The sequence below is a fragment of the Platalea leucorodia genome (assembly GCF_965183815.1).
Source record: "Platalea leucorodia genome assembly, chromosome: 1".
In the NCBI taxonomy this organism is placed as follows: Eukaryota; Metazoa; Chordata; class Aves; order Pelecaniformes; family Threskiornithidae; genus Platalea; species Platalea leucorodia.
Genome location: NC_138823.1, coordinates 20250468 through 20538825, shown reverse-complemented (window position 1 = coordinate 20538825; position 288358 = coordinate 20250468). Strand labels below are relative to the sequence as shown.

Sequence of the window (288358 nt, the reverse complement as noted above, 5' to 3'; positions counted from 1 at the left end):
GTAGAAATATGTTTTTGAGCAAAGATTGAACTTCATTTGTCCACGCTCTTATGACCAAAATATAGAACTTCAGGAAACTCTGTTCTGTACACTACCATCATCTGTCCTATTCTAGGAAAAGTTCAACAGACTAAGAAATTAAAAATTTAAACACTGAACTGCGAAACAAGATAAAGTATTTTCAGAGATTGGATTCAGGGTCTTTTCTTGTGGTAACAAGATGAACATTGAAACAACTTGTTGCATGTAAACACTAAGTGATGCCTCTTAGGTTTCTTCAAAAGACTGTTCCATGGCCATAGCTGGCTTTTTTTCTTTTTTTTTTTTTTCATTCTGGAACAAACATCCCCCAAAACCACTGAAAACTCTAGAAGAGTCTTATTTTCTTGATCAAGAAGGATTTTTAACTTCTCAAGACTGCATTCCTGGGATAGCTATCCTAGGGTACCCACTTATTTAGCTGGCTCCTTTAAAGGAAGGGAATTTCACATTACTTGGAGGGAGGAGGACATTGTCAAGTCATTACTGTTGAATGTTTTCTTTGTCTGGTCTCTTGATCAAATTCCCTTAATTGCATTACACAATCCCATCGTGCCTTAAATGCTACGCATCTGGAATGCAGCATAAAGGGTTTATTGGATTGATATCCCTTATTTCTTTAAAATAAAGTACTATAGGAAATCTCATTTTTCATTTGAACTGGTCTAAAAAGAACTCAGAGTAGGCAGGGATGAGAGGATTTGTTGTTACAAAAATGCTATGCGTAGTAATTAAAATACCCCATTTGTTTCACTGAGAGTGACTGACAGGAGTATAGCATCACATTGATTATTTACAGATCCACCATTTCAGAACAATTTACTTAAGTAAAAAGATTTGGCATCCTTGTATCCCCTGGAAACCTATGTGAGTAGATTTGGCTCACAATTTTATTAAACAGTGAGAAATAGTTTAGAGGTATTTTTCTTCTTGCACTCTCAATGGGATCTGGAGATATGGCTAAGGGACCTGGGGAAATTCCTTATCTGATCATGGTATTAGTAATAGATAAAGTTCAGGTTTGCTTTTAACATACAATAACATGAGACAAAGTCAATATTGTTATTCAGATATGCTTCAGTTCTCCAAATAGAACTAAAGTAACTCACTATGCTTGTTTATATTTTGGCAATCAGGATCAATTATTGTGCTAGGTGATGTATGAAGACATCCCAGTGTGTCTGCAATCGCATTTAGAGCAAGATAAAATTGATGTGTAAAACACAAAAGAGGTGGTAAAATTACGAATATTGTACCAAATAATCAAATTAACCTACTGTGTCAATTTTGTCCACTTTCTTTTTGTTTGTCAACAGCATGTTCATCTTTAAGAAGCATCTAGCAGGTGGGTTTGTATTCAGCAACATTTGACCCAGCATCAATGTCAAAGCAAGCTCTTATTTTTATTTCTATTTGCCATCTGTAGCAATAATTATTTACTGATTTCTAATCAGAGCTATACATCACAGGCATTTCAACATTATTTCAGATATATTTCCAACAGTGACCGTGTCAGATGCTTCACATTAATATTCAAAAAAACATATGAGTAAACAAGAGTGTAGTAGTAGAAACAACCATAATCACTGAGGTGTGATGTTTATTACTTATTCTGAAACTGTTGTTTCAAATCCATTAAATCCTTCTAATACGAATGTCCTATTTCCTATCTCTGGTCTTTCCCTTTCCTTTTCTTTTGAGGGTTCTAGGAGCATCCTATGTTAAGAAGCTTTGGAATGCGCTATGTAAAAAAGTATTACCTTTCATGCATTTCAGATTTCTTACACTCAAGTTTCTTTAAATGTCTCATGTTTTTAAGAGCTAGCAGAACAGAAGCTACAAACACGTATCTTCTGTTTCATTCTTTAGATTCTTTTATATAGTGCCATGACAGGCTGTCTTCTATGGTAAGCAAAATAGCCTTTGAATTTCTCTTGATATAAGCATTTTTTATAGCCATAGGTTTGATAATTTCATCACACAATTCTGGTTCACTCTGTGTTCTGCATTATTCTTTCTGGCTTTTAAGACAGGGTGGCCAATTTCACATAAAGTATTCCAGACAAACATATCAATGAATTGTGTAATGGTAATAACATTTTAAAATAAAATTTCCCAGTTCTTGCAAACCCTAGTGACTTAGGTTATCCTTCATCTGAGTCCTGTCTAACTCTCTTCAACATAGGTCCTCACCAACATATCTGCACTGATAGCCAGATCCCTAAACTGAGCTGGTGCTGTTAATTTTAGACTCTTCTAAAGTACTTCACTTTTTCCCTATAGTATCGTTTTATATTTATCAGCATTGAAATCCAACTGCAATAGCACTGACTTAATTTACTCCACCTCGTTATGTATCTCTGAAATTTTTCACAGTCCTCTGGGTGACTTATCAAAATCCTTCTCATCTACAGTTTTATTTCTATCTGCCAAATATTTTCTACTTTCATTTATCCCAGTGTCTGTTCACCTTCCACATAAAATCAATGACAGTAATGCAAAAATTAGTGAAATTCTAAAAGACTTTAATACTTCCTCCTTTGGGAAGAAGATGCTTCTTGAAATAAGATTTGTTTTGGGTAATAGAAGGAAAAAGAAAATGATGGTAAGAAGCCTGGAAATGAAATTACTTTGTGAGGTTACGTGTATTGGAAAAGGTGTCTAGAAAAGGAAAGCTGTTAACCATTTCCTAAGGACAGACAGGCTTGACACTCACTTCATGTCTTCAGAGTCTCGTTTTAGCATTGGCTTCTTCGGTAAGTAACTCTTGTCCCCAGCTTTAACTTTAATCAGTATTTTCTGGGTTGTAGAATTTGCCAAGCCAAATCCTGTTCTGTCTGTTAATTGAAATCAAGATCTTCAAGATCAGAAAGAAGTCCTTAAACTGGAAGAGAAAGTCACTTATTATGATGGACTTACGCACAAACTTCTTTTTTTTTCAGTGGCCAGAACCAGAAGGAAAGTAGAAAGGTGCATTTTGTACCAGCTGGAACCTGCTCATGACAGTCACATTCAGTTTCTGAACACACATTTAAAGCAGTCTTTATGGGAGTCGGGAAAAACTGCAGACTACTGCAATAAAATTCTCATCAGAGAGAAGGGAATTAATTTTCCCAGCCAGCTGGAGAGGAAAAAAGACATTTCTGGAAACATGCTACCTGCTCATCCAGTGTAGGAAAAGAGTCAAACAGAGCCTGGAGGCTTTCCACCGTTTTGATGAATGACAGCTGTATTTCTTCAATGGAAGGTGGAAGCAACTTTTTTTAACAGATATTCAAAGAACTTCCCTTTTCTGGTCAGTATTACTTCACTCTTGCCTGGGTTCAGTTTGACCAGTGGGGAATGCTCTTTGACATTCTGACAGTCCAAAAGTAGGGAAGTCCAGAAGTCCTGCAGCTGACATTACCTCTTAATTTCCTTCCCTCTACTGACTGCTGGTAAAGGCAGTCAGCAATGTCAGTCAAAATGTACTTCTCAGTTATGTGCAATAATGCAAACTGGCCAGCTGGTGCCCAGTCTTCTTCACGGAGCTTTTGACACATGCCACTATCAGAAGCAAAGGCTTATATGTAGCAAATGGGGGACAGGGAGATTTGAGCCTTTGATACTAGGTGTTAAAATAGGAAGACGAGATAGGTAGAATTGAGATCTACTCTCTAATGTAGAGCTGTATGTGCAGGGCTGGCAGCTTTTCTTTATGGAAGAGGAAACATCTTTTATATGAAACACAGAAAGACAAAAAAAAGGAGAAATTCACAAAATCATTTTTACAATGCCAACCTTCAAAGAAAAAATTTACGATAAGAAATTAAATCAGTATAATGAAACTTCCACCTGATAGAACTTTTTTATTGGCAGCCTCTCTCTTTTAGGAAAATATGCCAAAATATCTCCAAATATATCAGATAATTCCATTCCAGTCTTCAGAAGTGGTCACCTGTGTTAGGCATCTCTTGAGCAGTTGATATTTTTATGTAACATTAATGGTAAATAGGTCTGCCATAATGCCAGATTAAGTCAGAATAAATTTAATGAAACATAACCTACCTGTCCATATGGTCTTCATCAGAGTATTACCCTGCACTGCCCAATATTAGCATAAAACTGTTTTATGACAAACTGAATAGAAGAGATGATCTTGTAAAATGTTCTGACAGTAGAAAAACCAAGGGGTTTACAGACCTGTTGAGGCAAAAAGGTGTGAAGACCAAATGGAGAATGACCTGTGAGGCAGTCTGTGTCTTGTTACAGAAGGAATTTCAATTCAGTCATGTCTGCTCACCAAAATATGTCACAAGGGGACGTGAGATCTCTTAGGCTACACTTACATAGTTAATACCTCCAGTGTACAAAATTTCTTTCCAGATTTCAGGCCAAGTAGCATAGACCACCCACATCCACATATCCTAGCACTCAGCCCTATGTCTCCTTTCAATCCTGTGCTGTTTCCGAGTAGTATATAATGTTATGTTTTATGTGTTGTTTTTTATTCAAAATGTCTGCAAGCAATGTTGAAGCATACAACAATGTGTTTGTGGTGTTTTTTTCATAGCATGATATTGCAAGTGTATGTTACATGCCAAGGGGTATGCTTGGAAGGTATATGAGTGCATTTGAGATGGCAAAGCTTGTTGGAATAAACAAGAAAATATGAGTAAAAGTTTAACATCTGCTGCAGTCTTGACCATGCTGCCTATTGGGGACGGTCCTGGGTGCATGTTATCCACAAAACCATGCCTAGGCTTTGTCTCAAAGAAAATTAGCCACCATTAGTGACTATGTGGTACCTAGAAGCATGATAACAGTTAAGGAATATAGATGGTTCTATAGATGGTTCAGGTTCAAGAACCTGAATGTACATAAGTCTATGGGTCCCAATGAGATGCATCCCAGAGTCCTGAGGGAATGGGCTGATGTCATTGCTAAGCCACTTTCCATGATATTTGAAAAGTCGTGGCAGTCAGGTGAATTCCCTGGTGACTAGAAAAGGGAAACATTGCACCCATTTTTAAAAAGGGTAGAAAGGAGGACCCTGGGAACTCCTGACCTGTCAGCCTCACCTCTGTGCCTGGGAAGATCATGGAACAGATCCTCCTAGAAGCTATGCTAAGGCCCATGGAGGACAGGGAGGTGATTCGAGACAGCCAGCACAGCTTCACCAAGGGCAAGTCCTGTCTGACCAACCTAGAGGCTTTATATGATGGAGTGACTACACCAGTGGATGTAGAGCTACAAATGTCATCTATCTGGACTTCTTTAAGGCCTTTGACATGGTTCCCCCTAACATCCTTCTCTCTAAATTGGAAGGATATGGATTTGATGGGTGGCCTGTTCGGTGGATGAGGAATTGGGTGGATGGTCACATCCAGAGGGCAATGGTCAATAGCTCAATGTCCAGATGGAGAGAGGTGACAAGTGGTGTCCCTCAGGGGTCCGTATTGGGACCAGTGCTGTTCAATATCTTCACCAATGACATAGACAGCGGGATCAACTGTACCTTCAGCAAGTTTGCAGATGACACCAAGCTGAGTGGTGCAGTTGACACACCTGAGGGACGGAATGCCATCCAGAGAGACCTGGACAAGCTGGAGAAATGGGCCTGTGAGAACCTCATGAGGTTCAACAAGGCCAAGTGCAAGGTCCTGCACCTGGGTTGGGGCAATCGCCAGTATCAATACAGGCTGGGGGATAAAGGTGTTGAGTGCAGCCCTGAGGAGAAGGACTTGGAGGTACTGATAGATGAAAAGCTGGACACGAGCCAGCAATGTGCTCTTGCAGCCCAGAAAGCCAACCATATCTTGGGCTGCATCAGAAGAAGCATGACCAGCAGGTTGAGGAAGGTGATTCTGCCTTCTGCCCCTCTCCTCTGCTCTGCTGAGACCCCACCTGGAGTATTGTGACCAGCTCTGGGGTCCTCAGTACAGGAAGGACATGGACCTTTTGGAGAGGGTCCAGAGGAGGGTCAGAAAAATGATCAGAGGGATGGAACACCTCTGCTATGAGGAAAGGCTGAGAGAGCTGGAGTTGTTCAGCCTGGAGAAGACAAGGCTGCAGGGAGATGCTATTGCGGCCTTTCAGTACTTAAAGGGGGCTTATAAGAAAGATGGGGACAAATGTTTTAGCAGGGCCTGTTGCAATAGGGCAAGGGTTAATGGTTTTAAACTAAAAGAAGGTAGATTCAGGCTAGATGTAAGGAATAAATCTTTCACAATGAAGGTAGTGAAACACTGGAACGGATTGCCCAGAGAGGTGTTAGATGCCCCATCCTTGGAAACATTCAAGGCCAGGCTGGTTGGGGCTCTGAGCAACCTGATCTAGTTGTAGATATCCCTGCCAATTGCCGGGGGGTTTGACTGGATGATCTTTAAAGGTCCCTTCCATCCCAAAGCATTCTATGATTCTGTGGTTGGCAGTTCATCTATCTGTCTCACTGTTATGTATTTAGTAACTTAAATACAGGTTTTATGAGGAATACAGGGCTTGAGAGGAATACAGAAGCACTCTCTGAGCATATAGGAATGAAATTAGGAAAGTCAAAGCCCAAATGGAATTGAATCTGGCAAGGCATGTCAAAAGCAGCTAAAAGGGCTTATATAAGTACGTAGGTGACAAAATGAAGACTACAGAAAATGTAGGTCCACTGCTGAAGAAGACGGGGGACCTCATGACACAGGACATGGAAAAGGCTGAGGTACTGAATGCCTTCTTCACCTCAGTCTTTACTAGTAACACCTGTCTTTAGGAATCCCAGGTCCAAGAAACATGGGGGAAAGCCTGGAACAAGAAGAGGTACCCACGGTGGAAGAGGATCAGGACAGGGAATACTTAAGCAAATTGGACATACATAAGTCCATGGGCTCTGATGGGATGCACCTGTAAGTAATGAGGGACCTGGCATATGTCCTTGCGAGGCCACTCCCAATCAATCCAATTCAAACAATCATTGATTTTAAGTGCCTGAGGCCTGGAGGAAAGCAAACATCACTCCTATCATCAAGAAGGGCAAGAAGGAGGATCTCGGGAACTACAGGCTCATAGAGAAGAATGAGCTGGAAGGGCAGAGAGTGAGATGAACTGAAAACTGACTGAATGGCCAGGTGCAGAAGATGGTGATCAGTAGCACAAAGTCTAGTTGGAGGCCAGTAACCCCAGGGTCAATACTGGTTCCAGTCCTGTTTAACACCTTCATTAATGGTCAGGATGATGGGACAGAGTGTACCTTCAGCAAGTCTGCTGATGACACAAAACTTGGAAGAGTGGCTGATATGCCAAACGGTCCTGCTGCCATCCACAGTGACCTCAACCGTCTAGACACAGGCTGACAAGAATCTCCTGAAGTTCAACAAGGGTCACAAAGGTGATTAAGGGACTGGATCATCTCTCCTGTGAGGAAAGGTAGACAGAGTTGGGACTGTTCAGCCTGGTGAAGGCTCAGGAGGGATCTCATCAATGTATCTGAAGGGAGAGTGCAAAGAGGCCAGGGCCAGGCTCTTTTCAGTGGTGCCCAGTGGTGTCCTTTCAGGACAAGACGCAATGGGCACAAACTGAAACACAGGAGGTTCTCTCTGAACATGAGGAAACACTTTTTTACTGTGCTGGTGACTGAGCACTGGCACAGGTTGCTCAGGGAGGTTGTGGAGTCTCCTGCTTGGAGATATCCAGAAGCCACCTGGACACAGTCCTGGGAAGCTGCATCTAGGTGTCCCTGCTTGAGCAGGGTGGGTTGGACCAGATGATCTCCAGAGGTCCCTTCCAACCTCAACCATTGTGTGATTCTGTAACTCTAGATTGGATCCCCTATTTATAGTCTAGGACTGCCACCTTATATCAGTCTTGAAAATAAGATAAACTAACGAAGATCACATAGTAATGGTTGAGTTCACTTATAGAAAAAAATCTAAACTTAATTAGTAAGTTCAAGTTTGCTTATTTTGTTTAGCCGATTGTTGAGTACCAAATGGAAGTAGAACATAGGGAAGTAGCTCAACATTGGCATGAAAAGGTGTGGATGATAGCTATAAGATTTGCATCAGAAGTAAACAAGCAGTGCCTGCTAGCCGTCTCTGGCTGAAAAGAGGCAGATCTTCAAACACAGAAGATTTAAAACGTTATTTAGATAGGTCACAGGATGTCTCAATATGTTGGTCCAGTGTCCAGTACAAGGGACTCCCCAGCCTAGCTGAGGTCAGCTTCACAGTGCTAGTGTAACACATGAAAAATAATACCTACAGTGTTTTTTCTAGTCCTCTCTATATATGACATTTTAAAGAGCATCTTTATTTACCGGGACCTAACCTGTCTCATTCACTAATTTTTAATGAAATCATATTACTTTCCTCTTGTCATAGCTGAGTTCTGCTGCTTTATATATGACTGCCTGGAGAATTGGCTGACTGTTGGGAAGAAAGTATGTTATACATTTCCCTGAAGTGTCACAACACTGAAGATTTTAATGCAGGTATTCTTTTGTGATTGCATTGCTCTCTCAACCTCTCATTAAAAGTAATTTAGGAGTAAAACTTCTTTTTATATGCAATCATTCTCTTCCATTAAGTTACACTATCCCCCTCCTCCAAATTTTCAGACACTGACATTTATTTTCCCCTAAAAACCTCTTGTTTCGGAAGACTGTCATCCTAGTCACATCTTAGAGAACTGTCTTGCTTTGAAGAATCAGTGCACCAAGAAATTAGGAATATAAGGCTTTTAGTCAAATTATTTATTATTTTTGTTGCCACATTGATAATTAGTAGTCTGTTATTTGCTGATGTAGTGATAGAACCAGTAGTGCATTTTGCCTACAATGGCTAACCTTTTGGCTATGTATTAATATTGTCGTTATTAAAACACCAAGTTTTCTAAGAGCTGGAAACCACAATAGCTATATTTAGGCATGGTTAATGCTAAGTCCTAGCAGTAAGTGAACTGACACTGAAGGTTTTGGTAATATTTATGTGAAATGGCAATGTCAGTTGACACCAAGAACCCAAAGTGATCTCCAGATTTATAATAGTGTACTGCTGACCTAAAGAGCTGGGCTCCAAAAGTCAGAGCTGTAACTGATCTACATCTGAAAGGAAACAGTACAGCAAAATTCCCTTGAACTCACTGGAGCTTGAGAGCGATGTATTGAAGCTTGTCATTAAATTTCAGTTGAAAAGTAGGTATTTTACATTGCATATCAGAAATCTTTGTTCAGTGAGCACCATGGAGCTATTACGGTTTGTGCAAACTAAAAATTTAGACTAAGCCTCACAGAGGATCTTATAATTTTTTACAGAGGATTGACAGTATAGTTTCACTCTAGGGAAAATAAATTGAAAACCAGGTTTAAACAGGAATGCTGTTTTTTTAAATCAGTCTTGCTGTGATATGGGCTAGCCAATGGTGTTGACTTCAGTCTTAACGATCGTCCACAGTAATGAGCTGTAAACAGAGAAGCACATTAAATCATAGCATGAGCATACAGAAGTTATGAGTGATCTTTACACTGAACTGAGTGGAGAAGCAAGTTTGCTGTGTGTTATGGGGAGACTAAGCAGCTACCTCCCTAGGAGAGCTGGTTAGGGAATGCAATGTTTTCCCATGAAAAAAACTGAATTGTTAGAAGAATGACATGTACTGTAGGAATGCATCTATTTCAATATCTTCCCTTTGGAAATGAGAGAAACCCTGTTTTCTGACACTTTATAGGCCTTCTCTGCAATTGCCTCAGCTCCTGAAGCAGCTGGCCTGCCTGACTTGCAGGAATCATGAGCCACCTCCTTGGGAAACTGGGTGCCACAGAAATCCCAGCTCCCCAACACAGCTGGACATTCACAGTTCATAGACCTTAATATGCTTCACATATTGCTCCAGGAATGAGTTCCGCTGGGTTTCAGCAGTTTCTAAATCACAGCTCCCACGCATTTTATTTTTTTCCATTTTTAAATGTATCTTAAACTTTCTAAATAGAAGCTCTGAACAAAATTTTAACTGCTTCATTTTAATTTCTTCTTCAAACTATCTCCGCCATTGTAATAAAACAATTTGACACCTTGAATCAATGTGTAAAACTGCTCCATTATAACATCAAATAAGGGAAGAAATGCTTGGAACAAGGAGGTAAGGTGCCTCACTCAATACAACTTAGAGTAGCAGCTGTTTTATTTCTGCAGCAAAATGCAACCAAGCTGCCATCCAGATATTAAAAACAGGCATCTATCTAAATTGTGCTGAGGGCTCATCTCATTTTCTAGTTCAAAGTTGCAGACTCTTCTATGAAAACTCTAAACAAAAGGCACTCTGAAGAGAAAAAATAGAAAAGCTCTATGTTAGCAGCAGTTGCTCTTTACAATAAGATTCAAAAAAGTTTAAAAAATGAATGTAAATAAGTAAATAAATTGAAAAGAAAAAGTAGTACAAAATCACAATAAGCATACATAATAATAACAAAAATCAAAATAAAATAATTTTAACATATTAAAAATATTTCAAAATTATAAAAATTTACATTCTTACAGTGATTCTAAATTTATTTTTTTTTTTTTTAAACTAAATATTGTAGTTAGTCTGAAACCGAAGTCATAATGGATTCTTTTTTCCATGGAGACCTTTGTAATTTTCAGTTTTCATTTCAAATTCAAATAGAAGCAAATGTCAAACCCTCTAGCAATGGATTTTCCTGTCTTTGTCCAATTCTGTTTGCAAGCACCAAGAGACTTTTTAGGCTGTACTGTGAGAATGCAGTATTTTCTTTGGCAGTCTGTGAACCATAACCAAGGAAATATTGTCTTTGTAGATATCAATTTAGATGCCTACTATTTCAGTCTACAGTGTATTATTTCAAACATATGTCTGCTACAGAGTTGCCAGTTCAATATATATCATTCTTTTGGGATTTATTGCTATTGCTTGCAAAGTACCTTTAGAAGAAGCACATGAGAAGCAGATTGAATGACAGTGAAATGAACCAACTTTGGAAAACTGGATATATTAATTGAAACATAGAGAACTAACTGTAAAATACAAGAACACTTTACAAATTAAAGGCCTTTGCAGGAACATTGTGCATATTAATTAAATCTTTTAGAAATTTCTCATGTAGTTAATTGTGAAGATTTTTTTTCTGCATGAGCATTAGGCATCTGTCATGAAATTTATGTAGAGCTGTACAGGTGAAGCTGTATCCAGAAAGTGCAAATTGCCAAGGTCTGACATCCCACCTGTCCTAAGGAATGTTTCCTACCCTGATTAGAAAAATACAAGCCCTGTTCTTCAGCATAAATAGAAATTTAATTTTGTTTCTTTAAAATTTAGATAGCTGGAGATACAGTTATGGGTTTGAAGTGCATAATGGGTGTTTTAATCCAATAGTTTTATGATCAGACTGATTTCTTGGATTACTGAACTTGCTTGTTAAAAAATGGAAATGAAATGGGGAAAAAATTCAGATTAGTGTTGTTTTTATTTTTAGAATAAAAATACCTATATTTCATTTTAAACTGTAAATTTTTAAAAGCAAATCCTTATATTACTTGGAAATTGAATTTATTGAAATTTGAGGTTTGGTAACATATAATTATTCCAATATTTTAATAAAAATATAATAACAGTGCAAAAACTTCAATGGAAACAAGTATGAAAGTGACGTTGTTTTTTTTTTAATTAATATAGTCTTTCATTTAAAACACTTAACCAGGTTTTATTTTCTACTCATATTTGGGAAAATAGCGTATCTGTCTAGTGTCCACTTTCAGAACTCATGAACTAAAGTTAAAATACAGTACAGGTGTTGCATCTGAAAGATAATTTTCACTTAAAAAGTAGCCTGCTCTATTATTTTTTTAACTGTAGCTGAAATGCTGGGATGCATAATTTGCCTTAGGGTGTGCAAATTTTGGGGAAATATATTCTCAGGCCCCCATATGAGAAGACTGCATGCTCAGCTGCAGCAGATGCACTGAACTCTGCTTGTTCTAAGACTATGGCCACTACAGTGAGGATGATGGTTTTAAAGGTAAGACTGATGAGCTGCACCACTTCCCAACACTTTTTTTTCCCTTTCTGCCAACAAAGTTGGAGTCCTGTAAGTTCACCCTTTCTTTCCTGTATTCATAAATATGCACATTTATCATTTATTTACCCAGTCACAGTCCTGAGAAGAATCATTTAAACCTGGTGTCCTGAGCTACTCTTTAAATGAAGCCTTCCATGCCACATCTACCTCTCTGGTACCATAAACCCTGCTGCAAATTGTGCCAATACTGAGTGCAGCAACCTAGAAACAATAGTTTTCCAGAGTCCCTTAGAAAGTCTGGGAAAGAGTGATGACTCCTTTACAGGGTAGTGACACTCTTTTTCCCCTGGAGTACTTATTTCCACCTCAGAAGACATTTTTCATGCTCTAAAGTATGTCTTGCCATAATTTCCTGGACACCAGCCACATCTAACAGGTTAAAACCTTTAAAGATTGTCCAGTCTGCAGGATTTTTTAAAGAGCAGGAATAGCTCAAGTATGATGTGGGTCCAAATGCAGAGTTTAAAACACTAGAGATATCTAAAAATAGTGCTTAACAGCAGTGGAGAAATGTTCCTGTGCCTCCTTAATCTCCAGATTCACCATGGGATAGAAGCTGCCTATATAGATACCAGACACTGGTGATTTGTGTGCATGCAACAATTGAATAGATATTACAACAGATCTTCGTGGGAAGAAAATACAGATTGTGGAATAGTTTGAACAAGCCAGTAAAAGTATAGCTATCTCACTGCAGCAAATCCTGATCCGCAGGGAGAAAGATCAGTGCAGACCTACACACAAAACAGGGAGTGCAGAATATCCTTGCTGCTTCTTTTTGTATGCTTGTAGAAGCTTTTCATACCAGCTCTAGGTTATTATTTACTGCAACACAAAGATTCCACTGCCATGACAGGAACAGGCCTTGTGGAGATGGCACCCTGTGCTATGTCATCTTCTATGACTACACCTTATTTTTCTTCTACATAGTACTAGGCAAAAAGCATCACTTGTTTTTGGCCATTTCTATCAGTGCTCCCCTTTTTCCTCCTGAACTTACTGCCCCACAGGTCTTGCCCATTCCTTTGAGTTTCTCTCCAGTAGCAGGGTTCAACACTGTTTCTATATTGCAGCATTCTTGGGAGGTTTTTAGTCTCCCATATTTCCCAAACCACAAAAATATAGTCATACAAATGTCTCTGTTTCCAGTGCAGGACAAAGAGGTTCCACTGCTCCAGTCAGGGAGCAAAAAGGCAAAGCAAGCTCCTAACTTCAGTGTAGCAGTTGTGTAGGCCCCCCTGTCGAAATACACGGCCACCTCAGTATTAAATTTATCTAAACACCAATCTAATTAGAAAAGCATACACTCCTTAGACCTCTGAAGACATAATTTTCATTAGCTGTTGCTTATAACTTGATTTGATGGAAAGCAATGAGCCAGATTTTCACTAAACCATCTGTTAGACAGTAACGATGAGATATCATGACATATGGCTATTTGGTGAATATATTTCCAATATTTAGAGCTATGTAATGAGAAAGAATCCCTTGACATAAAAAAATCTTCTTTAAAGGAGGTCCTGGGAAAGACTCCAGACACAGACAGATTCACAGATGGAGTGTCACAGTGTATCATATATTTATTTCAGTAAGACAGTTAAACTTTAAGAAATAAAACACAACAACCATTTAAAGTAACGTTTGCTAAATTCCAGCGATCCCATTGCTCTCTATGTGAAAACAGGTTAATCATGTCCATGCATTTCATCCAACCATTACCTATCGCTATTATAGGAGAGAAGCAGTAGACAGAAACAATAAACACTGCTAATTGCAGGTTTAGCTTGTGCTATATATCTTCCTCACTTCATGCCAGGTTCCAAGTCCCATTCATTCATACCTCTAAGAGTGTATGTACAAACACAAGCTGAAAATAAATAGCATGCATCTCACACAAAGAAGAAACCTATATTTTTATACTTTTTCAAATATCACTAACACAGTAGCACTAAAATACGTAGATCATTATGTTCTAATAGATAAGAAGCACCTCAGCGTTTAGCACTTAAGTCTTCATCTCCAGCTTTAAACATTTCAAAAGAAAAAAAATTCTTTATGCATCTCATATGTTTGTCAGATAAATCTAAATATCTGTAAGGAGTACCCTTAAATCCTTCAGAAGCTGTGCAGTAATGCATAATTCATCTCCGTTTGTAAAACAAAATAAAATTAATCAGCCTCCTATTTCAGAGGAGACTCCCCCATATATTTTCATATGGTATTTAATAGCAACTAAGACCTATTTCTTATCCTACTGAGTATTGCTGAGGCAGCTGCATAGAGACAGTGAAAGGCTGTTTGTAGAAACAGCAGATTATTTTTCTTTCTCTGGGTAAGTTAACATTTTAATTCTTTTAGCCTTCAAAGTTATTTTTGGCGGAACCGATAGAACCAGCCATTGTGACAAAGCCTGATCCCACAGCCCTCTATTGTTGTAAAGGATAGCCCCAGTTTTAATTTTCCATAAACAGATTTAAAAAAAAATTTCCCCTAAAAAAACTCATCCTCACTCAGCTATCCCCATTGCTATCCAGATGTAGAATTTTCTATACACTTCAAAGCCATTCTTTGCATGAATAACTAGGAAATTTTAATCACCATAACATAATGAAAATGGGACACTGATTTCTCATCATTCACTGATTAATCACATGCATAAGTCTCTCCAGCTCACAGCTGCACTTCTGGGGTCTAGGGAGAAGCATACCTGTAAGCTCCTTGAAAACAAGGAAAAAGCCATTGGAGGGGACATACCATAATCACACTAAAGCAAAATAGAACATGCACAGTTTGCTACCAGAACATCAGTCATCAGAAGTAAATTGCTATATTTTGGGTGACAGCCAGAGTCTGTAATTTTTTTGAGTAATAATTGTGAGGTTCATGGCAACATTCCTTGTATCTGGCAAAACCTGCTCAGGCCAGTCCTCCTGAGATGCTTGCGGAGAGGCATACAGCCATGTCCACCTCTGTCAGCCTGGAGTGCTAATCAGACTGCAAAGTGCATCTCTGGGAGTACCTTTGTGATTCCATGTATGGAGACTCGTGTGGTGATGAAGTGGAAATGTTTAAATCAAGGCTTCTAAAATAGGCAGATCAGTGTGTTGTTTCAAGACAAGCATAGTTAGTAGTGATGGATATCTTTCATGCTGTCAAGACCCAGCTGGGATAGATTCTCAGAAAGTACAGAATGAAGATAATGGTTTCTTCTACTGAAGTTGAGTCCACACCTACATTGCTACAAAACTCAGATCTCTGACATTTCAAAATGTAACAAGACTGTTGATTTTAAGGTGGAATATGTTTTGAAAGGGTTAAGACAACCGAAGAGCAACATACAGTCCCTCTTCTTAACTTTCCCTCCAGCGCTGAGGACCAGAGACAAATAAAATATTACTGAATTTACATAAAATCTTGAAGGTGTAATTTAGTTTTACTAAATCTTTGTGAAGAGCATTTTGCATCAGGAGGTGTTTATTGGAATAGAAATAACAGGTAGCTTAGAACATCAACAGAAGTAAAGTGATAAAAGAACAGTATCCTTCCTTCCAATGGAGTAATACAAACCTACTGTAATGAATGGAGGTTACCAAATGTGATGCCCATGTACAAGAAGGGCTGGAAGGAGGACCCAGGGAACTACAGGCCTGTCAGTCTGACCTCAGTGCCAGGGAAGGTTATGGAGCAGATCATCCTGAGTGCCATCACGTGGCACATATGGGACAACCAGGGGATCGGGCTCAGTCAGCATGGGTTTATGAAAGGGAGGTCCTGCTTCACTAACCTGATCTCCTTCTATAACAAGGTGACCCGCTTAGTCGGTGAGGGAAAGGCTGTGGATGTTGTCTACCTGAACTTTAGTAAAGCCTTTGACACCATTTCCCAGAGCATTCTCCTGGAGAAACTGGCTGCTCATGGCTTGGATGGACGTACTCTTCACTAGGTGAAAAACTGGCTGGAACGCCGGGCCCAAATACTTGTCATGAACGGAGTTAAATCCAGTTAACAAGTGGTGTTTCCCAGGGCTCAGTGCTGGGGCCGGTCCTGTTCAATATCTTTATCAATGATCTGGACAAGTGGATGGAGTGCACCCTCAGTAAGTTTGCAGATGACACCAAGTTGGGTGGGAGTATTGATCTGCCTGAAGGTAGGAAGGCTCTACAGAGGGATCTGGACAGGCTGGATCAATGGGCCGGGGCCAACTGTATGAGATTCAACAAGGCTAAGTGCCGGGTCCTGCACTTGGGTCACAACAACCCCGTGCAAGGCTACAGGCTTGGGGAAGAGCGGCTGGAAAGAAGCCCGGTGGAAAAGGACTTGGGAGTGTTGGCTGACAGATGCTGAATATGAGCCAGCAGTGTGTCCAGGTGACCAACAAGGCCAGTAGCATCCTGGCTTGTATCAGGAATAGTGTGGCCAGTAGGACTAGGGAGGTGATCGTCTCCTTGTACTCGGCACTGGTGAGGCTGCACCTCGAGTACTGTGTTCCGTTTTGGCTCCCTCACCACAAGAAGGACGTCGAGGTGCTGGAGCATGCCCAAAGAAGGGCAGCAAAGCTGGTGAAGGGTCTGGAGCACAAGTCTTATGAGGAGCGGCTGAGGGAGCTGGGGTTGTTTAGCTTGGAGAAGAGGAAGCTGAGGGGAGACCTTATCACTCTCTACAACTATCTGAAAGGAGGTTGTAGCGAGGTGGGCGTTGATCTTTTCTCCCAACTAACAAGTGATAGGAAAAGAGGAAACAGCCTCAAGTTGCACCAGGGGAGGTTTAGGTTGGATATTAGGAATAATTTCTTCACCAAAAGGGTAGTCAAGCACTGGAACAGGCTGCCGAAGGAAGTGGTTGAGTCCCCATCCCTGGAGGTATTTAAAAGACATGTAGATGTGATATTTACGGACACGGTTTCATGGTGGACTTGGCAGTGCTAGGTTAATGGTGGGACCTGATGATCTTAAAGGTCTTTTCCAACCTAAACAATTTTGTGATTCTATGATTCTATATTGCTGTATTTAATGTTGGCTGCATTTGTTATGAAAGATGAAAGAAGTTTGATCAGGGCAAGTGGAGTCTGTAGTTTACAGGAGTGCTACTGACATAAGGAACCACTAGATCACACATTTAAAAACAGCGACATAATCTCTGAGGTAAGTTTTGCCCTCTGCTATATACTAATATAAAGATGTTTCAATGTTTAAACTTAATAAATGATTGACTCTGTCTGTTTCTTTTTTTTTCCTGTCTTTTCCCCTTGATGAGTAAGGTAATTTTGTGCTGCATACAAACCATCACTGCTGTGTGACAAGCGTGTTTAACCAGGACATCCTAATGCAATAATTACAAGAGTAAAAGCAGGCATAGCAAACAGCAATACAGGAGAAGAATACAGTAAGAAAAGATGTATTTCAGTATGTCTGCAATATTACAAGAATTCAAACTCTCTTGGAATAGAGTGATGGATATTCAAGTATTTATCACATGTGAAATGTAGATAAAACATTAACTTGATTGTTTTCTTGAGCACTTAACCTGAAACCTTTGTTGAAGTGTTGTCTGTTACTTCAGCTTTAACGGTATAATTATTTAACTAAAAGACTAGTAGGAGTAAAAATGATAAAATTTTGCTTTAAACAGTAGAATACCTGTGTAAATGAGTGAATTACCTAATTTTAAAGAAGAGTGATTCAGAAAGGATTACACTGACATCAAAGAGGATCGCCAAGACTTGAAATCTTAGCACCAGAGAAAGTGCAGAGACCTAAGCGATGGAAACAAAGATGTTTTACTGCTAAACACTCTTACTGTAATGAATCACACAGAAATCTTACTCTGTCTAGGAAAAATATGTGTACTTCAATGACTATTTGAAGTAAATAAAATGGCGTCATAGTAGTGCCAATACATCCCAGTGCAAACGAAGTGTATATTTATTGGATGTACCTTCTGTGTTACACTTCTGCAAGTGATTAAGTGATTAAACTGAAATACTGTTAATACTGCAGTGGTGGCATAACAGCAGTCAAGAAAGCCATCTATTGCATTAGTCTTCCCCACCACTGTATGAAAAGCTTAGGTTTTGGAACACAGAAATCAACCATTTGGATCACACTGGCTATATCTTGTCCATAATCTGCTTTTGACAAAAAACAGCATCAGATTTTTTCAGTGAAATAGATATGAACCACAGCAACAAGCATATTCTGCCTGTCATATGGTATCTACTAGCTCAGCTAAAAATATATAACACTATGCTGTAAGGCTTTTCACTGATTGAAAGAAATGGGTAGAATAACATAAATACAGTAATAACCTTATAACTTTATACTAGTATTGCTCATTTTCCCTTGAGAGCTGCAAAACACTTTATAAACCCTATAAGAGAGAAAACCTCAGTGTAACTTGGTAACTAAAGGTGCAGGAAAAGTGTAGGGAGGTTTAGTGACTGGCCAAACATCCCATATCAACACTGTGTCAGTGCCAAGAACAGAACACCAAGCTCCTAGTTTTAAATCTTCAGTTTTAACATTTAACTACTTCCTGAGAAGTCTTCCTTACACATACCTTTAATTATATCACATCTCTGTTGGGTATAAAATCAATACAAATCATTCCAATTTAAGCAGTTTGTGGTCTTGCTAATGTGATTATATTCATGTCATTGAATGATACCTTAATGAAAAGTGAAACTACCACCACATGCTGAATCAATATCGTGTTGAATTCCTCTAAGGTATATGTTAGAGGGTAAATTTTCAACTCTTATTCATATGAGACCACATGTTTTACTGGGTCATACTGGTGGTTTGTCCTTGGTTGGATCAAATGGCAGTCTGTTACACACACACACACACACACACTTACACTCACTCTATTTCTTCCAATGCAAATAAGTTGATCAAGTATGCTTTACCCCACAGAAGCACAAAAATCCTGGATGGAGAACCGTGTCACTACCGGGATTCCCTTTGCAGAATCAGACATGGGTGAGTTACCACCCTGATAATGCACAACTTTTTATAAAGCCGTAGCAACAGATCATTACACATATTGTTTTCTGTTTGAGTTCAACATTTTTAGCAGTGATATTCATGAAGACATGTTTCTGTAAATACTGAAGTGCTTTACTGAACTTGGATCCAAAATACAAAAGAAGATATAATTTGTATCAATGTTGGAAAAGTAGCAATTTTCATTTAAGTTTTACACATTAAATGCATAAATAGTTAGAAGATCATATTTTTTTAATCAAAACATGATTTTCTTGTAAATTTCCCAAAAGACTGCAGTCAACTAGGGAGACATCCAAATTCTTTATTGAACCTTGTATCCTCTCAAAGGCAATCTCTCTTAAATGGTCAAAAATGATCTATTTACATATGTATCAGCAGGTGGTTTTCTTAAGGGTTTTTTGCATGCCTAAGAATCCAAAATAACAAAGCCCTGCAATATAGAGTGTAAAACATCAAATGACACTCTTATACATCAGTCTAGAATATTGAATATCATGATACTATCTCAGAATTGCTTATTTTGCTGCTGGTACAGGGAAAAAACAGGGAAAGAATTTAATTTTTTTTTCCCCACTATTGTTTTCATAGTCTCTGTAGGTTTTAATATCAGTCACCAGTCTGCCCAGCTATCATGAACTGCAGAAAGCAATTTTCTATTTGGTTGGTCCAAATAGTTTTTAGCAAACTAGTTTATTTCTGCAGCTATTCAGTTCCCTTTCAGCCAAAAAGCAAAGGACCAAAGGAAAGTCCTCATTTTTCTGCACACAGAGTTACCATAAAACAATCAATTAGTTTGTTTTCTCCAGAAACACAAGCCTTAAATTGTCTTAGAGCTATTTGACCACATTTTAATTAGTTTTTAACTTGTAACATGAGAATTTATGCTCTAGTTACACAGAACTATTGTGGGGTTGGGTTTTTTGCAAATTAATCATGAAATTTTTCCTTGTGCATCATGTTTCTTTAGTGTGCATCTGCATTAATGACTACATTTAATGCTCTGAAGTAAGTGACAGGTATTTTACATGTTAATACTCTGTCCTAATGTTTCCAGAGTAGTTTATATTTTGCTGCCAGTCAGGATGGAAGGGGAAACAACGTTTTCAATTCAGTCTGAGGTAGGCTTCTAAGAATAATTTATGTTATTTAAATAATTATTTTTAAAAAACAATAAAAAAACCAAAACAACAACAACAACAAAACAAAACAAAACAAAAAAAAAAAAAAAACAAAAACAAAAACCACAATACCAAAACTAGACAAAAACGTTAACCCTTTGTGCTGGTTTTGGCTGGGATAGAATTAATTTTCTTCATAGTAGCTAGTATGGGGTTATGTTTTGGATTTGTGCTGGAAACAGCGTTGATAACACAGGGATGTTTTTGTTATTGCTGAGCAGTGCTTACACACAGTCAAGGCCTTTTCTGCTTCTCACCCCACCCCACCAGCGATCTGGCTGGGGGTGCACAAGACGTTGGGAGGGGACACAGTTGGGACAGCTGACCCCAACTGACTAAAGGGGTATTCCATACCATATGACATCATGCTCAGCTTATAAAGCTGGGGGAAGAAGAAGGAAGGGGAGATGTTCAGAGTGATGGCGTTTGTCTTCTGAAGTAACCATCACGCGTGGTGGAGCCCTGCTTTGCTGGAGATAGCTGAACACCTGCCTGCCCATGGGAAGTAGTGAATGAATTCCTTGTTTTGCTTTGCTTGTGTGCGCGGCTTTTGCTTTACCTATTAAACTGTCTTTATCTCAACCCACCTGTCCCGATCCAATGTCGGGAGAGGTTTCGATACAATCCCAAGGACGAGATTAAGACGTAAACGAGGTCAAATGCCGTACAACCTTTTGACTTTATTTTGGCGAACGAAGCGGTGAGGACCGGGTAGGGAGATGGGGGGAAAAAAAAAAAGAAAAAAAAAGAGAGAGAGAAAAAGAGAAAAAAATAGAAAGAGCGTGCTCAGGCGGGTGAGAAAAGAGCCACGTAGGGGAACTAGCTACCGCCACTCCGAGTCCGGCGTTGTCCCGTCAATCAAAGGTCCAGTCGGTCCAGTCTCTGTGTCCGCAGGAGCAGCTTCCAAGGAGATGCACGGTGTAGGACGAGAAGAGAAAGAGGACCTCAAAAGGTGGACGCGGTCCTTTTATAGGGCCGTGCACATGCGCAGAACAGGTCCGCATACATGTAGTTTGCGCTTCTGCTTTTCACGCCCTGGTGTCTGCGCAGGCGTGCGTGCAGTTCATGGCCCCGCCTTTCACGTCCCGGCCTCTGCCTTTCGCACTCTCGTCTCTGCACAGGCGTGAGTGCAGTTCATGGTCCCGCCTTTCGTGTCCTGGTCACTGCATGGGCATCCATCCTGTGGTGGTTTCGTCGAGGGCTGGATGTCGAACCCAGAAGATGGCGGTAGAACGGCAATGTCGAGACAATTCTGGTTCCATAACAGTCCTCGACACCACCAGTTTTCTCACTTTTACTCTTCTGATTCTGTCCACCATCCCACCAGGGGGGAGTGAGCGAGCGCCTGTGTGGTGCTCAGTTGCTGGCTGGGCTTAAACCACGACACCCACTATTGTGAGTCAACATTTTTCATACATATGTAAGCCAGAGGTTTGCTCCTGGCATTAATTATTACAAGGGTAAACTGTCCCCAGTTACAACATTCAGAGGAACTGCACATCACAGTCAGTAACTGCATCCTAATAGCTCTCAGTGACAAGGCTTTCGTAATGTGGAGTCTGAGGGACTGTAATGGCTTCTGGCCTTGGAAAACAAGGTGTCAGGGAAGCTGTTCTGCAGCTATTTCAACCCATCACCGGTTGTTTAAACTGGAACAGGTTGTTAGAAATGTTTCAAGAAATTATCTGATTTGTCACCTTAATTCCCTTCCTTCCTCTTCCCATGAAATCTATTCAAACTCAGAAAAACAGCTCACATTTAAGCACACTATGAAGCCTTGCAAAATACAGTTAGAAACAAAACTATGTTTGGACTTGAAAGGACTCCAACTGAGAGCTCAGCAACAGTGCACAATTCATCCTAACACTGACTTTATTGAACCTGTCTTATATCTCTGTAAAGAAAAAAAATGTACATTTCAGGTGCAGCACCTTGTATAGCACAAAATTCATTTTAGAATACAAGTGACAAAAAACAGGGAAATACAGGAGAAGTTGAAACTGAATTAATTCTGTCTCTGGGAAAGAATTTCTACCCAGAAGCATTACTTTACATATAATTATTTGATAGGTAATGACAAACGACCTAATGATTAGAGAAATTGTCAACACTGTAGATTTGCCAGCAATAGAAAGCATCTGGGACCCTGCATGGAAATAAGCAGCACAAAAACAGATTTTAAAATGAAATGTGCCAACCATGCTTACCTCATTGCATAAATTCTTGTTGCACTTCTGAAATAATCTCACATTTATGTTTTAAAAGATAGGGAAGTGATACAACTCAAGAGCTACCATCCTAAAAAAATTACTGTACAACAGAGTGTGAGAACTTTAACAAGCAATGATAAGTCACTTATAGAAGCTTCTCTAAATAATATCACTCACAAGTGTATTGAAAAAAGCGGTAATAATACATGAAAGACAGGAACGCACTTTGTAATTTCAGAACAACTTTATATGTCAGACTGCCAGATAAATATTTACAACACACTCCAACTTAGCTGAACTTATATGACTTCAATCAGGGGAAACTGCTTCCAGACACGAAGGTCGTGAAATATGTTATCAACTTTCCAGAGCCTGCCTTCAAAATCACATTGAAAGTGGAGAGCCACACGGCTGTCTAGTGTTATGCAGACTTAGAAACACTGATAGGAAGTTTGTGAAATCCTCCCCAGGGGATGATAAGAAAAAATTGTGCTGCTATCATATTATTTAATAAAAACTAGGGAAGGTTGCTCTTATGTATGATTCTTATAACTATGCCTGGGAACACTGACCTGTGACATAGGAGGCCATGTAGATTGCTGAGACTTTGAACATGGATGGTAAGAATCACTCTGACAAGTGAGAACAAATGCATAGAAAGCCTGTGCAGCAGGCCTCTAGCCAGATCTGCAGTGTCAAGTTGTCGTCTTTTAAAAGAAATGTTTCTAGTGCTACACAAGGGAAAGCATACCAGTTAGAAAAGACTGTGAATGAAGCCAGAGACCAGCCAACGTTGTCACTTACAGCCATAGTCACAACTGGCAACAAATAATTATTTGAGATGAAAATCTTTCAGATGTTAAAGAAGAAAATGTGAAAAATGAAGTGTTTCTAAGAAACGTCACGTTCCATTTGGCATTATTATTATTTTCTTATTAATAGATTAAGTTAACTGATTATATGAAATTATCACGCAATGGACCTTTTACCCTGCTAAACTGAAGACAGATAGAAGCAAACTATTCCAGGTATGACAGAACCTTGCAATTTAGGCATTAGGTCTTGTACAATAAATTCTTCAAATTGCAGTTCAAGGGATTGTTTTGGTGTCAATTACTATTTTGAAGCATCACCAGCAATGTTGAGAATTCAAAAAATACCCAGTCAGGAATCCTTCCTCTAATGAAAATGTTTGGTTCTTTTATTTGTTTTCTGTTTTCTGAACCTTAGGCACATCAAAAATACTATTTTCTAGTTTTTCCACATGATGAGAAAAGCTAGAAATTACTTTTTCTTCATTTCTTTTGACTTTTTTTTTGTTAAAGAAAAGCTAAAATAGAACATGCAATACTAACTTTCTAACCTTTCTTCATCATGAGTTTATGCTCATCTGGAAAAAGCAGAAAGGAAAGGATTTGTCTCTTAACTGTTTTTCTTGCAATACTGGTGAATTTATTACTTCTTGCATACCGAGTATTAGCTATTGCTACTCCTGCTGTACACTGCGGGATACTGTTGGATACTTCTATCGCTACTAGATAGCAATGTTGCTACTAAAAGAAAGACTATAAAACATAGTAAAAAGGTAGCAATACCCTCTATTTTCTTGGATGATTCTCACAGGAAATAAGAAATACCATTAACACCACTGTATAAATGCATACACAAATCAACGACTTTAGGTATACTACTGCCCAAATAATCTGAAATTTGCTCATCATGTCCTACAACAATAATGTGGACTATTACTACTGACACAGTGAATATGCCAGTTCTCAGCACATGTGACAATGCATGCAGTATACATGATGGAAAAAAGCAGGAAAAGGCAGACCCATAGAGTATTCCCTCACTTTGGTGTAGATTCTCTCTCTAAATGCTTTTAAATAAAGCAGAAGGATAGTGTATGTTGTTCACAGCAGCCTTATGAAACTTTTGCCAATATCCAGCCCATTGATCCAAGAAACACAAGTTCAGATGATTGCAATTTAGACCCCCAGCTGAGACTCAGACTGAGTTTTGGAATATTCGTCATGATGTATAGCAAGAGAAGAAGCAGGTAGATGGCAGGGAGAAGGGCTAAACGGATCCCTTTTCAGAGGTGATGCAGGAAGGATTTTCCAGGTGTATTAGGGACTCATGAATTGCATCCTTAGCCTAATGAAAAGACGGGCAAGTTGTGCTAATTAGCCCACCCATTTAAGCTCTTTTCTTGACATTCTTGCTTGGCTTGCAAGTAAATTAAATTGATTGATTTAACTTACAACATTCCAAAGAAAAGGACTGGGGGAGGTACTTGTAATTCATGGGGAAAAAGTAGAGGTATTTTCCTTGTTCCAAAAGCAGTCCTGGGAACACAAAACAAATTCATGTGTAGCCTAAATCTCCACAACAGTTATTTCCCTACTACTGAAGTAGAAGCCCATCACCAAAGCTAAATGCATTTGCCATGTCATTAACAAGTCTTAGAATCAGTTCAGTTTGAGTTTGCTATAGTCACATCTACACTGGTTTTGTGCACAGCAGCCACACAGATTTGACTGTTTTTTAATATTTGAATTTCTTTGTCCTGTAGCCTGTTCTATTTTAACACGAACTGTCAGAAGAACAAGATACTGTGAAACCCCATTGCTGTCTCTTACTGGTGAGATAATCAATGTTACAGGCGTGTTGCTCTTATCTTTGGGGAGTGTTTAACAGCACGATGGGAGTTCCATTTTGATTTGTGACTGTTTCATCTGGGTGGCCCAAACAGCCCATGGCAGGTGTGAACAAACAGATGGCTGCTGCTTTTATAAAGCAAAGAGTTTGTTCTGGATCTTAGGTTTTATTTTTGAGGCAAGTAGAATCTTGGGATTACAGCAAGTAAGATCTTGGGATCAAGCTGGTGCCTGTACATCTGATACTATTTGTTTAAAGGGGGATTCACTCATCCAAAACCAAGTCTGTCTGGGACTAGTTCATCCAAGGAATAATACCAAAAGGGATGCACTAGAAGATGCACTTCCTCTTGTAGCCTAAACTGTGGAACATTTGCAGGATCATGCATTCTGATGGCACCTCACAATTTTTAAAAAAATTACATTTTCAGAAGTTTGGCCTCTCTCAAACCTCTTTTTAAAAAGGTTTGCTTTTCAAGCATGGTCACTGTTGCTTGTAATGGCTTGATGTGAACAATGCAATTAAAAGAATACCAGTTTAGACAAGAGGCCTTAGGTTTCTGAAATGTTTCAGGCACAATGTTACAGTTAAATCACTTCAGACATATGGAAGAAGGGAGGAAGAAAACTACTGTTAGAAAGCTTCTCTGGACCTAGAAAGGTATCATCTCTACTGCTTGTTTCAAAAATTATGTGCAACCCTGACACCATTTATTGGTTTCTAATAAAGAGAGAAATACATTAACAGATTGTGCCTGGCTTTGATTGTTAGGGCCATTGTTCAATTAAGTGTATTTCAGCTGAAGGTTTTAAGCTCCAAGACAGTTAGGAAAGTTGATGACCTAGAGGAATATGTAGAGTATGCATGGTGCTGAAAGGCAAGAGAGTGAAGTTTGACTCTATTAAGATGGATGTGGAGTGATTGATAACATGTGTGAGAATGTAGATAGGAGTCTTGAACACGGAAGCAGAGGAGACAGGGAGAGTATTTTTACTCATTTCTAAAACATTTTTTCTAGAGCCAGAAGGGAAAAAGTGCAGATTATTTGTACTCTCTTCCAGTTTGCTGGGTAAACATGATTTTTTTAAAATTTATGGATCCAAAACTAAACCTAGAACACTGGAAAGACTATGACTTGAAGAAATCATAGAATCATAGAATCGTTTAAGTTGGAAAAGACTTTTAAGATCATCAGGTCCCACCATTAACCTAGCACTGCCAAGTCCACCATGAAACCATGTCCCTAAGCACCACATCTACATGTCTTTTAAGTACCTCCAGGGATGGGGACTCAACCACTTCCTTCGGCAGCCTGTTCCAGTGCTTGACTACCCTTTTGGTGAAGAAATTATTCCTAATATCCAACCTAAACCTCCCCTGGTGCAACTTGAGGCTGTTTCCTCTTTTCCTATCACTTGTTAGTTGGGAGAAAAGATCGACGCCCACCTCGCTACAACCTCCTTTCAGATAGTTGTAGAGAGTGATAAGGTCTCCCCTCAGCCTCCTCTTCTCCAAGCTAAACAACCCCAGCTCCCTCAGCCGCTCCTCATAAGACTTGTGCTCCAGACCCTTCACCAGCTTTGCTGCCCTTCTTTGGGCATGCTCCAGCACCTCGACGTCCTTCTTGTGGTGAGGGAGCCAAAACGGAACACAGTACTCAAGGTGCAGCCTCACCAGTGCTGAGTACAAGGAGACGATTACTTCCCTAGTCCTACTGGCCATACTATTTCTGACACAAGCCAGGATGCCATTGGCCCTCTTGGCCACCTGGGCAAACTGCTGGCTCATATTCAGCGGCTGTCAACCAAGTCCTTTTCCACCGGGCTTCTTTTCAGCCGCTCTTCCCCAAGCCTGTAGCATTGCATGGGGTTGTTGTGACCTCATACAATGGGCCTCGGCCCATTGATCCAGCCTGTCCAGATCCCTCTGTAGAGCCTTCCTACCTTCAAGCAGATCAACACTCCTGCCCAACTTGGTGTTATCTGCAAGCTTATTGAGGGTGCACTTAATCCCCTATTCCAGATCATTGATAAAGGTGCTAAACAGTACTGGCCCCAATACCGAGCCCTTGGGAACACCACTTGTGACCGGCTGCCAACTCGATTTAACTCCAGAACACTACCAGAATTCATCATAAGGCCTTCTTATTTGGTAAATGAATCATGTTCCTATTGCACACAACCACGAAAAAGCTGTCAGCATCCATTAAGGATATTATTTTGAAACATAAAAGCTCATGAATGCTCTTCTGCCTTTCTACAGAACTATCCTTTAATTTTGTCTGCAGCCAAATCTACTTTGAGAACTGAGGAAGTAAGCTGAGAGGACCTTGACATAAGCACACATATAAAAAGAGATTATCTGCCTTTTAAACGTGAAAGTGCTGCTTAAAAATAATTCTGCAACTACTCCTTAAATGTGAGTTAAGCCATTTAAAAATATTGGGTCTTAGTCTTCTGCCCATAAATAAGATATGCTATACATGTTTATCCTAAAACCAGTGTTTTTAATTTATTGCAATCAGTAGACTCTCAATCACTAAACAATGGCAATTTATTTAACTCCTTTTTTAACTTAAAGTAAGCATTAAAAGTCATGTAGGCAAAATATAATCTACACAATCCAAGTCAGTGAAGCATTCTCAAACTTCTAGTTGTGATAACAACCCATTTTCTAGACCTAATCTTTCAAAGTACTTTTAAAAGCTTTCATGTGAGTTGCTGCCTCTTTTCTTCATTATCTTATTATTCATTTACTTTGTCAGTAAGATGTCTTCCCCTATAAGCATTTCCAAAATTCTCTATTATGTCTTGAAAAAGCAATCTTGTAGCTAGGATGGCCTAAAGCACTTGTGACTAACATATTGCAGCACACAGGTATAGTCCCCATGGCAGCTACTTTTCTTGTCCCTCTGCACAGTGAGAGCAGGCACATGAGCAGGCTGTACTTATTGCAAGAGGTAAATAAGATGCAGAAAGGTCTTTCTGTATCTTACTGAGACTTACAGAGTGGATATTGATATTCAAAAGGCAAGACAAGGCACTGATCTAAAGACAGCCATTCCTCCTCAAGCATTATGATCTTCCACTCACTGTTGTTTCTAAACAAACTCACTATTTTTTATTACTCTTAACATTTTCCTCCAAGTCATAAACTGTCAGCAAAATAAATAGATTAATAAATAGATTTCAGCAACTTTTTGCATTTCACACCATGAGAAAAGATCTCTGGAAAACGTCCTGCAACCATTTGCCCTTGCTTTGTTCAGACTCTTCCTCAAGAAGGTTTCAAGATCTCACCCAGTATTTTCCATTTTATATGTACTGCCCTCACTGAAAATGTACTTTAACCTGCTTTCCACATATTACAAACTTTCCTTTGAAAGTTGATAAATACTATCTCTATTAAAAGTTGAGTGGATGCAAAGAGAGAAGAATCAATAGTTTTGTGTGTTTGCTTTTTTTGCATGTCCAACTTCAGACATACTATGTAAGTAAAAAGAGCAGTGATCAGTTCATCTGAGAAATCAAACATTTTGGATTTGACATTTAATAACCTGAGGTTAGGGTCACTTTGAGCATAAGCTCAACATTTCCAGGTTTTTTCCATATTATTTTTGATGAGTTTAAATGTAAATCTAGCAGTAAGGAGCTCCAGATTCTACCACCTGATTTATTGGCAGACTAGAAGAAACCACTTCAGTTCTTTAAACTTCATTTTTTTTCATTGAACATTTAAAGTGCTTATCTATCATTGTCCCTGTTTCGAGGTGAATGGTTTTGGTATTGCAGGAAAGGGTGGCTTGTTTTGCTCACATTTGGCACCTCACTGCTACTGCTCTTCATCTCTCTCTGCTTACTGCAGAGCCTTCACTAACCCTTCTCTTTCCAGCTTCCTTCAGTAGACTGAAGCAAGCACTGTACATTTTATGATAGAGGCCAGCACACAAGCATTATCCCATCATTGTTTCTAGCTCACTGTGGTTACATTCATCATCTCTGGGATATGTTTATTTTTGGTACTGTTTACTTCTTTCCCTTAATATCATCAGTTAACAATGAAGCTATGACATGTTTACATGTGCAAAATATTGTGTTGTTACACATGAACAGACTTTTAATTTGTTGCCTTCATCTTAACACATGCAAGTAGATTTATGAAAGCTCTTCTTGTTTGGTCCTCATGAATTCTCCCCCAGCTGAACATTCTTTTTATGCTTTTTCATGTTTGGCTTATGTCACATCATATTATGTTAAAAAACTTTTGGCTCCATTTCATAACATTGAAGCAGAAAGGCTCATAATAAATTGATTTATGATCTGTAAAAAGGCCTTATAGAATGTATGAGTCCTGGGCTTCATTTCAGCGTGCATATATGTGAGAATATATGCACGAATGTGCATGTGTGTGTACATGTATTTTGTATATATGTGTATATGATGTTACTACAACATGGCAAGTGTCCAGGATCTGAAGGTTTCCAGCTGTGGTACAGTTTAGATCAATAGCCAGAATACACTGATAGCACATATATCAATAGCACAATCAGCAGAAACACACTTTACAGTAACTGCCTCTTACCTCTGCTAATATACAGATATTTCTTAGTAAAGCTTATGTGCAGGACTACCTTTCTAAAAGAGAGAGGGAGAGAGAAGGAAGGGGGAAAACTGCACCGTATTTCATCTCAGCAAATTGCTACAGATCTCTCTACTGATTCCAACTTACAGATTTCACTAATCTTCTTAGAGGAGAAAACAGTTGGCACATTTTTGTCAGGGTGAAATAAACAGAGTGTTATTTTAAGCAAAGAGTATATACATATTTTTAAAACATCTTGGCATGATGTAGAGTGGGATATTAGCGAAATAGAAGTGTCTGTTTTTTGTAAAATTCCTCTGGTTTCTACCGAGATCCTCTCTGACCACAAAGGTTTACAAGGGAAAAGAAAGTATAACGAATTCTCTCATAACTGCTCATCCCTCATAGACCTGAATTTTTGGTAAATATATCCTGATTCTTAGTATAAGGTACACTTTTTTACTTTTTTGTCTAGCAGCAGAAGGACTTAGTTCTTAAACAATAATGTTGGCTAAAAATAAGTAGAAATAGTTAGGACTCAGATTTTCTACTCTTCCTCCAGATGCAGTGTCCAAGTGTATTTGTAGGGTATCTGAATGTTGCTATGTTTATCTGAAATTTATGCTGCTCTGTGATTATAAAATTATTGAAAAACTGGATGATAACTTTGAGTTTTACTTATTTTGGGTGGAGATTTTAGAGCAGTGATATTGCTTTCCTAATGTAAATTTCTTTGTACCATCTACTTAAGCAAGTTCAGTCTTTATCCTTGCCTTTCTATACTGTTTCTTCTTCAGTTTTACCACTCTCCAAAACCCTTTAGCAGGTGACTGACTCTATGTTTAGTTTTACACATGAGAATACAAAAAGTTCAAAGTGTTACAGAAACTGCTCATTTCTTACAACAAGCAGAGAATGATCAAATGTCTGTCCCAAATTACATTTTTAATTATTTGAAGGAGACAAATCTGATACACTCCAACCATTACCACAAATATACTTTAGCGATGGCTTTGGTATCCAAATCTAAATATTTATTATATTGTAATGCTCAAAACAGAACATAGAAAGATAAATCATTCTTGGAATAGTCAAAACACCTTAAGGCTCTCAGAGTTTGAGTCCTAATTTCAGAATAAACTGCTTATTTAGAAGTACCATTGTAGTTTGGACTTAATGGTAAAATAGCATCTAATTGTTTATCAAATCTTTTCCCTTTCTGAATTAGACCTTTCCATCTGCTTATTTTTGACAGACATGAGTCTATAAGCCCTGGAGGTGTGGGTAATTATGGTGCCAGAGCCGTTAGCAGACCTTCTGTATTTGATGCATCTCCAAGGAAGTATTGGCAATCTGGAATGTAGAACCCATTAATGTGGACTAGGCAGAGCCTACTTTCATTACCAAAGCCTGGGCTTAATTTACAAGCCTGGCAGTCAGCTAATTAGGAGTTCACTGTTCTCCTAAGAAAGTTGCGAGTGGCCATTAAAGTGGGAAATAGTAAGTATGCAGGTTTAACGTACCATTTTTCATACAGACACATACACATGACCTACACATGTGCCTGTGAGGATATAACTACCTGTGACTAATGGACAAGTGTTTGTCCACTAGGTAACTTAAAAACATGTGGATCTACAAAAAAGATTTTGAAATATTGTTGTATTTAACATAACATTTGATTCATTGTTCTGTCTCTTCACATCCCCTTCATACATAACGAGTGATTTTTTTCCGAAAACCTTTGTGTACATTTGTCTCAATTAACTGTGAGCAGGCCTGATGATGAGGACAACTGTACAAACCATCCTAAAATACTAGTAAAATTGGGTCTGTCAGAGATAGGTCTGCCGGGTATTAAATTCAAACAAGATTATACGCTGGCAACACAGTATTGCAAATGTTCTAATAACAGCCTTGGCATAGTCACACACTCCCATCTTAATTTAACTTGTCAGGCTCATCATGAAGTGAACTGTGTGCATTTTATTTTAATTTACTGTATAGCATGTAGAAAACAAGGCCAATTCCATGTGAGAAGCTAACAAAAGGATGGGGTAAAGCAACAGCTCAGTCACATCCTCACTTGGATTGAGACTGCAGCCTGCACATTTCCGCACCCACTGCTTGCAAGGACAGTCAATAAAAAGGATCCAGTTTATGATGACAGAAAAAGCCAGGTAGGATTCTGCTCAAAAAACTGCATTTGCTCAGGGTTAATGTTCAAGCAACAAAAAAGGGGGATGAAAACCTATTAAAGCATGGATGTCCTATGGGCTTCTGTGTGACTTCTGTAAGCTATGTCCATGAGCTCCATAGAGATTATTTCAGTGGGTACATACCACTAGGTTTTATTCACTGCTCATTTTCTGACAGTAATGTCACAGAGACTTCATACTAACCTCTAAAACTTATGTAACCACATAAAAAAACATTTATCTGCCCTAACTTGGGCATGTGTCTTATAGACATTGAAGTGTGACATCTACAGTCTCCCATTATAGTCCATGGAGAAAAATAAGCACTTATAGCACATCATTTCATCTTGAGGTAGGTGTGCCAAAAACATGTTTCCCCATCAGGCTACTGTTTAAGGTCTTCATTTCTACAATACTTCTGAGAGGTATGGAAGTGCATTCAACAGTAGGGCACAAAGGCACTGGAGGCAATGTTCACAAAGGTATTTAGACAACTGCTCCTAATTAGGTATCTAATTTCTTCCAAAATTCATAGACACATTGTGTTTGCCTAAGGCTAAGCTGAAAATCATAATCACCATAATACCTGGCTTTGGCAGTTTGCATGTGGTGGCACAGGAAATTTTTGGCAGAGCAGAGAAGCGACATGACTTTTGCAAGTTTAGACCAGCACTAAAGCTATCAGGTCATCTGTCCTCTACATTATCTCTCAGCTTTGTCTAGCTCGTGCTCCTTCCTTAATGTTTATTTGGCTAGTTCCTATGTCTACATGTCTCACCAGACTCACTACTTTTGAGAAATTGCCTTATATGTCATCCTTAACAAAATCACTCCTACTGCAAACAAGTTATTTAAAAAGCAGTATAGATATCCCCGAAGAGGATTAGCACAGCCTCCTTCCAGTAGGCTGACAGGTTCTCCTTTGTTTCCTTGTCTTTTTTTGCCTGGCACCATAATCCTCCTTGCTGAATTCAAATACTCTAGAAGTACCAACATTCATCAACATGATGGCATGTCAACTCCGCAACTAAAACTCTGAGACAGGAGGCATTCAGGTAAATTTCAAAGTGGGCCAAAATAACAAATTTAAAAAAAAAGAAATAGCTGGTTCAGTTTTAAAAAAGATGCAACTGATAAATGAACTGACCGTTCCTAAACCTCACACTCATATCCTGTTATCAGCCTGTTACCTGCTCTGAGAAAAGAGCAGGGGATTGAGGACTAACTCATACCATAGCCCTCAGCTCTCTCCGTATTCCAAGATTGATATAAATGGTCCATCAGATGAGACAGATCTGCTTTAGAGCTGAATAGATGTGATAGTGTAACAAACAAATATGTCCATCTTCTGATTGGAGCTTATCAGCTCCAAAATGTGGTGCAATGCTAGCACAGCTACATGCCTCCTGAAATGACTGGCTTGTGTCTGACTTGGCATGTGGGTAAAACTTTCCTGCATTTACCTGCACCCACCAGCAAACACCTTTCCAATGGGCTAGTCACCCCTTTGTGCCAGTCCAACTTGCTGGTGCCCTGCAGAACTGCAGGCATGTGAGGGTTCAGGTCCAACAGACCTGTTGCACTTCCCAAAAACTGAGGACAAGAAGGCTCAGACATGCTTCCTGCTGCTTATACGGGGATTCATGAAGCTAGTAGCCTGTGTGAGAGACAAAGAATTTATCAAACTGTACCTCACTCCTTTATGTGGCCAAGTGAAGATTTAGTCGCTCAGAAATAAATAAATACCAAGATGCAAGGACTCTGTGTCAACAATAATGTGTACAGAGACTTCAGGCATGTCTACACAGCAAAGGTAAGAAACGTTCGAACTCGAAGCATTTGGAAGCTTAAGCAGTTATTTGGAGTGCAAGTGTTGGTTTAGTGAGTATTTGTTGATACATCTCCTGATCCCAGATATTCAGAGAAAGACACTTCCTGTTTTTCTAAAAGGATTATCCATTCTGTCACAAAATATGCCAAACAGCTGATTACCCTTTAAACCTGGATGGATGCTTTCCCTGTTTTACGAGAATAGCTCTTTGAAATTAGTTACAGTGACTTTATAAAAGCAGGCAGTGTTTTATAATTAGCTGCTAATAGGTAGTTACATGATTTGAAAAGGTTTAATAGATTTAATTAAACTAAAACATTTACATTGCTCTAATCAAGTGTTAGGAAATGAGCATGATACCTGGTTTTATGATGACTTTAAAAAAACCTTTTATGAATATAAATAGCCTTTTGGTTGAAAGCTATGTATTCATTAGTAAGTGTAAAAGGTGAATGTTTGCACTTCTTATTCCTTAGGAAATGAGTGTGGCTTCCTTAGCAGATGTTTATCATGAATGGAAGAGTTCCTGCCTGGCAAGAGTTTTACAGAAACTGTTACTGACAGAGTTAATCCCTTAGATTTCTATTTTTGTTTAACCTGCTGCGTCTGTGTTAAAGTTGAAGGGATGAGGCATAGCTGTTTATTTTCCTGCTTTCTGACAAGTCAGTGCTTTACTACAGGCAAGCAAATAATTTTTTAATGACAACAAGTGGCAAATAGGCTGTTCGCAATACTACAGGTTTGGGTTAAAACTCGTTGAATATCATGAATAAAAACACTGATTTTCATTTGCAAATCATCTGTCCATGGGAGAAGCAGCTGTGGTGCCATCTGGAGCTAGAGAGCTGAAAAAAATAGGTGACACCGCAACAAAAGAAAAGCTCATGGCACATAGCACAAGTAACATGAGGGTTGGGTGGGTTTGGAAGTATCATTGGATATTCTTTTGTGAAGATTTGTGTGTCTACAAAAGTAAGGCAAGAAGTCCCCAGTGAGGGTGGGAGAAAAAGGTGTCAGACACCGATGTACTGGTATCATGAATATCAGAACTCAAGATAGGTCTTTAAGTAGCCATTAACATGACCATTCCTATGCAACCTCTAGCTCAAGAAGTCTCCAGCTGCTGATTGCCTGAACATATTCACCCTATACCTTACTCTCTATTTCTTATCCTGTGTAAGCATCCACTACCAGGTAACTATTAAAAATAGGAAACTGGGGAAGAAGGACTTTAGGTTTATTCTGGAAGTTCCTCAGTTTTCTCTAATTACTCAGGTTAAAAAAAAAAAAGGAAATGGCATCACAAGAATCTCTACAATACATTGGAAGAGGCGCAGTTTAGAGTTGGGGTTAATGCCTTAATTTCACATCCCATGATGAAGTATTCCACATTTTTTGAACAACAAAAATTATTATAAGGGTAACAGTGACATACAGACTTTCTTTTATGAGCAGGAAGTCATACAGATCAACCACAGTATGGAGTCAAGATTGATTTTGGCTTATTAAACAATAAATAAGAGGATGTATGTGTTCATTATTCCTTCTTTACTTTCATTTTGTTAAATTCCTTTGAATCATGGCAAATATCAAAATGAACTGTGAAATATGCACACAGAAAACTCCTCCCTGTATTTAAGTCTCTGTATTGCCAAGTAAACTCTACAATGAGATTTAAAGGTATAGAATCAGAATCATAGAATCATAGAATCATTTAGGTTGGAAAAGACCCTTGAGATCATCGAGTCCAACTGTAAACCTAATGCTGCCAATTCTACCACTAAACCATGTCCCTAAGCACCATGTCTACACATTTCTATCATCTCATCCAAATCACTCATGCAACCTTCAGAAATGCTGCCCTGGACATTCAGTCTCTAAACTACCCAAGAGCTACACAAGACTTGCACTGACACAGAATTAGGCAGATAATGGCCTGGAAATCGTGCTCCAACTTTCCCACAGCATTGGCCAGTTATTGCATGGGAGACAGTCTCCTGTCACAGAGGTCAGCAGCACACTGTGACTTGCTGGTACCTTTAAAGCTGTAAGCCCCTTGCTGTCCCCAGCCAGCATTTCCACCTCTTGCCCGCTTTTCTGTTTAACAACTTCTCCATCTACACACTTGCAATGATATAATCACCCAACGCATCTGTACAGAGATTCGCTCCCATTCCCACCTAGCCAAATCCATCCACACAACTCCCTTCCAGCTCACCAGCCTGCGAGGATTTATCTTTATAAGCCCAGCATTTCCTATGTGATTAAGCCTCTTGTATGTATCTCTAGTTTTTAATTGTAGTGTATTGCACTTATATATTTCATTTGTTAATATTTTTTTTATATTATGTATCACAATAGCACCTAATAAGAGGGTAAAATTATACTAGGTGCTGTTATACAGATGCACAATAAATGCATCCTAAACCTGGGGAGTTGATGCTTGGCCATGTACCACATCTTCAGTGACCAATTGAAGAATAACTAGTTTCAGAAACGGGGCTAGCAACACTTGTGAAGAATTCGTTGAAAAAAAATGAGGTAAATGCAAAGCTAAAAAGTGACTGAACATTCAGAATCAATCATGATTCACTGCATTTGTCTTTAGGTAGAACTATGCAGTGTGTGTGGTCTTGGCAGGCTTTGATGGGTTTGCCAGAGGGTTACTGTCAGGTGGAGTACATGATGGAGAGATTTCAAATGTGTATTTAAAAACCTGTATGTCAAGTGAAGAGAAAAAAGCCTTTAAAATTAGGTAATACAATACAATATTTTGTATGGATGAACCAAGACGTATATCTGTCAGCTGCTTTGGTACTATATCGTTTTATATTAATAAGTGCATTTTGTACTGCAGCGCTAAATATAAACCAAGCATCACACAAGCTGTTATGCAAGCATCGCCATTCAGCTTTGCCAGCAAATGTCAGCACTGACCCCACAACACCCCGTGCCTAGGGCCTCTCTTACACAGAGAATGCCAATTGTACTGAACTGTGGGAGCACTTATACTGTGGAGAACAGAGGCTAAAACAAGACCCACCAAACTTATTTTCACTTGAGATCAAAGCCAGAATGTGCGTTCAACTCTCCACACATCAAAGACCAGCGCAGAAGCCCACTGTGCCACTTCAACCTGAATTTATGTCCTTATTGTGTACAGTGGGAAGTTTACAGCTTTTATCTCAAAACGCAACGCAAGAAATTCAGTTACCTAAAAATATCAAATCAATGTAAATAACAATGATAGTAGTAATCATCATCATCATCACCATCATCTGGACTTGATCAGTAATAACACTGTTAATTAAAAGAATTTTTTCTGTTCTGCCAAGATTTCATGTTAAGTAGGCTATGAAAATGATTGAGTAGAAAGACCTTATCCACAGACAATGAAATGAATATAATTTTCTTTCTAATAGAATTTGATGACACTCTAACTAACTTAAGCATCTCATGGTTTTACTGTGTTTCCTATAAAGAGACCTCAGAGCTGGCTTCTAGTTAAACCTATCTTACTAAACTGAAGATTATAAGCCACTGCAGTTCTGTTTCCATACCCTTTGAAATCATCAGAAAGGCCACCCGCTGCTTCAGGCAAGTGGAGAAGTGGAAGATGGTTCCACTGATGTGGCTAAGGTTAGCTCTTGTTCAACATTCACATTTTCTTGCAAGTGGGTACATTGATACAAATCAGTGTGAAGACTTCACTAGTGCCACCAAGGCAGGCGAGCGTTAGATCTGCAATGTTTTGTTCTCCAGTAATGAAACAGAGAAGAGATGATTTAGACAGCTAGTTTCTTAAGTTGGAGGAATGGTTATAACATATGTGGAAGCAGACGACGCACATGCACAAATCAGGCACTTGCCCAACTTTGTACATGATTTTGAAAATAAACAGCGAAGTGCTAATGCCACTCCACTATGTGGCAGTAAGAGAAAAGAGTGCAGAGCATACACTTTTAGCTAGTCTGATGGCATTTAACCTTTTATTTTTTCATTTCATTTGGGACACCACGTCAAAAATATTCAGTAGGCATGTGTACACTTAACTAGAGCATCATCCTACTGACGATAGACTAGTTATTTCTAGTTGTTTACAGCAAACCTCTCAGAAGTAATGAAGCCTATAGAACTCCAAGGACTTGAAAAAAGAAAGGTTAAGCAATACACTGATCTAATAAATTTTTCAGTTCCAAACACATCCCATGAAATATAACCGAAGACCTCAGGAGTGGATAGTGGATATGGTAGTCATACATACGTGCAGAATAGATATGCCACATTGGACTGTTTTCTATTAACATACTGCTATACCATGAATATGAGTTCTTGGTGAAAGACTGTCTGAAATTTTTTGTGAATACCATGGCCCACCTCACCACTGATCCTCCAGTAGATAGTAAAGGCAGGCTCCTACCTACATGCGGACCATGAGTAGTTAAAGTTGTAAAATGTATGTGTAGACTAGATGGCAGGCACACAAGGGTTGTGGACCCTTAGCATCCATACCAAGGACCTGGTCAGAGCAAATTGCATCTTCTTTCTAATGAGCCTCCTGAGCTTCCTGCTGTGGAAACAAGGGTGTACGGGGCAGACAAGGACCCATACACCTGGGTCCAACAAGAATGTGGTGTGTGGAAGTGCTCCAAGACCCTGAGGCTTAGGTCTAGAGATATATGACAGTCTCTCCCATCTGCAAGGGCTTTTCACTTGTTAATTGTACAAGAAAGTTTTGTGAAACACCAGGCAAAATAAAACTAGTGTACCTGTAGTACTTTAACAACCCATAGTCCAGAGCCCATACACAAACTGAAATCTTTAATTCCAGAAAAGCTACAAAACATAAGACATAATAAGCACAAACAAATACATTTACAGTCTTTCTTTTGATCACCATAAATCTGTGCTACAACTTGCCAGCTTCTTTTCTGACATTGTAATCTGATGGTACAAGGGGTTACTTTATGGTTCTCTTCCACTCTTGTTGCCTTGTGTTCAACTGGCTGGTTGGTATTGATTGCTGTACATTGACCACTCATCCCTCTCTGTGCAGCCAGGTTTGAACCAAGGCCATAAATCAATGCTGTTAGGTCAGCTTCTATTGAACAAGTAGATGCCCAATACACTGTGATAAACATTTGCAGGTAATAAAAGCTGTAGGACTAAATAAACATAAAAACTGAATTGCCCTTTGAGCCCACAGGAGTCTAGCCTCCCAAGCTGTGAGCAAGGCACATTTGCAAGTGGCAAGCAATAAGTCAATGATCACATTATGCCCACCCACATTGTATCTGGGCCCTGAACATATTTATATATTAAGAAAAAGTGATTTGAGCATTTTACTATATGAATGTATAAATATAGAAGGAAACAGTATCTTTAATATATTCTAAACTACTAGGATTTCAGACAGAAATTATGCAACCTCGGTTTTGGCATTAGTCTGTTTCTATTATCGTATTTTATTAAATTTTTATATTGTAATATTCTTATAAAACTAAATATTTATAAGAAGGTGCCAGTGAATTAAGACTCCACATGGAATTTCATTAAAAATCTTTGTGTCTTTCCTGTCCTAGAAAAATAAATAACCTTTTCTTCAACTGGCCAAAACACGGTCATTCTGAATAAGAGTACAATTCATCATCCATCCAAGTTGCTCTTTAACAATAACCTTTGTCTCTCTGACATAAGGCTACATTCATTGCTTTTTGAAAATTTCCACTCTTAAATGCCTTTAAAACTAAAAACATGTACTGAAAATACTTTGGCTGTTTCTTCCAAAACACGTCTTAAACAATAATGAGACTTGATTTTCAAAATAGCTGTTTAATAACCACGGGGTTACAAATACTAAGCCTGAAGACAGGAGTTTTAGAAAGTAAAGGCATAGCTTCAGTGTGAGCAGAGCTGGGCAGTTTGAGCAGCCCTAAGCTGCAGGTTGGATCACAGACTAGCTAGGCACTGCCACCATCAGTCATGGTTCCCAGGGCTACAGCTAGTGTAGCCCTCCTGAATATTCATGGCAAGACAGATGGAGTAACTGTGTTTCCTGTGGAATGGGGCAGCCTGTCAGATCCCCGTTGACACTGTTTTTTGGGGTAGTGGTAAGAAGCAGCAACTGATCTTGCATATATGGAGTGTTGTTTCTTCCCACTGCAGTGGAAGGCAGTTCAAGGCAGTCACCACCAAGATGTATGGCTCAGAAATAGAGTACAAAAAGGTTTACATGCATAAAACTGAGTCTTCTACGTGCAGCTGACAGCAGGTGAGGCAGACTGAAGTTAGATAAATTGTACCAAAGTCAACTGGACGTGCCAGCCAGTGATTTCATATTAGAAAATTTTTTGGTGACAGTAATACACAATATAGACAAGAGCACCAGAACCTCAGCTAGAATAAACATAGTGGCATAACAACAGATTAGCTATGGTCAGACCAGCTTTGCTGGCTTACAGAAATTCAAAATCCATGATGTTTTGTAGCTTTATGCCAAAAAGCCCTGGAATAGCTCATTTTTAACACAATTTTAAAGTGGGTGGAAAAATTCTTGGTGGTCATAATGACCACCTTGAACAAATGAAAGCAAAAAGTTATTTTAATCTCTCATGTTAATCCCTCACTCAGTTTTGCTTTCTGTCTAAGTAATATTGTTTTAACACTTGTGCCAATGGAAGCCTTGCCAATATTTTCACAGAATGTTGTTAGGTTTTGCCAATATTATATTAAGAAGGACATCTAAAAAATGCAAACACTTAGTAGACTTTTATGAGAAGTGATGTCTGTCCAGTATCTCATACCACTGGATTAAAAAAAAAAAACAAAAAAACCCTAAGAACTAGACCTCTGGAATACATTCATATTTCATATGACAAAGAGACTCACTCTGTCCTGTGAAATAATGGATATATATTATCATTATTTGCTTTCAGTTATCCAAATATGCTCACATAATCTCACACTGTCCTTATCATGAAGCCCTAGCAGTCTAGATCCTACAAGACAACAACAAAGATACATGAACATACAGAAAAGGAGAAGTAAAGGAAGAAAAAAATGGGTGATGATACTGAGCTCATGAGACTAGCCAAGTCAGTAAACTTATCTAGCGAGTTCATTACTTTTTCCATTCCCTTTACTGTCCTGTAGCCTGCATAACTGTGTACTAATTTAGAACTGGTTGAAAGTTAGTATGTATGTTAACTGCTTTTCCAAAGAAACAGAGTTACACATAAAGAGTTATAGTGTTCTCAGAAATACACAGAGAGAGGCAATCCAAATCAGCAAAGAATGAAAATGTGGCATAATTCTGACACAGAGCAAATCCCAGAATTTCAATTTCTCTATGAAAAAATTGGGGCTTAGGCTGTAAGCCAGGCTGAATAGAAATGCTTGGGAGATACAGATCCCTTGAAATCCTTTGAAGCAAGGCAGAGGAATGGAAAAGCTTCAACCAACTCTTGCCCATGTTCTACCAACACCTCACTCAGATTACCTGGGTATAGTGCCTTGATTTTTATGTCTAAGCCAATTCTGACCTAAATTAATTTTGTCATATTGTTCATACTTTGGAGAAAACTGGGAAGAGACAGGATTCAAATGTGAAGTTTAAGGCTTAGTACTTCCTCCCAAATTTTCATTAGCATTAACCACAAGAAATGATTCTAAATGGGTAGATTGCTTCTAATATTTATAGCAAATGGCATAAAAATATGTAGTTGAAAAAATGTAACAACGAGTTGATGAGGGGAGATACTGGCAGAACAGAAATTAGTTTAGAAGCTCAGAATCACAGAAGAGATAGTAAGGGTTGCGAGAAAGTGCCCTGCAATAGAAGACAGGCAGTTTGTGTTTTGTTACCAGGAGAAGGGGAGACTGTGCAATATGAAGGTGTAAAATGTATTAGGGACCAAGTTCTGCATAACAGCACCATCTTAAATGGATGTAAATTGAATGTTTCAAAGCTGTGCTAGTTAAAACTTGAGATTTTTTTCCACATGAAAGAAAAGGAAAGATTCTTCCCAGAGATGGGACCTGAAGCTCTTGAAAGAACATTGAGGTTAACACAATCCCCATCTTACAGGCATCAGGCTCAGGAAGGACAGTGCTGATATCATGCAAAGATAACAAAGAAAACCAAAGGGGGATGGTTAAGAATTGTGTTTCAGGAATTCTGAGCTTGCCCTGGTATTGAGTGGCACTGAGAAGACTGGAAAAGAATTTGAATTTAACTTGGAGTGGAGGACTAAACCTGTGAGTCATTGGCATACAGATGATAGCTGGAGTTGTGTTTGTAAAGAAAATTCACAGAGGGGAAAAACAGAAGTAGGATTAAGGGATGAGTCCCATGAAACCTCAGAGAAACTTGGGAGGAAGGCATGCAGACTCCCCAGGGAAACAGTAGCAGCAAATATTCTTTGCACATATTGTTGTAACTCATGTTTGAAAATCCAAACTTTTGTTTAAAGAAATGCAGTGACACACAGCTGAAAAGAAATAAGCTCTGTTATATAGTGACAGGAAGATGATTTATGAAGATCTAAAGGATGGCTCTTAACAAATAAATTTGTGGCAGTATTTGGATCAGACCATGAGCAACAAGGCAATTACTGCTGTCAAGCACTCATGATATTTAATATTATACAGGTTATTTTCTCTCGGGCTCTCGTTTCATGTCTCCTGGTGTCTCACTGTCTCTTAAGTAGATTCTTACTTCTTCCACTAAATTTAATGTAGCATAATAACACTTTCAGCTAAATTTAGGCTGCACAACTCCCTTAAATTGCATATGTTGTTTTAAGAACTTTACAATAAAAAGTAATACAAAATTTGTACTCAAGCTTGTAGAGGTAAATGGAGAATTATATGCCATCATCAAGAAATGTCTATAAAAATCTGTAATAGTTCCATAAATTATACTATTTTTTTCCTTGTTTAATTCTACGAAATTTCCATAAGAGTTTATTCTTTCCATGGTGCCATTTCCCCATCCGTCTTTACACATTTCTTCCACCTATTTGCAAAATTTATTTTGCAAATGACAGACTATGCTGAGCATGGGAATGCTGAGTATGGTGTGACTCTTTTATTGAGGTCTCATAGTCAATTGACCTAGAATTAAAAGTTCAGTTTGTGCTGAGAAATATAACAAGTGTAGCATATCCATATTCAATATTGAATACAGTAATTATTTAACGTGTATTTAAAGTACCAAAAACTGGTAATAACTTTTAAACCATCACATTTACAGCATCTCAGGCTGTAGGAACAGTTAGGATAGTAATTCTCAGGTTGCCCTCTACTGTTTAAGGTTAAAAAGACAAGGCATGTTTTACAGAGCTGTAAAAAGCAGAGTTTGGGGAAGTGGGGTAGTTCTGGGACTAGAACAGGGAAATAAAGGCTTGCACAGAGGATTCATATCTTTATAAAAAATCCATTCATTTCAAAGGCAACATCGGAGAAGTAGAAACTCTCTGAAGTGGAGTTAATGATGGAGCAAATGTAGAAAGTTCAGAAATGTAACTTGATTTCTAAGAGATTGCAAAACTTACTTTCCCTGGAGAACCACCAGCTACAGGAACAAATCCTGCAGTTGTAATACAATTTCCCATTCAAGTCAATGCCACAAATCAAATTCTTAGAAGTTTGAACACTCAGCTGAAATTCCTGGCTTGGAGGATTTGACCTGGGAATGTGGCAAGAAACACTGACTTCTCTTCTTTTACATCTACTTTATAGATGTACTATTATTTGGTATCATATATATCAATTTGGAAAATCCAGGGTCTGTACTACCCAAATAATTGAACTAAACTGAATCCAGGTGCTTCTTGAGCCTCAGCAAAGTTTAGTGCTAAAGCTCTTAAAGGGTGGCCCTGGAATGACAAGCATTTCCAGAAATCAAGGGAAAGATTTACTGCACAGGGAAGAGGCCCTCTATTCTCAACAAATAAAATCACCTCTTTCCTATCAAAATGATCATATTTATCCCTTATATAGGGTTTCCTTCACTAACGTGACTCAAAACAGTGAGTACAAAAGCCAGCTGTAGCATTACAATAAATACCCAGATTCTAGTGTGACTTTGAGAAAGCAGGTAGGTAATAACAGCCCAAAAAAGCTTCACACAGATTTTCTGCTTGCCCGATCAGTCAGCTGAACTTTAACTTTGCAAACAAGGGATAATTAAATTTATTTGGGCCAGAATGAAAGAGAGAGGCTGGATGTGCTTGATTTAACCGGAGCAGAAGGGTAAGTGCATTTGCTGGTTGGCAGTGGCTGTCAGGTATGGGGTAGGCACAGTTGTTGGCCCAGTATAGTGACTGTGGACCTTCAGGAAGCCCTACAGTGTCTTCCTTCTGGGCAGGTGATGAAGGTCCCAAATAAAGGAGGTTTCTTATTCAGTAACACTCATGGGAAAATGCAGTGCTGTTTGCTTCAAGTGTTTTATATGGACAGGCCAATTTGCTTATTATGTTGTTTGTTTCTTTCCTTCATGAAAATATAAAACTGTCAAAGATTTTTTTTTTAGAGAGGAGGTGACAAGAGAGGGCCTAGTGTCCATTGGCAATAGAGGATGAGTGGGAAAAACCTTTGGGTGATTTTGGGTGATTCAGATCTGCTGGATGGAACCACTAAAGGAAACACGTTTCTTTAAAAGAGTTTAATCGTATTTGGGCTGTTATGAAAAAAATCAAATTATTGCCACATGGCATCACCATGGAGTGGGGGGAGGGGGGAGGAGGCTTGAATGTCTCTCTTGTGCATTTTCTTCATCAGACTCATTTAGGTTTCTAACATGGCTCGGTGTTTCTTGTATTTGTTGTGCATGCCCTTTGGATATCTTTATTACTCCAAATTATAGCTACATCTTGTGACCTTAACTTGAGCTTAGCATAGTTTTTGTCTAGGATTGTGTATATTTAGGGTCACCACCAATTAACTTCAATATAACATTGAATTCACATAATAAATTCAAGAGAATGTAGTGTATAGAGAGTTCTCATTGCCTTTAGGGAGAAGACTTTCTGCCTTTAAAAAAACACTCTGAACCGACCCAGATGTGCAAGAACAATACTCACTGACTAGACAGAACAGGTTCTGGGGTTCTTTGATCTTAGCCTCCCCATTTCTTTTCTAAACATCTTCAAAGGGCTGCCTTTCTGAAAAGAGAAGTTCACCCATCCTTATTTGCCGACAGACTCAACAGGAAGGGCACGTGGAAGTTCTTTTTATTTATTGTTTGATTTATTTAAAAAGCAAATGTAAAAGGTCTGACATTTGTGACACTGGGATCCAGGATTCCTCAGCACACAGCTCAGTTCTGTATAATAGCGAACTCAGAGGAGTAAATAGCTACAGCCATGCACAATTATTATTTGAGTCACCGTGCAAAAGAGAATGTTTTTTTCCATTTACACACTAGTCTAACACAATAAAATCGTTAAATCCTGTCTAAGGTGTCCCTGTCACTTACAAAAAGATGAAATACAGACAGGTCTTGGAATATAGAGAAGTTTTTGTTCATTGGAAGTGGCAGTATCTCCGACTTTTATTCAGACTATTGGAAAATCTGAAGGAAAAGGTGTAAATAAGTGGCTTCTCTAGTATTATTAATAGACTGATTCAGACCTCTTGAACAACACTAAATACTCTTTAAGTCTATCAAGTAGGTAAGAAAATAATGAATTAAGACAATTTCCCCAAAACTGACAGAGTAGAAATCAGTAGCAAGACTAAAGTATGATGCAGGGACTAACGCTTCACAACCAGTCTATATACTTTTTTTTAACAGTTGAAAGTCTATGTGGTCATATTTTTTAAGTGTAAGGCAGTTCAGAGACTATTTCATGAATACTTAAAAGTACGTCTATTTCTGCCACGCCAGAATCCTTGAAATGTTAGAGTCATTATTCCAACTCATGCTCTGTATTTTCAATCATTTTACAAACAGGAAGCCAAGCATTTCTCCATCTTCCAAGATGAGGACAGAGGGAACCAGCTTCTAAATGTGCCTTAGAGATATTAAAAAACAGATTATAGCCATCTAACTATGTTACCCTTCTGATTCTCAGGAAATAAAAAAAACATCATGACAATGGCAATTCTCAGAGATAAGTTTGTGGAAGTTCAAGCTTCATAGGAGAGCAAATCCCACTGATTTGTGAAGTTTCTAAATATTGGGACTTCTGAAATGGGACTTGTATACCTAAATACAGACTAAAGTGCATCATCTGTCCAACAGTTGTGAGACCACATCTGGAGTATTGTGTCTGGTTTGGGGCTCCTCAGTACAAGAAGGATACTGACACAGTGGAGCAAGTCCAGTGAGGGCCACTAAGATAGCCAATAGGCCAGAGAACACGATGTGTGAGGAGAAGCTGAGAAAATTGGTCCTGTTCAGCCTTAAGAGAAGATGAAGGGAAGACCTTGCTGCTGTCTACAACTACCTGATTAGAGGACAGATACAATGAAGACAGATCCAGACTCTTGCAAATGCACAGTCATAGGAAGAGAGGCAAGAGACACAAGTTAGGAACATAGAAAATTCTGATTAGATATTAGAAAACTTACTTTTCCATTAAACATTGGAATAGGTCACCCAGAGACATTGTAGAATCTTCATCCTTGGAGATGTTCCAGACACAGCCCTGAGCAATCTGGTCTAAGTAGACCTGCTTTGAGCAAGGGGTCAGACTTTATGACTTCTAGATGTCCCTTCCAACATAAATTGTCGTATGATTCTGTGATTCAGTGGGTGACGTTATTCACCCACTCACGTTGTTTTTGTCCAAGAACCTGGGCATATTCCTGTGTGTTTGAATCCTAACAGACTGGAAAAGTATATAGATTGTAAAACTCCCACTTTCTGGCAAGCGCTCTAACTGCTTTGGTATTACATAAAAGTTGGGAAACACAACCCCTACTGTCTCTTCTACAGTAAATTAAGCACTACTATGTTCTGTCAAAGAATAGATATATAAACTCAGGAGAGAACTACACGTTCTGGCTCCTAAATGGACAAAAATGCCTTTAAAAATGTCTATGCAAGTTCTACAAATCAATGGTTCCTCAAAACTCAAGATGACCATCCTTTAGAAGTTCTAAACTCTCCAGTGCCTTGCATGAGGATGTATGTTGGTTCTGGATTTCACCTACCTCAATTTGCCCTCTTTGTCTAAGAGCTGGTATTATGGACAGTTCATATTAATTAATTACTAGCAAGCCTCCTGGCACATTTCTTTTTTCATGCCAAAGAGCACTCTCTCAGACATCTCAGAACAGTTTGGGGATTGCATAGGATATAGGAGAAAGAACATTTAGTTATATGGACTTAAATTGTGCCATGACACATTCCCTAATGGCCTGTTTTAATTACATGCACAGATGCAACCAAGGATTCTAACCCTTAGTCTCTTAGCTCCTTTCCTGGATATAGCTTGTAGTCATCCAAATTACTTACCCATACAAAAAGAAGTAAGACATGATTGAATACCTTTTGAACCCTACGTATGGGTTTATTCATCCCTCTCCTTTAATCTGGAAAGCAGGTCTTAGAAGAAAGTGGTCAAACTCTCTGAGAATACCAAACCAATGCAAAGTGCCATGGCAGGCTAGTTATACCATACAAACATTAGAAAGGTCCCAGTGCAATGCCCTCTACAGACAAGAGAAAGACTCCTACTGACATTGCTAGACACTGGATTAAGCTCAACAAAAGTGAGAGAAGATACAAACTAACTAAATATATACATGGAATTCAAGAAATATAATTCAGGAATAAAGAAAACAGTGATAATACTAGAAGCATGCAGATAGCTAGGAAGCTTGTCAAAGGCACAGGAGTAGAAATTCCTTAACGAAACTTTAGTTGAGAGCCAAAGAATGTGGATTTATTTCACTAATGATGACAAGTTCAAGGCATCTACACAAAAATAAGATGAGTGCTGAAAGATGAATTGACACAGGCTATGCACTTCATCCGAGGAGTGCAGATACTGTTCTTACAGGAGGATAGAATCATTCAGAGCACAAAGTTATTACAGACAGAACAATGACTGCTGTAATAAAATGATGTACAACAGGTCAGAGGCATAAAAAAGCTGTTTCTTTCAGGGGGATACTTAAAGTCATTTTCTGTTTCAGAGCTGATAATAAAATTGTCTATATCAAGAAACATCTGAGAATCTCCAAGCACAGTATTGCTATGTATTTTACCAGTTCCTTCATTGTGAAAGAGGGGAATGCTACAGAGACACACAAGAAGTTCCCCTTGCACAGGTCTATTTTCAACATGACTGAACAGTCAGCAACATCTCCCTCACCGTATATAGACGGTGATTACCTTTCTGAATTTACAAACTGTATTAAGTTCACAAGGGGACTGAAGCATAGGAAATTCCACAAATTCCAAGATAAAAATAAGCACTATTATGCACTAAATGTCCATTTATAAACTGCTGGTTGGCCTCAGCATTCCATCTGGCCCTCCACACCAGGGCCTGCTATTGGACGTTTGGACACAGAGACATGAAAAATTGGTGTTATGAAGGGAGTAGGAAAGAGTTCCAGGGTGGACTGTTCTGTGGATGGGGAATTGGGTGGATGGTCACATCCAAAGGGTAGCGGTCAATGGCTCAATGTCCAGATGGAGAGAGGTGACAAGTAGTGTCCCTCAGGGGTCCGTATTGGGACCAGTACTGTTTAATATCTTCATCAGTGACATAGACAGCGGGATTGAGTGCACCTTCAGCAAGTTTGCAGATGACACCAAGCTGAGTGGTGCAGTTGACACACCTGAGGGACAGGATGCCATCCAGAGGGACCTGGACAAGCTGGAGAAATGGGCCTGTGAGAACCTCATGAGGTTCAACAAGGCCAAGTGCAGCGTCCTGCACCTGGGTTGGGGCAATCGCCAGTAACAATACAGTCTGGGGCATGAAGGTGTTGAGTGCAGCCCTGAGGAGAAGGACTTGGAGGTACTGATAGATGAAAAGCTGGACGTGAGTCGACAATGTGCTCTCGCAGCCCAGAAGGCCAACCATGTGCTGGGTCCAGAGGAGGGCCATGAAGATGATCAGAGGGATGGAACACATCTCTGATGAGGAAAGGCTGAGAGAGTTGGGGTTGTTCAGCCTGGAGAAGACAAGACTGCGGGGAGGCCTTATTGCAGCCTTTCAATAATTAAAGGGGGCTTATAAGAAAGATGGGGACAAATGTTTTAGCAGGGCGTGTTGCAATAGGGCAAGGGGTAAAAGAGAGTAGACTCAGGCTAGATATAAGGAAGATATTTTTTACAAGGAGGGTGGTGAAACACTGGACCAGGTTGACCAGGTTTTCATTTCATATTTTTCATCTCATTCATGTACTATGGAGGAATATAAGAAAGACTTCACGTGTATACACAGAGAAAAGAGAAAAAAAAAAAAAAAGACAATATTGCACAGCCAGCCATGTCAATGATGTAGGTCTATCTACCTATCCTATGGACCATCTGGGAGCTTGTCTAAATTACATCTTTAACTGCTAAATTTAACCCCAGCGAGGGAGAGTCACAAACTCAACAGGACAAAGGAATATTATGCATGGGAGCATATACATTAAATTTGTTTTGTAGACAAGAATTAAATCCAAGCCTAAGTTCAGAATGATTTTTTTCACGTCCATAATAAAAGAAAGCTCATTTAGCTGAAAGCGATATAGCAGCAGCCCATTTCATGGAAGTGTACTCCTGTAACTAGCGGTGGGCAAATATGATACTTAGGGGCACTTGGCAAGATGAAGAGGTGCAGGTGATGGGAATCAACTGAGAAGGCATAAGTAGGATTAAATCCTCAGATGGAAGAGATAGTCCTACTGAGATAGACTGAAGTATCTGATTGATAGTCTGATTTTTTTTTTCTCTTTCATTGTTATTAGTTGAACAGTCCATTCTGTTGTGTTGAGTGACAATAAAGTTATTTTCGAATTTTAGACTAGTGTAATAGGAAGTACATGGAAAATAAGCACCTGAAATGTTCGCTTTCTCTATGAGAAGAACATACACATTAAATTGACCTGGAAAAATGTCATCTCATAAGTGCATACTTATTGAGACACAAACAATAATGAAATTAGTAAAAATTATAGCCTTAAATCTCATGTACTCATGTGCTTCTAAAAAAGAAAAAAAAACCCTTCTCTTTTTTTATAAATGAAAGCTGAGGCTTTTAAATCATCCCATGCTGAACAACGGGAAGCTGAATATTTTTAAAAAATCATGGAATTTTTGAAAAATTACAGGGACAGAAACAAAATCTAGGCATTTAATGAAACCATAGGAGACACAGACATGCATTATTTATGCTTACTCAGGAATAAACCAATAAAATATAACATTAATATTTTTGTTTGAAAGAAAGAACACTTAGTAGAATGAGACAGTTTGGAAGAATGCATAGATTTACTTACTGTGAAGCTTCATTAATATGCTTTGCAACCAGGTTTTCAAACATTATTTGCTCATGTGAAATCAAATCAGAAACAAATGTCAACTACCAATAGCAAAATTCGGTGCCCAGCCCTGTTCTCCATCTTGTAAAAGAGGGTTCTTTCATACTTTTGAAGTTCATGATAGACGGAGCAAAAGAAAGCAGGAAGCTATAATAGCAGGACAAAGAATCTTTTGAAGAATCAGGTAAAACTATGAAAATTTTTCCCAGGGAAAAATGTGCAACTCATAAGCAAATTTCTTCCAGAAATGCTGCTAAATTCACTGCTCATTTTTGCATTTGAACTTATCCATAATCATAGAATAACTCATCCCCTCTTCAATACCTCTATATCAGTAACAAAAAAAAAAGAAAAGAAAAAAGCTAAAGTGCCAAACTATCAAAAAAAAGAAAGAGAGCTAGTGTTGAATTTATTCACAAAATGATCCTCAGATATTACAGTGATAGCCACTCTTACAGTAAAGTATTCTCTCTCAGATTTTTTTTTATACTTTGTGCTTGTTTAATTGAATTCTTACCTGTGTTCCAATTCTGGAGCCATACACACCTCACCCTTAAAAATATTGTGTCCAGATAGTAAAATAATATGAATAAATAACTTTGCTGCAGTGATAGAAACATCAGCAATATACATTGATCACTCACTGGATTAACTTCTTAAGAAGCTATTTGTAAAGCATGTTTAAATCTTTGGAAGAACTACTGGAGAAATACAAAGTATTATTATTAGAAGATGCTATAACAGATGTCCCCCAAGAATTTGCTGCAAAAACAACAACTTAAATTATTTTATAAAGTTCCTTTGGTGTTTCAACAGTCTTCAAAGTACAGAATAACATTTTCTAAGAGCTGTGATTTATAGGCATACTGTTTTATTCGGGTTTTTTTGTAAATCATGTGGGTTTTTTTCTGCTCTTGTGTTGTGACAGCTTAACTCCTTTCTTATGTCAGAACAAACTGAAAAATATCCATAAACAAAGGAAACTCTCTTAGGACTTGTAATTCACAAAGCATACATTGGCATGATGCATATCAGAAAAAAGCTGTAGACAATTTCACACTTGCTTTCTGTTGCAAAGCCTGGTGACTGGAATTTTATGACTTCATTAGAAGTAAGGCTTTTACACCTACTTTACACTAAGTTTACAGTAAACAATGCAATGCAATTACTTTAGATACCTCTAACTGAACATGACACATCTACATTACATAAAGAATTGTCCTAGAAATCATCAGCCAGTCCTGCATTAGCCAGGGGTATTTCCTGGACAATTAACTGAAATTTTCAGTGGTTTAGTAAGTGTGGGGAGCCAGTTCTCCTGACACTTCTGCGTCCAGAAGCAGTAGGATAAGTTTTCTGAAACAAACACAGGTATCTCTGTAACATGCTACACCATTCACTCTGGACATGGTTATAACTCCTGAAACAAATTCATTCTTCTTGGTCATTTCCCCTGTTGGTGAACCCTAAGGTGCAATAGCAGATAGCACTAGAACTAGGTGGTTTTTTAGCAGCATAGAATTCCTGATGCCAACAAGAAAAATCATTTGTCTCATACAGTGAATAAAGGAAAAGTGCTTCAAAAAGGTGACCTATTCTTAATATTTTAAATAAATGCTTTGATTTTTTTTCGATTCAAAATGTCTTTAACTGTTGAAAATCCCCATAATTTTTTTCAAAAATGCTGACCAACTCTTAGAATTAAACTTCTGTGTCAACTTAGGGTTGGGCTTATTTTTTCTCAGAATGGTCATATTTTGTCCCCAGTATGACATTTATGCACAGAGCCCTAGTTAACAAGGTCTGAGCTGAACAGATGCAGTGAATTATATAATAAATACATCATTTACCAGAATTAGTAAAATCTGTGGTAAATCTAATGACTTTTCCATCCCCAGTTCCCTTAATTTGTAAATGAGCAAAATACAGATGACTGAGCAAAAATTTGTTTTCATCAGTAACGTAAAACAGCTTAGCCATATCTTTAAAGAATTACTTGAGCATTTTCTCAGCCTTTTTGTGGGCACTCTTTACACTATTTTTCCTAAAATGTCTGAAGATCATACTGTTTCTTGTATCGAACAGGTCCCTGTATTGCTCCTGGAAGAGTGGAACAGCAATTTGCACTGCAAAAATACCAGAATATTTTCATTAGCATACTGTTTGTCAAGCAGAAGTCCTGGTGCCTGAAGAGCCATGATAAATTAAAACCTTGGTTTGCTGCTCTGTAAACCCAGGAAAGTGCACAAAACTTTTAATGACTTACTGGTAAGCCAGTCGAGGTGACAATATTAATACCTGTCAGTAGCTAATTAAATGAACAGGAATACAGAAAAGTCTGCAGATCTATATTTGCAGAAACATTCACATAGCTGTACAAACCTAATCTTATTTAGGCAGGCACCTACAAAACTAGCTAATTATTCAAAAGTTGGGAGGTTGTGAGAGGAAAAAAGTCTCTAAAGGTGTTTTGTGCTAATGCAACTGTTCTGAATTCAGAATACGCTAATCTGGAAAAAAATGTCTAGAAACTTCAGGTGAATTCCTTGGTGACTAGAAAAGGGAAACATTGCACCCATTTTTAAAAAGGGTAGAAAGGAGGACCCTGGGAACTCCTGACCTGTCAGCCTCACCTCTGTGCCTGGGAAGATCATGGAACAGATCCTCCTAGAAGCTATGCTAAGGCCCATGGAGGACAGGGAGGTGATTCGAGACAGCCAGCACACCTTCACCAAGGGCAAGTCCTGTCTGACCAACCTAGAGGCTTTATATGATGGAGTGACTACACCAGTGGACAAGGGAAGAGCTACAAATGTCATCTATCTGGACTTCTTTAAGGCCTTTGACACGGTTCCCCCTAACATCCTTCTCTCTAAATTGGAAGGATATGGATTTGATGGGTGGCCTGTTCGGTGGATGAGGAATTGGGTGGATGGTCACATCCAGAGGGTAGCGGTCAACGGCTCAATGTCCAGATGGAGAGAGGTGACAAGTGGTGTCCCTCAGGGGTCCGTATTGGGACCAGTGCTGTTCAATATCTTCACCAATGACATAGACAGCGGGATCAACTGTACCTTCAGCAAGTTTGCAGATGACACCAAGCTGAGTGGTGCAGTTGACACACCTGAGGGACAGGATGCCATCCAGAGAGAAATGGGCCTGTGAGAACCTCATGAGGTTCAACAAGGCCAAGTGCAGCGTCCTGCACCTGGGTTGGGGCAATCGCCAGTTTCAATACAGTCTGGGGCATGAAGGTGTTGAGTGCAGCCCTGAGGAGAAGGACTTGGAGGTACTGACAGATGAAAAGCTGGACACGAGCCAGCAATGTGCTCTTGCAGCCCAGAAAGCCAACCATATCCTGGGCTGCATCAGAAGAAGCATGACCAGCAGGTTGAGGAAGGTGATTCTGCCCCTCTCCTCTGCTCTGCTGAGACCCCATCTGGAGTGCTGTATCCAGTGCTGGAGCGGGTCCAGAGGAGGGTCAGAAAAATGATCAGAGGGATGGAACACCTCTGCTATGAGGAAAGGCTGAGAGAGCTGGAGTTGTTCAGCCTGGAGAAGACAAGGCTGCAGGGAGACCTTATTGTAGCCTTTCAGTACTTAAAGGGGGCTTATAAGAAAGATGGGCTCAAATGTTTTAGCAGGGCCTGTTGCAATAGGGCAAGGGTTAATGGTTTTAAACTAAAAGAAGGTAGATTCAGACTAGATATAAGGAAGAAATTTTTTGTGATGAGGTTAGTGAAACACTGGACCAGGTTGCCCAGAGAGATGTTTAGATGCCCCATCCTTGGAAACATTCAAGGTCAGGTTGGTTGGGCCTCTGAGCAACCTGATCTAGTTGTAGATATCCCTGCCAATTGCAGGGGGGTTGGACTGGATGACCTTTAAAGGTCCCTTCCAACCCAAACCATTCTATGATTCTATGATTCTAAACTCAAATGGCTGGCTACATTCATGTGTGTCTGTCTCTCTGTGAAAGTTCATTGACACTACGGAGGAATACAAGAAGACCAGAATGTGCTTAGATGCTACATTGTTCAGCATCTAGTGTAAGTTTTAAGGGTGCACCAATACAGGTTTAAGAAGAGTTGACTTAACTCTTTCAAGACCTATAAAGTACATTAGACAAAACTGTACACTGAGGAATCCCAAGCCAACTGCTGAAAGCCTTAACCCTGGAAATTGAAACACTGAAACATTTTTGTTGATTTTTATGGGTCATCATAAAACTGTTATTGTGTTTTACTTCTTTACTTCTACTTTTTTTGATGGCTATTTAAAGAATATACACGGATAGAAAGCACCACTAATAGTAATCTTCCTCCGTGTCAGTCTAAAATGTATTCTAAATTGTGTTCTTTCCCTTTTGTGGGTTAGCTGTCCTCTAAAATGCACTTTTCTAACAATTCTGAATGTGTTTTAAATGAGTTAAGTATATTTGCGTGTTCCAGTTCGATCTGTACATCTGGGATCTTTTTAATCAGTCATTTTCTTATTAGACCATGTGGAGAAATTATAGTCTTGTTCATAGAACTTTGCATTAAAAAGAATGCATATGTTTGTTTCATGAAGGGACTAAAAAGAGTCTAGGGATGCTGAAGTTAACTGCATGGGCTGGTTACTTGAGGTTTAACAATTCTTGCTATTAACAGCTGTCAGTGTTGCATGTAAGTGTTATATTCCCTGTTGTCTCCCAACTCTTTGTACTTTTTGAAAGATTAATACTGTTCAAAGACTTATGTAAGACATGCAGCTGGTAATCAACAATCTACGATTAAAGCAGTTTTAAAATGTGCTGGATATTCTAATCCCTTTAATTCTTCATTTGCATAACATTTGTCTTCATATTTTCCTTATGGAGTTTAAAACTGCAATTGAAGAAAAGAAGAGAGAGACAGTTTCATTTCTTCATTAAAATTTTCCATTCACTTTAATAGTAAATCTGAGCCTGGAACAATTTGTCCTAGTATTAGCTGATGCATAGGGAGTAAGGAAACTGCCCGAACAACTCTCAAACAACTGCTGCTTCAAAATATGGTTTGGAGTGGAAGAATTTTTGCTATTTCCTATCCCTGAACATCAGCATCATACGCTACCAGTCTATTTCCAAAGACCCAACAGGAAAAGGAAAGACTAACGGACCTGCATGTGAAGGAGGGACCAGGGCATAACAGAGACTCGGGCATTTTTTCTCAGAATGTCACTATGAGGACAAAAGGGAAACAACAGAAATTTCAGCCAGCTTTCATCAACAGGCTTCCTCTTCCAAATTGTTAGCCTTCATCCTGGGATGAATGCATGCATGGATGGATGGGTGGGTGGACGGAGGGATGGATGGATAACAGAAATTGATAATAGAAATATCAAAAAGCTAGCTAAGCTTTAACTCCATGGTAAGTCAAGATGAGAATTGACAGCAGCTTGATTTAACTTACTCTGTTGTCTGATCTGAAATTCTGATAATGAGTTTGAATTGTAGGATTTTGGAACAATATACTCTTTTCCAGTGTCCCATATATCGCTCCAGAATAAATTTTTTTTTTGCTTTAAAAAAATAAATTTTTACCCATGTAATGGGAAAGGTAATTGCATGTTTTATATCAGATTCATGTTTTGAATGCTATATCTGCTAATGTTTGCAGAGCTTGAAAAGACCGACCAATAAATGTGACTTTTCCCGTTTGGGTATTAAGTCATTCACAGAACCCAGGAAAGAAACCCCTTGTAGCAAAATAATTGCATATTTTTATATTTTTTGTCCTAAAACTAACATGAAGAAATAGGAGGAAAAATTGTGTAACTGTTCCTTTAACCACTGTGCAAAAATGTCAAATGCTTTTCATTTAGCCTGTGACATTTCCAGCTTTTTCCACTGTTAAACAAATTACCTAAAAAAAAAGAAATATTTCCTATGAGTAACATCTCATTAAAGTGAGATGTCCTTGAGAAGTTCTGCTGACTTTTGTAAATGAGCAAAAAAAGAAGGAAAAAAGAATAAGCAAATTACCAGAGCTGAACACAATCCCAAGCCAGAAGAGCCAGACCCCAGCAGACCAGCAAGAGATTTGAGCTCTGACAGTCAACACGTCAACAAGGACTCACAAAAACCCTCATGCAGAACAGTCAGATCGCACCATTGGAAATGGGTCTTACATCACTTGTGCGAGAGCCGTATTAAGTCAACAGCATTTGCACTGGGGCTGGAACATTAGAAATGTCACTTTATTCCTTTGTTCATTTGGTCTCTGCTCTAACATCTCGGATCCCCCAATTGTATTATAAGTACAATATTGTTTATGTAAGACACAGTTTTTCAAATAAGTGTTCCGATTTAAGTAGAGTAGCACTTTATACCATGAAGGGCTGTTGAAGAGCACATTTTGTGTTCTTTTCATTTACTCCTATAAGCACAAAAACTGGAGTCAGCTGCCAATTTATTTGAAATTAAAAGGATGAACATCACTTTAATGTTACAATTGAAAGCAGATTACTTTTTAAAGAAAGAAAGAAGCAGCAAGTTATGCCTTGAAGAGTTTGTAGAAGATTTATTGCAAATGCACAAACCAAAAACATTTAATGCAACCACAGCTAAGATGCAGTATATATTGTTTTATTTTTCATACAGCTAATTCTGGCAGATACTAATTATCCCACCCCAAACCAGCACATGTATTTAATTATCGTTTTGTCTCTAAAGCTGATATAAAATCCCGTAATATAACACAATTGAAAACAATTTAAATATACTTCAGTATTATTGGGAGTTATGCATTTTTCTTCATCTTGTGTTTAAAATATAATTCTATTATTCTTACTGATTATTCTGAGATTTTCTTGCTTGTCTTGATTTTTCCCTCAAGAAAATCCCAGCTTAGTAATATTTTGTGACACCAGATGCCTTTTTAAAATGAAAACACAGTAGAATGCAAAGCTTGTTGAAGTCAATGAAAACAAAATTAGACAAAACAAATGCAGTTTGTTTCAGTTGCCTTTGGCTAGGATGCTGCCTCCTCTGCATGTAGCTACATCATCGAGAAAATATTTGCAAATAAAATCTAGTAATAATAGCAGAGTACACACCAATACTAGCTGCATACTAACAATGAGGTTAGCTTTTCGAAACACTTGTCTTCAAGCTGTCAACGAGGCCATGCCTGCAGCAGTGTCTTCCTTACTTGGCTTTGTAAAGGCTCTCTAGCCAGCTAAACTCAGATTTTTCATGCATACCTACTGACCTCAAATAATCCTGCTCTCACCATATAACTTGTCTTTCTCCTGGTAACTTCCAGCAGTGCACCATTTTGTACTTAGCAGGTATGGCTGTTTCTCTAAGTGGCAGTATGACAGCATGCAGCTGCCGTAGAAGAGCTCTGGCGAAGTAAGGCAGCAGGGCTGCTGCCTGCTGCAGGAAAAGAGCTTCCCTTGCCCTGTGGTACCTGACTCCCTGCTACTGACTAAGGGGTGCTCCTGAGCCACCGGTCTACAGTGCTCCCTGGAGGTGATCTCTTCAGGGTTTCTGGGATATTCTAGAGAACCACCTGTGCAAGAGAGTTGGAACAGACACAATACTCAATGGTCTACAAAACTTTCAATGATTTTATGACCAGTTTGCAGGAGAGAGTCAGCCCACTTCGTGAATTGTAGGAGCATGCTATATTTCTGGTGAGTATCAGGAGCTGGGGATCTCTTGTTTCCTTTCTCTGATGACCTAGCACAAGCTTTTAGCCTTTAGTACAAAGAGTCTGCAGGAAACCTGCCTCCTCTCCTACTCCATCTTCGCCAGTTACAGTCGGGTTGCATTTCGCATTGCTGTCTTATGAAGTTTGTCCCCTGTATTCCCAACAACATCCTGGGGACAAAGACCCTGTCTGACACTTCTAATGCATGTCTTCCTGAAGGTTCAGTGCTCTGAGACTCTCACCTGCCAGCAACTAATGGAAAGCCATTACTTCACAGTCCGACCTGTCTGTCATTTGTCCCAGCCACCCTTCCAGCAGAGCTAAGAAGCATTTCGCTTGTCAATCTATAACAATAATAAAAAAGGGGAAGGAATGGTCATGGCTATACTTTCTAATGGGAAGATGTGTTAAGGGCCCTGTTGTGGCTTAGTCCAGTTCCTTGAGATGATGAAGCTAGCCAGTATATCTACAGATGTCTATTATTTGGTTGGCTTGAGACATGGAACAAAATGTGCAGGAATTACACCTTCCAACTTTCAAAATGTTTCCTCCTGTGTTGAAAGGGGGCATTAGCAATGCCCTTTGATTTTATATCTTGGTGCTATTCGTGAGCCAATTCTTTATCTCTGGAAACATCACATCCCATGAACTGTATGGCTGCAAGGATTTCCAAATTTGACCAATATCCTCTCACCTAGGTCATATCAAAGCTGTCTCTGAAGTAGACAGTGTATTTGGAACATCTGTTTTACCCTGACTTTAAGAAATCGTGATTTTGATCCTGAATCTTAACAATAAAGTGTGCCATCCTTCTCTTGATGGCTACCAGGGCCTCTCGCTTGCTTAGAACCAGGTTGTCTGCCTCTTCTGTCACAGTTACTGGCCTCCTGCTCCCCATCTCTTTGGCTCTGCCACACCACTGTAGCAGATTTCCATAGCTCTGAAAAACCTCTTGGTTTTCAGTGACTTCGTTAACAATGTCCTTGGCCAGCTGCTCTGAGACTCCTGATCTCCCTGCATTCTGGCTTTTGATTATTTCTGTCTCTGGCATGGGATGGGAGGAATGACATTCTCTCCTTAGCTTTACATAAGATTTTGAAAGGGAAAATATGAAAGAAGTGTCCTTAATTTCATTGTCTGAAGCCAGACTTTTTTTTTCCCCATTGACTTTCTTATGTCCTTGACATTGGAAAAGAGAGAAGAAAGAAAGAGATTTTTAACTTTCCTCTGTCTCTTTTCTATTTCCTTAAGTACATTTATAGATGACTGTCCAAGCAAGAGGGAAACAAACCTGATCACTGTGAAAGAAAATGTCACCTTTCCTGTTTTCTGCTGGTGCATCATTGCATATCATAGTTATGGTCAGCTACTGAGAGCAGCCAAATCGCCCTGCTCTGGCCTAAGTTGAGAGGACAAGTTGATCTAGTATATATAATATATGTCGACTCTGGATTTGCCCTGAGTTACTAGTATGAACAAACTGCAGGTTTTGGCAAAAGTCAAGAGGGCAGAAAGTGAGGGAAAAGCATTAACTTCAGCCTTCTGTAGACAGCTCTCAGTGTCAGGGTGGCAAGAATAAACTCAGCACTCACAGAAAGGCAATTTTTTTTTCTTTTACCTCTGTGTTGGGGTTTTGACTTTTGAAATGCAATTGAGATTTAAGTAAATGAGGATGTAAAATTATATAAAAGGAGTTTCCTTCATCCATCATTTACCATGGATGTAATCTTTTTAATTAAAAAAAAAAAAAAAAAATAGTAGTCTCATTAGCTAGAACTAAGGTAGTTGGACTGTAGATGAATCAAAGATCTTAAGACAGACAGATCTGACCAAAAAAAGGAAATACTATTAGTTTGGTACCATATACTTATCCAGCAACCAGCATGAGATCCATCTACCCTCCGTTCCAAGTTTGTTTTGTTTCCATAGATGAAGGACACAACAGGATCACACCATGTAATATAGTAGGATCACTACCCTGGATTTCAGGAGAGCAGACTTTGGCCTCTTCAGGCATCTGCTTGGAGAAATCCCATGTAGTATTGTTCTGGAGAGAAGAGGAGTCCAGGAGATCTGGTTGATTTTCAAGGATCTCCTTTTCCAATCTCAAGAATTCGTCATCCTCATGTGCAGGAAATCAGGCAAAGGTAGTTTGGAGGAGGTCTGCATGGATGAACAAGAAGGTCCTGACAAAACTCCACCATAAAAGGAAATCATACAGGAGGTGGAAGCAAGAACAGGTGACCCAGAAGGAATATAAAAACAGTCTGAGCATGCAGGGAGGGGAAAGACAAATCCATCTGGAGTTAAATCTGGTAAGGTATGTGAAGAGCAACAAGAAAGTCTTCTACAGATTTACCATTAGCAAAATGAAGATATGACTAGGAGAAACATGGGCCCACTTCTGAATGGAATAGGAGTCCCGGTAACAAAGGACATAGGGAAAGTCAAGGCGCTCAATGCCACCTTTGCCTTGGTCTTCACTGGTAAACCCAACCTTCAAGAATCCCAGGCCCCTGAGGCCTATAAAAAAGTCTGGAGCAAGGAAGACTTACTCATGGAAGAGGATTAGGTTAGGCAACATTTAAACAAATGGAGAGTGTGCAAGTCCATGGGACATGATGGGATGCATCAATGGGTGAAATTGGGGGCTGTTCCTGAGGACTGGAAGAAAGTACATGTCACTCCTGGAAAAAGTAAGTGTCACTCCTACTTTTAAGAACAGCAAGAAAGAGCATCTGGGGAATTATAGGCTGGTTAGCCTCACCTCTGTTACTGGGAAGATGATGGAGCAAATAATCCCAAAAACTGTTGCCAAACATATTAAGGACATAAAGATAACAGGGAGAAGTCAACATAGAATTGTGCAAAGCATTTGACACTGTCCTGCGTGACATCCTTCTCTCTAAATTGGAAACACATGGATTTGATGGATCGACCACTCGGTCAAGAAGGAATTGGCTGTATGGTCACACTCAAAGAGTTGTGGTCAACAGCTTGATGTCCAAGTGGAGACCGGTGACAAGTGGTGTTCCTCAGGGGTCAGTATTAGGACCATGACTGGTTAACATCTTTGTCGGAGACATGGACTGAGTGCACCCTCAGCAAGTTTGCTGACAACACCAAGCTATGTGGTGTGGTCGACTCGCTGGAGGGAAGAGATGCCACTTAAGAGGTGGGCCTGTGTGAACCTCATGAAGTTCAACAAAGCCAAGTACAAGGTCCTGCACATGCGTCGGGGCAATCCCAAGCACAAATACAGGCTGGGTGGAGAATGGATAGACAGCAGCCCTGAGGAGAAGGATTTGGTGGTGTTGGTTGATGAGAAACTCAACATAACCTAGCAATGTACACTTGCAGCCCAGAAAGCCAACCATATTCTGGGCTGCATCAAAAGAAGCGTGACCAGCAGGTCGAGGGAGGTGATTCTGCCCCTCTACTCGACTCTCATTAGGCCTCACCTAGTGTACTGCATTCAGCTCTGGGGCCCCCAACATAAGAATGACATAGACCTGGTGGAGTAAGTCCAGAGGAGGGCCACAAAAATGATCAGAGGGATGGAGCACCTCTCCTATGAGGAAAGGCTGGGAGAGTTGGGGTTGTTCAGCCTGGAGAAGAGAGGGCTCCGGGGACACCTTATAGCAGCCTTCCAGTACCTGAAGGGGGCCTACAAGAAAGCTGGAGAGGCAATTTTTACAAGGGCATGTAGCGATAGGACAAGGGGTAATGGCTTTAAACTGAAAGAGGGTGGATTTAGATTAGATACAAAGAAGAAATTCTTTTCTATGAGAGTGGCGAGGTACTGGAACGGGTTGCCCAGAGAAGCTGTGGATACCCCATGATGGGAAGTGTTCAAGGCCAGGCTGGGTGCGGCTTTGAGCAACCTGGTCTAGTGGAAAGTGTCCCTGGCCATGGCAGGGGAGTTGGAACCAGATGATCTTTAAGGTCCCTCCCAATCCAAACCATCCGATGATTCGATGATTCTGTGGATTTATGAGGTGGAAATCATGCTTGACCAACCTGATAGCTTTCTACAATGAGTGCTTCTATGAATGAGGGGACAGCAGTGGATGTTGTTTATCTTGACTTTAGTAAGGGTGGCCAACTTGTTGAACATGAGCCAGTAACGTGCCTTTGCAGCAAAGGCGGCCAACAGCATCTTGATCTACCTCAGGAAAAGTATTAACAGCTGGTGGAGGGAGGTGATCCTGCTCCTCTACCCAGCACTTGTGAGATACATCCAGAGCACTGGTCTCCCCAGCAAACGAACAAATGTACAGGCTGGTGTGAGTCCAGTGAAAGGCCATGAATATGCCTAAGGGACTGGAGCATCTGTTGTACAAGGAGAGGCTGAGAGGGCTTGGGCTGTGTAGCCTGGAGAAGAGAAGGCTCAGGAGGATCTTACAAATATAAATAAATACCTGATAAGAGGGAATAAAGGTGATGGAGCCAGGCTCTTGGGTGGTGTGCAGTGAAAAGGCAAGAGGCAATGGGAACAAACTGAAATAAAGGAAATTCCATTTAAACTTAAGAAAAAGGTTTTTTACTGTAGAGGTGATTGAATACTTTGAACAACCTGTTCCAACAGAGAGGTTGTGGATTCCTGATGCTTGGAGATATTCGAAACCTGGCTGGACACAGCCTTGACCACTCTGCTCTAGCTGACCCTGCTCTCAAAGCAGGTGGTTGTACTAGAGGATCTCCAGAGATCCCTTCCAACCTCAACTACTCTGTGGTTCTGTGATTCTGTTTCCAAATCTACCTCCCTTGTTTTGCAAATTAAAATCTTAAATCTTTCAATCCATTTTAATCTTGGGAATTCACTGGAAATTGAAAAAAATTCTAATACTCACAAAATACCAAAAATTCACAGCCAACTGAGAGTAATAAGTGAGAAACAAGGAGCAACTTCAAAGTAAACGCTCTTACCAGCACTTCTAATTGGGATACTACTTTTATCTTTTAAATAAAACATACATATCTTGCAAGTTCCAAGTCCTGGATACCCTGGAAGAAGTATAAGCAATATTCCTTCAGGAACACAGGATGGTATCTTTGTTAAAGCCACACAGCTGAACTGAAAGCAGTTAAAGAAAGGAGGCTATGCTATACTTAATTTATATTTTATTTTTGCAACCATACTGGTTTTAGCTGTAGGGGTTTTTTTCCCACAGTGTAGAGCAGACAAAAAAAATTAATTGCAGTACTTTGAGGCACGACAAAACACTCCCTTTGTCTTTTGATAATGAAATATCTCATCATGGCATACAGGAAATTATGGATTAAACAATGGACAAGATTTGGAGAGAAGGTTTATATTTTTCATTAGACTAAGTTGGTCCACAAAAAATGTTTTCCCTTCTAAATCTTGATACTCACATTTCTTTTAACCATTGCACCCACAATATCCATGCATATAAAGACCACAGGCAATATCAGCAGGGCAGAAAAGGATCACAGTTTTTATTAAGCTTTGAGTGTACAGGACAAAGCCATATCAGTACATCCAGATAAGATGTGAGCATAATATGTAAGATGAATCTTATCATGCAACAGATGGGGTACACCTGTATCAAAGGGGGGAAAGGATCTTTGCACAGGAGTAAGCAGGGCTCATTGAAAGAGCTTTAAAGTAGATTTGAAGGGGGGAAGGGATAAAGCCAGGCTCACTAGGGATAAGCCTGGGGACGGCACACCAATGTTTGAGGTACAGTGTGCTAGCGAGGTCCTTCAGTCTGCCATCTCAGTGGAGGTAGGGGATGGAGACCCAGGCAGCAGCAAAGACACAAGAGCTATGGATCTATTAGAAAGCACGGGAGCACCTGAGAGTGGTCACATAGGAATTAGGGCTTCTCCCCTGCAAAAAGGTGGCGGGATCAATAGCCCAGCTGAAATGCATCTACACCAACGCACACAGCATGGACAACAAACAGGGGGAACTGGAAGCCATTGTGCAGCAGGAAAACTATGATATAGCTGCCATCACAGAAACATGGTGGGATGACATGCACAACTGGAGTGCTGCAATGGATGGCTAGGCATAGGGGAAGGGATAGGCAAGGAAGGAGAGGTGGTGGGGTAGCCCTGTATGTTAGGGAGTGTTTTCATTGTCTAGAGCTTAATGATGGTGACAGTACGGTTGAGTGTTTATGGGTAAGAATCAGGGGGAAGGCCAACAAGGCAGATATCATGGTTGGAGTCTGTTATAGACCACCCAATCAGGATGAAGAGGTGGATGAAGTATTCTATAAGCAGCTGGGAGAAGTCTCACGGTCGCTAGCCCTTGTTCTCGTGGGGGACTTCAACTTACCAGATGTCTGCTGGAAATACAACACAGTAGAGCGGAAGCAGTCTCGGAGGTTCCTGGAGTGTGTGGGAGATAGATAACTTCCTGATGCAGCTGGTGAGGGAGCCAACTAGGGAAGGCGTCCCACTGGACTTCTTGTTTGTGAACAGGGAAGGACTTGTGGGTGATGTGATGGTTGGATGCTGTCTTGGGAATAGTGATCATGAAATGATAGAGTTGTTTATTCTTGGAGAAGTAAGGAGGGGGGTCAGCAGAACTGCTACCTTGGACTTCCAGAGGGCAGACTTTGGCCTGTTTAGGAGCCTGGTTGACAGAGTCCCTTGGGAGGCAGTTCTGAAGGGCAAAGGAGCCCAGGAAGGCTGGATATTCTTCAAGAATGAAATCCTAAAGGTGCAGCAGCAGGCCATCCCCATGTGCTGAAAGAAGAACCAGCAGGGAAGAAGACTGGCCTGGCTGAACAGAGAGCTTTGGCTGGAACTCAGGAAAAAAAGGAGAGTTTATGACCTTTGGAAGAAGGGGCAGTCAACTCAGGGGGACTACAAGGATGACGTGAGGTTATGTACGGAGAAAATTAGAAGGCTCAAAGCCCAACCAGAACTTAATCTGGCTACTGCCATAAAAAACAATAAAAAATGTTTCTGTAAATACATTAGCAATGAAAGGAGGGCTAAGGAGAATCTCCATCCTTTATTGGATGCGGGGGGGAAACATAGTGTCAAAGGATGAGGAAACGACTGAGGTACTTAATGCCTTCTTTGCCTCAGTCTTTAATAGTCAGACCAGTTGTCCTCTGGGTACCCAGTCTCCTGGTTTCAGATGGGATAGAGTTAATTTTCTTCTTAGTAGCTGGTATATTGCTGTGTTTTGGATTTAGTATGAGAATAATGTTGATAACGCACTGATGTTTTAGTTGTTGCTAAGTAGTGTTTACACTAGTCAAGGACTTTTCAGCTTCCCATGCTCTGCCCGGTGCACAAGAAGCTGAGAGGGGGCACAGCCAGGACAGCTGACCCAGACTGGCCAAAGGGCTATTCCATACCATATGATGTCATGCTCAGTATATAAACTGGGGGAGTTGGCTGGGGGGCAGTGGTCATTGCCTGGGGACGGGCTGGATGTTGGTCAGCAGGTAGTGAGTGGCTGTATCACTTGTTTTTTCTCAATTTTGTTTCTCTCTCTCGTTGTTTTCCTTTTCATTACTACTATTATTATTATTGTTATTGTTATTATTATTATTATCATTTAAATTATTGAACTACTCTTATCTCAACCCACAAGTTTTCTTACTTTTGCTCTTCCGATTCTTTCCCCATCCCACCAGGGAGGAGGGGAGGGTGAACGAGCGGCTATGTGGTGCTTGGTTGCTGGCTGGGGTTAAACTGCAACACCCAGCCCCTTGAGCTGGAAGACAAGGACAGGGAGCAGAATGAAGCCCCCATAATCCAAGGGGAAATGGTTAGTGACCTGCTACACTGCTTAGACACACATAAATCTATGGGGCCAGATGGGATCCACCCAAGGGTACTGAGGGAGATGGTGGAAGTGCTCGCCAAGCCACTTTCAATCATCTGTCAGCAGTCCTGGCTAACCGGGGAGGCCCCAGTTGACTGAAAGTTAGCAACTGTGATGCCCATCTACAAGAAGGGCCGGAAGGAGGATCCAGGGAACTACAGGCCTGTCAGCCTGACCTTGATGCCAGAGAAGGTTATGGAGCAGATATTGTCTTGAGTGAGTGCCACCACACAGCATATACAGGACAACCAAGTGATCAGGCCCAGTCAGCATGGGTTTATAAAAGGCAGGTCCTGCTTGACTAACCTGATCTCCTTCTATGACAAGGCGACCCGCTTAGTGAATGAGGGAAAGGCTGTGGGTGTTGTCTACCTGGACTTTAGTAAAGCCTTTGACACCATTTCCCAGAGCATTCTCCTGGAGAAACTGGCTGCTCATGGCTTGTACACTTGAGGTACACTTGTAAATGTGGACTGTGAGAAACCTGTAGTGGATGTTTTGTTTGTTAGTTTGGTGTTTCTGCAGTGCTGCTAAGTTTGGAAAGCAACAGTTTAGAAATCGGGAAGCCACAGTGTATGAAAGACATTTTTTTAATTCTTCTGATGTGAAGTATTTCGCAGTTCATAAAGAATGATGTAGATTCACATGTTGTCTTAATTTTCTGTAAAGGGTCCTTCCCTGCATTCTGCAGAAACATTGCTGTATGAACTGCAGCACTGTTTTCTTCCATTGCCTGATAAGATGGGGATATGTGAAAAGTTTGAGAGCCACGACCTTTTCACATCACCCATATAAGGCAAACACCAGGATCATAAGAGATGAAAAGGTCTCCACAAAGCTGGGATACCCTCAGGAGTCGCGGACAGTGGGATAGCCCTGTGTACCGCGGCGAGGCTCCCGTGGAGGCGCAGCAGCAGCGGCAGCAGCAGTAGGAGTAGCAGCAGGAGCAGGGGCAGCAGCAGGTACAGGAGCAGGAGAAGGAGCAGCAGGAGCAGTAGCAACGGGAGCAGGAGAAGCAGGAGCAGCAGCCCTCCTCCGCGGCCTCGTGGCGGCACTCGCGCTCCGCCGCCGGGAGCAAGAGCGCTCCCGAGATTTGCAGCTCGTTTATTCCTGCCCTGCAGTTGCATTTACCATCAGACACTAACCCTGTTTTCAAATCTGCATGTTTCTTAGAAGTATCCCTAGAAAACTAAAGGAAAACAAAAGAGCTGTGCAGTACCTGTGCAATAACTCTTATGCTTGGCTCTAGCCAAGCTGGAGGTGCCAAGAGAATGGCTTCCCATGGTAACTCAGCATTTCTAACTCTGCATGAGAATATTAAAATAAACATACACACACACACACATTACTGTTCTGATTTTGTTCAGAGATAAACGTGAAGGGTCAGGTTCCTTTTCATTAAAAATGCTCTTACTCCCATCCGCAGCAAAAAAAATGCATAACACATGAATATGCATGTTGGTTTCTTGGTCAGTTTCTTGGATAAAGTTCCTTAGACAAGGTTTCTTGGAAATTTTTGTCTTTTTTTTTTTTTAATAAAAATGCTGTTCAGGCAATAAAGCAAAATCTGTTAGGATTTCTTTGAGAACTTTTCTATGTTTAGTGGATCTGACATTTCTTTCGTAGTTTTGCATCAGAGTGGTTTTGGAAATGAGACACTGTTTTGTTACTAAGAGTTATGACAGCAAAGATCTCTCATCTCTATTCAAGATGAACACCATTTTTCTTCAGTCAAATAGTACCTGATTAGCCAGGTGATGTTTAATACAAGGAAGTAGAAACCGTCCTTTATTTTGTGCATAAACTGAATCTGAATTAGCAAAAAATATAAAGTCTAAAACACCTTTGGCATATGTAGCTACTTCTTTACAGAATCTTTTATAATGTGAAGAACAAGGAAAAAAGCGTTCTGTACTCATTATTAATTACATATGAAGGGCCTTTTCTGATCTGAATTTAGGCAGAATGAAGTACTTTAGATTCTTTACTAATAGACAGATTTTCATCAAAAAAAAAAAAATCAAACAATCTTGCTGCCTCTAGAGGATGTCTTTTACCCACAAATCTTCATTTGATTACTTTCAAAGGAAGCAGTGGTCAATTTTGATCAACTGCCTTATTTTCCAAAAGTGTTTATTTTGGTTCTTGTTCCTTTGAGAAGATCTTTTGAAGATTTGTGTGATGTGGGTTCTTTGTGAAATCTAATCTGTTAATCTTCTTCAGCTGCAAAACTGTTAAGCTGTTAGCAAGAAGTCATACATGAACATAATAGTTGTTAGATAATAATGCTATATTATTCCCTGCTAAACAGTGACAGACTGTTTAGAGATTACAGATGGGATGATAGAGTAATTGACTCCTCTTGACTAAGCCTGAAAGACTAGTAGTAGTCTTTCTCCACAGTGCTGATAGTCCTGATTTATTCTTGTAGAAGAAAACAGCAAATCAATGCAGTGGGGCTGGAGGATAGTTGATCCAGAAAAGTGTATGATGAAAGAGTATTTAGAAAAGTAGGGCAGCTAACTGGAAATGAACAGGACAGGACTACATTTAATAACATGGTATTTTGAGAGCAACTCAGAGTTGGCACTAAAGCCCAAAGTCTACATGGTGTGGACACAAGCCACAGACCAGAAGCTTTAGGCAACCTTGATGATATTCCAGGAAAAGAAAGGTTGGTAAGCTTTGTCCATCGGAAAGAACCCATGAGTGCATGAATCACAGTGTGTCGAAGACAGTTTATTGCTGTATCTTCCATCTATGCTTTAATAAAATCATATGGCAGGTAGATAAGAGCAGGGGCCCTGTCCAAAAGGTCCCTCACTAGCATGTAACAGCAACCAAGCTGACTATTCATATGCTAACATATGCAGTTTCCTGGATCCTGATGATGTCAAAGTCAGATGTGGGCCAGAAAATGTGCCTGGCATTATTTTGCCCCCTCACCCAATGTACAGTGTTGGCAAAATCTAAGTTTACTGTTATGATGACCATAAATATTAGCACAGCACAATTCCTGCTCTGGAATACCCAGTTTATTAAGCTTTCCACTGGAAATTTAGGCAAGGCAGAGGAACACTTTCTCATTTTCTGCAATGGCCAGAAAAACAATGGAGCGATTAATGGATAGATGGAAATATCTTATTAAAAGATAATATGTTTCTAATTATGAGCCTTGTGTGACAGATGGATACAGCAGTATTTTTCATAGGGCTTGAGACTAAAAAAGAAGAAATCCCAGGCAACCAGAAAACCCAAGTGTTTTTTATTCCTACCTAAGCAGAGATGGCTATGGGTAAGGAATACACTGTATGGAAATCTGCTTGCTCAAACTGGAAAATAATAGTAAAATATAAAACTTTTCCAATTCTTTCAGCAATGCAGTACCATTGCATTAATACAAAACCAGCAGGCAACATATTACTCTTGAAAAAAAAATGTGGTAATTACACAAAACTATGGTAAAAATTAAGATTGGAGGAACTAAGACACAGTCAGACGAAGGGGTGTGCATAAAGTCCTAGGAGGCAATGTGCTCAAAGTAGTCCTCTTCTGCATCTCTCTGTAGGCAATAGAGAAGAACGTTGCAGCAAGGACCATTATTAAAAATGAATTTTTTTCCACATTTCTGGGGGGAAATACTTGACATTTGTAATAGAAGGGGTTCCAGCACAGCTCTTTGCTGCTGCACCATCTGCATCATGCCCCTCTCCAGTGACATGCTCCACTGAAGTCCCTGAACAGTCGCCTTCTGCAGGGATGGAGCTGAACCTTCTGTTCCCTTTTCAGTTTTCTTTGAAGACTTGTCAGCCTGTCTCTGGGTGACAGTTCCCATCTTCATATAGGCTGTAGTTCTGCAGTTGCTAAGGGAAATGATAAAAAGCCCAAGAATATGTTGGGCTGCTCTTAGTTTTCATGCTCACAAGGATGAAAATGTTTCTGCTTAGATCTTTGGAATGCTGTTGCCCTCTTCCTCTGGGGTGGCTTTCCTTTCAGGGGTCCTGTCCAGAAAGCCCCAGACAAACTAGAAAGAAATGAAGTGATGCTATTCACTTGGCAACATTTATTATAGGCATGGAGGGCCCTCTGAGTGCTTCCAATTTACACAACAAAGCAAAACATCCTCTTTGGCTTCTATTCAGTTTTATGATACACAGAAATCTGCATAAAGTTTAATGCAAATTTTAGCATTCGCATTGCAGAACTGTGTTCAACAAAACACTCCATACTTCCTCAAAGCTTTATACAATTTGAGCCATCTCTGTAGCTTCATTTAAATATTTACTTCTTGAACGTTCAGCTTTATTTAACATCAAATTTATTAATGCATCTTTGAGCTAATACATCTTTCCTATTGTTTTAGTTACACTCTTGGTATCTTCCACTGTTATAAACATTTTTGTTGTGCAATGCCTGAATATTTCCACTTGTTTTGTTCGGAGAGCTGAATTAAAGGACAGGATGGGATAGGAGGGTTTTATGAGGAGACAGCAAGACAGGGAAAATGCATGAAGGCAACAAACATGAGCCGTGATTGAGGATTTCATGCTGAAATTGAAGGTTTTGAAAATTTTAAATTCTTCAGACTTGGGAGCTGTTTGAATATGTCGCATTAATCCTAAGGAAGGATCCCAGCTTTACTAAGCATTGCAGATGGCAGCTGATATCCAGAAGAGGGTAATTTTGGTGTCTCCTGTGCAGAAGTGAACAGAACAGAGGATTCCCTCTGCAGCATTTCCAGAGTAGCTGAACTCCTCCTTTACAGGGTGAAGAGCATTGGTGCCCAAGTGGCAGTCTGCTCGAATGTACCTGGTTGCTTTGGTAAGTCTCATCCTGTCCGGATCTCCAGCACGGAGGAGAGAGGTAGGGATTCCGTTATGAAAAGTACTGTCTGGGACATTCTGATGACCATCCACTTCCTCTTTGCAGGCACGCAAGGATGCACTCCAGTTTATCGTTTTGTGGGCAGACAGCGGCACAACAAGAGGTCTTGCTTTGGCTTTTTCTCCTGAAGGTATTTCTGCCAGTAATCCTTTCATTTGTTTCAGCATTGGGGACAGTTTTGTTTCTGCCCTTGCTCTTTGTGAGTGCATGACAAGAAAGTTTCATGTAGATATGGACATGCTCCGACATTTCTACAGCTAGAGTTGAACACGTGTCTGTCCCTCAAAGGCATTAGGCTCAGGATCTGTGAAGGGTTCCCAATAGAAGTAGCAGAAGACAAGAGAATGGCTGCACTACTAGTTGTGTGATGTTACTATTTCTTAACATCAAGAAGAGAAACTCCTGTCTTTTCACTAGTTTTTAATCAGAATGGTGACATCTAGTCGAAATGATCCACACACAGAGGTCAATCGAGCAACTGGAAGAGTGCTAGAGAACAATGCTCAGGATACAGTCACATGAATCTTTAGGCCTCAGTTTTTTGCAAAATCTCACCCACAGAGCTGAGGAAGAAAGCCAATCATGAAAATCGTCTTGATGGGAAAACCACTTTCCCTCATATGTTTCCCTCTAACGACACACCTCTCTCCAACTGCTTTCTAATGCAGGCTGTTAAATAAAATGCCAGCTCTGTGAAAACGGGTTTCCTTGCAGAACACTGTAGCCTCAGTGCTCACCCAAGTGACTTTTTCTTGGGAACAAGATTAACACTGCAATACCCCACAGCTGCAATAAGTTACAGTAATTCCTACTTGTTGAGCCAGCAAAACCTGCAGTATCAGCTCGTCTGTTCAAGTGACTGCTCGCTGATTGCAGAAGCACTGATTTGGACTGGCTCTGCTGTTGCATATGCCTCAAGTACAGTGTGTTCGGCCAAGGCCCCCTCAAAAACCCAGGCTTATAGGTTAAATGGATTTGAATTGACTCTTACCTAAGAGACAGAAGGGTAACATCAGAGATCCTGTAACACAGGGGCATTTGAGAACACCCATTTTTGTGAAGTGAAGCATCTGTTTCTATTCTAGGTCTCCATTACTGTCTGCAAAAAACATTACTAGCTGCCACTTGACACAAAGTATGAGACAATGAAATAGAACTACTAAATGAGTTCCTTGTTAAAAGCACTTTAATTCTTTTTTTTTTTTTTTTAAGTACTGCTGTTACATTTCCAATCAGAGATTGAAAGTCATTTGTTTCTGCAACACTTTTATCAAATGCATCATTTTAGACAGTAAATTACCTGGAAATATTTCACACCACCTCTGATACAATTTCAAGCAAAGAACCAAAAAAAAAGTTAAGCTGCCAACAAACCCAACAGAGTTCATTTCCTTTACTGCCTCCTTATAAAGGTAGCTTTATGGTTTTTTTTCAGATTGAAAAAAAATGTTGTCTGTCTGATGTTCTAATTTGTTCAGGACCTTTTTATTACTTCTCTAACCTGAATGTTGTAAGCAGTTCCCTCAGCTTGGCACTGTTTCTCGTGCCAAACATCTCAGGGTATGGAGACTTTTTAAATTAAAACTGCAGTTGTGCTCAATTCATTTGAAGTATAACTGACTAAAACATTCTGCCATGATTCTCTCTATAGCATCACACTGTTAGCTCAACCTGCTTTTTTTCTCCTGCTACAGCCTTTTTGATATATATTTCTGTTTTTGTGATCCTAAGCAAGAGACCATGCACCGCAGGACCAATCCTGAAAGCTCTCCCAGGCTGGTACACCACCACAAGCCAGAGGTTTATGAATCACTTTTCATTTGATGGGCACCAATTTTTCTAAATAGACTGCCCTCATCATTTCCCACAAGGACTCAACAAATTTGAAAAATAGTTTTCAAGAATATTGCAAAACAAATACCTACATAAAGAAGAATTTTGCTTATGAAATTGGGACCTCAGCGCTATCGGCTCTACGAGTCTACTTCAACCTGCACTGTTGTGGGCAAAGCAGTTTAGATTTGGGGAATTTTGCTGGAGTACCAACAAACACAAACCTCTGTTTACCAAGTTTCTACTGAGAAATAGAACATGCACACACACAAAAAAAACCTTTACATAAGCCCCTATCCTCCGTCCTCAGTTTCTATTTTCCTTCTTTCTGCAGTGGATTACACTAAATCCATCAAAACCCATCCACAGTGAGATGGTGAGCCACAGTCTCTGCCCTGGCATTGGTCACACACAGCTGCAGTCCCTCAAGGGTGTCCCTGCACTGGCATGGATCGCTCACAGGCCCATCAGGGTGTCCATACCCCCTTCAACATGGAAAGTCTCCTGCTCCAAGTGTGCATCTCCAGACCCCAGCAGTTGCTGTTGGCCTTCTAAAATATTTTTGAGTAGCAGCACTAGAGGCTTCTGGGTTCGGCTAAAGTTTTGATCAGGGATGGGTTTTCTCACTGTTGACAACACTTGTTTCAGAGCCAGCTGGAAGCAGCTGTAGCCATGGCAAGGTAGTTCCTGGCCTCCCCACACTAGTCACCACTGCCTCTCCCTGCTTCTTAAAACCTGTAACTTATGCCCACTTATGCCCGTATGCCAAATACAAATTCAGAAAAAAATAAAGTGTGCTGAAAAATAAAATGGTCACATGTGACAAAATATTGTGAAAATAGCACTGAATTTCTAATACCTCAGATACTTATGTCATACTCTTATGCTTCACAGTACCAAATATTTCTCATCAAAAGAACCCTTGAACTTGTAATTTTTATATAAAGTAGACATTTAAGGTTGTTTTTTTTTTAATTTAAAAAGTAGTTTTGCCAGTTGGCAGATACCAATCATACCCAATTCTGGTTAGCAATTTGCAATCATCTCCCTTTGAATCATTTACTGAAATAAACAATTCATAGAAGAAATAATATTTTCTTCTTTTTTTTCAAACAAAAGAGCAAAAATTAAAGGCCTGGTATTTTCTCTAAAAAGCTAAGTAACAATTATGAAGCTCACAGTCTTCTAAATAGCAATTTGCATAACTGGCATTGAACTGGCACTGAATATGCAAGACATTGGGTCCAAGCCAATGGCTTCCCATTCTGTTGAGAAGTTCATATTTGTACACATACTTTCTGTCTCTCCCATGATCCAGAGATACCAGGATTGGTTAAAATAATATTCTTGGAAGAAATTAGGGCATTTTCAGAATTTTGAGGGCTTATTAACCTTATATTAGTTTTTCAGTTGTTGCTGTCCACCACTGACGAAAAACTGCCTTTGCAATTATACTTTTTCATGAAGATGCGAAAAAGGATTTATTCCCTCAGAAGGCAACAGGTTTACCTACACACACTGAATGGGAAGAGGTAAGGAAGATCTCATCTACAAGGCTAGCTTCTGAAAATTAAATAGTATTTTTGTGTTCCCATTTACAAATAAAATACTTATCTAAATGTGCCATATGCTACCCCATATAGCACATAGTTTTGAGCAAGTCTACAGCTGGTCGTAGCCTGTGAGATACTGGATGGCCTCCTTTCCTCTTAAGATCTCAGTGTCCTGTGCAACTGGCATTTTTTAGTTCACAAGATCATGTGTGTCTTTATTGCGGCTACTATTAAACAGTTATTAAAGATCTAAGTAGAAAATACATTTTAGACTTACTTTGCTTTGAAGGTCGGAAACTGAATAGTATCTACCCATGGAGAGACTTCACTGGCAAATAGCATTTGTGAGCCTGTGCTTCTGATTACATCTGATGTTAACTTCCAAAAAGTTTAAGGGTAGGATTCCTGCCAGTTTAAGATTATACTGTTCTTCATCTTAGGCAGAAAATTTTTGGAACGTGTTTGTTTTTATCTGTATCTGACTGAATACCAATATGAATTTTCTCAAAAAAATGGGATGACATTTTAGACACCAGCCAAGAGTGTGTTTTTACAGATTTTTGCCTCCTTAAACTCATGGTGATTCACTGAAATCTCTATGGGCCTTCTGGGAGCTCACAAACAAGATGAACACACTGGTATCTGATAGCATCATCTCAGAAAGACCTACAAATTCAGCTGCAATATCTAACAAAGCTTCTGCACCTAGATGTCTGTCTCAGCTGCACTCTGAAGATTAATGAGACATAGCAGTATGTTACATGGTAGAATGCTTGTTTCTGGGCTGCTGTATTTTATAGCCTCCTAAACACAGATACATTTCCATGTATTTGATTTTAGATGAATACGCATGGCTCTCAACAAGCATAGCTGAGGAGAAAGGCTGGTGATGATGACCTCTGGCAGTCTGTGGTGAAGACAGGTGCCATTTTGTTGTGGTTTAACCTGGCAGGCAGCTGAACACCACACAGCAATTCGCTCACTCCCCCCCAGTGGAATGGGGGAGAGAATAAAAAAAAAATTAAAACTCATGGGCTGAGATAAAGACAATTTAATAGGACAGAAAAGAAAGTGAAAATAATAATACTGACAGAAGAATATGTAAAACAAGTGATGCACAAGGCAATTTCTCACCGCCCACTGACCGATGCCCAACCAGTTCCCGAGCAGTGAACCCCTGCATAGTGGACCCCTGGCAAACATTTGCCCTAGTTTATATACTGAGCATGACATCATATGGTATGGAATAGCTGATGGGCCAACGCCAACTGTATGACGTTCAACAAGGTTGAACCTGTATGAGGTTCAACAAGGCTAAGTGCCGGATCCTACACTTCAGTCACAACAACCCCAGGCAATCTTAGGGAAGAGTGGCTGGAGAGCTGCCCAGTGGAAAAGGACCTGGGGGTGTTGGTCGACAGCTGGCTGACTATGACCCAGCAGTGTGCCCAGGTGGCCAAGAAGGCCAATAGCAGTCTGGCTTGTGTTAGGAATAGTGTGGCCAGCAGGACTAGGGAAGTGATTGTCCCCTTGTATTTGGCACTGGTGAGGCCACACCTCAAATACTGTGTTCAGTTTTGGGCCCCTCACCACAAGAAGGACATTGAGGTGTTGGAGCGTGTCCAGAGAAGGTCAACGAAGCTGGTGAAGGGTCTAGAGAACAAGTCTTATGAGGAGTGGCTGAAGGAACCAGGGCTGTTTAGTCTGGAGAAGAAGAGGTTGAGGGGAGACCTTATTGCTCTCTACAACTATCTGAAAGGAGGCTGTAGTGAGGTGGGGGTCGGCCTCTTCTCCCAAGTAACGAGTGATAGGACGAGAGGAAACGGCCTCAAGCTGCGTCAGGGGAGGTTTAGATTGGATATTAGGAAAAAGTTCTTCACTGAAAGGGTAGTCAAGCACTGGAACAGGCTGTCCAGAAAAGTGGTTGATTCTCCACCCTTAGAGATATTTAAGATGTGTAGATGTGGTGCTTACGGACATGGTTTAGTAGTGGACTTGGCAGTGCTAGGTTAACGGTTGGACTTGATGATCTTAAAGGTCTTTTCCAACCTAAACGATTCTATGATCCTTTTGGTCATCTGGGGTCAGCTGTCCCAGCTGTGTCCCCTCCCCTCCTTCTTGTGCATGCTGGTAGGATGGTGTCAGAAGCAGGAAAAAGCCTTGACTCTGCGTAAGCATGCTCAGCAGTAACTAAAACATCAGTGTGTTATCAACATAGTTTTCATCCTAAATCCAAAACAGCACTATACCAGCTGCTAGAAAGAAAATTAACTTTATTCCAGCCGAAAACAGGACATATTTAAAACAGTTTGGTCCTGTGTGAGATCTTTCATCAACAAAACTTTAAATGCAACTCTCTTTTTCAGTGAACGCTTTGTGAAAGCATTTTTGCAAACAATAGGTAGCAAAAATTAGCATAAGAGGACTTTTGTATTAGTGTGAGAAGAGAGAACTGGAATAGCACATAACCAACAGATCAGAGGATACATGTGCTCCGTGTTGAATATAACTTATAAGTGAGAAAGAAATTCATTAAAGTTAACACCACCACATCCAAATTTAGAATCTCACTCACTCCAGGTTTCTCCAGACAATTTCAGTCTGCCTGATCAACCCCCCCTTGCCAAGTTCCCAAGAAGGCAGAAAGTACACACAGTACTGTGTACACAAAAGACCTCGATGCTGTCCATCAGCCTCAGGATTAGTGCACTCTGGATCACGATCTGCTCTCAAAACCTTTAAATTACTTATAGAGGACAGAGGTGGCATAAAATTTTCTGCAAGAAAGGAAAGTGACTTCTGCTTGGCACATGTAGCATAGAAAATGGGCTACAGCCAGTGAACAATTTTGCTGCTGGAATAATTAGGCAGGTGAAAGCAGGTTGAAGGAAGGTGCTCCCACAGTAAGCTTGATGTGGAGAGAATGAATTGCTTGCTCTTTTTAAAACTAACTCAGATGGAGGAAAACACACATTTCAGGAATTTTGTTCTATAACTTGCTATATTCCACAGAAGAAATGCTGCTTAGGAATCAAAATTGTCCTCTTCTAGGCTTCAAGTCTTACTCCAGATCTTAATATATGCTGGGCTTCAAGACTGGTCTTGAATATAGCCTTGGTGATACAATAGTCCAGGCTGAAATGCATGCCACATCTTCATTGTTAGCAAAGGGTCCTTCAGCCTTAAATGACCCGTATTTGCTCAAGAAGCCCTCATCTATATTTATATCTGTTAATTATCCATTTCAATAGGGAAAAGGTAATTTGGGTTTATGATAAGGTTATCTGTGGCAGTAAGTTCCGTTGTACAGCCGAGTTCTCCATCTCCTCTGTGTATTCAGCACAGTAATGCAAGCTTTCTGCTTAAAAACACACCAATATTCTTCATTGTCAGTATGGTCAAAGATTTCACTTTTCTAAGAAGTGGATTTGGAGGCTTCCCAGATAACACATCTGTGCTTTCTTTTTACATCACACCTCAAAAAATGAAGCTAGCCAGAGAAATCATAAGAATTAATGTATTTCTCCAGAATGCATGCGCTACCTACTTTCTCTCTCTGAATAATATCTGGATTTTCTTCAGAGTGACTGGCTGTGTAACTCCAAAATACATGCCAAAACATCTGCAAGTCAGCTACATATTGCAAAGCATCTGCGTCTTAGATCTCATGGGAATTCCTTGAATTATGGTATAGTGAGCACAGGGGAGCAGGAGGGAAGGGGAAGAAAGAGTAGGCAAAACCCCCAAATCCTTGTGCTGTGCTGTTTGCATGAAGGAAAAATAATAATAAAATGAGAATAAGAATGAAAAATGATTGCCTCATTCAACTAATCAGCACTACAGAGCTGCGGCTCGTTTATAACCAGAAGAAATACAATTTTGGTCATCTCAGTAAAGATTTTTAAAATGCTTTCATTCAACATTCATGCATTTTTTATCATAAATGCATACAAAATTCAGACCGAAAATGTTTCTTCCACATTAGTTCTTACTGTTGCCAGTCTTCTATGAACTATCACCTTGTCATAAACTGGAAAATTCTTCATGGTTTTAGTTCAAAGTAAAATATACCTTTAGGTGACAAGAATCCTCCACCTTCCCTGCCAAAGTCACTGACTGCCTTTATCAATTGCCCCAACAGAACTGATCAAAGACTTTGATTTTGAACAATCTCATTGAACTGAGATTGAACAGATTTGAATTTACAAATTTATGATGAATGTGTGATGAAGCAAAAAAAAAAAAAAGCAGAAAAACTGTTATCTAAACTATCTTAGTAGAGCAACAAACACTATATACTTTTATATAATAACCTAAAAAGAGGCTCTAAAGGGTGAAACCAATAGTTCAATATTCTGCATCTGATAGTGACAATGAGCAATACTGCGTAAGGTGAGCACATGAGCCATTATCTGCAGTCCAGTAATCTTGTACTCCCTCAGCATCTGCATTCATTGGATCAGGGATGGTCATTATACTTGCCTATATACTTACATATTCCTGTTTTAGATTATGGATGTGAGAGGATACATACTTGCCTATTCCTCTCATCATCTGTTTATAGACCTTTAGTCCATGAATTTCTCTAGAGAGAAAATATTTGATCACAAAAGAAATTACTAGGATCAGCCTAAGAGTTTGAATCCACATGCCCTAGTCAGGAGAATAAGCAGACTATAAGATATTTGAGGCAGAAGGGCTGTTCATTGCTCCTGCCGAAGCCAGGCCACAGGGTGACAAGGAACATGAGGCCAAAGGGAGAGCATCAAACTGTGACAGAGAAATCCTGTGGCTGCACTCCATGTCCCCGAGATTTTTTGTGTACATATCACTAGACAGCAACTAGATAAAAGACTGAAACAATTCTGGAGCAAAGATCAGGAGCCCCCCTGCAGCTGGGGGTCTTAACTTCTGTACATGGCAACCAATTCCTCCAAGTCCACTCAGAAAGAGAAATAAAACATAATCTCTCACCAAAGTTTCTGATAAAAAGAGGACTTCAGGGAAAAAAAAAAAAACCAACAACTATTATCTTTCCCGTAAAGCCCCCTTAAAGTCTAACAGGGACGCTAAGACTTAGTTGCAAGCCAAGACATGACATACTCTCTAACTGCCACTGTTTGCTCTCTTGGGCTGAATTTCTATTTTGAGAAGTGACTGGGGAAAAACAAATCAGCTTCATTTTCAGTGTTTATTCATTTGTGGTCTATGAACTATTAGTTAGTTTCATTGGTATTGCCCAGTTAAAATCAACAAGATTACATGAGTGTCACTGAAAACACAATTTGAAAACACGGAGGCTGAGCAGCTCTTTCACAGCTGGCATGACCACAGATACACTACCAGACAGTTTAAGTAATAATCCTACTTCACTGAGGTTGAGGACGTATGTTCATTAGACATAAACAGAGCTAGTTTGTGTTAAAAAAATATCAGTTGAAGTCTAGAAGAGTTAGACAATGGGCTGAAGGCTGGGCTCACTTAGGATGCTCTTTCTAGTCATACTTTCCTTATAGCATTTTTCACTCCTGAGAGGAACGGCACTTTATACACTGGTCTGCCTTCCCTCAGGTGTCCTCTAAGTCAGGCTGCTCTAATACTTCCTAAAGTTAATGTCCTTTCCTCACTCCTGGACAGTCTTCTCATGAAAGAAATGATGCCAGATTCAGTGCAGAGCTTTCGGTAAAGAACTAAACAAAAAGCTGACAGTGGTTTCTGGGTTACTCTTTCAGAAGGGTACATTTTGTTCTTGTTGGTGTCAGTCCAAAATAACATCGGTCTAAAGTTTACTGGAATTTATGCTGGCTTACACCGTCAGAAGTGAAAGTGAACTAGTGTCAAGAGACAAGTACAGTTCATTGGTGAAGGGAAAGAGATGTGCAGTTTGAATTCAAAAATCTCTCATACCCCCTGGTAAGTGGTAGCATCAGTCATCAGTAGCATCATCCATTCAAAAAAGTGTGGCACTTGTGCTGGTAGTATCCAGTTAATTTTATTCTATATTCTATTTCATCAGCATAACAAAGTTGATTCACTAACTCTGATCTTAATCTGTCTGGAAAAGCCTTCTCAATTTAGAAGCTTTCAGTCAAGATTTGATCACTATTTTTTATTTTAATTAAGAAAATAATAGTTAACATGGCATTTGATTTGTTTTATTTTTAGCTAACTCAAGTGAAAATCTACTTCATATTTTTTTTCTGCTGTGCAGTTTTCTGTACTATAAACTCATACTGATAAAGGAAGACACATCATATAAGTTCTACAAGTATTCACTTTTCTTTCATAGACATCTTTATGTTAAGCATATAGGTGCAAGAGAAAAATAGTTTCCTAATACCGATGTGTAATATGGAAGGTGTGCATTGTCATAATGTGGAACACAACTTCTTTTTTTTCCCCCAGGAATAAGAAGAGACGTGTAACAGTAATTTCTCACTAGCAAGAACAGCTGAGATGCATTAAAGACCAGTCAGCCACAAAATAGTTGCTTTAAACTTGCACCTGCTTTTTTTTTGTTGTTGTTTTTTTGGGATTTTTTTAATTTAAAGAGACAGATGCTAGGAGGTCAGGATAAGGTAAGGCATACTGAGGATAGAGAGATCGTAAATGCAGAGTGGGGCTATGCAATTGTCTCTTCTGGGGTAAGTGAATAAGATATAAAAGAATGTACACTTTCAAAAAATAACTTTTTGCACATCATTGCAATGTAACATTTTTTTAACCGATGATTACAGCATGGTAAGTTCTTTATCCCACTAACTTGAATCTCTCCTAGTTTTGAACAAATTTCCAATAGCTAATCATTAAACTAGGGGCATAAAAACCTTGTGAACACAGAAGCTCCACTGTTCTGAATCCTTCCACTGTTTGAGAGAAACAGATTCAAAAAGTAATTACAGCTCTGAAATGGGAAAAAGGTGGCATCTGTACTTGGTCAGCTGCTTATCAGAAAAGAAGTAAAAGACCTTTAGAAGCCTGATTCTGATCAAATTTAAAGGAAATAAGAGGCAGAGTGGGCACAGGCTGTTTTCATGATATCCAGCTTTGAAAATTCACTTTACCGAGAAACAGTATCTGTTTGAAGATCCTGAAGCAGTAGCGCAAACCCATCCTCTCCCAGAGCTGTCCCCAGTTCTCCAAGTATCTCAGCAGAAGTATGAAAGCCACTGTTGTGAGGAACTTCTCTGGAATCCCGACAGGGATTAATCTGGGAGAAGATGGACCTCCTCTACTCAGCACTCAGAAGGCCACCACTGGGGTACTGTGCCTGGTTTGGGGTACTCAGTATGAGAAAGGAATGGAGTAAGTCCACTGAAGGGTCACTAAGATAGTTAAGGGGCTGGAGCACAAAACATCTGAAGAGAGGCCAAAGACACTGTGTTTCACCTGGAGAACAGGAGGCTAAAGGGAAATCTCTCAGCAGTCTTCAGCTACCTGATCAGGGCGTATAGAGAAGACTGAGCTCACCTCTTCTCAGAAGCACACAGCAAAAGGACCAGGGGCAGTGTACACAAATCACAACAACAAAAAAAAATCCCTGTGAAGGTTGTCAAACATGACAACACAGACTAGAGAGGTTGTGAAATCCTCCACCTCAGGCAGATTTGATATAACTTCGATGTTATCCCTGTTTCAAGCAGAGATTGGGACTAGAATATCTCTCAAGTTCATAAAATCATAGTATCACAGAATATCTCAATTTGGAAGGGACCCATAAGGATCATCGAGTCCAACTCCCTGCTCCTTATATGGAGCTCCCTCCATATGACTAAGAGCATCATCCAGATGCTCCTTGAACTGACAGGCTTGGTGCCATGACCACTTCCCTGGGGAGCCTGTTCCAGTGACGGACCACCCTTTCAGTGAAGAACCTTTTCCTAATGCCCAAGGAATGGTCCTTTCTAACCTCAAAAGTATGATCCTACAAAAACCCCAGTGATATGAATACATTTATAGGATCCACCATGCAAAGGCAGGATAAAATCAGATATCTAGGACAAAGAAAAAACTACACGTGAGGGCACTTGCTACTTAGGGATGAGTTTCTTGTATCTACAGTCTCAAGGAACCTCTTAATATGAAGGTGACTGGGACAAGAGAGATCAATGTATATCTCATGTACAGTGCCTTTTCAAACATGTTGTAAGTATCAACAAAATAGCTGTTTGGAAAACCCTCAAATTTTCCACTCCAGTGGGAGAAAAATCTCTATCCACACACCTTCCCCAGTTCTTCTATGTGTATGCTATTCGGAAGGAATACACTCTTTGAATTAGAAAGGACCAAAAATATTTTACTCAGAAGCTTGTGACATAATTTTATTGTATTTTGTAGCATTCTTTCCATGACATGCCTAATACAATATTTGTAACCACTACTAAAAGGATTGTATGAGGGCATTCACTGCACTTACAGCCAAATTTGATAACCAGTAAGCAAACAGGCAGCTACAGTTCTTATTGTCCTTTTTTTTTTATTTAAGTGAGCATTTAATGTACAAAATAGCAGCCCAGGATCAGAACAATCTTACTGTCCTTAACATTATTATGTTCTAGGTAAATATGAAAATATTTTAAATGAAAGATGATGAAATCCTCATGGTTAAGTGGAAGTCCACAAGCGGTTTCATGGAACATTCATATGTGCCTAACTACTGCACATTTTTGTAGCAACACTGTTGTCCTAGCTAAATACGGATATATTTGTGCTTATAGATGCATTATTTCCCTAGTTTATTTGTAAAGCATATAACCCATAAAACTAAAACTGAGATTTGTGGGATTTTTCTAAAGTATATGTCAAAAAGAGTTTTCTAGGGATCCAGGGTCTGTTTTACCTTTTCCTTGCTTTGTGTAAGTCATTTGCAAGTTTTAGTCCTAGAACTGGAATAACTTCTCTAAGTGACAGCATAAATGACAGCTGTTTTCGTGTGGGCTTTTCCCAGCTGATATTCAAAAATTTCCTTGAATGCAAGCCAAATAACGCTAGATTATCAAATTACACATCCTGAGCCATTTTAACTTCCTACACAGAAAATTCTCTCCACCTCTTCCAAAAAACCGCTCAAAACAAACACCAGGTGCAGGTTAAATTTGCTAAACTTCTACAAATACCGGGCAATACTGAGATATTGACTGGAGTTTGCTATACTTTTGAATGACTGAACTTACATAGCTTTTTCTTTTATTTCTCCCCTATTCAGGTATTTGTTTGCTGTATCTGCCTGGATCAGGACTAATAGAAATAAAACATTGTGCATTATATTTGAAAAAAACTATACATACAATCTTAGATACCAAGAAATTTCCATATAATTTCTCTCCTGACACTCAAAACATCTATCATCATCGTGCCTCATCTTAAAAAAAGTTACACTTCTTTTTCTGAGACAAAATACACTGGGGCTGAGATAGGAGTACAGAATAGCAGAAAAGACTGGCGGTTTACTAGTCTGGCAAGTATACTTCAGAGCTGACACTCCATTGCGAGGGTCAGTACAAGGTAGTTTAGCCATCTGAATGTGCTTTATAAATGAGAAAAAAAATCCAGTTTGTAACTATTGAGAAATATGAGAAGATACTTAAAACATAGCAAAAAGTAAACATTTACTGGATTATTTTAAAGTATATTACTAGAACCAACAGGACATAGCTTTAAACATGTATAAAGTATTATACATAAAAATGCATAGATGTACAGTAAATATGTTCATTTATATGTAGACAGAGTAATATGTACACATAGGGTCTGTTGTGCTTCTAAGCAGTAATTCCTGTGGTATATTGTCTTAAAGCAGTTTTATTATACAACTGTTTCAATGTAGCAGGTGCTGAGAACAACGTACATTAACACTAAGTAGGTAAGTCATATCCATTTACTCTTGAAATGTACAAATATAGGAAACAAAGGCCATAAATGCAATAGTACCTACACCTCCAAGACTTCCTTTTTTTTTTTTTTTATTTAAATATGCACAAGTCCGCCTAATGGTGATACATAGGTTTCCTTCCTGCATCCCTTCCGTGTCAACATGTTGACCAGGCACTCAGGACAAAATCTTTGACGCACTTCAGCACCACTTCCACTGATTCAACTCAGTGCGCTCCTGACCTTGAAGTCTTCAGGTCAAAAATGAGAGGAAAAAAATAAAATAAAAAAATATAAATAAAACAAACAAGCTTGTGGGCTTTTTTCACAAGTTATTTGCCACCAATACTGTCAAAGCAGCTGAATCGTAGTGCATCCATGGGCAGGAGCATATAGCAGCTTTTGTGCACTTCGCAAAAAAATATATTAAAGAAAATCAAGTCTTCACTGGCTTGTTTTATCTGTTGCTAAAAAGATGCTGTGCTGCTTCTGAGCCCTTTCCATCAAATTCTTTTTCTTCTTTTTCTTGTCCTTTGTTTTTGTTGGTCTTCTTCCTAAAAATAGGAAAACCATTATCAATAAGTCAATTAAATAAAGAATACAGAAGTGATGTTAGACTGTAGTTGAAAAACTCAGTGGCACAGAAATTATTGATGGGGATAATGGGGATGGGGACTGCAAAGGTAATGCTGGCTAATGAGCTTCGATCATCAGTGAAAACAGAAGTTTTCAATGTGATACAAGAGGAAGCAGGATCCTCAACGGTCATCACTTGCCCACAGGCACAATTTTGCTGCTATGAGTAACCATGTTGATGTAGGGCTCACTTTCAGCAGGGTAACTCACACAAGCAACATTATGAAAGTGCCTGGGGCCCAGAGCCAAACAAGTACGTAGACTCCTAACTCACTGAAAGCTGGATATGTGCCTTAGACCCTTGCGTAAACTTGCTTGAGTGAGTAATCCTATTTAAGTCAAGTCCAATATATCCGTGATTTCAATGAGAAATCAGGCATTACAGCCCAAGTATTTGGTTGGATGGCGTCCTACATGCTTTGGCAGAAACAGTGCCGCCTCTGTGAAGAACTGCTATTATTGCTTATTAGTACACTGTGCCTAATTCTCATAGCATATTACTGTGCAGAAACAAAAATTTCATTACACGCTTCTTACTATTGGCAGTTCACTGAAAAATAACCAAAACTGGGAAATCAGGATCAATGCATGAAAAAAAACTCTCAGTCTCCTGGGATGGGAAAGTTTTTTCTTGTTCAGCTCTAATAATAAATCAGTGCCCTTTGATTATATCAGCAAAGACACCATGGACTGAAAAAATGCTAGATTCAGCAATGCATTACTTTTTAAGTATATGCTTAAATCCTATCAATCAAGTCTAGTAGGATTTAAGGAGATGACCAAATGCTGTCTGGAGTGAGAACGGTCTGGGTTTTCTTGGCAGTATCATATACTGAAATATGTGATCAATGGTAAAAAAATAAGGTTATTAATCTCTAGAGGTGCCAACTTTGTAGACTTTCAGGAGAACTAAATGAACTTAAGAAGACAGTAAAAGGAAATTCAAGTAGCAGACGACATAAAAATGTGAAAATGCATTTTTCATCTACATTCTCAGCACATTATTATTATTTGGGAGAAATGTTTGCTAGTCTGGCTTTGTCTTACTTCCATATTGTTTCTTAATTAAAAAGGCCCAAACTGGTATGAAGCATTTTTCTCTATTTGATAATAACACTGAATAAATCTGATTCTAAAATTATAAAAAATTATGATTCATTAAAAATATAGGGTTATATACTTCAGATTACATATTTGTAATATGCTGTCTAGGCTACTATTCTCTAAGAATTATTTAAATACTTGTATATAAAATAGGACAGGACATTAACGTAATGAGCACATGAGTTTAGTCCATATTAAAATCATAAGGGTCCTTGGAGTTTACTTCTGCTTCTCATTAAAGTTTGGTATTAATGCTACTATGGCATTTTGCCATTTTTAAATCTAGTTAATCCTACACAGTAAAACCTCAGTCCAACCGATCATTAATCAAAGCGGCTTTTAAGTTTAAACTCTTTAGTAACAGTGTATCCAATGGCGAGGCACACCTAGTGAGGTCAGAGGGAAGGAATACTTGACACAAAGTGGCATAACAACAAGATGGTTTGAATTATAGAAATTTCCATATCAACATTTTATTACGTGATTCTACTAGTTAGTATATTGGAAGGCATCAGAACTGGGATGAATATATAGTTCAACACTGTATTCTAACTTGCACTTTAAATATTCTAATTTTTTTTAACCCAAATCTTCAAAATACTTATTAAGGAAGGAGTAGATGAGGGGAAACAATTTGAAATGAGTGACCAGTACTGCTGGTCAATTGATTCTCAGAAGACCAGCAGAGTCAATTAGAGCTTTATTGGAGTTTTGCTACCCTGTTTGCTCAGTGATCTTACTTTCTGAGTTTTTTCACTGTACAGACAAATTAGTAAAAGAAATATAAACTCCAGTCAGTGCCTCATCTAGTTTTCTCTACAACCTCCTCCAGAGAACTAGAGTAAATGCTTACTGTAAGCTTAAGGTAGTGAAAGATCCTATTATTTTTCCTCTGAAAACTTTGAGATGCAGAGATAAAATGACACGCAACCCACTTGGTATCTTTGTCTAAGCCTTACAAAGTAGCTCCTGTAACACAAGCATCAAACCAAATTGTGAGCATGCTCCCCATACAATATCCTTAAAATAGAAATTAACTGGACTAGGTTGCAGTGATTTGACATGTCATTGAGCAACAAACACATTACGGTGCTTCTGCTGCTCTGCAGCAATCGTCCCCATACCTGCTTTTGCCCCAAGGCACACCAAAGGCAAATTACCTTCTTTTACATGTGCCATGGAGTAACAACCTGTGTGGAGGCAGTACCACTGAGCTGTTGATAACTGATCACTTGTTCTCCTGTTAGTAAGCTCTTTGGCCGCTCACTATATTTCCAAGTGCCCTGTTGTGCAGAATAAGTTTCATTATTTTCAGGACAATGTTAAACCACACAGAGAAAATCCAGATGGCTGGTGATGCTAAGAGTCCCAAATTCCAACCGTCATTTTAACCAGAAAACTGAATATAAAAGGTATTTCTTGGCTAACCTTTGGTTCCCATATTTTTACTAGAATGCAATAGAGATTAGAGATTAGCAAGAAAAAAGTGACTATAAAGACTAGAGAGTTCAAACAAAGTATGCTGCTGAAGTGCCCACGCATGAGAACTTCTATTAAATTCAGATTTCAATTTACAGTGCTTATTTTGTCAGCAGAAGCACAGTGAACAGAAGTAACTTCTGAATACCTTGCTACAGATGTCTTTCGAAGAACATGATGTTTATGATACAGAAAGCAGATCCTTAAAGAGGATCTGGGAGCCAAACTCTCCCAGTTACCCAACTGGAGGGCAGTGGGGCGAGGACGGCCGATGGAGAAGGTGCTCCCCTGGGCCTGGGATGGCAGCGGCTCCCTCCGCTCTGTGCCATGGGTTGGGTGTGGAGAACCTCATCTGCAGGGACCCTTGCACAGTGTCTCCCACACCTTGCCAAGAGCCCTGACCCCAGGCCTCTCTCCATTGGAAGCAGCAGGGCTCTGCTGAGCTTGGCTTTGCTGGGGCAGTTGAAAAGGAGTGGATTTTCACAGCTGTGTATTATAGTCCAGAACTTGCTGTTGAACACAGAAGGCAATTCCTGGCTGAAGCAAATGAGGAGGGAGAGCAAAAGGACTCTGTCTCTCTAGAGGGTTTTTACTGCTATCAATAACAGGCTATAGTATTACCGCACAGGACAGAAAGTGACAATATCTGAGATATTAAGTCTGAACCACCTAGCATATAAACCCCTCCTCATCAGAAACAGCATCCAAGTGACCAGCTGGTCCAGTGCAGCCACCTGGGATCCGCAGCCAGCACCACTCTTTAAGCAACATTACATCCTTCCTAGGGATAACTCGCCTGCTTGTCATCTAGCAGATAGCCACACGCCTTGCTTCTCCTTTCCAAGTTACAGGCTTCCACATCAGGTCTGATCTTCCATCTTTATTCTACGAGGGCAGACAATCTATTTTTGAAAGTCCTTGGTGTTAACAGCAATGGGAGCAAATACAAATAATTCATGCAAAGAGCAGGATATCTGAGCACTCTTCAGGTTGCTGTATTCCTATATTTATTTTGATTGCCTTTTCCCTTGCATACTAACTAACTTTTCCTTGAAAAACATTTTTTCTCTCTATCTAAAAAAGGTTTCCTCAATTTTTATTACCAGAGTCAGCCCTGAACATAAGTTACAAAATTTCTGTAATACTCTATAAAGTCCTGTGGGTACACTGAAATGCATAGGGCCTAAGAAAGATCTGAAAATTAGCTGGATTCAGTGTTCAGTTATAGAATCATAGAATCATAGAATCATTAAGGTTGGAAAAGACCCTTAAGATCACCAAGTCCAACCGTTAACCTAGCACTGCCAAGTCCACCACTAAACCATGTCCTCAAGCACCACGTCTACCCTTCTTTTAAATACCTCCAGGGATGGAGACTCAACCACTTCCCTGGGCAGCCTGCTCCAGTGTCTGACCACCCTTTCAGTGAAGACGTTTTTCCTAAGATCCAACCTAAACTTCCCCTGGCGCAGCTTGAGGCTGTTTCCTCTCATCCTATTGCATGTTACTACGGAGAAGAGACCGACACCCACCTCACTACAGCCTCCTTTCAGGTAGTTGTAGAGAGCGATAAGGTCTCCCCTCAGCCTCCTCTTCTCCAGGCTAAAAAACCCCAGCTCCCTCAGCTGCTCCTCATAAGACTTGTGCTCCAGACCCTTCACCAACTTTGTTGCCCTCCTCTGGACACACTCCAGCACCTCGATGTCCTTCTGGTAGTGAGGGGACCAAAACTGAACACAGTACTCGAGGTGCGGCCTCGCCAGTGCCGAATGCAGGGGCACTGTCACCTCCCTGGTCCTGCTGGCCACACTATTTTTGATACAAGCCGGGATGCCATTGGCCCTCTTGGCCACCTGAGCACACTGCTGGCTCATGTTCAGGCGGCTGTCAACCAACACCCCCAGGTCCTTTTCCGCCAGGCAGCTCTCCAGCCACTCCTCCCCAAGCCTGTAGCCTTGCATGGGATTGTTGTGACCCAAGTGCAGGACCTGGCACTTGGCCTTGTTGAATCTCATGCAGTTGGCCTCGGCCCATCGATCCAGCCTGTCCAGGTCCCTCTGCAGGGCCTTCCTGCCCTCCAGCAGACCAACACTTCCACCCAGCTTGGTGTCATCTGCAAACTTACTGAGGGTGCACTCAATCCCCTCATCCAGATCATCAATGAAGATATTGAACAGGACCAGCTCCAACACTGAGCCCTGGGGAACACCACTCATGACCGGTCGCCAACTGGATTTGACTCCATTTACCACCACTCTCTGGGCTCGGCCGTCCAGCCAGTTTTTAACACAGCGCAGAGTGCACCCATCCAAGCCATGAGCAGCCAGTTTCTCCAGGAGAATGCTGTGGGAGAGAGTGTCAAAGGCCTTAGTAAAGTCCAGGTAGACAACATCCACAGCCTTCCCCTCATCCACTAAGCAGGTCACCTTGTCATAGAAGGAGACCAGGTTAGTGAAGCAGGATCTCCCTTTCATAAACCCATGCTGGCTGAGCCTGATCCCCCGGTTGTCCCACATGTGCCCCATAATGGCACTCAAGATGATCTGCTCCATGACCTTCCCTGGCACCGAGGTCAGGCTGACCTGTAGTTCCCCGGATCCTCCTTCCGACCCTTCCTGTAGATGGGTGTCACATTTGCTAGCTTCCAGTCATCTGGGACCTCCCTGGTTGACCAGGACTGCTGATAAATGATGGAGAGTGGCTTGGCAAGCTCCTCTGCCAGCTCTAGCTGGTAAATTTTATCTAGCAAATAAAAGCCTTAAAAGCTTATCTATCATTCTGTATCTCATATTTCTGCACAGGTTATTTTACAGAAGCAAGACTGGCAAAGCCATTCATTCAAACCCTTTATTGCCATGTTATAAAATTCAGTTTTGCTGTTTGCTTTATAAATTACCAACGAGTAAGTCCTCATTTTCTACTAAGTAACTTATCCCAATGGTTGGTATCTTTACAGTGTTATTCACTAAACTTTTGTTTGGACCACTTGCTTACGGTAGGTAGATGGGCAACTCATACGCTATGCAATGAAAGATTATTGTTAGCTAACAATGTACCACAGCTTCTAATGGTATGATAACATATAGGTAATGGTGCAATAACATATAGGTAACAACGCAAGTCCAACATGAATTCCTGAAAAATCGTTATTTATGCTAATATACACAGCAATTGTTTGTACACCAGGGAGTAACAGCTATGAAAATAATTATTTAACTTGGCTCTTGCTGGATTATTTTTCTTCCTTTTCTGTTGTTTTTGTACCATTTTACCAGTGTTGCTCCTACAGCTGCTGCATGCTGGTATATTAGAGACTCGTGCTCAGTTCTCTGGTTTTCTCATACCCTGAGCTGAAAGGTGTTTGGAAATACCACGTGTTCCTTCTGGATGGACCCAGCTGGTCAATATGAGATACATGTTACTTGGTTCAGAAGGAGCCTTCATCACCTTCTGTCAGCTTCAAAGGCAGCTTTCTCCAGACAGAGTTTGGGCAGCAGATTTCTAACACTCAGGGCAGTCCTGATTCTCCAGAATTAAAGTGCAGCAGATGTATTCACAGGGACTCCCAGTCATGTTGCTCAAGATCCTTGGCTCAAATAGACAGCATCAGTTTAGTATCCAAACTGTCCTTCATCTGCTGTATAAATACTGTTGTATGTACTGCTTTTCTAACGAAACCCATCCATTGCTAGTTTCAGCAGAGAAAACACAGTATACATCCACATGAGGGCAGCAAGGATTTAAATTTAAAAGATTTAATAAAAGCAAAAAAAGCCACTACCTGCAGCTTTATTTCATGGTGTAATTCCCTCACAAAGTTTCAGTGTTCTCACATACAAATTATTATTTTAGAGATATGAGAATGTGTAATACTCCCTTCTTTATTTAAAACATTTTTCTATTGATGACTACTGAATAATGGGACTTAGAAGTGTATGCCTGCTTCCCTTCCCTGTATTTTCATATGCAGAAATTTCACTGCTAGCAGCAAAGGGACAATGGTGTCCTGGGATAACAGCAGACCTTGATAAATACACCTTTTAATCTTTTCTTCCCTTTCATTTGTCCTTTTAGGAGCTAAATGTTGCACACTTGTACCTTATTCTCCTATGGCTGCAGTTCTATCATAGACCTCACATGCGGCAGCATCTCCTCCGCATAGTAAGCTAGAAAATTTATTACACTCAAGTCATATCACTGAAGGATGGCAGACACCTGGGAACTAATGACAGCAGTGGAAAGACGATAGAGATATACTCCGTGATTAACAAGTCAGATCAATGTAAGAGAAAAATGGCAGATGTAAGCTTCTGGAGGAGCCCTCTCTGGCAGGACAACTTCTGTCCTGCACAGACCTGCAGATGCCTCATCATTTACTCCCCATTTGCAGTGCACATTAAACTACACATAAACAGTGACTGCAAAAATCCAACAACCAAGCAAACAAAGGATTCAATCCAGAAATTATTTCCCAGAGGTAATTTATTTCCTGGGGCTTTAAGTCGGGTTAAAAATTTTGGATACTGAAACTGCCAGAGAAATGCACAAATTGTTAAGAAATCTTATAAACACACACTCAATGAAAGCAAAAATTCACCCAAGGCTACAAAGTCAACCTCTTCTTACAGCATGATTTACAAACCAACGCTGACAAGTGGCCCAGAGGAAGAGGATGCAAAGAGCTTTAATAACTTATCAAACTGCATGCCACAGGCAACTCTACTAATGTCACCTACTACCGAATTCATGACAGCTTTCCTAAGCTAGTTTGCAGTTGTTTTTTTTAACACCACCAAATTTAGGCTGAAATTGGCTAAGCTCAGTGTGCTACAGGAGGAATATGACTTGGGGCGAAATCGTCCAAAGTAAAATAGCCTTTTTGGACAGGGAGTGAAAGACATTGGCACTTGGATGGTGACACTGGAAAAGAAGTAAGAAGGTTGAGGAGATGGGACAGAAAGGGTCAAGTGTCAGAAAGCAGTTCCTCCTTTTCCTGGGTGAATTTCTGATGTCATTTGAAGAAGTCCTGTGAATGCATATTTGCCTCTGAAGTCAACAGAAGGGATGGTATGATCACACAGAACATCAGCTACCCACAACACCGTTTCAAATCCCAAAACACTGGAATTTGTAAAGGTGGGTTGATTCATGTTTGCAAAGCACTGAAACATGGTAACAATGGACACCATAGAAAAGGCATGATTTTATCATTCTTTCTTTATTTGCAAGGGTTGAATAATGTTAAGCAAATGAGGTCTTAAAACAACTACTGAATAAAAATAGAAAAAAACATACCATAATTATTGACTTTATCACAGCTGATACAAAGAAGGAGCAAATGAAGGCACTTCTTTAGTTTCGAAGTGCTTGAGCTTGCATGCTTACTGGTCTTCTTTTGTACTTTTTGGTGCAATACTAATAGGTAATGGTATCAACTATATGTATTCCCAGCCTACTGAAATTAATAATAGACTAAGTAAATGAATTCCCTTATGGATAGTAAGGGTTAGTAAGCATAGGCTGATGTTTTTCAAGCATTCTTATCTATTTGATGTCAGCTTTCCTGATGAAAATCAGGGAAATTTCTGTCTTGAGTGAACCTTGTAATTTCTACACAAATCATTACAAAAGCACTGGTAGTGCAGAGCTAACCTGTGTGATATCTTATTCAGTTCCTGACAGCCACAATCCTGATATTTTATTTTCAACTTAATAATTTCACAATTTTGGGTAAATTATTTTTTTGTCAGCCAACACTTAACATTGCATATACTTTGTGTTCGTATACACCAGACATCAGCTACTGAGATGAAAGCTAATTTAAAAGAATCAAAGAATAATTCCTCAACTAAAAGAAATATCAAATTATCCCAAGTTTCTGTATCTTAATCCCACTAGCTTTTTTTTGTTTTGGCACATCCACTAAGGAATTAACGGTTTTACTATTTAAGGCAAGAATAAGTAAACTGAGGTACTCTTTTTCTCCCAAAGTACACATCTACTTTTCATCTGGCCTAAATACAAACTTAACTAAGCAATACCAAAATCTGATGTTCTTTCCTTCTGGACAATATTCAGTATCATCAAACATTGTCATCTGTTTAAGAAATACTGATTCCTCCACAAAGAATGGAATTTACATGTCACAGCCTATTGAGAGTTCAGTGGATTTTTTTCCCTCAACTTTAGGGCAAATTCACTGAGAAAAGAGTCGTCTTACATTGCTGAAATGCAATGCATTTCCCACAGTGCAGTTTTCCAACGTATACAGTAGATGGCAGTGAGATATTAACTGAAAAGTGTTTTCCACTACCATCATTTCAAAGAATATTAATTTCTCTTTGTAGAAGTGCCCATTACTCTGCCTAGAATATAAGCCATTCTGTTCATTAATTAACATAAAAAAGTTCAAAAAATAATAATTCACACATACGGACTCAGAGAAGAAAGCAAAAGAAAACACACTAGGGGAAGAGGAAAACTAGCAAACTCAAGGTGATGTGGAAACTCTCAGAAAACTCTGATAGAAGACCTATGTTTAACTGAATTGTATAGATGTTTAAATGTTGGGTCCCATTGTCTTTTCAGTCACAGTTGTGTAAAAACAGGTGGGTCTCCATTGCAGCTAAAATGTTTATTTAATGTAGATTTAGCTCAGAATTCAAATGATATGAATATCAGTTGCATGCAAGGTACTCACTATTCTTATCTTAGTCAACACCATGTCAGATCAGATGCTTTGCAAGCAGAGCCAAGCAAAATATTTCCAATGAAAGGTTTGGGTTTGTTTATTTTCCTTCCTTTCATAGTGCAATATAAAGCAAATTTCAAAATAATAAAAAAATATTTATACACAGTCAAGAGTACACATACACATGTAAATATATTTTAACTCTATAGGCAACAGTTATAGCTAAGAACTAATTGGCTTTGAACTTCTCTAGCTTTGATTGGACACTAATCTGACTTAACACTCCCTATGTCCAGTATTTAAAAACAGATTCTTTATTTTTCTTCTATTTCTCCTTTTTCTAGCCAATTTAATTAATTTTATTTTTATCTCATCATATAGGGAATAGAACATAAATTCTATTGAGACAACATTTATTTGTGGCACCTGCAAGGTTTAATTTCATACTGAAAATTGCATTTTGTTCAATTAAGGGTTTCTTACAGAGAGAGAGATTATACTGGAAAGTTGATAATTTTTTAGGTATTTTTTTCTTCTGTGAAATACCATTCAGTTGTTAAGCGTTCATCTTTTTAAATTCCCTTTAGGGACTCTGATCAAGACCTGAGGAATGATTTTGTTCCAGGACCTTTTCCTTTTTCCTTTTTTTTTTTTTTCAACTCAAACAGCTCAAAAAATAGTTTTAATTATCGCTGCTGCCTGTCTTCAAGTAATGCACAGGAAATCCTACTGTAGTTCAGTAAGAGAAGTGGATAAATCGAACACCTGATGACGGAATAAAGTACAATCCAGCAGGAAGACTCCTACTGAATAACAACTGAAAGTGAAGATGAATGTATTATTTCCAGTAATATGATGTAAAATTATTACCTCAGGCTGCTCATCAGGAATGGTGTACCAGATTAACTGCTGCACTTGCATTGCTTGCTGACATTCATTTGGTTTATATTCGAGAAGGTGCTGAAACAGAAGGTATTCATCCTACCTACCTAAATTTGGCCAGGTTAGTCTCTGTTTATCCGTAACTACATTGGTGTATACTGTGTACACTTTTCCCTTCTCCTCAGACATTTTTCTGGTGCAGTGAGATGAAGCACACACACCTGTTTTCTTCACCAAACCCACAATCAGAACTTCACTCCATCCATTACAGCTTTTACTATCTATCTGTACTATGGTCACAATGGCATCGACATCTTTGTCTTCCAGTTAGGATATTATCTTTTCTGATATTTCCCCTCTGCTGATGCAGTGTAACACACTCTTTATACCTAATGATCTAAATTTAGCTTTCAGGACTTCCCCTTACCTGTACATCCCACACATTATGGACACAGACTTCTCGACAGTAATGCTACACCTGCATTACTAAATTAAACAGTGTTAGAGAATATCCCCAAATACAGTACCTCAATCATCTGTCATGTTTTGACCTGGGGCAGCCCCTGCCATTCCCAGGGAGACAGCATAGGCCAGGGCTGCTTCTGCAGGCATGTCCCTGGTCTGGGAGCAGAGCCACACAGATGTGGACCGACCTGTGCCACTCAATACAGTGCCAGATAACACCCCAGCACATTTAGTTAACTATCGTAGAGATAGTCACTACATTTGAGCTGTGGCCAGTCACGACAAAAGATGTCCTGAGTTACATGGCTTTATCCCTAAGTGTATTATAGTAGCTTTCTTGTTGGCTTAAGGAGAAGCACTTTCCCAAGACTGCCTACAAGGACCTAATACTCATATGCATGCCAGGCTGATTTATGCTGTAACCTGTTAATTCCACATCATATAGCTACAGGAAGTTTATTCACTATCAGAAGCTGGAGAAAGGGCACTTTTCACCCCAGATCTTACTTGTTTCCCAACAATCACACACCAGCTTTTCATGGATATTAAAATTAACACTGCATAGCCATTTATAAAAAATGGATACATACAGTATCCAGTACTGCACTTTGGATTGCTAAAGCTTTTGTTTTGTATTACTAGTGTGGTGGGTTGACTCTGGCTGGATGCCAGGTGCCCACCAAAGCTGCTCTATCACTCCCCTCCTCAGGTGAACAGGGGAGAGAAAATATAATGAAAGGCTCGTGGGTCGAGATAAGGACAGGGAGAGATCACTCACCCATTACTGTCACGGGCAAAACAGACTCAACTTGGGGAAACTAGTTTAATTTATTACCGATCAAATCAGAGTAGGATAATGAGAAAATAAAAACTAAATCTTAAAACACCTTCCCCCCACCCCTCCCTTCTTCCCAGGCTTAACTTCACTCCCAAATTCTCTACCTCCTCCCGAGCAGCACAGGGGGACAGGGAATGGGGGTTGCGGTCAGTTCATCACACGTTGTCTCTGCCGCTCCTTCCTCCTCACGGGGAGGACTCCTCACACTCTTCCCCTGCTCCAGCGTGGGGTCCCTCCCACGAGAGACAGTCCTCCATGAACTTCTCCAATGTGGGTCCTTCCCATGGTCTGCAGTTCTTCACAAACTGCTCCAGCGTGGGTCCCTTCCACAGGTGCAGTCCTTCAGGAACAGACTGCTCCAGCGTGGGTCCCCCGTGGGGTCACAAGTCCTGCCAGCAAACCTGCTCTAGCGTGGGGTTCTCTCTCCATGGGGCCGCAGGTCCTGCCAGGAGCCTGCTCCAGCACAGGCTTCCCATGGGGTCACAGCCTCCTTCGGGCACATCTACCTGCTCCAGCGTGGGGTCCTGCACGGGCTGCAGGTGGATATCTGCTCCACCATGGACCTCCTTGGGCTGCAGGGGGACAGCCTGCCTCACCATGGTCTTCACCATGGGCTGCAGGAGAATCTCTGCTTTGGCGCCTGGAGCACCTCCTCCCCCTCTTTCTTCCCTGACCTTGGTGTCTGCAGGGCTGTTTGTCTCACAGATTCTCACTCTTCTCTTCTGACTGCTGCTGGTGTTGTGCACTTTTTTTTTCCCCTCTTCTTAACTATGTTATCCCAGAGGCGCTACCACCGTTGCTGATGGGCTCGTCCTCGACCAGTGGCAGGTCCATCTTGGAGCTGGCTGGCATTGGCTCTATGGGACATAGGGGAAGCTTCTAGCAGCTTCTCACAGATGACGGTCCCTCCGTAACGTGGTCATGCTGCCCCTGAGCCCGTCCGCTGCCTCTGTGGGAAGTGGCAGCACTGCTCTCCCAGGATGTTGATGCTATTTTTTTTTCCACTGCAAACGTGCCAAGGGGAGAGCCACGGAGAGGAACAGCTGGACTGAAGGGTGAGTTTCAGCACTCCAAGGACAAACACAGTTCCCTCCGTAACCCAAAACTGGTATTGAAACAGGTACACAACTACCATACGTTCATCAGCACATACACAGTGTGTAACTTCTTTGGTTTTAAAGGACATTATTAAGATTAAAATATCAAACACTGACTGTTTCGTGCTGCCTGACAGACTTGGCCTGGAATGTGAAAGAAAGAGAAGTTGTATGACCATCAACTATCTGTGTTATTTTCTGTTTTATTTCATAAAGAAGTACCATTAAGCCTATTTTCATTTTCACGCACCACGCACCTACAGCTTTGCTGTACCCCTGGCTCCTAGCCTGGCCGTGTTTGTGGCACACAGGCAGTGTCTGTTGGCTCCATCTTGAACTCTGGACCATGAAACTGTAAAAACATTCATCATTAATTTAAAACTACCAAACGAATTTTCTTCAGACTTCCTCCTGGACTTTCTTCTGAGGGTTTGAGCAATGTTTGGTTCAACTCTCTGCATAATTCTTGCCACAGGAAAAAACTTTGCACCCCTATCCCCACAAAAACCCCACACAAGCAGCATTTTAAATGTCCCCACATTGCTCTGAAGTGTTAACTAAACTTTTTTGACCAACTGGCATTTGAGGCTTGAACATGAGCTGGCTGAGGACAGGAAGAAATACGATCAAGGACCTAAGATAAACTGAGCTTAGAAGTGTTTCTTGTAGGTTTTCTCCAAAGTAATGAATAAACAGACCATGGGACCACCTAATTTTTTTTCTCCCTAAGGTACTGAACTGGTGAATACCACTCATGAAATTCTTGTGCCCTGGAAAAATAATTTTACTCAAGATATTGTGAGCCTTTAAAAATATGATGGTTAATGGGTTTCAGTAAATGGATTGTAAAATATTTAGTATCTTTTTTTTTTTTTTTTTGTATTGCAGATGTTAAGTCATTGAAAGTCATTTTTTCCCCTTTTCTTTTTTTTTGTTAATCAGAATATAATGTAAAACAGCCAAAAGCAGAAAATTCAGTCTGATATCCTTGGAGATTTTCACAGTTGTATTGGGTTTGTGTGGCAAGGTTTTGGTAGCAGAAGGACTACAGGGGTGGCTTATGTAAGAAGCTGCTAGAAGCTAGAGGGCTAGAGCCAATGCCAGCCAGCTCCAAGACGGATCTGCCGCTGGCCAAGATCAAGCCCATCAGCAATGGTGGTAACACCTCTGGGATAACACAGTTAAGAAGAGGGGAAAAAAACCTGTGTAAGTGCAGCCAGAGAGAGGAGTGAGAATATGTGAGACAAACAGCCCTGCAGACACCCACGTCAGGGAAGAAGAAGGGAAAGGAGGTGCTCCAGGTGCCAAAGCAGAGATTCCCCTGCAGCCCATGGTGAAGACCATGGTGAGACAGGCTGTCCCCCTGCAGCCCATGGAGGTCCACGGTGGAGCAGATATCCACCTGCAGCCCGTGCAGGACCCCACGCTGGAGCAGGTAGATGTGCCCGAAGGAGGCTGTGACGCCATGGGAAGCCCATGCAGGAGCAGGCTCCTGGCAGGACCTGCGGCCCCATGGAGAGAGAACCCCACGCTAGAGCAGGTTTGCTGGCAGGACTTGTGACCCCACGGGGGACCCACGCTGGAGCAGTCTGTTCCTGAAGGACTGCACCTGTGGAAGGGACCCACGCTAGAGCAGTTTGTGAAGAACTGCAGACCATGGGAAGGACCCACATTGGAGAAGTTCATGGAGGACTGTCTCTCGTGGGAGGGACCCCACACTGGAGCAGGGGAAGAGTGTGAGGAGTCCTCCCCGTGAGGAGGAAGGAGCGGCAGAGACAACGTGTGATGAACTGACCGCAACCCCCATTCCCTGTCCCCCTCTGCCACCAGGGGGAAGGAGGTAGAGAATTTGGGAGTGAAGTTGAGCCTGGGAAGAAGGGAGGGGTGGGGGGAAGGTGTTTTAAGATTTAGTTTTTATTTTCTCATTATCCTACTCTGATTTGATCGGTAATAAATTAAACTAGTTTCCCCAAGTTGAGTCTGTTTTGCCCGTGACAGTAATGGGTGAGTGATCTCTCCCTGTCCTTATCTCGACTCACGAGCCTTTCATTATATTTTCTCTCCCCTGTTCACCTGAGGAGGGGAGTGACAGAGCAGCTTTGGTGGGCACCTGGCATCCAGCCAGGGTCAAACCACCACAATAGTGAAAGTCAAATTTGAAGGAAATAAATGAGGCAGTTTCAAAGTTATGGTTATTTAAAATGGAAATTCATTCAGAAACAAACAATTTATGCTGTACTTTAAATTATGCTCTACAACATTTCCAAATAAATTCAAGTCCACATGCAATAGCAGCATTAGATATAATGTATCCTACATTAAATTTTACTGCAGATGCACGTGGGAGCATAGTAATGAAAAACCATAAGCCAAATAAACTGTGATTTCTCAAAGTTTATTATTATACTTAATAACTTAAAGTGTCTTGTTTGCCTTGAAGCTAGCTGAACCAGTTCTTATCTGAAGTTCACTGCATGAAGATTGTCTCAAACCTGCATAACTTTTCAAAGTTTGTATAATAAAAAATAAATACCTAGATAGGAAAATTAGATAATGCATGTATCTTTAAGAATGCTTTCACTTTATATTAATAGAATTGAAAACATGTTTTATTCCTTAGAACTTAAGATGATGCACTGATTGCAGGTGAGAAGTGGGGTCAACAGAACACCTAGTGAGATCTCTTCCATAAACAAGAGCCATCAAACATTATTCTCATATGCTGTTGTGTTCTAATAACTTGTTGGAGAAATGCATCCAGTCTAGATCTGAAGACAAGAGGAGACAGAGGATCCACCACTTCCTCTGGTAATTGTCCCAGCAGTTAATCATTCCACTGCCAGAAATATCTGCCAAATTCCTAACTTAAATTTTAATATTCAGCTATTATTTCTCATTATGTCTTTCTCTCCTTGATCAGACTTTTCTTTTTATGCATTGTAGATAAATCTCTGCTCATCATCTTTCTGAGAAGTTAAATATATGGCAGTCTTTGTACACCTTTCTTTAAAGCTTATTTTGTAGTCCTCAAAAAAGGTTTGTGACTCTTATCTGCACTCTGTTCAGTTTTCCAATATCTTCTACAGACTAGATGTTAGAGTCCTGCTTATATATAGGATAAAATTGATTTATTGTGCTTTTTCCTTATTACCAAAGTTATACAGCCAAGAATTACATTTGAAACTTTTCTCTCTACATTGTAGTGGACTCACGTGGTTTCTTCTGAGAAACACTGGTTTTAGGCACCATTCTTCTCCCTGCAGGTATGCATTCCTCGTTTTATAACTCTTCGATCCTTCAATATAACTTTACATTTAACTAAACGAAAATTAATTGTGTTTGAATGGGTCCACTTTACAAAGCAGCCTGGACTTTTCTTTAGGTCTACTCTAGAGTATTGTTTAAAATTATCCTCAGTTTATTATTTTTTTAACTTTTCTATAGTTGACTGAAACAAATAACAATGCTTACCGAACCATATTAAGGCCATCATCACTTTTTCCTAGCCATCCAGCCAGCACATGCTTTAATTTTATTTTGATAAGATAATAAAATTATCTTAAGATAAGAAAACTTTATAGATTTATAAAAGTCCCAAGATTGAGCATATTCATTTCAAGTATAGTAGTTAGTCCTGCCCGTAACTTTTGCAACGCTGCTGCTAGCTTCATTTCTACAGCTGCAAATATTAATCCAAAAGGAACTCAAATGACTGCAGAAGCTTACATATGAATGTACAGGTTTAGTCCTCACACAAGGAAATTTTACTTTGAAAGGATTGTTGTATGGATAAACTTATCTGCTGATGGTATGACAAAAACACACACACACAAAAAAACCCAACCTGGACTGGACTTAACCGTATGCCTCTAACAAATTTTACATCAGAAGCTGCACTAAGCAGCTATTGGGGAGTGCCACAGAGCCTAGAGTTGTTATTCACCTTCATCATAAAAACTTATGTCTAGGAAGAGCCACGAGAAGCCTGAATATAGCATATTTCCAGAATGAAACCAGTATTAGTGCAGTTATGGGGAATGCCCCTTTTCTGGATCCAGCTGGAACAGCTGAGGACATTTTTGCCCCACCTGTTGCTCAGTGCCCATCACCTGGCAATTACCACTGTCACAGATTTGCAGGCAGAAGAGGCTGTATTAACAATTGCTAATCCACCGAAGTACAAAACGGTGCCTGCAGGAAGGCTCAGACTGCCTCTTTTGGTGCTGAAGGCCACCCAGCAGCGTGTGCGGGGCTGGCTGAGGAGCACGTGCATGTTCCTTCCCCCAGCACAGCTGCATGGCCAGGAACACCTACGGTGGGGCAGCGCTGGCTTCACATATAGCAAACATGCAGAATTGAACAAAGGTTTACTTTGCAAATTACTTTACTAAACTGAGCCCTTGACAATAAATTTATCCATGAGCTGTTTCATATGCTTAAACAGACTGAATAATGAGTATGTATTTCAACCCTAAGTGCATCAGTGTTTAAACATGTTGTATTTAAAACCATGTATTTCTTATATTTAGCACTGATCTGAAAAACAACAACGTTTTCCCCTCCCAGCGGTAAAAGACATGGATTTGCTAGGGGAATGAATGGTCAGCAGCATCTCTCTTTTGCCAGCCTATTGCTGCAGATGCTCTCAGCACCACAGGGGGTTGTTTTCCCCCCTCATATACAGAGCAGCTGGATACAGCCTTGACATCACATGATATAAGATGCAGTATAACGTGGTGTCTAATAATACATATGGAGTGGACAAATTAGGTTCTCTTCTTATTCCGATATACATCTGCAAGAAAGACAGCACTATAATCTCCGCCATCAGTTTAAACAGCCAGCCTAAACTAAATTGAAAACTAAAGTTTTTTCCTGCATAAAACATTTTAAAGTATATCATCACTGATAAAGTTGAAGAAAAATGTGTGGATGCTTTCTTAAGAGGAAAAAGAATATATGAAATAAACACAGCATGTAGCTTAAAGGCTACTTGCCATAAAAGGCTTTTCCCGACTAGAAGTTACAGATGTACTTAAAAAACAGATGTACATCAAAGACTGTTGATTAGAAGCACAGAGAGAAGTAATTATCAGTTTTAAAAAAAAAAAAAAAAAATCCTTTATTCGAATACCAATAAAACCTTAGTATGTACAGAATGATTGCATAGGTTTCATTAACCATATGAAAAATATAAATGCATATGCTATTCCTGCTCCACATCATCACATTCTCATGGCTACTTTGGGTGAACTCCTGATGGATAGAAGATCTTGGCTTCATTATTTTGTGACAGTATTAGCTTAAAAACACCTCATGATTGAAATTGCTCAAGATCTATTTATTTTTTGCTTAGAAGTGTCCAATGCTAATAATTCTTTGTGGGCCAGAGGTATTTCCACCAGTAGATATTGAGGCTAGCAGTCATAGAGAGCCCATCCTGCAGTACGGTACAGTGGGTACAGTAGCACAAACCACAATCCTTGCTAAACTGGTGGCCAGGTGCAAGGGCTACAACTTATGAATAAAATAAAAAGAGCCAGAGCACAGGTTTGAATGCTGTCCTGAAACACTACCAGGTTTGCTGGCATGTTTCTGACTTGTGCCAACTAGTACTTCTCCCAACAACGGTACATTCCTATCCATACATTATTTGCAGAAGATCAAGAGATGATGAAAGAAATATTTACCTGAACCTTTCAAACTTCACTAACTTCCAATTAGCAGCTGTTTTTCAAGCTGAACAATTTTTACAGTTCTGATTTTAGATGCATACATGATAAGCCCCTGGACTGGACTACATGGACCTGAAAACCAGACATGCAAGTGTATAACTTTGGCTACATACTCAGGCTGGGCTGGTACTGTTTTGAACACTGGAACGAAGTATTTATTTGAATCAAGCTCAGCTAAGTTATTATCGGCTTCTCACGTTGAATTATAGTTGATCTCTACTGAAAGCTAATTATTTCATCATGTTAGCAAATACTCATTCCTTGGCCAGTGCCTTCATCACAATCTCTTCCATGTGTTGATTTAAGCTGTCCTATCAGATTAATAATGGGTGACAACTGGATCATTTAGGGTGTGACATACTTATTAAATTAGTTACAAGTATCCACTCAACTGTTTATTTTCTCTACTGAGACAATTAATCCACTATTATAGCCACTTTCCTTCTCTCTAACTCAGACTGGAAGGTAACATTTTCTTTTTGTCATTTGCTGACTTCAGGAGATTCCTCTCAAAATCCTGTTTGAAGTTATTCTCCTTCCAGTTACGCTTAACATCTTTCAGTTTCCTTTTGTGTAGCCAAATAATTACTTACTCCTTAACGCTATCCAGTTATTCTTCTTTAAACTCTTTCCACCCATACATGCTTTGAACATGTGATTTCTGTTGTTGTTAATTTCTGTGTAAATAAACTTTAGATAATAGCCCTTTCCCCAGATCTGATTTCAACACGAAACATAAAGTACTAATGTGCAGTCAAAAAGAAATGTTTCTAATAAGGAATAAGCATTTCTCCCTGGTTTGCCTGTCTATGCAGACAATTAAAATCTGCACAATTATATGGATTATTAGTTAGAAATTGCCAGTGTTGTAGTTCATCTCTATCAGAACTACGGAAACATCCTAGCTAAGAGTCACAAAGCAGACTGACTCTCCTATCTCCACGATGAACATTCACAACATGCACTAATAGTTATTTATGTGTAATTAAGTAAATGGAAAAATTCTGCCACCTGTAAAACAAGCACGCCATATAGAAAAAATAAGTTTTAGAAAGCACATTAGGATGTAATATCAATATCATACCATAAGTTAAAGTTATACAGTTAAATTTTCATTGATACACCATTAGCTTTTCAAAGGAAACAACCTTAGCGATTTGAATATTTCTAGAATACTGAAAATAATTTGACCATTTTAAACTACTAATCAGTTTCTGCATGGATCTACCCAACAGACAAAACACACAGAAACATTTAAGAGTGATTTGTGAGGTAAGAGCAATAAAGCAATTATTCATTGTCAGGAAATCATAGAATCATAGAATCATTAAGGTTGGAAAAAAAAAATGACTTTCCATGCCAAGTCTCAACTATGAGGGATTTTTTATGATTAAGTATGAATTCCTGGAAAACATGGTTTATCATAGAAAAACTGGCAAAACTTTCACAGTATTTGCTCTAACAGGCGCCACAGTAATGGGCTGCAGATCTATGAATAGGCCAAGGAGAGAAGCTAAAACTAACACTGAACAATGCAATATGTTACAAAGTCAAAAGATAGGGTTTTTTTTCTTTTCTAAATTATAATAGATGCGATTGATTTCAATCCATAATTTACATAACGAAGAACTTAACTGGCCTGATCTCATAATTTCTCAAAAAACTTGTTTTGATAAGTGATTCTGTTCTGAAATTTCATCTGGCAATGAAAATATGGTCATCTTTGAAGAACTGATTTATTCTCTTCTTACGTGCAAGAATTACTGCTTGGGAACGTAACTGAGCTTTCAAACAACAGATCAGATATAAGTTACTATCGCTAGCAGAATTTTGTTCATTCCATGCTGGCCATAACTCTTGAACAATGCGCTGACCCTCAAATTTCACAAATACTTAAAAGCCTGTGTGCATAATGTTACGGGCTGAGATAGTCAGCTGGTAGCATTGGAATACAAAACCATGAAAGCAGTTGCTGTGGGTCAACCAAGGATCCATCAAAACCACTATTGTAACGTAGCCCAAAACTAACATGTCGGTAACAGTATAAGAGTAGGACAAAAATATACACTCCCTTCCACAAGAAACTTCACTACCATGCATGAGGCCTGGCATGTACATGGCCATATGGAGTCACTTACTGCAGAAGGGCTTGCAAACAGGTTTTTGCTGGGGAATGCATTTTCTGGTAGAAGTCTTGTAAGTGAAAGCCCCACTGTCTGCCCTTCTGCCACTCAATAACTTCTTTGCCACTTCATGATCCTAATCCTGCAAAGCTAGTTAGGATCATGCAACTATGACATTTTGTCACATAATTTTTCATCTGATTATAGATCAGGCCAAACTTCTTTTCCACAGAAGGACAGCAGAATTTGTATGACACTGAAAATGCATGAAATCTAGGCTTACCAAGGGAAAAAGCATGAGACATGCATTAAACCTTCAAGTCTCACATGTACTGCCTAAGACATGAGAGACCAGAAATGATAAAGGAAAACCTGAACTGCTGTATGAGATGGAGACTAATAGAGAGTGGAAGAAAAAGTGGAGTTACAGCTGACCATAACAGTGCTTTCATGCTAAAATCAAGATATTTATTATCTCATGGGCCTGCACATCAGGTCCATTCCTGACATGATAGGACATGAATCTACGTCTTTTGCAATGCCAACCTACAGCATCATGTAGTCATACAGAAGCTGCCACTGAAAAACTTGTAGCTCCACAGTATATCATCCAAAAATGCTTGCATCGTTCCATCGCTAATTTAACACCCTTCAAATCAGGCACCTAATGCCTGCATTTCAGTTGTCCTAGGTTTACTACTATAGAAAGTGATTGAATATTTTTGCTTATAGCTTCCAATTACTCATAGTTTTGAAAGACTGGCCCAGAATGTTAGTTGCAAAAGATGAAAGCATGTAGAGACACTAATTTCTGATAAAATGACTGGTTAAGATTTCCTCTCTTACAAGCTGACTACATCAGCCAACACGCTGAAGTAAGAGCTCTATCATCTTTGGGAAAGGAAACAAAAAATTATTTTCCCTGTGCTTAAATGGGGTCAGAAAAGAGAAAGGCATCTGTTAATATTGTGCGTTGAAGCAAGCTTATTCAGCCAACCATTGTGCTAATGTAAATTATAACAGTTTGTTGCAGATGTGCAGCTGAGTATAACGCAGCCAAATCATCTGGGCTTTTTGCAGTAAGAAACTACACACAGAAGATAATGGTGGGTTCAATAGGCATTTTAAAAGAGAATTTTAAGCACAGTGCCTTCCTGTCAATGCCCCCCGCCTCAACTACCAAAACTGCAAACTTTCAATTGTAAATGTTACTTTGAGAAGATTAAGATGTAAGGTAACTCAGAAATCAAAGTACAAGTGGCTAGTGGATTTCAGGCTTTAATACTGACATTTCAAGGCAGAAGGAATCTTTTTAGGTTCTACAGTCACTTATTATATTGATTATTATTATTGTAGCAGAGAGACAGAAACTGAGAGTAACTGTAAATTAGAGGAAGTATTTTAGGATAGTAAAAAGACAAAAATGGTGCTAGTGTCTCAGTTGTAAGGAAAGAGCATCCACAGCGTAACAAAGAATTATATTCTACCTTCAGATACATCAAATAAGCTGCAGATATTTTGCTGGCATTACTAGATCTTAGGTAAGTTCTCGCTAACATCTTTTTTCCATAATGCTCCACAGGTTTCAGAAATTTTCTCCACAATAGTCCTCAGTGTTCCGGTGAGGTGTACAGCTTCCCATCACCCATCTAATCATATAAATTGCCCTTCCCCAGCAATGTCCGGCAATGTCCACACCTGGACTAAAACAGCAGGTGCTCTAAACTATATAACATGTATATAGCAATATATCCCCTTTACTTAGATTACCTATTAAATACATCACCAAACATCAACGTTATCTAGTACGTTGATGAAAGGGATATTATCAGTCTAGATTCATTACATCAATGAGGTTATTTCACACAGAAAAAAAGATAGCTTGCAAAATTGAAAGAGTGAATTGTAGTATTAATGAATAAATAAAAGAGGCATACAGAGTTGAAAACTCTGGCTATTAAAAAAAATAACATGCAAGCATAGGAAGCAGAAGGAAACCAGGGAGGAATATAGTCAAACAGAGAGAATTGTGTCAAAGACAGAAGGAAGAAGGAAGCACGCAGGGGAACTGGAGATGTCCGGAAAAAGGTCTGAAATGCGCCAGGAGCCTGGTAGTAGTTAGGCATAACCAAAGGCAGAGGGAACGACATTTTGTTGACTTTATGTTAAGTGATGCTTTTTGTAATCACCCTCAAAATGAAGTAATTACTTATTTAATATACTCTTTTTAAAATAAAGTATTGTAATTATTTTATGGGAGGGCAGAAAACTGGTAAGTGTTATGTATGTCTGCTAAGCTCAGCAACTTTGAAAAATCAGGTTTTGGGAAAGCTACTACAGTTTGATGTATACCTGGAGCTTTGATTTTCAGTACATGCTGTGCAAGCACCTGTACAAGAGTGAGTCTGTCTTTGTGCAAGCATCCTGAGTGCAGAGTCACTCCATCAAACAAGAATATCAAATCTTGTCTCAATACAGGACTGAAATTATGCATAAGATTTGAATGGAACATTATGAAACACTATCAGACTTTTTTTTTTTTTCCCTCAAGTGACTTAAAAAAACATATCAAATTTTTTGTGGCTATGTTAGAGAGCTAAGTAAAAGAAAAAAAAAAAAAAAAAACAGCCAGAAGAAATGTCCCAACAAAAATGCACAGTGTGTGCAACAGTTATTTCTCCTCTCCAAACTGCTTTATTCCATTGAAACTCATTTATTGTAGTAACCATGAAATGGAGTTTTAAGGTTATTTACTAGCCACATCTTGACATTTAGAAAAATAGCTGTATATCAAGTAACACAATTATACGCAGTACAATAACAATATAATCGTACAAAACAAAACACAATCCTTTAACCACGATTTGAATATTTTCATATGCTCCTGCAATTCCTACTTTTAGCCAGTACTGGAAGCTCCAAAAGACTAGAAGAAAGATTGTTCTTATGGCATGATTTCAAGGAGAGATTTTACATGTTTCTATTACCTACAGAAAGGTTTATCCCTTCTTTTTAAGGGTAAGATAAATTAAATGATGGTCAAGAATTTTTGCAATGATATAGAAAGCTAAATATTCTTGAGGTCATGGTTAGGATTCTAGAGATGTGGGTTAATATCCTGACTGTATTCAAAGACATACTGCACCATCATTATTCCAAACTAATACGTAATTCACAGGTAGCTACAATGAAGAAATCTCTGTTCCTCACTCTTCCTTTCATTATTCCACCCTTTGATTTAACTCTTGTAAAAATAAGGTTTTGAATACTTGAAAACAAATTGAGTATATTTTCACTGATACCAGGCAATTCCAAGAACAGTGCAAAAAATGTTTTGTTCCCAAACCGTTTCAAACCCCAGTTCTAAACCAAAATCATGCAGAGCTTCTTGAGGAGTGCTCAGCACATGTGACCACTGGATTATTTTGTGTCATTTGTGCTAATAAGTGTAACTGCAAATAGTCAGAAATATTTCATAAATTAGGTCACTGCTTCTGGGGGAAAAAAAAAAAAAAAAAAAAAGGAGAACATGATTCTACAGGACACTGTAATCTAGCATTTTACAATCTTGAATTTTAGTACAGAGAAATATAAGACTGCAAAAATCCCACATCACAGTCTACAATAATTTGGGCAGAAAAAGACTAAGTTTAAGATGGAGTTTTTGACTCTCTTTTTGATGACTCTCTTCAGTAGCAAATGTTCAAAAGTGCTCAGCAATCAGTAGGGCCTGCTAATAACAAAATTGTTATTGAACAAATTTTTGAAAGCCTGAAGAACAACAGCTGTGCATTAAAAGAAGTACCAATAGCTAAAGATTCAAATTATTCTAGCTGCAAGCATCTTCTGGATTTAGGAAATACTAGCAAGCCTGGAAGCATACAAACACTTTATTTTTATGCATAGATACATACATGTTAATATTTGTATTATATATAAACAAATAACTATTGTCCTAATCTCTCTAATGTGGGGCATTAGCTTTTGGAGATAACATGGTAAATTTTACGTATAAATGAAAAACCATGAAAGATGTCAAACCTATTTAGAAAAAATTTAAGCACACACAAAATCTAAGTTTCCATATCTTAGCCAAATGTGTTGAGAGTTATAAAAATCAAAGCAGAATAATAAATGTTGGCTCTTGAGCTGCAGTAACTCAAACAAAAATGTTTCCAAATTTTAACATTATATACACAATTAAATACTCAATTTCCTGCTATTTTTCCATCAAAATAAAGCTAGACTGTAATAAACACTGTATAAAGCTTCAAGCAAGGAAGATCTAGATCTGTTTTTTTTTTTTTTTTTTTTTTTTAATTTAGCAGAAAAACACTCCAAAACTTCCAAACTAGACAAAGTACCTCTTGCACTTATCTTCAGAAGTGTAAGATCACCAGAAGTACGTCTTAGCTCCTTTTTAACAGGAAAATATATTTGCTAGCAAAAATGAGACTATGGAGCTTGTTTAGTATTAACTTCTACCAATCATAAACAATTTTTCTCCGAGTTACTACTGAGTCATATGACTAACAGCAGTAACTATTATCACTTCATTTTCTGTAAAATGGCTTAGGCTTGAAACACATACTCTGGACTGTTAAACAACCAGTAAGCGCTTGCTTTCAAAATCTAATATGTGTGGTAGCATGGTGGCATCACTATCATTCAATGGCCTTTTAAAATGTGCTCTTTTTTATTTTAAATTTGGCTCAGCTGAACACCATATTCACATGAACACTAATGTAATAGGATAACTTCAATCAACTCAACTTTGAAGACCACAAGTAACACATTTTTAAAAGAAAGCTACTTTTTACTAGCAGAATGTAAATATAAGTAAAGACTGAAGTATTTTTATCTGCAGCAGGAAATTGCTGTGCTTAATAAAGGATTTGGAAAGTCTGACTATATCATAACCGGGTTTAGCGCAGTCTCTTTGAGGACACACAATTATACCTATTCAACACAAATGAAACTGCTGACAGGAACCAAGGAAGTAAATTAGCAGCTATTATTTCACTCGGTCACAATGCATTGTGTTAGCTCATTTTTCAGAGCCTAAACTAGAATATGAATTTCTAATCTCCTCAAATTAGCATGCTAGATCATTGCATCGAAGTGTTCCTTCACTAATAACACTTGATTTTTTTGCTGCTGACTAGGTATTACGTCAATACCATGAAAGCAAGCTCTTTGGAAATACGCCAAATCTATAGCCCTACACAACACCATTCTCTTCTTCACAAATTATATGCCAAATGTTTTCATACAGAAATATATCAGAGTTTTCACATGCATACTTAAATGAGACACAGCATTTTAACAAACATTGAAAACTCTAAACCAGCACCTTTAAATATGTTCCTTTTGGGACTGGGTGTCAGGTACAAGTTTCACAACCACATTGAGTCAAAAATCGTGAGCCAGTTGCAAGTAAAATTTAAAACCACTAGATTTAAAAGCAATAATTAATTTCCAGTGCTTTTTATTTAATTTCTGGTGTTGAAACATTCAGGGTGTCTGTGTTTTCAGACTTTTGCCTGCAGCTACAAAGACTGGAAAAATAGCTAAAACATGAAAAGTGTTATTATGAGGTGGTTCCAGCAGCTGAGCTTTAAGAAATCAGGAAACTGGTGACAAAAATCATATGAGAAGGCAATACAGGGAACTCCCATTAATGTCCTCATTACTACTTTATTCTCTTCACTTAATCGTCTCAGGAAGTAATAAGTTAAAGCCTTTTTACAACAATTCCTGCAAGTGCTGCATGGTAACTTCCACAGTTCAAAGAGTGAAGGAAGTACCTGAGCTTTCTCCAAGTGTCTACAGGGGACGAACACTCTTACAGATTTCAGGGCATTTGTACCTTTCCTTTGGCAGCTGAAGCATTACCATGCTGATAGTATCAGAGTTTTACTTTCTGAAAAAGTGTCTTTCCAAAATCAGTCATTTTTGTTTGAGGGAGAAGTCCAAAGTTTCCACATCACACTGTTCTCAGTAAAAATGCCTTCCCCTGTTCTCTTGTTTATTATTGTCTTTGAACAAAACCATTAGAAAAATTAGGATAAGTGGTATAAGAGGTAGACAAAACAATTCAATTGCTAGTGAGCTGACACGATGTCTTTACCACATACTGAACAGTTCTAGAGAGTTTACACAGTTAATTGTATAATTAGATGAAATTTTGGTTCACACAGAAAAATAAAACACACCCCTATCAATAGACCCACACCCTGTTCTAATAGCCCTGAAAGATGATACCAAGATGCTGACTTGGACAACTGTCTCCAAAAAAAAAAAAAAAAAAAAAAAAATTAAGTGGTTCTTTTGCAACATGTTCCTCCCAGCTTTGAAATGCACACACTGACGCATCCAGTTATAACTCCAAGTCCAGCAACATTATTTAAATTCTTATTCTATACTGAACTGGTTGTGGAAAGCGTATCTTTCTTTTTCTTCTTTTTTTGTAAACATTTCTTCTAGGAAAACCTTCCCTGAATCAGAGAGAGGTTCCAAAATTGCTCAATGAAGTGAGAAGGACTGTAGTTATATTCTGGTTCCTATTACAAGTTCACTTTTAAGTTCTGAGATCCCGTTACTTTGTGGAATGGGTAATGATTACAAAACAGCCAGATTTGCTTCTCATTTAAACCAATCAAGCAATGAAACTTTGGTGGCTTCGATGGAACTTCTGACTTTTGGCAATAACCATCAAGCAGCTCATGCTCATCAATGCTATGAGAGATCAATAGGAACTCATCTATAGAGCAACACTGACCTATTCCAGATAAGTATCTCACTCAAAGAACTAGGATGTGAACGCTTTATAAGCCTGAGTCACAGTTTGAGATACTGTAATAAAAGGGAGCGGGATGTTCTCCTCCAAAGAAACAGAATTTCTTTTTTCTCCCTGAAAAAATAATTCAGATGGTTGGAAGAAAAGTGAGAGAAAAGTAATATATTATTCCACAACATACTCCACCCAGAAAAAATTATTCTGGAAAAAAAAATTTTTTAGAGCTTGAAATTTTAAGGACAATTACTTATTTAATAAAAAAAACTCCCGTTGAAAGAAGCATGTTATAAAACTTCTTACGAAACACTTTGCTGTTTTTTGGACCATCTCTATTAGTGAGTTCTGCAGAAATTATAAATCCCTCTTCTCCTTTTCCTTGCCACAGCTGCAAGAGAAAATGAGCTTTATCTCCCAGGATTTTCCGTTTATATGTCTGGGACTCATGATCCACTGGATTCCCCTGCTCTCAAAAGGGGTATTACTGCAGCCTATGCTCAAGCTGGCATTGGATTGGAGAGCTGATTAAGAAAGTCTGGTGGCAGAATAATCATGTATTGAGTGCTGTGAATTACAGCTGATAGCATCTATTCATAAGTCCTGCAGAGAATATATATTTAATCACCTTCAATCATTATGAAAAACTGATTCTGACCACTACATCAGAATGTCAGCATTTTGTATTATAAAACTGACACAGTCTGTAATGATCTTGAAACCAACTTCCTTTTCCTTCAAGACTTATCTCCCTGTATTCTGCCACAGTACTTTCTTTTAGCTCGAAACCTTCCACCAGCTATTCTAGTTGTCTAACCAGAGCAATGATTTGAAGCCTGACGCAGGACTTGTTCAGTAGATGTTTTTTATCTGTAGAGTTTTTATGGCCCAGAAATGTCTTCAGCCATCAGTTATCAAATACACTTCGATAGTCCTACTCGCATATCACTCCTAGTGCTATATGGCAGAGTTGTGAACTGATTTTTAGCGCATCTCTGCCGCACAATTCTTTGCAATGCTTAAAATTTATTCTCTATATTTGGCTAAATTGTGCGTTTTCTTTGCTAGGCCTCACAAAAGTTGTTTCTTCTAGTTTAGAAGTTATAAGGAACAAATGGTAAATAAGGAGGTAACAAAATCATCTGGTCCATAAATTGAGAGCAAAAATACAAAGCTGGAATTTAACCATCTTTGTAGTCGTTTTTAACTAGCTTTGTTTTAGAAATCCTTTAGGTATTTGTCATTTCAAGTTGAAGATAAATGTAGCACTTTTTCAGCATTGAAGACACTATAGCATTAAAACTAAATGTAACCTACCATCAAGACAGTTATGCTACATCTGAATGAAGCTGCCTGGCACTTGCATCTAGTCAACAGCTAAAGTTTCATTGTGCAACTTTAAAAGCAATGAATTAACCAAAAAAGTTTGACAGCTTTTACAGTTCTCTCTACTGTGCTGAACTCTGTATAAATACAGTTGGCAACCCATTCAAGATGTTCACGTTTGTATCTGACAGAGAAGCAGAATAATTTAAGAGCTGACTGTCATTTTCATCAGGAGTTCACTATAATGTGTGCCATGGTGTTATCATGGGATATTAATGTCATTGGAAATACCTGTGATCTTTATGGTACGTGATAGCGCAACTCAAACATAGGCATTTGAAAGTCATGCCCCTTGTCTGAACTTCTTAAACAAAGATCTTAAATTCGACATGCTGTAAAGTACCTGCTCTTATTGGCGTCCTACTGCTGCTGCTCTTTGGAACTAGATGCCTACATGCTTCTTTACTGTCCAGCAGACTCTGGCTTGGTACCAGGTTCCCAGAAGTTATCAGACGTATGTGTCTGATCTGATAAAAATGCCAAGGAAAGCTCATAAGAAACCAATAAATTTTAATTTGAGTAAAAAGGCTTAAAAGAGACAAATATATGAACAGCCAAGCTACTCAGGTTCTACAAGAAGATCTCAAATGAACAGTCTTAAAAGATGAACTAGTAGTTTGCTACTGTGTCTACAATATTTATACGCAGTAAATAGATGTGCATTGACATCAGATTAAAGTGTCAAACTTGGAGGTGATATGTAAGGCTGTATAAACTCAGCCTTCATTTGAACTCCAATAGCTTTCTTCCTGATTCACACTGTGTAAAGAAACATAAACTGATAAACTCTCACATTAAATGGCAAAGATGATTTAAGATTCTAATTCAGTGGAGCACACTTTACATTAGACTTTTGGGGCCCCTTCAGAATCTAAGCTGTGCCAGTTTAGACACACAAAATAACTATGTTTAAGAGAAAGGATTTATTGCGTAAAGGAGCCCCTTTGGGAACCAAACACATTGGTGCAGTATTGTGTCCATCATAATTAATACTGCTTCTATGCTTGATCATCTGGTGCAGAATGTTATACATTGTACACAGGTACAGTACTGAGTTACCTCTCTGGTATTGCATTGCTATTTTACATGTTACTCATTTTAGGCTAATTCATTCTTAAGACTATGCTCAGAAAATTATTGAAATCTACCCATTTTTAATGTAAGGCTATAATACCACGTAAAATCAATGCAGAGTAGGGATGCTCTGTTCATCATGAGCAGTTCTTGCTTTCTGTTGCTCTTTTTCTCTGCTCACATTCCCACTCCTTTTCCAAATATTACCTGTAGTCATGTTTGTAGTTCTTCAGAATGAACCTGGAATTCAAACTGTTCAAGAGGAAGTTCTTTCCATTCACCTCTGAGGTGCAAAGCAAAAAGTACTATGTGAATCAGTGGTGTCCAAGCTTTCCAATCTGAGGTAAAATTACCTCAAATTAGCTCAAAAAGCTCTAAAAAAAAAAGCCAAAAACAAATCCCCAAACAAGCAAAAACAAGCAACAATAAAAAAAAAAGTAGCAGATCTTTTCCTCCATTCCTCTCCTTCTGTGCTGCTCATGAGAGGTAAAGATGCAGCCATATCAAGAGGCTCTCTATGAAGGATTTCCACAGCACATCCTTAAAAATCAGTGCAGTTGACATCAGCCTAGTTCTAATGCTGGTGATGACTTGATCAAGTGAGAGCAGCTGGGAAGATTACTACTCCACCTATTCCCTATCGGCATTCCCCCTTGACTCCTCTAGCCAGCTGGTGCAAGTTAATTAAATTAAATCTGGCCTACAGCAGGGTACTGGAAGCTGCTGCATTTATGAATGGAGCAGTATCCCTTTCTAGAATTTTTGTTAGCCCCTCTGTGATAATTATTTGACAGGAATAAACCCCACAAGAGAATAAGTCCCCCAAGTTAGCACTCGTGTGCTACACATCCATACAGCAAATCACAGATCTTTATCACAAACGTAGTAACCCATGGTCTGAAAGCATTGTATCTGCACAGCACTGTGCCAGATCTAATAAATCCTGTCTCTCAGCAGGGGTAATTAACTCTTGCACAGCATTATGCTGGCACTTTTAAACTGTTTCCGTTTCTTGAGCTACTTTATGCAGCACCAGCTTGGGAGCCTCTGAACTACACATCACTGTAGACATGCCCGTTGTGTGTCAGATTTTAAAAGGCATTGGAAACCAGGCAGTGAAGCAGCATGTGTGGATAGGCTTTACCTTTTGCACTCCGCTAACAAAGCCATCAGTTAGGACTCAAATGTCCTACATGACTTTTTTCAGTCTAAAGAGCCAAAGAACAGGAAGAAGCCATAACTGTCTATTTCTCGGATTCTTTCCTCTCTGCTCCTCTTTGCTGGATTCTTTACTCTCCAGATTTGCCCTGTCTGATCGTGGGATAGAAGCAAACACTTTCTGTTGAATTCAGCCTGAATCCATGAGGCTCCTGTCTTAGGCTACCTTAGGTTGCCACTAGCTATCAAGCAGGCAGGCCACTGAGCATTCAAAATTATTCTCCAGAAGAAGAAAGCTATTATAAAGGGTACAGACAGGCCACCACAATCAATCAAGTTGCAGCAGTGTAATGAGTTCCTAGCTTAACAGCCAAGCAAGCTGTAATTAGCTGCATGTACGCTGCTAGCCTACTGCAAGTCAAAGGGTGATGTACGCTTAGATAACTTACTTTGTGTTGGTACTGGGCAAGGAATATGCACCCAGTTATGTCTCAGATCAGAAGCTTTATTACTTGAACTGATAATTTAACTAACTGTTGATAATCAATCACATGTGCACTCAAAGAATCTCATTTCTGGCACAGAGATCACCAAGTCAGTCCTGCAGAGCAAGGCCCAACATTCAGAGTCATACACGTGTTTTCTTATAGTATCCTTAAGGATGATGAGGCAGATAGAATCTAAATATTGCATATAAATACTGCATATTTTCTAAATATTATAGTATGGTGAAGTCTTTCTACTTCAAGTCACAGTTGCAATTATTTATGGAATAACTTCCAATGTCCAAACACTGCTGCTGTTAGTACACATTCTGCTGGAGAGATGAACTGTAAAAAAGATGAGGAGTATCGGAAACACTCAACCAAAAATTCATCCAGGAGTACATCAGGATGCGGCCCTTGTATCAATGTTGTGAAAACAAATAATATCTGTATAGCCCAATAGGTTTATTACTTAAGATGAGGCTTCTGTGCAAGGAAAGCCTCAGTGAATCCTTAAAAATGAGCGAGGCTGACTGCTCTCCTGACATGCCACACCTGAAGCAGAACGCTCTCCAGATCTGCCATACCCAGGCCTGTGGTTTGGGAGAGGGTACACATAGAACTGTGCCTTACTGACTGATCCTCGGGGAGGAAAATATAATCTCAGGTAGGTGAGCATTTGCTGGCTTCTCTGCTGTGACTGAAATGGCTAACACTATAATGTATAAAAAAAGATATCTGGCTGAGACTCAGAAATGATTATGTGGCTTTCTCCTACAGGTGGATTTTAGTTTCAGAATGAGCAAAAGACAAAACCAACAGGAGTTACTTCATAAGGGCATGCACAATAAAATTTGTCAGGTACCTTTTATGGACAAATTCAATCTGTGCACTTGGATCAGCTACAGCTCTTTTCAGTATTTGTATTTCCATGTGGATTAGCAGCTGGCTCTCTTTCAGCATTTTTAAACAACCCTGAACTGTATAATTGCCATGGGACAGTTCTAACTCACACTCTGGTCATTTACAGGGATTTACACTCTGGTACTTACTCAGTTATTCATTAAAAACAGCTAACTCCCATAGGAGATACTACATCACATGATGCTCATGCTACTTCTGAAATACAATATACTTAAGGAAACACACATGTTGAAAGTACTTATCTGGTCTAAGATATAATAATAGCAATAAATAAATTGTGCATACAACCTTTTAATGATTGGAAAAACTATGTGGAAGTCTTGCCAAGAAAATATTTCCTATTACTTTAACTAAAAAGTAGGACTGAAGGATAATTTATATTCAGAAGGAAGGGAAAAATGTGCTTGAGTTGTCACTTCTGTACTTCCAGTAACTCTCTGATATCTTTTGCAAATAAGCTGAAAATGTATCATGCTGCAGTATGACAAAATGATACATAAAATTCCACAGGCTGAATTGTCCTGATAAGGTATGTAGAGCTAAAACTTTGCACTCAGGTACATATAGTCCATTACAAGATATGCTGTGGGCAGTGATACTAAAGAAGAACTAAAACAGAAATCAGATGACAACAACCCTTCTCCACAGAAATGTTTTGCTAATGTCTTGAAAAGTACCCTCTAAAGGTCACTTTAGACAGGTTTTATTTCTAGTCTTAAAAAGAATACAAAATTTTTAAATTCTGCTTAAGTCAAAAAGAACTAAGCCTCCTAAAACCTTTAAAAACCTGACCTATCAGTTAAATAAGCAAACAAACCAAAACCACACTTCACTACAAGAGCACTCCAAGGAAATTTAGGCTACTTATATCTAAGCTAAGTTATATATTTCAATACAAGTAATGTATTATTTCACCATATTCACACAAACCCTCAAATTTTAATAATTGCAATTGTAACGCATCATAATATTTATCTGGACTAAAACATCAAAAAAGTTTGTAGGAGCACTGTGACTTAATATCAAGCTGCCTCAACTTCCATGCAAGATCCACCATACCAGTGTCAAGGAAAACGTCAACCCAAATACTGAACAGTTAAAAACCTCAAACTTTGAGAAATTCTATGAACACTGAATGGGCACAAGCCAAGAGAGATCATACTAATTACCTAAATCTTGGAAGGGTTTTTTTCAATAAGTGTTGATATTTTTCAGGACAGTTAATTGCTTAGCTGCCTAATTTAACTGACCTTGTTTCAGACACACAGAAAATGGAGGACGATGAGTCCACAGCCGTACCTTGTTCACAGAGCTTTGAGAGCCATCTAGACCATCAAGCAATGTGATGTAATTTAATAACAGCAAAGAGCAGTCATTCCTCTAAAATCTGCAAATGAAACCTGGATGCTGATCCTTGCCAGATAGTACTTGGTTTTAGAATTAAACATAACTGCTACTCAAACTGACATTCAAGTTTATATAGCTTATAAAAACTATGTCCAACTACTTTTCAGATATGAGTCTAATCAGGTTGCACTTTAGAAAATAACTAGGGAATAGATTGCTTCCAACAACATAATAGAGAAATAACAGCAATTTTTAAAAAGTCACACTAAGTTTATACTTGAACTCATTTTAATGAATATGAATCCAATGCATGTGTAATACAGTTATTCGATCTCTTAGCTCACACGTGTATGCATATTCTTTTCTCCTTGTATTCAGGGCTTTTGTTGCCTAGGTGGGGGATTGTTTTTTCAAAAAAAGTGCTGTAACATAAATTCAACTGAAACATTTTGTGTGCAAGGGAAGTTTCAGAACAGGACTTCATAGATTCATTCAATCACATATTTCCTCATTCATATGACCAAATAACACACAAATTACACTGTTTGAAAAATAATGTTTATATTCATCTTTCTGTATCTCTGTTCTATAGCTGTGAACACCAACATGTCATAGCAGGTTGTCAGGATCTAGCAGATTTGCTGTTCATCAGCCTTAAGGAAAGAACATATCTGCTCATGTTTCATCATTAACACACCTTAATTTTCTTTACTGCTTTGATAATAAAGTATGGAGAAGAACACTCCTCCATGAACAGATTACTAATTTTCCTATCCCTGCTGCATGGCAGAAAAAGAAGACAAACACACAAGAAATATCAGTACAGTTTTTTGTTTCTAAGAAAAAAAAAAAAAAAAAAAACTATATTTTAATGCAGAAAAGAAAAATCAAAGTTTCTTGCTATATTTCAGTTACTTTATAGTATCCTATCGGCTGAGAGGTACCCTGCCTAAATTTTGTCTGCAAATCTAAGAGGCATCAGGTATAGAAGTGCTCCTATACAGGTACATACATGCATTATATAAGTTTTCACGTGGAAGTCTAAATGAATGCAAACATTATGAAAATGTAATTTCAAATTTGCTGTGCATTTTTATATTTTTCATTTAGAAACAAATAAAAATAAAATCATTTTTCCTACAATTTATGTCAGCATCTCACAAATAAACATACAAAGAGAAACAGAGCTATGACCAAAAAAGGGAAAATATTTAATCTCTGAGGATTGTCAGAGTAATAGCTAATCCTGGTTTTCTCACAGCTGACCTGATTTAACAGGAGGCAGGGGTAGATGACCTTCTGAGGTCCTTTCCAACCGGAACTACTAATTCAATTTTGATTTTATTTTTTTTTTTAATTATTACCAAATAGAAATGACATCCTTTGTGTTCTTTTATAGAAGCTGGCAGAAACTTACTGACTATTGGTAATATAATCATACCTCTTGCTTATGTGCCTTAATTTAAAATACTTAAAGTCTAGTTGCAGGCACTCTCACTGAAATAAGCAGTATTACGGGTTTCATTTTCCTTAGGGTTTGGATTTCCTTTACTACTATTTTTCACCTGCAGCAGTCCCTTCTGAATGTGATCAGCTAAAGGGCAGAAAAAAAAAAAAAAAAACATTTTAATACTCTCAGCACAACATTGTCTGTATGAAGCAGATGTCGACAATCCAGACGAGCAGATTCTGCAGCTGACAAAAGCTTGTTTCCTGAACAAACTTACTAACAAGCATGCCAGGCTCTGAGGGTTAAGCCACACTATAAAACAGTTCTTGTTTTCTGGAAAGTCTCCAAACTATGTTCATCTTGTCCCTTCTTGCTCCCACTTGCTAGCTCCTTCACAAAATGTGCAGAACGGCCATCAACTAAAACACCCACAAAAATATTTGCTCATTACTATTTGTTTCCCAACCTGCACTGGGCAAGTAAGTGTCTTTGGTGGAGTTTATGTCTTGTAAGCTCTCTGCTGATGCTGAAATATTTTTTCCTTTTTTCCTTCAGAAGCTTTGAGTCATACTTTGTAACTGAAAATTATGGGTTAGATTTTCAGACAAGCTAAAGCCAAGCTTTCTTGGTCAGAGTGTAATTGGTGCTCACAAAATACATCAAGAAGGCAAGCCTGCTTGGTGATACCAATATTCTAGTAGAGCCAGTACTCAGCAGAGCTATACTTAATGCAGTTTCTACCTGTCTGCAGAGGGAGAAAAAAAGGGCTGATTCAGTCCAATGCTACTGCAAAATTAACAGAGAGCTGCAGTAGGCAATGACAGTATATTGTTGTAAATGCTATGTACTACAGTCTCATTTAAAAAGCTGATAAGACTTGTAAACAGTAGGTTTTAATATTGCAATGTATTGGGTCTGGCTGAGATGAAGTTAATTTTCCCCATAGCAGTCCTCATAGTGCTGTGCTTTGTATTGATAGCTGGAAGGGTGTTGATAACACACCGGTGTTTTACCTGCTGCTGAGCAGTGCAGCATCAAGGCTGTCTCTTGGGAGGGGACACAGCCAGGTCAGCCGACCCAGACTGACCAAAGGGATATTCCGTACCATATGATGTCTGCTCAGTAACAAAAGCTAGGAGAAAGGGGCCGGGGCCGGGGGTGGGGGGCATTTGCTTTTTTATGGCGTTTGTCCTCCGGAGTAACCTCTGCACGTGCTGGGGCCCTGCTTCCCGGGCGGTGGCTGGACATTGCTGATGACGGGAAGTAGAGAATAAAATCTTTTTGTTTTCCTTTTCTGCGCACGACCTTTGCTTCTGCTTTCATTAAACTGTCCTTATCTCGACCCACAAGCCTTTCATTACATTTTCTCTCCCCTGTCCAGCTGAGGAGGGGAGTGATAGAGCTGCTTTGGTGGCCACCTGGTGTCCAGCCAGGGTCAACCCACCACATACAGTGATAAATAATATTCCAATGTCTTCAAGATTCATGCAATACTAACCAAAGAAGTAAGATCTTACTGTTTGTAAATCTTGTCATCTTTCCCAGAACCACAGTGCTTTCTGTTTGCTACCATCCCTCTTCAGATCATGCCTCAACTTAAGATATCTTTTCTAAGTAGGATCATTTTCTTTTATCTATAACTTGCCACATACATTTATGTTGTGACTTAACTAACAATGGAATGAAATCCTTGAGTTACTAAAAATGTCAACAAATTAGACTGGACTTTTCTTTCAGGTTTGAAAAGTCAAAGCAAATCTAAAACTAAAATACAGTTCTATATCATACCTGCATCTCTACAGTACCTCTGCTTGTCTTTCAATGTATGACTGCCATAATGCATTAAGTTAAGATAAGGGTACATTGTGCTAGCTATCTTTTAGATCCTATGCAAGATTTTGAAATAACAAGGGAGCAGCATTCAGCCAAAGACAATTAAGCGAACAGGTCAAACAATAATAAAGTAAATTAAGCATTTCCAGCTAAGCTTCCATTCTGATTAAAGCTAAACTCAGAAACGCATCAAACAACAGTTAGTATTATATGCAAAACATTAGACATACTCTGCATGTTATTTCAACATCAACAAAATAGGTCAAATTAAGAGATCTCAGCACTATAACAAACACGGTAAAGACTTGTTTTGTTCCTTTTCCCTATGACCAGTCATTCCAGCTTCTCCCTAATTGGGAGTAGAAGATGTCAGAAATTTTGCAAAGCCTGAACAGGAAGAACAGTGTTCTTCCAGCCTAAACCCACAGCACGTTCTGCCTCTCACAGCAGCAGAATCATCCAGGTTGGTCCCCAGCCCGACTTCCTGCTCTCAGTAGCATGCAGACCATTCAGACCAGACTGTTCAGGGCTTTGTCCAGCCAGGTCTTCGAAACTGCCAAGGATGGTGACTGCACAGTCTACGGACAGATCCAGCCCAGTGCTCAACTGTCCTTGTGGAGAAGGCAACAGTTCTTGCTGTTTCTGCACCAGTCTTTGCCACTTTGGCTACCTGTTCTTGTGGCAACATAATGAGACGAACAGGAGACGTAAAATGTGGTGGTTATGTTAACCAAGACCCACCTCGAGAGAGCCGTAGCACTGACACTCAAAAAGCAGATGGTGTTTGTAGGTATTGTGCCTACTCATGACTACAAGTGCACGGTACAAATTAAGGTCTCAAAAGCATCCTGGCTTACAAACTTTTCCACATTGGGCGCTTCAGTGTTGATGTAGTCAAAAAGCTCAAAAGAACATAATCATCTGTCTGATCACAGAGATCACTCACTGAGTTCTGGTGCTACATTTATTTTGAGCGCTTTTTTTTTTTTTTTTTAAATTATTTCTCACTTATGAAGAAGAGATTCATTGTAGCTGAAAGGAGCCTCAGGAAATTCAACAAAGACAAGTGCAAAGTCATGGCCCTGGACCACCTTGTCTGACCCTACTTTGAGCAGGAGGTTGGACTATGTAACCTCCCCAGGTCCCTTCAAACCTGTATTATTCAATAATACTATTACTTTGTTGGTTGCACAACTAAAAAATTCTTCAGTTAGCCTCTTCTAAATAAATCTAATAAAAGAGAGAAATCCTGATTTCCTTTGCCAGGTTTCAAAAGAAAACAAATGTTAGCACCATACTTTTGGGGGGCATGGGAGGACGACACAAGAACATTTTTGACCCTTTATACTGTAGGTTGTCAAGTTAAAGCCAGAAATTTTAAAACATTCACTCTCAGAGGAAATATGTCAATTTAAGGAAGGAAAAAAATACTTACCTACTAGAGATAACTATACCTGTAACATGGCTTCTATTAGAAATTATGCTAGTTTAGTATACTTTAAGTGTATAGCTAGTGTCTTCACCAAAGTGTATGTATAGTTGTACTCTAAATATTGTTTATCCTACCTTAAGTATTTTTTACAAACTGGGATCATTAACTCCCTGTTTGCCATATCACTAGTAGCTTATCAGATTAAAAGAACTCTCACTACTTAGTTAACATGCATTTTGCAGCTTTACATATTTATTAGTTTTCTATATTTAAGTATATATTCTTTAATCTTTTAGTCTTTTCACTCACAATTTCTGAATATTAATAATGAAATGTAACTGCAGTATAAGGACAGAAAGCCTGATTGGGTCTTTTTACTGTTGCTCTTCCAGAAGTCTTAAATTCTATTGCAGCAGTGGAAAGAAGAAAGATTACTGCATAAAAAGCCTCCAAAGTCCAATCAAGCAGCATGAACTCCATCCAGTTACATGTCTGTGTCAAGGAAAGGATTCCCTCCCACCATAGCCTCATGACCTGTCCTGCTACCTTCCTTATTTCGAGCTCAGGAAATTAATGCAGACATACATCCCATCTTCACTTCTTTCTTCATGTCCAAAATAAGCATTCAGAAATGGCATAATGATTTTTGCTAGAAATAATAAAGTAATATTCATGTATCAAATAACTGAAAGAACTGCAGTCTGATGGAAGACTAAAAGAAGCAGAGAGCTGCTCTGCTTGCCTTTGTAATACTTAAGAAACATGAGAGCAATCTGCAAGTACCTCCAGGGTACACACAAAAGAGGAGTAATTTACTGAGGTGAACATGGGGAACACTTACAAATAACAGGTAAAAAGAGAATATTTATAATAAATATATGGGAAAACCTCTAGACAGCAAGCTGTATCAGCCCATAGAACATTTCTGCCTGCTAATTTCCCCATTGCTTGTAACGCAATCACTCTTTTTCAAAAAACATTTTTTTCTTTCTTTTCGTGATAAAGAGGAGAAAATTCCTTATCAAGAAGACAGGAGCATGGGTAGGAGGTGGCCTGAATGATACAAGTCATCTTCTTCTAAGTCTAACCTCTCATAGTATGAGTCACGTTACACCCAAGCCACAGGGTAACATACATAACATGAACAAATACACAAATATGACATTCCCATCTCGTAATAACAGTTAAATCAATTAGTACTGACAATAAGAAAATACCACTGAGTAACATATTTGAAATCAAATAGAGTATCCTCTTATGTTGCTGGCTTCAGTAGGAAAGAAGTGAAATCATCTTTCACTTGCATTCCAGCTTGCATCTCTACAACTCTGCAAATAATGGGATGTGATAAAGAATTCTTCATCAGCTAGATCTGTACCACAGCCATATGGCCTGATGAGTAACATCTCAATCCTTGATAAATATGAAACTGAAGTACTTAGTAGGAAAACTAAATTTAAATCCACTTCTTCCTCAAACATGTAAAAATCTGTTTTGGAAATTTTCTGTAATGCGGACCATAAATAGTAACTGTAAAATGTACAGAAGTAGAAAGCATGTGTCAAAAGCACTTTATTCGACCCTGTTCTACCAAAAATATCCTTGCTTCCTGTGCTCAATTTAATCCATCACAATCTACGACCATCTTAGCTGTATAATCCAATACTTATCCTACACATTTGTGTGAGTTTATGTACTGAGAACATTAGGGAGAAAGGATTCACTAACAGCCTCTCAAACGACATTTACAGGGATTATGGTTCTTCAGTCCCCCAGCAGTGCTAACCTTACATTTTTCTCTTATTTCATCAGTTTAAAAGTTCGATTACAAAATTTCTAACATTAGGAAAACACTATATTTTTAAAAACACAGAATCTCCTCCTTAACAGCCAGGATCTGCTCAAGTTCAGCTTCCCTGTAGCCAGCGTCTCTGCCTCCTGCTACTTCACAGTGAGTAAGTAAGCAAAGAAATGTTTTGAGTGTCTAATGGGGCAACCTGCTAACTAAATTAAATCTGATTAAGGGATGAGATCTTAGACCAGTCGTGTATATAATCAAAATTAAAACATACTACAAAGCCGGAGTTTCGAACAGAGCAATCTCCATGGCTTCCTCACCTGCAGAGATAACCAGGCCTGGGGAAGACTTACCCCAGGCATTTAAAAGACCACTAACGCACTCTCTCCCAGGAGTTTCTTAGGAGACGTAAAGGAGTTTATACTCTGGCCAGTGGTTTATATGATTGCACAGAAGCAGTATTAAGCATCAGCATTCAGTGAGGAGAGTTCAAACCTGCAGTTTTGTACATATTTATTTTTATACCTCTGAAAACACAAGCGGGGAATTCCATACCATGGGAGGACAGGAGAGGACTGTAATCTCTAGGATTTACTGAAGCCCATGGTTATGAAACAAGCCTTTCACACTGAATTTGTATTTGCAGCAACAACTTTCCTCATACGTAGTGAAAAGAAATGCAGAGATTCAAAGATCTTGATATAGACTAGGCAATAAATTTCCTAACTCTTAGAAAAGTCCACCACTGTGCCTTTGAAAAGGTGAAGTTTGAGAGGTAAATCTTTAACCAGTGACCTGAATTGCAGGACAAGAAAATTTGAAACAACTTAAGAGAATCTGCTACAAAAAGGTATGAATGTTCATTAGCTCCAGATTACCACAGTTACATGAGCATGCTACAGCATTCATAACTATCGTGGTCCACTTAAGAACACTGCTCAAACTATTTACAATAATTTGAATAATTTGTATCTTAACTAAATTATCAAGACTAAACCCACATCTGTAAATTTCTACTTGCCAGGAGGTTATATAGAAGCTGGACATTGCATCCATGAAATACTTCCCTCTATACACATTGGGTACATAAATGACTAAATCTTTACCACATAGAGTTGAATTGAAAATATTCTGCAATTTTCTCAAATTTTCCAATACAAGCTACACTTCGTGCATCTGACAACAAAAAAAGATATTGATTGAAGATCTTGTAGAACTTCACACAGGCTGTTTTTTCTTCCTTCCATTTTAGCAGTAAAACATTTCCGCAGTTGATCTGATCACTAACCCCATTTGGGCTTCAGAGTTTGTTAGAAGTAACTGGAACAGCTCATCCACCTCAGCAGGCTGCAAGCACTAGTAAGTGTAGCTAACCTTGATGTAGATGCAGCTGACTCGCATTCAAAGATACCATGAGACACATATCATGGCAGCCCAAATCAGCCTTAATTTTTTGCCTTTTCTTCTTCCTTCTTATAGAGATATTCATTTTGTAGGTTCCACTTTTCGATGTCTTTGAGAAGTTTATTTAGGTTGCAGATTAATTGTGCTGTACAAGGTAACCCAGTAGCACTATGCATATGCATGTGTGTATGAGTACAGGGAGTGGGACAGGGAGGAAGAGTGCATAACAGACTCAGTTAACCTTGATAACAGAGAATCAACTTTATATTGTCTTCCAGATTGTGGCAGGGTCCTACAGGCAAAAATGAAGCTTGCACAGATTTAATCTGTAAGCTAAAACTTTATGTATAATTTGCACACATCCTGGTGAGCAGTATGTTCAAGCAAAAAGAGATATATTCATCAATCCCAGAATACAAAGCAAACTTACTTATGTACCTATACTAAGATTATTGCAGTTTTAGCTTATTCATCAGGTGATGGCTTTTCTCAAGACTCCGCAACCCTTTATTCCCTTTTATTTCTATGATCTCACAGCTGACCCAGCTTGCAGCAGGAGATTGGACTAGAGATCTCTTGAAATCCCTTCTAGCCTGCATCTTTCTTTAATCCTGTGATTCCAAAAGGAATGGCATCTTTATCACCTGTTGACCACCCACCTCTGCTACAAATTCTGAAAACTCTGTAAGTGTTCAGCCTGCACAAGTGAAAGGTTAATCATTTCAATTTAAAAGATAATAAAAACTCCTTTCTACCACTGATGGTAGAGGTTTGTCCCAAGCACAAATACAGGCTGGGTGGAGAATGGATAGACAGCAGCCCTGAGGAGAAGGATTTGGTGGTGTTGGTTGATGAGAAACTCAACATAACCCAGCAATGTGCACTTGCAGCCCAGAAAGCCAACCATATTCTGGGCTGCATCAAAAGAAGCGTGACCAGCAGGTCGAGGGAGGTGATTCTGCCCCTCTACTCGACTCTCATTAGGCCTCACCTAGTGTACTGCATTCAGCTCTGGGGCCCCCAACATAAGAATGACATAGACCTGGTGGAGTAAGTCCAGAGGAGGGCCACAAAAATGATCAGAGGGATGGAGCACCTCTCCTATGAGGAAAGGCTGGGAGAGTTGGGGTTGTTCAGCCTGGAGAAGAGAGGGCTCCGGGGACACCTTATAGCAGCCTTCCAGTACCTGAAGGGGGCCTACAAGAAAGCTGGAGAGGCAATTTTTACAAGGGCATGTAGCGATAGGACAAGGGGTAATGGCTTTAAACTGAAAGAGGGTGGATTTAGATTAGATACAAAGAAGAAATTCTTTTCTATGAGAGTGGCGAGGTACTGGAACGGGTTGCCCAGAGAAGCTGTGGATACCCCATGATGGGAAGTGTTCAAGGCCAGGCTGGGTGCGGCTTTGAGCAACCTGGTCTAGTGGAAAGTGTCCCTGGCCATGGCAGGGGAGTTGGAACCAGATGATCTTTAAGGTCCCTCCCAACCCAAACCATCCGATGATTCAATGATTCTGTGGATTTATGAGGTGGAAATCATGCTTGACCAACCTGATAGCTTTCTACAATGAGTGCTTCTATGAATGAGGGGACAGCAGTGGATGTTGTTTATCTTGACTTTAGTAAGGGTGGCCAACTTGTTGAACATGAGCCAGTAACGTGCCTTTGCAGCAAAGGCGGCCAACAGCATCTTGATCTACCTCAGGAAAAGTATTAACAGCTGGTGGAGGGAGGTGATCCTGCTCCTCTACCCAGCACTTGTGAGATACATCCAGAGCACTGGTCTCCCCAGCAAACGAACAAATGTACAGGCTGGTGTGAGTCCAGTGAAAGGCCATGAATATGCCTAAGGGACTGGAGCATCTGTTGTACAAGGAGAGGCTGAGAGGGCTTGGGCTGTGTAGCCTGGAGAAGAGAAGGCTCAGGAGGATCTTACAAATATAAATAAATACCTGATAAGAGGGAATAAAGGTGATGGAGCCAGGCTCTTGGGTGGTGTGCAGTGAAAAGGCAAGAGGCAATGGGAACAAACTGAAATAAAGGAAATTCCATTTAAACTTAAGAAAAAGGTTTTTTACTGTAGAGGTGATTGAATACTTTGAACAACCTGTTCCAACAGAGAGGTTGTGGATTCCTGATGCTTGCAGATATTCGAAACCTGGCTGGACACAACCTTGACCACTCTGCTCTAGCTGACCCTGCTCTCAAAGCAGGTGGTTGTACTAGAGGATCTCCAGAGATCCCTTCCAACCTCAACTACTCTGTGGTTCTGTGATTCTGTTTCCAGAAGGACTGCCATAGTATTGCTGCCTTTCAGCCTTGGCTGGCAGAGCAGAGATAGGATTTCCCCTTCAGCTGGGATGAAATAGCTCTTTTTTCAAGTTAGAAATAGGATTTCAGTTAAGGAAAGCTCATAAAGATTTTTGTGGCATGGACTACACTTACCTCCTGGACAATGCCTCATGGCCATTTTACACCGTCTGGATTCTGCAATGGTTGGGCACGGTATCGTGTCTTTCGCTGGCTTCTTCACAATTTGTCTTGTTCTCGTTTCCAGGCCCCACTTAAATCCACATGTTTTGTTATTTCTGCTGCAAGTTCCCCACTCACTCCACTGACCCACTTCACAGCCTTCTGATAAAGCAAAAGAAAACACAAGTGAGCAATTCGTCTGGTTTGGTGGGGTTTTTTTATTTGTATTCTTTTTTTTTTAAATTCGAATACATTATTAGAAAGCATCACTTGAAAGCTTTATTTTAACATGCAAAAAACTTAGAAACAAAATTAAAATCTTTTACAGAACCTGAAAGAATCTTTTTAGAATCTTTGAGCATAAAACCATCAGACTATCAATCTGTATGTATAGATATCATGTCAGTCCCAAATATTCAAAAAACCTCCTAAAATCATGAGATTGATTTAAATTTTTCTCATTTTAATAAATAAATCCTATTTGGTTGTCACCTGGATTTGCAAAGCTCAAGAGTTCACATCTCCAGGTCCTCTCCATCATGAAATGCAAGGAATACTCTTGAAAGAAAGAGTCAGTTCTGACACAATTCCCAGGCTTCAAGATAAAACACCAAATTGTGAGACTCGAGAAATACTGTGAGAACTGCCAATGCTGGCTCAGAGTTATAAAATAAATTTCTGCTAAAAAGACTTATTTGTTGGTTTATATTTGTTACTTGCTAATGGAAAAAGGGGGAGCTGCAGAGAAATTAAAAGTGAATTTGAAGCCCAGATGCTACAGGTATTCAGTCTGCCCTTTCCCTGGTTTCTGGCCTTGGTAAAAGGCAAAATGAGCAGATAGTTTTACGAGGGCAAGAGTCCAGCAAGTACGTCATTGACTTAAAGTTCTAATGTAAAAATTGGCCTTCCTGAAATCTTACAAATTCCGAGTTATAAATTCTCATACAAGGTGATTTACAGTTAAGAGGACAGAATTTTCTGATGCAGAACAGAGTGATATTCCCAATAATGCAATATTTCAAAGTTTGGGAAAAGCTATTATTATTAATTATTATTTTCATTAAGGGTAAAGAGATCCAGACACAATCCATTAGTGAATATTTCTTGATAGAACATACTAAGCATCAGCTTAAAAATAGCGTCACAAGTATTTGAACTTGTCCACCTGGCAAAAGAGCTGCTTCAGCAGCACAGTTGTGCTAGAAGACTCACCCACACACTCCATAAGCTCTTCCAAGGCTGCAAATCCAGGGGGGCATCCTCGGAAGCAGCGGCCTCTGTGCGAGTAGAAGCCAGTTTTGCATTTGGTACAAAAGTCTCTGCTAAAGCAGGAGTCGCAGTTTTCTATTCTGCATCCTGAATCAAAAGGATCATAAGAACCAATAAGACATCTAAGCTAGGGTAAGACTGAAAATGAAAGGACTTATAAAGCAATAAAATAGCAAGACCAGAAGTGCTATAATGAGGAATATTATCATCCTGAAATCTATCTGCTCTATAAGAGAAATTACAATTAATTGTAACTGTCATTGTTAGCCACATTTTCCCCTACACCGTTTTAATCCTATTTTTTTTAACCAAAACTGCAGATAAAACCTCTAGTTAAGTGATATTTGAGTTAATTACATCTTTTTTGGAATAAAAATGTTCAATGTAAATTATTTTTGTATTTAAGTAATTTTGAGGAAACTAAGATGCAACAAATTATTTTGGGAAGTATGCATGTATTATATGTACTGTCTTCAGTGTATTGTTTTTCCTTGCAAGCAGGATACATTTTTTTCCATGAGGTGACCCTATAAATAGCTGAATGAATGCTTTCATATATTATGTCTGATGTCCATATCTACACATATGCATGTGCTACCATGCAAAAAGTCTCAATTTTTCTGGATATAACTCCTCTCTATTACTAAGGCACTTAATCCATAAAAACCAGCCATTATTAAATGACTAAAAGACAAAGCTATAATCAATAGTAAAAAAAAAAAAAAAAAAAAAAAGCAAAAAACAAAACAAAAAAACCAAAAAAACCCAAACCAAAACAAAACAAAACAAAAGCCAACACAAAAAAAACCCAAACAAAACAAAACTATTGCTTTTTGAAATACTGGATTTCTCTGAAAATTTAAGAGAAATATTGTCCACAATAGACAGACATAAACTCAGAAGCAGACTGTTCAGAAACATCCTATTCTGTACTAAAACATGGCAACTTGGAAATGAACTACATATCAACAATCATATGCACACCTGAAAAGCAGAAATACTTACATGGAGGCTTATGAAAGTCAGCCATACATACCTACAAAAAAATGCCAGGGAAAAATGTTCCAAAAATTAATAAGTAAAAGCCGTTATATTTGGAACAGTAATGAACACTTTAAAATTAATTTTAAAAATCTAATCCTTCAGCTAACATACATAATTTATATAAACTACATTAACTGTATCCTGTCTTCACCTATCTGAAGTCACAGAAAGAAGCATTTGTTATTTATGTCATGCAACAATATACTAATATTTTTGGTCACTTATGTCATTCATTTATTCTTCATTATTTTCTAAAGAAAAAAAAAATCACAAACCATAAGGACTTCTGAAATAGCTACTGGTAAACATCCCCTAATAACACTTCAAATTTAGCCAATCTTTATAAAACAGATTTTAGTATTTATTCTTGAACTTCAGCAGGCCAAAATAGGGCAAACCATAGCACTTAAACTGGGTGGTGGTGGTAAATTGTTCTTTGTTAGTGATTAGGGAAACATGAGGCTTTTCAGATCAGATTTCTTGTGGCATTGGACAAGAAATCAGGCAGATCCCATGAAAAGAAAAAAAGTATTTCAAATGCTAGTACACCTTTCTTTGGTTAGAAGGAATACAAACATCAGTTTGAAGTCTGCTGCTGCCAAAGGGAAGATCTGTAGGCTCTGTTTAGACATAACCACACATAATCTGCATGCTACCAACTTCAGTGTCCAGCATCTCTCAAGAGGGCTTTTAGAACTTGTGTTCATATAAGCAGCAAAAGTTGGGCTTCTTATCCACAGTTTATTTTATGGGAAACTCCCAAGAATGGTACTTTCTTTTTCATGAGGTTTGAACCAGTCTCCAAAGAACAGGAGACCAATGCTCATACAATGACCCTGTAAAATCTCTTCCCCACATTAATGTGTCTGCAAGGCAAAATGATAAGGTGAGCTGCTCTGGAGATGTACTGCAGTAGTTAATTGCAAATCTGGTTTGTTACACTCAAGATGTACTGCAGTAGTTAATTGCAAATCTGGTTTGTTACACTCAAGATGTACTGAAAGTATTTTATTAATGGCAATGTTTGAATCAAACATCCAGTGTGTTTAAATATTCAGAAAAAACATTTGCCTCTTGCCCACCCACACAAGACAGTTTGAAAAGACATCAAGGTTTTTCGAAATCATTTAGTCCAATGATGAGGTGCAGAACAGAACATTAAAAGAAAAACTAGCATCATGTGATCCTCCCTCACATCGAAGTGATGCAAGTATATTTTTTAAATAATGTTTTAACTATTGCTTTCAAAACATGTTGGGGAGTAACATGTTTAAAGTTTACTCTGTTTGAACTTTTTTAGGTGGAAGAGGGATTAAATGAAAAACTTGTGGTACAAGTTGCCTTTTGATATCATATAAACACGCTTAGCAGGCAAAAGCCTGCCTCACCTTACGCTGGGGATATCCTCCATAAAACTGTTGCTATTTAACACTACATATGTGAATACCCCGTATTTAAACATTAAACAAATGAATCAATCTTCTTTCAGTTTCTTGATCATACTCCAAAATTCTCATCCTATTTATATCTTTTGCTTTGCCTTCTATGCCAGTTTACTTTTGTATCACAGTAGAGTCCTTGCCATGATAATTATATTTTGGAAGCATTAGCAGGGCTCCTGGATTAAGGTTGGGTGGAGTTTTCCACCAACGCAGTTTATTGTCATTTTTTTCCTATGAAGATAAAATAGTCCAAACATGAAAAGGCTATTATTTAATCTGTATCAGATGCAACTGAAGGGAAAATAGTGAAAAAGTATTAGGAATACTTTAAGAATTCTGAAATTAAAGCATTAATTTACCAGTGTGATACTCACTACAACGCTTGGGGTTACGGGGTGCTAATCATAACGATAATTTAACTCAGTAATAGACCACATTGTAGCTGAAGATCAACTGGGATTGACAACTACTCCTTTTTGACATCCTCCATATACTCTGTTTCAAATCATGAAGGGTGCTGGTGCAGCTCTAAGTGTTGCAGGGATTTTTTTTTTTTAATATAAAATTTAAATAAACTAAACTGAAGGATTAAAGAAGAGCCATACTCCAAAATTTAAAAAAGCTAACTTTCTAGAAGTCTATTTCCAATTATAAACTGACATAAGAGTGGTTATAAAATAAAGAAATTTTTAACGAGTTTATTATTTTTGGTTCCTAGCTTCATTCTATTATATTGTTTAAATGTTTTTGGGGTAAATTTTCTTTTTTTTTTTTTTTTTTAAATAAAAGTGCTATTAAGAAATTATTTTAACTGTGACTGAGGTTAGTAAGTTAGAATACATGAATTCTTTAAATTCTCTTGCTTTTACAGCTAAACATACCAACATGGAGAGAGAAGGTTTTTAGTTGGACCCCTAAAGAATGTTGATACTCCATTATGGGTATTAAGATACATTATTTTGAAACTAAATATAACTGTGTCAAATTTTGTATTTCTTATTGTTAATCAGCATCATTATCTATGTATACTTTGTTAAATATAAGTCTTAATGGAAGTATATTGCAGAATTCAAAAATTTCTTGTATACTATTATTTAAATAATAAATTGGATAATAAATGAATAATCTAGTATGAAAACTGTGTAAGTACTGTTTGACATAAAATAAAATAAGTAAGAAAACAAGAACTTTAAAAAGTGGTTTTAGCCTTTACACAAAATAATATAATAAAAAACAGGGCAATATTTTTTAAAGGTAATGAGCTGAACTGCTTTATTCTGATTGCCACAGTTTTCAACCCTTTGAACTTTCTGACCTCACCATCTTACACCTAACTCTGGGGAAGGAAAGCAAAATCCTTCCTACTTCTCAAAACCCCTTTCTAAATCCTTTTAGATTCCCTTTAAATTAACTAGTTAGCTTACCGATATAATTATAACAAACAGGAACAAGAGAGCTTTCTTTTTAATCTGGAGAAGGTTCTTTTCAAAAGCAATTTTGTTACTTCAATTTACTAGCCATAGATCCAATTGTTTTTCTCACCAGTTCAGTGGTTTCATTTTCTGTATAATTTCAGTAGCTAAACCATGCTGCTAGTGTATTCTTTTTATTCCACTTAAAAGATTACCTAGAAGTTTACAACACCAAAAAACCTCAAAGAAAGCAAGACAAAAAAACACTTGAGCATAAGTAAGATTTTAAACCCAAGGAGCTCTTTAGAGGAAAGAAATAGATATTGCATAACCCACAGTATTCTTCAGAAATGTTTTGATTTCTTTTCTCTAAAAATAAACAGAAAATGGTGCCCGCTAGAGGTTTCCAGATAGTCAAGAGTAACTGCCTGGGAGATTTTAGAAGCAGTAAGGAGAGAGAGCCTAGAAGTGGAAGCTTTGGAGGCACGGGGAAAGGTAAGATTGGTGTTGAGGGGAGAAAGAGTTGATAAATTCAGTTGTGCAGAACCCCAAAGAACAATCACATACCTTTGGCAGGCCTACCATACTTGCAGGGCAACAAGGACAAGGTTGGAAACCTAATCTTCAGAACCTGAGAGTGAAGAAGCAAAGGGTGCTTCATTGATGCTGTTCCCATTTAGCTAGCAACAAGAGGTCTGTAGGTTAGGGGCAGACACTTGTGAGTCCCTGCCTCTTCTTTCACTTGTATTCAATTTGCGGTGTCTCATCAAGGGTCTGCTTCCTACCAGACCTCAAATGCTTTCTATTCGTGCTCAGTATCATGTCTCTTTATATCCCACTGGCTCTACTACCCTCTACATAGCCAGGACTTCTCAGACTCATCATAACACTCTTACCACAGCTCTTCTAGCACAATCTCGTATTTTCTTTCCAGTGTTTCTATCTTGGAAAAGTCAGAAAGTCAAATATTTGCTTCCATCCTTCCATGTGAAAGGTATAAAACACCACTGAAAGCCACCCCCATATGTAGACCACACATCTTCCTCTGGTACCGTCCTCACATAACTGGACTTCAAAAAACACCCAGGGAGGCCCAGAGAAATCTGCCGCTATGTCTGATTAGCACAGCCTATTTCTAAACAGATGACATTTTTTAAAATGTTACACCATACTTCCCACAAGAGTTGTATGTAAATGCTAAAAGAACAATATTCTGACCTCACTGAAATCCATGGCAAAAGTCCTAATTACTTCAGCAAGGGCAGTTTTAAACTAATAACTTTCTTATCCCATCAGATAGACCAGAGCCCACTGCAATGACTTTAATGGACAAAATTAATATTAAAAATCCTAATCCTAATGAAAGATAATCTTTCATGGTAAACACATATTTATAAAGTGAAAAGTGAGAACTGAAGAAGAGCAATACTCCAAAAGTTAGAAAAGCTAACTTTCTAGAAGTCTATTTTCAATCACAACCTCTCACAGGAGTGGTTATAAATTCACAGCTCCATGACTTCACCTCCCAGGGGAAAGGGTGGAAGAGAAGTCCTACTTTGTCCAGTCTAGCTAAACTGGGCTGAAATTAGACAGAAGTGATTTGCTCATATATCTTCAGTGTCAGACAAAACAAAGTGAAACAAAAACTTATCCCTTCAACAGAGTTCTGAAACTTATCCCTTCATTCTGAACTTATCCCTTCTGAACTTATAAGTTCTGAATTTAGCCCTTCGACAGAGTTCAGAGCTCTGATTTACAGGACAAGATATATAACTTCTCCAATGGAAGGTCTATTGATATTGTGCAATCTCTTAATTTAGGCTGGCAGGAGAGTAAGCACTTGAATGACTGACATTTCAGTAGAGCACGAGGGTAGATTATAGTACGTAAAAGTGCTTCCATGCTTGAGAGCTCTTACAGAATATGCTCAAGCAAGAAACATATCTCCATGAGCTAATACTGTGCCACTCCTCAGTCAATGGCCAGGAAACCTACCAAACTGAAGGACCAAATTCTTCGGTTCTACAGCGGAGAAAAAAGGATCATAATATCTCCCTTAAAAAAGGTCATTGTCAGGAAAGAATCCAAAGACAGAAATTTAAAACATCTTCAACTTTTCTTACTGAAACAGAGTGGCAAAAGATAAGTTATGTGCAGGACTTAGGAGCCAAAGTCCCCTTTTCCTTAATTTTCAGTGAGCTCTAGCACCCCATGGCACTTCAGAAATAATTTTCTTCTGAAGTGTTTTTGCACATACACGAGATTTTTTAAAAAAGTAATAGCTATGAGCCATGTTTCAGTCAAGGCTAGGGCAACCAATCTGATCTATAAGAAGTGCATTTAGCTAGCCAGCAATAAAACATTTGTATTTAGGCTTTATAATCTCATTTATATTGACCCAAATGTTCCTCTGCCATTTACTTGAATATCATTAAAAAAAAAATCTGATTGACATGGATGAAACTTACAATATTTATAGAAAACTACATAAATGGTGCATTAAAGAACTCTGGAAGGAGAAAGCCTGGATTACAAATCATGCCCAAATTAGAGATATATTTTAAGCAGATAAACCACAGTGATATTAAAAGATTTTCGTGATCTGCTTTGGCTTCCTGACATTCATGATAAGCCACTCCTACTCATTTTTCTTTTAAAATAAGCATTAAAGAATTGACAGACTTACATTATAGAGAAGGAACCAAAAGCCCAGGAGTTCAAAATACAAATTCAGATATTGAATGAAATTTAGACTCATGTGCATATGTGTATATGTCTGTTATTGTAAAAAAAGAGTATGTGCTCCTGTAAACAACTGCTTTCTGTGCTACAATTACAGAGAGCATAACGTTACCAAAACAAATACTAGCCTTCCATAGTAAATTTATCACCAGCTTATAAGGTGATGCAGAATAAGCTGAATTGTAGGGAAATATAATGCTTCTGAAGCTCAAAATAAAGTGTAAAATGCTCCATATTAAGATGCGTGTGCTTCATATTTTAACATACCTTAACAAGAATCATAGAATCACAGAATACCAGGTTGGAAGGGACCTCAAGGATCACCTGGTCCAACCTTTCTAGGCAAGAGCACAGTCTAGACGAGATGGCCCAGCACCCTGTCCAGCTGAGTCTTAAACGTGTTCAGTGTAGTGGAGTCAGCCACTTCCCTGGGGAGATTATTCCAATGATTGACTCTTCTCATTGTGAAAAATTTACCTCTCATGTCCAATCAGAATCTCCCTGGGAGTAAGTTGTATCCATGAAGAAGGTTTACTATATTAGAAGAAGGTTTACTCTATTAGTTTCTCATACTAAGTGCAATATGATGAATTTTAAGGTCAAAAGATGTCTATCTCAACTGTAAAAATCAGTTACTAATTTGTAAAGTATTGTTACTGATATGCATAATCTTGAAAATTTTAAATGAGCCTTATTTTGCCTTTGTGAAAGATCCATATTCTGTAGCATTTCCATTGTCACGTTGTCCCTTTCTAAACATAATCAATGTGATCGATTATCCATCCATAACTCCCTTCATAACAAAGATATCTGGTAGTACACATAGTGGAAAAGACAGCTGGTCACACTCACTGCTTCCAACTCCTGCTCCCATCCCTTTTCTGCTCAGTAAAACAGCATTGGTGCTCCGGACTTAACTTTGTGCTGCCATCCTGATGTGTCCATTGGCACTCCACACCAATTGACCAGCACCACCTTCTGTGCTAATCACCTCCAGAATTTCCTGAGCTGGAAGAGACTTCAAAAATCCAGACAGACTACACGTGTTATAACTCACCTTGAGGATACAAGGGCACATGAGGGACAAAGACTGTGCTAGTGCTAGCAAGAGCAGGAGACACAGGCAAGATGCTGAAGAAAGCTATGATGTGAGCAGTTCTTATAGTGGATGGAGTGTCAGTTGAACAACCAATGGAAAGAGAAGAGAGACCAAAACTTTCAGGAAAGTCACTGAGGAGACAGTAAGGAGAGGAGGAAAATCATAAGCAAAAGAACTTTAGCCTACAAGGGAATATCTATGATAGCTAGCTATTTAACCTCCTAAGTAGATGTGGCCTAGGTAGTTGCATGTTTATTATTATTATACAAATAAAGATTTTTAAGCTACAACTTTGGCAGGGACTGAACATGAGTGCTAGAGAATGATATGCAGTCACTTGACTGTAACAGGTCCTGAAGTTTAACACAGGTCTACTATTTCATGGAGAACAATGCTTAGAATACATCATCCTAATTATAAAATACTATACTGAGGATATTTTTTTAAATAAATTCACTTAATAAACACTTAGCGATACATTTCCAGTATGTTCTAATCTTGATTAATTAGTTGACATTTTTTAAATAAATGCCAAACCACAGTGTTTTCAATTAGTGCTTTACAAATATACAATTGCCCTATTAAATCTAAATTGACTACAGATTTAATAAATCTTAATTCAAAGCACTATGATGATTTTTGTTGCCAGACAGATGGAACAAAACTCTTTTGTCAAAACACAAAGTAAGGTCAAAAATCAAAAAATTCCAAATTAAAAAAAATCCAAATCCATTTGAAGGAGGAAAAGAAAGTGGAAGAGATAAGGAAAAAAAATAAATGCCTATAAAATGATAGGTAGACCTCAATTTCTGGACATCCAGCTTCACTTTCAAAATCCCAAATGCTATATTAAGCTTGTTTTTAAAAGATAAAGTCATATTTGAAGGAAACATACACAAAATTAATGAAAACAATTTCTAAAAAGTCAGAAAAAGTATTTTATTTAAAGCAAATAGTGCTGCCCCTGTGGTAATTGAACCCTCTGACAGACAGTTACAGTTGCACTGGCTACAATAGTCTCAGAAGGTCATATGCTCTTCTATACTACATAAGAAATAGTCAAGCCATGATATATTAATGATGTCTTGCTATTTTGTAACAAAGTTCAAAAAAAATCATTACCTTTCTTCATACAGTGAATTAACTATATGTCTTTAATAAATGCTCAATTTGTTTAAAAGCTTCTTTTCTATCTTGTTTTTACTTAAGGTGCATGGAAGGGGAAATTACAATTTTAGCCATGTCAGAGCCTCCTGTGAGAAAGAAGGTGAATCTAACAAATGGAGTAGCCAACCAAAGCTGAAGGGAGCTGTAATTTCTAAACTCTGAGTACATCCTCCCCCTAAAACTGTAGAGGTTACTATGGATACAGACTAAGTTGAAAGGTTCAAGATAGGCTTGATCCATTAATCAGACCAATGTTAAACCAACCACCCCGGTGACAGATTTCATCTTACTGTTTAATTCACTCTTGTTTTTTTCTCAGGAAATTATTTCTTGTTGGAGCAGTTCAGTCATTAATTAATAAAATTTCTTGGAAAATTAACAAAGTGTAGCTCTTCTCTTGGGTATTCTACAGAAGACACTCAACACTTTCCAATTTTGTGTCCAAATGTACTGCAGTCTCATACTGGGGGAAAATCATCTCCAGCAGGAAACTCTACATCGATTTCAAGAGACAAGCAGTCTCAAAATTACATGATTCACTGTTACTAGAAAAACAGTCTAGAACCACTTAGCAAATTCAAGACACACATACTGCTTACATGTAGAAAAGAAAATTAGTCCCGAAATTCAAAATTTCCATCATTTTAGAGCTGCTGCACTTGGCTGTAGTATTTATTGTGTTACATTTGGCACTAACTATGTTTGGCTTTTAAAACCATGTCAACATTTTCCATAAAAAATATGTTCTATTGCTTCTCTAACAAAAATGGGCAAGTGTTTCAGTAATAAAATGTTAAACAGCTTTTGTGCCTATAAAGATATTAATAGGGCAGAAATCATTTCAACTTATGTAATTCAAGCCCTGTAACTCCCAGAAGGATTTTAACATAGCCAGAATTTTTATTATTTTTAGCTGAGACAATACTATCTGGGCAATGGAGTCTGTAACTAAGCGTACCTAAAAGTATCTAACATCAAGTAGGAAGAAACTTATTCTATTTTTTAAGAATGTTTATTTTAACTCAACTTCAACCCACAAATTGTCTGTGTGTCCACAATGCAATGTATGTGCCATGCAAGATCACCAAACCAAGAACAAAAATGAAGATGTGATTTATAAATATACCAGTTGGCAGTTACGCTAAAATAAAAATATACAATACAAAAAAATCATTGGAGGGAAACCAGGACTGGTCAGTAAATGCAACTGCATCATTATTCTCACAGGGGGAGACTGTCAAAGGTATGAGGGTGAGTTAAATATCCAGTGCTCAACACATGCCAATATGGGTTGGACACAACTCGCATTTATGCTTTTCAAAACCAATCCTGTAACTCAGGGAAAAAGGCCGCTTTCTGTAAGTGATAAAAATGAAGCAAAGTTATATTGAATTCAGCATCCACCTTCTGTAAATAACTTTTTTTTTCTTTTTAAGAAAGTAAAGACTGCCAGTACAGACTACTTTTCCTATCTCACAAGCACAGTACAGGCTAATATAGATAAATTCATCTATTTCCCAAAACTGTAACTATATTCAAAAACTTTTTTACATAGACAAGTTTTTACAGCTCAGTTTTGAAAGGATTAAAGTGGACGAGTTGCTGAATTCACAAATGTGTTATGAAAATTAAGGCCAAGATCCTAAATTACTTTACAGAAGGGATACATAAACCGTATACTGGTCTCATTTAATTTTTCATCAAAACCTAGCCACCTGGTACAGATTAGGCAGCACTCAGCAATATTACATAGCAGTTGGGAACACAACGTGAAGAATACCACATCCACAGAGCCTGCACAGGGAATGGGTAGAAAGAGGCGGGACATCATTGCATGGACTGGGACAGGTCCAAGCACAGCCATGAGTGCTCCCCCTCCAGCCCAGACTGCCATGGAGTGACCTCACATGGATCTCAGGGTTATGTGTGACGTGAAAGCCAGCACCTGCTTTCTCACAACGCAGTGCATCCCAGTGACACACCACAGCACTGAGGGGGAGAGTGCTGTGCGTTTAACAGACACTTGATTATTCCAGGAAGCAAAGACAAGCTATTTCTCACTTCAGATTCTTAGGTTGACCTAATTCTGGTTAGGCTATGACACACACACACACACACCCACCCCCCACATAAATAAGAATTAGAGGTAACAGCAATGATTAATAATCCATATGGGTAATACTCCACATATGAGCATATGGAAAAATCGATACTGGCACAACTGCCAGACGCTGAAATAATGTGTAGAGATACCAGAGCACTCATTGGTTTTAACAGTTGTGCTTCTAGGCACAAACATGCAAACAGGGAATCTTGTTGCACATTAGCAGGTTGTAAATTTCCAAATAAAATGCAGTACTAAAAGTGAAAGGTTGTTTGTTTGTTTTTAATAGTACATCTGTTTTATTAAAATAGCAACACTTACATATTAAAGCATGTCTGGTGTGAGGTGTCTGGTCACCTGAAATTTGTGTGGGAACAAAAAGCATGACAAGAAGCCCACCCATATATAGTGCGTATACTGACTAGTACCTACATGAGGCACTGTTAAATTAATGCTTAATCCTTTTTATTTTCATATAATGGGAGTTTGTTTGTTAAAACTAGGAATATCTGCTTAAATCACCATTCTTTCCTAAATTTCCCTTCCAACTAAAGCAATAATAACAATAAAAATAGCAACAACAATAAAAACTAGGTTAATGCATCAACTATTTAATCTGCTGAATGTTACATATCTTGGAATGAGCTGGGATGTTCTTTAGCAAAGAAGTTTTATGATGATCCTGAGACATCTGTGAAAATATCATCATGTTCCACAACACATCATCTTAAAAACTGAATGTGAATTATGGCCTTCCTACAAAAGTGAATGTAAGCGTGCAAAAAAAACTCACTTGAACATCTGTTCATATCTGGCGTTCGGAGTCCGTAGTACCCTGATGGGCAGGAATGCAAGCATTCACCATATTGTCTCATTCCTTCTCGTCGTAAGAAGAAGAATAACTTGTGTTGGCATCTGATACACCCATTATCCTTTGAACAAGATAAACAGCCTTTGCAAATTGGATTTTGTCCATAGCTAGCTGCAAAATAAGAAGATAAATTACACTTTAAGATCATTTGGAAATTATTTTGGCTGGAGGTCCTCTTCCCTCTAAAGTATTACTTATCTACTACATGATTACAAGTAGTTTTGAAAGGAAGGTTCTGAAAGTGTACTCATTCTCATACATCTGCACTGGCAAGTGAATAAAAAGAAATGCAATCTCTATATTTTTAGTTGTATGAAGGGCAATTTAATGAATTTACACACTTTTTAAATAAAGGTACAAGCAAGCAGAGACCAAGCTATATCAAGTTCATCAGTGCAACATAAGTAAAACCCAGGTGCTGAATCCTAGTTTGAACCTGAGCACATAAGCACATAACAGCAGCAAAATATAAGAACATCAGCACCCTGATATATGCACCTGGAATGATACGTCCATGGAAATCTAGCAACCACACTAATGCAACTTCTGACTTGTGAAAAGAGCAATATTAAAGAATGCAATAGCAAAGAATGCTGTCTCATAGCTCTCAGGGTACTAGAACAGCTATCTTGCAGTCTCTTCTTGGTCCTTCTAATGAGAATGTCAAGATGATTATTTCCAAAAAAGAGTAGCAGTTTTAACTTCTAAGAGCCTTTTTCTACAAGTTTCTACCCAAAATGGGCTGAAAACCATATGCACAGATATTACCGAAGGAAGGCGTTTAGTGCAGATTACCATTTTAGGTCATCAGCTGCTGTGCCTTCAACTAATTCTATTATCTTTTTTTCTTTTTTTCTTAAAATTACTTGACGGATACTGCAACACAAACCTTAGCTGCATCACTCTTGGCCCGTACGAGCTTTTACTATCCTGCCTTTCTGCAGAGTCACAGAACACTCCCTGGTCCCCATAGGCTGTCAACTCCTTCTCAGGCACTGAGTCAGCACAGCAGGTTAGCAGAGGGAGGATGGCTAAAGACATTCCTGAAACCAGCATAGCTTAACAGGTCTGTTTTAAATATTAAATTGGCTACAGGACTTCACAGAAATTTGCCAGTTAAAACCTGGTTTACTGGAAACAAAAGAAAAATATTATGCAACACAAGGAAAGTGCCTTTGGGGTCTCAAGAGCTTTTTAATAGAGGCCACACTGAGGGCACCTGGCCAAAAAAGGGCAAGGACTATGTTTAATTGTTATATTTTTAAATATCTAAAAGTATCCACACCCTAACATAGTACTCTGGTACTTTTATCTTGGATGGATGGATAATTGAGGTTGCTCAATGGATGACTTCACCAGCAGAGCTGAGAAAAGAAAAAAGGAAAAGCCCACTACCCTCTAGAACCAGTAGCTGATAAGCTTTACTCTCACCTTCACACATCTGCACACCACATTCCCACTCCCTCTCTGCTCCCGTCCCCCACACATGCCTCCCCGAGTTCAGCACGACAGCATTCAACTCTGATCTTGTACAAAATAATCCTAGTGGGTGGCAGGCAGGACGAGAAGCCAAGCAATCTGGTGCGAAACAGCTCAGCCAGTGGGACACTTTGAGTGTTGGAGTCCTCTGGCACCAGGCTCACCTGGTGACATCCTCTTGATGGGAATAGCATCCTTGCCCCCTATGGTATATGTAAGATTCTTTGGCTCTCTGTTAACCCCTTTGTAATGACACACCCTACCAGACCAACTGCCTTATACTCCTAAACCAATTCCCATCTCCTGCTGCCTACAAGACCTCAGATATAACTTTTCCTACAGTTCATCTTGCAACTATTCTCATTCCCAATCCACGTCTTCAAAGACATATAAGAAGAGAAACAAACAGATGATGAGCTAGGCCTGGATGTATTCCTCATCTCACTGTCGGCAGGGATTGCCTATCTGTAACCACATCAAATAATATGTGACTCTGTACTCCAAAGCAATTGTTACTTAACACATGGTGGGCAATCCTGTAGACTTCTGAATCCCCTTTTAGTCTCCTTGCATCTCGCTGTCAGTAAATCTGTACCTGCACAGCTTGTTCAAGGTTCCTCAGAGAAGTTTGTACTTTAACAAAAGAATTAAAAGGAACAAAGCAAAAGTAAAGATGCAAGATGCCTGAATTTATTCACTACTCAAAGTGGTTTTTGGAGTTTGAATCAGCTTAAGTCAGAATCTCATACACAGCATGTTGTTTCTTCCCCAAATCAAGGATTTATTTTTTCTCTATGCCCCTCTTGAGCAGCTATGCAATACTGACATCAAATAACCCAGCTCCCCAGTTCACTCCAGGCTTCAGCCTTGACTGTCCACCCTGTGTAGCTGTCACTCCAGCCCTATGCTCCTCTCTGGAGAGAATTAACTCCTTCCAAAACATAACCCATATATGCCCCTGGGGAGAGTCTGCTCCAAGGAATCCTCCAAGTCAGCAACATGAACAAGACTGCACCACTCTGCCACATAGTCCTCGTACCCTTTACTAGCACTCTGGAGCAGGACTCGCCCCTTACACTTGGGTTCTCCTTTCATTAGCCATACCCCTTACACTCACACCACCCAACATATAATGGTTGTCATAAAAACCCACAATCCAAGCATGCTGTGCAATCCTTGCATTATTTCAGAAACTTTAAACAGAAGAATATACATGATTATGACTTAGGGCCAGGCCAATTGCTAAACAGCATGGGTATAGCTAAAGGCTACTATTCTCAATAGTCTGGTTGGGGGAGCAGGGATTACGGTCTTGAGCAGATGCATTTGTAGTGTCCATGTCGGTCTCATATCCACCTTCCCTCATTGACCCCCATTAAAATTCAGACCTCTCAGCTACAAAATGTCTCTCAGTTTGACTCTACTGTCCAGCTTTCCTTTATGTATGACCATCCACATGTTACCCTCCTCAAGTACCTCTTTTTTCTATTTCTGGGAAGATATCTTTGTTGATAACCTTTTGTTCTGCAGACAAATTTAATTATGCTGACTTCCCTGGGCTCTGTCCTAACATACTCTCACATGAAAAGGAGATAACCACATAAAATGATCCTCTATTATCCCATGCTATCATTTTTTTAGGAGATGGACAGCACATCTTTCACAGCTTAAAGTCAACACAAGATATATGAGAGAGTTAAATAATATAGTAATTTTGTAAGTTGTATATATTTATCCCAAAATTTTAACTTGTGCGTAGGTTCCGCAAACCATGACATCTAGACTCTCCTTCTTTGTCTCCTGAGCAGCCTTAACAAATGATTTGTAACTTCTATGCCCGTATTTTTTTCTGTCTTATAGGAATGCCATGAGATTCAGTTCATCAAAAGTTGTAAACTGCTCTGAAATCCTCAGATGTGAGGTATCATAGATGTGACACGTGTATTATTACTTAAATGAATGATTATTAAACTCACACATTGAATTTGGATAACAGAGTTCAAGACCGTCACATAGTTAATGGTCACATAGTGATAACTTTCCCTATTGCTCTCCTAGTTACTAAGTTATAATAAACACCTAAAAATGCATCAGATATTTTTCTTTTCTTTCTTTACCACATTAGGAAAAAAAAAAATCACAGAAGAATTATACAATGGTAAGGGGAGAGAATATGATTTGTATGCTGTGATACAGAGAGTAAACTTTATGAAAGAACCTGAAAACTTCCCACTGTGTTGCTTAGGCACCAAACTGAATAATTTCCAGGTATTTAGCATACAGTAAGTTATTGTGAAGTGTATATCAGAATCAGCATTCTTCCACTTTGTTGTTGCTTATATTCTTTTCCGAACTTCACAGGAAGCATACTGACTTCTGCAACCTCTCTGTCAGTTCAACTTGGTCCAAAGCAGGGAAAATCATGATATGCTCTACTACTAAACTACTTGGACACTGAACATACACTTTAACAAATCGAATACTGTAGCACTGGTTTTGGTGTCACATAGGCACGCAGTCTTGAAGATACCAACTTAACTTTCTCTCTTTGCCCAGATGTACACAGGCTATAATTAAATCCTACAAAATTGCCCCTGCCCCAAAGTCTTCCCTTTCCATCTTGGTTTCTTAGTACAGCAAATACAATGTATTCTTATCACATACAGCATTTTCAACTCTCTCATAATTGCTCTTTGAAGGAGGAAGCGAACGCCTCTGTGTTGAGCAGAAACATCTATACACTTCCTTTTGAATTTCTTCATAACCTCTTCCTTTTCCTTCTGTATTAGATGGCAAGAAAAAATAACAAGCTTACAAAACATGGTCAATCACATTCCAAGTTACCAGCTGCGTGATACACAATGTAAAACATCACACTACTCTCAGTTCTCAGATCTCTATTTTGACCCTGCCTACAACACTCTCCTCAACTCTGTGTGCCAGGCAGGCAGGTTTCCTCCAGCCAAATCCCTCACGGAAACACTCCTTCCACAAGGCCCCCAAATGTTAACCAGTGTCAGAGCGCTGCTGTCGTCACATCATAAAACCGAAAATGCACACATGCTCTAAGTTAGCACCATCCTCTGGGTCTCAAGCACATGATTGCCCTGGCTGTCTGTTCAGATTGTAAGGTCCTTGCAGCAGGAGCAATGTTTTGTACAGACACATAAGTATGTACCCGGGTGTGAACACCGCACATAAACACAAACACACACCTTTATACAGAAACCACATCTTCTATTCCTTCTGCTTGCTCCTGCTGCAACGATACTCTAGAGCATCTCTAAAGAAAAAAAATCCAGACTTGATTCCCTATGTTGCTTTTTTATTTTAAATCTGGGATTAAATTTGCCAAGTTTGAAAAGGTTACTTGAGAACACAGACTAGTACCCAAACACTGAATGAAATACTTCTAAACGCTAAGGGTGTTCAAAGTTTCATGGTTTGGATCCATATCAAGTAAAATCAAACGTCAGCTAATTACTTTAACTCTTGTCTGGATCAAATGTATTTAAGCCATATTGCTGAAGCAGTTTTAAGTGAATTGTTATGACTATTTGAAATCACAACTGAATCAACAGTACAAAATGAGTCTAGCCTGTTCTCCACAAGAATACAAGTTGTTCTGTAAGCAAGAGAACTAAGAGCATTTGATTTCCTATGATCTTACTGTCCTGCAGCCCATACCACAACAACTGCTACTAATTTGTGCCTTTCTTGTATACCCACTTGTTAGGTGTCACAAACCTCTTTTGAACCTGGTGCTTCAGCTCACCACAAGAACCTGGTATTTTTACTCTTCTGTAAAAACCAGGCTGAAATGGACAAATGAGTCCAAAACCAATTGGAGAAAGAGGAGAGCCTGGCAGAGAAACAAGCAATAGAAAAAGTCATTACCTGAACATCATTTCTTTAGAGGGCCAGGCTAACATGCTCATTGTCTTCCTAATATCACTCGCTGCCTGGTCATTGTGTCACTATTTGGCAGTCTTTGGTCTTTTGGACTCTTTGAAGTCAGAAACTGGGCTTACTGGTACAATGGCCAGCTTAATGGCACTCCTGCCCTAACTGGGATTGCAGCCACATAAATGCTGGTAATTGGATTTTAGTTCAGATCTAGCAGGAATGTCTCCAAGACACTTATCACTGCAAACATGAGGTGTGCAGATGGGACTCAGAGGAGGGAAGCGACTAAAAGACCACTACAAGCTGCACTTATTGCAGAAAGAGTAGATTTCATAACCCTGAATTCAATTAATGCTATAAAGATATCTCATACATATCTCAATAAAACCAAGTAAAATACACTCATGCTTGGCATATGTCTTCAGGGTACCAGAGAACAGAACAAAGAATACAGCCTTACAGGTACACCAATATTGTATAGTATATCAATGTACTAACACTGTAAGACTGCAAGGTCATTATAGTTAAAAACCATCTGATGGGCTATGCACAGAAGCTGGCCAAGAAAAACACCTATTTTTCATTAGAGCTGTGTAAGTTTTGGGCAGAAAACTTCAATAACCAAAAAAAAAAAAAAAAAAAAAAAAAGGGGAAAAAAAAAGACTAGCCTGACTCTAGTCATTTTCTTAAATTAAAATAATTAAGAGATGCAAGGTCAAAGGGGATTTTTGTGACCAATTAGCCCAATGCCCTGTACAAAGAAGCCACAGAACTTGTGCTTTACTAAAACATATCATTTAAGAAACCATTCAATCTTGATTTTTAAATTGTCAGCGGTAAGGAAACCACCACAACCTTTGTTAAGATATCATAGGGGCTAATCACTCTCACTGTTGAAAATCTGCAGTGGAATTTTGAACTTCAAATAGCAACCACTGAAACTTTTTATATCTTTGCCTGCCAGATTGTTAACAGTTTTTCAGTGTTTTTTCCCCAATGCAGACACTCTGATCAGGTCAAGTCTTAGCCTTCTCATGGGTAAGATAAACAGAGCAAGATTCCAGAATGTCTCACCGCAAGGCAAAATATCCAGTCCTTTGATCAATCCCTTACCATTTTATCAACAGTCTTACGGACACCAAAAAAGAGCTCAGCAATGGAAAAGCGATTGTACCAGTGCCAAATACAGAAGTGATATAACTTCTCTACTATTCCTAGATATTATTCTCCTGAAACATTCATGTGTTATGTAAATTTTTTTGACCACAAAGATACTGCTTCCCAACTACGACGCTGCTCTGGGTAGGAAGCAGCCATTTTCTGAAGTTACGCAGGAGATCACCCCGTGCTATCTTTCTCAGGACACTGGTCCTTAACCACTTAACCATCATTTTCTCTGAAGTTGTCCACAACTCAGAAAACCCACGTGTTCCCCACTCTTCCTCTGAAGACAGACTAACTGTAGAGTGGCATTTCACTTCAATGAGTTTGGTGTAAATCTCACCAAATTCATGCTCATAAGTGAAGAATTTTACCTGCTTATTATAAAACCATTTCTTCAGGTCCTTTGGAGGTCCTAATTATATTTTCAATACCCTAATTTTATGCTTAAACTACTCCTACTTATCAGCTCATTTCATTCTCTCATTATTGATATAATTGATATATATATATATATTGATATAATGTCCTTCTGATTATTCTAGTCTAGGCCTCAGAAGACTTGTCTTCATTCCATCTATATTCAAAAGAGAGTGGACTTTTATTCCACTTCAAAATCAAAATATTTTACTTTTGCTACATGGCTATCCAGCTGAATACTTTCAGAATTTTCTGTACTGTTTGCCCTGCCACCATGGTAGGGAGAATCACTGTGAAGATCAGTTAGATATCCTTAAGCACTCTGGTAAGTCTCAAGAAATCACCTACATGTTGAGATATTCTGCAATATTTAGTGACTATAGGCATTATCAGCATTGCATACTGACTACCAAATTCAGAAGCCTACTTTATCAATAAAATGACATGTATGTTGGTTTCAGGATGCCTTGGTTGCTTAGATAGTTTGAGAACATTACTGACTTTCTTTCCAGCGGTGCTGAACTGCCAGTCACAGAGGTATCTCAGCCATCTTTCTTCATTCAACCATCTGGAGCCTTTAAAGGCATCTCTCATAGTTTAATTTCTGGGTACCTGCTGTCAACTGGAAACGTTTAACTCCCTTTGCCCTCTTCTGTCTGCTGTTCACAGCCTACCAGTCCTCACCTGCCTTCAACTCTACCGAATGCTGCTTCCTCCTTCTACTTCTGATGTGAATCCTCCTCCACAATTTCTCTCTGTTCAGTTCCCTGGGGGATAGTTCCTCTCTCCCTGAAAACGGAGCAGCAATGCTTCCTCAGTCTGGTTGCTCAGACCTCTTCCATTTCCCCTGTGTTCCCCAGTAACGGTACTTGTCCTTCCAATCCAGAAATCCAGCACTATCAACAATTTACATTTTATGCACAGGAAGTCCTTTCTGGCTACTGGATGGAAAAAAAAATATGGAACATCTGTTGCAGGTCACAAACACGACTCCATCACGTGCCAGCCTAAAAATCAAGTACAGAAATAGACACAGAGAGGAAAGTGACTCACTCCCTGTTCAAATGTCCTAGGAAATATTAGCTTTTATTGCTGTTTGCTGTTCATAGATTCACGAGTTTTATCGTAGGTCTTCTGTCACTAACAGAGTAACTCAACACACACACTTGAAACACTGGGGATAAAAGGTCCAAGCATCACAGCCACAAAGTGCGCACAGAGACAAAAAAGGTAAAATAAACTAAACTAAAAAAAAAAAGCCCTCTTCCCTGTATGTTCATGCATACAGGCCAGATACATAGCCTGTTCAGAAAAAAACCCAACAACCAAGCCTTACCAACCCACTGGTTCACAAATACCACTCACAGGTCATCTGTCTTGAAGCCTAGCCCCCCCGATACTTACGTTTGGCATTGTCTTACATGATGCACATTCATGTGCACATTGCCAATCTCATCCCTGAGTTTTAATTTATAAGCCAGTCTACTTCAGCTATAGTAAGAAATTGCATTACACCAACTAATAGACCAGCCATTCCTTTAATCCATTCAAGTTGTTAATGTGTAAAGTGGCTGCTTCAGTTATTATCACACTGAGAAGAGTCCGTCCAAGATGACCTCTGTTTCATCTGCTTATGCGTTGGTAGAATGATGCTTTATAGGAACCCTGTAGTCCAGCAGTACCAAAACATGGCCAATAGATGCCCATTGCTGTACTGTTTGCACAGCTGTAGGAAGTTCTGTCTACTCCAAATCTCAGAGTTCTTTATCTTATCTGGCATCTTCAGTCTCTGTAAAAGTATCCATGATATAAGCTTTAAATAAACTTCCATCAGGTAGTTTTATGATTTAGGACACTTTATAAGCCCCAGATAATTTGACTAAATGCCAGTAGTTTCATGTATAGTAACCTCAAAAAAATCCAACCATAAAACCCAAGGGGATTTTTAACATGCAATACCTTTGAAGCATAACTTGTCTTCCAATTTCTCTTATTTAGAATTTACATTAATTACACTATCAGCCTTCTACAGGTCTATAGAGTAAAATGCAGAAATCCCCCAAAGCCACTACTTAAAAAGAAGAAAATAATCATATCTGAGATTCTAGGTTGTTCCCCAAACCCCAGCAATTCAGACAGGTATGCAAAGCACCACAAGTCATTACCTTTGACAACAGTACAGATTAATTATATCTGATGAAAAATGCATAAATCCGTCAATGGGACAGAGATCAGACCCCCCCAGTTTGCTCTACCCCTAGGATCTACCCCAACGTCTGGCTCTCTCCAGCATGCCCTTTGTGCAGTGGCAGGGCTCTTTTGCCTTAGCAGCACAGTGGGCTAGTTTCAATGAAGGGATGTCTACAGCTCCCTTCCCACCAGGCCACCACTCTATCACTCACCAGTGAAGCTCTCCTGCAGACAACGAAGTGCCAAAGAGTGTGAACACTGAGCAGCCTAGGTGCTCAGCATGGGGAGCTCTGTGCCTGCACAGAGCTGACCTTAAACTATCTACAGCAGGAATCGGGAATTTTCAAAACCAAGTGCTGTGTCCTCCCAAACAGGCTTTTGAAAAATCACATTCCTCAGCTAAGGCTTTATCTCTTTTTCACTTATACCTCCTATCTCTCACCTACACCTGAGGTCCAGGAGCTCCTTCTAGGCCTTGTATGTAGGAAGAGAGAGGCAGGGAAAACAGCAAGTGACAACTCCCACATTCCCTAGCTTATTTCGAGTGGAAATTTTATTTGCCTTTCATTGAAAATAAATCACATTGGGAAGCATGAACAGATGCTCAAACAGAGGCTGGTAGTTCCCCTTCTAATACAGAAGAAATAGTCATACTCCTTCCAGAGACTTACTATACCTTGGATCAACTCTCTATATGTGGTGTTAATGTGGAAGCTGTGAAGAGAAACAAAACTAAAATACAAACACTCCTTTACTTTCCTCATATCACCACGCCGGTGGGGAGATCTGGTCAGTGGGAGTCCACAAGGCAGTGTATTTCTACCTCTCAGGTGGTTAAAAGTCACTTAGACACCAGTCTCAGACCTTTCCATTTCTGGTTCCCATGCTACAGTCATCCAGAAACGCACAGGCTGTAACAGCCTATTTCTTAATTACAAAATTGCACAGAAATGCACAGGAATGCATTTTCCCCATGTACATATTCTGTGTGCCACTATCTGATGGCACATTAAACAGCAAACTTTATCCAGCATATTGCTGCTGCAAATCAACATCTGGGACACAAATTCTATTGCAACAAAGTCCCAGGCATTTAAACAGATTCATTTTTTTTCCAAGTCTTGTAATATCTAGAATATTTCAGCTAGCTGCTGTGAATAAGATTCATCTCTAGCATGCAGGTGAATAAACATAGATTTAATTTTTTCCCCTTTGATGGCATGTTTACTTTGTCTTCTATTGTAAGTTATAACTTTTCCAAGCACTGAAAACTGCAGGGATCCAACGTAGAGGCGTTCCAACAAAAACACAGTTCCAAACCCAGATCCACCCAAACCGCTGAAGACAAAACATTGTTGGAAGCACTAAAGCTAAAGACATGAAGATCCAGAACGCTCTGCTTAAGACACAAAGTACAATGACATACAACAAGATTTTATGTATGATGCATATTTCACACTTTTACTGAACAATTCCTAAAAAGGTAGAAAAGATTGAGGAATAGAAAAAAAAGTATTTAGAGAAGGAGGTCAAGCCTTTCTTTTCACTTCCTGGAAGATTAAATTCAACGTATTTTACAAGTGATAGATATCAAATCCGGACTCTGAAGCTAGATAATCCATACAGCAATTCCAACAGAAATAAACAAAGGCAAAGATTATATGGTTATTTTCATTGTTATATTAGGCACCACTAAACTAATGACTATATGCTTAACTGTTGTTTACTATCACATTTTTATTGTACAACAGGTACTGGCATGTAAAGGAAATACGAAACAAATAAATATTTGACTGTGATTGTTAATCTGTAACAGTGAAGAATATGCCTTATTTTCTCCAGTTTATATAGCAGTGAACACACTGGTTAGTGTTTCATAAATACCAAACTTCTGAAATGTTGAACAACATGAAAATAGAGCTGCTTCTTTTTTCTTAAAAAATAGAATAATATTAAATTGAAAGGTACAGAAAGTGGTACCCTCTAAGAATGAAGAAATGTAAGGTTTAGATAGTTGGGAATAGTTTGGAAGATTGAATGGCCTCAGAGATAAGAAGCTGAGTAGGAAACTTTAAAATGCACGTAAGGTTATATTCACAGTATCATGAGTTTTGCAGAAGAAATGTTGTACAGGTTCTTACATTGAGCAGAAGTCAATTCCGCATAAAGCTTCAGTGGGGATCTGTGCAATCAGATTTGACAGATGTCCAAGCCTGATGGAGGCAACCAGGGTTGCAGGTTAGGCATTAGGTTGAGAATGAAACTTGGACCACACAGTCTCCCCACAGCATTCTCCTAGAGAAGCTGGCTGCACACGGCTTGGATGGGTTAAAAACTGGCTGGACGGCCGAGCCCAGAGAGTGGTGGTAAATGGAGTCAAATCCAGTTGGCGACCGGTCACAAGTGGTGTTCCCCAGGGCTCAGTGTTGGGGCCAGTCCTGTTCAATATCTTCATTGATGATCTGGATGAGGGGGCGAGTGCACCCTCAGTAAGTTTGCAGATGACACCAAGTTGGGTGGAAGTGTCGATCTGCTGGAGGGTAGGAAGGCCCTGCAGAGGGACCTGGACAGGCTGGATCGATGGGACGAGGCCAACTGCATGAGATTCAACAAGGCTAAGTGCCAAGTCCTGCACTTGCGTCACAACAACCCCATGCAAGGCTACAGGCTAGGGGAGGAGTGGCTGGAGAGCTGCCTGGCGGAAAAGGACCTGGGGGTGTTGGTTGACAGCCACCTGAACATGAGCCAGCAGTGTGCTCAGGTGGCCAAGAGGGCCAATGGCATCCTGACTTGTATCAGGAATAATGTGGGCAGCAGGACCAGGGAGGTGACAGTGCCCCTGTATGCGGCACTGGTGAGGCCGTACCTCGAGTACTGTGTTCAGTTTTGGGCCCCTCACTACAGGAAGGGCATTGAGGTGCTGGAGCATGTCCAAAGAAGGGCAACAAAGCTGGTGAAGGGTCTGGAGCACAAGTCTTATGAGGAGCAGCTGAGGGAGCTGGGGCTGTTCAGTCTGGAGAAGAGGAGGCTGAGGGAAGACCTTATTGCTCTCTACAACTACCTGAAAGGAGGTTGTAGTGAGGTGGGGGTCAGCCTCTTCTCCCTAGTAACAAGTGATAGGATGAGAGGAAACGGCCTCAAGCTGCACCAGGGGAGGTTTAGGTTAGATATTAGGAAAAGCTTCTTCACCAAAAGGGTAGTCAGGCATTGGAACAGGCTGCCCAGGGAAGTGGTTGAGTCTCCATCCCTGGAGGTATTTAAAGAACGGATAGATATGGTGCTCAAAGACATGGTATAGATGGACTTGGCAGTGATAGGTTAACGGTTGGACTCTATGATCTTAAGGGTCTTTTCCAACCTTGACGATTCTATGATTCTATGAAAACCAAGATGTAAATAGCAAATAACGTAAGTTAAAAAATTGAGATAATTGACAAATAACCTAAAGGGATCAAAAAAAAAACAACCAAAAAAAATCAACCCCACCCCTCTAAACCCTCAAATCCCAAAACTCAAACTCAACAGGGAATAGAGACCAGAATAACAAACCATATTTCTAACACTTAAAATAACAGACAGAGAAAGCAAAAGAGCCTAAAAGTTACATCTCATGTTTGGAATAAAGCAGGATGTATCCACCCAATGTGATAACACATCTGTAATCAAAAGTTTGCCAACCATACAAAAGGAAATTATGTAAGACCATTTGCCAAGGAGAAAAAAAAAAAAATTAAGCAACTATCACTGCCAGTCAATTGCTAAATGCATTAACTTAATGTTTCCCTCTCGAATTTTTTTTTTTAACAAATGCTTGAAGACTGAGGAAAGCTCAACAGCTCAGAGGACAGCCTATGTACCAAATGGGGAACTACAGACCAATTCACCTGACATCAATTTCAGAGGAAAAAAAATTGAGTCTTTAAGAAAGTGTTGCATCATTGAGAAGTAGAGACTAAATATACATACATACATATGTAATGGATAGATAGAATAAGCAAGGGTTTAGATCAAAATAAACTGTTACTTTCTACGAGCATGGAAGAAAAGAAAACTGTTGGTGAGTTATACTTTGATTTCTTCAAGTCATCTGACTTAGTACAACATGACATTTTGATTTTAAAACCCAGCTCACCGACTGATCTATAAACGTACACTGTATTAAGAAAGAATCAATGCTTACCAAAAAAAGCTCCAAAGAATATACAAAATCTTTGCTGGCACAGTCTCCAGATGACAAAAGTTGATGGGGTAACAAATAATCAGAACTAACCATTACTGGTACAGAGTCACCTCAAGTCTCGACTAAACATTTACAACCTAAAAAGTGCAGTTGAACAAAGGTAAATACCAACTACCCAGGGGAAGGGAGGGAGGGCGTCCATCTTGCTGATGATGATTGGAAGCTGCAGTTAGGCTTGAACTAAAACTGGATGTGTCCACCATGTAATTAAGTACTGGAACATGCTACCTGTAAGATGGAGGCAGGGGGAGAAGGGAATGGGAAGAGGTTTGGACTGGCTTGAAGCCTTTGTTAAGGACACTACCTCTCTCTTCAGAAGTTATATGCTTTCATGGCACTTCTGGGATAAAGTATTTGGTTCTTGCCCCTAGAGATGTCATATAAGCACTTCAGAATATGTGAATTGTGACTGTTTGTCACAGTTTGGATCATCAATGTGCTTTTATATCAGGAATCCAAATCACCCCCTATAGACCGAGCTTTGCTCTACATGACAGAGCAGTCCTGGAGCTGCGTTTCCTTCAAACTCACCTGAACTGGAAAATATGCCCCAAGTGTACACCTAACATTCTTCAGCAAGTAGTATGCATCCAGTTCACAGGACCAGATTAGAGCTAGCTCAAAGTAAAACCCTGAAATGTGTAAAGCATGGGCACCAGCTCTCCAGAACTACTTGTTCAATTCTACAAATGCACCCCACTGGACCTCATTTCTTGCTATTGTAGACACAGCCAGTGAGTCTCTCCTGATCCCAGGTACAACACAAATGCCCAGACTGCCCTCAGTAGTTGCATGCCTGTTAAGACATTAGTTATAAATCACATATAGTCTCATACTTCAGGGCCCAGCCAATAACCTGAAAAAGTTACAAACTAACATGCAACCAACAGATGTAATTTCCCAAGAATAAGGGAAAATTATTTTTCTTGCTCTGAGTGATCAGGGACTAGCCATAACTAGGGGCAAGTAACACACTAGATCAAAACTCGTGTCTAGTTTGTTTATGTCCCCTATATACTCAGAGTCAAGCTAGTTATCATGTTACATTCAGACAGGAATTTTCTTCCATCAAATCAGCATAGACTTACACCATGTGGCAGGGTTTACCTGCTGGGACTGTCTGGGCAATTTTCATTTAGTTCATGTCTCGCCTTTCCAAGGACCTGAAGTGTTTTGCAGCTGCTTGGTCACTGCTGTGGTCTGTGACATACAGTTTAGTAACCTGTAAATTGAAATGCTTTGTGCCAGTTTGAGCCTTTAGACTACATGCATCTGAGTAAAAGGTAATAATACTTGGCAATATATTATATTAACAGTCCTTCCTGGTCTTAAAAAACAAATGAGGATATGCTAAACAAATCAGCTTATTTTTTATTCCCTTTTACTATAAAGGCCGTACCTCTGAGAGGAGGAATGAACGACTCAAGGGAGCCCTCATCTTAGGATAAGACACACCTAGGTTCAAGGAATAATTCAGCCACAGTTGTTTTCATGACTTGGGCAAATAACTTAGCTTTTCTTGCTCTGAATTCCTCACTCTTAAAATAGAGATAATAGCACTTCACTACCTCAGAATAAAAAGAGTGTCAATGTCTTAAAATAAGAAGTTACATGGGCTTATATCTCACTTTAAAAAAAAGAGAGAGAGAAAAAAAAAAGATCAATTCCATTAAAAAATGGAAAAACTTAGTTTCTGGAGTATTTCATAAAAGAAAAATTATTTCTCCGGAGTTCTCCCCTCAGCTCTCAAAACGCTTCATCCTAGAGACCACCAGAGGTAAAAACTGTGTAAGCCACTGAAAAAAAACAACTACTGAAAAATGTAGAGCAGCATTTTCAAATGATGCACTGGAAAGCTGGCAGCTAAATCGATACTTTGTTATTCAAACAGGTTTTTATTTTTGACATTGCTGTACATCAACAGACTCCAATCATTTCAAATAAGTCAGCAGGAGCCAGGACCACTCCAGTTACAAGCCTCCTGGTACAGTTTTCTGAATGATAAATATTTGTTAATAGTTTTCCAGAAAGGAAGGACTGTGTAGTACAGCCTTGGTGCAACTATGGTCTTTAACTCAGCCTGCTAATTCATACCATAATTACAACTCCAATTACTAGATTTTTGACTTGAAGTAATTAACTGGAAGAAAGAAAACACATCTTCCCACTGGAAGCAGATGATATGAGTTTTCTGTAAAGACAGGCAAAAGCTCTTTAAGAACTGGACTATTAGGAAAGCCCATGAAGAGCCAAAAATGCATCATCTGAGTAAAGAAAATCGTAGCCATACTGTCATTTAATAAGAGATGCTTAAAAATTAGCAGTACTAAACATGCTCTCATATATATTTGTCCAAAGTCACATACTATGACCTCAAAAACAAATATTAAAAATTCTTCATTCACATAATGATCTGTAAAAAGAAGCCTTGGTGTGGACAGGTCTGGGCTTTAAAATGATAAATGAAAATACCTGAGAACAAATTTCCTTCATTGCATATACTAATGCAAGCTCATGCACTAAGAAGGAGAGTGCACTGAAATGATCCTCTAATACACCTTTTTTCTTCACACAGTTATTTCACAGGAAAAAAGTAAAATATTTAAATGCATCTCTCGCTTTCTATCTCAGATTTACTTGAGTTTGTAATTCCTTAAAATTTTTTTAGGAGGTATTTAGGAGGAGCTACATAAAGCTGCAGCTGAGAATCACAAGCACGTTTTCATCTCTACCACCAGAGGCAAATTTTTAGGAAGCCATGACACTTTTGCCTCTGAAAAAACATCATTAAACACATTGATATTTAAACGCTTAACTACTTAAACTGAAACCTCAAGTTACTCACATAATCTCTATGGTGTTGTTTTTTGTTTGTTTTTATTATTTTCTGACATTGTGAAGCATATAGAAAACAGGCTACCCTAACCCAAAGTACATTTTTAAAAAATGGAATAAATGATGCAGGCAGTTAGAATATTCTTCAAAGTACAGCTCCTCTCCAAAACATGACTGCAAAACCAACATTGTGGTGTTCCACACTTGTGCCTCAAGGACTTCCAGAACAAAGTTTGCTCAAGTTATGAGCTGCACACATGTAAATGTGTACATGCACACATATACACACGCATACATATTCCCTGCCAAAACAAGCCCTAAAAGACAACTAATTAAATCATGTCATGGAAGGTGCTTGTATCTCCCTCAAAGATTTTGCACTCACTATGCTTTTTATTAAACTATGTAAAAAAACATGGCCTTCATAATTAAAAGGAGATGTACATAAAGGCAGAATTTAGGTTGCCAGTGAAATTTTATTTCATTATTCTTTAAATATACAAGCTGGAATCTAAAGTATTTTTTGTCACAATGCTGGCTTTGCAAAGCCAACAAGACAAACAAGCGCCTTTTAACTCCATGAAGTAAGAATGATAGAGAATGCATGCAAGATAGTCCCAGAGAAAAGACTTTATCTTATAGAAGATTTTTTATATTTTCAAGATTATCTATTTTTAATTCAAAATATAACCACCATGTCTCAATGTAGTACTATTAACTGTTGCCTAAACACTCATTGTCAGCAGCTATATTACAATCATCCAGATATAGCATGATCCTAAACATGAGGCTGCTCCTAATTTTAGTGTCCTCTTATGTCTAGTAAGTAACATCAAGGTCTCCTTATATTTGGGGTCATGAGACAAGACACAGCGGTCCAACTAAGATCAAGGACCTGGCATCACTTCCATGAAGGGAGAAGGACGGGAGCATCAAGCCCTGTACATACAGCGATTACCAGTGCCTCCATGCGGAGCTATAAACTCCTGGCTTACCACGACTGCTTCCATGCTGGTCATCACAGGCAGCAGTGATGGTGAGTTTGTGATTACAGTCAACCCTTCACAGTAGACCTACCTCCAGCTACGCCCTCTCTCCACCTGAGCAGGAGCACTGGCCCATGTGACTCTGACGCTGAACTCGGGGCACACCAAAATACAAAGTGATGTTAACTTTGTGACTGTTTTCCTTTAAAAAAAACTTGTCTTACATCTGCCTGAACATACAATGAAACAGATATAGTATCTGATTCAGATAAGAGATAAAGTAGATGATTTAGAATCACCAGGGAAAATGCAGGAGAGATAATCACGTGTGATTACCAGACTTACATATTTCATTGCAGTCAGAGAAGACCAGATCTTGGAAACAGCTTCCCCTCTCTGCAAGCTTTCTGTAGGGATTGTTTGATGATGCAGTGCAGTCGGGTCAGACTAGGATTCTGGCAAAAAGACATATAATATCCTGCAAAGAGGGAATGAAAGGGGAGGGGGAAGAGGGATATATACATAATGGCACCTTCCTATGCCCATTCTCTCCTTTTACACTCCTCATATATCACCATTCCCTGTGGAGATATTAAACTCAGTGTATAGCCCCTTACAATTACTATAACCATCTGATTTTTATAACTTCCCACTCCAGGCTTTCATTAACCCCAGACTCACTTGATGCCAAGTCTTCCTTCCTGGAGCACCAAGCCTATGTGTGGAGTCCAGCTGGCGAGTCAGGGAGACGTCGTAAATTGGAAGAGTGTGCTGGAGCTACTTAAAGTTGTGGTGAACCAGAGGAAAAGGACCAATTGCACAAAAGATTTAGGAAATGGATAGAAGGTGTTAAAATATCCATCGAGAGCATAATTTGTGAAATGACATCCAGAGCACAACAAAACCTAACACTAAAGACATCTACACAAACCAAAATCATCCATCCAGACCTGATTCTGTGCAGAGTGACCCATAAAACCAAACACCAAGCAGCCACCGTACACCTAGCATCATACATTTCCTGACTTCTAGGAGTGCAGCACAGTCAGAAAGCAAGAGATTTCCCAGTCTTGCTGATGTGCCTCTAATTTCAAAGCTGCCAGACTTTAATTGCTTTTCAGCAACAACCTCACATGGCAGGCATTGGCTGGGAACATGTTTTTATAGACAGTTATAGCTCCGTCTCTCCAAATGGAAACACTGACAGGTTTCTAACTCCAGAAATACTAGCAGGAACCATAACACCACCAGTTTGGTTTAAAATGTAACCTGTGACCTGGAAAATAATTTTTAACACTTCGTGTTTTAACAATTGAGTGCCTTTTAGGGTTGGTTAAATGTAAAAATTCCTTCAGCTGGGGCTGCACGGCTAGAAGGCATGTCCCCTGGGTGGTGGATAGGGGATCCCTCTCTGGAGGGTGCACTAGATAAAATTGAAGAAGGTGCCGCGAACCAACGCAGCCTAAGGGAAGGCCACCCTGACAGAAAAACCACTGGCCCTCCAAGTCATGGGGGTTGGGCAGGAGGCCAACTACCTCCTCCCAGAAAAAAAAAAAAATAAAAAGTTGCAGAAACGACGAGCATCAACTCAGAGATGGAAAAAATCAGTAATGAAGTGAGGAGGAGGAGATGGAACTGGATCGGTCATGTCTTGAGGAAAAAAACAACAGAAGACTGCGCTGTGGCCGTTGGGACTCCAGAGCACGCAGCCGCAGACCGATCGAAGTGGAAGAACGATGTTCGCGCCTTGTGTGCCTCCTGGCACTGAGAGAATTCAGATCAGAAATGTGAAAATTAGAAACTGAAAAAGAATCCCCAGTGCCAAAAATGCACAGATTATCCTCACTCTCCACTATGGTCCTTATTGAACAGCTGCCTCCTTCGTCTCCAAAGATGGAGAGAAAAACTTAATTGTGCCACATACCTGCATGAAAACATTGTGCTATGCTTAGCTCTGCTTTGTTGCAAGCACTGTAAAACACATTCATTTTAATTTAGCTTTTAAGAATGAGTTAATTCATATCTGGAGAAAAAGAAAAAAGGATGTATGACCACATTCATAGAATCATAGAATCGTTTGGGTTGGACCTTTAAAGGTCATCTAGTCCAACCTCCCTGCAGTTGGCAGGGATATCTTCAACTAGATCAGGTTGCTCAGAGCCCTGTCCAACCTGACCTTGAATGTTTCCAGAGACGGGGCATCTACCACCTCTCTGGGCAACTTCTTCCAGTGTTTCACCACCCTCATTGCGAAATTTTTTTTTCCTTGTGTTTAGTCTAAATCTACCCTCCTTTAGTTTAAAACCATTACCCCTTGTCCTATCACAACAGACCCTGCTAAAAAGTCTGTCCCCATCTTTCTTATAAGCCCCCTTTAAGTATTGAAAGGCCACAATAACGTCTCCCCACAGCCTTCTCTTCTCCAGGCTGAACAACCCCAGCTCTCTCAGCCTTTCCTCATAGCAGAGGTGTTCCATCCCTCTGATCATTTTTCTGGCTCTCCTCTGGACCCACTCCAACAGGTCCATGTCCTTCCTGTGCTGAGGACCCCAGAGCTGAACGCAATACTCCAGGTGGGGTCTCACCAGAGCAGAGTAGAGAGGCAGAATCACCTCCCTCGACCTGCTGGTCACACTTCTTTTGATGCAGCCTAGGATACGGTTGACTTTCTGGGCTGTGAGTGCACAGTGTCAGCTCATGTTCAGCTTTTCATCCACCAGTACCCTCAAGTCCTTCTCAAGGCTGCTCTCAGTCCCTTCATTCCCCAGCCTGTATTGATAATGGGGATTGCCCCAACCCAGGTGCAGGACGCTGCACTTGGCCTTGTTGAACCTCATGAGGTTCTCACAGGCCCATTTCTCCAGCTTGTCCAGGTCCCTCTGGATGGCATCCCGTCTCTCAGGCGTGTCAACTGCACCACTCAGCTTGGTGTCACCTGCAAACTTGCTGAGGGTGCACTCAATCCCACTGTCCATGTCATTGATGAAGATATTAAACAGTACTGGTCCCAATACGGACCCCTGAGGGACACCACTTGTCACCTATCTCCATCTGGACATTGAGCTGTTGACCACACGTCCTCTTCACAGCACTGCAGCAACCAATTTATCTGCAGGCAGTTCTAACAGGGGACAACCAGTTGCTGATGAAGTTGACTCAGAGAAACACACTCACATGCAAAATGATCTGGTTACACAAACTCACTCACAAAATGAACTGGTTATATGCTAGAGACATGAACTCTGCCTCATCAAAAGTCAAATAAAATCACCACAAATGCCTGACTCTTCAAACAACAACTAATCTGCCAATTCAATAACTATTGTGAAAAGGGGGGTTGCTTAGAAAAATGATATAAAGAAGGGAATTTTATATGTCATGCTATACTTCCACACCACTGGTTGTGTGATGACTTTCTAAACACAGGTTTTAAAAAGTATTCTGTTCTCTAACTACATAACTCTTTATCTGAATCTACCTAATAATTCAAAATCCTGTGCTACAAAAACAGCCTCTCTCATTTGCAGGGATGTACAGGAAAAATAATCCCACTTCACAGAAGATCCTCCTGTTTCAAAATCAGTCCTCATTCCAGTGCAGAATAAAGTAAGAACAAATATTTCAAAGATAAGCCAAGTTCTGGTGCTGCCCACCTGACAAGGGTATTTCACTGTGCCAGGGGCAGGAACACACAAGCACCTGGGAACTGGCATTCCCAGGGCTTCCCAGGTACTCACGCCTTTTCATAGTATTTAGTGGACTAAAGGGAAGCCCCCAGTGACTGCCACCAAGACACACCAGTCTGCTCTCCACACAGCATCTGGGAAGCTACTGGGGCAACCAAAGTCCTGACAGAGCTGGAACATCGCAGTAAAGTGAGAGCCCCAGAGCTCAGGAGCTGCAGCAAACACCACTCCCAGCTTCAGCCTCCACAGCATCTTTCCCGGCTACAAAACACTGCTCCAGGAAAGCCCACCAGACTAAGAGGGATTTATATGTCAGTGGTTTCTGCAGTGATTCCAAGATGGTCCAGACTTGGCTGTGTGTAATGACCTGCTGACTGGCAATACTCAACATGCACCCACATTTATTTTATGACTAACAATCTTCCTGCTATTGTATTCAGTAGTAACAGTCTCCCTGACTCACTGGAAGCAGGCAGGCTACAAGAGAGTGCATGCAAATATGTACACAGTGCAGTCGTTTAGAACCAGCTTACTTTTTAACCATATCTGTTAGATTTTACTTTGTTCTACATCTCTCTTTTTCTCAGCAGAACATATAAGATACAGAATTGAAGAATCCTGATTTACAATCAGAAGAAACAATAACTGTTACTAGATAAATTGTCTTAGAGCTGAAACAGCACTAAGATTCTAACATTGGGAAACGCAAATTAAGAAGTAACCTAGGATATACTTTACTGCTTAACTTACTGGTTCAAGACTGGGGAACATGCATTTATCAATACACAGAAGTTCAATGGGAAAAATAATTACCATCTCCTTTTAAAAGCTGTCTGAACTCTGTTTCCTTAAGGAAGCAGAATCTTGCCAGCCTTAATTATAGTTTCCTCCAACTGTAACATTCATAGCTCTTAAATCTTTAGTTTTATTGCCAGTAATTAGAGAGTATATGGTTTCTGTCCAAAAGATGGAAATGTTTTAAAATATTAAGAACTTTGTCAAGAAAATTAAGTACTTTGGTATTGCCAAATGACCATTTCACTCCCCTCTCTACTTCCCCCCAGCCTATTTTGCTGAATTAATTTTGGAACATAACACGTATTGTGCTTGGATTTGTCCCAGACAAATGAACTTGAAATCATTATTTATCATTTACGATGCCTTTTCTAAACACATTTGGCAACCGAATCCCAACCAGATTCCTTTTTACCAAAGAGTTTGTTTGAACAAGCAGGGCTTTAGACACTGGGAAAACAATTTATACTAAGAGTCAGAGTACTAAACCCGATCTTTCAGTCTTAAATATATTCTGCAAAAGTAAGTGCACTTTCAGTATACAAGTGATAAAATATATGACTAAAATACGTGGGCAATATTTTGATCATTGCAGGCTGGAAACAATGTATAGACAAGTTAAACAGCCTTGTTATGTAGTGGAGCGGGCACACATACCACAAAACATATGCCTTAGCGATCTGTTATATTAGCCAACTAATGACACATGCTTTGCATCCAAGTACCATTAAAGGAACACGAACAAACAGCGCACAGCAAAGCAATGCTGTAAAACTGGACATAGACTCTGCAATGTTATATCACTTACTTACAAAACAAAAATCTTTGAACTAGAAACTGCACTACAGCCGCTGCTACCTCAGGAAGCTGCGGTTTGCTGCTTGGAACGCTTCATTCATGTACTATTTTTAGGAACATGGATATCTAAATAAAATTTTGTAGGAACACAAGGTTATGTAAGGGTAAAACTTAGTTTATCATATTCAAAAACGCAAGAGAAAAGGAATACAGAACAATACGTGTTTACTGGGGCAGTCTTTTTGGAGAACGTGGTGATTAGGAGAGAAAGAAAGGCTTGTCATGGCTCTTTCAATCCAAGTTGTGCTCTTAGAAACCTGCACCACCACAAGGCTCAGAAGGGGTCTCAGATAAAGAGATGGTAGTTTCGACGCCACTTTTCAAGAATGAATTTCTTCCCCGTAAATAGCTGGTGGAGAAGCAAGAAATGCCTTGGTTGGTATGGAGTAGGATGAAGTGTTCTTCTGGGTTCATCCAGCTGATTGATTGTGATCAAGCTGGTATCTCCCTTTCCCTTTCTATTCAAAGATGAACATGGTCTTTCTCATAGCTGTGTTCCTACTGATGGCACAGTACCCGAGTTTGCTGCAGGGCCAAAGACCTCTAAGGTCTTCAACTGAACCATCAGAAAACTCTTTATTGTACCAACATTAGCTTATCCTTTTCCTTTCCTCATAAAGGAAAGTTCCAGCCAAATGCTGTCCAGGTCCTCCTGCAGCCCCTGTACAACTACCTAGCATGGCATGGACCTCTGTGGAAAGGTCTACATTCTCTAATTAGGTGCAGAGAGAATTAGGAACACCTCAGTTAGGAACCAAGATGCTTCAGTATTTACATGCCCAAGTATTTAATTAAATGTGTTCTGTAGCAAAGAAGCAGGTCATATCAACTTTTTACTCCAGAGGGCCACAAGCTAGACTGGTCTGAGGGCACGTAGGAACATTAAGGGCATACAGAAGGAACTTCAACAAGTTTGCAAGGAGATTAATGTGCAACACAGTTTTACAGGGGGAGAAAATATATGGGGGAAGTATAGACAAGAAAAGGTTCAAAAAGAAAAATTAGTCTATCACATTCACACCATTTTCATGCTATTCCACCTCATTTATCAGAGGAAAAAGTACTGCAAGCAACCTTACTCCAGGCCAGGATGCATTTGACTTGAGCTCTTTACTTCAGTTCTTTACTGTATGAGATGCATATTAACAATGAGAAGCAGAGATACCCTTACAAGGAAGCCTAGGTTACATTTCAACAAAGAATTTCTGTATGCTGCAGCTAAGTTCCCCATCTTTATTTCTAATTGACAGTAAAATGGCAATTAGTTTTGAGTAGTAAGGCGCTTAAAACCATTCCTACTATCTTCTTTCACTACCCATCCTGCCTTTCTTTTTGTTTGCCTCCACAGTCCAAGTTTGGTTGTCAGAAAGGGTGCAGGTTATGTATTTAGACTCTGCACGAAACCAGTGGATCACTTACTGGCATTCAGCTGATTTAGTCATTTAAATTATAGGAGTTTTATATACTTTGGGGATTGCCTTTCTGCTGTTTGCATTTTAGCAACTGTGCCATTCCCGCCCCCATCAATCCCGCTGTGTACAGGAAGCTGCACTCCTTTTCTAACAATGGGATGTTACACTTGTGTGTGTCTGCGTGCGTGCGTCTGTATCCAATGTTGAACCACTTCCTCAGGCTTCAAGGAAAGGTTCTTGGAGAAGGTGGTGTGCAGAGGGGTGGATGTAGAACAAAGCTCTCGTGGGAAAGGGAAGAGAAAATAAACACCAAGGTAAAGCCAGCAAAGGAGTTTGTTAATACTCTGTTTCGCAGTGCTGACTGACTTCAAGTCCTACCTATCCCCGTTGCAGATGCAGAATTGACAACTGATTATTAGATGAAAGCTGCATACTATGAAAGTCTGGCTAATACTTAACACTTTAAGAGATGCTTCAAATTTCTTCTGTTCTCTAACAGTTTGCAGTTCTATGCTTACCTCCTAGATTTCAGCTGCCAGTTCTGCATGCCACTGGGACAGACTAGCTAGTAAGATCCAGCTGGAAGTTAACAAGCTGAATCTGGCCCAGTGCCTTTTCCCTGGAGGAGGCAAACCAGCCAGCACAGCCCAGCCAACTGCCTCTTGCACAGCTGGGCTGGGAGCATCTGCCACCCCGCAACATCATGGCCTTGGAGAAATCTGAGCGCTGCAGTTTTCTTCAAGTGTGGAAGAAAGAAGAGTCAGCAGAACTGCAAGCTGCTCTTTATCAGAGGGGAAGGGAGACAGGAGTGGAAGAGGTCAGCCACCAACACAGCTCAAGGTTGCCCTGAGCTTCTGCTGCTGCTGTCCCCCATGAAGAAACCCAAAACTGACATCTAGTTCACATGCCCAGTGGTTAAGACCAGACCACCTTAGGCTGAATAAAAACCTAACCATCAGATCTCCTGTGGTATGTTACCTGTAAAGTCCTCAAAATAGAAGACCAAAAAAAGCTTTTTGGAACCAGACCAGAAAAGCTGAAACTATTAACTGCAAACGTGCTAATCCCAAAACTTTCCTTTCGCTTAGCAGTAGGAATTGTCAATTTGATGTATACGAAGGGATAGATCACACTCAGCAGGGCTCGGAGAAATCTCAGAGGTTTTTCAATCCCTGTGGAAAAGATGCCCGCGGTGGCACTCAGAGGGAAAGGCTCTTCCAGACACAGAAAGTGTTACTGGAGTCCTGCTGGGCAGCTGTAACATCTCTGCCTATTCATCAGCTTTTCCTCAAAGGTTCCTGCAGCTCAGGAAATCTCCCTCCAAATGCCCTTTTCTGCGTACACTGTCCAGCCAACAGATATTAATGGGATATGTTGAAGTGGGATTTAGAACAGAAAAAATTAAGTTAGATATTCTGAAAACCTCTGAAAAGGGCACCTTTCATAAAGAGGAACGATCATCTGGTCGATTTGCCTTTTTTAATATTTCTCCACCTGCTGGTAGGAACGTTTCAATACTGCAATACAAGAGAGTATGAGGAAAAGTACCTGTCCTTAGAAACAGGAATGAATATAAATTTCAGAAAACAAAGCCCAGAAAGCAAAGCTATACAAACACACACTCAGTCTCTGTAGCTGAACAGCTCCACCATTTGCTATCAGAGAAGTGCTCTTCTAGGAAAAGAAGAAACCATGACTCAGTATGACTAAAGGAAAAAAAAAAAAAAAAAAAAAAAAAAAAAAAAAAAAAAAGCAGACATCAGGCCAGACTGACATCAACTCCTACTGCAATCCCCCAAATCACTTCTTTCTCAAATTTTCCCTTTCAAATATAGATGATGATTAAATAAAAATGAATTTATTAAAATAGGGAGAGAGTTAAATATATGATTTTAGTAACAAAGCAGTTTGGAGATTCTAAAAGCAATTACTATATCAGTTTAGTCTTTGAACTGTTTAAACTAAGAATTAGTCTCATCTCCTTCCGGCTGCTGCTCTTGCAGACACATGTGATCTCAAAATATCATGTGTCAAACCAAACAAATAAAAATGCATCCAAAAGTGAAAAAGCTCATCCAAATGCATCTAAGTGTCTTCGGCAACACTAGGCACAAATACATGACAGAATAGACTAGTTTTTGCTAAACTGATACATCAACTTCTGGCCATATCCAGAAAGTGCGCAAATGTAAGATTCTGGCATACAGCTGGAGAAAAAAAAAATAAGTTAATCTTTATAAACCACAAAATAACATCTGCTTACAAATGTGGTGCAGTTTCAAGTATGTTCTTGTGAGATCTCCCATCCATACACACTCATTGTGCAGACCATTTTCACAGACTAAGAACAGAACCTTTCTGAAGACGACACCATCATGGAGGGACGAGGCTGAATTCTGCTCAGATTCTGCTCAGCTGCCCTTATAGTGACAGGAATCCATTACCAGCTTAATCCATCTCTCTAAGCAATTGTATGAAAACAGTTGTGCCATAGTCAAAATGGAAAGTATATTGATACTCCTTACTTCCAATGGTCTTGAAACCAGCCTCATTTGACTAGGTATTTAAAATCAGTTACATCTGTACAAATTTGAATTTGTTTGGAAGCATGAGCATGGAAAGTAACTTTCAAAGTGAAATGATAGGGGAGTCTAGACAATATATGGTACTAAACAAACACTCTTGGGACAATAAATCAATCAGTCAAGCTGTGTCCCAGGGATCAAGTACTATTCCTTCACTTGACATCAAATAGTAAGTACCTGTTCTCTCCTTGTCAACTGAAGCGGCACAGCAGAATAACCTAACCCTTCCCTAGCTGTACTGAGTCTGGTCTAACAGTAATAACAGGTGTTTGTGGAACTGGAATAAAAAGACTTACAGCAAAAAAAAGAAAAAAAAAAAAAAAAAGGGCAAGCACAAATGAAATAATGAATCTAATGAGGTGTGAGAAGTGGCAAGACCATATATGCCACTAAAAATCTTACCTTAATGTACAGGTGCATACAAGTCAAGTATTTTCACCTGCACGTGGCCAGTAACTTTACCATGAAAAAAATTACACAGTCGGTTATAAGAAATCAGAGCATAAAACAGGAATTCTCTGTTTTCTACTTAAATAAGACATAAATACCATAGGAAAACCCTATTTTTTTGGGGGGGGCGGGGGGGAGGGGGGAAATCTAACACTCAAGAAAGTGAATTCAAATTCCTTATAGAAATAAAAATTAATTTGCTGAACATATTTTCAATAAATCCTTCAAACCCATGAAACGTGAGTCAGACCAACTCTTAAAGCACTTTTAAAAAGTACTTTACTAACTCCCTTTGATCAACACCGGAGACATAAATCCCACCTACAAGGTCAGCTGTAGAGAATATCAAGAAAAGCAGCGGCCACACAGAAGCACTTGCCTACACAGACAAAACAAATACAATACATATAAGATTTCAACACATTTTCAAGTCTTTTTAGAGTTGGCAGAAAATACATGTTCCCTTGAGTCCCATTGAAACTATAAACGTTACCCAGGTCTCAGCTTTGAGAGTCTGTTGAAACAACTGTGTTTTCCACAGTGTATTTTGTGTTGACTACAAATGTTGGAAAGAAAACCATACACTTTTTCCTTTTTAGTTTTTTTTTCTTTTTCCTCTTCGCTCTTCAAGTCAGTAAGTGAAAATATGAGACGATACAAAGAACAAATTATAGCACACTGTGGAAACTCTAAAACAAACACATCACCACAAATATGAATACTTAAGACGTGTAACTACAATGCAAAGAAAAAAATATTTAGGAATTAAACACAAGGCAGAAGCCAGTCAAGCACAAGTGCCAAAAAGCAAAACAATTTAAGAGCTAAACCACCGCTGCAAACCCCCCACCCCCAGTAAAAAGCCCGGGATGGTAACTATGCAGAACCAGACTGGAACCTGAGGAAAACAATAACCCATTTACACACACAGAATACTATAAGGAGGTTAACATTGCTGTGCAAGTGAACGTACCAAGATTAGGTGCTTGGCAGAACATCCTAATGTGCTTTCTAGGCAATCCTGAAATTCAGCGTACCATGGCAAGACTCTCCACGAACAGTACTGCTGAAAAAGTTTCAGCTTTTAAGCTGCTTTAACAGAATTGGAGACGAGCAGATTTCTTTATTTGGTAAGTATTTCCATCAACTCATTGACAGGTGTGAGAATAGGGATGTCACCCACAGGAACTGTTAACTTTGTGCACAGGAAGGTTTGCAGGATGATACTTTCACGAAGTCAAGGTTTTGAAAATATAGGAATGAAGAACAGGAAAGGACCTGTGCAGGTTGTACAATGTAAAATACTTGTCATAAGCCTTTTAAGTTTCATCTTAAAAGCGTTTTTCTACCATAATCCCTTCTGCTATCATTCCATAATGGAATGATGTTTTAAAAAAAAATTCACTGAAACTTAAGTCTTCAGATTCTACCAGAACTTTCCAGACCGGAGCCCACCTGCGGGGATTCTGAGTCCTGGACAAAGGTATTTCTTTTCACAGATTCACAATTCAAAATGTTATTTTGCTTAACATTAAAACAAATGCTCTGCTTTAGTAAAGTTTGTAACAAATGTGATTTAATTTCTACCACAGACATCCTGGATCATTCTCAAGTCATAAACAAGTACGCCCTAGTAACAAGCTACAATATTTAGCAAGCTAGGGATGGAATTCACCTCACCTAACTTCACCAGGTAAAACCTTAAGGATTCACTCTTAGGTCAGCCCCTTGGGATAAGATAAATTACCCTCTGGAGACGCTCATCCTCTTCCACTGACTACCTAAAAAGCTAAGTGGGATGAACATCTCTGCTGAGATGCCCATTTCGTTTCACTGACTAATGGCTAGGTCAGGCTGAATCTAACCTTCAGATGGCTAAAACTAAGTGAAATGGGTCCCTCTCTAGACTTTAATCTATGAAATTCTTATACTCTTTGCTGTAACAACCTGCGTGATGCAAGGGTGCCACACTGCTGGGGTAGGCAGACAGGTACTTGCCAATAGTATCTGTTTACTAGGCAGCAGCCCCAAAAATACATCATTTATATAAATATCTATCAGAAAGAATTGAAAAGCTGCAGTAAAATGAGGGTTATTTTGCCTATTATTTCATAAGAGGTTTGAAAATATCTTTTTGCTGTATATATATTTGGCTGGGAACTATGATTACTCAATACACATGAATTCATACCATCTCCCTGAAGTTGCCTCTAAAGACCCCTTTTATCACAGTTTATTTATTACACTTAAAACTCCTTAACCACGTAAGAAAATTACTTTTGGCTTAAACTTCAGTACAATTACCTTTCAGTGGTTGAATTTCCAGCTTTGAGATTTAAGGGGATTTTCTGGGGTTTAATGCTTTTTTCTACAAATGTGCATTTAGCATTACTGTACTGTTATGCTATAGGAAATAAGGCACTCGTACTTAGAGAACACCAGCTTCTTGTTAAATTCAATCAGCAGACAAACAACTGTGTCTTTGTCACAGAAGCCCAAGTTCAAATGCATAAGGATCAGATAATGAAGAAAAAAAACCTCTTGTATGACACAATATGCTTTCACTTTATTTAAGAAGTGAATGCACAAGTATCTAAATCAGATGCTCTGGAACCAAAGCAGTTTAAATGAGTGCATTTTAAAGCCTAAAATATGTTTAAGCAGTTGGATATTATAACAGCATATACCACATTAAAATTAAGTTAAAAATCAGACTTTTTCTGGTAGTCTTAAATGTAAAAGAGAAAAAAACAAAAACAAACCACAAATAAATGGCCCTAAGCTCCAGAAATACTTTTAAACTTTGGGGGAAAAGGGGTTAAAAGAATCAGAATTCATTTTCAGAAACAAATTACCATCTAAACATCCTTGTCTTTTATGTTCTGAATATGTAACAGGAAGTGGGAATTGTCAGAGGTATGTATAACTATGCCTAAATTATTGCTATAAAGCCAGCTAGCCTAATTCTTAGAGAACTTCTAGTTAGAACCTACTCAGATTACATGCAGATAATAAAAAGAATTAAGCTAGGAAGCTGAAGGGGTTTTTTTACCCACATATTATTTAAACATGAATCTAATTACTGAAGTTTCATGGAGCCGCTGTCTTACTCCATTCAGTTTCCCCTAAAACAAAGATGATATAGTTGTATCAGGGTGTTGAACAATCCTGAATTAATGTAGGCAAATGAAATCCCTTCTACAACACTATTCTGCTGTGGGAGGGGGTGTGGAGGAATCCCTTTTAGCATAATAAAAATGATGGTGATATAATGAATAATTATTATGGGATTTTATAGCTGCAAGGCATGGTAGTTATTTCAAAGCTATTTGTAACCAACAGCCTTATAAAAAGCTAGAATGTATTACATATGTGCAGAAGGTAACTGCGAGCATGCATTAAATCCCAACATCTGAAATAATGAACGGATGTTGTTTCTACAATAACTACCTCTTATCAAAAAATGTGGGCTGACAAGCGACTAAATTAATTAATTATCAGCCTTTTAAGAAAACAGAAATGTGGACTTAAAAATAAACTGCCATGAGATGAGAGCTCTCCTTTCCTTCTCTGACACCTATATCATTCCCTTCCGTCCAGCAGCAATCTGGTTTTCTGGTGAAATGCATGGGTGGACAAGCCCTGGGAGATTAATAAGTTCCAGTTGCCATTCAAAAAATGGCTGATGCCAAAGAGCAGAGCCTCCAAACGGTGGTATTGCCAACACTTGAGATGTGGGAGAATGGGATCCCAAATACCCAGGTACTGGATTCCTGTGATAAAAAGAGGAGCAAACAATGGGATTTCTTTCTTCTCTTCTTAAGAAAAAAAAAAAAATAAAAAAAAATCTGTAAAGCAAAAATAGAAGAAGCAGTCTCTGTCTAAGTTTGCCGTCGGTTTGTATAACAGCCTTGAAATGCATGAACTACTTCACAGACCACGGAGAACTTTTAATTTTTGCTTTATAGAAATATCAGCAATTCCAATAAGTTTTGAGGAAACTTCTGCCTCATTATCATAAGGTAATGCTGTGATACTACTCAAGAGGATGGTCCATATGCCTTCTCTGTATCTCCATGAGTTAAAAATGGATCCCACTGCTGTTACTCCCATATAGCAAAAGAATATTTAGTTTGGTAAGTGATCTCCCTGTCTTTATCTCGACCTGTGAGCTATTTCATCTTACTTTCCCCTCCTGTCTTGTTGAGGAAGGGGAGTGAGAGAGTGGCTGGGTGGGCATCTGGCAGCCAACCAAGGTCAGTCCACCACACTTAGGCACAAGCAACAATCCTAAGAAGTGTGAATATCCATGTGGACTATGGAAGCGGGAGATGCACCTGAGCATGGGTCTGTTCCTTTGAGCAGAAGAACTAACTGCTCAGAATATGACTTTGAGGGGGCCACCTACAAGTAGTAAAACAGCTCCTTTCAAAGTCAGTCTATTTTTTTAAGCAAATCTGAACAGTTCATGGAATTAATAATTCAATATGAAAAAAAACTTGAATGAAAGCAATAGAAAGGTTGAAATTTATTAGTTTTTCCAAAAAGTCTTGGAAAAGACCATTTTTATGTGCTTTTGTTTTTTGACACCTGGACAGAACATAGTAAGAACTTCAACAGTATACAGTAATTCCCCTATGTGTGCTCACACACTTAAACACACACTTTTCTGAAAAGCACAAGTTATTTTAAGACATCTAATGAAAAACTAGAAGATTAGATTTCTGCCTATACCTTTTTAACAGAGCCATGACCTTTGTTTTCTACCAAAACATGCTTGCCTCATTAGGGTACACTTATGCAAATGTCCAGAATTCCTGTCTCAGGGTCCATTGATTAGCTTCTGTCCCCACTCTTGCAGATGTCTCAGTGCCGCTCTGCATTTTTGATCCACACAGCGGCAGACCCAGCTAGGTCTGAATGGGGAAGCAGCGCATCCTCTGACATGATGTGGGTATGCACATTCCTCACCAGCCTGGGCCTAAGGCGTGGAAGTGAAGGAGGGATTTCGACAGATTTTTTTAACACGCTCCCCACAGGAATGTTGATACAGAATCCAGTGATCTGGTTTTCAGTACAAAAGGAGTGGCTAGGACAGGCAGCACGCATGTAGGGTCAGTGGGTTCGGAAATACTCCCAAGTGTAAACGCTATTTTGGAGGGGAAAGGAGGAGCTGGCAATCAGACCTCTTACATAATGTGGCCCTAGGCTAGCTACCCATTAGTACCTAAGCACTAGTTTCTTAAAAATTATGAACAGAGGTGCTTTATTTAAATGCTTAGCCATGAAACAACTTTTAGGAACTGGTTATTAACATCACTGATGCAGGAAGACTGCATCTTATACCCACATTTTCCTACGTACATCTACTCTTTGTAATCTCTATTCTGAAAGAAGATACACTAAGATATGCTTTGAAACAATTGTTTTAAAAATGCAAGTGATATACTTGAAAAGCTGCTTGTTGTTCAAAATGAGTTTTTCCTCAAATCAGCAGGGATAGTACATTCCAGTTTTCAGGAATTTAAAGGGACAATGCAACCAACACTGATGCCTGCTTATTGTAACAATATAAACCATAATACTGTTGGCTTGAATCCATTAATGAATTAATCTTTGTCAGAAGAGTGTCTATAAAGAAGGTTCTTAAAAGACCCCAAAGACATTATAGCACTGATGGTTTACCATTATGTGGTATAGCAAAGTTTTACTCAACCAGTCTAAAAGCAGACATATGGAGTCCATTAAACCCCTCTCTTTTTTGTGGTGTAATTCTGAATGGCTGTATTATGCTACTTATTTAAAATATGGATTGTAACTTCCACCACCAATTAATAAGTTCTACACATTGCATGCAATTTATAAGATGTGCAAACTTTGTCATCAGCACCTAAACCTGAAACAATGTCAAGAACTGTATTTCAGCTAACTGTAACAAATACAAGATTAATATGATGAGAGCCAAATAACATTGACACTAATTAAGTCAGGGACACAAAATTTAGCTGCTGTTAAAGTCAACAAAAAGGTGCTTCTCCTGTAAATCTCCTGATATTTTTAATGGTTTGTCTTCTTTTTTTAATGTATACATTGCTATCCTCTCTCACACATGCATAACCATACTCAACCACAATATTCCCAAATAAGGAATTTACATTTAATTTTATAAATAAATATTTTAAAAAAGAATCACACACATGAAACTAATCAACTCAGCTGATCTCCCTCCCACAATAAGAGCCACCTTCTTCACTGTTCCTTCCTCTTGGTGCCACATTCTGCCCTCTTACCCCAGCATCATCTTTTCCCACCTTCCTTTCTTTACTATGCTCTTTTGGACTTCCTCCTTAAAGCAAATAGGCCTTAGTCTTACATGTGGCCCCTGAATTCAGTGGAGTTCAGTATGAACCTAGAAAATCCCTTGCATATACCTTACTTCAACATCAGGGCTACGATAAAAGATCCCAAGAGGTAAGGACCAGGGCGCACGCTCAAGGTCCAAGTGACTATCTTCTCGCAAAGCATCCTACCTAAATAACAAAGAGCAAGGAAGTAAAGCCTAAGAGATATTTAGAAAAATATAGCTGCATTGCACTTGCACATGTACTTATGCGTATACGGATTGTCAGTCAAAAACTTCACAGCAGAGACTAACTAAAAGAAAGCAACACAAGAACGCTTGTTTATCTTTACTCGGCCCTCTATCCCTGGGAAATGCAGTTAAAATGCAAAAAACACCAGGTTTAGTAAACTTCAAGTAGTTAAGAGAAAGATTTTCAAAGACACAAATAAGAGTAAAGGAACTAAATCCCTTGTCTTACTGAAAACTTTAAATTTTCAAATCCATATAACCACCACGTTCAATTTAACATAATAACATCTAGCACTAAAAAGCGTGAGCTTTTGCCATGAGATCTAAGGGAATCTGGTAGTACACAAATACAATATCTCACTCATGTGCTGGCCACTAGAAGTAGATGATACATTGAAGAAAATGGGAGGGAAGAAAGGCCAGTCCATTTAAGACTGTTCTCCTCACATGCCAGCCTTCAGCCTGTGAAGTGTTACAAGGCCACAAAGATGAGGTTCTCTGTTGAGCAGACCTGTGTCTCACTGAGCCCATCGCTGGCTTGGTTCAGCTCAGGAGGAGACCAAGATGAGGTGCTCAGATGCTGGAAGATGTTGGCAGTTAATACTTATCAGCACCTGTTAAATATTACAAACAAAGCTGAAGCCAGACTTAGGGGAAAGTAAGGTTCCCAACTAAATGCTTAATCAAGCAGATACCATCACTTGCAACTTTACAGCAACACTATTGCAGCTTTTCCCTTCCTATTTTGGCCTCATTGGTTTTATTCTGAATGGAAGGAGAAAGATCATCTCCGTGCAAACCCAAGAAAAGACTCTCCTTTGAAAACCAGCTCTGACACTTTATCTCCTCTCTGTAGTTATAAAACCTTGAATACTTCATACAGCAACCATACAACCAAGAATTAACAATCAAATATGACACACAGCAAATGTTCTCAGATGACTCACTATACACTTTGTATTCTTGATTTGTTGGCTTCTTTGCCGAGCAATCATCAACTAATTACTGGGCTAACTATAGAACACCAAAATTGTTACATCTGCTCAGACACGGCCACTGAGGAAAAAAAGAAAAAAAGATTCCTCATTTCATATTTGAGTTAAAACGAAAGTGTACATAATGATACTTTTCAAGAGATCTCATTACTACTTTGCTTCAACTATTCACAATTTTTCACATAAATATGTCTTTTATGTTTTTAAGAGGACTGCACAGCTATATTATCTACCCACCACAACCCTATCTTCAAGCTACTCTCCCAGGTCTTGTAATACATTTGAGCAGATTTGAGTTCCTCAATTCAATATCTGGAAAATTCCAACTGATCAGGTAACATTATAAAAACAGAAATAATCTTTCTACAGAACATCGGGTGCAAATTTTTTCATTGCTTTTGCATCCCACGCACACAAAGTGAGCAAGGAGTAATATCAAATGCTACTGCAAAAGAATTTATGGGTCTTTTAACCCATATGAAAGCCAACACAGTGGACAAGACAGAGTTGCCCACTGTACAACGCCTTGGAATTCACAATGAATGGTTCATAGCAAGGACCTCTCTCTCCAGGAACGTTTCTGGAGCGTCCTCCACCACATTAGCGACCTGTTAAAATCATCATTGTATTAACACAGAAACGCATCTCTCCCTACTGACAGTTCCTCAAATGGCAAAGTACTTGCCAAAAGACGACTGGCTTTTGTTCAAAGAAAACTATGCAACATGGACAACAGGCAGCCAAGCTGTAACAGCAGCTTTTAAAAGCAGCAGTAAAAAAAATTTAAAGAAATCTAAACAACTTTTTCTGAGGGATCTTGTCTTTTTTTAAGGAACTGTAAGAGGAATGTCTACTACTGTTACAGATACAGGTACCACTGCTGGTAGATATTAAGTTTCCAATTATTTGTTATAACACAGCTGAGAGTGATTACAGTTTACATATGACTGCTAGGAGTCCGGTGCACATTATGTGGGCCATCAGGTCCTGCAGCCTAAACACAACTCTTGATTTAATGGATAAATGAATTTTGCTAAACCACTTCAAATACGGGAATGTTTTCTGAATCTGTGCACAGGCTGTTAGTATATTTCCATGAAATCTCATTCCAAAGAAATCACAACACACTTTGTCAGACCCAGTAAAAACGGCATCCCAAAATGCCATACCAATGAATTAGATACTGTTTTCTATGGTTGCTTGTGAGCTTCTACACTGATGTCTTGTTTGGCAATTATTTTTCTTTTTACTAAATGATATGTTCTATGACAGTTGTCTGCTTGTCATGAAAAAGGTTGGTTTTTTTTTTTTCCTATTTCTCTGCCTAACCTCCCCCACTGCTGGAAAACACTTCTTTGTTTTTCTCCACCAAATACACTGGTTTCTTTGCTCATTTTTCCAAATTAGCATCTCTGTGCTGTGGAAGCATAGTGATCTCAGTCCTAAAGGAAAGATCTGAGGCTTAAGAAAGGGACAAAGTAAGGCTACAAATTCTCTTTCACTGCATCTTTTACTGGTCAGTTGCCAGTGTCCTGGAACTTGACTTGTTCTTACAAATGCCATTACTGAAGATCTGAAATTTCTGGTATGCTGTCTTGTAAGAAGAGGAAGAAAGTAATATGGCAGCACACTAATGCAATACCAGAATTTTGCAGCATTATTATATAAGTAATTAATTAAGCATTAATTAGGTGGGGTCCCAAAACAATGTCTCCTTTTTCATTTATAAAGGAACTGTCCTTTCACTTACACAAATGTATTGAAAGTCTATCTATCCTGGAAGCCAACGCACTGAAATACCTTCAGGATGAACTCCATGGAGAAGAAAGGGAAACTTTATAAGAAATATGATGGCTTTCAATATAAACAATATTAAACTCTGCAGTACACAGTGGGTCTTTTCTGGAATTACAGACTTCAAAAACTTGTGATACATCTCATATAATGAAGGCCCTTGATCAATACTCTGCCCTTCACAAATTTCAAGCAAAAGTCTGGCACCTTGACAGTGCTAATGCCAATCCAAGAGAAAAATATTGCATGAGAAAATTAAAACTGTATTCAAAGGCCTTCAAGCTTCCTTTCCATTTTCATGGTCCTCATGGATGAGCTACAGATGAGACACACAGGCTATTTGCTAGAGTATACTTCCCAGTTTGAAGCCCAGTGTTTGAAGGTCCATTTTCCCCACTGAGTAACACCAACTAATTTACTGAATGTATGGCCACTGAGACCATTATGATTATCTCTTCTAAGATTCCTGTAGCGCATGCTACAGTATGAAGAGAAATTTATTCTTTCCTACTTCTTAAGTGATCTGAGTAAGTCTCAGATTAAATTTGGGAAGGAAAACCAGTCCCAAATTAAAAGATCATGGTAAAATAGAAGAGCTTGGATTTACTACTTCATTGACTAGAATTTCTTTATTATTATTATTCCCAGTACAAAAATGTAACCATTCTCAGAACTGAGGAGTTTTTTTCTTCTGTAAGACTTACTGAAGAACCCTTCACATATTCTTTAAGTTGTCTTGTTTCTGGATCCAATGAAGAATACGGAGATGAAGGTAATAAAGCCACTGGCCCTATCTATTTAAGTTATGTCCAGCAAGATGTGATAGGCATCAACATATAATGTCAAACAGTTGAAATTTCTTAAGGCTTTTTGCTCTTAACCTCAAAATAAACCAATAGCAGATGAGCCTTGTCAACAATTTGCTAGCTCCTTAGTACACTCTGACTACCATGTTCTAGAATGCACACTATATATCTGGTCGGTATTAAAGTGCATAATGAAGAACATATTTACATCCTGTATTTTTCCAATCTTATTCACTATATTACAGGATTAATGGGCCTACAGTTCATGTAAGGAGCCAAATTGTTCTAATAAAATATGAAGCATGTATCTACTGAGAGGCTGGAAAGGGTGCAGTTTGTTTATTGCCAAGTCTGAAACAATGCTAACAAGAGCGTATGTTACTAAATCTCATTCATGCCCATAAGATTTCACATGCTAAGACTATGCTGAGTAAATAAAATTCAGAAACCTAAAGGAAATCCTATTCTCTTATTTTTATTGAGCATTAGTAACAAGCTTGGCTCTGTACTGGAAACAGCCTGTTTTCCAGCTCACCTCAGCTACTTCTAAGGTACCTAACACCTCATTATAATCTACATAAGACATGGAAAGTACTGGGAAAATAAGCAAAGGAACACATCCCTACCAGAACCCAGGAAAATCAGTGGATAAGCAAAGTTTGTCGACAGCCATATCCAACTGTTGCAGCATTTCACCTGGCACTTGTGAACCAATGGTGATATTCTCTTTCCACTCAAGTCAACAGAAGATGTCCTATTAATTTCATAGGGCCAGAATTCTCCCTATATCTTTGTCTTAAAGAACCTACAGAGCAGTTTAAACAAATAACAGTACACTGCTCTGAAGTCCAAGGACGAGGTTTTGAGCATCATGTTGTTCATGAAGAAAGCTTGCAAACAACATATTGGATAAAGGCACTAAAACTGGAAAATAGTGAATGCTAAGGAACAGGTCTTCCAAGTTATAAATAGCAGAACAAAAAAAAAGGTATGCGGCAGAATGTAAGTAGAAACAGATAACTGGATAGCAGAAATGAATTTATTTCTTCTAAGAGATGTGCAGAGTCTTCACCATTATAGTGCTGTTACAGGTCTATGCCAGGAGCAAACGTGTAGTCCCGTTTTCCAGATAAAGACAGACAGGGACAGGAGGTGGACTGAACAACTCACCAAGGTCACACAGGCTGAGAGTCAGGAAGTGAAAATAGTACTTCTGCATCCTGAGGCAGCTCCTTATCATTGCAGTCCTCCTGTTCTAAATCTTTAGTAAAACTGAACATAATCAGTGGAAAACCTTAATTCATAAAGCTCTTAAAAAATTCAAATTACTAAATTTTAAAATACTTCAAAACTTCCGACAAAGTTTTCTTCCAAAACAAAAATGAACCAATAAAATCATTTTCAATAATGACAGGGGGGTTTGGAGCTTGAGAGACACGAAGAAGGTGATAATTCCAATAAGTATGGAAGTTTCAGCAACACAGAGAGAAAATGAAGGATTTGCAGGCAAGACAAAAAAGCTTATAGAAACTTGGAAAACCCATGAAGGAAGAATAAATGCTAAAAATTATGCTAAAGCTGCACATGACTGAGAGGAGAAGCAGCAAAGCCATCTAATTAGAAATGGGGAAGGTAGAAGAGCAGAATAGGTGTCTTTAAACATAGAGGAGAAACACCAGATTGGAAAATTGTAACTCTGGAAATATGCATGTATTACCACATATGAATGTATATGAGTTACAGAAAGATGCATGGAAAAGACAACTCGAACTCTCACTGTTTCCACCCTACACAAATATACACTTAGCTGCAGGATGTCACTTTAATTCAATCCAACAGCACTGTGCTTTACATCCTGCGTGTACTTAGCACATTCAAGACATCCACCAAATCTTCTGTCATCCTCCCTGTTGTCAGCCCAAGGCATCAGAATTTGAGACATCAAACAATGATGATGGACCAGACTTAGAAATCTTGACTAGAACAGATGTAGCTCATTTGCTGTTCAGATATGTATAGCCTTATCTCCTCATTTTGCAGGAATACCATTTAAAAAATGAAGTTAAATGAAGTAGCTTCTGTATTTCAGATCCACTTAAATCACAGCAGGCTGGGTCTCATCCAGAAAGAATGACACTTAATGGCTATAGGGCTTTTTTTAATCCAAATCGGAATTCCCTCATAAAGCAGATAAAAAATAAAAATGTATTAAATTTACCTGTGCACTCTGGGTACTTAGCATTCAGCACATTTCAAGCAGAAATTAAAATTAGTATTTGGCAAGGGGGTACTGAATTTCTTTGGTTATTCTGTGGGAATGCAAATACAGTCTTAAAAACAGACAAGTCATGTTTATAAAAAACTAAAAGCCACTTGGCTCACATGACATAGATGAGGTTTGTAACATGAATAATAAGGGGCTCTAGAATTAAAGAAAAGACACTGGCAGCTCTGAAGAGGTAAAGACAAATATGCTATATACATTTTTTTTATTCTTAATATAAGAAATATACATTTCTTAATTTTGAGAACGCCTTAAGTGTTTAAAGCTATGTTTCCATTTTCAGACAAGTTACAGTAAAAGTCAGTAAGGTATTTAGCTAAGTATCTCTAAATGCAGGCCTCAAACATCTTCATTTCAGAGGCCAAGTCTGAGGTGCCTCAAGCCTCTTGTCATTTTCAAAATCTGATCATATAATTATCTTATTCTAATATGAAACAAAACATAATTTTTTTATTAATGTATAAATTATTCTTACAGCAATTTAGTCAGCCTACTACAAATGCCTACTTGCATATGAAGAGCTCCATCCTTTGTGCCTGAAAGTCAATAAAACATTTCAGGATAAAAACCCATTTAAATACTTTTTCAGACACATATCTTGTCATGAAAAAAACAGCAGTCATTTCTGCACGCTACAGAGCGGAGATGCAGAGTCACATGGATTTTTGCTATCTCATCTCTGGCAGACATGAGAATGCAGAAGACTTCACATCAGATGGAGCCAACACTTTCTAAATCTCTTGGATCATTGCCATGGATGCAATGTTCTACATGCAGGTGTTTGCTCAGTCAATAAACTTGGAGGCAGGAAACTCATTTATGTGCTTATTATCCTTCATAATAACCATATGCATGCCTAGAGATTAACACTCTAGGACCTCTTAGCCATGCAAATCACTGATATAATTTAAACTGCACTGTGATAAAACACTACCCTCTGCACCAGAGGAACCGAGGCACAGAAGTGAAATAAAAACTTGCAGTTCCTGTTTAAGCTGTGAATGCTCACCATTTATTTAAGAAAGAAAGAGAGAGAAAAAAAACAACTTTGCACACACAGGCAAAAATCCGTTATGGGGGTGGTGGGGTAGAAGAATCTGGTTTTAAACATACTGACCAGCTCTGTTGGCAAGAGAACCAGGCACCTTGGATTCAAATTTCATGCTCTCACCACTAAACCACAATCCCTGCAGAGCATTTAAGTAAAGCTGTAAAATGGAACATCAAACAGCAAATGCAAAGCTCTGGGATGTACTTGAATACTATCAAGAGCATTCAGCTAATCAGATTTCTCCTTGGCTAAACATATGTAAACAAAAGAGAAATTATTCCATACAGTAGAATATCATGGGAATCTCTACATGGTTACTACAAGGAGAGAGGAGATAATGTTTCTGTTACAAACTAAGCATGAATGACAAAGATCGAGAAACAAATTAACACAGTAACAAGCAGTGACGAAACGCAAGTCAACTATGTTTGTGGCTAAACAAAATGGTTAATGCTTAGTCACAATTTCATAAGTTAGCAGTGTGAGATGTAAAGGCAAAAGCCGGATAACCCTAAAAAGTTCTGACATTAAATCATTTCAATACAAGTCCCTTGAGAGACATGCTATTCCTCCACAGCACTGCATTTCATTGTGTGCTTTTTCTCATTACATATCTGCCAGGCTTAACTGTGACTTGAGGTATTTTTAATAAGAAAGATCAAGCCCAGAAAGGCACATGTTATGCTGAACCTCACAAAAATCTAGAATCAATTACCATTTTCTGTAGAAACAGAAACTTTGTAATGAAAATTTTACATGGAAATTGTTCACTCCAGCATGCTTTAAAGAAAGGTGTAAGAAATCTCCTGTTGGTAAAGGCAAATTCATCTTCACACTAAGAGTATTCCCAGTCTGTGATACTCAAGTTTAAACTTAGAAGCATAAAATGAAGTAGTTCCTCTGAAAAATTCTGATCTTAAGAATTTTTTTTTTAATTTCCATATAAAAATATTTCCTACTTCACCCTGCAATGGTCACATCTCAGATTTAGCAGGAATGGCTATAGTGGCCTGCGGTGGTGAACATCCACCTAGTCGCATGAAGTGGGTGCAATCAATCATTTCATTTTATTGTATCCCTAGCCCAATTCATAGCAGGGTTGAGTAAAAAAAAAAAAAAAAAAAAAACAACTCACTTGTGACTTGTTTTTTCAGAGGTGCTAAGCATCCCCAACCTTTATTCTCTTTTACTTTATGGAGTACCTCAGGCCTTTATAACCCCAGGACTCAATTTCTACACCTATAAGAGATACCCCTCACTTCAGAGAGGTGCACAGGAAAGTGTCCTTAGCACTCCAAAACACAATCACAAAACAGAAGAATAAGTGATTTTCAAAGATACCATCACAGTAGGCATGTTATTAAGAATATGAGGCCACGGGGTTCACTAACCCCACATAATCAGAAAACAAAGACCACGGGTGTCCGAAGTACCATTGCTACTAACCACTCCACTGGGTCTTCTCCTGGGTTTTAAAGCGTCAGTTCACGTATTTTTTTGAAGCTGTCCATATCTGAGGATACAAACTACACGTGTAGCTGTTTATCAGCTAGAGTGCGTACACTGAGCTCCCAGCAAGGATAAAAGCAACAGAATGTAGATGAAAAAATGTTAAGACTTTAGTAATTAGAAAAAGCCAGCTGCAGCTAATAAGGAGAAGGAATGTTAAACTGGGATTTTTTTTTTTTTTTTTTTTTAAAAAAACTTTACTGCAGCTGAGACACAGAAGCCAAGTAAATTACTGGACTCTTTCACTATATGATTGCTGGTAGAAAACTGTGCATGGAAAAACTACCGCAGCTGATCTGGTAGGAACACAAGCTCTAAATGGAGGTCTTCATTCAGGTCAAGCTTTGGCAAATTCTAATCCTTCTCAGGTGACATTACTTGTATTCGACCACATCCAGTTGATCTCTTCAAATATTTTCCTTCCTCTCCTCCTTAAGCCTTCCAGAGTGTGTTTAAGTAGCACAGACTAATGTTATTTTACCCAATGAGCCTCATATTACACCAGGCTCAATATGCAGTAGTTTCACTTAGTGGCTGCTTGGAAAGCTATTAAGAGAAAACAATATGAAACCAAGTCTGTCTTCAGATTCAGGTTTAATAGAGTCACATTTCAACCCTTTTCCAAAAGCTGAAAAAACCCTGTGTATTGATGCCACTGCTAATGTTACAATAACTGAAATAAAAGTTTGAAGCAGCAAGACTTTTTCCAGGAGTCTGATGGAAAGAACTGAAAGTAATGAAAAAGAGTTTGAGTTCTCAAATACAGCATTAGCAAAGTGAACTACAGCTCTTAAAAAAGAGAAATGCCTAACTTTCAGTCTTTCTGTAGGATCTGACAGTAATATTGCATGAGACAGCAATATCCCTGAGCAAGCACCGCTTCAGAAATATACACTATATCTGAGACAGACTGACGTTACCCTCAGATTTACAACAAAATGAGTGAGACCAGAGTTAGATCTAGTATCTTAATCATTACATTCACAATGCACTCTTTGGTATTTGTAAATATTTGGAAAGAAAAAAAAAATGGGGAGCAAGGAACTCATATGATGCAAAATTAGCATGATATAGAACCTTATTTTATGATAACTTTAAATGGCTCAGATCACCCAGGCAGGCTTAGGTTTTTGTCTTCCCTCTGATTTTGCCTCTTACCTTTCATTTCCACTGTGCATCACCAGCTTTTTTTTCATGGAAGTGTGCATAGGAGGGAGAAGGGAAGCAAGAGGTCAGCAGGTGTTATTTCAAGACTTCTAATAGACTGGGAGTCTTGTTGAGGGAAAAGTGACAGAGCTGGGAAGTCCTGTGTCACTGCTAAATACCAGGAAGCTCCTCTAGGTTGATCTCAATACTCCAACAAAGTTAAGGTGATTGCAACTGCACATGATTCAGTCGTGTATCCCAAGGATTCCTAAGGGGAATGGACTTTTCATGTTTCCCCTCCACAGCTGACTATTACTAAAACCAAGTAGGCACAAGTTAGGTACCTGATACGTTTCGAAACCACCTTTGACAGAATGGTTGAGGTTAAAAGGGACCTCTGGAGGTCATCTGGTCCAATCACCCTGTTCAAGAAGGGACACCTAAACTCAGTTGCCCAGGACCATGTCCAGATGGCTTTTCAGTATCTCCAAGGATGGAGACTCGACAACCTCCCTGAGCAACCCGTGCCAGTGCTCAGCCACCCTCACAGTAAAAAAGTGTTTCCTGACCTTCAGAGGGGACCTCCTATGTTTCAGTTTGTGCCCATTGCTTCTTGTCCTGTCACTGGGCACCACTGAAAAGAGTCTGGCCCTGGCCTCTTTGCACCCTCTCTTCAGATACATTGATGAGATCCCCCTTGAGCATTCTCCAGGCTGAGCAGTCCCAGCTCTCTCAGCTTTTCCTCACAGGAGATGCTCCAGTCTCTTAATCATCTTTGTGGTCCTTCGTTGAACTGTCTCCAGCATGCCCATGTCTCTCTTGTACTGAGGAGCCCAGAGATAGACACAGTACTCCAGGTGTGGCCTCACCAGTGCTGAGTAGAGGGGAAGGATCTCCCTCAAACCGCTGGCAACACTCCTCCTCATGCAGCCCAGGACAGTTAGCCTTCCTTGCAGAGCATGAGCATATTGCTGGCTTATGTTCAACATAGCATCCACCATGATCCCCCAGGGCCTTTTCTGCCAAGCTGCTTTCCACCTGGGTGGCCCCCAGCATATACTGATGCATGGGGTTGTTCCTTCCCAGGTGCAGGACTTCACACTTCTTATTGAACTTCATGAGGTTTCTGTTGATTTCTCCAGCCTGTTGAGGTCCCCCTGGATGGAGGGTAATTTCCAGAATACTGCTGGCACAAGTTGCAAATAACAAGACATTTTTAGCAGAATAACAGACAATATCATCTTCTTCTACCCAAAGTTGAGCAAAACTAGATTCCCTTTGACACAATATAGAAGTCTCTCTACTGGGTTGCAGAGATTACGCAAAAGAGGTAGATAGAGTATATACAGCACAGATATGGGAAGATAACAGGAAAATTGTTGACTTTCTTGCTGAGAGAGATACAGATGAGGCTGAACCCTGCTATCTGAAATAGAGGAAATACTTTTTTTTTTTTGTACTAGTACATGTCCTCAACGCAGAGAAGCGGCATAATCCAGTGAATGTAGACAAGTCTCAGAATCAAAACCAGAGATCAGATACCCAACTTTGTCCCAAACTGATAATCACAAGGTTATTCTGTGCCTCCTCTTCCTGTGTCGGTTTTGCTTACTTGAACCCTTCAAAAGAAGTATGTATTTTTATTACCACACGTCTGTACAACAGCAGAGATACACACTGTGTAGCACTAGGTGGCCTACAGGTTCTGTTCTCCTAAGTATAAGGTTTTGCAGAAGATTTGCTTCTCAATTTCACAGCATACAAATTGCGTTGAAGCAGTTCATAGTTTTCTGTTTTTACAACAATCTGTATTAAAAAAAACCACAGCCAAAACACAGTGAACTTGAATCAAAGTAAGCTTTATAGAAAAAAATAGTTGCTTTAAACTCTACAAAAATGTTGGGAATTTTTCTCATTTTACTTTCCAACTACAGCTACAAATGTTTCCTAAAACTCAATTCCCAAAAAAACCTTTGAAGGCCAAGTGCAACAGGTGAAGTTCAGCAAAATCTGAGACTGACTAAAAGAGTTATGATAAGCACTTGTAATTCTGCAGTTTCATTAGCTAAAAAGAGAAACCATGACCCACTGCCGTCTCGGCACCAGCGAAATTGCTGCACTCCAGCATACTGCAGTAGCGCTGTGAGAAATACAGTTGGAAGCCAAAGCACCTGTTGAGAAGCACCAATTCAGTTAGATACTTCCATTATTAACTCCCATACTGCCATAATATTAACATTTCACACTGCAACACTGCTTAGCATTTACATAAAACAGGGATTTATTTGTTATTACTATTGCCATTGATGCATACATGTATTAACCAAAAGTTTTACATGTGGAAAGACCAACAACGAAAGCAATCTCTCTGACTTCCTGAACATGCCCTCTTACCAGCAAGGCAGACTTCCCAGCACCGAACCATGTCAGGTAGACAACACAGACACAAAACAGGTAATCTGCCCATGCGCAATCAATATTTTCTGAACGTCTTAAAAATCATCAAGAGGGATGCACGCAGGCCAGGTATATTTTTGATGGCCCAGGCAAGGAGCCTAAGCTGAAGAACTGCCACAGGACTAGATCACAACAGCAAAGGCACACAACTGCCCTACTCTAAAAGGGTGCTGTCCCTCGGATATCCTTCAGAAAGTCAACTTTCCTCACAAATGACCATTCAACAAAGTAAGGGAGAAAAGATTGACCATTTTGGAGAGGACAGAGACCAAATTTAGAGGTAAAACCATCTCCTGAGAATGCTCCTGATGAAAGTATTAAAACATGTAATTCCATGAGGACAGATAAATAAGTAAACCCTCTATAAAATTTTCTTTGGTTTTAGGTCCCTTGCAAAAGTGAAGCATCTCAGGTCAGAAGCTGTTTATAAGTATTTTGCAATAATTGGCAATGGCTTTAAACAAACTAAAATAGCTGCTATGTTGCTGTGTTATGAACACAACCTAACGTACTTTGGGTTCATTGCAGTTCTCCTACTGAGTTACAGTTGCTCTCGCTGAGTCAAAACTGAATCCATGTCCATCATGTTATTAGCATGCACTGTGTAAAATGAGATCTAAAACAGGTCTGAACCAGCTGTAATGAAAGGCCGAAGAACATTTCTGCTAGTGGAGGGAAATCCAGGAAAGATGCTGCTCTGGCAACCTTAATTCAGAGGTTATTGTCTAAGCAGGGCCAGCACTACAGGACCTCACCCAGTTGGGATCTTTAAGTACTATCTCAATATAGATAAAGTGAAAGATGATGAAACTTTAATTCCCATTCAAAAGATTCTTAGCTATACGCTTGTCAGTGGAGAATCGCTAGGTAAATCGGTAGGTTTATAATGAAAACATATCATACCTACCAACATTTTTTGTAGTAATTCAAGAAAGAAGCAAGAGCAACTCAGTAACACCTATCTTTGCTAAGCATAGTTGCTGCTTCAGTGGTTTCCAACTTGCCCAACAAGTTTTAGTATGGACGTGCTGGGTGTTGTCAGCACTGCTATACATGTGCAGATTAATCTGTGCATGCACAACAGCCATTTGTCTGATGTGGCTAGTTTGGGGTTTTTTTGGTATTTCAAAGGTGGCAACCATACGGCTGAAAAGACCATATATTAGTGCAGAGCATATATTTGTGCGTAACACATTTCAGCCAGCATTTCAACTCAAAAAAGAAAATAACATGTCTAGACCAGGAAGTTTATATTTTGTGGCATCACTGCAATTCTCTGACACAAATACTGTTGTCCCTTTGCAGTGCAAATCAGTACAAGTTTCTCCCAATATATAAAAAGGCATAGACATTGTCTTTATTGCTGCACATGGTCTACTTGGGAGTTCCTGTTCATGCAACTGCCCAGTGATTAAAAAAGCACCACTTCAGGCAGTATCTAAAAGCCAACATCACACACACTATTTATCTTTTAGGCCCCTTCCTCTGTCTCACTATATCTATGTTTGGGTCTGTTTTTCATCAAGATGGAGAAAATCTTGACAATTCTCCAAAAAAATAGACAAAAGTTTCTGCAAGGTAAATTTGAGACTCATAATCCCTACACCATATGCTCTGGATTATTTTTAGATTTACATTTTTAAAATCCTAGAGAGCAAAATTATTTTTAAAAAACAGAAAACCATACTAGAAGGATTTTCGTAGTATTTTGCATGTATGTTAACCATACATGAGGTTTGCTCTTACCCTCTTCAAATAATGTTCATAATTAAATTAAAAGTGTTTATTTTGAAATGTAATCACAGAACTGCATGTCTTTTCTAAATATTACTTGTAATTACTTACACTTTCCTTGTTACAGTCATACAAACATCCCATAAAAACAACAAAAAAAAGAATGAAGGCAGATAGCATAAATTCCATTCCCTTATAAAAGGACAAAGTCCTACAGATACATTAAGTACTTGGCTCTGCTGAAACTGGTATTTCAAAAAGAAATACATAATTGATTATTTACTGGATGCCAAGATTTGCAACCTGCCTGCTATCAAAAGATGTTTCTCCTATTACAGTGAAACAGAGACCATGAATATTTTTTTTCACTGCTCACCACATCTTGGCTGATGGGATCTTAAAAACCTCTCCTTGCTTTGCAATCACATAATCAAGGTACAATAAGGTACCAGTTGCTTCTCTGCTTTCCCTTAAAAAAAAAAAAAAAAAAAAAAAATCTGTTTCTGCCCCATACTGCAGTTTTATTACTTTATGTTCTTACGCTCTTCACAGTTTCTACATCGAATCATTGAATCAGTTAGGTTGGAAAAGACCTTTAAGATCATCAAGTCCAGCTGCAAACCTAGCACTGCCAAGTCCACCACTAAACCACGTCCCTAAGCACCACATCTACACATCTTTTAAATACCTCCAGGGATGGAGACTCAACGACTTCCCTGGGCAGCCTGTTCCAATGCCTGACTACCCTTTCGGTGAAGAAATTATTCCTAATATCCAATCTAAATCTCCCCTGGTGCAACTTGAGGCCATTTCCTCTTGTCCTATCGCTTGTTACTACGGAGAAGAGACCGACTACCACCTCCTTTCAGGTAGCTGTAGGGAGTGATAAGGTCTTCCCTCAGCCTCCTTTTCTCCAGGCTGAACAACCCCAGCTCCCTCAGCCACTCCTCATCATAGGCCTTGTTCTCTAGACCCTTCACCAACTTCGTTGCCCTCCTCTGGACACGCTCCAGCACCTCGATGTCCTTCTTGTAGTGAGGGGCCCAGAACTGAACACAGTACTCGAGGTGCGGCCTCACCAGTGCCGCATACAGGGGCACTATCACCTCCCTGGTCCTGCTGGCCACACTATTCCTGATACAAGCCAGGATGCCATTGGCCCTCTTGGCCACCTGGGCACACTGCCTGCTCGTATTCAGCCAGCTGTCGACCAACACCCCCAGGTTCTTTTCCGCTGGGCAGCTCTCCAGCCACTCCTCCCCAAGCCTGCAGTGTTGCACAAGGTTGTTGTGACCCAAGTGCAGGACCCAGCACTCAGCCTTGTTAAGAGCATTCAAGTCCGTAAACAAGAGGAAAGGCCAGGAAATTTAATCACCAGTTTTTCACATGCTACCACCTAAAAAGAAATTTGGAGAGACAACTTCACATTTAAGCACATGTAATTGCATCAAAATAGAGTAAGACTAAAGCATAGAACAGATGTTCATTGGAGTGTTGTATTCAAGAATATTTAAGTACAAACACAAGGAATAGGAAGTGTGACCTGTACACATCCAGAAAATGCTAGCACCTGCTCCATGGACCAGAGTTTGATAGATAATGGTCAGAGATGTACATAGCTTCGAAATCAAGGTGCTAAAATGGAGCAATCCTAAAGTAAAGATGTACAATTAAGGTCTCAAATCCTTGTAGTGTCAGAGTAAGATCTACAGAGGAAAGTATTGTAATACTCCATCATTTTAGATGAGTTACAGTCATCATCTCATCAATTTCACATCAATTAAGTATTTTGAAATAGGATCATATACAAACACCAATTTCTTGTAATTCATCCTTCCTGCCCACCATCTCCACTGCAGAAACTTTATTGGAAAGATGACATTAATTAGAGTGTCTGTCAGCCTCATTCTTTCACTCTTGCCTCTCTGGTGTTTGACACCGTGTTGCACCATCATCTGCCTTTTTGGGGCATACACTGGAGTGACCACCACCCTGATCCCTTTCAACTTCATTTCTCCTCAGAGTTTTGAAAAAGTATTAGTGAAAATGGACAGGACAGTTCACCCCATGGTAAACCCTGGGAGAGCTGGAACAGCCAGAGGTAGAAAGAATAAAGTGATGCAGCTAAGTTTCAAGTCAGGCTCACAAGTTATCTTACTGCCCACAGATACATGAAGTTCAACAAGTGTAACAGTAAACCCTGGTCAATAAGTGGCCTTTATGTATGGAGCTGGCTGGACAAAGCCATCACGTAGACAGGAGAAACAGCTGTACAACCCAAACTTTGTATCTGCCTGATAGTGCTCAGAAGCAAGATCCACTTGACGCTTCATTTCCTAAGATGTATTAGTCAGAATCCAAGTATCAGAAAGTCATACCACAAGCCTATTCCACACTCTACACCAAAAATTACTTGGTAAGAGATTTAGCAGGCTTTAAACTGAGCAGTTCTGCCCTAAAAAGTGATAGATTTACTCTGCATGCACAAAGTGACTTTGCAGCACCCAACTGGTGCTTTCCAAAGCATTGCATCTGCTAAACAAGTACTACAAAGACAATGAGTATACAAACCAAGGCAGCACCTAATTTTGGTGTCTAAAGCAGCCCATGATGAAAGGATCAAGCTCTTACATTTGTGCATTATCAACAGCCAACATGTATGAAGTCATGCTTTTCACTAAGAAAAGGATTAGCAAATACTTGGAGCCTAGACAAATATAAAAGGTTCTCCAACTGTGCCTGAACAAAACTTTGAGGTGAAGAGAGGGCATGCCTGAGGAATTTAATTTAGTATTAAAAAATACCTGAAGCTAAATAAATCTCTAATACAAGAGAAAGTATAAATTTCAGGGATTGTATCTGTTAAAGTTAACAGAGCTACACCAACACATAATTTTAATAAAAGGTCAGAAGATTGTATGTGGTGGATCCCTTCTCATTTGGGGTTGATTTCAGCTTACTTCAGGGGCTAACAATTAAGATGCGTACATCAATTATAGATAGAGGCAATCAAGTCATCTTATTTAATATTTATTGAGTTTGGGGTATGTTTTATCCGATCAAAGGCAGGCATCTACTGTAGGATGAAGTTAATTGTACCAACAGCTCCATGGACTGTACCAACTAGCACTACATCAATTACAGAAGAAAACATAGACATTCATGTTGCAGGTAATTCCATGTAGTCACGTGAATCCCACCTCTGGAGTTTATAATCAAGGATGCATTCTTGGAAAGGGATGTTACGGTCAGCTATAAGCTTCTGAGTTTGATGCACTGTGCACTGGGAAAAGTTTGCAACCTGTGATGATCTGCAGGTTTGACTAGACAGTCCCCTCTAATCTATGGTTAGCTAAGGTTTTTTTGGTATTAAAAAATAGCTAGATGATCAGAAATGAAATGCAGACCTCCATGGGATAATCAGACTCTTGACAGAAGTAGCAAGAGAAAGAAAAAAGAAAACAAAAAAAACAGCTTACAAAAAGGCCATTGTTTATTTCTTTATGCCTTCAATTTTGATAGCAAACAACTCTTCCACTTTCTAGCTTTTAAATAATGTCATATTTTTCATTAAAAGTAGCTTAAGTAAACAACACCATGCTAACATACTTTATCATAGTAATTATGCTGGTCTGTATACTGTAAATGATACAATGAAGTGAAAAAACTGCATTCTTGCTGTTATCATCATAGCTTCCCTATATACATTCCCTATATACAACCTCACTTTTGGTATTTTTCATGCATTTTGAACTGCTCTAATAACAGATTTCAGCCAAGCTTTGGAAAACATACATACCCCTGCTTCCCCAAAAAAGGGATAACATAAAATTAAGCCAAGTTTGTCAAGCAGACAAATATAAGTTCTTCATCACAGTGTAAATCTTCTTGCAGGTTTTAATACAAAAGCATATGACTTCAAGGTCTGACCAGACACACTCACCTAGCCCAGTATCCCAAACCCAAGTGACCTGTAATGGAAACTAAGGGGTGGATGCAGGAAAGGAAAAGCATACATAGAGCAACTCTGTACCAGCGCCTGCTCCCCATTTTCGATTTCCACCATAACGGGCTTTGAGACACCCAAGGGTGTCAGATACATATGACTTGCTGCAGGGTACCCTGCCTGGCCTCCACTTGCTCAAGAAGGTCATGTACATGCCAGGCCCAAAAGGGTATCTTTTAAATATCACAAGCAGCACTAAAAACCTACTTTGTGCAACTGAATCAAGCAGCTAAACTTAGGCGTCTGTTTTCATGCTGAATTCTGCTCTTGGTATTTTGAGCACCTTTTCTACAAATCTTTGTGTTCCGCTTGAGCATCGATTATCCTCAGTAACACCGTGTCATTAGCTAGTTCGGTATTCAGTCATTCACTCACACACAAGTTCTGACTTCTGCTGGCATTTTAGTTTAGGAAACTTCCTCAGACTTATAGAATCATAGAATTGTTAAGGTTGGAAAGGACCTCCAAGATCATCGAGTCCAAACAGAGCATAAGTAGCCAAAAGTTTAAAAGTTTTGACTTTTCAATGGTTACAGTGTTAGGATATTCTTATTGCTGTAGTAATGATGTGTATATAAAGAATGTTTAATAACAAACTATCCTAAGTAGTAAGGGGCTAAGGAAGAGAAGCTACTCTCCAAAGCTTTACCACTGATCACAAGTACCTGGCAAATTACTCCAGAAAATGTTAACATGTCTTGTTTTTCACAAATTCTGTTACAAGCATTTAATGTAACACCTGAGGAAAACAAGTATTTCAAATTACAGCTTCCTCGTAAGATTTTAAGCCTTAACCCACAGACAAAAAGTTAACCATCCTCCAAACGTTTTGGTCTCACCAGCTCCAGAGAGCCTCTCTGTACTACAGTCAAGTCTTCCCATCAATGCAGGCACTGCTGTCACATTGACTTTTTTTTCCTCAGGGAATTTTTTTAGCATTTAATTTTTGATGGCTGTTTACAGTGAACCGTATATTCTTTTCTATCAATGCTTTTGCAGAATACCATCATTCACCTCAGTAAGCCAGCCTGACAGTTTTCATTTTTATATACTTCCATTGTGATTTGTGATACTCTTTGGGAAAGCTGTTTTTATCACGTCTCAAAGACAAGGGAAAAAACACTGACCCTTCGTGTGCCCCGTGATATTCAGTGAAATGCTAAGACATGAAGCTGTTCATCTTCTAATGACTGCTAAAGAGAAATCTGGAGAAAAGATAAACGTTTTCATTGAAATTGTTATGGTTTAACCCAGCAGGCAGCTAACCACACAGCCATTTGTTCATTCCCCCCACAGTGGGATGGGGGAGAAAATCAGAAAAAAGGCGAGACTCATGGGTTGAGATAAGTACAGTTTAATAGGACAGAAAAGGAAGGAAAAATAATAATAATGATAAAAGAATATACAAAACAAGTGATGCGCAATGCAATTGGCCACCACCCATCGACTGATGCCCAGCCAGCTCCTGAGCAGTGGCCCCGCCTCCCCAGCCAACCCCCCCAGTTTTTGTTCAGCATGAGGTCATATGGTATGGAGTATCTCTTGGACCAGTTTGGGTCAGCTGTCCTGGCTGTGCCCCCTCCCAGCTTCTTGTGCACCTCCAGCCTCCTCGCTGGCAGGGCAGTATGAGAAGCTGAAAAGCCCTTGACTTAGTGTAAGCACTGCTCAGCAACAACTGAAACAGCAGTGTGTTATCGACATTATTCTCATCCTAAATCCAAAACACAGCACTATACCAGCTACTAGGAAGAAAATTAAGTCTATCCCAGCCAAAACCAGGACATAAATGAACCAGCAAGTAGGTATCCGAGAGAAATGAAAAAGCAAGATATACAATTAAACAAGAAAGGGAAAGGAGGTGCTTTGATATTAGGCTAAGCCAGCTGTGAAATTATACCACTGACCTTTAAGCTATGTAATCCTTAAATATGTTCTAGAATAGCTTCTGAAGGAAAGGCAAGTAATCGTAATTACCTGCTCGGGATGGAGACTTCCAAAGGGAGAATTTACCGGGGTATTTCAAAGGAAGTAAGGTTCTGCTCTGAGCCCACTAGGCAAAGCAATATTCTAATGAGCTGCAAAAGTAATTAAGAGCAGCAGTGGAGTTAGCAGAATCTGTTGATTATAATGCATTTACTGAATATTTTTTAATGAAGTGACATTGACTAACAAAACACAAATCAATGCCAGGTAGGAACCACATTCTAAACCTTAATTTGTCATTCCGCTTCTACTGAACACCTTGGTTTGGGAAAGGGTTGAAAGCGGAAGGGGGATGAAAAAAATCTGGGAACATACCCCCAAATTTACTAAACTCTTGTTTACTTAAGTATTCTATATCAGCTACAAATCCACACAAACTCCAATACAGGCATATATACTTAAAGTTTACTGTACATTTAGCTGCTTTAAAAAAAAAATTATGCATGATATTTGCCCATAATTCTAGACTGAATGCAATTGATTTCTACCGCACAGGAGACTTAATCCATGCCAAAAATTCTATTTCATTAAGAAAATGATATTATGGAGCATCTGAGATCATGTAACAGACAAAACAGAATGCCAGAGAAATTTTAACTGCCAGTACCCCACAGTGAATGCCTGATTATTTGCAGATGGGGTATGGAAAAATTGTGAAATTATTGGAATTTTGGGTCCTGTACGAAAGCATTACTTCAGACTGCATGTGTCATGGCAAATGTCTATTATAATTTGAATACATTCTTAGATTCTGCTTTCAGTGCTTAGAACTGGCTATGCTTACTTCTTTAGACTTATTAACTGAAAAAGACTGCATTCTTCAAAGCACAAAACAAAACCCTTAGGTGATAGCACAAAACAGTGCCAGTAAGTCAACTGTCAATACTGACGTTATTTATCCAATAACTAAACTAAAAACTAATTTAAATCAATCTTCTTTGGAAAAGCCAACTGTTCAACAAGCACAACAATTGGTCTCAGATCAATCAGTGAACATGAGATCAATTAAAACCAGCTTAAGTTTTTGTAGGACAATTCACACAACTTGAGTTAGATGTCTATTCATTTCAGTACTCCCACAATGCAATCCTTAAGCTCTCTTGTAAAGCAGAAATACCACTATCACCCTCCACTGTCTAGCCAGCACTCTAAGTAGTTCCACATTTAATTAAAGACACAGTATAGCCTTTGTTAGCACAGATAGTCTGGTCACTTTAAAGGACTGCTATCGTTTTAGCCACACACACAAAAATTAAATTCTGGAAACCATCTGTTGAAAAACCATCAAAACTAAATTGCTTTACAATTTTATTTGTACCTTCTCTGAAGGTGACATATGCATGAAAGTGCAAACTATTTTCCTTTCACAGTTTTATTCCTGTTTGTACCGGCTTAACACTGGAGATGTTAGCTCCCTCCCCTTCCAGATAATTCCACAAAAAGTGCAATTCTTTCAGAAGTACAGATTTCTCAGCAGCTGAGCCACCTGATTTTCAGCTAACTTTAGAAATGGGAGTGGAGACATGACTGAGAAAATAACAGGAAAAGGGACGGCAAAATAATTCAGAATATGTAGATAATAAAAACATTTTATACTGAAGGTGTGACACCCCCCAGCAAAAAAAGAGAGGAAACAGAAAAAGAAAAACCCCACCGACACCCCTGACAGCTGGGGAAGAGCTGCAGTAACCTTTTCGTCCACATGGGTGCTGTACTGGCACATTTCACCGCTCCGATTCCTGAACTCTGGTAATCCCGACACTAGCGTTTTAGGAAAATAGATTAAAACCTAACGCACCGTTTCTCTTTTTTTCCCCTCAAAGGGATCCACAGGCTTTGAGCAAAAGTTGGCGGCACAGAAATCCCCCAGCGCTGGGAAAGGCGCGGTTCGCTCCGCCGCCGCGGCTCGTCCGCGGGCTGAGCCGGCCGAGCCCCGCGGGCATCCGCGGGATGCAAGGGGAGAAGCCGCCGTTCTGCCTCGGAAAGACGGTCCCACGGAAGGCAGCCTCAAAGCCCGCCCCACGGACACGCGAGCCTTAGCAGCGGGGGCTAAGGGCGAACCTCTGGCTGCTGGAAGCTGCCCGACGAGGTACGACGGCGAAATCAGTGACTTCCACTGCTCGCTGCGGCCGAGGCGCCGGCTGCCGGCAGCGCCCGTCCGGTGGCGGGCAGCGCCCGGCGAGACCCCCGGCTCTGCCGGCCCCGCGGGGGAGGAGGGCACCGCCGCGGCGAGGGGCGCGCAGCCACCGCTCGACGGCCCCGTCCACGGCAGCCCCAGGCGGGTGGCGGAGCAGCCGCGCCGCTCCGGCCGCTCCTTTCCCATCGGAGCTCACGTCCACGCCGCTCCTCCCGCTCCCGGCCCGGCCTCCCCAGCGGGAGGGCGGCGGGCAGCCCCGCGGAGGGGTCTCCACGCTGGCCCGGAGCCCGCGGGAGGGGAGCCGGGGCGCGGCTCACCTGCCGGAGCGCTCCCCTTCCTCGGCCGGGAGGGGACGGGCACGCAGCCCTCCGGCAGCCCCCTCCTGCCCCGCAAGCGCTCCTGCTCGCCGCCCCGGGCGGGTGTCCCGGGCGAGCAGGCGGCGCTACTCACCTCTCTTGCTGCGTCTCCAGCGGCCGGCTTGGCAGTGGCCGTAATCCATACAGTTCAGGATGATCAAGGCAAAGGAGAAGAGGCGAAACTGCATCCTGGGCCGCTGGGGTGGGCAGCCTCCTCCAGCGGCGGAGACCGGCAACCGGCTGCGTGCGGAGCTGCGAGGGGCCCCGGGCGAGGAGGGGGCCGGCGGAGCGCCGCGGGGCAGCGGCTGCCGCGGGGACCGGCAGGGCTCACACGCCTCTTGCTCCCCTTCGCGGGCGCTGCAGACTCAGAGCCGCTTCCAGCATCTCCCCTGCGCTGCAGGGAGAGAGAGGGGAAAAGCTTGGCCCCTGCCTGTCCTGGTCCTCCCTCTCCTCCGGCTCTCCCCGAGAAACAAGAAGAGAAAAATCGAAAACCCCGGTCGGGGGAGGAGCGGGGCCCCGGAGCGGAGTCACCCAGAGCCCCAACTTTTTCCCGCAGGCGGCGGACGAGCGCTGCCGCTCGGCACCCCCGTGCGCCCCGGGGACGGGCTGTCAGCCGAGGGAAAGCGCTATTTATCCCGGCGCAGGGGCGCACCCCGCCCACAGCCGCTCAGGTCGCGGGCACGGCGGGGCGAAGCCGCCCCCCCCCTACCTTCCGCGGCGCGGCCCCGCGGCCATCCCGCCCCGCCGCCGGGTCCGGAGAGCGGCTCCGCGCCGCGGGGCAGCCCCCCGCGGGCAGGGGCGGGCGGCGGGGGCTCCCGGCCACATGCAGGCGGCGCCCGCGCCGGACCCCCCCTCCTCTCCGCCGGCTTCCCCCGGCCGCCCGCCTCCGCCCGCTCCCTTTATGCGGCGCGGCGGGCGCTGCCAGCCGGGGCAGCGGGGCCGTGCGGGCTCGGCGGGGATGCGCGGGGCCGCGGCCCGTGGGTGGTGCCGCGGCCCCGGCCATGCCGCCGCCCGGCCCTAGCGCCGCCCGGCGCCGCGCCCCCGCCCCCGCCTCCGCCGGGCCCTAGCGCCCGCCCGCCCCGCGCCCCCCTCTTGCCTGGAGGCTCGTCCTCGGCGGGCTGCTCCCGCTCCCCGCAAAGCCTCCTCGTCGTTTCCCTGCACTGCTTATAGCCTTGGGAAACCTTGTCATGCTCACTTCCCTCTCTCTTTTTTCTTTTTTTTTCTTTTTTTTTTTCTCTTTCTTCCCGCGGTGTTTGAGAATTAACTGTATTTCTTTCTTTCATCCCTGGTTTTAAGACCTTCATCCATTTATTTCCCCCTCCTTTTCTTCTGGCTTCCTAAAATCTGATCTCGCACATTCCAAAGCCTCCTCTCTTCAATGCCACTTTCCTTGTGCTGGGAAGATGGCTCTTGAAGTCCTACAGTATAACTTTAGCAAGTGATTTTTAGCTGTTTCTGACCTCATCTCTACTTGGCAAAGGTATTGTAGAGATGGTAAAACAGGAACCCGAATAGTACAGATAAGAGGATGAAACAAGGGAGTACCCAAGAGTTTCCAGGTGAATTTAGCTCTGTGGCAGGAGGGTCCGTTAATTCCTCGTAGCATCAACTACACTGACCCTACAGAGCCATTTGATTTCTCTGGTCCTCACTCACAGCCTGTTCCCCAGCGCTGCAGGTACCGACAGACCGTGGCTCCTTGGCTGTGGTGCTGGACCTGCTGTGCCTGACCTAATGAGCCATATAGGACCTGGGGCACTGCGGAGCAGGTGCAAAAGCTGGGGAGGCAGCGGGGCTCTGGCACAGCTGGCACAAAGCCAGGTCTCACAAACCCAGCTGGATCCAGGCTGACTCTGTGCTGGGTGTTTCTGCCCCTTTCCATCTCCCAGCACTTCTGGTTGTGGGAATGTGGCGCTGAAATACCTGAGCTGCCTCGGGATGGAGCCAGCTAGGTTCTCACAAAAGCAGATGTACTCTTTCCAGAGCAGAGCTGGCCCTAGAAAGAGCGTAACTGCATTCACGTGGCGCTGTGCCTGAGCTAATAAATCCTGTTAGACCCAAGCTGGCTTTTTATCCGTGGCCCGAACAATCTGACCACAGATAAATGAAGTCTGACTGTACGGTGTTTACCATACCGTCCTGAGACCTCAGAACATTTGATGGTATTTATCAGTATAAAATTCCTCTGAAGCAGAGAAGCATTAGCATCCTCAGTTTGCAGATGGAAGACTGAGTTACAAAGAGGCAAAATAACTTGCCTGAAATCAAAAGGCAGGTATGCAACAGAGTCAAAACTTGATCCTGAGTTTCCCAAGTTTTCAGACAGTGCTGTAACCCCTGGGCTGCCCTTCTTTACACTTATCTACTGTAGAGTAGTAGTACTATACTAGTTTAACCACTAGTATGAAATGTAAAGATTTTTTAAAGTCACATTGCAATATATAAGAATACCTTCTGATGTCCAATCTTTATTTATCTTAACTGTTATTATGGGGTTACAGTGTATGAGATCCCACTGTGCTACAAAGAGCACCTAGTACCTTTCAGTGTTGTCATAATCTAAGAATTACAGAGACAGGACCCGTCAACTAATTAACACAGACCTAAGTACTAGGTCAATCAAGGCTGTTCTAGCTCAGTGTTAGTGGTCTTCAAGTGGATTTGGAGTGGATGCTATGGGGAAAAGTGCAAAACATAAGGCATGTATATATGTGGTTTGTGGTCTTTATTTTCCCCAATCTACTTACACAGTGAAACTTTCCAAAGGAGATATATATATATATAAAAATATGTATAGATATAAAACTTGTTGCAACAGCAGCCATATTTTATTTTAGTGGAGGATGTTTACAGGCAACCAGAGTTCTCCAAGATGTGTAGTCCTCATATCCACTCTAACTTCATGTGACAGATTGTGTGCCACAGACAGCTGGGACTGAGACTTTTTGTACTAGCAGTATCTTTAGGGTACATGGTTACTATTTTCTGATGCAGAAATAAAAATGTACCACCACCCCACAGTTCATTCCGAGCTGCAGTGCAAGGGAGAGAGAGATCAGACTACAAGAGGAAGGGGAAATCAAACAGAAGTGTTAACTACACCTTTGTGAGGACTCTGGGAATGGATCTCCTTTACTGTTTTCAGGTCCACAAACCCATAGTCATGGAGGTTTGAGTCTACAACAGTTACCTGGAGATAAGTCTCAGAGTCATTTGTGTAAACAGTGATATCAGGACCTCCCCACTAATACAACTCCATTTCTGGATGTGTCTGAAATATATAAAATTATAAAAGGACTTTCAGAAAGGGGCCCTGCTGACACTGAAGACAACTGAGGTCTCTCAAAGCGTAGTACTGGCTTTCAGGGGAAACAGGTCTCAGACATTTCCCCATTTCTCAAGGAAGGATAGCCTGTCACTCTTCTCCAGCCTGCGCTCCTTTGAAGGTCTCTCGGACCTGGAAAATAAATACAAGAAAAGTATCTCCAGGTGAAATTCCTAGTTTTTGAGAGCAGGAGTAAGCCTCAGCATTGAATTTTTCCTGTATGCAACGGGAGAGGCAGTAGCCCAGGTGGGAGGCAGCTCTGTGGAGGAAGCCTGCAGTCAATGGTTCAGGAGCTGGCTGGGATCTCAACATCCAGTCTGAGCTGGGCAGGCTAGACCACCCACAGGCAGCCCACGTAATACCTGGCAGCACTAGCTATGGGCTAGCATCCTATCATGCCATGTAAGTACGGGACATGGCTATGTCCCCCGGGCTGCTTGATGAGATTTACATGAAGAGACAGCTGATGGGGAGCACCTGCAGGCAGTGAGAGACTGGTGGTCTGCAACAGGCAGGTGGCTGAGCTGGAGTGGCATTTTCCAGACTTTGGTAGGAAACACATCTATGACAACTTTAAAGGAATATAATTAATTATTGTTTTAAAAGTATTTATCAAGAGCTCTTTCTAAGCATGATGGGCTGTTAAGGAGACAGTATGAAAGCACTTGTGTAAAAGATCTAGAATTTGACTGATGGAGACCTGCATCCTGGATCAAATGGAGATTGGAGGTAAACTCCCAGTATTGCATGAGGTATGATAGGCAAGAAATGCTTTCAAAGAGAAGACAAGCAGCTTATGCTTCCTATTATGAGGAAGAATCAGTGGAAATATACAAGGAAAAGAGCATTACAACCAAAGTTAATGGCCAAGAACACAATGCTAGATAGACAGCAGGCTAAACTGGATTTAAATTCACAGAATACAATATTGCAAAAAGCGAGATATTTGGCAATAAGAATCTGGATGATATTTTTGACACTACAATGGATGGAAAATTCATGTATTAAAATAGGCTGCATGGAAAGAATCTTCTTTCTAGATGTAGACTATATACAGTTTGGTTGTCAAATCTGCGGGTAAGTCTCAGGTGATGACTAGTCACCATTATAGAAATAATATCTGAATTTGTGTTTTCAGAGAAGACTACCCAGAGACAGAGGGCAGAAGGAGGAAAGAAGAGATACATTGAAGAGACTAGACAGCCCCTGTCAGGCAGCTGGAAGGTGGGTGAGGATCACCAGAGTATCCCCTTTGGGTGAGCTTCTGAAGGAATGATAACAGGAAACAAAGGCTGAGGAGAACAAGACGACCCACGGAGTTAATGGAGGACGAGAATTCGAGCACATAGCTAGCTGTTTATGATGGTCAATAAATCAAGAAGAATGAAGGTAACAACTTTGAGATATGATTAAGATTAAAGATTTTGGAAAGGATGTCACTGGCTCAGAAGCCAAATCAGGATCTGCAGAGCCCAGAACATGTTTACAGTCAGAGGAAAAAGAGTCAGGGGGCTTGAAAGGTTAAAGAGCAGAGGAAGGAAAAGTACTGGGATGGGTTCTGTAGGATGTGGTAGACCTTTGTGTCTGTAGTTCCACTGAAACCAACAGAGAGGGATTCACTGTAGGCATGGCACTGTGTGTGCACCATCGTGTTGCGCTGGGGCCCTAATGAACACTGCACACGTTCTAGGGGGCACTTTGTCAAAGTGAGGAACTGGGAAAATTATCTGAGCAACAGTATGTTCGAAGGGGAGTAGTTTAGATAAGTTATTCAAAAGCCTCAGCAGCCAAATTAATGCACTTGAACATTGCTGAGATGATTCATTGTACACTGTTCTGAAATCATATTATTTTATATAACTAGATTTCTGTTCATTAAAAATTCAGTTTTATGTGTTGTGCTCCACAGTTTTCACTGACTGTAAAAGATCTTACCTTCTACACTTTGGCTGTATTAAAGCCAAAGCGCTGCTGCTTTTGCAATATAAATTGAACCTTTCCATTCTTTACTGGCCTCCATAGGATGTGATCTGCAAGTATCCTAACTTCATCACATAGCAGACAGAGATCTTAAAATGAGCAATATCAAAGTTTATTTTAAAATAAATTTCTCCATATTCCTATAGTTAAGCAACTCATCTCCTCTAGACTGAAGTCGTGATCTTTCCTAAGATCAGCATCTTAGCAATAATATGTAAGTCTACACAGCTTTACACTGAAGTAGATGTATCTTTATTTTCAGTGAAAGAAATGAATGATCCTCATGAGCTTTACATCTAAACTTCAAAAATAAATATATTTATACACAAGCCAGCTTCCAACTCGTTATTTCTAAGTCAATCTTTACCTCCTTAAAATTCTTAAAACACACTTAATTCATTAATTCTTCAAAATGTGATCTGAAATAAAAAAGAACAATACTGAAATATTATGCCCCGTTTTGGGCCTCCCAAAACCAGAGCAAGACCACTGGAGAGCCCCCAAGGTGTTTAGGGGCTGGAGCACTAGCCCTGTGAGGAGAGGCTGGGGGACCTGGCCTTGTTTGTCCTGAAGAGGTGGTTTTGGGGAGACCTAACGGCCCCTTCCCGTACCTATGAGGAGGTTACTGAGCAGGTGCAGTCAGGATCCTTACAGAGGTCATGTACTGAAACAGGAGAGGTTCGCACTGGGTATAAAGAAAATAATTTTCCCTGTAAGCATGAATAAGCACTGGAAGAGGTTTGCCCGGAGAAGCTGTGGACTCGCCTTCCTTGGACAAGGCCTTGAGCAACCGGCTCTGAACTCTGCTGATCTTGCTTTTAGCAGGACATTGCACTAGGGAACTCCCAAGGTTCCTGCCAACCTGGATGACTTGGCAACCCTATAAAAACCATGAGCTCCCAAAATAGGGTGAGAAGACTGCCCCATGCACCTTCTAGACACCCATGTAGCTTCCCTTCAAACCCTGCCTGGCCACCTGGTATCTCTGCAACATCCACAGTGCACAAAAAACCCAATCATCTCTTATAAAATTGTCTCTGGTTTGAAGCAATAAAATGATTGAAGCAATCATTCTATTTTTAATTTTAAGCTACAATGATCTTTAAAAACTATTTTCTGTGTAAAGCCAGTGAAGCAAAACTATCCCAAATTCTTCTGTTGGGCTACAGAGATTTCAATATCTGAATCTGAATTCTCTCAGTGCCAGGAGGCACACAAGGCGCGAACATCGTTCTTCCACTTCGATCGGTCTGCGGCTGCGTGCTCTGGAGTCACCCAAGGGCCACAGCGCAGTCTTCCGTCAGTTTCCCCCTCAGGACACGACCGATCCAGCTCCATCACCTCCTCCTCACTTCGTTACCGATTTTCTCCATCCCCGCCATTTCTGATGCTTGTCGTTTCTGCAACTTTTTATTTATTTTTTCCGGGAGGAAGTAGTTGGCCTCCTGCCCAACCCCCATGACTTGGAGGGCCAGTGGTTCTTCTGTCAGGGTGGCCTTCCCTTAGGCTGCATTGGTTCACGGCACCTTCTTCAATTTTATCCGGTGCACCCTCCAGAGAGGGATCCCCTATCCACCACCCAGGGGACGCGCCTTCTAGCCGTGCAGCCCCAGCAGAAGGATTTCAATATTCTCTGTGGCAAAATTAGGCTAATTTTAAAAAATGTGTTATCTCAGCAAAAATACTTGATGCTTTATGAAGACTGCAGGTATTGAGAGACTGTGATTAGAAGCAAATCCAACTAAATTCTCTTACATATTGAGTAGGGAATCAAAGATTGTCTTCCTTCTGACTCTCCTCCCTCTCTGAAACACGATCAAACTCCTCAGGTTTTGACCTGCTTGGGCAGGCTTTGCTCATGCAACACTTCCAGCAGTATCCATGAGCATTCTGCCTGAAGAAGAACGAATTCATTAAAGCTGTATGTTTTCATTAAGGGCTCAGGGAAGCAAACTGAAAGAAGGGGGTAACATATCTAAAATAACTTTTGTAGCTCTCTCGAGTTTAATTTCCAGTTCTTTCGTTAAAAAAAAAAAAAAAAAAAAAAAACACAGAAAAAGTAATAAGAAAAATATGCTTTAAATGATGTGTATTCTCCTCTCCCAATTTGGACTGGCACAAGACAACCAGTTTCTGCCTGCCAGCCATGGACACCATATTTCTCTCAGAGTGTGCAAGAGCCAGTGTGCCCGTGTGTGGGTGTTGCATTCTGAAGGTGAGAGTTCAAATTCCAGCTTGGCAGCTGCAGATAATCTGCTTCTTTTGGAGAACAGTGATTTCAGTTTGCCAGCATATAGATCAGAAAATTACTGAAAAATTAATGTATACCAAGCCAGTTCAGGCTTTCTGTTTTGCAACACTTTTCATCGCACTCTAATTATAGAGTAGAGGTTTGCAACCTGCACGTATGAGTTCAAATTTGCTCTAATACGGCCTCAGAAACATGGCTTCACAAGGACCTGTGGAAGGCGAAGATGAAATGCAAACTGGTTTTTACATAGTTTTTTGCATACTTTTACATAGATTTGACATCTCCTGCCGTAAGCTTTACACAATCACTGCTTTATCTCTCATACACATACAAACACACCCACACAAGATCATAGAGTAACTGAGTTTGGAAGGGACCTTGGAAGATTGCCTGTCTAACCTCTTGCTCAAAGCAGAGCTCACTTCAGAGTTAGGTCAGGTTGCTGAGGGCCTTGTCCAGCTGAGTTTTGAAAGTGCTGAAGATGGAAGATTCCAGAGCCTCTCTGGGTGACCTCTTCCAGTGCTTGTCCACCCTCATGGTGAAAATTTTTTCCACATATGCAGGGAGAACTTTCCTCATTGCAAACTGCGACCATTGTCCCTTGGCTTGTCTCTGTGCACCCCATCTTCTTATAAACCCTCTTTTCTATCTGAGAATATATATTTATATGTTTGTATATATGCATTTATGTATTGAATTATATTTATATATTGCTGGTGTATTCTGTTTTAAATGTATGTTTAGTTTTTATTTCTACTTTGCACTTCCTTTGTTTCTTTATCACCTATACATCAGATGATAGAGAAAATATTTAAGATTTTTTTTTTAAAATTACATCCTTGAGATTAGCCCTATCTCTTTGACACGCCTACCTTGTTTTCCCACTGTTTCTGTTGATTACAGAAGGAAAGAGGAGCAAAGATGATCGGATACCTGTAAACACAGATCTGTTACCACCACAAGCACTGATAACCAAAAGTGGCTCTCAAAATGATCCCTTATTAGGAGGAAAGTGATATGATGGAAACTTTTTAATTGAAATGTCAGAATTTGCAGATTATTTTCTCGTCACAGAAGCATTATTCAGCATAGACATATGTTGTATTCAACAACTTGTCTGAATAACCCTCTAATTTAGTAACTGGCTTTGGAGATGTCTTCCAAGTACAATTAAGATGATACCTTTACTACTTAATGTTAATAAAGACTAAGTGTTAAATGCTGTGATGTTAAGCACATGCTTTCTCCAGCATATCTATTTAGCAATAAAGTGATTGCAATATTTCTTGGAATATACAAGCAGTATCTCTGCCAAATGATAATAAAGAAGGGAGTTTAAGAATTTTGGACAGTTAGGAATCCCTAGATAAAATCCTAACAATTTGTGTAGTTAATCTACAGTGAGTTTCAGAAGTAAAATTGCCTCCGTTAACATAAAAGCATATGTTCAAGACACTTTTATAATCTGCAGAATATTATACTTCTCCACCGTCACATCATTGATTACCCCTTGTCTTATATATCTAACAAACGAAGCTCAGGAAAACAAATTAAAACTCAGGAGCATTCTCTCTGAAACACTGTCATCTCCTTTAGCCCAGCTCAGAAGAAAGCCTGGATCAGTAGATAATCCTACACCAAAGGAGCAAGAGATAGTGATACTAATAGGAGACGGGTGCGTGATCTCACTGCGCTCAGGATGCCAGCCCTTGACATGCTGTTGTAACAAATGTCTAAGCACAGAAATGAGGTTTTCAGTGAAAGGGCAAGAAAAGAGCTTACATTCAGTTTTGTCAGAGGAATTGCACAGATATACCCGAGGATATATTTTCAGAACTTGGGAGCCACAAAATACAGCTTTTAATATTAAAAAGTGCATAAACCACACTAGAATCCTGTTTTCTTTGGGCTCTATACCCTGCTAATCACAATGGGAGCTGAATGCCAGCTTTTGCTTCCTTGCAAGTTTTGGAAAGGTGTATCATACCTTTCTTCTGGAACAAAAATTTGACTCATTTCTGTCCTTATAGTAAGATAGAGCTAAACCATAAGGGAAAAAAAAGTGTAAATTTAAGGTCATCATTCTTCAGAGTAAAATTAAATTAGAAAATATGGCAGAGAGACTGTGATGTCTGCCATTTCATCAATACCCCAGGGGCTGAGAAGGGGACTGCTGGAGCCAAAAGCATGAACCACAGTACATAAGTAGCTGTAGACTTTAGCCATGTCTATCTTCTGTTGATCAGCAGAAAGCCCATAAATCATGCTCCTTAGGGACTGGAAGGCTTAAATAAGTATTAAAGGACTCAGCCCTGCACTGGCAGAATAATACATATGACAATCTAGAAGATGTTGTCTGCCTTTAATTTCTGCTTTCTTTTGGACTCTCCTTTTTTTTCCTCCACTGAGCCCTTTAAAGCAGGAGAATAAGTGAGGCCGTGCCAAATGCAGATATTTCGCTTTGCTTTCCCTGAACTCAACACTGAAATTTTTACTATCACTTTAATGAATATTTTCACATGGGTTGGACCTCAGTGATGATTTTCATTATTTAATGTCAGCTTCTCTCCTTGGGGAAAATACAAAATTTGAATTTTTAGCCAGCATGACAATCAACAAAGGGAATATTACAAATCACATGGCTCAGTCTAAAAACAGCTACTGATCATCTGCAATGCCCTCATGACACTCCCAAACCTTCCTTCACCCCAGTCCTGGTTTGGCCTACAGCTGGCAGCTGAATATTTTTTGACTGATAGCTGGCTTGTTGAATGAAACTAATAACACTGGGCCCAAGTCCACTCCCCGCTGCTTAGTACTTCTGGGGAACAGCATCTTGCACAGTAAGCAATTGTTGCGGTATCAAAATCCTCATTTTATCTGCCCACCATGAGGGATACAGAGGGATGTGGCTGGGACAGTTTCAGGCAAGGGATTTTTAAAAGTGATTTCATCTTGTGCTACTGCTGTCCCCTTAGCAAAGTGTCACCTTCAAAACTTAAGATTTTTTTTACATATTAGGAAAAGATAAGATACCTTCTATCTCGTACCATATTTAAATATATATGGGGTAGAAACTAGGGGCTAAACCCCTGAAGAACTTCAAGCATCAATGGAGTGGAGTGGAATGTATTTGAATGTCTGCAAATAAATTTCACCCGGATCGATGCACCTAAATCCAAAAGGGAAACAACAATAATAAAAATCCCTCACTTGGCTTGCTCCTCACCCTGGAGGCTTTGAACTCAGTGGAACCATTTAGCCTGATTTCGAAAGTCCTGGAGGAGCAGAACTTTTCTTCTACCTCGAACCAGTAAATGTGGAAGGCCGAGACCGTCTCTGACAGAAGCATTTGCAAACCTTAAATGCAAAACGAGCACGAAGGATGCATCAATATTTTCAGTCTATCCCCCTAGCCCTGTCAGTGTGATTTATCAGACACATTCTGAGAAAATCTCTGGGAATGGTCTCCTTGCAAAACATGGCTGTGGTGACTTCTTTGTCAAAGACACAGCCAGCGACAGTACACTCATACTACACAACAACTGGCTATTTTCCCTCGTTTGCCTGATGATACCAAAACCTACGTCTCTGAATGTATCCTAAGCGATTAGAAGGGGGAAGCAGGGTGGGAAGGAGGCAATCCATACCATCCCTATGGCAGCTGGGCCCTTGTGCAGGAAGGAAATCAGGATGTGTTAGACTAGAGAGAAGCAGGAGAAAGGAACCCACAGCCTAGGAAAGAGCCACGTTCGCCTTTCTGGTTTCTCCCCCCCAGAAGATATACATATATATTCATCAGTTACTGCATAAAATGTTACATGTGTCAAGCTACAAAAACACCTCAGAACGGGAGGCTGAGAGCCCACAGCTATGCTTCTCCTTTGGAGCAATCAGCCCACGACACACTCTGTCTGCGATCTAATGATAAAGTTGCTGTGAGTGAAGGAAGCAATGCATCTCTTGCTGGTTTCCAGTTAGGAAAACACCCGTCTGCCAGTGCCTGGGGGGCAGGAGATGTGGATGTGAGCACTGAGAATAAGGATGGGTTTGAGTGGTCTAGCCTGTAAATTACTGCACAGAAGAAATACATGAACTGCCTAGGCTTGTTTCAGAAGAAAATGGTGAATTTTGATCTGTTCTTTGACAGAATGGCTGTAGGCAAGGGCATGTGATGACCATATTTTTCAAAACTCTTTGGCCAATATTTCCCTTACAGTGGCTCTTTGGAGACCAGGAGGGACACTGTGCTGCTTCCCTAATACCTTCGATCAGGGCCTCATTCGCAGGCAGCTGTAACCCCCACTGGGACTCCTTCAGAAGTTTCCTGAGCGGCTCCAGGGAACAAACATGAGTCGGCTTTTGGGTATTTGTGAGGGAAGCATAAGTCACTGGTTTGCTGGCTTGCAGCTACCTGTTATTTTGTCACTTTTTAAAAAAATGCCCTTCACAAGTCGAGAAAATGGTCAGAAAGGGAACCAGCACTAACCGTGTTTGCTGTCTCACTCACCCACTCTGAAGCATCTCAGGCAGCCGTGTAACACCCCAGGGCACAGAAATCGCCTCGTCATCCAAGCTAAAGGCAGCCCAGATCAAGATGCTTTGTATTGGTATCTGCTTCTCTAATATCATTTGATTCACTGATAAAGCAAAGCAATTGCTTGCTGGGTCAGCCAAGGTGGCTGCGGTTCTGTGAACTGTTAGGTGAACATTGCTTTGCCACCTCAGGTTAAAATTCACATTTGTCACTACAGATATTTTGTCAGATGTTTGATGCTTAAATTATGATTCTCTGCAGGGAAGGGGTGGAGAAGAAAGGCAAGAAACAGCATCTGAAACCTGTCTAGCTGGAGAAGCTTTTTCCATGCTTTTCTTTTTGTAATAAGAAAAGTTTGCCATGTCTGTGCCTGCATGTGAATTCTCAGGATTGCCGCTGTGTACTTGGATATGATCTACCCGGAGCAAAAAGCAGTGGGCACAGAAGAGGTCTAAGACCTGGCTGATAGGATTGCAACATATAGTTTTGTCAAGAAAGCCTACTGTTTACCCAAACTGCCCACTGCCTATTTGGAAGAGGCTTGGAGAAAGGCCAACAATGTTGTCTGTGGAGGGGACACAGGGCAGGAGCTATCACTCAGCCAGCAGCAGTGCACCCAGCAGCTGCTGAAAGAAGGGAAAACCGCAACTCACAATTGTAAAATCAGCTATTATTAAAGAAGAATATGGAAAGAGGGGAAAACTTCTGAAGAGCTAATCCTAAACATATAAGGTGGGAAGGCAGCAAATCATCTTTCTTACCAGTGGTAATAGTAGCAATAGAGTTGCAGCATGAAACTCTGCTGGCAAGACTTAGAGCAAACCTCTCCATACCACTGGTGGTTTTCTCACTCACTCACTCACTCACTCACTCACTCATGCCATATGTCATTCTTATGTTAACGCTTCCCTCCTGAGAAATGCAAACTACCTTTGAATGAAGAAGATTACTCCAGAATCCCTCCTGTTCATGTTGTTCCCAGGGTATGATGCAGATGTTCAGAACAGGAGCAGGATACTCCTCTGTCTCCAGAGGACCCATCAGTGTCTGTAAACTTTCTTCCAGGCTTTCATCAGAACTCAGCCTTTGCCAGCCCTGTGTCAGATCCTGGCCACATTCATACTGCAGTTGCTGGGACCAATTTATTTTGCACATTCCTAACTATTGTCCTTGTGCAGATGGTTTGTACTGGTGGAGATCTTGGACCTCTATCCGAAGCAAGACGGAGCATACTATGCCAACCATGGAGAATATACTCCTAGCAAGTTCGAGGTCCTGACTTTAGCTCTGGCATAGCTGCATGGACATGTCATACTTTTTTATTAAATATGGGCAAATTGCAGTCTCTGGTACTGGCACATTTCCATTCAGCTGTCTCATGTACAAAGGAGATTATCACAGAATCACAGAACAGCTGAGGCTGGAAGGGACCTCTGGAGGTCATCTGCCCCAACCCCCCTGCTCAAGCAGGGCCACCTAGACCTGGTTGCCCAGGACTATGCTCAGATGGCTTTTGGATATCTCCAACGAGGAAGACTCCACAAACTGCCTGGGCAACCTGTGCCAGTGTTTGACTGTCCTCACGGTAAGTAAATGGATTTTTTGTGTTCAGATTGAATTTAATGTTTTTTAACTTGTGACCATTGCCTCTTGTCCTGTCACTGAGCAGCTCTGAGAAGCCTGGCTCCCTCTTCTTCATTCCCTCCCATCAGGGAGTTATTTATACACATGGATAAGATCCCCCTGAGCCCTCTCTTCTCCAAGCTGAACAGCCGCAGCTCTCTCAGCCTCTCCTCATATGCGACATGCTCCAGTCCCTGAATCATCTTCGTGGCCCTTTGCTGGACTCACTCGAGTACGTCGATGTCTCTCTTGAACTGGGGAAATGAGTGGTGGTTCTGAGCTGGCATAGAAAGGCCAAGCAAGGTGGACACAGGCCTGAGACTGCTTAGGAAGCCCAAGAACAAAAGATCTGGGCCTGGTTGTGGACAATCTAATCAGACTGATGATAGATCATCATGAACATACAACCCCAGATTCAGCAGAACAGAGGCCATATCAAAATTAATTACATGATAAATATTATTTTAACATCTAACCTGGTAGAGTCTGTTCTCTAGTGGGTCAGAAATTTGGCTGAGGTAGTTGCAGTGGGTTTAACTGAATCCCAAATTGTCTGCAACTGTTTTTGCATTTGACACTGTAATACATACAATATTGACTGAGAAGTTAATTCAGTTGTATGATTTACTTTTTCAGTCTTCCAGCAAGATACTCTGGAAGCAGAGAGCTTTCATAAAAGTAGTACCTTAACAGATAAAATATACCAGAGCAGCTAATGAAAAAAATGTAATATTTTCAGTTAAAAAAAAAAGGTATTAAAAACCCCAAACTACGTATGTCATACATGTCCAGCATGAGAGTGTGGACATATAAGAAAAATCCTGCAATACTATGTAAACTGTTCAAACAAATAATAGAAAAAAAACATCCTTGGAGCCAGGCACCTGAAGTTAGCAATTAGCATAGCTATGCTAAAAGTGATTCCCTTTGCAGATATCTCATATGTCTCAGATATCACTAGCTGATACCTCAGTCAAAATAAATCCACTTTGTCACTCTGTTTACACTGCTGAGGAGTTTTGGTTAAACCAAAACCTTTCCATAAACTGCACTGTTCTGTATAGAAGGTATAGAAAGTATTTGTGTTTGGGTTATTGGCTTCTTGATTAATAGTTCATTTCTTTAAGAAAATAGCTGTTTTGCTTTGAATAAAGCACTTAAACATTGATTATAAGGGAGCGACTCTCAAACTTGCTGGGGCAGACCCGCTCCAAAAACCATTTTGGAAGTGTAAAAGCCACCCTGGTGCTTTCTTGAGAGGTGAGATACTGAAGTTCAAAACCTTGATCTAAATCAGGAAAAAGAGGGGCTTAAGCCTGCTGCTGAGTGTCTCGGGGATGTGCTCAGACTGTACAGCAGATATATCCCTCTTTGTCTGTGTTGTTTGCTTTCCTGCTAGGCCAGGTCTCCCGGGTACATTCAGAGAGTGCCCACCATGCAGGTTGGGTGCTGCGCGCGCGCCAGGTGAAGGAACACACCGTCAGCTCTTGCAAAGCTCAGCCTGCATGCACACATCGGGATTTAGCCACGTGGGGAATTCAGAAGTCTCAAGGGTTAGACTGCAGCTGTGGAAGGCACCACAGGTTTTAATTTTGGATGTAGGCACCTGAAAGTGAAATGAGGACTTTCTACCGCTAATTCGTCCTGTGGGGTCACATGAGGACACTACTGGTGACAAATGGTGTAATAGTTATCGAAGAGATTCCCTAATCACTGTGATCCCACTGCCTGGCTGAAGAAAGAGGGATGAATACTGGCTATTCTTATACATTGGTTGGACCAGATGATCCTTGAGGTCCCTTCCAACCTGGTGTTCTATGATTCTATGATTCTACGATTCTACGATTCTATAGTTCTGCCCGTTAAATTAACACAACCTAGTGTGTTAACTAACACATTTCTTCCTTCTGGTTTCTTTATCAATAGAGTTATAGTTGAAAACAAAAATTAAAAGTGAAGAAAATACCATACTCTAAGTCTTAGAGGATCTGAGTAAATGTTGCAGGAAACATCCCATAGACTTGATGCCAGATGTGAAAGTATAGTTATCTACACTGTTCACTTGAAAGCCAGGCAGATAATTTTGGGAATGCACAGTGTCGGTAGGACAATATTGTTGTAGCAGCCATGGTACGTCCTTACTTTTTGATATTTACAGGGCAATCCCAACATTGCTATAGTTTGGGGGATTTTTAACACGCAGATTAAATCTGCACTGCAAGTGAAATTGCAAGTGTAAACCAACAGGCAGGTAGTAGAGAAGAGCCAGCAGCTTGGGCTTCACCGTGAGCTGTGCAAACCTGCTGAGGACACCGAGACCTTTCTGAGACTCTTAATCTGTGCTGAGTCCTGCAACATAGCATCCTCATTGCTACTGGTATCTAGGTCAGGTAACTTCAGCCTGGCATGGGTACACCCTCATATGCAATGGTCACACCTCTGTTTTGTGGAGCACATCCTCAGCTCTTCCAAGCCTTGTTCACACACAGCTATTTACTAAAATTTTTACAGGCAGATCAGGTGGATCTAAAGAATAGGCTTAAGCCCCTAATTCTTCAGCGAACTTTGTACCTTCTGCATTCGCCAGTTTGACAGATGCATCTGGAAGGGGGCATGTGGAAAGCAGGTCTGGGGTTGGAAGGTCCTGACTAACACAACGGCTACGTTTCTAGTTCAATATTGCAGGCCATTTGACAGCATCAAGACACATGAGCCACCTATAGTGCTTGGAACAACTGTGCTCTGTAATTTTTATTCTCGTTTTAGATCAATCTAGCAATAATAAACTGATTCTTACAGTTCCTGGCAGGCTGCCCCAGTATGAGAAGTATTCTGTCCCTTGTTTAAATTAAGGATCATTCAGCCAGACTTCTCCTCTAGCTCTGGGAGGTTTGGACTACAGCGACTTCTTGCTCTCGGCCATCCCCACATCATGTTATTTATTTGAGGCATTTTGCATAAGAGCTCCTATGCAAATTCTAGTTTGGAGCCTTTCTCCAATGGATAACAGGAGCTGCAGTCTGCCGTTCCCCCAGTGGCAAGCCTGCTTCAGTGTCACTTAATAAATCACCCTTCCAAACACAAGAGAAAAAAATATAAGTATGTTGGAAATTTAAAATTGGATCTTTTCTGTCATTCTTCTCTCATCACAAATAAACCAAAAAGAAAAGAAAGACGCTTGTGGTACTAGAAGCCTTTGGATTGTTATAAGTACTAACCAAAACCTCCAATAAGCTGCCAACCAGTCTACTTTCCTCAAGCTTATTATTCCATTTCTGCCATTTAACTCCTCAACTGTAATATTTCCATGCAAACAGCACGGTGTGCCCAAAATATCTTATCTTACATTAGAAAGAAAACAAAATTTTTCAGCGAGGACACTGTATCTCTTTTCCCCCATATGGCTGCAACTATGCAAACCCAAGATGGTTTCTCTCTTGGCAGGCAGGCGCGGTTCCTAATGAGCCAACACACAGAAAACAGATAAAATTAAGAGACAAACACCAGAGCCTATTTTATCCTCTTTCTTTTCCCATCATGCCTTGTCCAGCTCTTACATCCCCATTATTACCACTAACTAAAGCCAACAGACATTTAGAAATTAAATTTCAACCCATGTCATTCGCTGACGAGCCCCGCACACTGATGCAAATTTAACACTTCCCCCCATACTCATGACTATAAAGAATTTTTATTTTGTCTGTATCTCTGCTCTAATTCCCTCCTAACTTTGCCTAGTACTTTTTGATTCTTCTCATCTGACAGCTTCTTTTCTCTCTCTTTTCCGTGACATGCTTCATGTCATTTCACAGTGTCTTTGTACTTTCCCCAGGCTTCTCCTCCACTTGCTACAGCCTGTTTCTTTGGACATCCCTTTCAAACTCTCTTCTGGAGTGGAGGTTTCCCCCACGCCTTTCCTTCACAGCCTTTATCTTTACTCCGTCATACGAGTCCATAATAATTCCTCAGTTCACGAATGATACAGCTGGAAAAACCCACGGGGGGCAAATACTGCATCTGATTGCCCTCTGCTCTGGAACTGGTGATTTTGAGTTGATGCACCCTGCACAAATGGATGGATACCATTAGTTAAACAGATGGATCCTGCCAGCTGATAGATACCCTTTTATGTCCTATTTACTTTTCTCACAAATGTAGAGTTAACACATAGAGGGAGTGAAAGAGAGGACGGCTGTGTTGGCTCTCTCCATGGGATCAACTCAGAACCTGTAGAGCAAGTGAAGATAAAGAGAACTTGGTGGCATACTGGAATATGTGGGCTTAAACTAACACAACATACACCACTTTGTGGCTCCCTCTGCCTACATGTTCAACAGTCCCACTGTGTTTGGCTCTATACATGAGTAAAGCACATATATGATAGCCCATTAATAATGTTTCATATATATTTTTCCTTTTTTTTCCCCAGGAAAAATCTTTAGTATTTTATCAGCTTTCAGTTCTGCTGACTTCTAACAAGCCTTTTTGGGGATTTTTTTTTTTTTTTTTTTCCTGAGCTGGTTTTGGTAGTGAGTAGGAGTGAAGAAAGAAATTCAATAAGCCTGCAGGCAATTGCTGTACTGGCAGTGTGCATTGCTTTTCATTTTGGAATTGGCACAAAGGCCCTCCAAGTAACACAAGCTCTCCTTTTTGACAGAATTGACAGATAAATTATATAACAAGATGCAGTCGGATAGTTTTTTGGGGGGATGAGGATTGAGTGAAGTCAAAATGGAAAGCTCATTTCACATCAGGGGTATTCCTTCAGTGTACTATTAAAATAAAGCACCTTTGATCCAAAAGGCTCCTATGGCACTTCACAAAATACAGCCAAGATTTGAAATGACGTGGCTGTCTACATTTGGTTCCTCGATCTATAGTTGGACACACCAGTAACAACTCGATAACCACAAGTGTTTGACCTCTTACAAATTCTCTTTACTTGGTGGGGCACGGACACTGCAAATTATTAGTACCTTTAAGCTGTGCAAGTAATTTTAGCTGAAACTGTATATTCTTTGAAAACACTGATTGAATTTGTACAAGAAACTAGTATCTAGCCATGCTGAAAGCCAAAATAGGTGACCGTCCTTGTTTCTTCTAACTTAATTTGAACCTCCTGGAGCCCTACAGAAATTCTCTGACATTTCCCATTCTTGGTAACACTTGCTTTATATTCAAATCATAGAATGTATTAGACTATCCTTTTTGTACCAATAATTTCCAATAAAGGTTTTAAAAGCTTTGGAAGCTGTCTGCCCTGAGTGAGTTTCAGATCCTCTGGGGAGATTTATAAGGCAGTATGAAGTGAGGAATGGAGAGGAAAGGAAGCTCAAATAAGCCTTTTCCTGCATAGACAGTAAGAAAGGCATGACACTAAACAAACAGCCCTAGTTAGGTCAAAAATAAACCTGTAGAAAATAAATAAACAGGTTGCTCTCTATATACTGCTCAAAATTCAAAATCTCCGTATTACAAACAAAAATTCTTTGTTCTTTTACAAAAATCATTAGGAAAAGGTTTTTACATTGTACTGGGTTCACATGGCAAGGTTTTGGTAGCAAGGGGGCTACAATGGTGGCTTCTGTGAGAAGCTGCTAGAAGATTCCCCTATGTCCCATAGAGCCAATGCCAGCTGGCTCCAAGATGGACCTGCCACTGGCCAAGGCCGAGTCCATCAGCGATGGTGGTAGCGCCTCTGGGATAACATAGTTAAGAAGGGGGAAACATTTCTGTGCAACGGCAACTGCAGCCAGAGAGAGGAGTGAGAATATGCGAGAGGAACAGCCCTGCAGACACCAAGGTCAGGGAAGGAGGGGGAGGAGGAGGTGCTCCAGGCGCCAAAGCAGAGATTCCCCTGCAGCCCATGGTGAAGACCATGGTGAGGCAGGCTGTCCCCCTGCAGCCCATGGAGGTCCACGGTGGAGCAGATATCCACCTGCAGCCCGTGCAGGACCCCACGCTGGAGCAGGTGGATGTGCCTGAAGGTGGCTGTGACGCCATGGGAAGCCTGTGCTGGAGCAGGCTCCTGGCAGGACCTGTGGCCCCGTGGCGAGAGGAGCCCACGCTGGAGCAGGGTTGCTGGCAGGACTTGTGACCCCACGGGGGACCCACGCTGGAGCAGTCTGTTCCTGAAGGACTGCACCTGTGGAAGGGACCCACGCTGGAGCAGTTTGTGAAGAACGGCAGCCTGTGGGAAGGACTCACGTTGCAGAAGTTCATGGAGAGCTGTCTCCCCTGGGAGGGACCCCACGCTGGAGCAGGGGAAGTGTGAGGAGTCCTCCCCTGAGGAGGAAGGAGCAGCAGAGACAACCATTCCCTGTCCCCCTGCACCCCCGGTGGGGAGGAGGTAGAGAAATCGGAAGCGAAGCTGAGCCTGGGAAGAAGGGAGGGGTGGGGGGAAGGTGTTTTAAGATTTGGTTTTTATTTTCTCATTACCCTACTCTGATTTGATCGGTAATAAATTAAACTAATTTCCCCAAGTCGAGTCTATTTTGCCCGTGACAGTAATGGGTGAGTGATCTCTCCCTGTCCTTATCTCGACCCACGAGCCTTTTTTTACATTTTCTCTCCCCTGTCCAGCTGAGGGGGGCAGTGATAGAGTGGCTTTGGTGGGCACCTGGCGTCCAGCCAGGGTCAATCCACCACATACATCAAGGAAATCATACAACACAAGGTTCATGTAAGTGAGAAGGATGAACTGCAGTTTTATATAGGATAAACTCTTACTGTCTAAATGTCATCACTTTTTTGCCTCTTCAAAAATATATCAATCTGGCATCATGGGAGGAAAAATGCTCCTTAAAGCAGTAGAAATAGGGGAAAGAAAACAAATTAAGTATCACCTGAACAATTATTATCAAATAACACATTGCATTTTTGTGGCCCCTACTTTACAATGATATGAACAAATACTGAAATAATTAACTAACATCCCAATACTCCAAAAAGGTACTTTAACTTCTAATTCCTAAGTGCAGACACAAAGATTACATGTTTCTTTTTTGTGAGATTAAACAAGAAATCTGTGTCCAAGCCATGTGTAGAATCTTAATCCTTCCACAACCAGCCTCATCGTTCAATCACAAGGTCGACATCTCTACACATTCAGTAAATGGTTTTTGGCACAGCACAATTTTTCCTTAAATACCATAACCTCTGATCACTGAGGGCCAACACTTAAGTGTTCCCAACATGGGTATAAAAAGACAGTTGTCCTAAGTAGTTGCTTCCACATAGCCTGCCCAGGGTCATTATTAGAGGAATACAATCTGCACATTCCCACCTCTTAAAAACTCACAAAGCGCAGCTTCCAGCCCGTGGCCATTTCAGCCAAGCCAGCCGGAGCTGAGCAGCATGGCCAGCACCTTTCCACGCCCCTATTGCAGCATGTGCAAGCTCTCACAAGCATCCAATTTTTTTTTCATGACAAATTCTTTCATGTATATTGGATGTTCACTGCAACAAGAAGCTGAACCTACTGAAACAAGCTTAAACTTTTATGTTGTTTGCATTAAAATTTCTCTTCATGGCCAACTTAGTATATTCAGGATTGGTTAACCCCAGGAAGACAAGCTCCAACATCACAATTATCTAATTCATACGCTTTTTCAAACTCCTTAAGCTATGGAATATATTTGTACTGCATTACAATTTTACCTGATACTAAAGTTCAAGTCTGTCTGGTGGCCATAGTGCATGTATGCATGCAAACCCTCACAGAGAAGAGATTTTGGGACACAGTGGATGGAGAAGTTTAGCCCGTACCATCAGCGCAGCCTAGGTGGGTACGGTGTGGTGCGCCTGGTCTAGTCTGCTACCACGTAGCCTACTCTTTTACAAGGGGAGATAAGGACTGTACATAGCCTGAATTCAGAATGCCCTCCTATCACTGAGGATGCACTGAGCAAGAAACAAACATGGTGCTTAAGATGTGCACGGAGCAGAGTCGAGGAAGATGCAGAGATGTAGCTTAGTCCCTAGCCCAGGCTGCAAAGAAACCATAGCCATCCTCTACTTGAACAACTTGGTGTGAATGTCTTCGGATAGCTATATATCAGTGATGGTTTGGCTCTTTGCAAAGCATTGCTTATTCTCATACAAAATGAAAACTTTCATTAGCAGGCTTGCAGGTTTGCATTTTCACATCTTTAAATTATAGTTTATTTAATCAGGACTGCATTATACAAGTAAAGAAGAAAGTTATTTTACAGCCCATCAGCTGGCTGCTCAGTCATGGAAATGAATTCATTTCACAACTCTGCTCCCGTTGCCAGCTGCCATCCTTTCTAAGGATACTGAATTCATGAATTCAGCTGCAGGGAGCTCACACGCACCTCCTGCAGAGTTTATTGGCAGTCTGTTCTTGGTACTCACCACCATACCACGCTGCTCCCCACCGGCCTCAGCAGTCTTTGCTGCGAGGAGGTAGGTATCTGTTTGTTGCCATCGTTTATTTACAAATATAGTACATAACACCAAACCCTCTGCTGACAGCTACAAAAAGATCACGGAAAGCCAAGTCCACTTTTCAGCAACGCTGTGCTCAGTGCATTCGCTCCTCCCTGGTTGTGCCTTACCCCAGTTCCCGCAGTCAGAGCTTCGAGCTGGCACAGCGCAGTCTCAGGCCGTAAAACCTAGTGACGACTTGGCGTAGAGAGTAACGTCTGCCTTTCCAAGCTGCTGGTGGGATTTTGTTTAAACCTCTCTTTTAATGTACAGCTCGCAGGCATCTGATTTCACTTTCCTCTCGGATATTAAAGGTTACACAATTAATTATCAGCTAATTGCAGGGAAGATTAGGAGTTCCTCACACCATTTTTCCCCTTGTACATGCTATAAAAGGAGCCCAGTACCAGAAGCAGGCACTTTCCCCCTTACGACCACCCTCCCAACTAAAAATCCTTGAATGGCTTTTGCAGACTTAATTTCTGATGGCATTTCTACAAGAGGAATTGAGAAGACATTTATTGAAACTATTAAAAATTTTATTTAAAAAATGAAAAACATGACAACACATCTTCTCTAAACAAGATTAGAAATGAAACATTTTAACTCCCAGAGAAGCATAGCTTTACACTTGTTTAAAGAGAAAACGACAATCTTTATTTTCTACAAAAGAAGGAAAACTTGACAACGTAACATTGTAACTGCTCAACAAATTTACTGAAAAAATAAAGCAACTTCTTTTAAGAAGAGTACTTGCAGCAGGGGAAGTACAGGATTTCCCCATCTTCCACCTTTCTTCCCTTCCTCCCTTCCAAAAAAAAGGAATGAGAGGGAAGTCTTAAAATGGTCTGCCTCTCTCCCCTTTCCACAGGCTTCTTTTAGCTCTTACTACAAATATTTTTGTAAAAGCAAAGCCAAACCAAGAGGCACAAAGTGGATCTTATCTTCATGTAATTTAAAGAGGAGAACAACTATTCTTGGATGTTTATAAAATATTGCTACTCATGAGATTGCTAAAGCTTAGTCAATGGAAAGTTACGGCGGAAATTGCAATTGTCATGCTTGAAGTTTCATCTACTGCCAACCTATTGCAAACTCGCGCTCCGGCCAGCTTCGTCCTTCGGCTGGGAACATGCCTTGCCTTCCCTCTTTTGCTCTCCCCTCCCAGTGCAATTCAATCGTAACTCAGGTCTTCGGTGAAGACCTCCTCGATCCACCCTGCGAGGAAGACGGTCTGTCGCCAACACGCGTGGTGACAAGCTCTGCCCAGCACACACCCAGCCTGCAGAAATGCCGTTCGGCGAGCGTCGGCAGGGCAGGGCAGAGCGCTGTTACAGCACCCTCACGTGCATCTCGTGAGAGGTTTCATACTTTTGAAATTTAGGTGCAATAAAACTTTCCTCTTTAAATACGTAGCAGTGCTGGCACATATAGAAAAAAAATTAAGGGACCAAATTCTTACTGGGCCACTGAAAGCACACAGTAGATTTACTTCACCAAAGAGTCACCTGGAACTAAAGCAGGAGACCAACATTTTGAATGAGGCGCTCCCCTTTCACCAATCAAAACCAGGTGAGATCTATGCAATTTGAAAGAATTATTTTAGCAACATTACCATAACTGCATAACAGCAGATGGGTTTCAGAACACATGCACTCCTCTCCAACCATATAACCATCTTTATGTTTTTTTTAAAAAGAGCAAGACGAACTCTTTCACAAACTCTCCTAGGCAGAGGCAGTGTTAGGTGACTGACAGAAGTAATCATTTGTTTAGAAAACCTTGAAATGCTGATTTCAGATGACAGAAAATTGGAAATATTACTTACAACATACTTGCAGGTACCTGAGATATCACCAGAGAATATACTTTGCTCTGAATTTTACACAATTTTTATGATTTCTACTTTAGTGAACTGACTAGCAAATGTCTCTTCTGGGAAGTGATATGAATTCTCATTTTGAACTCCTGCTCCGAAACCCACCTGACTGTGTACTTAAATCAGTGGTTTCAGTGATTGCTGCACCAGGATTTAAACGCCAGTGCAAGACACTCCTCACTCACCACCTCCCTCCAAAAAATAAAAATCAACCCACAAAAGCATTAGTTTTACATCTACAACAAGTTGAATGAACTTCACCCTTTGAGCTTCCTAAAAAGGACCAAAAAATAATAATAATAATAAAAAAAAGACACGATCATTTACTGCATAAGAACATAGTAAGTGTTGGGTTTTTGTGAGCTGGACTGAACCCTTTAACGGGGGACCCTCCGAGATGTACAATAGCTTGTTGGTGCAGGAATTCAAGTGTGGGGATGACAAAAATATTTTGATGCACAATACATTTACAGAAGGTACTGAAGTTTTCCTTTAAGGTTTACACACGGAAAAAATTCTCAAGCCTCAAAACTGTTCATGTAACTGATGTTTCGCTCTGTATCAGAGGGAAACTACCAAGAATTTAAGCAGTGCCACAATCCGCATGTATCTTTTCTATGCATGTGCACCTGACAGATCAAAGTTCAGAAAAAACAGAAGGGAAAACTATGATAACACAGTATCATGCTCCTGAGATGAGATGATTTTAAATCTCTATTTAAGAAAATTCTTCCTGTCAAAAGGAAAGCTGTATGTGGGCTATTTCCCTGCTGTTTACAAAAAACATTCCAATTTTATCTCATTTTAAAATTCTTTAATTATTACACAACAGTACTTTTGTGATTGTGTTATCGAACAGGGAAAATGGCTATTACGCAATGTGCATTGTTCTAAAGTGAGTGTTCGGGGGCCGTAATGATATAGAATGAATCTACAGTTTGCAATTTAGTCAATCTCTTGAGAGAAAACTTGAGGAACAGCAAGAAACTTGGCATAGAGCACGCTCAGCCTTAGGAAACTCTGCTCTCCAAAGGCAACTTGCTAACTTCAGCTCCGATTCAGACGCTTCATCCCCGTCATAGGAACCAATCCTATATATGAAGTGAATCCTTATGCTGTAGACCAGCTTTTTGCACCACTTCTTAAAATTCCATCTGCTAGGCCAACACAACTGCTTTGACAGTCATAAGACAACGACGTAATTAAGCACAATAAACAATGTTTATTATAGCTAGGTCAGTTCTTCGAAGGCACAAATAGTTGTGCAGCACAAGGGATTGGAAGAAAAGGAGTTCTGCATGACAGCAAGACCAACTGGCCAAGGAACACACAGAGGAGAAAGTCTAAAAGAAGCTGCTTGCAGAATCAGAGTTGCTACTGACTGTGCTAGTAACCAAAACCTAACGCTTTCTAGGAAAAAGGGTTAAAGAAAAAAAATCATTAATTACATCCCCACGCCATACATATCCCAGTTTTAACTTTATTCTTCTACAGTCCTTTGTGTAATGGTAGAACACTTCTTGCAGATGCCCTGTGCACCTATTACCTTCTAAGTTACGAACATCAGTATGATTTTTGCCCCTTTCTTTCCTCCTCTGTTTTTACAGCTGTGAGCATTACAGGATTAGACTGTAGTACAGTGAGAAGTTAGACTAAATCATCTGCTGGAAACCACTTCCATTACTCTGCTGTATTAAAATATGTTTTAAAATGAAGTTATTAGTATGCATGTTAATAAATATGACACATTAAACCATAAAATAATTTAGACTGGAAAGGACCTCTGGAGGTCACAGAGTCCAACTCCCTGCTCAAAGCAGGTCTATCAGGATTGTCAGGTACTTATCAAATAGAGCATCTCCCAGAGCAGAGATTCCATAACCTCTCTGGCTGACTGGTTCCAGTGCTTGATCACTTTCATAGTAAAAAAAAACCAACCAAAACAAAACAAAAAAAACTTTCTACTCACTCTTAAATCTAATAGGAATCTCCCCATGTTCCAGTTGTGTTCGTTGCCACTTATCCTGTCCCCATACATCTTCAAGACCAGCCTTGCTGTAAATCCTCCCATTGAAGGGACTGAAGACAGCAATAAAAATCTGGTCTTAGTCTCCTTATCTTAAGGCTGAATGTTTTTCATCTCTCAGTTTCTCCTTTCGCGTCACACGTTCTTGCCTCCTCACCATTTTGGTATCCCTCCACTGGACTTGCACCAGAGGATCGGCATCTGACTTGTACCAGGAAACCCAAAGCTGGTCACAGTACTCCGGCACTGTTGTCACAAGGGGAATAATAATTTCCATAAACCCGCTGGTTCTCCTCTTTGCTAATAAAGCCCAGACAGGACACTGTGGTTCTGTTATGGGCACATTTCTTTCCACAAGGGCACCCACTGACTTGTGTTCACCTTGCTGTCCACTGTACCCCCAAGGCCTTTTCTGGAAAGTTGCTTTCCATTTAGTCCATGACCGCTGCCTGCACTGCTACATGGTTATTCCATCCCAGATGCAGGGCTCCACACTTGGCTCTGCTGAACTTCAAGATGTTCCCATCAGCCAACTCCTCCAACCTGTTGCAGTTCCCCTGAATTGCAGCCCTGCTTTTCAGCATATGGACCACTCCCCCCTTAGTTTGGTATAGTAGATAGCACGGGGTTAGACACAGGAGGGTAAAGATAAAAACCTGCCTTGAAAACCACTTCTAAAGAAAGACACCTGCCATCTCCATGGACAAAATCAGTTCCTATGACTATTTCCCAGCCAACATGTAATTGCAGACAGTAAGCAGAAGGGTTGGCGAGTTTCCACAATGCGTTCCAGAACTTTAGGAGCAAAGTGGGAAAAAGGTACACGGTTGGAATAAGGTGAAGGTCATTAATTTTTCCTCTCAACCTTAAATGCAAAACTGTATGCAGACATAGCGTCTGTTCCTTTCCAATATTCACATTCGCTTCACCGATCAGTCACTATACTTCACAAAACCCTAAACAGGATCTTGGATTTTATGGCTTAGAGAGGTGCTATGATATATTCTGCAGTGCAAAGGTGCTAAGGAAACCCAGTGAAGTGTGAAACACTGGCTGAAAAAAAAACAAGAATCCAGAAACTTACAAAACCTTGTATTGTTCGACTATTGTAATTTGAAGGGGTTTTTTTGCTTCATGTATCTTAAGAACTTCAGATTTCAAAATAAAAGCTTTAAATCATACCCAGGTCATTAGCCAGACCTTTTGAAAGACTTTTTCCCCCTGAAACAAAAAGCTCTACTCCAGAAAGTTTCCAAGACTGGGCAAGATTAAAAGTGAGATTTAGAACAGGAAAAATTCTGAAGCATGAGCACACAGGTCTCCCCAGATTATTCTGCATGTAGATTGTTAAGTTTCATAAAAGATGTAGGCTACACATTCCTTCACTCTACCAAGCTTCTTCTGTGACAAACAAACAAAACCAAGGAAGTGCAGAAAAAGATTTTGGTTTGGCCAAATGTTCAGTGATGATCCATTTGTTTGTACCAACTGCTTTTAATTTTTTTTAAATGTGACATTTGCAATAGATAATAAATAACTGTAATTGCCCACTTCCAAACTCAAACAGCTCTGAGATCAATAGCACCCTTCAGTACAAACAAATCTAACAGAATTGACATTTTAAATTCTGCAAACTGTGATCCAAAATGCTTCAGAACACCATTATGTGAAAAAGCCTCTATATAACATAATTAAATATGTAACTATTTAAGTTAGAGAGATGCACAGACTGTTAAAATAGCCAATTTTATTCAAATAATGTTAGATGGAACACATAATTACCTTTTCTCAAAAAAGTTACTATTTATGTGCTTTTTAGTCAAATTAAAACTGATTTTCCCCCCTCTGCAGAAGTATTTCAATAGAAGCCAGAGTCCTGAGTAGCCCAGTTAGGTGCCTAAAAAATAAATAAATAAGGATTAGTAGAAAAGAAATTACTGTATTATCTGTTGGTTACTGAAATTTATGAGAAATGATTAAAAAAAATTTATAATACTGAGATACGGCTATGAAGTGGGTATATTGTTAATTAGTGAAGGATACCCTATAAGTTTAAAGCAAGTGTTGATATAGCAGCAACACATGCTGTAATGACGTTGTACAGCATGAGTCCCCCAAGCCAGTAGTTTCAAAAATGAAGAGTTCTATAAGATTCCAAATAAATGTAAAAATAATTTGGCAGCTATATTTTTTTTTAAAGAAAATAATATCAAATAAGTTTCATGCGACTTCCCTTTAATGGAATAAACTAATGCACCACTGCTCATCCAACTTTCATCGATATTTCAGCCAAGAAGTGAGGAAGCCCAATAAAACTTTTAATATTTTATAAGTTCTTTTAATGTGTGGTTTGGTGAGTTTTTTGGTTTTTTTAAGTATGTACGGCTGGGTCCTTAGTGGGCCTCAGAGTCATCCACCTTACACTGTTGTTCTCCCTCACAAAGCTTCCTGTATTGTAAGGTGGACAGAGGCAAAACCAGATGATCTTTCCAACTTCTTTATTTTCACAGGTTTTACTTAAATCTATGGCTGACCTAATTATATTCTCTCGTACTACATGAAACGGCTTTAACAGTTAGGGTTTTGCACAACTCCTCCTTCATGTTTCCGTCTTAAGCATCATTCATTCTCTCAATACTATATATAAACCTACAGATACTTTTCAAGTACGACCGACTTGAAAAAAGTAATACAACTACTTTAATAAATGTCACCCTTCAAAATCAGCCCTTTTCAGGTGGTGAAGGAGACCATTTGAAGGAATTAAGAGAATCAAATGATGACAGAAACACACCTAGTTACACAACAACAAAAAAAAAAAAGGAATACCTAGTGATGAGGAGAGAGGTGAGAAGAAAACAAGAATCACTGTCTAATGCTCAGCATAAGAAAATAAAACCTTTTCAAATTTAATTCCTAATGTGAGAACTAGAAGTTGGTACATCTGATGAATTAAGGAACAGGTTAAGAATTATACTTAAATATATCTCTCAAAAAAGATAGCAGAAATTCAGAAAAATGTAACTTATACCAACCTCAGATCTACCACTCTGATTCAATTTCTTCTCAATGTTCATAGCCAACACTTGGCTACGAAAAGACAGGCTTTTGGTCTTTTCAATCACTTGTTGATAAGGTGAGACTGCATTGTTGCCCATGACCACATGGCCCTAAAACACAGGAGAGATACAGCAAATCACTCAGAATGCATATACCTTTAATGCTTTGCTTTCAGAGCTTTCGCAAATCACCTTACACACAGGATCAAAACAGAATAAATGAAGCCCACTACACTTCATGGGCAGACAAAAAAAACCAACACAGCAGAAATTTAAATTCTCTGTTCCTCAATAAGGTACAAGAAATGTAATGAAAAATTCTACAAATTCACTTGGATCCATCTACACAGTCTTACCAGCTTTGAATCCAACTTGGCATCTAATCGTGCATTTCGAATTAGATTGACAATCCATCTTTCCGCTTCTTCAGGAGTCATATTTAGTTTATCTGCCAACATACTAAAAGATAATAGACTTATCAAAAGGTGAAATAGAATCCCCCTGATGTTGGTAAACACGACTAGGGACTATGGAATACAAGTTAAACCAACACAAAATTTGGCACAGCCCAAAACTTACATTCAATAATACCACAAATCCGGGAAGCATGCTTTCATTTGACTGCAATGACTTTAAAGTTTACACACATGCACTCCTGCACATCTCCCACCCCACTGCTTTACACTGGGACATTGTGAATAAGGAATTCACATCCTGAAAGTATATACTTACTCGTTCTGAACTACATCATCCATTTAAATCTTGACCTGAACAATTTTTATATATTCCTATTAAATCTTGCCTACGTGAACATTCTTTGTAAAATTGTCAATTAAGTAATCTTACCACAACATAAACAGCAACCATCATTAGAAAGAGAACAACTGAATTGCTTTTATTCTTATTTAAATCCAGCCAGCAGTCACAAAAGTTTAGGCTAATTAGTCCAGGAAAGTGTCTCTTAGTAGCTCATTTAGCAACAGACTTCACCTGAAGTTTCAGGAACAAGAGCCATGAGACAGTTTGGTATAGAAGATGTGGCAGATACACTATGCTCGAACTTCTTGCAGTTTCAAGGAGGAATGTTGGGGAAGGACAGAGAAAGGAAAATTCTTAATGAAACAAGCACTCTTGTCCAGATTCCTTCTAATGGTGTTTCCCGTGGCTTTCCAGCCAACTCCTTTAGCTTCCTGCTGGCAGTTGGCTCATACAGGACATTTGTAACGCTCATTCTTCCATCAGCTTTGAGACTAAGGTAACAAACATGAGGTAAGGGCTACAGACATGACCAAAAAGCCAGCTAGCTACGCTGAGTTGCACAAGAGGTCAATTTCTCACCATTTTACAGGATCTTGCTTAAACATGTTTTTCTCCACCTGAAAGAGTCACTTCCCTCTTGACAATTATTAGTGTCAAGTGAATACTTCATAATATATCAATTATTAGCTCGTCTATCTAGCTAGACTATCTATATAGTCTTCTCTCCTATATGTTCTTGATCTCTCACCCTTCTCCCAACTATAAAAGTAAATTCCATTTTTGTCACAGACAAACATGAAGTGAGGTAAATAGAAAAAAACTAACTTAAAATACTGGACTTACACTGAACTGACTCCAGTGAAACAAACAACAGGCAACAAAGTATCTCGAGTGTTGCAAAGCAAGGGAAAGTAAAATCCAACCACAGTTCCTACTGTTCCATGAGAGTTAAGGCAGACAAGAATAGAAGACAGATGTAAATTTTTGTGGAATTATCGTTCATCTAGGTAGAATAAGACAGATATTTCAAGAGGAAGAAGCTACGAATTGATTTACTACCTTTGAATCAGTGATGCTAAGCACCTGACTTGAAACTAAAGAAATCTGGAACTGAAAGAACATAGGGTGGGGCATGTGTGTTAGGGGAGTTCTCATATTTCTCTTTTAGAAGCATCAATAGAATTCAGATAAAATAACTCCTCCGCCAGATGATCACAAGAATGGTTACTGCCACTACACTGGGGATTAAGCAACCTACCTTTGGGATTGAAGTGTAGAGCCTCCATCCTTGGAGACCGTCAAGCACCAACTAGACAAGACCTTAAGTAGCATAATGGAACATTGCAGTGGGTCCTGCTCAGAGCTGTAACTGGGTGCACAGGATTAAACCCAATGACTTCCAGAAGTCCCTTCCAACCTACAGCACCTATATTTTACTTTTTCCTTAACCTGAAGTCCCTGCGTACTTGGAGGGGAAGAGGGCACAGGCTTCTAACAGTTGGACTGGATAATCTTAAACAACACCTTTGATGCATAAGATGACCTTATTCCACCACTTGTGGCAACTGGATTCCATTTTAGGGTCTCCTTGCAGGCTACACTGAAGCAGCCAGCACCACCCAAAGCGCCTGGATGTGTAACATGGAGGAAGTACTTGCCTGGTAAAGCAACACATACAGCCAAAAAACATTCTCCATCCTTCCAGAGCAAATGCGCTGAAGATCTATCCCGATTACAACTATCTAACAAACAACGCTATTCTCCTACCGCATTGTTAAAATAGGTATCTAATACTCTCAAGAGATAGAAACTACAGCTTAGCCCCACACATGGTTACCAGTTCAAGTAGTAGTGACACATTCAGATTTACAAATGCATAATAAACACTGTTAATACTAAGGAATGGAAGCAAGAGAAGTTGTATTCTACACTACCATTTTTTATAAAGATCCCCACTATAATCCAATAAAAATTAGTGAATTATAATAAAACAATTTTACTAATATTTAAAGAATACTGCCTATCATTTCAAGTTACAGGTGATTTCAAAGGGTAGTTTCCCAACAGTAGTTTTAAAAATAGTTCTTCAGATTATTTCTGTCCTTCTGGTTTATAAGGAGATTCACTTATTTGGGTCATGCTGGGGCAAGTGTTATTTAAGTTCTCCTTTGCTTAAAAGGCAAGTTTACTGAATTCCACACCTTCATATATAAACAAGCCTATCTTGTACTGCACACAGAAGAAAAATATGTATAGAAAAGAAGAATGAAGCCTATTCAGGTCTTCAATTAAATACAGGCATATCAAACTAACCAAAACACATTCTGAATTAATTTCATCTATTACTCCCTATTAAACATGATATTTTAAACAGTAAACTAACTGCAGGATGACTTGGGATGTGTAATTTTAAGTTACAACTGATAAAGCAACTACGTCCTTTGGAGAAGTGTCAGCTGCCTAACAGATGTAAGCAGTTAAAAAAACACATTAAACGAGCCATCTATTTTCCATTTAACATAAGGAATAGCAGATTTCCCACTAATTGTTTTCAAATTTGTTCTCAATAGTTAAACAGTACTTATCAAGCACTGTGGTACAACCAACTAGTTTTCAACTCCAGGAATAGCAGTGGAAATCACTTGTGGACAAAGAAATGCAAGAACTGTGCCTCACTCAAACATTTAATTAAAAGCATTTTGACGGGCTCATTTCTTCAAAAACAAGTCTGAAATGCACTAAGAAATACTTACGCACCCCACTTAAGCCCAAATCTAATATTGTTACAGCTTGAGCAGAAATTTAAGGCTTATATTCATCATTGAAGACACAATAACCTACTGAAAAGAATCTCATTGCTGATGATTGATTCCACATGCAATTACCTGAAGTGATACATGGTAGGAATATCCACGTCAATCTGAAACACGTGTCTCAACTCACAGTCTATCACTTGTCTCAGAACACACCATAATGCTTATAAAATAAAGACACTGCTACCTATATTTATGAATCACTTACACATAACAAGGAGAACCAACTACAATATTTTCTATCATACTTGAGGTTGAAATACCACACATGGCACAAAAAATATGACCTGTATATAAGTAATAAACACTAAATAAATGACAACCACCTACCATAAACCTTGATTTGTTAAATAAAGCTTGCTATTTTTTCTGTAATGAACCACCTGATATGTTACCCATAGGTTATCATTATCTTTTGACAGAGACTTGACGCATACTTAAGATACATCCTCCAGACTCTCTGCTCATTGATTGGAGCCAGATCAGAGAAGCAGATTTCTTAGAAAGACACCTAGTCTTTAGTTAAAAAAGCTTAAACATCTAGTTTCATTGAAAACTTTTGCTTGAATATTTGCAGTATTCACAGTACTAAAAATCTTTTATAGCAAACAGCAAGGCACTATTTGGTTCTCTGTTCGCCAGAAACTCATCCCTAAGAGAACTTTATTTACATTTTTCTTCCAAATACTTACTCAAAACCCCTTTATCCCTAAGTTTGCAGTACTCTGCCTAAAGTGATTTTAGATAAAGTGTTAGCCCCCTTACAAAAATGAACATAAAGCATGGAAAAGTTTTGTTCACAGCATCTAGTTCAGTTTACTATTATGACTATGCTTAAAACACAATACACTACAGCTGATCAAAATGCTGAATTCACTGTTTGCCTTTTACATTGAAGTCATTGACTATTTCAAGCTGATACAAAGGATAAATATTTTCCAAATGCGTTGAAGAAAATTGTGTCCAGTGAACAAAGATTAAAAGTAATAAGAATCTTTGTCCTTTCTCTAACTATACATATCCGTGAAAAAAAAAAGTAATCCTTTCAATAAGCTTGCAAAACTACAACAATTTTCTCTCAAGTCCTTTTCTTTTGAAATCAAGGAGCATTAAATCGCTTCCTCAGAGGACCAGATGCACACATTTGCTCTGGATGCAAGCTGGTAACAAGACTCCATTGAACTTGATCGATTTAACAGCCTTGGTTTCTGCTGTCTCAAGGATCTCCACACTGTTCTCCACCATTGAGATTTTTACAGCATTCAGTTTTTCACTTCACTTTTTTCCTTTTTAATTTAAGGGATGTGGAAATGTGGGGAATGGGGGCAAAGGCCAAGGCCAAGTGGAAAGGGATCTCAAGCATGCATAACAACATCTTCCTGCTTAGTTTTTACAATAGAGGCATCGGAGCTGATCCGTTTGAAAAGTCTGCTTTTACAAAATTAATTTGAGTAAACAACAGACATCCTTGCTAATAAGAACATCATTTTCTTACAGGCGATCACTCACTTTGTGCCACAGGGAATAATATCTATTGTTTTCTATTTAATTAATTAAAAAAGCAATACAATTCTAATGATTTCAAAAGAACACACCTATAAGACACATATGAGTATCTCTATCTACCAAATATAAATAAGTTTAAGCAACTGCTGTATTTGCAATTTGTATTTACTTAATATTACCACTCTATAACAATGTGTGGAATTGAGCTCAAGTCAAGACACCTGGACTTCGGTGACACTGGGTATGAAACTTCCCCTTAAATCCAGCAGAAATCTAACTTGACACCATGAGAAAGTTTTAGCTTGAAAGCACAACTGGGGGGACTGGGGGTCATAGAAAGAGGTTGTTTTAAAGTTAACCACGAGAATTCAACTTTAAAATATGGTTGTTGTAATTTAAGTATATCACATTAGAGCTATAAAACTAGAAAGACAAGTATCCAATTAGATTTTTATTTTACCTGATGACTGAATATATTACTACTAAAGTTTACACTCTTTATCAAATTGTCATCCATGACTGACTTTTCTGAACTGCCATATTAAGAATTTATCTTACCCAATGCTGATGCATTGATGGATGCGACAAAAAGTTTCAAATATAAAGAGCCGGGCATTCTCAATGAAGTCCTCAAGACATGCCACTAAGAAGAAATCATTCACAAGCACCTGCAAATGTAAGGAGAAATGAAACACTGAGAACAAACATGGAAGTAGTAATCTACTGGTAGACACCATCAATAAGTAAGATCAGTGAACAGTTCATCTAAAAACAGTTCTTGGTATATTCCAAGATGTAGAGAAAATGCTACAGATTTAGTAGAAATTGACATTGTTCTGCATGCTTGCTAAATTAAAATCGCATGCTAACATGATCACCGAGGTATAACTCAAGAAGAAAACAAGGTCTACTGCTGTCATAATTCTACTGAAGATCCCTCCAACACATGAAATTTAACTCCCCTCTCATATCGTAGGATTCTTCTCTCACTCTGCAATTTGATCAGCATTCTCCTTACCATGCAAACCAGCTTACTTAGTAGTGCAAGCGTGCCTATAAAGTTCAGATTACAGGACCACCACGCAGTGAAGATGATTATAAGCCTGCTGGTTTACCCAATTAGGTGACTAATACTAATGAAAGGAAAGCCAAACCAGAAGCTATGAGAACTAGTACTAATGTTCAGCTATTAGAAATACTAACTTTTACACTAGTCAACCCAAGTGTTAGGTATCTTCAACTGTTCATAGTTGACTAAGAATTTTCCAAGAATATGTATTTAACTATCCTAATGTTATTTCACATTACTTTTCACCACTACAATTTGAGGATGCAGTATCTTTCAGAAGAAAAGGCAAATCCAAGCTTTTCTTCAAGCACTTCTCAAACACTAATGGAAAAGCTGAAGCTCAGCCAAGTGCATGATTACCTATTCACTTCTTGTTCTAGAATTTCTTAAATATCATTTTAAAGCTATATCCCTACCAGTAAGTCTTGTTTAAGTGTTACAAAATAAGTTCTCAAAAAAAACCACCCCCCACACCCATGAATTAAAGCTCATCAGAAAACATTGGCAATGGAATCAAACACCACTTCAAACAAATTAGCTGGTCATTGTGAATTTCAAAGTTCTTTACTTAAAAGAAGAAAAGTCTTATAAATGTTATAAGCCTTACTGTTTCACACTCTCTCAGCTTCTTCTGTGCACCATCGAAATCGAAATTAACATACAAGCATTCCACAAACTCTGTGATAGGGTCCCTGTATGTGTAGGACTCCTGTCAAAAAAGTTAGGAACAATATTAGAAATCAAGGCCACAAGGTCACTCGAGTATTCCTTATATTCTTCAAACAATATTTAATACTGGAAACAAGTCCATACATCACCTTAAAAATATATATATATATATAACAAACTTCCCAATTCCTCTTATAAAAGCTGCATAAGTGCTCTTTTTTCCCCCCACTAGTCTGCTTACACAACCAGCAGTGTAGTTTCGTCTTCAGCATTTAGTGCTGCAATCTTTGGGTTAGAAAAATGTCAGACACTAGAGCTGGTTCTCTATCAAACCTCCAAATTTCTTAAAATGTGGTAGAACAGGTAGTCTTCCTAAATTCTGATTTCAAAGACTAGTCCAACACCAAATCCTTCATACTTCAAAAGTGAATGATCATTCGATTTATATGAACATAACTAACAAATAATGTTACTTTCTATATACAAAAGTACTTGAATTTATTTCGTCATTACAGGAATTACCCAACTTTCTCAACTACAAGGCAGGAACAACACTAGATCTATATCTGTGTAAATTAAGACATAATTAAACATCCTCTGATATGTCTCTAATACACATTTTAAGACAGCTTAACTCCATATCTGTCCATATCTGCTTTCACATACAATAAGACCAGCAGATTAAGGGAATTACTAAGAGAGTTGGTTTTTTTCCCTGGATCAAAGTCATTTTCCTTCCTCAAAGAACTGCATTTACAGTCTCATTATTTAGGTTTAAAATTCAATTTTACAGGTAAATGTTTTTTACATCCAAATTGTACTTGTTAACCACGTAATTAACATCCGCTATGTAACAGTCTTGGATTGATCACTTTCTGAACTTAATATAGATGAACAACAAACTGCTTACTTATCAGTTCAATACTTGCAAAGGTATTGCAAGTATTAGCAATCTCTTAATTGGCAGTAGAGCAATCAGCCTACCATATGACATTTCACAAACCACTTCATTCAATGCCTTCTTTTTCCTATGTAGACAAGTCGCTAGTTATCCCGTCTGATCTGCTTTCAAATCTATAAAACCTCTACCACTTCATGATTTAATATAAAGACCCATACAGAGTAGAAGCACACTATGAAATAAATCTCTTATCGGGTATTTCAAAACCAAAGCCAGAGTTGGTATTTTCAAAAGGAACACCCTAGCGATCCTTTTTTTATGAATAACAATTGTACATGACAAAACAAAAGCAAAAATATGTAAAATGTTACTTCACTTCAAATATTAAAGTTCACATTACATGAGAAGTTCAATGCTAAAATCAGGTTTTTGTTTAAGGTAAAAGATGAGTCTTAACACTTCAACTACTTTATAGGTTCTTATGCTACCTCTTTTGTGAACACTGACGCTTAAAATCAGACTGAGATATGCTTAAAATTTGATCTTTGCATTGGTTGCTCTTTGTATAGGTAATTACATCAATGCTTGAAGTGGATATAATTGATTGCTAGCCTGTAATAACTGCCCTGTCACACATATATCAGTTTATTATTCACAATGTACGTTGTTAGCATTAAAAGTGTTTGAAGCATGATAGCTTGTATGCAAGTTGCATGCTAATTTCAGATAAAAATCTTTGCCATAACCCCCTTGATTGCTATCAAGCACAATTCTTTTATTGCTTTTGTCCATGTCTACATCCTCAAATAACTGTGGCAACAGAAGCATTTTCAAGAAAATGCACATGAACGCAAAACAGTGCACGCAGTTCAGTGGTTTTGAAATGCAAACAAGATCCCTTATTCATAGCAATCCCTCATAGGGATGGCTGAAAAAGAAGAATCAGATCCAAAGCCATTTCACATATCTCACTGAATTCTCTGCATTTAATCATACAGAAAACAAAAGCAAAATTGAGTGCATATTCTATTTTACTCATTGCTTGTGGACATGAAAGCAGGAAAAAAGTTATTCTGTCCTCCCACTGATTGACATGCATTTCAGTCCACAGTGAAAAGTTACTTCAACGAGACAAAGCGAGTGCCAAAATATCTAAGCAGAAGTCCTAAACCAGGCTATTACAAGAAAGTTATTATGAAGTCTTGGTAAAAAAGGACAGAAAATATCAGATATATCAGTCCTTACCTGCTGAATAACCTTGACTAGATCTTTCAGCACTTGTCTACGTTTTCGAACATCCTTATTTGTTATGACTGCAGTAGTCAGATATCTGAGGATATGTGGGCACATTGTCTGAATTGCATTGAGATACCTAGAAAGAAAAAATACAGATAAACCTCAGATAATGCAATTTTGCATCAAAACAGTATTCATGATAAATAGCTTATGCACCTTTTATGCAATACAATACCAGGGCTTATGACTAACCATTTATGCAAATATTAAGGATGACTTATTTTTGTTAACCTTGTGATTATCTTTTCAGGATGGGGGAGAAGGGAGGGCAGCAAGGAGAAGAGAAGGCAGCAATGTGCTAGGGAGAGAAGAAAAGCGGCTAGCACTGCAAAGGAACAGTCCATATGCTAATTTCAGGTCAACACTGGCCTAAGCTGTCAGCTACACTGATTTCACAAGAGGGGTTTGCATGGGCACACAGAACCATAGGAAGTCCTTTTTCATATTGTCACCCAAATGTGCAACTTTCCTGTTCAATTGTCCCATAAATTAGCCTGTATTTACATGTGAGAAGTATAAATTACAATCAAAAAAACAAACCAACACATACACTATGAAACAAAAAGGAGGCAAAAAAGCCCACAAGTTACCAGTCTACTGGGATCATTATGCAAAAAAAATTCAACTGCTTTTCTTTAGTACTATTCTCCTATCCTAATATTCTCTTCCAACTAGGTACTAGGAGAGCAAAACTTGTAAAAAATGTGTTAAGCTGTTCTAGACTCCTAGATCTACATATAAGAAACCAGTCCTCTCACAAATGCCTATGATGTTTCAATTTTCATTTTTATTCTCAGATTTTCCTCAAGAACCCTTCTTAAATAAGTTTTGTAAAAATCAAAATAGAACAATACCTTCTCCTACAGTCCTAAAAGATGTGGTAGGAGTTGGTAATCTAGCAAAACCAGTTATTCTGTCCCCCTCGAGCACCAGAAAAATGAGCCAGTTCTTCCTACTTCACCATCCCTTCTCCTTCAAGGGGAAGTATAACCATGAAGAAAAACAGATTATACAGAAAAACTCAAAAAAAGGCTTGGAAAAAAAAATTATTCAAAGTGTTAATATCATTAGAACTTCTGAAACGGCTTCAGGCTTTGGGCTGAAAAGTGTTCTAACAACCTTGCATATTCACCATCTGCCTTCATTTTGATTTAAAGACCCCAACATAGCACAACACAACTTACTGTGGTTGATAGAGAAAAAGGTCAATGATATTGTCTCTCCCTTTAGGATGATTAAAAAACACAAACAAAGACCAGTGGATGAGCCATGTTCTTTGTTGAAGAGACTGCAGTGGAGAGCTGACAGACTAAAAGAAAACATAACATTGGTTTAAGTCAACTAAAACACAGAAACGTTGCATGAATACTAATGCATGGAAACCTGCAACTGTTCAAAACTTTGCGATTCTTCACTGGCTCCTCTTAGCTGTTACCACTCTCAGGTTGAGTTTGACCTCCAGCTTTTTAACCTGTCATCTGTTAAAGATAAATCTGCTGAAAGTTACAACCAAGATAAATTTTCCAGTATTATATTCCAAATTGTTTGCCAAAGTTTGTATTCTGTTATGGCAAGAGCATAGATTTTATGTTAGTATGGTGGTCTTTGGAGAAATAAGTTATTACTTCCCTTTTTAACCCTGAATTTTGTTTCTTGTATTCCCTCTTCAGATATGATCTGAGGAACTACTTGGCTTCTCTAGCTTTTCAGTTTTTCTTGCTTTCTAAAGCCTCACAAAAGCTTTTTTGCATACACTCTCAGACAATAATGAAACATCATAATCACTTTCAGCCAAGAAACAAGAATGTAACTGTCTTTAAACCAGCTGATAATGCACAAATAAGGATTCAGCTTTAAGTACCTGTATTAGTGCCAAATTTCGGCAGCACCTCAAACAGATTGCAAAGCAACATGCTGTGTGAGTTCACTCTCGACAAGTAATAATCACTCCAAAGAGCATGACAACTAACTACTATGATTCTATCCTAAAAAATCTCGGAGTCTAATGAATAAGTCAAATTTAATAGTCTATTATAACCATACAGGTTCATAAATATGAGAAAATTAGAGAAGAAAATGTTAACATTAATTATCTGCCACATTCTTTTTCTGAACGATGTGGGGAGGGAAGGGAACCAAAACACCAAACACCTTTTCAAGATTCTGATTTGGGAGAGTAAAACTCACACATTTCAGATATGGCCATTGAAGGCCCATGAGCAGAGAGGAAGACTGAGAGGTCCTTAATCACTTCAGTTGCTCTGAATTAGCACTGCAGCCCCACTCTTTCCCCTTTGTGTTCCTGGTGCTCATCTGAACTCAGGAGCTGGTGAGGAAGCTGAATGGGCTGAGAACTTTCCAAAAACAAGCTGTCTTGCATTTCCTGTCAAAAGTGTTATTTTCATCTGAGAAGAGTTTAATTACATGCATTTTATTCTTTACAGAAAATGAATAGTACAACTATCTGAAATTTAAGCAGCAATTTCACACCATGATACCTTGCCCTCAAACTCATCCTTGAGACTAGTTTTTTTGTTTATTGAAATACCTTAGAAGTTCTCAGCTACATTTTCCAATGTGATAAGAGGGAAGCAAGTAATTTGAAAACGGAAGCTTCACTATTTCTTCACAAGCAACTTTCTTAATAATAGTGGGAAAGTCAAAAGGATCTAGTAAAAAGGTGGTAAACAAGTCTCCTAAACAAGACTGCAAGCGATTTGTAATAAAACTTGAATACTAACACCTGTAACCTCTCACCTTACCAACATGACCAAGATTTTACTTACATTATTATCTATTGTCTCCTTTAGTCTTGTGAGATCTTCCATAGCTGCATCCCAGTTCTGCATCAGAATTTCAGATGCTAGTTTTCCCCACAGAGAACTCAAAGCATTTCTGTCTGTTGCTGGAACCTATTTTCAACAACAGCAACAAAGTTATACTCCTAGTATTTTCTTTTTTTTAATTATTATTAACTTTTAAAAATACTGCCAGAAAATATTTTTCTTATTTTTTTCTTTCATATCAAATTTGCATGTCCTATCTTTCCAAATGAAGTACTTTTTTAAAAACAACAGCTTAGGTACAGAATTAAAAACAGCAGTAAAGCTTCTGAAGTAGAAACTAGAAAATCCTGTCAAAGTAAGACAGAGCTCCATGGTGCTGCAGTTTAAGTTTAAAAAAAAAAAAAAAAAAAAAAGCTGAGCACCAGAAGACATACTGGTTCCAAATTTTTTACACCATAGAAAAATGCTTCTAAACTACTAAAACAAGGTTATTACAAAGCAGGCTGCTGAAGAATTTAGGACAGTAGGTAACAACCTTAAAAATGCTAGTACTCAAAGCTCTTTCTGCTAATGCCGTGCCAAAAAGCATACTTCTTACAGAAATGTCCAGTAAAACTTAAAACTGCAACTTTGCAGTAGTGAATCTATTTCCTGGAAGGGTAGTCCTAAGGTCAAGCTGTGTTAGTTTTATACAGGAATGAATTACACTAGGTCATTCACAGTGTCAAATTCTGTTCTCAGATCAGTTACAATAGTTCTTTCATAGGTTATGTTTCATCACACAGAACTTTAAACAAATCTTCTCCTATCAGAATCAGTAACAAAAGTCCTATACCAAGCCATTACCAGCACAAAAACAGTACTTCACTTTTAGTTATTTGACATAGAACATAATGCTAAGCCCAGAATTAAAGCACCGAGAATTAAGCACAGCTGCCCTCAAGCCTACATATGTAACTTTTATTTCCCCTCTCAGCACATGGAATGTACCTATAACAGTGAAAGTCAGCTTTATCATCAACATTTGGACTAAGAATCCAACTCAAACCTACTCTAAACCCTACTCTGATTAAAGATACATTTCCCAATTCTGCTTCTTTAATTAATCAATTACAGGAATTATTGTTATTTACTCCAGCAGTATTTCAGAAAGGATATTTTTAGATGGGACTAGAAATTAGAGAGCAAGAAACAAACCTCAACATATGAGCCACTACGTACTTTCAGCAATCACTCCACATATCTATGAGATACACAGTTTAGAAGTCATTATCTTCCAGACAACCAAGGTGCCAATTTAGCTCATACTTTTACTTTTTTTTTTAGGTTCACATGCACTGTGCTCATTCCAAATCAGGTAATTACAGTTAGCTATTCACAATAACTGCCTTTAGATACTACAGCTCTTCTAGCTACAGTATCTGCATTTTCAAGCAGTTACCTTAAATTTCCATTTGTTAGTAAAATGGCACATTCATTAACCACCAACAATAAATTTACTGTGTCGAGATTCTTACAAGACACTAAATATTCATTCTCAAAATTCACTCCCACCATTAACAAGTGATATGAATTACAACATGAAAAGAGTTGCTTCAGAGATGATGGATCTGGTTCTACAATTCTCATTTAAGCTGTTTACATTTCCTAGGCAGATGACTTATACTCTTAAATTCATCACAAAACTGAAGAGAAGACAGATGAAAGTTCAGATAAGAAACTGGCAGTTCACCATTACCGTCAATTAAGTTCAATCCACCTGCAATTTTTTCACTATTGTTGATTACATCTGTGCACAAAAACAAGTATTCATTTTTCTTTTTGTGGGTTTTTTGTTTGTTTTGTTTTTTTTTTTTTAATATATTTTTTCCAGGATACATTTACAGTGAGGAAAGAAGCATTCCATAATTAAATGTTACCATAAGACCTGCAAGTTCTGAATTCAGCATGAAAATAACAGAATTGCTGGATTAGTCAGTGATGATTATTAATAATAATTTTCAACTTTTCTTTGGTGTACAGTAATTGTCTCAAAAAGCTCAAAAGTATTATATTTTAAGAATCAATACGGACAACTTACTCATCTCAGTATTTCACTGAAAAAAAACAACAAACCCCAAAACAAAACCCCAAAACAAGAAACACCCAAAACTTACCAGAACCCTAAAGAAGTAGAGATATTCTGCAGCTCCTGAGTAATTACCACATTCATACTGGAATTTTGCGTATCTGTAGAGCGTATCTAGGTACTCCTGCCTAAACTGAAAAGGAATACAAAAGAAACTTTTCTTCACTAAGAAAAAAGAAACATGCTGTTATAAGCCAATTTTAATAGTTAAGTAACCTTTGAAGTCTTTAGGTTCTTTGAAAGACACTGTACACAGGAAAGACAATGGAAAACTACTATACTCTTAATCCATGTCACTGAATTAAAGATTATACCAATACTGGAAAAAAGGTGAAATTCTGTATTACAAAGTAAAGCACATCTTAGTTACAGGGATGCAGCTAACATTAAGTTCCAGCTTTATTTTTGTTTGTATAAAAATTAAAAGTTCAAAGGCACTCAAATAAAATACGTTAGCATTAGGAATTCTGCCTGTTAGCTACATTGACATAAGACAGGCTAAAATGCTAGTCCATGATTGCTCAAAGCTGTTGGTTGTGAGGGAAGTTGGGTGGAGATATTTAGAACTGAATTCAAACAGATATAAGAATTAAAACACTTACACCATGCTTCTCAGCTAAATAGTCAAAGAGCATCCGACCGTCCCTATAATAAAAAGATAAAAACCACTGTTTTTACAAAGCAAACTGATTGTCACCATGCAACACGCTACACAACACAACCTTTAGCTGTTAAACACCCAGAGTATAAATTTAAAGTGATACTCCTCCACCTGTTGTGCAAAAGCAACTGCAGAAATAGTAAGCCAACTATTCCTAAAGTGTCATGAAGTTTCAAAATCTTAAAATTATAATAATTTTAAATAAAGAATGCCACCTGCAATAATAACTAGCATTAAGAAAGGGTGGGAGGTTGTTTTAAATTTCATGGCATCCTTAGCTTCTAGCGTGAAAGTTAAATTCTGACTTAGAGCTCTTCCCACACTCATGTTCTAATTCCACAGCAGTTACTCTAGCCAAGCAGTTTGAATTTAACAGGAGACAGGAAAAAGAAATGGCAAAGACTAAAGTAAAATAGAATTAGAAAGCAAACTTATCACACTGTTAGCACTGGGACACAGTGGTTAGCAAGTATACCTCCACCACAGCAAATGCCTACAGAATGCAAAACTATAAAAAAGAGTGAAAAGAGTGAAATTTTAGCACAGCAGCTTTTCAATGCAATAAGGATTCCATTTAAACTCTACTGCAATCATCTGGCAAAAAGAACTACAGTTGAATTCATATACATAGTTGAATTCATATTCATATTTTCAATTTGGCACTTTCATTGTACGGACTGCGTTTCTACAATACAGAAAGAATTAATGGCATTTTTTTCTATTCTCCAGCCCCCCACACCCCTGGATATGTTTCTATACCTGTAGCTACCCTCTACTTCATCTCTTCTGTACATTCACGCTTCAATTAATCATGTGGTAAAGACAACTTGGACAATTCATGCAACATCATATTTGATAGAACATGTACCAAGATTTAACTGAAGAGGAGAGCATCAAGCTATAAATTCCTCTTGGGAAAAAGATGCAGTAAAAGTGTATGAAGGGGAAAGTGTCCTCATTTACTCTGAAATCAGCTGACTGCAAAGCAGTGAGTTTGTTTAATTAGAACTTATACTATAGATTCTACAGGGAAATGGCACATCGCTAAGGTAGTCAAGAATGACAATCCTCAGTAATACTTGTGGAAGCAGTGAAATAATCTCATGGGTTTCTTCCAGTGGAACATACTTCAAGGATGAGGAATACTGACTATTCCTCTATAATTTTAAAGTCAATGCCCTCCATCAGCTGCATAAAAAAAAGAAAGTGAAATGTTTTGGCTTATTCATGAAAGAACTTCCACTTGCAAATTCTCCTTTACACATCATCTTCTACCATTTCCCAGACTTTGATGTTCCAAACAGCACTGTCATGAATCAAAAGTTGTGATCTAAAGCCTTGATAATACACAGCTCTAAATTTGATACAGATTCCAAATCACCAGCAGAAATTCACAAAAGTCAAAGAATCAAAAGTTGCTTTCTACTATCAAAAGCACAGTACTCAGGTCTAGACAGACTGACACCTTTCAGTCCCATTCTACCCATTACTGTATAATCCCAACAATCTGGATTAGAACTTCTGTCGAGCCAATAACCAAAACCCGTATTTCTGCACAGTGAAGTTTCCACACAGTTTAAAAACAAAAGTTTTTTTTCTAATTACAAAAGTACCAGTTTAAAAAAAAAAAAAAAAACAACAAAAAAACCCACCAAAACCAACTTGCTGCATATAAGTAGTAGAGCTAGTATTTTATAGCATTAGGCAAGTTATGTTCCATGCATTTTTTGATCGCGTACCTTGCTTCCAAACAGGGTGTTTCTGATTTGGAATACATACTACTGACCAACTTCTGTGAATCAAAGGTAGTAACAGAATACATTTCCCAATCAATGCTAGTACTTAGAATTGCAACAAGGTAGTTTTTTTTTTTCTAGGCCAAATATTATTACAAGAACTGGCCAAAGGCAAAGCAAGAATTGAACAAGATCTCTATACATGGATCAGAAGTTCAACTAGATTTGAATAGAGCTGTGATAGTATCAGGAAGTCTTCTCTTTAAAATTAAGATAGTCCCAGTTAATAACTTCAAGGTAGTTAACGAATGGCAATTGGGCCTTTCGCTTTCAAAGCTATACTTCCAAAAGCTGTCCAGTGGCTCCTGGCTTTGCGTAACCACCCAAGTCATAAGCAAATGTAATTTCTTTTCTTAATATAATTATCTGACATATATATCCATGCTGAAATCAGATACAAAGGTGGCTTACTTATCCTAACAATGCTTTTTACAGCAGAAGCTTAAGTACATTCTGGTGATATTAGAAAATAGCAGCTTTTTCTGAAGTGCTGGAAAGCTAACAGATTTCATGATTCCTACTGACATCTTGTTTCATGTGCACATTGAGACCCAATACATTGCACCTCACCGTTTCTGCACTGACCAAGTTCTAAATTAGACTATAAAAAATTCTGAAAACAGCGTGCAGAGTGGAGAAAACATAGGCCAGAAGAGTTGATTAGGTTTCTCAGCAAGTTGGGCGAAGAGGGGAAAGGAAAAAAGGATGGTAATCTGCCCTTGAAACAAGGAGTAAATTCTAATCAAGGTCCTCCCCCTTCAGGGACCCATTTTCTTCAGGGGCGTTGTTCCCAAACAAAGGTACACTTCATGAAGAAGATTTCTGCAAACTAGAAAAAAAGAGTTTGCGCATTCAGTGTTTTTCTAAGAAAATTCCAGAAGCAATGTTACAGTCTTCCATATCAGTAGATGCATAAAGCTTGCCAACAATAAATCCAAGTACAGGCTTCACCTTCAAATTCAAGTCAAGTCATAGGTGCTCTACCTGATGTGGTATGCTCTATTTGAAATCTTAGGGCAGGGAAGGCTGATGAAGGGATCTAATTAATTTTCCAGAGTTGGTTAGACACATTTACAACAGTAATAATGCTTCCTATGGAAAGACAACAAGCGGTAAACGAATACCTACATACCCCTCTGCAGAAGTTGCACAGTTACTTCCTCAATGACTACAGTTGAACTCTTTCCTACAGGGCCTAATTCAGGCTTAACCATAAGAAAACTCTCACAGTCCTTAGACATAATGTGCAGACAAACTCATTCTACTTCAATTACTCCCATAAGCAAAGTGAAAAGAAATTGGGTATATCTTAAGAAGATTGTTATAAGCACTATCTTACACCAACAAGTTGGCCAGTTCAGGTGGTGGGGGAGGATAAGAGGGAAAGGACAGGACTCCTGAAAGAAATATGTCCTATGAGGCTGAAAGGATGCTTATCTACCAGGCCGCCCAGACTAAGAAAGACAGCACTCAATAATCCTCTGTGGAAGGCAGAAAAGGGAGAGAGGGCAGATGGTCTCCTAGAAAAGAGAACCTGAATTGTTTCAGCCCATATTTCCCCTCGAAAACCCCCAAACAACCCCCCTCAAAAAACAAACAAAAAAGCCCCCCCAACGTCCCCGAAACCAATCTTGGCTGCGATCTGACTGCACTGAATGGTGACTGTCACTTGCCCCGAGTTGATTCATGAACACTAAGAACAACAGAGATGCCTTATGCACAGCAGGTAAAAGCACTGAAAAGAGTAAACTGTGTCCAGCAATTCCACAAGCACTACTTAAATATTGGCTTTGCAGGCACTGCACAGAGAGCATTTCTATCATCAATACCTAAGGGGTACCAACAAGCTGTCCTGAGAAATTATGTTAGAAATTACCTAGTGGACTGCATTTGCCTTGTAGTCTCTGGATCCTCAAACATCTTGACAATAGGTTCAGTTTCAGCTTGAAGCTGCTTCAGCTGTGCAACAACAGTTGTTCTCTTCTCACGCAAAGCTAAACACACAAACAAAAAAGATTTTAATGTAACGCCTTAAGTTTTTACAGAAACCAACCTGTAATTACATGGTGCTGACAGCACATTTGAACATGTCTTCCCAATTCCTACCTCACTTGTTCTCTCAGTCAAGTTACAAAACCAGATGTATCTAACAATTCATTAACTTAATAAGAAGCTTCTAACATTTTGCTCCTTTCCTCTGGTGTGGAGTTCTAATCAAGCCACTAAAGAGTAGGTATAGCTGGCGCAGAGTCTGTATTGACAAAGTATCTTCAGGCTTCCACTAAGGGAGAAACAACCTTTTAAGTAAGTTTGCTGATTCCAAATAAACTTGGAAAAAAGTAAACACTGCTGTGATACCAACAAGATTGATTTTCCTCTAACTGACCAGGTTCTGAAAGCACATTTTTAGAATACTTAACTGAAAATTGACAAGAAGAATTTAGAGCAGCTCAACCTGCAAAATCATGATTTGGAGAACTATGCATGCTTAATTAGAATGTAAAACCTTTTATGAAAAATTGTTAGGAAATAGAACTAACAGCTTTAGCACGATTATTTTACACAGACCCAAACTTCCTCACCGAGTGCCACCAGTGCAATGAAATGAACACTTAAATAAAAAAAAAGAAACCCCAAACCTCAAGAAGAAACAGTAGCACCGAGACGGGCTATATGAGCCAAGAAACCTATGGGTTCAGAGAAGCCAAGACCAAATCCCAGGAGAGAACAGTATGCAGGAAACCACAAAACTGAGCCACACACCAGGACACTCAATGCCACAGTGAACCTATTAGACATTTCTTTTGTGCTTTGACTACATGTGTACTTGTATAGGTGGTCCAAAGTGGCTAACGCCGTAACAGTGACCCAACCTAAATCTAAGAATGACTTGCCTGACAGGAAGTGTTCCAATAAGGAGAAATTATCTCCAACTTCAGATGAATCTTGAGATTATAAAAGAGGAAAGGGAAACAGATGAAAGAAAAACCATTCATTGACTTACTAAGAGTACGAAAATGTTTTCCTGTGACATCTCCTGGCTGTGTAATTGTAAGTTGATCTCATGGAAGACAAGACAAAGGCAACCATAAATTGTGCAGGGGCATTTCTAAGTAAAATAGTGTAAGTGAACTTAGCTTTGAGTACTTAAAACAGTGAGGTCTTAACCAAAAAAAATCAGCATAAAATTCTAATGAAGCCAGTGATTCCACAAATTAAAAGAACCTGTCTGTACATACATTCTGATAAGCATTGATGCATAAAAATGACACATATCAGAAAGATCTCAGAGTAAGTTAAGACCTTTTCATAGAAAGCTATACAAGCAAGCACCCTGAACAACTGACTCTGTGTGAAAGTATTACCTCTGCTTATGTGAATTTTGTACTGTTGAATAAAAGCCACAAATCAAACAACAGTAAGACATCATATTAAAAAAATCCTGCCAAACTGAGGATATATACTCTTTTCAAACATCTCTAAGATTTTAAGAAAAACATTACAAGTGTGGAAATTGTTGCACTATAGGAAGGCAGGGCTCTCCCAGGGACCAAATGCATTCAACTTACTTGCTGTTATGACCTTATGAATTTATACACTTCACAACCTGCTTAAATAAGTGGCTGTAATCAGAATATTAAAGACATTAGACTAGTTACTTTGTAAAAGTGTGCCAGGCCTGCTGTATCTTGCGCTGTTTACTACTTTAGCATTTTACTACTTATTTACTCCTGATAACAGTAATACTATCTTCAACAGCTTAGAAAGGCTGGAGCAAGGAAAGAGAGAGGAAAACCTATTTAGCTTTGAGATTTTTACAGCCCTGAGATGGTCTGATTTTTTTAATCAGTAGAACAGATAAGTAACCTAAAGGTGAAGCTATGATTACAACTGTTTCTTAGATTGCAAAACTGAAAACCTCTGATTCTCATTATTTATTATAAGTCCCATGCATCATTGCATATACACCTATAAACAACATCTAATGCTATCATACCAAACATTTGATCAAAATGTTGAATCCAACCTCTGTAAGTCTATCAGTTCTCTTCATGTATTTCCAAAGAGGCTAACTGCCAACTCTGCAGTTTAAAGAGCCTGAAAAGAGTAAGACCCAGAGGCAGAAGAACAGTTGGATCTTGTACCTGATTATGCAAAAGCACCTGAGTCTCTTCCTCCTAAGCTGCAGGCGAGACAGACTAGTCCCGCTAGTTTAGAAAAAGGTGAGAAATTCCACAAAATGAAAAAAGATGGAGAAATAGGGAGAAAGTGTTCATTCAAAGACTAGGGTCAGGAAGGAAAACAAACACAAAAACAAACCACCAAAACAAAAAAAACAATCCAGAAAAAAGAAACAACAAGGTGGGGGAGGAAGGGGGGAACACACACACCACCAAAAAACCTATGAAGGACAGAAATTAGAGAAAGCAAGATATTCTAATTTTCTCCCCCTCCCCACACACTCCTCAGGAAGATAGAAATTTAAGAAGCAAACAGGAAAGTTTCCAAAAATTACAGAGAAGACACTAAGAGATTAAATTTCACATTCCTTATGACAATATTAATTATCATTGATTTTCTTCTGTCAACATATAAATTGCTGTTTCTCTAGAAGTGAGGAACACATGCATTTTCAAAAACATCTGTATCTCCTCAAAGTCTAAAAAAACAACCATGGACAGACAGATTAATGGAATTACTTACAATGGAAATCTAGCCTTAGTATACTGGATGCTTTAAAGAAAAAGCTTAGTGACCTCAAATCGTTGTGTGATAGTGTTTAATTTGACAGATGAAAAATAAGTGCAACTCTATTAGGCTATACCTTTAAAGTGCTAGAAATGACCAAATCAGCATTGAAATACTTCAGGCATCACTCAAAGACTAAGTTCCCGATAGACCAACAAATCCAAACTTCCCAGGATTAGAGGATTCTATTTGTTTCAATATTGCACATCTTTTCGTTAAGGCAAAAGTTCAACAGTATGCTAGTTTTTGAGTGCAACAAGAAAATTACCACTAGCTATTTATTATTTTAGACACGAAGGTTGTAAAACAAATTTTACTTCTAAACAAGCAGCTTACCATGTGGAATTTCATCGGAATAAAGATTTTTGTACACATCCATAGCAAAATCCACCATGTTCGTATCACTAAGAAGATCCAGTTTTCCTTGGAGTAGCTCCTTTTCATTATATATCTGAAATAGGAATTAACAGATTTTCTTAAATACTATTAAATAGTTTACAATTCATATTATGTAGTTACCTTTACAGTACAGCTTATGTATGGATTTTTGTCCAATTAAATAGTTTTAAACATCAAATCTCATACCTTTGCAAGATCTCACAGCTCTGTTATTTAGTGTGCTTACTATACAGCCTCTCTATATTTCCCGTCTTGGCAAAATACCAGCAATTTCCTCCTATTTATGTATGCAGGAACTTCAAAAACTAGTTAAAAGACAGATAACATTTTAGATTACTATTCCTTTAACAGCAATAGTAATTCCTATTACAATTCATGGGGAAAAAATACAACGTCAAAAATCTCTGAAAATTATATATATATAAAATATATATATATAAAAATATATATATAATATGTGTGTGTGTATAAGTATACATACATACATACATATATATATAAAAATAAAACCTTGGTCAGATTTTTCTTTCAAAAAGAATACTTTCCACAAAATAACATGCTGAACAGTGCAGACTAGTCAAATAATTTAAAGTAGATCTCAAAAGACAATCAAGATCAAACTTATAATTTAATGGTAGCACAGATTAATCCACAATATGTTGTTAGGTCTACAGCATAAGAGCAAATTTAGTTTAGCTTGTGTAATTGAATAGGTGTTCTTTTAAATATGTCAAATTGTTTTTTAAAGTTCCTACCCCATAATTTAGTCATGAGTTGTAAACTGCTGTTAGGTCTTCAAGATGTAGGTGGGGGCCTAAACTAGAGTATACCTCAATAATACATTTGCATGAGGGCTGTATTGCAATTCACCACACCACATATATGGACATCTCAGATACAGAACCTGCAAAAGTTTAATTTGGCTCTGAACAGCATGTTGTTCAAGATTAACACTACAATAATAACTCTGTTTAATTAACTTGAGCTGATTTACAAATGCCAAAATACTAAAAATGCCCCCAAGATGACAGACATTAAGCAAAGTCCACACGCTAGACATGAAAACTGGTTAGGTCAAGTTGTCTCAACATATGCATACTTAATTGGTTCATTTCTGAAACCTAAAATAGTATCTATTTTAAATTCAAAGCTTATGTAATTTTACACGTTTTGTTTCTATTTTAAAATGGATGAGCGCTTCAGATAATTTAGGTTGATGAAAGTTTAGTCTAAAGTATCTCCAGTATTACTGGGTTCTTCGTTATAATGTAACTAAAAATATATATAAAAAGACCAGCAAGGGACAGCACTAAAAGGGACTTACACTTGGCTGGAACATAAATGCGTGATGACAACGGTTTAAAATTAAAGCTGATCAGCAACGCTGCCTGCACGGATGCAGCCCCGCACCCCGCCCGCGCCCCCGCGGCCGAGGGGCAACGCGAGCGCCCAGGGCGGCGGCGCGGGGCTGCCTCCCCCACGCTGCCGGCAAGCGGGCAGGGAACGAACGGCGGCTGCGAGGGAGAGATTTTGCTTTTCCCTCCCCCGGATACGGGGAAGGGAAAGAAACTACGCCAAATCGGGGGAAGGGAAAAGAGCTCCCCTCTGCCTCGCAAGCCGGCGGCCCGGGGAGCTGCGCCGCGGGGGGAGCGGCTCCCCCAGGCCCGCTCTCGGCCCTGCGCGCCCCCCTCACGGGGAAGGCCCGCGCACCCCGCCGCTCCCCACGCGGCGCAGAAGCCCCGAGCTCCTCCCGCAGGAAGCGAGCGCCCCGCCGCCTCACGGGCCGGGCCCAGGCCGCGCAGCGCCGCAGGAAGGAGACGGCGACGGCCGCGGCGCGCCCAGGCCCACGAGAGGCGCCGGCAGCCGGTGGCACCGTCCGCCGCTTCTCCGCCTCCCCAGCTGCAGGGCCGGCTCCCCCGCCTCTGCGACAGCCACCTACCTCCTTGACGGAGAGGAACTCCAGCAGCGGGAAGACCAAGTGCCGGTCCAAGAAGTGCGCGATCTTGGTGGTCAGGTCGTACTCCGCCATCTTGGCGACGGGAAAGAACAGAGAGAGGCGGGGCCCGGCGGCGTGCGGGGAGGCGGCGGGCGGCCGCGGCTCCTATGGGCTGTGCGCCTGCGCGCCCCGCCCGGAGCCGGCCGGCGCCTGCGCGGTGGGCGGCTGGTGGCGGCGGTGGGAGGCGCTGGGCCGGGCCGGGGCCGCCTGGCAGAGGGAGGCGAACGGGGCTCCGGGAAGGAGCGTAAGGCTTTCGGTGTGGAGGGAATGGCCGAGCTGAATCCTGGACCGGTTTCCGCTCCTCTGCTTGAGGCGGCCGTAGGGCCCGGCCGGGTGCGCGGTGTGGGGGGGTGAGGCAGGGCCCTGCCTGCGCCCCCAGCCCCGCCGGCGCCTCGGGCTGGGGGACGGCGCTAGTACGGCGCTCAGAGACTGTGTGCCTCGTGTGGCGGGGTCAGCTTAATAGAGCTTCACTCCCGAAGCGGTGAATTTCTCCTAAAAACATTATAGAGTAGTTCTGAGGTGTGAGTCCAGCCCCACCACTTTGGGCTCGGCGTGGGAGCTTGATTTAATCTGGTAAAAATGAACTGGAAGGGGGCTTAAACTGGATTTGGCACGAAGTGAAATATTTGTCAAGTGTTCGTCCATTTTGGCCGTGGTTCTGAGCTCTTAGTGGTGAGGGCATGGCAGATGAGATGCAATAAGGAGGCTGGGGAGCTGGTGGGCAATGCCTCACACGGTGAAATCCAAGCAAGCGTGGAAATGTATTGTTGAGTTTAGCTACAGAAATGGGAATCACTAATATTGATGATAAATTGGTTATTTCTTGTAGCCAGAGTAAGGAAAATAGAAAGTTCACCATAATATTAACTCACCAGAGCATTGAAAGGTATGAAACGTACTTTTTGCTTTTATACTTAGTAAGTGTTTTTGCTGATTTTTGTCAGGACATAGAGTTGATTCTAGTGAGTCAGGCCTCTCTCTTCACATAAAGCATGACTCAGGCCTTTGTCACAAGGAAACTTTTCCTTCCCTGGGCAGAGGCATAAATCTTAGTCAGTCATGTAACTACAGACTACATCTGTGGCAGCTACAGTTGCTGTTTATGCTGAACAGTGAGTTAATACAGTTGTAGTACAGCTTAGTTTCAGAGTTGGTTAGTTTGTTTTATATGTAAATGGGAAATGAGAAATAAGTACATTTACTAAGCCATTCTTCAGACTGCTAGTGATGCTTTCCCTACCTTAACAGAAAGATGTAAAGGCTACAGAATTAAGGATGTGACAGGCTGGTTCTCAGAGGTGAGTCTTCAGAGCAGCTCAATGGTTACAGTGGTAGAAGGTATCCTGTAAGAAAAAAAAAGTATTTATGCAGGGTGAATGAAGTCAGTTCTTCACGTGACCCTGAGTTATTAACATTTTTATATAAATCTGTGGTGTGTATAGTTTTGTATTAGTAGCGCTCTTCTCAGAACATCAGTTGTGGAAAGAATCTCTTTTTGTCTGCAAGACAACCTTATATTTTTCATAGTAATTGTAGATACCATTCGTTTAAATGGTACGTGTATGGTACCTACATATCACTGGTGCTATATATCATCTTTAATGGTGAAAGCTATCCCCGTATAACACTTTTCCCATAATAACTATGTGGGTTTCACCAGGACCTGTTCAAACTCAGTGTTGGTTGTTCCTCCTTATGGCAGTTAGGTTACAGAGCTGCCAGTGGAAAGCAGGCTGTGGAGTTGCCAGTGGAAGGCCCTCAGCAGTACAAAAGGCTGAAGCATCCAAGGCACTGTGCAGTGCTCGTTTCTATTTTATGAGTGACTATCTGCAAGAAACAAGTACAGTAATGAGTGAAAAGGTGTGAAGAACTAGCTGGGGAGAGTCTTTTAGCAGAAAGACTGTTAAAACAGTACTGTGCCAAGAGGTATTGTCAGGACAACCGTTGGTTGTGAATTCCCAAAGTGGAATATACTCTGCTCTGGGGACTACTGTGCTGACAAAAGAAAAGCGTGTCTAACTGCTTTAGCCATATCATTTAGTGAAATAGCTATATCCCTCTTGTTAAAAATTGTTCTAAAATACATTTAAGCTTTCATGGCAAAACAGTCTTAGCCAGTCTTAACTGAATAACTGGAAATTTGAATTTATTTGGAACTCCTGCACAAATACCTGACTGAGGAATTACACGAGGCGTAGTAACCTCTAAGCCAGATTTCATTTTTGACAAAGACTAGACTTGAAGCTGAAGTGTTTTAACCTAGTGGAGCGCTTCCTTTCTGGAAATTCAGTCCACTGTGCTTAAGTACATTGGTACGTAAGAATCTTAAGATTGCTACTTTGGTTCATGAAATAAAAGCTATTTGGCTAGAATTGTCTAGAAAAAGATCTTAAGAAAATCAACAGGAATGTATCTTGCTCGGGCTGGCTCTTTTGATTCATACTTCTTAAATAGTGAGGAACTTTTGTCTAAAGGATTGCATTTAAATAGTTTGTTGTCATTTATCTTATTGTTAACACAGCAGTGGAATCCAACATTCTTTGAATTGTTAGAATTAAATAATCACTAGGAAATCAGTAAAATATTTTTTGTCTCACATTATCAAAGGGAAATTGAACTTAACTTCTTCCATATCCTTTGACACAGAAGATAGACTATATGATTCAAATCTTATGTAACTTGTTTATTTTTTTCTTTTTGGTATTTGTAATTCAGAAATTATATTTCTGCCTTTTTTCTTTTAGCTTTGTTTATATCTGAAAACAGATCTTAATTCCTGCATTCCATAAATATTTTTACACTTGTTAAAAAAAAAATATTCCTGAAATCAAGAATGTGACATCTAGAAGAATTCACTGCTGTCAACTATTTCTGGGTAGCAGTCAAATTTACACTAAGTGTATCTCATAATTCAGCTGAATCATCATAAAATAGAAGATGACTCTCTTGTTGTATAAGCAGGTTTTCCTCACTTGAAAGGATGGCCATATTAAAAAGTTGAGGGCAGCAATGCTTACCTGATCATACTTTACCAATGGGTGGTGTTAGGCCCTATGCTCAACTTTCAATGTGACATTTTCTGTATTTTTGGAAATATTTCTCTTATTAAAAAAAACCAAACAATTTATGGAACTCTATTGTGTTTCAAGGTTCACCAATAATTTGAATCAAGTGAACATTTGAAGTCATAGAATCATAGAACGTCCCGAGCTGGAAGGGACCCACAAGGATCATTGAGTCCAACTCCTGTCCCTGCATAGGACAACCCCAAAATTCACACCATACGTCCGAGGGCGTTGTCCAAATGCTTCTTAAATATTGTCAGGCTTGGCGCCGTGACTGCCTCCCTGGGGAGCCTGTTCCAGTGCTCCACCACCCTCTGGGTGAAGAACCTTTTCCTAATGTCCAACCTAACCCTCCCCTGGCATATCTTCCTGCGTTCCCTCGGGCTCTATCATTGGTCGTCAGGGAGAAGAGATCAACGCCTGCCCCTCCTCTTCCCCTTATGAGGAAGCTATAGACCACGATGAGGCCTTGCCTCAGTCTCCTCTTCTCCAGGCTGAACAGACCAAGTGACTTCAGCCGCTCCTCGTACGGCTTCCCCTTTAATCCCTTCACCATCTTCATGGCTCTCCTCTGGACGCTCTGTAGTACCTTTGTGTCCTTTTTGTACTGTGGTGCCCAAAACTGCACACAGCACTCAAGATGAGGCTGCACCAGTGCAGAGTAGAGCGGGACCATCACCTCCCTCGACCGGCTGGCAATGCAGTGCTTGATGCACCCCAGGGCACAGTTGGGCTCCTGACTGCCAGGGCACACTGTTGGCTCGTGTTCAACTTGCCATCGATGAGAACCCCCAGATCCCTCTCTGCAGGGCTGCTCTCCAGCCTCTCATTCCCCAGTCTGTATGGACATCCAGGGTTGCCATGTCCTGGGTGCAAAATCTGGCACTTGCCCTTGTTAAACTTCATATGGTTGGTGATTGCCCAGCTCTCTAATTTGTCCACATCTTTCTGCAGGGCCTCTCTGCCCTCGAGAATGTCAATGGCTCCTCCCAATTTTGTGTCATTGGCAAACTTAGACAGTAATCCTTCAAGTCCTGCGTCCAAGTCATTTATGAAGACATTAAAGAGCACTGGCCCTAAGATGAATCCCTGCAGAACCCCGCTAGTGACTGGTCGCCAGGACGATGTAACCCCATTTTCTATAACCCTTTGAGCCCAACCCGTCAACCAGTTGCTCACCCATTGCATTATGTGTTTATCCAGCTGTACGCTGGATATTTTGTCCAGGAGGATACTGTGAGAGACAGTATCGAAAGCTTTACTGAAATCCAAAAAGATTACATTGACTGGCTTCCTTTGGTCAACTAGGTGGGTAACCTTGTCATAGAAATTGTTTGTTAAGCAGGACTTTCCCATTGTGAACCCGTGCTGGCTGGGACCAATGACTGTGTTGTCTTTCAGGTGTTTTTCAATAACTCTCAGAATAATCTCCATAATTTTGCCAGGCACAGAGGTGAGACTGACAGGCCTGTAGTTACCGGGGTCATCCATGTTGCCCTTCTTCCAGACTGGGACAATGTTTGCCAGCTTCCAGTCAACTGGGACCTCTCCAGATTCCCAAGAGCACTGAAAAATCATTCAGAGAGGTCTCGCTATGACATCAGCCAGCTCTTTAAGTACCTTAAGTCAGTCAGTTCTAATACGTTCTCTCAAGCTTTCAACCAAACTTAGGTTTTTGTAAAACTGGTGAATGGAATACTTGTTTTTTCTTCCACAAAGGTGATGAAGAACAGAGGAAGCAAGGAGATAATTAGTTCAAAAAGAAAGGGGGTTTATGTGTACATTCCACTTGTGGGGAAAAAATACTTCCTTTCTCATAGCTTACAAATATAGGATACCTGTCAGAATAAAGGCTTAAGAGTTGAATCTGTTACGCAGGTAGATGTCTCTGCTGACTGACATCCTCTTAAAGGATACGTCATGTATCATAATATATTGGCACATGATTGGGTTAAAATTATAATTGCAAGGAAATCCATATGACTTGTGGCTTTGAGCCTGTTCTTAGTCTATTGCTTTGCTTTATTTAGAGAATGCAGTATATCAAAGGAATGGAGGGGGGAACCTTTTACACAGAAATAGTCCTTATCTTTCCAACCCTGTGGTACAATTCTGATTTTGTTCATCAACGTAACAAAAAAGGTAGGAGAAAGTATAATTTGATTTGAAAATAACAAATGCGTCTTCAGTGTTACCAGCTTGTCCAATTCTGTGCTTTCAGGAGAGATTTGAAAGGCCTGTTAGAAGGCAGAACTAGATCTGGGAATTACAGAAGACTTCAGTGAGCTTAATTGGATTGCTTAGGAATAAATTAATTTGTCATTAATTTAAAGTATGACATAGTGTACTTCGAATATACAAAACAAGCCAAAGGAAATTGTTAAGTAAAGCTTTTTATCCCAGAGTTTTGGAATGGGTGAGGAAGGTCATAATTTAATCTCAGATCTTTATTATTGGTGATGATGGATGAGCATGAAAGAAACGAGCTTTGCTTTCCAATCCCAAGTTGTTCGCAGGCGAGAGATTTGCAGAAAACCACTGGAGTTCAAGTATACTTGAACTGGAGATCAGAGAAACAAATGAGGTTTTTCAAAATATGCATGTTCTAAAGTTATTTTTCAAAATAGCATTATACATTAAGGGGTACAATAAATCATGTGTTAAGTAACTTGAAATTCATTAGGAAGACTGTTGCTTCTTTGATTTATTAAAAAAAAAAAAAAAGAAAAAGGAAATAAAAGGGAGGGGAAAAAAAGGAAATTTTCCCAGTGGAAATATTTTTAAATGTTATCTCCCCAGAAAGTGTTTGGGGAAACATAATAGGTTATTATGAAAAAGTTCCAGTATAATCAGTGTACAACACCTTGTAGTGAGTATTATTTTATAAGTTTATATATGGGAAGAACTGTGCATGCTGATGAACAGCCAACAGCTCTTATTGTATCTTCTTTCTCAGTCCTTGACCATTTTATCAGTTTAGGTTCAGTTGTGAAAAATTAAACGTGTGGAATGATGGTACATGAAAATGTGAGTTGAAGGTGATATTGATATTTATATCATCAGGCTTTTTAACATAATTTGAAAACCATCTGAATTTCGTATTAACCTGGTTGTAGCCACGAGTTTAATGACCTCTGTTCCTGTTTTATGGTCTTTTTTTGTCTCATATGTTTTCTGACTGTGTCTTTAAAAATTTGCTCCTCTCTTCATTGTTCAGGAAACAGGGCTTGAAAGTATTTTAGCTTAAGATGTTTAGCTCCAAGTTTTAATGTTTTAAAATGTTTTAAAAATCTTTTTAATACATGGAAAATGGAGAGGGTATTTGTTTCACAAGGGCTTTAGTGTAAGGGTTGCAAACTGCAAGCATTATATAGCAAGTGGGTGCATTTTTTGAAATGGAAGACTTTTTTTAAGCTTTTTCCAAGTAAGGGAGGGTAAAATCATTTTTTGTCACATTCACCTATGTTAGGTAGTGCCTGCAGAAGTTTAGCAGCTTGCAATGAATTCATTTTTGTTGTGTTTTCTTCTTCTATTATGTTGTATATGTGCTTTATTTAGTACTGTAATAGTTTCTTTCTTTAGTTACTGCATTATTTAAATCCAACTTTGATGAAACTGGTCATCTTCCTTTCAGTAATTATGGCACATTATGGATACCATATTGCTTTAATAAGGGCTGCAGATGTGTAATATTCACAATCGTAAATTTGCCTCCTAAATACAGGATTTTAAAATACCTGAGTGAAAATAGTACCCAGATTTAAACACTGTGCATGCCCTCCTTGCTCTCTACGTTCATTAGGAACAAGTCAGCTCTGATCCAGAGGTCTACAGCTCTTAACATAAACATTGCACAACCTTCTTAAAAGCCCTACTAACTGAAGCACAAATAGACAGACAGATCAATCCCACAATAAATTAATGCTCAAGTAAGCTGCCCCAAGAGTTTAAGGGGAAAAACAGGGGAAAAGAGATACATAACACTTGATACATGTTCCATCTTTTTTAGGTTCAAAATCCATAGCTTTGTAATGGGTGGTAGGCCTGGCCAAAAACTTAAGCACATCAGAAACAGTTCAGAATCAGAACCAAGCAGAAGGGAGCTGTATCTCCTCCACTTATCATTATTTTCCCACCTGCAATTTTTCATAAACCAGCTCGCTGTCCACCCTGGCCTGGGTTGCCAAATGTCTCATTTCACCTCCCAGAAGGATGGGGTATTATTCTCTTGCAGCAAGACAAAATTTAAAGAGAAGAGAGGCTTGGGGTTGTCTGGGCAAGTGGATAAGGCAGGCGTGGCAAATAAGTTGAGAATGTTCCTCTATCCAAACCATAAATGTTGCTGTGAGAAAATGATCTGGACATTGGTTTCAGGTGTCTTAGGAAGAGCTCACAATTAAAAACAGGGACACTCTTTAAATAAGTGGTTCCCTGATAGCTGCATCTTTACCTGCACTTACTGAAAAAATAATTTGTCATTTCTGAGGATCGTTTGTTAATCAGTCTGCAGTCAGCCTGCCCTGTTAATTGGGGTCTAGGCTGGCCCCAGTAACATGGAGGATGGGGTGTCAGAGATCCAAGCCCTGTACCCATTCTCCTGCTCCATTCTGTTATGGGACAGGACTGGGGCCGGCAAGCCTAGTCCTGCCTGCTTGCAGTAGCTTTGCAGAAGTGAGTAGCTTGGGAAAGGGTGGTGGTGAATATTGCAGGTAGTGCTAGATGCCTTTGCTGTGGGAGCCCTCTGGGGTATATAGCATGGATTTAAGGGCAATCTGGAGACGTCATATGAGTGTGTTCTATAAATACAGGGAGGATATTTCACCTTTGGATGCCTTGATTGCACCTGTCTTCAGAAGTAACATAGATACAGCTGCAGAGTAATAATGGTCACAGTCACCATGGCAAATCCTACCAGAAAGCTATATACGACTTCATCTAATACATCCATGGCCTTGTGCATCAGTGTCAGACAGCATTCGTTCAGAAAGGATGGGACTGTGCTACAGGCTGCAGGATACTAGCTTGTAATGTTCCTGGGCAACGCAGAGTAACCAACAGCCCATTGTGGATCTGGGTACTTGGATTTATTCAAGAACCAACAAGATTAGAGCTTTTACCCTATACTAGATTATCTCACTGCACTTGCTCTCCCCCAGCATTATGTTCAGTAGGTCTTGCCTTCCCTTCCCAGCAGGGAGGTCACTGCTGGTCTGGGAACACTGGGGATAAAGTCGTGTTGGACTGTGGTGTGCCGCTGCTCGCAGTTACTGGCCTCAGGCATTACAGACCAAGGTCCCTGTGCACCCCCTGGCAGTTGTTTCCACGCATACCCCCTCATCTCTGAGATCTTTCCTCCAACTGGGATTTTCACCACCTTCTTTCCAAGCCCCCTTCTTCTCTCCAAAGCCACGTCTTCTTTTCAGGGAACCCTTCTTTGAGGCCCCTAGCCTCTCGTTTTCTCAAGTAGTCTGTGTGGAGAAACAATGCATGATCAGCCTCCTACTTGGGGTTCTGTCTCTGTATTAATTGGAGGAGTTGGGATGTGCAATTCTTTAGTTCCGGTTTTATCAAAATTTATAGCCAGGCTGTAGTGGTTGCTGGTAGGAAGCAGCAGTCTTCCTGAGAGGTCACAAGTTCAGTTTCAGACATTCACACAGGTATAGAACCAGTTATCAGCTGCCTGCTAGTGTTTAAACTTTTTTTTTTTTTTTTCCCTACAACGGTAACGCACCAAAGATGCCTGAAAATACAAAAAGAAGCCATCACTGCTCTCAGGCTTTGTCCATGGGAAGTGGACTGAGTCACCATGCTAACTACAAGAAAAACATTCCAGTCTTACAGTGCTCCCTGTACTCATCTCAAATTAACTTCTCCAGGAGGGATAACATTTTAGGCGCATTTGTTGAGGAGGAAAATTGAAGCAGGGGGATGATAAAGACTTACTCAGAGCTAGCACAATAGATTGGTGGCAGAACCAAGGAAAGAGGAAAAGATCTGACCTCAGTCTGGTCTCTTGCAGTACTTAATTGTTGTAGGGGCCTCCAGTCAGTAATGAGTCTAAGACAGTGGAAAGCAGAATTTCTCACGGGGGCGGGGGTTGTGGTGAAGATGTTCATTTCTCTTCTTTTGTTTGAGAGCTGCCTTTGAAGGCATTGTTCTTCCACAGCTGCAGTAGCCTACATTCATTGTGATAATTGTGGGACAGTATGTAGAATGGATGATTGATACATGAGATAAAGTTGTGTAAGACTATTACTAGAAGATCATATGGAGATAATAAATTACGCAAAGGCAGCCAAAGAAATAAGCTGAGGACAATTTTTGTGGGGTACAATGTGGGAGATGGTACAGCAGATCCAAATAGGGATAAGAATGGGTAAGAAAAAGCAACTAAAATATTCGCTGGAAGAACTCACATAACAGGACATGAGTTGAAGTATTACAGATAGGTAAGGCAGAAAAAGTACAGTAAGTAGCTCATGAATAGAAAAGGAAGCAAATTCTCTATGCTCATGAAGAGCTCTGTACTCCCCGTGCACCCTGTCATCTTTTTTCAATATCAGACGGAGGTCTAAGTGCACTTTTTTCCTTGGGTAGGAAATCCAGGTGTACAGGCAGGGTTGGATATTTGGGAGGCTGGGACCGAGAGAGACCACAGAGCTTGCAGAGCAGCCTAGACACATCCAAAGAGGCAGGAAGATGCAACAGTAGAGAGATTGCTGCCTTGCAAAATGTGAGATGAACTCAATGCATTCGAAGTAGAGCACATGTGGGTAGGAGGTACTTTCCTATGCTCCTGAAGGGTGTAGGATATACACAGCAGTGAGTACACAAAGTTTGTTTTGGGTTTGCTTTTTTGTTTTGTTTTGTTTTCAAGACACTTTATAAATTTGTTACCAGCTCTGTGCTAAGGTTTTTGAGAGCCAGGTATTCTCACATTTTCCAACTCTTCTATTCTCGCTGTTAACTGATTGTACTGTATGGCCTGGACAGTTTGAACTCTCCGTGAATTTATTTTTAAGAGCATCTTGAAAGATTTTATAATAAGAAAGTTAAAGAACTGGATAAAAAAAAAAAGGGAAGATGCAGTCTGCAGTGAGGAGAAATTGTTATTAGTAAAGAGTATCCAAAGTGAAGATATTAACTTGTTATTAACATCCACCTACTGAGTCCACCACTCAACTCAGGCTTTAGAGCAGATACTGTAATAAACGAAGACCCAGATGGCTGCTTTAGGAACAAGTAGTGGAAGGAGGAATGGCATAGGCACTCCTGTCAGATTATCAGATTCATCCTATGGTCATAGGCTTCTCTCTCCTTTGACAATAAAAGCAGATTAGCTACTGACTAAAATGCTGTGATTGCTAATCCCAGTACAAACTGGCTCAGAATCCCCATTCTAAATGCAGCCTCAGCAAGGAAGGTGAAGGGAAAGATGACTTTCCTTTCTCACTGTTGTACACATAATACAATATTGATCAGCACAATTTATATTAGCGTTTTCAGTCAACAGAACGCGATGTCTTAAATCTCGGTAATTATTCTGTCTTGGCCTAACAAGACTGGTATTTCTAAATGTCCAGTATCATATCCTTGTAGACTAGTCTCCACGGTCTCCTGTGGCATGATATAATCTTAGGGAGTTTCGTCCAAACCTGTTGAAGGTAGTGGGATTAATTGATTTCAGTGGATTTTAGAGGATCAGAAACAGCTATAGGATTTGGATCAGGGCATTAGCATAACAGATTACTGCCTGCAGCACACCATTTTCCCCACTATGCTAAATCACGTTAAGATATTTAAAGAAATATGAGGTCCAATTTTACTTTCCCCTCCCAAAACACTGAAAACATTTTAGTTGCCTATACTAATCTTTTACAATATTTTGTTTCAGAAATATAGGCATCACAAGCTACATACAGGCACAGACCTTTATGAAACTGTGATACATTTTAAGATGTTGAAGCAACCTTCCTTCATGATGTTGAATTAAGTTTCATCCCACAGAAGGTGTGTGTGAGGGTTTTTTTGGGGTGGGTTTTTTTTTTTTTGGTTGGTTATTTTTTTCAAGCTGAGTTATTAGGCCCTGAAAAATGGAATTACTGATATAATCTGAAATAGTACTTCCTGAAGGGCCATATTAGGAGTCTAATAAGCCCCATTGTGAGAGTCATTTGTCATTTTATCACTACAGGCAAATTTGTAAAGGTTAGTGAAGGCTATTTGTCAAAGTTAAATGCTGCTTAAAATTTTGTTTCCAAAATACAAGTAGTTTGTAAATAGTACTAGTTGTCCTTTTCTGATTATTTTGGTAAAAATAGTTTTGAATAGGACAGATGGAGAAAAAAGTGTCTAAAGTGAAATTGTTTATACACTTTCTTAATTATGAAGAACTCTTTTTCTGTATAAGTATTTTCAAGCTGCACAGTTTTAGTCAGCACAGTTTTAGTCAGAAAATTAGGATGGTCTTTGTGTAAAAACTCCTGTGCCAATAGCCAATACTCGGAAAAATGCAGATATTTTAAATAGAATTGGTTTAAGAGGGGAAACTAGTGTATTGGTGGCTAAAAGTGTATGAATTGTGTATCCTGCTATTTGTTCTTTAAATGCAAATGATGCCTTACAATTCCAAAATGTCTTTGTCAGTATATATTTCAAATGGCTGTACTTGTAGATGGAAATGAAGCTTCCAGTCTAGTGAATTCCCCCTACTTAACTCTGGTACAGTTTAATAAAAGTAGTTGCAATACTAGGAAAAAGGCTGATACGAGAACCCTGCCTTTACAGTAGCAAAATGTGTTGTGGTTATTGCCTTTTAACATGTTCTTTAAAGCATAATTGTATGAAAATGCTTACAATTGAAATCATATTCCACTTTACAGCATTAGCATTTTACAGGGAGTTGAGTAAGAAGCTTTCTTCTTTTAAATTAGGGGAATTTAGGGTTTTCTTTGTATTTTTCATCAAGTTACTAGTTATTTTCTGACAATGCAAAATGGAGAGTTTAGATAGCTGAATTCACAGTCAACTTGTAGGCTTACAGGGTCTGATTTGAAGTAGCCCTTAGATGAGTGATAGTCCTTCCACGTAGCAGGATAGCCAGTCACCCCAATTCATAAAACAAATACTGAAACAAAAAAGGGAGTGCTTGTTTTCCTGAACTTTTTAATCAGCAAAGTCTTCCCCAAAGATGGATCAAATCCTCTTTTTTAATTTATTCAGCATAACTGAATTAAATTGAAACATGATTAGCTCACAGTTGGGAGAATCTCTCTGCAATGACTTGGAACACTTGCTAGGGATTAACCCCAAATCCCAGGCCCTGTATTTTTCCGCACTGCCTTTTCTAGCGGCGTCATTTGTTCACGATAAGAGATTTTAGAGCCCTTCTTTTGGAGGTTGCTGAAAGACTTATGTGTCTTTCACCTGTGTTTTAAAATGCTTACATGTTAATATTAGACTCAACAATTCTGCAGTAAGATTTTTCTGAGAATCAGTTAGTGAGTCAATATTTATGAAGTTCAGTGTATGCGTTACACAAAAGTATTACTATTTTAGTCTAAGCAGCAGTGGAATTGCCATGATTGTAAAGCAGTGATTCTATTAGCTTGATGTCAATGCTATGCCTGCTTCTTTTCTGCTAAAGACAAAAGCCCTTGTAAAAGTGCTTACTCATTATCGAGAAATAATAGGGTAATACTGTGCACTTAAGTATGAAAAGTTTTTTTCTTACGTCAACAATATGTTAATGATAAGCCTAACATTAGCCTGTTGACATACTGAATTCTTTAGAATAATCATTATATGTCAAATGTTTTTGGAAGTTTTACAGAGAAGTCTCATTTTTAAGTCCAGATCATAGCCAAAAGGTGGCAGTATTCTATTCAATATTCATTTGCAAAACAGTATAAAAATGCATGTATTTATTGACACGTTGCTTCTAATAACAGATCGAACTGGTTGATTGTATCCTGAAAATAATGTTGGTTTATTAAAATGACCTATTTAAAATGAAATTAGAAATGAAATTTCTTGCTTATACCTGAAAGCTTGAAAAAATAATCTGGTACATAAATTTTAAATATTAGGTGTGTAGTGTTACACGTGATATCTAAATTGTTACTAAAAGATAACTTTGGGGTCTGGGTGTTTTTATGGAGTACTTAAGAGCATCAGAACTTTTCCTCTAAGTGTTGGCAGAGTTAACTCATTTTACCTTCAAAAAGAGAGAAATTAACCTCCACATGCTTTTAATGTGAGCCAAAACTGCTGCATTAAAAGCAATTTGTTTTATACACCCTAGAGATGTTGTAATATTTTTCACAAAGTGAGTATGGGCTTTTTTGTGTTGAGACAACAATAAGTTGAAGAATTGTTGAAATATTGCTTTTCCTGACTGCCAGGTTGTGTAGCTATACATCAGTGGTTTGTCTCAGAATACTTTGAGATAAAAGTTTAAATATTAGTGGGAGAGAAAGCTTGCAAGTGCAAGTATGTTCAAGCAAATGTTTCCATGTAAATTTTGATCCATAGTTATGTCAGATGTAAATCTGAAATTACTGTAGTTACAGAATATGTTTAAGTCCAATGCAGTAAATAAGTACTGTATGTTAATATGAAATACTATAAAAAATCACTTCTTGTTACCACCTTTTAGAAATATTTAAGATTCAAAGACCTATTCCCCAAATATCAGCCAGTCTATTTTCCTGTGAATATATTTCATCCTTTCCAGTGTTGAAAAGGTTTGATAGACATTATATGTGGGATAGAAGAAAACCTGATTCAAAGGGCAGGAACTGGGAAATACAATTGAAATGGTACTGCTTTTTAATATGCTTCCATAATCACCTCCAGTAGAGTGTAATTCACACCTATCTACATTTTGTAATGTCAAGCAAAACACAAATGGTATAATTCACAAGTGAACTGGAATTAATAGGCCTTGAGATTCATCACTGACTTCTCTCTTTTTTGCCACTTTATTTTCTGGAATAGCCCACTCACTACATCTCTAAGGCCTGTTCCTTCAAAAACGGACAAGAGGCATATTTTTGTTCAAGAATCATTTTGGTGTTCTCACATTGACAAGAAAGTGATATGAAATTTCATTCTTTATTTAATCAAATAAGGCAGAGCATTGTCTCACTAGCACAAATTCAGGAAACATTGCGGAAGTAAGCAGGATGAAGATATCAGTCAAATATAGTTGGATGCCATAGATATAACTAAGAGACTGTTCAGAAGACCAAAATGGATGATGTTAGTTTTTCACCAATAACTCATCACTTTTTAAAAGAAGGAAAGTCCTAAAGAAGTACAAGTGTGTAAATGTTGACTTTGCTAATAATCTGTTTCCTGCTGGGCTCCAATGTTTGTGATCGATCTGCTTCTAGAGTCTATTCCCAAAGAGTATTTTAGAAAAGCTTACTTAATACAGAAAGGCCTAGAAATTTCCTGAAATTATTCTGGGAACAAATCCAAAGGATAGTGAAGACTCTGGGACATATTCTTGTATATGGATATGGAAGAGAACCATTGCTTGGAGCAGTGCGTTCCCAAGATACTTCAACATATCCCTGGGGGAGCAGAGGAAGTCTTCTCAGTGTATGCATCACATATTAAGGAAATTTGGTCAGGAAGCACAGCACGACTGCAGCAATAATATATTTACATTACACTTCAAATACTGTGAGCACATCTAAATCTAAAAGAAATGGCATATACTTTAAATAAAATGTAATTGTCATAGCTGTCATCGTGTAGGTTAAAGATACTTTATGCTTGTGCAGTTAGATAAGAGAGAGCAAATTATACACACAGTTTTCTTTCTGTGATTAAATTATGGGGGTTTTATGCATTCAGGTATTACTCTTTTAACAGTATGTGATCATATGTAAGAAGAGCTTTAGGTTGAAGTTTTGTCTGCTAAGAGAAGGATGAGCTTCCTGAACAAAACAGAACAAGTGGGGGAAGGATTTGGAAGGTTTTCACATTCATGCGTGGGAGGAGGTTTGCATCTGCTGGACGCATGTGTACTCTACACCATATATTTACTGCTGTGGATGGCATGTGCCTATGCACTTGTTTCTAGGGGCTGCTATCTCTGCTCTTTAGAGAGGCTGTGGTTTCCTCTTGAACTTCTTCTGCCTTTGCCAACACCCTCTGTTTTGTCTTGATGCCAAATGCAGCAGTAGGCGGAATGGGGGAGGCTGTGCATATGTACGGCCATTCCTGAAGTGCATGTGCTACATCACGTATTGCTCATCGGGTGAGACTACACTCCTGAGGCCTTAGTGAGTTATCCCTATGTCTTGCTGATACTTCAATAAAAATATAACCGGCTTGCAAATTTTGTCCTCTGTGTTCCTCCAAGAAAAGCTTGCAATGTGCAATAAATCAGCAGTTATTACTTACTTGCTACAGTGTTGGTTTTGACCTGTCCATATTAATTGTGGAAATTAATGGGACATTTGCTCTCTCCCACTTGATCTGAATTACTTTTTTTTTGGTGGCTTTTCTGTAGTAGACCTTTTAGCTTCTTGCTTCCCAGCAATGTTTTCAAGCTTCAGTTTTGATTGAGCATACTTATTTTACTTTAAAAAAAAGATAATAACATTTAATTGATGGGCAAAACTTGCCAAAAACTAGTTCATTACATTTGTATGTCTCTACCCAGGATTGCTTTGGGGAATAAAGGCACGGCAGAATGTAGGTTGTAGGAAATTTTGTGTCTCTTAGGGAAATATAATTCATATAAAACTGTGCCCAGCAGTTTTGTGACTTGGAAGTCACAGGGAGACTTTTCAGGGACTGAAATGAACTTGGGTAGGCCAGCATCTCCTTTGAAGATATTGTTAATGATGACATTGCTAAAGAACATAAAGACAGTGGGTCTGATCCTGTGCTGTTTGTGTGCTCTGAAGTTGCTGTGAAATAGTACAAACTGCAGCTTTTTCCTGACATGTATTTGTGGCAGTTATGGTTACTGTGCACGTATCTTACATGGCACACAAACAAGAGCGTAGCATTGGTTTTACAATAAACTGCTGTTTCTATTGCAGATTACTGGGAGATAACATTCTAGATTCTGTAGCACTGGTATCTTCCAGTTCCACTTTTTGACATTCCTAAGCTCACACATTTTGAAGAATTAAATTTGGTGAATGTCATCATGCACTTAATGTATATTTTTCTCTGGAGGCTTTGGGGGCTTTGTTTTAAAGGCTGCTTATCATTATGTGGGATGCATTATTATAGTTTTTTAACTTCCCATTTTTCTACCTAAAATTTAGAACATTTTGAGGACAATTTCCTATTTTAGGATAAATTCCTAATTTAAATATTTCAGTAACACTGTACAAGGGATAAACATCTTATTCTGTTCATCCCATTCTTCCTTCAGGTATGAATAGGAAGGACATGAAGGAGGATTTTTGAAACATATAAGGTTATTCTTTGCCGGAGCTTTGAACTGACATCCCATTGTGGAGCCCTTTGCAGTGGCTTTAGAGGATTTGAAATAGTGGAAATTGTGAGGTAGTGAGATAGGTGGATTGTTAAAACTTAGACCTACCTCCTTTTGCCTCCTGTGAGTGTGATCTGGTAAAACCTTAGTTTAACTGCTCAGATGAATAGTTATTCTTGCATTCAACAGCCATTGCTTCACGTGTACTAATTTCTGAGATCAAGTGTGAGTCAGTTTTTAACCCAGTTCACTGAGGAAGTAAGGCTTCTACAATCATGCCACAGGTACCTCTGTTAGTCCCTCTGTAACAGTTGTTTAACCTGCAGGACAATTCAGTCAAGTTTAAAAGTAGGGTAGAGATCCCAGAAGGGAAAATCTGCAGTAGTTCCAGGGACTGAAGACAGCCCCTGAACCTATTTGTTCATCTGCCAGAGGATGAGAGACTTCATTTTCAGCTGGATTTCCTGGCAGCCAAGTAGATCAGCATTTACATGTTAGCTAGCCCATCAGGTATGTATCTAGCTGCAAGATGTGAGCATTATGTCTCTTATCCAACACAAAAAAAAATACAAGTAGATAGGAGAACTTGTAGATATGGTTGGAAAACATGAGTGTGTGTGTTGAGGGGTGGGAGGGGGCTGTTGGTGTTACATTTCAGCCATGAGACACGAAGACAAAACCAGCTTTTTCAAGAAATCTTTGATTGCAGCTAATCAAGTGTGCTTACCTTAAATTCTATTTTATTAATAATTGCTATCTAATGTATCTACAGTTGAAAATATAATCACACAAGTTAAAGAAATTTAACATCAAAGAACTTAGCACTTTTGGGCAACTGCTGTCAGTTTTGTGGACTTCTATGCCGAGTCTCACAGTCATCCTACATTTATCTGAAATTATTATAAACTCTACTTAATATAGTGGAACTTTAAAATGCTGGAAATCCTCAGGGAAAAATAAGTCCTCTAAAAAGACAAGGCACATCTATGTGGTTGATGAAGCTTAAAATATCTTATTTGATCTTCCTGGCAACCAGCCTATAATCAGTCTCCAACAAGACCTTTCTATGTATCAGAGTTTAGGAACCGCTGAAATAATGAGAAATGTAAAAACAGAAATGAACTTGTTCATACTTCTTTTCCCATAGTGGTGAAATAAAGATCTAATACATGACTGAGGGGAAAGGTGTGGGTAGCACTGCTTGAAATGACAACCCTAAGGGCCTTGCTCTTTTGGGCTTAGGTCAAGATTGTAGCAAAAATGACATTCTCTACTGCCTTAAATGGATGCCTGTGTTGCTAACGCAGCCCCTTGGAGGCATGATTAGTTACTCAGAGGAAAATGCTTGTCCTCCCATTGGCAAAATATGTGTAGGAATCACAGCTGTTACTGCAAATACTGAAAATGTCTTCAATAGCTGTATACTCTGAGCTCAAATAAAAACTGACTGGCTCTAGCTATTGCTGTTGTAGAAGTTAAAATTTCTTTTCATCTATGCGTTGCTCTGCCCTGCCTGAGGATAACAGGATGTAGATTTTGAAACATTCAACTGTGTATGTAGGTACAAAATTTTATTATATCCCTTAATGAAAATGTTCAAGCTGATTAACGCAATGTTGACATAAATAGAGGGAATATCCATTTTTGATAGATGAGCCAATAAGATGATCGGCTGCCTGTCTTGATACCAGAAGCTCATATGAAACATCCCAAAGCAGAACATTTTGCAGATAGTAGGGTTCCAGAGTTTACAATACACCTTAGTTTGCAAACTGCAGAACACTGTTAGGCTGTCTTACAAGATGTCTTCATATTTGCATGCATATTACTAGCTATTCCATCCCTTCATAATTTAGTATACTTTTAAGATTCACTAACAGAACTGTAATTACATACTGCTTGGGCCGCTCCTAAAACTGAAGGTTTGGAAATAAGGGATGATTCAACGTGCTGCCTCAAACAGCAACATGCCACCTCAGTTCACTAAAATGAAATTCACTTTTCCAGTTTTTAGACGTACAGAGTTCAAATTAGCTTGGAATACAGTTCAATGTATTTGTATTTCAGATTTCACTGCTCGTAGCACGGTATATTTTCTATGTACATTAATGAGATTAAGAGAGAGAGATTTTTAGGCCCTGGATCAAGACATTGCTGAAACAGTACTGGTTCATTCATTTTAATGGAACTACACGCTGAACAAGCGTGAACGAGACTGATTAGTGTGCACTTAAATCCATGAGCTCAAGTGTGATAGTTTTCATTGACAAAAAAATGATACCAAGGAAAATCCTTCTGTTTCTGCAGATCTTTGTAACAGTGTCGCAAAAGAGGAGTAACTAATTTCAGGGTATGTTAATTTAGGATTAAAATGATCCTGATGTATTTCAAATCATGTAAAAAAGGAAATTGTCTCATAGGTTGAGAGAAGAGAGCACACATAAATTTTTCCTCCAAGAAATACTTTTTTACTGACTATTATTTTATATTTTTCGTGCCAACTGCATATATGTGTAAGTAACTCTGATTATGCCAGAAGGTACAACTCTGTGACCAAACTTTTGCAAGAATTTTTCATCTTGTCTGAAAACAGACTAAATAGAAATGCAGTATGACAAACACAGATTTATTTCAACAATCCAAACTGTTGATTTAGAAATGCAAAGTTCTCCTTGTAGAAAAGCAGAAATATTTGCATAGGAAGCACTGGCCAGTATTTCACAAAGCTTTTCAGAGCTCAGAAATAATGCAGTAGATCTAACACCGTGTAAAACATTGCATCTTATGAGCACCTCACCTCCTAGAGGATACCAGCCCTTCAGCACAGGGCTTAGAGCAAGCATCTACAGAGTCACCCGAAGTGGAATAGTAGAAAGAAGCATCTTGCAGATTCATTTTCTCTCTAATTTTGGAAGCTCTTTGTCTTTGCTTGTCACAGGTGTTTAGAGGTGGCATATTTCTTATTTTCAGGCCAGTGTATATCCTGGCATAGGTTAACCTTTTCCAAAGCAGCATTAATACCTCTCCTCTCCTCCGTGATTGTGGGAATGTGATTTTGAACTTAGGGCAAATTGCAAAATAGCTCTTACGTGCTTTGAGTACCACTTAGATGCACTTTACGTGCAGAAATATAGGCGAGTAATCCTGGATCACGTTTCATCTTGCCCATCCTTTCTGAGTTTTAAGTGCTTTGAGCACCTTAGCAGCTATCAGGGTTGTTGGCACTATCACCATGGTGGTTTTTAGCAGTGAAAGAACACAAAATGACTGAATTCCAACAAGGCCTCAGGGCCTGAACTCAAGAAGTAGTGAAACCCAGCGTAATGTGCCACAGCATCCTGAGTTCGACACCTTAAGTCTAACTTCTTTCAAAAGAGAGAGATTTTTAGACGTGCTTTTTCTGACGTTACCATTGAGCCAGGAGGAGAAAAAATTTGCTCCAGTTGTATTTGTGTTAAAGCAACTTTCACTGTAGCTTTGGTAATTGTTTCAGTAGGACAAAAAGTCAAATGACTGATCAGTTGCCCCCATTCACTAGTTTTTCAGATCTTTCTGGACATCAATAAGAATTTTGCCTTTAAATTGAAGGAACTAGTTCTTAGCAGCTTACACTTCGAATTGTTCATGACACAGAATGGTAAAACTTCTGTAAATAAATAGATTGAGTAATTTGATTCACTGAAGTGCAGAGAATGCAGGTAAAAATTGTTTTAACCATTACTGGGTAACTAAAAACAAAAGCAGCACGCAGGATAGCTGGCTGAAATGGCAGTTTTCAGTTCACTTTGCAAGTAAAATTACCTCATTTTCCCCTTTGTTTTAATCTATATTTCATTTTACATTGTATTGTTTCAAGGAGGCATCATTAATCTTTCCAGTTATTCTGCTATCATCCCTGTGTCCCCTGTGGCCTGGGGCTGCAGATCTTAATTATTTTGAAAGTTCCTGGTGTCAGTACATCTGTGCAGAACTGTGATCGGAAAGAGAAAAATCTGTGATGATGCTATGAGTTGTCCCTAAGAGAAAAGTTGGCAAAATCAAGCAGTTCTCTGGGATATTAGGCTGCAAGTCCCATAAAACAGTTTGCCAAACATACATAGCAAAACTGGAAACTTTGGTGAATTTTCACCGTCTGCACTGAAAAGAATTTCTTTTTAATCGTCCTACAGGCAACATGGATGGGAAGATTCATTGCAATGTAGTGTAACTAAGTCTCTGTATCCCCTAAACTTTTCTTTACAGGGGTAGTTAAACATTGTTGTCAGAAGTCTGGCATGGTTCACGAGCAGGATTCCTTCTGTCATCCGCTCATCAGTTGCTAGCTCTTATGAGGTGCTGCCAGGAGAGAAGGAAATTACTTGTAGTCTGTACAAAAGCACGTTGGCCCTGGCGCCTGGCCCACGCAGGCAGCCGTGGGAGAAGTACGCCAGTACAGGGGGATGGAGTTGCTTGGGTAGAGCTCCTCTGTCCTCTTCGCAATGGCAGTTCCGTGTTTTCACACAGCTTTCTGTCAAGCTTTGAAATCGAAACAACTTCTGGAGTTGAGAGCTTGCTCAAGCCAGAAGGATATGGCTCCAGTAATTTGTGAAGCCCCTTTTAAAGGCCGGTGAAAATCTTGACCATGTTGCAATCGATGGAAAGGTTTGAAGGCAGGAGATTACCACTGACTTGAGCAGGATTCGACTTTCGCCTTGGGGGCCTATACTTGGCTTATAATTAAAAGTTTCCAATTCTTTTTAAAGGTGCTGAAAACGTGCAGTGCCCATTGACTTCTGTAAGACCTCGACTGGATGTTCCCATTTCAAAAGATAAACCTTTTTATCTGCTAACTTAGATAAGAATTTAAGAGCAATTTTAGACTGTTAAACTTGCTCTTTCAGCTACTCCATTAATTTAAGGAAAGCAGTAGTACCTGTCCTACCTGTAGCTACTACTAAGGTGAGCACATAGAAACCCCACAGCATTGTATAGCTATCTAAAAATTTCCTAGAAGTGCAAATGTTCTCTCTTGCTCACCAGTGAGCAGTCAGCTAGGATTTCTTTTTGTGTGTGCCATATTATTCGCTGCTTTTTCTCTTTGCCCTTGCTGTTAATAAAAAGCCAAATATAAAAATAAAATGCAGTGAAAATCAAAACTGATGTATGAATATGGCATTCAAGAGTATTTTTCCTTTTTTTGTAAGAGAGGTAATTGTTGTTTAATATAACCTGTATGTGTTATGGATCTGTGGGTGTACATACCAGTGAATGTTTCTGAGTCTTTTTGCAGTAAAGTACATGATCATACTTCTAGCTTTTGTGATCCCAGAATCTTAACACCACCTCCCAGCCAGTGACCCTGTAATGAAAGTTGCATTTACATTACCAAATCTCATCGCCATATGTCCGTGCGTGCTGTGGGGCTCAGAGCAGTTGAAGACTGCTGTAGTTAGGTCTGTGAAATAAAATGAAGCGCAACTCCAAATGTTAGATTTCTGCAAAGATGCTGTTTAACAATAAAGATGCTGAGGAGAAACTAATCTGAATTGGGTTCTTCATACGGAAATTAGTTTGCTCAATGGAGGATGAGTCATTCAGATACAAATGTTAAGTAAAAACAATTATTTTCATTGTATTTCTTTGAAATGGTGGTTTAATAAACAGCCCAACAGGGACAAATTTTTGGTCTAACACCTATAGTGTCCTTTTTAAGCCTTATGGGTTTCCATTCTGATACAGTGACATTTTTTTCATATCTTAGGAAGACTTACTGAAGGAGATTTTCATTTAGAAACTGTTTCATACCTTTATAAACTTTATGTATGTATGTATGCATATATATTTGCTCACATGAAGAGAGAGATGACAGGGAACCGTCGCTGTATGTAGTCTACCAATTCTACTGAAAATACTTAATTATTCAGTATAAAAATGCTTTGACTACAGGGTAATTTATTATCACATATTCACAGATGCTTTGTCAAGTAACGTTTGAAAGGTTTCAAGGGATGACATTTCCACCACCTTCTTTGGAAGACTCCTGATAATCAAATAGGAACATCAGTAGGATTTTTTTCTGTGATTCACGGCCTACTTTCAATGTGCCCCTTTTCTTTAAACCTGTTCTTATAAGGAAAGACAAATTACTTGATTATACTGCTCTTCTGTTCCTCCATCTATCCAGCTGCTTGTCTAACAGTCCTCTAGTAATTTCTGAACCTGGTAGCCAATTTCAACCAAATTTGACTGAGGATTAGAGGTCTCAGAACTATTAAGGTCTTACACATTTCATGAAAATTGATACTAAAGGAGAGAGACTCAAGTCAGTGCCCCTCTGAGTAAAGCTCAGTCACAGCTTGCCACAGGGAATCTGCTTAACTGATTGCAAGTTCACACTCATGAAGTTAAACAAATGTAAGTACTGGCTAGGTAAAGCCTTAATTTTGTAGTGAACAACAATGTTGTTTTTCAAAGTTTTTGCAAAAAAAGTTTTTCTTGTTCTCTTTGCATTTGGCCCTCCCTTGACTTTTCTTCTTGGCAACTGAATTTTTGCTTCTTCAGCAAGAAGCTGCAAAGGGGTTTTTAAAACTGCACTGGAATAGATGTCTACTGAATTTCAGACACTTTCAAAGTAGCAACCTGTATGTTAAGCTTACAGTTCAGGGGTAACTAGCAGATCATATTCTGTGAGTAGTTATGAGGAATCTGGAGAAGTTATGGCTTAGTTCACTTTCATTTTAGATTGATCATTAAAACTTTTATTGGATGACTGATACGATTTGTTTCAGAGGAAGTTAACAAAATCCCTTCTGGTAATGTGATAGAGTAATTAAGGTTTGTTATTATGGTAATATGTATTGCTTTAAATATTTTCAACATGGTTTAATTTTATTTCTTGCCAAAGAATGCGGTTATTTTCACAGTATCTCCTGTTTTTATCTGTAAAAGTGCATGGTAGTGTAGCTTCGAGTCCATCCTTACTCAGGCAAAAGTCCCACTTATTTCAGGATTAAACTTCTATTGTTAATTATAATGGTTTTAATCTCAGTTAGTCCTCAGTGGGAATACAGACATAAATATCTGAATAAATCTCTTTATTAAACCATTTGTTCTGTTGGAGTTGAAACATCTAACACGTTGTCACCCAAAAGGTGCCAGTGAACCTGATGGATGGACGCTTCCCACCTGCCGTGGGAAAGCGGTATTCCTCACCCTGTATTCACAGGCTTCCAGGCTGGTACCCTGGTACCAGAGATGACAATTTATAGCTACCTGGCACCAGAACCACTGCCCTGCTGTGTAGCTTATCTTGCTGGACTTTGGCACATCACCATATGGCTGATGTTCCTCCCCATAGGAGACTTCTCTATAGGAGGTCTCTATAGTAGCTTCCTCTCTATAGCGGCTCAGGTTCAAGGGGCTACATAAGTGGTCCATTGACAATCATCTGTTGCTTCGCTCGGAAGCTGTGCTAACTTTTCTGGAAGCAGCTCTGCTGTCTGTCTTTCGCACTGCTGCACCTGGTGACATAACCATCAAATACCTTTCACTTTCCTCCACTGAGATTACAGATCCAAGAAGGGGCTTAATCCATCTAGTTCTCCTCAGATAACTTCTCAGGTATCCAGGACTTTCTTGTAAAGAAACTAAGATGCTCTTAGTACATTTATGCTGCTAAATGTGTCTGCTGTAGACAGCCATGCCTGGCTCATAGACCATCTGGTGCAGGATGGTCACATCCATTTTTTTCAGGGCTACTGCACTCCGAAACAGACTGGTCATGTCCATAGGTTTGACTTTTCTGAGCCTCACATGGTGGCCCTACAAGTTGCTATTTTTTATGTGTTTTTCTGATCAAAGTGTAATACGTGGGTTGTACTTCAGTCTGCCAGAGTGGTGATTTCATTATATGAATCTTAAGGTATGTGCTGCAGGCTCTGGGGTATGACAGAGAGGAATGTGTGGTTATTGGCAATAGTGTTGGAGGACTACGCTAAGCAGGACCCAAACACGGTGCAGGCTGGCCCGTGCTAGCATGGGAACAGTTGCTAGTGAGCTATCCACAGAGCTGCCCTCGTGTTTTGATTTGAAGGGAGCTAGCTGATTTTCTCCAAAGGAAAGCTGGAGGGTGAGGTAGCCAGGTGACCACTACCTGGGAGTTCATCAAGGAGCTAAGCACAGTGTAGACATGTCCACTGAGGTCCCCATGTGATATAGTTCATCTGCTGGAAGATATGATGTCATACTGGCGTATTGCATGATACAAAGCAGAATACCCAGCTCCTGGGGCAGTTTTCTGGAGTGGTTTGTTCTTCCACTATAAATCACCGGATTTCACCAGGTCTGGAAGTTACGACCTTTGCTGTTTTCATGGCCTTGATCATGAGCCTACCCATAAGGAAAATACTGCATGGCTTAAAGCAGCACAAGAAAGTTAAAGAACATTTTCCTTAGCTTGATAGAACCTTTTTATAACATCTCTTTTCTTATAATCATCACTTTGGGTCATTTTCACAGTTTTTCCACTTTTGTGATTTGTAATGTTGTACTAAATTGCCTTCACTATTGATTTAAAACAAAACTCAGGGTTTTTTTCTCACCATTGTTGAAAGAAACTATTGTTTCAGATGGTAAAAATAAGATCCATTTGGTATTTGGATGCTTCTGGATACTAAAACGTTTTCTGTCATCACTCCCTAAGCACAGGACTCATGACTAAGCATCATACCAGGGTCTGAGTCATAAAGGACTATAAGTAATGTCTGAATTTATATGCGCTTCCTTGGAAGCATTTCTACAATTATGTCTTGAAGCTTTCCCAGCTGTAGGTGCATCAATCTGTCCACACCATGGGAGAAGTGAGAACTGGGTGCTTTTCTGAAGTTTATTCTTTTGCTTTGAGAAAAATGTAGAACGCATAGTTCATCAGCTTAAGTCATCTTTCCTCTCCTTCACAGTGCGTGCCTATGTTAACATTTTAGTGCAAATTAGGAGTGCACTTTTGAAACAAAGCTCCCAATTGTGCCTACTGACTGTGCTTTGCTTCTCATTGTGGGGTAGTTTTGGACTGTACGAGCTAGATTCCTTTGGATGAAACTAAATTGGAGTATAGACTCCCAGAGCACACCTAATGCACTCCAGCCGCAACAGGGCATTTAGTCCATGGAACCAGTCTAGAGTTAGTCCAGAAGTCTCTAAAAAAAACCAAGATAAAAGCAAAAAAACCCTTAAAATGTGTGTACCGTGGATGTCAGGTCTCCCACACCGAGTGTTCTGCTCTACCAATTCTGTCCTCATGGTCTTCTGTTGATGTAGAAACCACAGCGCACAATGCAGATGTTACATGCTTTTGAAGAAGAGAATATCTTGGAGTTGTGAGAAATTTGTCCACGATTCTTCTTTATCTCTTTGGAAATTGTTTTAGCTTCCTGATCTCCTTACAGAGCAAGAATGTATGGGCACTATACCATCTTGTGTTAGGTATCTGGTTAACCAATTAACTTTGTCTAGACACATACTTATAATGTATCTTGTACTTCACAACGAATTAAAATCAGCAGCTTTTTTGTGTAGGATGAGGACGGGGAAAGCGGAGAGGTTTTCAGATGTGTATCAGTTTGTTCTTACATTGATTTTACATTTGTTTCGGAGGAGTTACTCTAGAGTTGCACTGTTTTAAACAATGAGAAAATCAAGGGCTATGGCTTGCTGTCCCCATTTTATTTATGTGCCCCCAAATACCTTGGAGGTTATTCAAATAAATGCACTCCATTCCATTTTCTTGACTGTCTGATGGCTTAATCATGCAAATAAATGCGTGGATGATATTTATTTGACTGTCCGTCATGTGGTCTCTTTGACTGTATGGTAAAGCATACTTTCTTTTTCCCCAAAGAAAAAAATTAAATTAAATGCAAAAAAAACCCCCATGTTGTAATGCTACAGTTGAGATTTTAAACACACAAAAGTCAGGACATTCAGAGTTACGGCTCCCTAGAGCTTGTAGCTCAGCCATGTTGTACATGTGGTGTAGATTAAAGCAGTGATTTCCTCTCCTTTCTCTACTCCTTTCTCTTCTGGGTCTTTTCCTCTTTTTCTTTTAGCTCTTTTATACTGTCTGTGCTGGAGCTCCTCTGTGGGATGGGGGATCCCGTAAAGGCCCCGGTTGACAGGCACGGGAGCAGATGCCATACATATGGGACTCTGGTACTGCTTGCGGGGACAGAGGAGCATAGCAAGGAAAAGAACCCAGGGACAGCTTCTGGGGAGCCCAGCAGCTCCCTGCATGGCATACGTGGGGCCAGTCGTGTCTCCGCTTCATACTTGTCTCACACTAGCTATTCTGTGCTGTCCGTATTGCAGCATTATCCAAACAGCACTTCTTTCCTTTTCATGTATGTGCACTTGTCATGAATCTCTTCCTTGATGCACTCTGTTCGAGTTGGTCTGTGTTATAGAGGGGGGTAGTAACTTAACAATGAACCCATAGGTCCTCATTCACGGATATTCTGTGAATATCACAGATACTCTGTGAATGAGATAAGCAGACAATGCGATAACATTTCTCAAGAGCCAGACGTAGCCTAAGGTGACTGACAATGAAGGATGGATGCTTCTCAGCATTCATGTTGATAAGAATTATCTGAAAAGAGTGCGTTCCCACAATACTTTTATTTCCTGGGTCTTGCCCTTTTTCCTTGTTACTTTTTATATTCTGTATTTCTACATAACCTGAATAAAGTATTATATACTCTTTTATGTGGTTACTGTTTCTTTGCTCGTCTCGTAAATAACTTGTGGTGTTTTCTGACTTGGCATAGTAAAACTCCCAAAGTTCCTCAACAATATAAATTTCTGGAGGCTGGTAGGTGTAAATTGCCCTGAAGAGAATGCTAGTTTGTTTACACTCCTCTAGGCCAAATTGTTTAATGGAAGAGCCCGTCTGTCCAACTGCTTTCTTTTTTACACGTGCATATCATTATACCAGTCTCTGGATTTTCCAAAGAAAAAATGAAAGTATTTGATACTGTCGTTATTAGTAGCTAAAAGTTCCTGCTTTTTCAATTCTATAAACATTGAGATAATTAAAATATTATTCTAAATCCTTTTGAAATAATAGTTTTGGTTTAGTTATTGCTTGTTAAGCACTTATTGTAGTAAAAATAAACACCTTTCTATTTCAACTTATACAAGCAGGATATTATTTCCAAGTTCCTCAGGGCAGGGATTGTACTTGTCCTTGTATCCGCAAATTATTTATTGGAAGAGGGGCCCTATCCTCCATACGGCTTCAGCATTAATATTAAGTGATGATCTTCATATGGAAAATATTGAATCTGAATACACGGAATTTTGTAAATGTCAGCAATCTATTGTACAATAATTTCTTTTTCAACTGCTCATATTTCTCTCCTTGGTTCTTCTACATCTCTTTGTTTAATTGACTAGAGGAGAACAAAGGAGAAAAATGAGACTCTAAAGTTAATATCTGAAATGCAGTTGCTCTGAAAAATCATTTTCTGGTTTTCTATGAGATGGATAAAGGATTTATGTCCAGATACGTCAAGTGTGATGAGTACAGGCATTCCTGGTTTAAGGAGGAATTCTGTCTTGAGTCTAAATCTTCCCACTGCTTCATAGACTAATCTGCACTGTGTGCCAGGCACAGTCACCCCTCTTCTCTTGTCCAGTGTCATGGGACTGCTGTGCTTGTGACAAACTCGGACCTGCCGTTCAGCTGACTTTCTCCAGCCAGCCATGTGTACGAAGGCGAGTCACGGCCAGCTCTAAAGTTGGTACATCTCTTTCTGATGGGTTCAGGTTATTGGGTCATACTTTTGTTCAATTTTACCTCCTTTCTAACGATACCTCTTTCCTCAAATGCATCAGAAAAGTTCATCTAGACATGAAGTCTATAACATGCTTCATCTCACTCTGATACTGTGACACTATTATTAATAGACTACCTATTAGTTAGCAATACTAGTTGAATAATAACTGCGAAAGTAAACTATCTGTAATTAGTTCACTGTAACTGTCTTTACACAGCGGCTTCATGAACGCGTTGTGCTAGGACGCCTCGCACGACAGCACGCTCAGGGAGAACCTCATCACGTCCGTGTGGACCTCTCAGACGGTACCTTCGGAGCCTTCCCGATGAACTCTTCCTATTCCTGCAGGTTGATAGTTTTATCCCTTGCAAAATTCTTGCTTACTTGGTTACTTGGGGCTGAAATCTGAGCAAGGTTGAAGAAGTCTAAGAAATAAAAGCAGATGTAAAGGAATTGGTTTGGGTATGTGGTTTTACTCGGTGTTGCCAGTTCAGCTTCTATTTTACAACAAGCTTTAACAATGGAGAAGTGTTGTATTTTTAGAAAAAGAAAATACTTGCTAGTACAAAAGAAAGTGTATTCCAAGATTTAGTGGGAATTATACTACCTTTTCTTCCTTGGTCTGAAGAAAGAAATAAACCAAACTGATTCAAGCCTGGTTTTGATAAAATAAGAGGAGAAATTCAGGGCAATCACAAAATAGGAGAAAGTAACAGACATTATAAGAGAATATTGGATGGAGCGGCAGTCATTGCCGGCATTGTAATTAAATGTACTAGGTTATTGGGTTTGTGTTCTATGAAATGCTGTATATAGATCTGTAAAAGACAGTACCTTTTGTCCCTGCTTAAATATTTACAGATGATATTTGGAAGTTGTTATCAGAGTTAAATTAAAAGATCCTACTATTTTGTATCTCTTATGTTTGCATAAACCCTATCGGTTCACGTTTAATAAGATTTGCTATCAAGAGAACCACAAACGGTTTAACTTTATAACATCTGCAGCTTTTTCAGGTTTTTAGGGGTTACATGTCTGAGTAGATTTATTTAACTCAAATAAGGAATTATGGAAACAATTAAATTTCTTCCATGGTTTCGTGTCACTGACAGGCTTCCAGTTCAGCTTTACAATATGGTGTTTCTTTGCAAACAGCTAAAACAAGACATTCCACAAGAATAGAAAATTTGCCATTTTTGTTATCACCACAAGCATATGATATGTGCCATCAACAGCTGGGAAAGTTTCCATTTAAATAAATATTAGAGAAAGAAACATTTCAAAACACTTTTAAACTAACTCCCAATAGGTGAATATTGCAAGAGCACACACCAGTTTAACTCAGGATTATACTGATTTTCATTTTTGTCATTCACTGTGGTAAGTCTGCCTTAGATTGTTTAAATACATTCACATATTTACAAGAAACTGCTTCAGTTATGCACACCGTGCCTGCCGTTAAAAGTTACAGTTTGGATTTGTACTTGCTTATGAAAGATAAAATAAAAAGCAACGCTCTTCAACCTGCAAAGTGTTGTCAAAGATTGATTTTACAAAAGGTTCCCCATTGACTCATTCTTTGTGGACTATTATTATAAATGTGAGGCTCTTCTGTCCCACAGCAAGTTTCTGTCTGGCAAGCCAGGTTATTTTCAAAAGCAATAAAAGACGTGCATAATAAGAAAAATTACTTGATAGTTACTGTGTCCTTCCTGCTCCTAATGAAAGATTGTTCAGTACAGCGTATTTTGCATTAGTTTGCCCAGTCCGCTTTTTAATAACTCATGGTATATGATTCTCTATACTTTTCCAGTGAAGTCCACTCATGTACATCTAGTTATTACAATGTCTTGTGTGGATTATTTTTCCCCCCTAAGAGAATTCCTCTGTTCTCTGTTACATGCTCTTGTATTGCCCTCCACAACTTTTCCCAATGGTAGGGGCTTTGAGTGCTTGTCACTGTCATGACATAAGAAGAATTTACATTCCTCTAACCTGCTTAAGAGGAACTAGTCCTTCATAGGCTCTGTAGGCTCCAGCTGGAACCAGTTAGACTTTTTAAAGCCTCATTTTTGTGCCCAGCTCAGATCAACTGGGGAAACGAGAAAGCTTGTCCCCTTTTTCCCTCTCATTAGCACAGGGCAGCATATTTGAAATGTAACAGGCAAAGCAAGAATATTTGAAATTTATGCACGAATCCTTTGACATAAGGTAGTAAGAGCTCAATTTATTCTTAGCAGTTATAAAATGCATGCTCTCCTTTCTTTCACGCCTCGTGGTTTGCTACTAACCTGAGGATTCTGGAGGTGACTGAGAAAAGAAGCTGTGAGTGGGATTTGTGCCTAAATGTGATATACTACTTAAGATCCTCCTGTACATCTCAGTCCAGGATAAAGAATATGAGAACAAAGGTTATTTTGCATCAGTGTGAGTGGTTCAGCTAGACACGTCTCTGCAGTGGCACTGCATGCCAGACTCCAAACGAGACTAATAACCACAATATTGCTAACTCCTCTTTCCTTACATCTTTCCTTCTTATGGTTTCTTTTACATTATTGGTGGGGACTGTGAGATGACCAGAAATATCTGGAAGAATTCATTGCTATCTTTATGGATTACTGTTCATTAATTGGTATTTATTATTAAGCTGCTTATTGAGGAAAAAGGAACTCTGTAAAACTGTTCAATCAGTAGCTTAATAAATGTTAAAAAACAGGTGTGAAACAGAGGAACTCATATATATCTATTATAGTTTTATGCTAATCATCATTGTCCCTCTGTCTGCAAGCCTCTATGGAAGAAACTGCACTGTCCTCCACCTTGATCCACCTGGGAGAACTACACTGCCTCAGCTACGGTGAAGAGAGAAAACCAGGAAAGAAAGAAAACCAGATTTGATTTTGGGCAAGTTGTCAATATTTGTAATACTGGCACATCGTTACTCTGTGTTGTAAATGTGCACATTTCCAGAGTCAATCAGCTCTTGGAGATGGGTTTTACAGCAATAAGGTGTGGAACAGCAGAAATGTGTTCCTGGGCGCGTCTATAGTGTACCTTGCATGGCTGACTTGGACATCCATGGTGGCGTGAATTCCTTCCAGTACATTTCTCCAGCTATCCTCGTCCCATAGAGCTAGACTATAAGACAGACTATAAGACTATTGACTATAAAATAGTGCCTATGACTAGGCTGTAAGATAATGCAATTCAGAGGTGGTAAGTGATTTCAAGACCATCACAGGAGCCACCATGGGTGGTAAGACTCCAAACCTATCCAATCTACTTATTCATTGTCTTCAACCCACTGACCTAGAATTAATGTGAACATCCATCTCAGCCTTGTGGGTGGTGTGCAAACTTAAGAACAGCCAAAATACAGGGGCAGCTGCCTCTTTTTTTTCACTGGCTTGAAAACTACTGATAATCCTAAAATAAGTTAAGGTCTGCTCAGTGCTCTGGGACAGTAGGAGGTTACTATTCTGTATGTCTGAAAATGTGCCAGTTTGAGCATCTTTTGGAAGCTGGAGAAACTCAAAAGGTTCGGTACCTCTGCCCCTGCTGTTGAACCCGACGGACCCCCGCTCCAGCACCGGGAAACTGCCGGAGGGCTGTTGAGTCAGGTTGGTCGCTTCCCTGCCTCGGCGTGGAAACGCGCAGAGGCACATTCTGCATCAGGCTGTTAAATGAGAGCTTTGCTCTGGAGGGAAACATCTCTGAATTAAAACATACTTGTTCCCACCTGTAAGAAATTATCTTTTTTTCCTAATGGAGCTTGTTCTAACGCCCTGTGTAATCCTCTGTCAGTCCCTCTTTGTGCCGAGGGGAGGGCAGAGATGAAAGACGGTCTGCTGTAGGCAGAGCTGAAGAAAATTGCCTGCATAGATGGAAGTAACAGTGGTGTCAGCTCTGGAGACCCTGCTTCAAAACTGAGATCACGACGGTGAGAAGGAGTTTACCACCATCAAGAGAGGCTGCGGAGGAGCTGCCGCAGCCGGCGGGAAGTGCCAGGACCCTCCCTGCAGCCCGAGCAGCACGAGGGTGACAGGCCGTTGGGGCATCAGGGCTTCTCCGAGCCCTCAGCAGCAAGTGAGATCAGGTTAAAAGAGCTTTCTATCACTTTTTTAGCCTAGAAGATTTTCCTGCTGGTTTTTCTCAGTTTCTACTGAGAACCAGCAGTTTTGGGTGTCCCTGAAATGCCTCCTGCCAGCCACGGAGCCGCCGTGTCAGTGCAGCTGTACCTCGGGCTTGTCTGTCTGCTGAAGCAATTAAGAGCTGTCGTTTCGCTTCGGCACGATGGAGTGGGGATTCATAACGAAACCAGTTCTGACGGTTCATAGGAACATTTGGCACAGGTTCCCTATTTCTAACTTCTCCATCTCTTCTGTCCACAGTTAAGATGCAATCTGAATCAAAGCTAATTTAGTAATGTTTAAAATAAATTGTTCCAAACTGAATTAAAATTAAGGGGACTTTTCTGTTGATTTTGGTAATTCATATTGTTGTGGAGGAACGCCCTGCCAGCAGCTCAGATCAAAGCAGCAGATGGGAGAAAAAAATTTGCTATTTTTTCTGAAGCCTTGGAGAAGGAGGAGGCCAGTATATCAGTGCAAAGTATTTGAACCTCTCACAGCATACAGTCCCTGCCTGTCTCTTCAAATTAACTATGCTTTCAGTCAGTCTTGCTTTAGGTTTTTAGGTGTACATGGGCTTGGGACTCAGAGAAACAGTGGAAGGGCCAAACCTTAACATGATAGATATTTCCTTCTCAAACAGAAAGTGGACTTCCTATCCTTTTTTAAAAACCCTTCATCAGTCTGCATAATCTCATGAAACAAAAATCAGATGAGGTTTCTATCAATATGTGTAATTACTAATTAGGAAGAATGATTTAAGGAAACATAGTTCAACTGTGGTTATTCAGCAGATAATCTCTTGTATCAGTCCATTTCCCAGACTACCAGATGTGTGAAGGAGGCGTTCTCTTTCTACATGCAGATGTAACTCGGGAAAATTTCATGGAGATGAGAAGAAAGCCGCAGAAAAGCAGAGAGTTTCTGTCCTACAGACCCAAAAGGGGATGAGACTGTAATAGTAAGAGTCTGAGAAATTTGTAGTAGCTTTAAACTATTTAACTTCAGGAGGCACGAAAGTTTCCAGAAAACGCCTTTTTTTGCAGCACCTTTTTTTCAGCTGTTACAGCTGACTTCCCTTGGTTATGTTTCAACCATTCTTCATCTCCATTCCTGTCTGATATACTTTGTTGCATATAGGATTTCCAATTCTGTTCTGGTTTCTGCAGTTATCAAGAGTTGATATCAGAAATAAATTAATATCACAATGGCAACAGTCATGTAATTTTTTAGAAGACCTAAAGAAATTAGAAAGAACTACTAGGAAAATTGTTGGGGTTTTCTGCTGTTTATCCAACAAATATGACCTGAAGAAACAGAAGTGATGTATTTCTGCAAATGAGGATTTTGTATTTTAGAATATGATAGACTTCAAAATGAGGGAAGGCTTTCAGCTTGCCGACTGCTTTCAGTTATTCCTGTCAATTGACCTACCTAATCCATTAAAATGTCTTCCTTGAATTGAAAGGACTGGAAATTGGATTTAACTTGCTGTGGCCAGCCATTTCTCATTAGAAAAGAAATGTTCTCACAAAACCTTACCTTGGTATACAGCTCTCCAGGATCCAGATCAGGACAACATGGCTCGTCTCTGCTCAGGAGGGATTCAGATCCGTCTATTTGATTTTCCTTGCAATACAACAGTGAAATGGGGACTAGAGGCTGCAGTGAACGGGTAGTTCAGCCCTGGATCCTAGCACACACAAACCATGGTCTCGTTTTGACGGGTTTGTTCTCATGGGTTAATTGATAGACAAAAGCTCTAATGGTCCTGGTATCAGCAGCTGGGGCTTTTATGGCATATTTTCTGACCCTGAAAAAGTTAACTTTTTCTTTCTTTCCTTCTTTCTCATCTCTTTTTTTTTTTTTTGGGGGGGGGGATTTCCTTCCCCCTGCCCCAATATCTGAAGAAAAAGTGATGATTACAATAAGAGAAACTGCAAGAGGTTTTCCATATCTAGGGACAGTGGTGACATCCCCATAAATCATGGGTAACCCTAACACAGACAGTCTTAAAGAGGCTTAGTTGCCATAAGCATACATACATAGGTAGGACTGTTCCCATCATATTTATCTTTCACACCACAGCTTATAGAAACCAAATTTCTGTCATCGACAATTATTAATCATCCATTTACCCTGCTGAGACATCTAATAAAGCATCAAGTATGGAGTTTGAACATGAGAGAGAAGGAGAGAAAATGTAATCCAAATTTTCAAAAGTAAAGGGAAGAAAAATCACATGTAACATCTGTGCACCACATGTTCATAAATTACAGTGGGCCTGTGAACATTTCTTCTCTCATCTATATGTCACGCGGATTTAATAGTTCATAATTTTACGGAAAACAACATTATTATGCACCATGCTTAAAAGGAGGTGTGATCAGCCCTCCAGCAGCACTGCTGCAAGCTGCTCTCCACCGAGGGCAAGCTGGCGGCGGTTTGGCATCTTGCGGTGTCTCGGTCTTTGCATGCAAAGCTCCTTCTTCATGGCAAGATGGAGGGCAGCACCGCTGAGCGGCACCTCGGGGCGCTGGGCCCGAATGTGATAACCTTTGACTCTCCAAGGAAATTAATATTTTGTGCTTAGACCACCAAAAAATGTTGGAATGTAAGGGCTCGCTGAGAAATACGATGTCTCACTGAGAACACAGCCTTTCCATCAGCAGTGCGTTATAGAAGAGGGTTTTTTAGCTTGAATGAAAAAATGAACAAATGAAGTGTTACACAGTTGGCACGTTTCACAGTTTTTTTACCCACTACTAAATTGCAGGTGTTAATCTAAATATGTGTGCTTTCATCTACTGAACTGAGACAAGCCGACAGTGTACATAGGAATACACAGATAACCGGGTTTGCTCTCGTCTTTTATTTCTGGTGAAATTTATCCATCTCTGCATACAATCCACGCACAGCATTAAATCCCGGGTCTTGGGCTGACTCTGCATGCCCATAAGGAAAATCCGTGTTGTGTCTTGTAAACATTTATTCCAAGCTGTGGAGGAAAGCGGTGATTTAGATGCGGAGCTAGGAGCAGAAGAGGGATAGAGAAACAAGTCTGATGAAAGCAAATCACGCTTTTATATTATCTCCCATTCTTAAAATAACCCTCTTCCCCACAAAAAAGATGACAACTTAAAGAAGAGATAGAACTTATAAACACACAAGGATTTTTCCTGCATACATACGGTTACTAATAAAATTTTAAAAACAGAAAAAAAGCTACAGATTCCACTATGTAAGAAGCAAAAGCAAAATCTTCAGGAAACACACTTGCAGTAAACAAATTGGAGATTACAAACATTCCAGAATTAGTTTGCTAAGCACACTGGCAATACTTAGATTCCTTAAGTCCAAAAACATTTAAATTTAACTTTAGTTGTAATATACAACTTTAGAGTCTTGTTCAAGAAAACTATGGCTTGGAAAGAGTTTTCAGCATGAGAAATTTCCATAGTTTCTCTTTTTCTGCAAATGATAGTTCTGATTTAGGGAACAGTATGAAAGACATCAGGGGCTGCAAACCCAATTTGAAGCGTTCCCAAAGAAGCGCACACACGCACTGTCTTCCTCTGCTTAAGTCTTCATTTAACAAAGTGCTTAAGCACAAGCTTATGGATTGATTTAAGTAGAGGTTCTGTCAAATTCGGTAGGAAATTTTGTTGCAGTTATCAAATCCTAGCAAGGGATTGATTTCTAAGTAATCAAATTACTTTGTTAAATGAAAGCCTCATATTTCTCTTCTGAACTCTGGAGACAGCTACTGAACTTTACAGAAGGCCATTAAACGCAGCGGAGAGCAGGCAGTGCCCCGCTGGCAGGAGAGATGACTTTCCCCGGCTGACTTCTCCAAAGGAGCTCTGAACCTGCCAGGGAATTTAACTGGGTTCTGCGTGCAGCGAACTATCAAAGCAAGCGAAACCCATGGATCTGCACAGGGGCCACCAGCCGATAGACTAACTTCCCCAAACCAGGTAAAAATGAGAGTCAGACGTTGGAACCGACTTGTTGGAAATTGCCTTTGCCTGCAGCCGCACAGTGGAATAATTCCAGTAACTCCAAGCGCACGTGCGTAATTCACTTTTGTACAGAAATTAAGAAAAATTGTGAAGCCAGAATGCCTTAGCAGCCCAAATTTCAGGTTTAAAGATCATTATAACTATCAGAACAAATAATTGATTCATCTTTTTATTTTTCAAAGATAGAAAAGACGGTGGCCATGTTTCCATAATGATCAAAGTGAGACTGTAGCGTTTCTGTTTTCATAGCGGGAGACGTTTCCCTGGCTCTGCCTTTCCCCTGCACTGGTGATGGGTGCACTGGGACACCGTTGTCTTGCAGACCTGCTGTCTCCTCACCCTCCGAAGGCTTGATTCCAGTAGATGTCCTGTGACTCTGCAAAGATAACCCTATTTTTTTATCCTGGGAAACTGGAGAGTAGAAATCAGCTCTGCAGTGAGCATGAAGAACTTCTGACTCATACCTAATCTGATCTAATCTAAAGCTTATTGAGTTTAGGAGAATCCTACTGGGTTCCTCTTGGCTTTACTTCAGGACGATGGTTTGGGAAGTGAAGTTATGTTGCACCCACGAGCACTTCATATCTTTTCAGTTTTCATTCATTTTCATTGAATCCTTTGTTTATCAATATGGGGTGATATCTTCCTAAAACAGTAAACCACTTATCTTCATTGAAATTATTCTTTTGGATTTGAAATGTAAGACATTTCAGGAAATTTGTTTTAAATTAGCATTATTGCTAAGTAAAAACATTTCCCAAGGAAAAAAAATTGTCTGAAAACTTTGCAAGATTTTAATTAAAATTGAATCATGGTATGAACGGACAACTAGAAAATAGAGTCTGCAAAATTCAGTGCTATCACATTTTCAGTTTAATTCTTTTTGTGATTTAATTCCAGAGGATGCTTGGAGTTGTCAAAAAGGAGATGAACATACACCTCCTCAGGCGGAGACTGCTTGCTAGGCAATGTCGGTGACCACAGACAGCAGTTGCAAAGGAGGCTCAGAGAATATGGAAGCTCCTGGTACAGATGTATTCTTTTCTCAGGGAGGGAAAGCAGAGCATATAGGAGCAGACCTATAGGATAGGATCTGTGTGTTCAGGGAACTGATTTCAAACAGGAAACAGAAGCTCATTGCTGTGAGTGCACTGGAGATAAAACAGGGTGGGAAAATATTTGCGTTCCTGGATGTAGCTTTGTTCGCACTTTAACTCTGGGTGTGAGAAGGAGTTTGCTTTTTGCTTGATTTTTTCAGTCTGTGACGGACTGCGGCCCAGATAATTCATGCTGCTGCTGGACAAGCCAGCCCTCTTGTCAGCATTGCGAGAAGGATGTGACCAGAACGGATTTACCACAGAGGAGATGATACGTGTGGGGAAAACCAGCAGCAGCTCAGCTGCAGTTCTGATTTTGTTGGTGGGGAACTGTGACGATGCATCTTGTGTGGATAATATGGCTGAAGGTCCTTTCCATGGAAAATCCTGAGCAGAGCCTGCGTGAAGCATATGCTTACTGTAATTGTGTGAGCTGCCTGTAAAATGGAGTTCTGAATGTGATTTCAAATACTGCCCACATTATAACTCCAGAGAAATTCATACCTATTGCTGTTCATGTCTCACAAGGTGGCTTTTGCTCAAAAGCATTTGGAAGGGCTTTGTGGGCTGCAGCTGCATAGTCCAGCCAGGAGAACATGCCATCTCCTGG

At 39.6% G+C, this 288358-nt stretch overlaps 2 protein-coding genes across 3 annotated transcripts; both read right to left on the bottom strand.

The window, feature by feature from the left end:
• Positions 1-84336: 84336 nt before the first annotated feature.
• On the bottom strand, positions 84337-197688 carry RSPO2 (R-spondin 2; the record flags this gene model as incomplete). 2 transcript variants are annotated; one of them, XM_082310222.1, is made up of 5 exons in its annotated part: positions 84337-84446; positions 128471-128659; positions 129710-129853; positions 141570-141758; positions 197595-197688. In XM_082310222.1, 5 exons carry the CDS (start codon positions 197686-197688, stop codon positions 84337-84339), a joined length of 726 nt encoding a protein of 241 aa, XP_082166348.1. The 2 variants fall into 2 exon arrangements, with proteins under 2 accessions (XP_082166348.1, XP_082166349.1); XM_082310223.1 differs by having other exon boundaries at positions 84445-84446; positions 128465-128659.
• Positions 197689-225301: 27613 nt separating this feature from the next.
• EIF3E (eukaryotic translation initiation factor 3 subunit E) lies at positions 225302-250237 on the bottom strand. Its single transcript, XM_082308423.1, has 13 exons — positions 250100-250237; positions 248098-248212; positions 244889-245006; positions 241158-241200; positions 240584-240688; positions 238428-238553; positions 236826-236950; positions 235591-235717; positions 233383-233484; positions 232265-232374; positions 226985-227087; positions 226605-226739; positions 225302-225466 (listed from the first exon to the last, which is right to left on the bottom strand). The coding sequence occupies exons 1-13, from the start codon at positions 250187-250189 to the stop codon at positions 225428-225430; spliced, it is 1338 nt and encodes a 445-aa protein (XP_082164549.1). The 5' UTR covers positions 250190-250237; the 3' UTR covers positions 225302-225427.
• Between the last annotated feature and the right edge of the window lie 38121 nt (positions 250238-288358).

Coding starts and splice junctions, on each gene's coding strand:
- EIF3E (XM_082308423.1), bottom strand. CDS start 250,189: ATGGCGGAGTACGACCTGACCACCAAGATCGCGCACTTCTTGGACCGG. Junction 240,689..241,157: donor ATTTAGCTGAGAAGCATGGT/GTAAGTGTTTTA, acceptor ATTCCTTTTCAG/TTTAGGCAGGAGTACCTAGA. Junction 225,467..226,604: donor ATCAGAGTGGTAGATCTGAG/GTTGGTATAAGT, acceptor TTTATTTTTTAG/GCACCTAACTGGGCTACTCA.